Source organism: Macrotis lagotis, chromosome 7 (genome assembly GCF_037893015.1).
Source record: "Macrotis lagotis isolate mMagLag1 chromosome 7, bilby.v1.9.chrom.fasta, whole genome shotgun sequence".
Classification (NCBI taxonomy): domain Eukaryota; kingdom Metazoa; phylum Chordata; class Mammalia; order Peramelemorphia; family Peramelidae; genus Macrotis; species Macrotis lagotis.
The window spans coordinates 185,424,357-185,712,714 of record NC_133664.1 but is presented as its reverse complement, the minus strand read 5'-3'; the positions used below and the strand labels follow the sequence as shown (position 1 = coordinate 185,712,714).

The window sequence follows — 288,358 nt, the reverse complement described above, 5'->3', positions numbered from 1 at the left end:
TAGTCAGTGTTCTGGGTACATTTCTTACTGAATGATCATCATACTTAGCAATGAGTCCAACTCATCTCCACCATCCCAAATTGTTCATACAATCCACAGACAGAAGCTTATTGTGAAATCCATCCTGAGTCCTCAAAGGCTAATACATACTACCCTTTGGCCTACATCAGAAGCACTGGCCAAGAGGAAGAGAGGAAGACTCACAGAAAACTGTGAGTAGAGTAGAGTAGTGTTCCCTAGAGCAGTAAGTCCCATATGACCTTTTCTGTTAATAATTTCACAGGATCCTCGCTGAGATCCATGATTTTTCTCATGCTTGGAAAGAGGTTGGTGAGATCATTGACATTGCCCCTTTCAAAGTGATGCTAGTTGATACAAACCGAGGCCAAAGGTTTCTGGGTATTTAATAATTAGAAACAGCCGGTCTAACTTTAAGCTATCCCACCATGAGTCTGTACCCTTTCTCCTTTCCACCCCCACCCCCCATCTCAGCTATGACTTGTTAGAGCCACTGACTTTCCCATTTGTGAGTGTGAAGCCAAGCAAGAACAGGACTGTTTGCATCCTGTGCTTTGGAGCCCCAGGCTATCTTTGATATGGAACTGTTTTTGTGGTCTGCAAAAATTCAAACTATTGACAATTTCCCTGGTATTGAGTACCAGAGCTGCTATCTACATGAATGTCTGGGTCAGACTGTAATCATATACTCTTATTTGCAAATTATACAAATTAGAATACCACAGATAGGGCTAGGATCTGGACTATGATTTCAAACTCAGGTGAGGACACTCGTTTTTTAATGGTAGATGCATTCTCTGCAATTTATAATCAGAGAATTTCTTGTAGTATGAAGGAGTTGAGTGACTTTTCCAAGGCTACACAGTCAGTAGGAGTCATGGATTGGGACTTGAATCCATGCCTTACTAGCTTCCAAGATGACCTTCTCTATTCACTATGTTAGAAAAACTCAGAATTTGCCATATATGAAACAAAATGTTTTTGTTACTCATTGGAATGTTTCTTAAGTTCAGGGATAACTGGAATCCTTTTCAAATCATCTTCCAATATAATAACAAGTAAGCTTGTATGCTTTATTTTTGTTTCTATGAAAACAGCAGCAACAGCTACTATCCCTATTTCCAAAGAAACAGAACAATGCGGGCATTTTGTTGGGAAAGACTGAAGAGTACAAGTCTTTAGTTCTTTTAAGTGCACTTGAAGAGCCCATAGGGCAACAGCACAAGTTTTATCATGGGGATCATGAGCCAGGCAAAGAACACAACTGAACTCTAGGGCAGCTCAGCTAAATACTGTGCTGTATAAAATGTTTCCTTGTTCACCCAGTGTACTTTACTTGGATGAGGTCCATCACACATTAAAATGAAAAGTCATTAAAATCCCTGAGAAATCTGAAACTTTATTGGATGCTGCTTCTACTCTTTAGCATGTAATATTTGTATAGTGCTTCGCTCATAGTAGATGCCATATAAATGTTTACTATTATTATTATTATTATTATTATTATTATTATAACTTGTATTTGGATTAAGGGGAAAATGTAACCATGAGAGTTTATAGCAGGGTAGTGTTTATTTACACTGTTAACTTTGGAAAATGTTGGATACTATTTTAGAACTGGACATCCTGGTGAAGATTGCCAGGAAAGTCATGCTGTTAAAATGGACTAGTTCAGGTAAGCGACATTGATTCTTACTGCCCAAGAACACAGCATATGTCAGGAAATTAAATGCTGCTATTTTTAAAAGAGTTGTATCCTTTACCACAATACCATTTAAGAGTATTTCTTCTTTGTTGCTGATTAAACCAGGGTCAGAAGCCAAAATTATACAACACCTGTTTGCTCCTGTGTTGCACTGACATATTTATTCTTTTCTTAGGATATTTTAAAATCCCATTATCCTTCCCTGTGCCAATATTGTGAGGGGTCATTTAAATACTTGCTCAGACTTCATCATGCTATTCTTTATAAGCTGTGATATATTATAACATCTTTGCAAAAATGTTTATACACACACAACATGGCTACCATGATGTTTTATGATAAGCCTCTGTCCTTGGTACTTAGCAACATTTTGCAAAATGCCACATTGTCTTGCTTGATGGTCCCTGTGAACAACATTCCATTTCCTAATTCCATGCACTAACTTCTGTCTCTTGGAATATCTTTGTTAATGTTCACTAACCCCATTTGGAGTTTTCTTGGCAAAAATACTAAAGTGGTTTGCTATTTCCTTCTCCAACTGAGGCAACCAGAGTTAATTGATTTGCCTAGTCACATAGTGACCCTATTAAGTGTCTGAGACTAAATTTGAATTCAGGTCTTCTGCCTTCAGGTTCTGCACAATTTCCATTGGGTTGTCTCATCTCGGAATACTTACTTCTTTTCAAGGTTCAATTCAAGTGCCATCCTCTCTGAGAGACCTTCTTGATTATGCCCATTAATGCTCTCCCCAGGAGTGTGATGGTAAATATTTAACACATCTATATCATTAATATTCCTTTCATTACTTCCTTTGACCTGCATAATCAAAAAAACAATAAATCATACCCTTATTTGTACCATTTGTGGAAAGGTCACCTGTCTCTCCCCCCTGTTATTTAGTTTTTATTTTGTATTTAGTCAATATATTCTTCTCCCTCCTCAACAGAAGGCAGAGATTATTTTAGTTTTTGTATTCTCTGTGCCTACAATAGTACAGAACCGTATTTTTTAAAAATGATCTTGATTTTGTTGATTGATCAAAGGAATATAGATTTAGAGCTGTTAGGGATTTTGAAATCATTAACCTAACACTCTTATTTTATAAATGAAGGACTGGGGCCCAGAAACTAGTGACTTGTCCAAAGTCAAATTGATGGCAAGTAACAGAGATGGGATATGAACCAGTCATTTGACTTTAATTCCACTATATTCAGATTGTTCAGTTGAATTAAATTGAATTGAATGAGCTTAACATCCTGATGAATCTAAATTTATGGAGAGTAATGAATTCATTAGTTGTTTTTGCATCACAAGTATCTTGCACAGTTTCTGTACATAACTGTAACAGTAATTACACAGGAATGACCATGATAGGTTTTTATTTTGGTAATAAATAATAATGAAGTAGTATTTTGTAAAAACTTGTTAATTAGCATAGTCAGGTTTTACTTTAAAGAAGAAATAATAGTTAATAAATTCTTAACAGAGAACTACTTCCTTAATTCTATCAGAATTCTATCTGATGGGTTTGCCAAGAATTCTGTCTGTCCAATGATTTTTTTAAATAGACAATGAGATGAGATTTACTAAAATTAATTCTCCAAAGATTCATTAAATAATTGAATATTTCCTTTCCCTTTTCTCAGGGCATCAGTATCTCCGATAATCAGAAGAGGATATCACCATCTCTCAGGAGTAGGAATATGAAAGAGATTGCAAGTTCTTTGAGGATGCTAACAGAGCAAAACCACACAAATATCAGGCAAATTAATGAGGAAAATGACTGAAATGTCCTTTAAATATTGGGCAATTTCCATTCCTTAGGAATAAGAATGGTTGAACCTCAGGGAAAGTAAAATATAGGAATGCCCAGAACTACATGTGTGTGTATATATATATGTATATATATATATATATATATATATGTATAGATGTATGTGTGTATGTATGTATGTATATATGCATTGACAAAGATAGTCTCATTTTCCCTTATCTGTGCTACTTAATAAATACTGAAACTTGAAAGCAGAGATTTATTCTGGAAAAACTGGTACTTCAGCATATCTGTATTTTGACCTAAGTAGATGTGGCAGAGCATCCAAAATGTTACAGTGAGAGCTTTATTTTATTCTGTCATTCAAAAAATCTGAACTGCCTTCTGAGGGTATAGATCACTGAATATTCAGTGCCTTCCTGAGGTTTCCAAGGCCAGCTGAATAGCCTCAAAGCTTGCCTCTCAAGTACTGACTTTCTCTGAGGGATGCAGAGAGTTTGTTAGTCTGAGGATTACACATTAGCATTTAAATAGACAAACTCATCCTATACTAGTACCTTGAAATGTGTCCCAACTTAACTGGCTTCCATTGTGTTTGTGAAGATGAAGTTTTTCTCCTCTTTTTCATGTTTCAATTTTCCTTTTAACTTTTGCCTTTGTGGATTTGGGATGATAGTTATCTGGAAGATTTATAACAAAGGCTTTGATGCTACCTAGATACAGAATGTCTTCAAGTATTCTGCATCCCAGGCAAATTTTCTCCTTCAGCATTTAATGGTGTGCGTGTTTGTGTGTGTGTGTGTGTGTGTACACACTTCTAAATTCCCTTCCAAGTCTAAAAATATGATGCTATGATATTCATCTGACGTTAGGATTGAGATTTGCAAAACATGCCCAACCTCCCTTAAATATTATGCCATGTCAAAAAAGAACATTGATAGCAGTAACACTCAGAAATGACCGTGATAGTTTTTATTTTGGTGATAAGAATAATAATAATATTCAGTAAAAATATACAAACATCATATATAAATATAATATAAATAACAACCATAATAGGTAGCATATACATAGCAGTTTAATGTATGTGAAGTGCAAATGAAGAAACAAAGGCTGAGAGAGGTTAAATGATTTGTCAAGGATCTCATAGCTAGCATGTCTCTGAGGCAGGATTCAAACTCAGGCCATCCTGATTCCAAATTCAGAATTCTACTGTGCAATCTAGCAAACTGCCTATTGAAAACTGAATTTAGGTCACAACATAAATTCCCTTCTTTTAATAAAAGCCATCAAATCATTGCATCCTTTGACCTGTCTGTAGTGAAATAAAGGAAGATTTATTCTATATGTTCATATGACCCATCATTTATAGACATATGATAGAAACCTGGTGGATGAGGGATTATATTACTACAGAATTTCGGCATTCTCATGTTTTCAAGATTCATAAGAAACAAACAGGAACCTTTCCAAAGACTCACAGACTGTTTCTAACTAGCACTAGCGAAAACAATTAAATGTAGTCTGCCTCATGAATAATGAGGGACCTTTTTGCCTGTCTCTTGAAGCCCTGTTTCAAAGTGGCACATTTGTTAGAGAGGTCTACAAGTTAATTAAAAGTAAAGTAATATCTCATTGTTATGTTAATTAGCAGGGTTATATGAAGTGGATTTTTTCTAGATGGTATGAACATGATATTTCAGAGAATCAAAATTGCTAAAAGCTGAAAAGAATCTCAATAATAATCTAGTCTAATCCCCTATTGTGTAGATGAAAAAACCAAGACTCAGGGAGATAAAGCCATGGATCTGAGCAAGTAACTTCTCTGTTTAAAAGTAATGTTTCTCTAGTAAGTTTCCTTACAATTGGACTCTAGACTATGTCACCAATGTTATCCCATACAAGTTTGTCCACTTCTCTATTTCAGTCAGATGGGACTTAACTTGATATTGTTTTTTAATCCTCATGCTTTTGAGTAAATTATTCTGTATGTCCGGAATGTACTCTCTTCACATTGTTGTTCAGTCATTTTTCATCTGTGTCCAGGATTTCTTGGTAGAGATACTTAGAGTGGTTTGCTAATTTATTCTCCAGAGATGAACAAATTTAAGTGACTTGTCTGGAGTCACACAGCTAGTACCTGAGGCAGATTTGAACTCAGGAAGCTGCCACATAGTCATCTGCTAAAAATCAGTCCTTCCTTCAAAATCCAGCTCAAACATCTTTCACTCCATGAAACCTTCTAGTATTTCTGTAATGATGAGAGAGATTCCTTGTTTATTTGGCTTGTTCTTATGAACTTATAACATGTATTATATTTATTTATGTACTTGGCTTATTCTTCCTACCAAATGTAATCTCATACCATTAATATTCAGGGTAAATGGGAGGATGGTAAAAGATGAAGGAAATCTGGGGGAAGAGGAAGCATTCTATTTTGTGCTAGATCTCTAAGTTAAACCTAATAGTAATAACTGGCAATTACATAGTGCTTAAAGGTTTACAAAGTGAATTTATAAATATCATCTCATTTTATCCTTACAATCTGGAAGAAGGGTGCTATGATGATCCTTATTTTACAGATAAGAAAACTAGGCAAACAGAGATTAAAATGACTTGCCAAAGGTCACATGGCTAGGAAGTGTCTGAAACTGAATTTGAACTCAAATCTTCCCAACTTCAGTGTGCAATTCATGATGCCACACAATTGTCCCTAAAATCATAATAACTAAGTGACCTCAGGAAAATCAGTTTATTTGAGTTTCAGTTTGTTTATCTGCACATTGAAGATATTAATGCTCATATACATGGTAGAATAGGCAGCTTTTGGAAGTAGTACTGTATTTCCCCATGTATAAGATGTGCTTTAATTTTGGGACTTGAAATTTGAAAAAAAATATTATATAAAATTCCTGAAGTCAAGTTTTATTCATCTTAAAATTCATACAACACTTAAATCTCTGTCAAAACTCCCATCATTAGCTCATACTCATCTATGTTTGATGATGAATCACTGTTAGCTGTTCTACTGCTCTCCTTCCTATACTCTGGTCTATGGTTGACCACAAGGTCTCCCTGGGTAAGTCTGGTGCATGGATGCATGCTTTGTCCATTCCATTTCATGAACCTGAAGCACCAATTGTGTCCTCCTTGGAAATCAGTCACTTCTTTTTCATCAACAATTCTTGCCTCATGCTGAACCATCTTTATGGACACAGGAATTCTAATAGCCTTTGTTCTTCAATCTATCTCTTCAATTCCCTCTCTAACTCAGGCCATTTGGCCTACTCATCTCTCATGACCTTCTTCTGCCATGGCATTTTCAGTAGGTATTCTTCTTCCCCTAGCCAGTCTTAGATTGCTTTCTCAGTTGAAGGAGGACCAAACTGAGGTTCAGCAGCATGATTTCCATTCACTTTTGCAAACTGGATAATTTTTAATTTGAATCAATTTAATTTGAATTCAGCACTAAACAAAAATCTTTTCTGAGCCGTTACTAGGCAGAACATGGAAAAACATAACCTAATATGCCAGTAACAAATGAGAAACAATGAACACAAAGACAACAAGTATGAAAAAGCAGGAAATGCAATTTAAAAAATCTACAGATGCTAGATACTATAAGATGCTCCCAGTTTTTAGACCCCAAATATTTTGGAAAAGGGTGCATCTTATAAATCAGGATATACAGTATATTCTTTCCCTCTTACTAGCAATTTTTGAGATCAGATGAACATTTATTGATGAAGTTATAGAAACATTCATTTACTGAGTGTATGTCCAACTAGATACCCTTAGAAGTTCCTCTAACTCTGAGATTCTATGAATCTATGATTCAGTTTGTCTTTGCTGTGAAGATGTTTCATGTAGAAGAAGACTGTTGTTTCAAAAGTCAAAGCTAGGATCAATTGGGTGAGAATCTTGGGGAGGTAGATATGGCTCTAAATAAGGACCTTTCAAATAGAGCCACTTAATAATGGAATGCATCACCTTTGTAATAATATTGATGATGATGATGACGAGATGACAATAATTAGGATAACAGTGATGATGACAATGAAAATAACAGCAATGCAAATGTGTGTATCAGGAATGTTCAAGGAAGGATTCTTTCATTTGCTGGAAGACTGGACTGCCTACTTCCAAGCCCAAGATTCAAAAATTCTAGAAAAATTTAGACAAAATGAAACTTCATCTTAACAGGATCAACAAGCTAAATTAGTTGCAAGATACCCTCAAGTGACTGAATGCCCCCATTGAGTGAGTTATTTAAGACTTTCCATTTAAATGTTAGTGAAAGTCTACTAAATACAATTTTCATTCATTATATACAATCATGTAATTGATGTTGGGCTGTCTTCTAACACCAACTTTCCAACAGATCTAATTGCATCTGAAGTCTCAACCTGGAAATAACAATAAGACACAAAGGAAGATGCTCATCTTCTTGTTTGCTATAATAGGAAAATATATAGCCTGTTCACCTAAAAAATCTAGTTAGATACTTTAACATAAATTTAAAAAGATTCTTTATATACTTTAAGAAATTGTTCTCACCATCTCTCATTTTCTAGTGTTTAGCTCCATAATAACATTATCAGTCAGACTATATAATAAGATTATATAGTTTGGCCATTGGTTATTCTTATCTACTACATCAAAAGTTGAGGAAATACTCCAAAAAACTTTAAACTATGCTGATTTAATTTTTTTCAGTGAGATAGAATAGAATATAGCAATGATGAGCAAAGCAGTAATTGTACCTGAATTCTGCTTAGTTTTCATGCAAAATATTATTTTGGGAAATGTGATCCTGAAATTTGTTGAGAAAGCTGATGTAAAATGACCTACCTATAATTTAGGAATAAGGGTTTTCTTTCTCTAAAGAAAGATGCTCATTCTCATAGAATCATGGATTTCTGCATGTGACCTCAAAGATCACTTATCCAACCTACACCTGAAAAAGAATCTCTTTTATAAACAACAACAGCAGCAACAGCAACAACTAGTCAGCCACTTTTTGAAGACGTCTAATTTAAGAAGAGTCCAATCTCTCCCAAAATAGTCCAACTCACTTTTGGATAGCTCTTTCATTTAAAAAAATATTATTTGTAATGTAAAATACCATCCCTATCCAGAGAAGGAATTGTGGAGTTTAAATGCAAATCAAAGCTTAATATCTTTAATTTTAAAAAGTTGTCTTAGGAATTGTTTTATTTTCCTCTAATTTATTTCTATTTCCATTTAACTATTTTATAATATGATTAATATGGATCTGTGTTTAGCCTGGTTATACATTAATAACCTATTGCTTTCTGTTGGGGAAAGGGGGGAAAAATAAATGTGAAACTGAAAACCTAGAAAAAATGATTGTTGAAAACTACCATTACATGTAGTTGGAAAAACAAATAAATAAAAATATTATTATATTTTTCTCAATTACATGTAAAGACAATTTTTAACATTTATTTAAAATTTTTTTCCTTTTTTTCTTTTTTTTCCTTTCCTCACTTCCCCATCAGGTAAGCAAATTCATATAGATTTTATACATACATATACATGTATATGTATATAAAATCATATAAAACCTATTTTCACATCAGTGTATTTTGTGAAAGAAGAAACTGACCAAGAGGAAAAAAAAATGAAAAAAATGAAAAAATACTTTGATGCATATTCAGACTCCATCAATTCTTTCTCTGGAAACATAACACTTTTCATCATAAGTCCTTTGAAATTGTCTTGGATGATTATATTGTTGAAAATAGCTAAGTCATTCAAAGTTGATCATTGTAAAATATTGCTGTTACAATTTACAATGTTCTTTTGGTTCTGCCCACTTCACATCATGTAAGTTTTCCAGGTTTTTTTGAAATCATCCTGCTTGTCATTTCTTATAGCACAACACTATTTCATTACAATCAAATATCACAACTTGTTCAGTCATTCTGGATCGATGGATATCCCCTCTGTTTCCAATTCTTTGTCACTACATAAAAGAGCTTCTACAAATAGTTTCGTATATGTATGTCCTTTTCCCTTTAAAAAAATTTCTCTGAATACATAAATAGTAGTATAAATACTATATAAATAGTATCAAAGGATATTTACAGTTTGATTGGTCTATGGGCCAGGGACCTGTGGTAAGGGGCAGCAGGTAAGGCAGAGCTGAGTCTCATCTCTGATTGCCAAGGGCATATGCCTTTAACACTTTGCAATCAGAGGTGAGGCTTTGAGTATAGTTCCAAATTACTCTCCAGAATAGTTGAACCAGTTCACAACTCCACCAATGGTACATTAGTGTCCCAATTTTCCCACTTTTTTCTTTCATTAAGCCAAATTTCCTCTTCACAACTTCCATCAATTGAACCTAGTGCTGTCCCTCTTGGTGATAAGTAGAATAAGTCTAATCAAAAAAACCTAGAAAGACTTACATGTACTGATACTTGAGTGAAGTGACTAGAACCAGCAACATTGCATGATGAACTATGATAGACTTAGCTCTCCTCAACAATTCAGTGATCAAAGACAATGCTAAAAGAATTGTGATGAAAAATATCATTCACATTCAGAGAAAAAGCTATGGAGTCTGAATGCAGATCAAAGTATACTATTTTCACTTTTTAAATTTTTTTTCCTTTTTTTGTGATTTTTCCCTTTTGTTCTGATTCTTCTTTCATAACTAATGACTAATAAGGAAATTTGTTTAATATGATTGTGCTTATATAACCTATATCGGAAGAAGTATATCTGTTTTTTGAAGATAAACATTTTAAATCAAGTAAATCATCATAGTAAATACCTAGCTCTAATTCTTAGCTTCTAATTCCTGATTGGTATTAACTGATAATCATTGGAGAAACATGCTGGTAGGGCCTGTGAATTACAACATTCTAAAAATGTGAATTACAGCATTCCAAAGATGACCATCCCTTCCATCCCTAAGTTCTAAGGGATATCCCTAAAGCTTGGAGGGTGGTTTGTAACTGAGCTTTGAAAGCTCAATTCACCAGTGAGATGAATACAATGCACTAATTTGAAGCCTGACCAGAAAAAATATAGAAAAAAATTACCTTCTTATTCTAGGACATTATGTTTCTCAATGCAATTCAAAATCATATTATCATTCGTGGTTGTCATATCACACTGTTGACTCATATTAATCCTAATGTCCATTTAAATATCCAGTTCCTTTTACATGAAATGCTACTTAATCATTCCTCCCTCATATTTACCCTGAAGTTTAAAAATTTTGAACCCAAATGGTAGAATTTATATTTATCCCCATTGAATTTCATTTTATATTATTTTGTTCAAAACTCTAGTCTGCCAAGAATTCCTTGAATACTTTATCATTCAGTGTGTTATTCATCCCTTCCAGCTTTGTCTTAGGTCCCTGTGATATTTTATTGGAGACTTCCTTCCAAGTGGACATCAAATTGGGAGTATTATTTTGGTCTAGCCATTGAATCAGTTCTGAATTTATTTACTTGTACTCTCCTAGAGTTCACCTTGCTCCATATTTTCCACTGAAATAGCATAAGAAATTTAACCAAACCTGTTTCAGCAATTACATCTGTCAATTCAATTCATTTCAGCACACATTATGGGGGTAGCTTCAATATACCAATCAGTAGAGTATAGTCCCTCTGAACTAGAAGTCTTTATCTTACCAAATGGCATCTAAGAGCTCTTATCTTCCTACTTCCTACTTCTAAAGTATAAATTCCTTCCAAGATATTTTTTTTAACTTTTCTGTTCCAAAGAACATTCTGCTTAGTAGAGAAAAGACAAGCAAAGCAAATAAATAAACAGTTCTGTTTTCTTTCTGCTCTCTAAGTAGCATTTTTAGATCTCAAGGTAGTATGTTCTTTGCTACCTATAGTCACTAGGCATTTCTTAGTATTGAAGAAAGACTTGCAATAGCCTTTTATAGTTCTTCTCTAACTGTTATAATCCCATAACAAACACTTATATACCATTTACAATGTTCCGGACATTTTAATATTATCTCATTTGACCCTCACAACCCTTACAACCTTGGGAAGTAGAAACTATTTTTATCACTATTTTACAGATGACTAAACTAAAAAAAAAAAAAACAGAAGTTGAATGTCTGCCTAGGGTCACAAAACCAGTGTGTCTGAAGCCAGATATGAACTCAGGACTTCCTGACTTCAGACCCACTGCTCTAGTCGATACAATGGTTAAAGGGCCAGACCTAGAGTCAGGGAGACTTTTTTTCCCTGAGTTCAAATCTGACCTCAGACACTTATCAGCTGTATGACCCTAAGCAAGTCACTTAACCTTGTTTGTCCCAGATTCTTCATCTTCAAAAGGAGCTGGAGAAGGAAATGGCAAACCACTCTACCTTTGCCAAGAATGGGGTCAGATAGGACTGAAAATGACATAACAACTATAACCCTGGTTTTTACCAGCAGCCCCAGTTAAATGACTGAAAGGTAATCACTACAGAAATACATCAATGGATCAATGGATATATATATGTGTGTGTGTGTGTGTGTGTGTGTGTGTGTGTGTGTGTGTGTGTGTATACATATATATATATATATATATATTTCAAATATATATATTTTAAAGTTCAAGACTACAAAGTGTTCATCCAGCTTGCTGAAATCTTCTTTCTAAGGGTCACCTTTCATTTGTACCATATTTTAAATACAATTATTTAAAATCTTAAGTATGACTTTATAAGTATAGACATTCAAGATCATAATATGATTTCTTTTTCTAAATTTATTTTTCATCTAAAAAAGCTGCTTCTAACTGTAACCATTCTGTTAATTGATAAGAAATGCTATAAAATTAATTGCTCACTAGTTTCAAGGAAAGTACTCATATTTTATTCTTAGTGAAGCACCTGACTCCAGATATTGCTGGTAGATACAAAATATGTTTAAAGTATGTGCATTAAAAATAGATACTAAAATAAATCAGATGGTTGCTGCCTCAATTTAATTTCATTGTTCAAAGTCCCTGAGCTGCCTAAGTACCAAAAAATAGTAAAAATCAGACAAGTGTAGATTTTTTTCTCTTTGAAACTTTCATTCCATAACTGCATCTATAATAGCAATCACCCCCCCCCCCCATGGGAAATGTAGAATTTACCTCAGAATGAATATGAACATTTCACAAAGAAAGATTGTTTCTTTTTTAAAAATAATAAAAAGTACCCATCATTAAAATTGCAGGGATCACATCAGTGACCTGGGTGTGAAATTATGGATGAGTAGAAGAACAGTGGAGCAATGAATGCATTTTGCAGCATTGTGTTTCTCTTGTCTGCTAAAGCAACAACCCAAGTGTCACACACAGGTAATCGTGATCCTATCTCTGTTACCAACATTAAGGCAAATGAAGTCCTTATGTCCACAAATACTGTAAAATAAGCATTGCTTACAAAAGAGTTTGAATTTTCACTTGAATGAAATGCTTTTAGATCTTCATCTGGGATTCATACCCTTGTTGGTTCCTTAAATTTGACCCATCTGGGAAGAGATGAAGGAAGAAAAGAAACAGAGAATGAAGACTATTCATTGAAACCAAGGATTGGTTGAGTGTAGTAATAAGGAGGATTCTGTGAGTTAGTAGATCAATAAGCATGGATTAAAGCTGTGACCTCTTTAAAGGGGAAAGTCCATTAAGAAAGAAATGAAGTGGGAACTATTTAATTGGTTTGGCATATGAAGAGAACCAGGAGACGGCCATTCCTTTTCAACGATTTTTTTTTCTTCTGGGACCTTGAATTTTCCTACTCAATGCTAATGACAAGCTTTATTATGACTAATAAAAAGGTTTACAATATTAATGTTAACCACTGTAATACTATAACCAAAAGTTAAATGCCCAGGAGTCAGGATATATCACACAGAAACCCAGAACATAAGAGTTTGGAAAGGACTACAGAGACCCATCTTACCCAATCTGTACCTACATGGGAATTCTCTCCACAAGATCTCTGATAAATGGTGCTAACTTGTGAATGAAGACTTCAAGCAATGGGGAACCCATTACCTACTAAGGCAGTATTTTTTTTCCAGTTTTGGACAGCTCTGATTGTTAGGAAGTTTGTCTTTACAAATTCATTCTAAATTTGAGTCTTCAGTTTCCACCCACTGCTCCAAAATAAATCTAATTCTTTTCACAACAACTCTTCAAACGCTTCCAAACTTTTATGTTCTTCCTAAGTTTTTTTTTACTCCAAGGTAAACACCATTTCTTTTAACTGATCTTCATATGCTATGATCTCTAGTCCCCAGGCAACTCTCCAACTGTATGCTGGAGAATAGTTGCTATCCATATTGACAGAAGTTTCCTCACTGGAAATTCCCTACAAGAATGAAGGAAAATCCCTGGTCTGAATAAAAATAATTAAATGAAATGAAATGTGTTCTTATTGGGGTCTGTATTACTGTAGAATAATGAAAATCAAGCTGTCCAACTTCAGGGAGCTCCTATTAGGAAACAGCAAAGCAAAAACATTTGTGAAAACCTTGAGAACTAGTTAGTCTTCTAGTATCTTCCCCTCAGTAGAACTCCTCTTCTCCAGATAGGCAAGAATCCCAAAGCTCCACATGTGGTATCAATGGTGTCTTGCTTTAAAAAACTCTCTCATTCTCTAAGCCTCAAATAACTGGAAACATTCTGCCTCTTTCATTACATCTTCAGTCTTTTCAAAGGTTTTCCTTTCTAAAAAAGAAACAGTTTCTTTTTAAGAAGTCCATTTTATGTCTCAATCCATTTTGAATCCTTTGGAAGAGAAAAAGTGACTATTTCTTATCCTTCTCTACAATGAACTGACAATTTGACCAAAACTTTGAGATGATAAAAATGAATGTTTACTCCTGTGAGACTGAAACTCAAGGTGGAAGGGATTGATTGTAGCCCAAGCTATTTTGATGAATCTGTTAAGAGCCACATCCTCTTAGGTGGGTCTAAAGTTATGCAGGTTTCCTCACAAAGGGGTCAAAAACGTTGTTCTCTTCTGTTAGTGAATTGTGTGGTGTTTGAAAATTATTGCTGACAGATTGGGAATTTTAATAGCAATTCCAGGAACCCAGAAGCATCTGTGTGATAAGTGAATCAGCAAGAAAAGATGATCTCTTTTCTTGGCCAGAGGTTGAACCTCTCTGATAAAATATCAATGTCAATAGGTCATATTGACCTCCATTACCTTATCTTGCCAATTTTTCTTTAAATAATGCAGCAAAGTTTTAACAACTTTGGGCTACTGAAGATTAAACAGATTAGAGCTATGAAGGAATATGTTCTTTTTTATCTTAATCCTGCTTCACTGTTCACTAGTTCATTTCTCTTCTTGGCTTAAAAGAAGCATGCTATAAAAGGCAAAATTCAATACGTTTTGTATAGTAATTGGTAAGAGTATTAGACCTTGGATCAGTAGAGATGGGAATCAAATCTCTCCTCTGATACTTAGTAGCTGTTGGACCATGGAGAAATCCCTTAACTTTTCTGTGCCTCAGTTTTCTCATCTGAAAATGTGATTTGATAATAAAATCTTTAGTACCTACAAAAAATATCTGTTGTTATTTGGATCAAATGAGATGATGTCTATAAGGGACTTTAAAACTTTAAACTACCATATAAAGTGACAGTTTTCTTCTGTGGAGGGGAATTTAAAGCTTTCCACTTATAGCTGCTCTGTGTTTATTTGTTCCTTAAAAGCAGCAGAAGCATGTAGAATTTTTCCTGGTTCTTTCTTCTTTACTATATATCAAATACAATTTGATAGGCATTTATCAAGTACGTACTGTGTACATAGCTCTCTTCTAGATATTAATAAGGATACAAAACTTTGAAAAGACCTGGTCCCTGATGTCTTGGATATTAGTCTAACAGGGAAATATGAGAAATACTCAGATAACGATGACATAAAATAACAAATAAGTGCATCACAGAGGTTCAAAACAAAACTGTTATTTGACATTTTTTTGTAAAGACCATTTCCTCTTTACAATAGAAGAACTTGGAAATCTTCCTAGAGAAGATGCCATGCAATTTGAAGTTTCAAACATGAATAAGAATTTCACAGGCAAATAATGCAAGGTGAAAGGACATTCTAGGCATAGGGTACAGTGTAAACAAAGACACACAGTCAGGAAAAGTATTTTTTGGAGATAGAGAGTAGATAAATTTGACTAGAAGTCAAATGGGATGAGTGGGTATTAATGTAATTACTGCATTGAGTATAATAAACATTTTCAAGAATGTAGGTGTAAAAGTTGGGGAAGTGAGGTAAGAGATGAGATGTTGAATACCAAAACTGATTGATAAAAGAGGGAGCTGGGTAGTAATTTTAGAATTGTTTCTCATTGTTGTATTTTAAGAGCATTGTTCCCTTATTCATTCACTCATTCATTAAATAAATAATTGTTCAGAACCTACTGAATACAAGTCATTTTGTTGAAGGAGATGACAAATTTCAGTGTCTGCTACATTAATAAGACAATATTACAAAGGGTCATAAGTGCAAAATGTTATTCTGTATGGCTCCACATCATGGAATTCTACCATCTTAGAACATTTACAACTGAAAGATACCCAAAAGGCATTGACAAGATCCTTGATTGTATAGCTAGGTTTTGATATATTATGAACAATGAATCACATGTAAGATATAGCCTAAAAACCATCATCCTGGGCATGTTCCTTTCAACTCCTGAGATTCTGTTAGTCTATGTAGGAGAGAAACAAGCATTTATCAAATGCCTACTATGTACCTGACTTTAAAATGTAATTTTATTTTATCCTTACAATAAGCAGAGGAAGTAAGGTTTTCTTCATTAAACAGCTGGAGTAACTGAGGTGAACAGATGTTAAGTGACCTTCCCACAGTCATACAGTTAGTAAATATCTAAGATTGGATTTGAACTCATATCTTCATGACTCCAGGCTTAGGACTTTATCCACTGTGTCATTTAACTGTCATTTGACATTTAATTTATTTAGTAAGACCATTTCCCTTTTATAGCAGAAGATCATAAGTCTTCGTAGAGAAGATAGTATGAGATTGGGAGTTTCCAACATTGCTAAGAAGTGGTCTGCTTGTATAACAAACAGAGGAGTTACAATGTTATAAATGTGTGTGTATTTAACATGCACATGTTTATATAAACATGTAACAGGGAGGTCTTTGGCACACTAAGTAAAGAAATTTGCTATGGAAGATTCATGGAAAGTTAGATAAGATTTGAATCACACAGGATGAGGATATATAGATGGGTTGGGAGCTTCATTGGTGGAAGGAGTATCTACTACATTGATGAGATCATGGATCCATTGAAGTATCTAATAGTCAGCAGCCAGGATAGCTTGGTGTGAAGGGGGCTGAACTTAGACAACTAAGAGGGGCTGGTCGATAGAGCACTGGATCAGTCAGGAAGGTCTGACTTCAAATCCTGTCTTAGTTAGACAAGCAGTAAGATCATGTATAAGTAATGTTACCTCTGTCTGCTTCAGTTTCCTTATCTGTGAAACAGGATAGTAATATCACCTACCTCCCAGGATTGTGATGAGAATAAAATGAGTTTGTAATTGTAAAGTGTTCTGCAAATAAATATTAAAACTCTATATGAATGCTAGTATTAATAATTATTTCAACCCTCTTTAATTCGCTGTTTTAGTTCTTTCTTCTGTACTCTTTTCAGATTCTTTTCCTGTATCAGAAGTATATCCAGTGGAAAGTATACCATATTTATTTCAGCGCTTTGGACCTCAGGGCCTCACTACATGATTGCAGTGCAATATTTTTCATTATAGTGTAGAAGTGAAAAGCAAACTCTGGATAAATATCTATCTAGCATAGATCTGTCTGCATAGATAGATCTTATAATGGTTTGCATAGATTTGATGATTAAACTTGTGAAAACTGATAAGGTCACCAAGTGAGAGAGTCTAGAGAGAAAGGCCTGTGACATTGCCTTCATTGGTTTATGAACTGATATGAATCCTTTTCATTTTGTTCATTTTCTGTCAGATGAAAAGTTGTTTTGTTGTTGTTTTTAAATCTAATAATATTAGTATAACACTGAGTGCTTTTATGGATGTTAGGAATGTTACACATTTTTGTAAAGAGCCATCTACAAACTATATTTTCAGTTTTGCATAATAAAATTAGTGGAGGTAAAAAATGAGTCAAATAATAGCTAACATTTATATAGCTTTTACAATGTTATCAGGCACTGTGCTAAGTACTTTACAATTATGATCTTATTTAATACTTAAAACAACTCTGGAACATAGGTCTTATTATTATCCCTATTTTTAGATAATAGAGTCATTGAGTAATATAAGTTACTGAAACTGAATTTGAGCTCAGGTCTTCCTGATTCCTGGCCTGGACTTGATCTACTCTGTCATCTTGCTAATCTAGTGATCCTGTTAGGGTCAGCTTGAATTAGAATTTTTCATATATATGTAGATATATATATATATATATCTACATATATATGTATTTAAGGAATTTGGGTTTTTCCTGACTTTTTGCTATGACAGATTTGATGTGTGACAGTTGTCAGGAAAAAAAGTCAGGAAAAACCTAAATACCATAATAATAATAATAATAATAATAATAATAATAATAATAATAACTATTATTATAGCTAACATGTCCATAGCATTTACTATGTACTAGTTTATTATCTCATTCTCATTTGATCTTTACCTAGGAGGTCGGTGACATTATTTTCCCCATTTTGCAAATAGGAACCCGAAGCAAATGTGACTAGCCCAGCACCATATAGCTGGTAAGAGTATGAGGTTGGATTTGAACTTGGGTTAGAGGAAAATTATAAAATCCAATCAACATGCACTGGTAATTCAAAACAGTCCTCCAAGTGTTGTTGTTTTTTAAATATCATCCAGTGAGCAAATGAAATTAAAAAAGAATATAGTTTAACTAGTACCACATTGTAGTCAAGAGCTGTGCTCTGAAGCATTCAAAAGCCACAGTGGTGGCCCCTGTTTCATGTTTAAATCTGGAGCTCTAATTTGAGTTCCTATGACTATTCTTCAAGACTTCTTGCTGTGCTAAGATGCAGAAAGTCAAAACAGACATGTGGCTTGTATATTGCTTCATGTAGAAAATAAAATTGCACCAATTACCATGTTTGTATTTTGTAGGATGGCCCCATTTAAATTGATTATGTGTTAAACAAGAGATCTGTGCAATTCCCAGCTCAAAGTTAATCTGACATTATCCCAGTGCATCCAATCTGTAAAGTAAATGATTGGCTGCACTTTTGGGAAGGAAGTTAACAAGTTCTTGTAATAGGAACCAGTTAGGACCAATTAAACTTAGCCTGCCTTTCCAATTAAGAAACATGGCTCTGCATTTAGACTTCCATTTTGAAAATTCTTCAAAACAATAAAATAGCAGGCTATTTCTGGTGCTTAACTTTTACTTCCAGAATGTTGCTATTGTAACTAATAAAGAAAAAGAGGTGGCATATTTCAGATACTTTAGGGAAAAATTGATAATAGAAGTTAAATAATACCTTTCCAGCATTTAGGATTCTTCAGAGAATGAGATGAGCTGCTACCTAAATTGATGAGTTTCCTGTCCCTGGGGGTTCACAAGAAGACAGATGATCACTTAACAGAGATGTAGTAGAGGAAATACCTTTTTCAAGTACAGGCTAAACCAGAAAATCTTTGAGGTCCTTTCCTGTTCTGAGATTCTGTAAACGGCTATATGGAACAATGAATGGAGCACTGAACTTGAAATCAAAAAGAGCAGAATTAAACTATGACCTCAGGTTCTGAGAGAAATGATTATTAGATACTCAATTATTGGGGAAATCTAAGTTTTTCTCCTTCCTAGATCCTCATTCTCTACTAGACCGAGTCAGCATTTGAAGGACATTGTTGATGGTAGAGATTAGAGTATTTAAGCCTTTTTTGATCCTGGTTGGGAGTTGTTACCCCACCCAACTAGAGAACCTTACAAAAATTTAATTTAAGGTGAATTTCATCCCACTGTATTCCATTCAGCCAGGTCTGAGCAGAGCTAGATCCCTTTCCTATTGTCTAGGTTGCCTTAAGCAGGGGTAGTCTGGATAAGAAATATGTCTTGCTTCAAAACTGAATGATTAGTCATATCCCCTAACCCTTATTACAAAAAACCTGCCTCTCCTTAAAATATTCATTCTTCTCATTAATTTTTAACCAATCAGAGTAGATTGCCATCCTCAGGAATATCTGTTCTTCCAAGGGCATATATGTGTTGAGTAGGTTCCATAAGGGGTTTTCAACAATTAAGAGTGCCACTGATCTTTTTATTAATTATTGCCAACATAATTAATAAAACAATTAATTACCCAGAAGCTATGTTTCTCAAAATTTTTATTCATCACAGTTCTTAATATAAATGTGATTCTGGGTGAATTCCTTCCCCTCTTTCTTTGCTTCAGTTTTCTCATGTGGAAAATGATGGGGTTGGACTTGCTGACCCCTGAGGTTTCCTCTATCTCTCTCCAAGTCTATCTGAATGCTGAACTTCTGATACTATCTTTAACTTTAGATTTTAAAACTAGAAAGCATCTTTAGATACCAAATAGCTTAAACTCCTTATTCTAAAAGGCAAAGCCAGACAAGTCATACATGTAGCATAGCCAGGAGTCAAACCCAGGCCCCTGAACTCCAAAACCAGAGCTTTATCTATTGTACCCCATTTCACTCTCATATCCACTGCTTAGATAGCTATAACAAGAAGACAGAACAGGGAGGCCAAGGACTTCTGGTGTGGGAGGAAATGAGTCAGAAGATGAACATTATTTCATGTTATATTCAAAACATGAGGACAAAACTCCCCACCCCCCACTGCTGATCCACTTCAGTCCAAGAACACATGGTTCTTATCTATGAATTCTAAGAAATAATCCCACTCGTACCAAGAATTCCTTTGAATATGATTGATGCTCAGTGTTTGATTATTTTTACAAGGTACAAGGTAAATCATAATAACTCAAAGTTATAATATGAAATGTCAGATCTTATGTTTCACCAGCTGACTGCCTATAAGAGAAACTAAAGGAAATTTCTCTCTTTATATATTCTATCTACCTTCACAATATAGGTATGTTAATAGCTAAGGGTGGATTCACATTAGGGAGAATGTGGACCCTCAAAAATCAGAATTCTAGAGTGACAGAATTGAATAGTTGGAAGGGACCTCAATGACATTCTGATTCAATTTTAAAAGGAAATCTTATAAGAATGTAGCTGATAGGTTTCTGTTTGAAGCCTGTTCCACTTTTAAATAGTCCTTGTTGCTAGGAAGTTTTTCTTGACATAAAACCTAAATGTGCCCTTCCACATTGTCATTGTTTATCATTGTTCCTGGTTCTGCCCTTAGATTCAAACAGAACAATGATAACAACACAAATTTGAATGTTGCCATAAAGTTTGCCAGAGACTTTCCAAATATATCATTTGATACTCATACAATCTTGGGAGATAGGTACTTTCACTATCCCTATTGAAAGTTGAGGAAATAGATAGAATCAGAGGTGAAGTGATTTCCTGGGGTCACATAAGCTAGTAAATATCTGAGGCCAGTTTTGTACTCATCTTCCTTACTTCAAATTTAGTGCTTTGTCTGCTGTATCGAAAGATGAGGAAATATTTTAGGTTTTTTTTTTTTTTTGCAAGGCAAATGGGGTTAAATGGCTTGCCCAAGGCCACACAGCTAGGTAATTATTAAGTGTCTGAGACCGGATTTGAACCCAGGTACTCCTGACTCCCGGGCTGGTGCTTTATCCACTATGCCACCTAGCTGCCCCAATGAGGAAATATTTTAAGGAAAAAGATTTAGGGGGCGCCTAATAATTACCTAGCTGTGTGGCCTTGGGCAAGCCACTTAACCCCATTTGCCTTGCCAAAAACCTAAAAAAAAAAAAAGGTTTAGGAGGGTCCTTTGGTTTTTATGTAGTGACATAGATAGTTGAGAGGACCTCTGTTACTAAACATAAATGGAAAACTAGTTGTATAAATATTGTAGTGCAGGAGATTTTATCATTTTTGTAATGGGAGGGGGCAGACTTGGAAGTTCATTGGTATAGGAAATTCTCAGTGAGGAAACTGTTTCTATCTACAAAATTCCCATTTGCTCTGTATCTTCTGGTCTTGAAGAGACAACTTGCCCAAAGTCAAATGAATGAGCCCAAGTCTTTGTCTTTCTTATTGTGAAGTAGGTTCTCTTTCAAATAGCCCATATGGCCTGTTATCTTTGTAATAGTCAATGCATACATTTTCTGAAACTGCTTTTTACAAATCAGATTCCTTTAATGATTATTAAATGATAAGCAGATGACTTTTCTGTAAAAATACTTTTATTAGCAAATTTTAGCTACAAGAGAAATTAATGGTATAGTGGATAGAACACTGGGCCAGGAGTCAGGAATATACAACTTCCTGAGTTCAAATTTGATTTCAGAAACTCACTAGCTAATTAACCGTGAGCAAGTAACTTCACCTTGTTGGTCTCAGTTTTCTCATTTGTAAACTGGGTTGGAGATGGAAATGGCAACTCATTCCAGTGCCTCTGCTAAGAAAACCCCAAAGTCATAAAGACTCAGTCGCAACTGAAATGATTGAACAACTACAATATTCTTATTAGCAAGTTTTTCCTTAAAGCAAAGCAAAGAACCCAAAGTAAAGTTAAAAGCACAGGACACTTGACTGCATCAAACAGAGAAAAATCTTAGCCAATTGCTTTGAGATGGTTGTTCTACACTTGAGCCTGAATCCAGTTGTACCCTAACATTTAACTACTCAGTGGTTATTTGAGGGTGTGTGTGTGTGTGTGTGTGTGTATGTGTGTGTGTGTACATACTTAAGTGTGTGTCTAGATATATTCTGCCTTGTCTGGTTCTAGGTCTATAACAGCAAATCTAAAATGATTCCACTTTCCCTTTCCCAACTACATTTCCCTGGATCCCTTAGGCAGAAGCATCTCAGTGCATGATTCCAGAATCCTTCTCCAGGTTACTTTTCTCAGAAATCTTATCCCTCAGACAAGTTCTACACTAGTCTCACAGATCCTTAAACTCCTGGTGGTATTCCATGGTCTAAATGTTCATAGTGCTATTTTACTGGAACAGTTTGTATGATAACTATTGATTTTCCATAGTTTTGTTGCTATTCAAGAACATAGTTCCTGAGCTTTACGTGTGTGTGTGTGTGTGTGTGTGTGTGTGTGTGTGTGTGTGTGTAAAGAATCAACAATAGCTAAATCGGCTACTACTTTGGTGCTGGTAAACACATACATTTTATGCCATCAAGGGCCATCTCTTAATCCCCAATATCTTATTTAAATTAGCAAGCCTTAAGAAATGTGTGGTCTTAGGGGCAGCTAGGTGGTGCAGTGCACAGAGCACTAACCCTGGAATCAGGAGTATCTGAGTTCAAATGTGGCCTCAGACACTTAATAATTATCTAGCTGTGTGGCCTTGGGCAAGCCACTTAACCCCATTGCCTTGCCAAAAAAAAAAAAACCTTAAGAAAGAAAGAAAAAGAAATGTGTGGTCTCAGTTTTAAAAAGCACCTAAATATTAAGTCAAAATTTCAACCTCCTGTATCTATAGCTTTAACAAATTTTTTTAGATTATAGGATTACCTACAATTTTTATGTTATTCAGGAGGTGGTCCCTCTTAGACCTATAGACTCATAGAGTTAGAGAGTGAAAGGACTTTAAAGAATATCTAAGTTCCTTCATTTTGGGTGGAAGAGGCAAGAACAGCCTGGATCTGCATAATCTTCTGAGATTTGGAGTGTTTCGCTCATTTCTTGAGGCAAGGAAAGATCTGTTGTTTCAGGTTTGACATGGGACCTTATTATCACAACTGAGGATTTAAAAGATACAGATTCTGTCTTTAAGATGATCCAAGTACCTTTTTTTAGGTATTATCGGATTCCTGTCATATACCAGCCTCTGGAGGTTGAAGAAATAGTATAAGCATTTATTAAGTGCCTACTATGCTGCCAGACATTGTCCTAAGAGTTTTACAATTATGATATTGATCTGGGTAGGAGGAGGTTGGAGAAAAAAATAGTATAGTGACTTGAGAGAACTAGGTGGTGCAGTGGATAGAATATAGACTGGTCAGGAAGTCCTAAATTTAAATCTGGCTTATGATTTTTAATAGCAATATGACCCTAGGCAAGTCTCCTAGCTTCTGTATGCTGCATTTTCCTCATCTGTAAAATAAGGATGATAATAATAGCCCCAACCTTCCAGGGTTGTTGTGAAGATCGATTGAGATAATAATTGTCAAGTGATCACTCAATATAATATTGGAATATTGTAAGTTTATTTATTATATTGTTATTTCATTAAAACTGGAAACTCTTGGGGCAAGCAACACTATCAGTGCAGTGAAGGCTATTACTTTCTCGGCAAATTATGGTCTTAGAGTTGCCTAGAACATATATATGTATATGTTAGAGGCAAGATCTGAACCAATATATCTCTGGCTCTAAGATTTCTCTAGCTGCCATATGTTATATATCATATATTTACATATACATGCATATGCATATGTATATATGTGTACATATAAATACATATGGAATATCACTTTACGTTTAAATTATGAGTTGTAATTTTTCAAGTGTTTTTGCCTATATTATCTTGAGACCAATAACAGGGCTGAAAGTTAGACAGGTAAAGTTATTATTATTCTCATTTTATAGATTGGTAAATTGAATTCCAAATTATCTAACTTCCATGTCCATTAACATGTAAGCAGGTTGGAAATCACAAGGAAACCAGCTGAAAGTTAAGGACTGAAGAAAATCTTATTTAGCAAAAGGGGATCAACTGCAAATAGTGTTTGGAGAAGAATCCTGAGTCAGCATCAAGTTTGATTAATGAGAAGGATCAAGAGTAGATATGGATGATGTCAGTAGCAGAGGAATTTTGCTAAGAGGGGTGATGATGGGTGGGTGGGTAATCTTTTTTCTCTTCTTCCCCCCCCACCTCTATCACATACATACATACCTTCTCAGGTAAGGCTCCTGCTTCAGTCTTTTCTATCATTTAAATTATGCTATCTCTCTAAGATACTGATCCTGTCTTCAGTTAGGTGATATAGTAGATATATCCAGGCCTGGAGTCAGGAAGACCTGAGTTCAAATTTGGTCTCATATACATACTAACTATATAACCCTGGGCAAGTCATTTAATCTTGATTGTCTCAGTTTCCTCATCTATAAAATAACTGGAGGAGGAAATGGCAAAACCACTCCAGTATCTCTTCCATGAAAACCCCTAATGGGGTCATGAAATATCCAACATGACTGGAACAACTCAACAACAACAAAAAACGGGGTATATACATATAAAAGTTTAGTAACAACAGTACAGGTCAAAATTAAGTTAAAGCTGAATAGGTATCAAATGAGTGATATAGGAAATAATTTAGAGAAAGTTCACTCTGAGTCAGATAGCTAAGGAAAGGCATCTAGAAGGTGAGACTTGAGCATAGCCCTGATGTATGTTTTGGGGAATCAATAAATTCAGTGTTGCTGGAGCAAAAAGATTTGGAGGGAGTAGTGAATGATCAAGTGAAAGACAGATGGAGAAATAGATTATAAAACATGTTGAATATCAGGCTAAGGATCTTAAATTTTGTTTTTTAGTCAATGGGGTGAAAGGATGTAAATGTTAAGGAAGTTAAAGGAAGATTAATTGATTCTGTGCTGTGCAGGGGAGATTGAAGATAGAGAGAGACTAATGTCAAGGAGATAATTTAGAAGACAATAGCTAGGGTCTAGTCATGAAGTACTGAAGGCCTAGACTAGGAATGGTGGAAAGAAAAGATGCTAAGGACACTACAAAGGATAAAAACAAATGGACTTGGTGATTGATTAGATAAAGTGGGGGAGAGGAAGAAATGGGAGGAGAGGTCAAAGATTCCAAAGCTTTTGAGCCTATAAGAATTTCAATTTAATGTTTAAATCCTATGATCTTTGAAGAAACCATAAGCTCATAATTCACGATAGTAGGCCTTTCTCTTTATTTCATTTTGCTGGAGGGAAAGTAATTCATTTTATTTAATATAAACAAGTATCTTGATTCCCTGAAAGGGACCTATTCTTTGAATTTTAGAATGGAGAAATCTTTGGCCCTGAGAAGTAATTTATCCAAGATCATTCATTCATATACTAACAGAAACAGAATATATTTCTCTCTCTCTCTCTCTCTCTCTCTCTCTCTCTCTCTCTCTCTCTCTCTCTCTCTCCAAAGTGTGTTTAATACATAAAACAACCTTACTCTACATTAGCATAATACAATTGTGTGTAGCTGCTGCATTCAATATGAACAATAAACTTTCTCAAATGACACATAGTTTATTGGTATGGCATTGTTTCTAGTAGAGTGTAAGCTTCATAAAGAGGCAATTAATTGACACAGTGAATGGAGAGTTGGGTTTGGAGGCAGGAAGACTTACTATCTGGGTGACCCTGGGTAAGTCACTTAACCCTATTTGCCTCAGTTCCTCATCTATAAAATGAACTAGAGAAGGAAATTGCAAACCTGTCCAGTGCCAAAAAAAAAACCCCAAAACAAAACCTCAAATGGGGTCATGAAGAGGCAGGCATGACTGAAAGGACTGAACAATAAAATCTTATCAATATGGTAGAGTGGAAAGATTGATACATTTATAATTAGAAAGACAGAGTTAAAAGTCAGCCATTTTCTACCTTCTCAACTTTGATTAAGACCCAATCTTTCATGGTCTCAGTTCCTCATCTGTAAAAATAAAAGAATGAGTTTAACTCAGAGGGATTAAACATGCAGCATTTGGTCTGCCATATTCCTAAATGTTGTCTGAATTAGATTAAAATGAAATTGGGAAGGGGTGGCTAGGTGGCGTAGTGGATAAAGCACCAGCCTTGGAGTCAGGAGTACCTGGGTTCAAATCCGGTCTCAGATACTTAATAGTTACCTAGCTGTGTGGCCTTGGGCAAGCCACTTAACCCCATTTTCCTTGCAAAAACCTAAAAAAAATAAATAAAATGAAATTTGGAAATAGTCAATAAAATATGTAAAAATATGATAGAACACCAATAATGGCAATTTATTGTTTTCTAAGTCCATATGTAGCCATCAGGGATTCTTATATATTATTTAATGCCCTCTTTTCCTATTTTAGTTTGATACTGCTAGTTTAGATGACCTTTCAAAACCTCTTCCAGTTCTAAATCTAAGATCATATACTTTTAAAAATGATATTGCTCATGTTCACCAACATAGGGTATTTATTTGTGTAATAAAAACTTAGAAAGTTTTGATTTCATTAAGAGGGAAATAAAATATTTAAGTTAGAAAAATCACAGAGTTTTCAAAACATGGATTGTTTTTGAATTCAAAACACTCTGTTCCTTTGGCACACCAGACCTGAAGTATGTAACTGTTTGTATTTTTCCAGGATGTCAAGCATCTGTCACTATATTTAGAGATGATGAATTGTGATAGATTGACTGCTACTTTGAGTTTTTATATACTTGAGATAAAACACATGGATTTTCTAAACCCAGAGTAGCCTCCAAAGTCCATTTGATCTGACATTTAAGTGTCTGTTGTGACAGTGACTTATAATGTTATGGTTCCTGCCAGATAAAATATACTGAGGTTACTACCTCTTGGCACTGATTCAAGAATAAGTCAGTTAATCAGTCAATAAACATTTATTAAATGTTTACTGTGTGTCAAACACTATATACTTTGAGAATACAAAGAAAGAAAAAAGACATTTATCCCACAATGGTTTTCAGATATTTGTACACCAATATTCCTTTTGATATTTTTCACCCAACAGTTATAAACCAAATCACTATTTTGTACTATATTTCTCTCTAGTTATACATTGTTCATTTCCAAGAGAGAGAGAGAGAGAGAGAGAGAGAGAGAGAGAGAGAGAGAGAGAGCGAGCTTTCCCTGGGAGTCTATAATAACAACATTCATTTAGTTAGTTAATTAGACTTATCAACTGTGGCTTATTTCAGTCTAAGTTAGGGAAGGGCTACTCCAGAAATTCTACCTATCAAGCAATCAGAAAAATAAAAAACTAAACATTTAACAAGTTAAACTTGTAAACAGTCAGAATGTGATGTCATCAGAAATCTAATAGACTGACATCAATTCAAAGGGCTCCTAAAATTCATAAAAGAACTTACCATATCCCAAAGTGCCAACAGTGACAGTAAACATGGTGTATATTTCTGACCATGTCATTCCCTTGCTGACACAGCAGTGGTGATTCCCTATTGCCTCTAAGATAAAAGTCTTTCTCACAACTCAGCTTCAACTATCTTTCCAGACCAATTTAACATTGCTCTCTTTAACTGTTAACTGATCTCCTTTCCCAGATTCTGCATTCCATCTCCTGACTCAGTGTCTTACTAGAGACTATTCCCACCTGCCCAAAATGTTTTTACTTATCTCTAGCTCTTAGAAATCCTAGCTCACTTTGAACCTGAACTTAAAAGTCCTTTAAATACTAATATCTTTTTCTAGCTGATGTCCTCCACTGTATTTCCACTTATCCTCAAAATTCTTTCTATATTTTACATTTTTTGCAAATGAGATCTCTGCATAACCAGTGATAATGTCATTTCTAATATCAATTTTCCATTTCTCAGTGCTGATTATTTCAATAGTTTTATTTCAATTACACGCCATACCTTTTTTCTCATTCTTCTTGCTTTTTTACTAATTCTAATCTTTTCATGGATGAGTCAGCAGTCTTACCTTAAACAGATAACTGATTCAGGATAATAACTGCATCAATAATTAGTCTTCTCATGTATGCTATGATAAAACCTATTTCTTCTCTTATTATGTAACTTGGTATCTAGACTCAACACTTACCAGTGTGTTTGTTTTTTCTCTAACAGTTTTCATGCTATAATGTCATGAAGTTTCTGTGTAGTTTATAGGTTTTTTTGTTTCTTCCTTTCCTTTTCCTGAGCCATGCTTTCCTATGTATTACTCATTACCTTTTTTCCATTGAATCACTTAATTTGAAATTTCTTGTAAAAGTCATATTAATCATGTATAAGATATTGTAAAGGATGATGAGTAACATCTTTATAAACAAAGAAAAGCAATGGAGATCAAAGCAAGTTTAATCAAAGTTTGGCAAGAGATCCAACTAAACAAAGTCATCCAAATTGTAAAAGGCTTTTAATGCCTAACTGATGGAAGAAAAATAAAAAATAGAAGAAAAATGGGAAGATTTGTAAAGATTACATTAATGAATATTTTTCATCATGAAGAATAGTTTGTGCTCACACAAAGGCCCTAAAAATACAGTGTGTGCTTAATGGCAGGGGTCAGGGGGAGAATGGCATTAACAAAGATGGGAAAAGCAGTCAAATTGGACCAAGTTATCTATTCAGTAGAGCTATTGTGAAGTTAATACAATTGTGAGAGTGATGAAAGATGGAAATGCAAGTTACCTGAGAGAGGTAAAGATACCAAAACCATGGAGAAAGCCTCAAACCTTTCTGATAAAAAAGTAAACAACCTTAATGAAAAGGCTTGATTCAGGTTAGTATCTGTAGTTTTAGGTTTGGTCCCTGAATGAAACAACAGATTTGTAGGACATTCAGTACCTAACAAAAGGAAGTTTGCATAGCCAGAACATGGAAAAGTGTTCAACAAGGATTTTGCATTTATCTATTCATATTATTGGGGAAACAATATCAATTCATTTATAATCCTCAATGAGGAAAGATAGCTATTTGTAGCTAGTAATTCTGAGAAGCAAATATATCCTTATACACATTATCTAAAGGGTCACAAGAGTTGTAAATCAGACACCATGAAATGTATCATAGCAATCAGAGTTTGACAGGTCCCACAGTATTTGGATGGAAACCCTGTAGAGCTTGTCTATCAATATGTATATCTGGGATAGACATTGCAGATGGATAGTGTTTGGACTCATAGCTGAACAGGAAGAGTAAAGTGGATTATGTTGCCTTTGGGAAACTGCAAAACTCTTTTAATGATCCCAAGTTTCCATGGAAACAAAATTCCATCCTTTTAATATCAACATTTCTACTGCTGTTGCTATAAGTCAGTGAAACATGGAAAACAGTCTTCCAAAAATTAAAAATAAATAGCACACAAGGGCATGGGAGAGGCTCATTGAAGATATGTATATTATCATCACTGCCTTCCTCCCTTGCACATTTTTCTCTTAGAATTCCTAGTTCCTTTCAAAACTCAGCTCAAGTGCCACCTACCATGTAAAAGCCCTTCCTGTTCTCCCAGACTATTGATCCCACCTCCCCTTCCACCATTTTACTTTGTATTTATTTGATGTCTGAGTGTGTTTACATGCAAATATACATACATACATACATACTTACATACACAACCAATAAAGAACTTTGAAGAACCTGAGGAAAAGATGTCAGGGAAATGTATGACATAAAGAAAATCTGGTGAAGGCTGCCAAGTGTCTAACCAGCATACCCCCTTGCAGTGTCAGGAGAAAGCAAGGAAAAACCCTGGCATTTTGTGTAGAACCCCACCCCCATGGCAAATTTGCCCATGGACAAGGGTCATATAGAATGAGGAAGAATGGAAGGCCTATGTACCACACCATTGGAGAATACATTCAAATCAGTGAGATCATATTTCCGTTTAAGTATCTATTTTTGTATATACTTATCTACCCTCCTCTTCCCCTTCCCCCCACCCAGTAAAATGTAAGCTTCTTGAGGGTAGGGACTGTTTCTGGGTTCCTTTTATATCCCTACTAAATCATAAGGACTTAATAAATTCTTGTTGAACTAGGTCATTGAATTTTCTTTATAGTTTTAAGTAGGATATTAGGACCCCCTAAGAAGTCTGCTGGAATAATTATCCACATTCTTTGTATCAGATATAAAATGACCCTGTGTGACCTGTTTCATCAGAATGATCCAAAATTAAATGTCTCTTTAAGAGAAATGGTTAAAGACATTGCATCTATTTTAGATCCCTTGCCAGCCAAATAAATATTTGCACCTGGAAGAAAAAAAGATGCTTTGTCTCTGAACCTGGCCAACTACAATGAGCTCAACAATCATTTTAATTGGTAAGTGTCTGCCTGGTTAGACAAGTATGACAAGAGGAATCAAGAATTAGAGAAATGTCAGGACCAAGGGTTTGAGGACAGGGTATAGGATATGAACCTCCAAGATAGAGAAAGGAGACTAAGGCCATGGATCTCAATATGCAGTAATGTCCAGTAGTATTCAAGAGACCCAGAGTTTGCAGAGATACACAAGAGATCTGGAAGACCTCTGAAGTAAAACAATTTTTCTTTTGGAGTATGGGAAGGAAAACTTAGGCAATGTCTCAGAATTAAGAAATGAGCCAAAGTCTCCTGGCAGAAAAGATCTGGAAAGATAGAAATTTACCTTAGCTAAAAGTCACTTTCTAGAAAGAGATTCTTGTAAGTGAATTCTTTTTTTTAGGGAAAAGTTTATTCCTGTATGGAAACAGTAATTTGATGGTGACATTTTTGTTTGTTTTCCAGAGGTCATGGCACATACATTGATTTATGGTCTAAGAAATTTCATTGTCTTTCATTGTCTTTTCCTGTAATAGCAAATGCAAATTCAATTAGCATTAAAAGTCCCATCAGTCAGGCTGACCTGAAATATTATCTGTTACAAAATGGATTGATGGGTTTAATGAAGTGTCTTGTGTGACAGCCAATGCATGTTAAAACATTCATCATTGTGGAATTCACTGGAATCATCCTTTTATTTTTGGTAGATGGTTCTCTAATTATCCTTGATTCTTATTTTTCCTATGTTCACCTTCTGTTTCTTTTTTTTTCTTTTTTCCCCTCCCTAAGTATATTCATGGAATGAAAAAGAAGTTCCAGAAATCTTTGGTATGAAGAAAAAGTAATTCATTCACAATTAGAAGATTTTAGTTAAGATTTCAATGTTCTACTTACCATCTATGTGATTTTGAGTAGTCACCATATCTTTAGGTTTCACATTTTTCATGGGCTAAATTAGGGAGTTGAAATAAATGATTTCTTCGATCCCTTCCAGCTCTCCATTCTAGGATACCATATTCTGCCCTAGTTACTGGATGTCTAAGTCTTCCAAGAGAGATGGTTATGTGCACTTCCTAAAATCTACAGGGCCATATAATTTATAGTGTTCTCAGGAGCCTGTGCCAGTGTTTTATTACTGTGGTTGTTTGGAAATTCTCTAAACTTTTTAAATCCATGTTTTTCAATTTGCCTTTTGCCAAGCATCTATGGACTGATTGTTTATGGCAAGTACTGGGGTATAGTGAATAGAGATTCTTTGGACAATAAGATCTGGGAACAAGTTCTACCTCTAATTTAATAGGGGGAATTTATTCAATCTCACAGGCAACTTTCTTTTTTTTTTAATTTATCGTATTCTGAACAAGAAATAAAATAAGTATTTCAATAACATAGGATATGACAAAAAGAAGGTTATGCATGAAACTGCAAATTTATTATATACAACTTGCTATTCCTTTTAAACATATAATAAAACTATCATGTAATTATTTCCCTTCCCCCTCCCCTGATTCTAGTGACAGATAATCATTTTGCATTATTAAAGGGAGTGTCTAGGTTGAAAGTTCCTCAAGAAAATGAAATTACTAGTTTAGACTCAGCCCCTCCAAAAAAATATAAATCTTTTTGGGGAAAAAACAAGTCATTCCCTCCCAACCCTTTCTTGGGGTTGAATTGGCTTAATTCTAATCTTTTTCTTGAATTCTAATTCTTTCCCCCTATTTTCTACATCTTAGACCATTTTTTTGGCCTCTGCACCCTGTCCAATTTTTATGTATCCTTCTCAAAGTTTAGCAATTTAGCAATTAGATAGAATCTAATAAGCATCTCTCACTAACAGAGTATATGAAGGAAATTTTCTCCCCAGTTTTTGTATATTACATCCCTTTTGGTATAGTTTAGTACCAAGTTGGCTTTTGTTTTTCCAAAATAATTATACTGGGAATTTACATAATGCCTTAAAATTATCTCAGTTTATCCTCACAATAACTGTGTGAAGTCCGGTAGTACAATATTATTAACCTCATTTTATGAAGATTAAAGTGATGTTGAAAGTGAATCACTGGGGTGGCTAGGTGGCACAGTGGATAGAGCACCTGCCCTGGAATCAGGAGGACCTGAGTTCAAATATGACCTTAGACGCTTACTAATTACCTAGCAGTGTGGCCTTGGGCAAGCCACTTAAACCCCATTGCCTTGCCAAAAAAACCCTAAAAAAAAAACCCGAAAGTTAATCACTTGCCTAAAGTAATAATAGAACTAGGAAATGGATTCAACTTTCTTCACTCCCAAGTCAATCCAAATCAAATGCTCTTCTGTCTCCACAATGCTGCTCCTCATCAATAGCACTACATGCTTATACTCATCTTAAAACCTACCATATCCAAACTTTTTTCTTTCTGTCTTCATGCCTACCTTCATGCCTACCATGCCTACCTTCTGTTCTACATCTGTATTGTGAGACTTCTGGGTCTTGGTATGCTTCCTGAAGGAATTTATTCCCTCGGTCATGCTTGATAGGGATTCTAACAGGAAGAAAGAAACCCTCCCAGGTAAAGATAGGGAATAGAGTACATGAAATAATCTTTAGTAAAACCTCAAGTTGTAACAGTTTGCATTTCACTCATTCATTCAATGATTGTCAACTATTCTGTTTGTTCTTTCATTCAACACACACCAATCATCTATAATGAATGAAGAACACTAATCTTTGGGAGAAGAATCAAAGGTAAATAACACATTTATTTTTTTCTTGTGTACAAAGGTGGTAGATTGATAATATATAAACACAGAATATATATATATATATATATATATATATATATAAAATGTAATTATGAAAATAGAAGGACACTATATACCCAGAAAAATATACAAATTGAGATAGAATTACAAAGTAATAGGAAATCACAAGAGAGAGCTATAAATTCCAGTTGTGGTGATCAAGAAAGAGTTGACATTTGAGTTTGGTCTGAGGTTTTAGTATAGTTAAGCACCCAGGTACATATTATCTGAATTTTGGCAAGTCTCAAAAGTTCTAATCTTTTGTGGATTTATATTTCTGGAAAAAAAGGGTTTTTGAAACTGGAATCTCTGGAAGTTTTGACTTTAAGTATAGCTATCCTACAGGGGGGAAAAGAGCTTTGCTGTTCAATAAATATCGTTCTGTATCATGGGGAGTTTCAATAAAGATTTAGATAGGTTTTTCTTTTGTAGTATTAAAATGATGTTAGTTTGAAATAACTTGACTTTTGAAACAAAATAGTTTGTTTTGGTAGCAATGTCTTTTTAGAAGAAAAACAAGTATTTTGAAGTGATATGCTACAGTGCAGTGATTTTTCAAAATGAATTCAGTATTTGAGAAAGATTAGTTTTCTGATGAGATATAATAAGTAATTAGAATAGTAGTTCCAAATGCGAATGCAATGGCATAAGTAAATTATTGTTAAGTAAGCATTTTAAAATAGAATTTAGAAGTAGAATTTTAGAACTAGAAATTTATGGTTAATCCAGGTCAGTACATTCATTTTATTTTTTAATATTAGTCCCAACTAAATAATCAAATAAACTTACAAAATCAGCAATATAATGAAATATAAAAGCTTAAATATATCATATTTTTTTACAAAATAGAAATAAATAATGTATTTGTGGATGTCTTCTTCCAAACTCCTAAAAATCCCTTTAAATGTGCCTTTTGGGGGAATATAGTTATAATAATGTCCTCATTTTATTGATGAAGAAAACGAGAGGATGATCTCATAGGATCACAAAAAAACTGTTTTAGTGTCATTTAAAATGCTTCCTATTTATTTTGCTATCTCTGAAGGGGTATTTTTGTTTTGTTTTGCTTTGGTATTTACGATTTATACTTGGAAAAGAGGGCTTAGCTATTTTTTCTCCAGTTTTTTGTAATAATTGACTGGAACTAAGAAGCAAAAAGTTCTCTTTCAACTACTTATCTATTAGAGTTACAGTCAATAAATTTCTCTGTTCAATGCCAAAAACCTCCTTGTTCCACTAATCAAATAAGCCTCTTAGTAGCCTAAATCCCCTGAATCACCCAGTCAGAGTAAGGGCTACAATAATAACCCAAATCCCCCTTTCCAACTGTCTGAAGATCAGAACATACCCTAGCTTCAATTTTCCAGTTATCTTCCTATCTCCCTGCATAAGTCTTCATTAGTTTCTAATCTGAATCTTCTCTCCTCTCACTTCCCTTAATGCCTGTTCCTGTTTTACCCACATGAGAACCTTATAAATACCACCAAGCTTTAGTAATTTGGGTGTGCTATTCCACCAAAGTTTCCACTGGATCTCTCTGACTGCCCCCCACCCTATATGGTTGTTGTTCAGTGATTTTAGTCACTTACTCTTTTTGATATAATCTGGAGTTTTCTTGGCAAAGATACTGGAGTCATTTTCCATTTCCTTCTCCACCTCATTTTACACAGGAGGAAACTAAGGCAGACAGGATTAAGTGACTTATCCAGGGACAGACAGCTAGTAAGTGTCTGAGGCCATAGCTGAACTCAAGAAGATGAGTCTTTCTGACTCCAGACACAATATTCTATCCATTGAGCCACGTAGCTGCTCCCCAGTACTATATTTCTTCCAAATAGAATGTGTATGCTTTACTTTCCACTAGCTGCCATCTTGTATTCTTAACCAGAGCTGGGATTAAAGGTTCTAGCAAATGTCCCTACTTTCCAAGTCATGGTATGATACAAGAACTTATTTAGGAATCCCATGCTCTTTTAACCCTTTCCCCAACATTAGGGCTATGACTAGAAAATTCTAATTCTAGATGACTGTAATGCTAGAGTAGACTCAGACTATCAGACATGGCAAGAAGTCCTTGGGAGGAATGGAATTGGAAGCAGAAATAGCAATGGTCAATTATTACTGAAGATTTGGGTATCTTATGACCTTCTCATCATAACCATCATCTTCCATTTGCCTAAATGCAATAAAACTCTTTGGATGCACCCTTGCAGGAAATAATGGCTTCTAATAGATTATGTGATTATAAGGAGAAGGGATGTAAGCATGTAAGGATGTAAGAATGACAAAATCAATATGTGGTGCAGAGAGCTGTACTGATCACAGATTCATACTCTCCAAGCTAAATATTTACATTCAACAAAGCAGGGGGCTCCAAGGCAATTCTTCTCTAGAAGAATTAGAGATTAGAGCATGTAAGAGTCCTATGATTAGTAATATTGTGTGGGAATACTAGTCTGAGGACATAAACTATTATCACCTGCTGTTTGATTGGCTACCATGTGAATTGGGAGAAAACCAGGGTCTAAGGGGATATTTAAGCTCTTGGATTCTGGTAAATAAAGGAGAACTTGCCATCTTTATCTCCTGCCTCTTCAACATTCTCCTGAGAACTTGACTACAGCCGGACTGAGTCAAGTCATAGTTTAAGAATAAAGGATAAGCTAGCTGGTAGGCACTCAACAAGAGTACTTCTCTAAGTAGGAACAGTTTTTTTATTACTTGGAGGGAAAGTTTAACAAACACACATTTGGGAACAGTGGAGCAGAAAAGAAGTGGGCAGCTTTCAAAGATTTGGTGTACAGCGATCCTTTTACTCATCTGTGTCAAGACCGGTTGATGAAAATGATTGGAACTGCAGTTTACCAGCAGGACAGTGCAGCGTGCTTCCTAAGAAGGCAGCATTTAACTCATCAAAAGTAAAGTATAAGTGAAGCTTAGGGATGCAGAATTCTTGGTTCAGTAAAAAAAAGCAAATGAAATTTAGTTTTATGCAGATAGCAATAATCTAAAGTACTTTAATGACATGAAGCTGACATATGACATATGATATATCTCAACTACTCAGTGCTGATGGAACCATATTGTTTAGTGATAGGGACATGATCCTAGGGAGAAGGGCTGAACACTTCCATAGTGTTCTTAACAGGCCATTATCAATCAATGCAAAAGTCATTGACTGTTTACTTCAAGTTGAAATCATACCATCTCTAGCTGAAGTTCCAACTGAAGAAGTTCTGATTGCCATTAAGTTCCTTTCATGAGGCAAAGCATCAAGTGCTGATTCTATTCTAGCTGAGCTCTATAAGGTGTGTGTGGGGTTAATGTTCATATAAAAGCTGACTGAAATTCTCCAGATTATAAAACATGAAGCGATTATCCCCCAGGGATTCAAGGATGCCTCCATTGTCCATCTCTATAAAGGGAATAGATTATCTTGTGACAATCACAGGGGTATTTCTCTCTTCTTCATTGCTGGAAAAATTCTTGCCAGAGTCCTTCTCAGTAGGCTGATCCTTCACCTGGAAGAGGGTTACCTCCCCAAGAGCCAGTGTGGCTCTAGAAAGGGTCAAGGGGGAGCTGATATGGTGTTTTCTACCTGACCACTGCAGAAAAATGCCAGGAGCAGAACAGAGGTTTGTATTCAACATTTGTAGATCTGACCAAAGCCCTTAATAAGTTGTGAAGATTGATGAAAATTATGTCAAAATGTGGTTGCTTGGAGAAGTTCATCATATGGCACATCAGTTTCATGATAGTGTATCTGCCCAGGTTCTGGCTAGGGGATGATGTTCTTGAGATTTCCTGGTCCCCGGTCACCAGTGGAGTGAAGTAAGACTATGACCTTGGTCTCATGCATTTTAGCATGATGTTTTCAGCCATATTGTCAAATGCCTTCACTGAAGATGAACATAGCCTCAGGGGTGGAGCCAAGATGACGACAGGGGAAGAGCCTCTCTTAGGTACTCTCTCTATATATAATATTTCTAAACTTATAAAATAAGGACTCTAACTAAATTTTCGAGCCAAGAAATATATCCCCACAAAGGGATCCAGTAAGGCAATTCTCCAACCCAAGGTAACCAGGAAAACAGTGGAAAGGCTCCGCTTCATGGGGTTAGAGGGGTGGCTACCAGAGTGAAGGAACTTTAGCCTCCCAGAGGCAGCCCCAGGGTGCCTGGGAGCCATGGCTCATGACAGCAGGGGAAGTCTCCTGACCTACGTCCCCAGGGAGCACCAGGCACAAGATCAGTGGGGTGACCTCTGCCAGAGTGGGCCCATGAAGCTCAGCCCTCAAGACACTCAGTGAGCAGCATGGCCACTGTAGCCAGCAGCATGGCCACTGCAGCCCAGATCCAGGAAATGGAAGCATGCAGAGTTGGTAAGCAGGAACACCCAGGCAACTGAGCCTTGAGTGCTCAGCCTACCCTTTGATAGGGAGTGGAGAGAGACTTCTGAGGTCTGTCCTCTGTACCTGGAACAGGACTCTGAGGCTCTGACCACATTCCGATCCTGATCACAGTCTAGGACCCCCATAGAACAGCAGGAGCCCCCCACCTCAGTCCCATGGCAGAGGGGTGCACTTGTGGTCATTCGCAGACCAGGAGGGAAGACCGAACCTCACACATGAAGATCCTTGTGGGGGGGTTGTCCCAATAATACTCAAAAAATTCAGGAAGCACCCCAAGACCAGGTACAGGCTGGGGAAATGAGTAAACAGAGAAAAAAGAGGAACACCATTGAGAAATACATTGTCTATGATCCCAAGAAGAACCAAAATATTCACTCTGAAGATAAGGAATTACAAGATCCTGCATCTAAAGACTGCAAGAAAAACAGAAATTGGGTTCAGGCTATGACAGAGTTCAAAAAATATTTTGAAAATCAAGTGAGGGAGATAGAAGAAAAATTGGGAAAAGAAATGAGAGAGATGCAGGAAAACTATGAAAAATAAGTTAGCAGCTTAGTCAGGGAAATCCAAAAAGATGATGAAGAAAATAATATGTTAAAAACCAGCATAGGTCAGATGGATAAAACAGTTTAAAAAGTTATTGAGGAGAAGAATGCTTTAAAAAGCAGAATTGGCCAGATGGGAAAAGAGATAAGAAAGCTCTCTGAGGAAAACAAATCCTTCATATGTAGAATGGAACTAAAAGCTGCTGACTTTATAAGAAGTCAAGACACAATACTTCAAAATAAAAACAATGAAAAATTAGAAGAAAATGTGAAACATCTCAATGAAGAAAATACTGATCTGGAAAACAGATTCAGGAAAGATAATTTTAAAATTATTGGGATACCTGAAAATCATGATCAGAAAAAGAGCCTTGACATCATTTTAAAAGAATTCCTACAGTAAAATTGCCCAGATATCCTAGAAGCAGAGGGCAAAATAAAAATTGAGAGAATCCACTGATCTCCCCCAGAAAGAGATCCAAATAAAACAACCCTCAGGAATATTATAGCCAAGTTCCAGAACACCCAAGTCAAAGAGAGAATATTACAAGCAGCCAGAAGGACACAATTCAAATATCATGGAGCTGCAGTCAGGATCACACAGGACTTAGCAGCAACTACATTAAAGGCTTGTAGGACTTGAAATATAATATTCTGGAAGGCAAAAGAACTCAGAATGCAACCGAGAATCAACTACCCAGCAAAATTGAAGTCCTCTTCCAGGGAAAAAAGATGGACTTTCAATGAACCAGGGGAATTTCAAATGTTCCTGTTAAAATGGCCAGAGCTGAACAGAAAGTTTCATCTTCAAATACAGGACTCAGGTGAAACATGGAGAGTGTAGGAGTAGGATAACATATGAGGGACTTAATGATGATGAACTACATGTATTCCTGCATAGAAAAATGATACTGATAATACTCATAAGAAACTTCTCATTTAATAGAGCAAGTAGAAGGAGCTTTTATAGATGAAGTACAGGTGAGAGCGGAATTTGAATATATAATATAGTGTAAAAATGGAATCAGTGGCTAAAAGGGAAATGTAATGGGAGTAAGAGAAAGGAGAGGTGGAATAGGCTAAGATATTTCATATAAGCTTTTTTATTACAATGAGCTATTGCAATGATATGGAAGGGGGGAAGCGAGAGGGAATGAGGGAAACTTCACTCTCATCAGACGTGGCTCAGAGAGGAAACAGTATATATATTCAATGGGACAGGGGAAGGGGGGGACGTGAGTGATGGAGGAGAGGGTGGACCATAGGGGAGAGTAGTCAGATATAACACATTTTCTTTTTTACTTCTTGCAAGGGGCTGGGATTGGATTGCCTGTCTAGGACTACAGGGCCAGGTGGTTGCTGGGCCTTAGGGCTAGTATGTGGGCTCGGGACCTCTTGGCCCCAGGGCCAGTGATCAGTCTGCTGTGCCACTCAGTTACTCTACAGCACATTTAAGAAGAGGGACAGAGTGAAAGGAGAGAGAAAAATATTGTGTATGGTAGTGGGGAAGTACAAATGGAGGGAGTTGCGATCAACAATGGCAACAGTGGGAAAATATGGAAGTAGCTTTTGTGATGAACTTAGCCTAAATAATGTGATTCACCCACAACAGAACTGGTGGTATTGGAACACAGATTGAAGCACATTTATTATTATTATTATTATTATCATCATTATTATTACTATTATTATTGGGGTTGCAGGGCAAATGCGGTTGGGTGGCTTGCCCAGGGCCACCCAGCTGGGTGATTGTTTGGTGTCTGAGGCTGGATTTCAACCTGACTCCAGGGCCAGTGCTCCATCCACTATCCCACCTAGTTGGCCCTATTATTATTTTTTAATTTTAATTTTAATTTTTTCCTCTTTCCTTTACTTTATTGCTCATGAGGGTCTATATTTTTTGGGGGTAGGAGGTATTATGTTTACTCTTAAACAAGAATATTTTAATTATGTATAAAAATCATTTTATAAAAATAAAATAAATATAATAAAAATAAAAAATAAAAAGATAAACAGCATCAAGGTCAGCTACCACACTGATGGCAGAGTCTTTCACTTGAAAAGGCTACAAGCCAAGACTAAAGTAAAAGGAGTGTTGGTGCATTATCTTCTGTTTGCAGATGATTATGCACTCAATGTGGCCTCTGAAGCTCAGAGGCAACAAAGTATAGATTGATTCTCTGCTGCTTGTGCTACCTTTGGCCTAACAATTAACACTAAGAAAATGCAGGTACTCCATCAGCCAGTATCAGACCATCTATATCGTGACTCCATTAGTTGTAGCAAATGGAGAAGTTTTGAAAAGCATGAATTTGTCACTTATTTTGCAGTGTACTTTCTATGGAAGCACACATTAATAATGAGGTGGACACATGCATTGCCAGAGCAAGTTCAGTATTTTGGAGACTCTGAAGGAAAGTAGGAGAAAGAAGAGGTATTAAACTGATTACCAAACTGAAGAGTTGGTACATTTACCTCATTGTTGGATATCTATAAAACTTGTATAGTCTACCAGAGTCATCCTAGGAAAATGAACCATTTTCATTTAAATTATTTAGGAAGATTATGAAGATCATTTAGCAGAAAATACCAGACACTTAAGTCCTTTTTCAAGCTAAACAATCAAGCATTCAAATATTACTACAGAGAGCACAATTACAATGGACTGGCCACATTGTTAGAATTCCAAAGACACATTTGCCATAAAAGACTTATAGGGTAAGTGTTCACAATGGGGTCAGAAGAAGCAATACAGGGACCCCCTGAAGGTCTCTCATAAGAACTTTGGAATTGATTGTTCAGCATGGAGACACTGGCACAAGACCACTCAGCATGTTGTGTCCTTATCTGAGAGGGTGCAGTGCTCTATGAGCAAAGCAGAATTGAAGCAGTTCTAAGGAAATATGAGATATGTAAGTTTAAAGTATACAACCCAGATGTTACCTGGACTATTTGTACCCAACCTGTGGTAGAACACTCCAAGGTTCCATTGGTCTGATCAGCCACAGTTGGACACACTATAACTCTTCTCTCACATAGTGATGATGTTGTGGTCTTCTTTGATAACAAAGGACAAGAACCAACCAACTCAAAACCAGGGACCCCTCTCCTTTTTCCCTACAAATTACATATAAGAGAGATTGCCACCCCCATTTGTACTGTACCTTAGAATTCCTAACTTCACTCAAATTACATTGACTAATGCCCAGCAAACAAGGGTATGGACTATCTTTTTACATTTAGTGCAGAATAAGCTCTTAATGAATGCTTGTTGCCTCTAAACTGCTACAGCTGAATCACACAAATTAATATCATTTATCAAAAAAAGGTAATAGGTAAGATATACAAACCTTTTATTAGTTCCAGAAAAAAATAGGTCAATAGCATCATCTTTAAATAGATATTTTCTAAAGATTCTCCCATCTTTCTTTCTTTCTGAATTACATTATATAATCCAATTAAGCACACATTTATGTGTTTATTTCCTTGTTTTAAATAATGGAGATTAAAAATAAGTAGAGGAAAACATCCCTCTTGTCTTTAAAGTTTATGTTTTACTGGGAGGGCTGCATGGAAAAAAGTCAGATATAGAGAAATAACTCCTAGAAAAGTGCATTTGAGGAGAAAACTAATAACATGACAGGGATAACATCAGGAAAGAGCTAAACTTTGAAAGAAGCTTAGAATTCTGAGAGACAGAGAATCATTTCAGTCTCAGGAGAAAACTTGAATGATACATGGATTAGAGAGATGTGAAAAAAAGATCCTCAGATCTGAAAAGTTAAGTGGAGAAATCTGTGTATTTAATAAATATTTTTATGTTTATTTTATGTAGTTATGTGTTTATGGGGGAGTGCAGAGACAGAGACAGAGACAGAGACAGAGACAGAGACAGAGACAGAGACAGAGACAGAGACAGAAATACAGAATCCAGGCAGTATAGATACTGGCATCTGAAAATAAAAAATCAAGAAAAGTGTGGTTGTCTATACAAATTTTAAATTAAGTAACACTTGGATAGAATATGTACAAGCATGGCAAACTGCTTTCAGTTTTATTGGGTTTTCTTTAGCCTTTACTTCTCCTCTTCTCTCCAATTTCATACTAAATTCTGTCTGGACCCCTCTCTCCATTAGCATAGTGACTTTTTCTTAATTTTGATTATTGACTGTCAACTTCTTATATGGACTGATACTTTTCATGTCTGCTTCTGGTCCTCAACAAACATCTTCCTCTACCATATGTTATTATTGTTGTTTCGGCCATGTCAGACTTTTTGAGACCCCATTTGAAATTTTCTTGGAAAAAATATTAAAGTGGTTTGCCATCTCCTTCTCCAGAGCATTTTACAGATGAAGAAACTGAAGCAAACATGCTTATGTGACCTGCCCAGGGTCACATAACTAGTAACTATTGAGGCCAGATTTAAACTCAGAAAGAAGAGTTTTCCTGACTCCAGTCCAAGCTCTCTATCCACTGTGTCATGCACCTACCCATACAATGAATTGCTGCAGAGAAATTGTCATCTATTTGATTGATTCCAAATTGATAACATGGCTATTTTTAAAAAAAAATTTTGTTAAAGTCTTTTAATTATTGATCCTGTGGTTCCTGTACAATATCTTCTTTGAGATTTCAATGGACCCATCATCACAGAACTCTGCCATCAGAGTTTCCATCTTGAAAATACTTAGAATCAATATTTCTTGAAATAAAATTATAAGTTATCATTAAAAATTTGAAAAATTAACAGTAGAGAAAAGGGAAGTAAAGCATGTAGGATATCAGAACAAGAGAACTAGCCTTCATTCTCTCCATCAATATTGATAAAATATCTACTGTATCTTGATCATTATCCTAGACATGAAGTTTAATTACACCATGATCCATCATATTATGGAGCTTACAGTCTTGTTAAAGTCTAAAATATAAATATAGATAACTACATGCAGATAATTATAATCTATAAAATTATTTGAAACCTACTTAAAGTCATTTCCCAGTTGATAAATGGTCCAAGGTTATGAACAGACAGTTTTCAAATGAAGAAATTGAAAAAATGTTCCAAATCCCTATTGATTAGAGAAATGCAAATTAAAACAACAATGAAGTATCATCTCACATCTAATAGTTTAGCCCATATGAGAAAAAGGGAAGATGATCAATGTTGGACAGGTTGTGGGAGGATTGGGACATTGATGCATTGCTGGTAGAGTTGTGAACAGATCCAACCTTTCTGGAGAGCAGTATGAAACTATGCCCAAAGAGCAATAAAACTGTTCATACCCAGCAATTCCAATTCTTGTACTATATCAAGAAGAAATTGTTAAAAATGGGAAAAATCCTATATGTTACAAAATATTCATGGTAGCTTTTTTGTAGTAGCAAAGAATTAGAAATTGAGGGGATGCCCATCAATTGGAGAATGGCTAAACAAGTTATGGTACATGAATACTATGGAATATCTACAAGAAACCATAATTGGTTGGACTCTAGAGAAGCATGGAATGATTTACAGGATCTAATGTTGAGCAAAAGGAGTAGAGCGAAGATGAACGACCTTGACAGAAGCAACTCATCTCAACAGTCCAGAGAGCTGGGACAACTGTATTTGACTGGATATGGACTATATTATCCCCATCCAGAGGAAGGAAAATAAAACAAAACAAAATACACAAAAAACCCCGACCCTTCCGAATCTGATAAACACTATAAAAATTATCTCTTATGTATCTTTTTCCCTTAATCCTAATTCCTCATGCCAAAAAATTACTAATTTGTAAGTATGTTTAACAAAATATGTATGTAAAAGTGCTAACCTGACTATTCCCTCCTGAGGGGGAGGGCAGTGGGAAGGTAGGATGGAGGGAAATTTTATAAACTGGAAATATGCATGTACAAATGGATGAAAATAAAGAAAGAAATTTTTAAAAAAGGAAACCTGCATGAGAGGATAAGAAATAGGTGCTATGTATTATCTGAGTGGAAAAATCATTCACAATCAGAACAGAGAATGGAGTCCTAAGGAGGTGACATTTAAATTTATTTTTTAAGAATAGGTAGTAATTCAATAGGTCAATGAATGGCAGTTAAGTTATAAGAAACTGTGTAAACAAAATCTTGAAGGCAAAAGTGCATAGGGTAAATTGGAGGATTAGAAAAATTGGCTATTTTGGCAAGATGTAGAATGCATGGAGCTAGCTAAAATGAGAAAAGATGAAAATGGTTAGTTATGCCAACTCTGGATGGTCTTAAATAATAGATCTTAAATGATATGCAAAAGAGTTTGAAATTTACTTAGTAGGAGCTATTGAAGCTTTTTGAATGGATAAGTGTCAAGACTAGATCTATGCCCAAGGGGAAAAAAAAACATCTTTTGGAGCAGACATAAGGAACTTGATTTGAGAGGGAAAAGTTTAGATATGGAAAAAAGCTATTAGGGGACAATTGAAATTGATTCAATATGTGTAAATTCTGCAGATGTATTGGGTGATGGGGCAACAAAAATGAAAATGAACTCTCTGACATGGAGAAGTTTATATTCTATTAGAGAAAACATTATGTACACAGATACAAAACCACAAACCATACAGAGTACTATCCAATAGAGGGGGTCCAAGGTTGATCTCTTGTAGAGGAAGTGGCACTTGAGCTGAGCCTTGACTCTGTGAGGCAGAAGTGAGGAGGAAGCCCATTCCAGATATGAGAGGCCTACTCATATAGACATCTGGAGTTATGAGTTGCAGGGAACACTAAGTCAGTCAGTCATTTGGAATGTAAAATGTGTAAAGGCAAATGTTGTCCAATAACCTGGAAGAATGGGTGGTCTTGACATTGTTCTTTCCTGTTTCTTTTCTGAACTGTCTGGTCACTCTTCCCCCTCCTTTCCTGATTTATTGTCCATATCATGGTCCTTAATTTTGGATATTCCCCAAAGTTTTGGAAGCCTTAATCTCTTTCTATACTTTTCTTTCTATATTCTCTGAAGGAGATATCAATAGTTTCCATGGGTTTATTATCTTTTATATGCAGATGACTCCTAGATCTACATATTTAGTTTTGATTTCTCTCCTGAACACCAGTCCTACATCACCAATATGCCTATTTGATATATTTGATAAATATTTCACCCCCATGATGTCTCAAAACAAAAGAAAATGAAACTTTATCATCTTTTACCTGAATCAGTTCCTTCTCTGAACCTGTAGTTTTTGGTTACAGGTACCAGAATTTTTCAGTTTCCCAGGTACTAGAAATTTGGAAGATATGGAATGGTCAAAAACTAGATTGCCTTTTCCCTTCCCCCTGGATACTTATATCCAGGGTAATGAGTGAGGTGTAATGGATGCAGAATTAATCTCAAAGCATAGGAAATCTGGGCCCAAAGCTTGACTCCAACACATGGAGGCTGTTTGACTCTGGACAAGTAACTTAGACCCTGGTCATTCTCTGAAACTGTAAGTCATAGAGGAACTATCAGTCTGTAATGATGGAGAGTTTCCTCACTTTCCCTATATCAGAAATCAAAGGTCCAGTCCTTTTGTCTCTATTCCTAACTTGGAGTATAATAATTTGCATTGAATTATAGAGAAGATTATAAAGATTACCTGGCAAGATAGGGCACTGTACTCTGAGGTTCTCTCTTGTACTGATCTGCCAAGCATTCAAAGTCTCTTGTCAGAAAGTGTAACTTTGATGAGTTGCCCATCATTCAGGGTAGCCTGAATACCAAATGTTATGGTTGCCTAAAAGACCATTTTTACAGAGAACTTGCACAAGGCCAGCACTCACTTGTAGGTCAGAAGAAGCCACAAGGATACTCTCAAGGTCTCTCTGAAGAATTTTAGGATCTACTGTAAGACATGAGAGGCACTGGCACAGGGCCACGGTATATCCCAGCAAAGAAGGTGCAAAATCAGAGTGCACAAAGGAAACATGAGAGTCACAAATCTAGAGACATCCCCATCCCAAATGTTCAAATGGACAATTTGTACCCAACCTATAAGTTACAAGCTTCTATTGATCTGATCAGCTATAGTCAAACACTCTGTATCCAACACCAAGTAGTCATTGGTCTTCTGAGTATGATGGATGAACAACAATAACAGATATATGAGCCATAAAAAAGAAGTCATTAAAATCCTAGACAATCTCTCTGATGGATTCTGGAGAACTCCATTGGAGCCATTGGATCCAAGAGTAGTGCTTCATAATTCACCCAAACTCTAAAATTTTCCATATCATTTGAACAGGTACTAAAAATAATTTAGCCAGGATTTGTGTAATTTAGTCCTCCGACAATATATGTGGGTCTATCTTTGTCTTCTACAACTAATTGTCTAGTATGACAATCTAAATATGACACATCCGTTGAGATTATTATGGCAGACAAAAGTTGCTTAAAATACTATAGCTATATATATATGTATATGCACATATATATATAAAACTATAACCACATACATACAAATATATAATATATATGTGTTATATATGTTATATTTATACATAAATATACATATGAGCAAGATTCTAATTTGCAATTTAATTTTTCTAATTATTCATGATTCTTATTCATTTACTACTAAGGACTTTAGTCCCTTTCAAAACATATGCCACACTATATTTAGATTTTTTCAAAGTAAAACTTGTGAAACAAAAATGTAACTACAGCAGTTAATGCAGCTCCAGCTGTGTGATTTAGAACTACATAATCAAGTGCCCCATGAAGTAATTTGTCCAGTGTAAAAGAAATCATGTTTGAAATGTCTGCACACCACATTGTCTTTGCTTTTCTTGAAAATCCCATTTTTCATCTGCCTTTTAAGACAAAAAACAAAGGCAGAGAAGAAACATTACAACAGTAAACAACCAAGTGGGGTATTGCTGCTTTGTGAGCAGAAAAGATTGGCAGTCAGAAGTCATTGAAGCAGACCATTTGGACCAGGCTTTTCAATTAGTCACTCCTCTACTGTTAAATTAAGCATTGCAAGGATGCACGAATGCTCCTAAATCCCGTTTGAGCAGGTTTGTTCTCACCTCTAGTGAAATATTTGTGAATAGTCCATATTTCTTGAGTAGCCTCCATGTCAGAATGTAGATGTGCTACATCTCTCCTCTATCCTTTAAGATTGAGTGTGAAGAAAAGCAGTAACTAGTCTATGACACTATTGGGCAAGTATAAAAATGATTGAAACCGATCTTTTCATTTTATAAACTTTTGTGGATGTTTTGATTAAAGTCACAACAGGATCACTATGAACAAGGGGTCAGCCAGAGTAGGGGCCAGTAGGAACTTGTTCATAGAACAAGTGCTGAAATAATTGCCCCTTCCCTTACAGAGGATGATAAAGTAGATCTGCTCCAAGAAATAATTGTGGTGATGGATAGGGCTAGTAACTAAAAAGGACTTAAGAGAGAGAGAAAAGAAAATGCCCAGAAGAGAGCAATGGCAACCAGGGAAGAAGAGAATGACTGGGAGTTATTTGTACCAGGCATCAAAAGATTAGAGAACTTTAGAGAACTATCCTTTACATTCACCAGAAATTTTCCTGGAATGAGTGTTTGTTATGGAAATATAAATAATGAAAGAAAGTTGGGGAGTGCAAAGAATGCTGCTGTCTTGTTTGATGTAAAGCTCTATATTTTAAGGTATTGACAAAGGTCATGGTAGACCTACTAGTTACTATTTGAGGGAAGATATGAAGGACAAGGTTGTTCCTAGGAATTGGGAAAGAACATATCTTTTATAAAAAGAATTACCCCTGGGGCAGCTAGGTGGTACAGAGCACCAACCCTGTAGTCAGGTGGACAGAGTTCAAATCTGACCTCAGATACTTAATAATTACCTAGCTGTATGACCTTGGGCAAGTCACAACCCCACTACCTTGAAAAAAAAAAGAATTTCCCCTGAAATTAAAAAAACAAAAACAAAAATGAAAATGAAAAACAGTCAGATAAGTACTGATGCCAGGGAAGAAAAAGCAAAAATGCTTGCAACTGGCTGCCAATATGACACACCCAGTGTATATGCTTCCATGATAAAATGGTGGACCATAGAAGCAAGGTGATATAACTAATAATGATAGCTGACATTGGCATAGTATTTTAGTAGTGCAGTGGATAAAACACTGGTCTTGGAATCAGGAGGAAGGGAGTTCAAATCCAAACTCAGCCTCTTAGCACTTATTAGCTGTGTGATCTTGGGCAAGTCACTTAATCTGCCTCATAGCCAGGGTCATATCCAATTGTCCTGATTCATATCTGGTCACTGGATCTAGATAGTTCTGGAAGAGAGCCTCACTCAAATGCAATTCATAAATTAAGTGAATGTCTTTCAATAGCTTAACAAACTGTGATATATGTATGTCATGGAACACTATTATTCTATTAGAAAGCAAGAGAGATGGGAATTCAGGGAAGCCTGGAAGGATTTGCATGAATTGAGCAGAACCAGAAAAACATTGTACACCCTATCAGCAACATGGGGATGATGATCAACCTTGATGGACTCGCTCATTCCATCAGTGCAAGAACCAGGGACAATTTTGGGCTATCTGCAATGGAGAATACCATCTGTATCCAGAGAAAGAATTATGGACTTTGAAAAAAGACCAAAGACTATTACCTTCAAGTTAGAAAAACTGTTGTCTTCTTGTGTAATTTTACTATCTCATACTTTATTTTTCTTCCTTAAGGATATGATTTCTCTGTTATCACATTCAACTGAGATCAATGTTATACCATGGAAACAATGTAAAGACTAACAGACTGCCTTCTGTGGGGGGGGTGGGGAGAGGGAAGCAAGAATTGGGGAAAAATTGTAACACTCAAAATAAATAAATCTTTCTAAAAAATACAATTCGTATATTTCTCATGGCATCACCTCTCAATGTCATGGTCTTCTTCAAGAATGAAAAGCAAACATCATCATCATCATCATCATGAGTATTTTACATATATTATCTCATTTGATCCTGAACCCAATGAGGAAGATAGGCTGGTATTTTTATTTCCATATTATAGAAGAAGTTATCAGGGCTTAAAGAGGTCAATACTGTTCATATCCATACACTAGTTAGTATCCCATATGTGATCCACGCTCTCTGTTCCTCCTATCCAGTTCTGGGATCAAATCATTTTTGAACTGTGGGTTTCTCCAAGATATTTATCATCTCTCAATAAACTGTCTATCCAAATGTATGTCAGAACCTTGTCAATAGACACTCTCCATCCTATGTGGGTGTTTTGTCCTTCATTCTTGAACACATCCAGATGTGATGCCATGACAAACAAGTGAATTGGATTTGAGTGAGGAGGTACTGTGCTAAGTTACCATACTCACTTTCTCCTGCTCTGGAGCTATTTGGACCCAAATGAATCAGGGTAACTGGAGATGTCCCTGAATGTGAGACAACTGGAAGTAAGTGACTTGCCCACAGTCACACAACTAGCAAATGTCCAGTGTCTGAGGTCACATTAGAAATCAGGAATAATGTCTTCTTTAAATAGGAGCATTTGGGGTACCTCACCATCTATGTGGAATTCTTTTTTTCCCATATGGACTCTATGCTAGGTATTCTCCATTAGCCTGGCAAGTAACTTCATCTTATGTTTTGCCTGAAAATAATCAGAGGATTGTTGAGTAAAGTTATATTTATTAAAAGTATATATCAAAGGATTTTATATGATCTTAATGTACATGCAAATTATCACTTATTAAAGGAGAAGGACATTTAAGGATAAATTTTGTTCTACTGAGTCAAATGCTTTTTTTTTTAATTCAGCAATGAACACATAAGGATCCTGTAGTCTCTACACCTTTCAGTCAATTTTGTTATTGTGAAAATGCAGCTTGCTAGAGAAAATCATTTGCAAATGTCCTGCCAGTTCCTTTTTTTTTTTTACATTTTTATTAAGCATACTACTGATACGTGTTAGATGATTCTTATAAAGATGTAACTCAGAACTTCCTCTCAGCTGTCTGCACTTTTATGATGTTCTTAAGGTATCCCTCTATTCAAACTCACAGATCCATGCCCCAACTAGTGTGTATCATATTATCAGCCAAAGTCAGAATTCAAAGCAAAAGGTATTTAATGAAAGACTATCAAGGGAATAAAAAGGAATAATTGGCCATAGAGAAGGAGTCACAGTGTCCCACAGATTTCCATGCCATGAGTGGAAGAGGGAATAGCCCCAGACAACTGCCACAGTTAAAGTTGTGTCCTAGCTGGGACAACTCTCAGTGACTCAGTCCCTGCTGTGTCTCACTTTGATGGTTGCTACTGTTGCTGCTGTTTTCCTGAGATCGGAGAAAGCTTCCTCAGCTCAGTTGAATGGTTTCAAAGGTGCTAACCCTAGTCAGGATATTCACATCTGTTTATAATTGCTGCTGTGGATGCTTGGTCAGGTTTCTGATATATGTGCTAATGAATTTGGATTTGCACATTAAATATATAAATAGTAGATAGTGAGGGAACAATTCATTTATAATACTGCTTTTCTTTTTGAACATTTTGGATACATAGGAGAGTTATGTAATACTGACATTCTTAGAATATTCTTTCCCAAACCTCTTGCTCTCTTCAATAAACTTATGGAACCAAGTTTCTTAAGCTGGGCTCTATAGACAGATTTTTAGGGTGGTCTGTGAATATGAATGGGGGAAAATCACATCTATATTCTTACAAATCTCAAATTGAAATTCAGTATCCCTTTAAAAATTCTGTAAAGGGGTTATTAGTCTTCAGACTAGCAAAAAGGTCCATGACACACACAAAAATGTTAAGGATTCCAGAAGTAATTGCATTAGTTGATGTCTAGGGTGGTTCCTTCTTTCTTCCCTTCCTCCCCTTTTCCTCTCTCCCTCCCTCCCCTTTTTTTCTCTCCCTCCCCTGCTTCCCTCCCTCCTTCCTTCCTTCCTCCCTCCCTCTCTTCCTTCCTTCCTCCCCGCCTCCCCTCCTCTCCCCTCCCCTCCCCTTCCTCTCCCCTCCCCTCCCCTCTCCTCCCCTCTCCTCCTCCTTTCTATCCAGTTCTGGAAGGTCAGGAACATTATTTGTCCAAGTATAGAAAGGCTGCATCAGTAGATGGAGTGCCAATGCCAATAAAATTATATATATATATATATATATATATATATATATATATATATATATATATACTTTAAAAATCATTTAGCCACATCAGCATTTAATTATTTTGTTGAAAAATTCTCCTTTAATTTCTCCAAAAATGATTATCAAGGTCAGAAGTAAATTTCATTATTAAAGTATCGCTTAACTCCCTACCTGGGTATTGAACAAAACAAGATGTGACTCAAACAGATATAGCCTTTGATCTGTAAGTACAATCATTATTGCTTATAGTTTGAGATAAGCAATAGCAACAGGGGAGAAAACATAGATGTCCATAAGTAATGATTCCAGGTGCTGAAAAAAATTGAATGAATTGAACATTTAATGAACTAAACATAAAAGAAATGAAGCAAGTGAATTGTTTGCCAGAGAAAGAACAAAGATGTAAATTTACAAAGGGGAAATGTATAAAGGAGATATCCCACTCAAGTTATTGTGGGGGGAAAAAGATAGAATGAATGTTACACAAAAAACCTTGGAGAAAAATATAGGACTTCTTTGAGACTCTCAAAATATTAACCATTGGGTTTTAGAAAATAAAAATGAAGGTAAGTCATATTATTCTTAGATTAGAAATTCATCTTTGTATTAAAGCCACCTGTGCTTTCTGTGAATATTTTTTCCTACTTTTGAATAGGCTTACATGATGTCCAGACAAAGAAGAATGAGCAATTATTGTAAACATGAGCTTGTTCAGCTCCCTCTGATCAGCTGAATTACTTCAAAGGGACTAACCCTAATCAGACTGTTCAGAGGAGCCTAATAGGTGCTATGGATGCTTGGTCAGGCTTCTAAAAGATATACTCCAACTATAGTCGCATATTAAGTACAAAAATCTCAGACAATGGGAAAGAGGGATAAGGATGTACCCAGTAAGGAGAAATAGCCCATCCATAATAATGCCTTATATTCTACATAATGTTTTATAGTTTACAAAACACTTTTACAGATATTAGATCATTTGATTGTAACAACAACCCTGTAAAGAAGATAAAATAGGACTATTGTCCCCATTTGACACATGAGAAAATTGAGACTTTAGAGTAAATGATTTGTCACAAGTACATAAGAAAAAAATAGATCTCAGATCTTCTGTTCCAAATCTAGTAATTTTTAAGCTATACTAATGTCCATTATTAAAGACATAGCTAATGTATGCATGAAATACACACACACACACACACACACACACACACACACACACATCCTTAAAAACTAAAAATCTAAAAAGACTATGACATCACATCCCTGGGCAATAAAACTCCTAACAAATTCCATAGAAGCAGGGACTGTATCCTATCTAAATTTTATATCTCAATGAGCATCTACCATAGAGTTTAACATATAGCCAGAGCTTAATAAATGTTTGCCGGGTGTTGAATCTTTTCAAAAAAAAAATCAGAATTCAGTTTAAGAGAGGTGTTACAAAGCAATCTTGGAGATTATAGGTCAGAAATCTGGAAAAGACCTTAGCATGCCTCTTAAATTTTACAGATGAGGAAATTAAGACACAGAAATGTTAAGTGAATTACCTTTAAAACAAATTGTTAAAGTCTGGATTGGAACTCAGAATGCCTGACTCCTTATCAGGCAAGTTGTTTCTCTTACATTTTCTTGATAAAATGGAATGTGACTATAACATTACTCAATAAATGCTTGTTGGTTACAGTTAGAGAGCATAACTATTGGATGCTCCAAATTATCATTGTCTTCAACAAAAATTAAATCTTATAAATTCTTCTGACAAGTTTATGAAATAGTTAAGAGAAATTTCACCCATTCTAGATTTGTTGCTATTTATAGTGAAAAAATAATATAGTCCTTAAATAGAATGTTAGAACTAAAGGAGATACAGTAGAGACCTTCATTTTCATCTCATTCATTTTAGAGATAAGGATTTCTGAGATCAATGGGTCAATGAAATTATGGTAGAGTAGAGACTCAAGTCTCCTACTCTTAGTTCAGTGCTTCTCCCCATCCCCACCCCATCTTCATATATTTGTGCTAACAAGAAGCTGGTTCAATTTTTTTCCCCATTGGAACTAAGTAGGTTCACTCAATATTAGGCAACTGTCTCAAATATAGATGCCACTGGCTATAAGGTTGACTGAGGAAGAGAGATGAGATGACTCAGGATAGACTCATCACTTTCTGAAAATATTATATAGATAGATTGATAGACAGATATACATATATACAGATTAAAAATTATGGGCAATATTTAATATATTCACAATGAGCAATTCATTCAGAAGAGTATTGTGGAACTCTATCTTTGCCCACTAAATGGGTAAAGAACAATTCAAATGATAAAATTCAATATTAATGGGGTTGTAGACAAACAATTATAATTACATAACTTGTAGAGTTATAAAATGGCATAATCATTTTTGGAAAGCAATTAAAAATACTCTAAATGTTACAAAAGCATAAATATACCTTAATCTAGTAGTCCTATTATGGGGGATTGTATCCTAAGAATGTTTTAAATAGAAGAAATATATTTACAGAAATATTCATAGAAACTATACAAATCATGAATTCATAATAACATTTTAAGTGTCTACTATATACTTGTCACTGTGCTAAAATGCTGAGGAAAGCAATTAATAGAGTGAAAGCACTAGAATTAAGAGAGTTTGGGAAAGATTTTTGTAAAAGATGGAATTTAAGTTGGGGCTTAAAGGAAGTCAAAGAAGTCAATAAGAGGTTGAAGCTGGAGTTGAAGGAGAGCAGTCCAGGAAGGGGGACAGAGAAAATACCTAGAGTCAAGAGATGGGCTGTTTTATTTGTAGAATAGCTACAATGTCAGTGTTTTCAAGAGCCCAAGGTAGGGAGGAAGGTGCAAGACGAATTGAAAAGCAAGAGTTTTCTAGGTTATGGAGGTCTTTTGTCTGATATTCAAAGACCAACAAAACATTTTGTATTTGATTCTCGCAGGGACAGGGAGCCAGTGGAGCTTATTGAGTATGGGAGTGACCATGGTTAGACTGAACTCTAGGAAAAATCACTTTGCTTGAATGGAGGATAAATTGGAGTGGAGAGAAACTTGAGGTAGGCAGAAAAAAATCTTGAAACAAACTGAGTAAAGAAATTCTTAAGCTCGGGAGTTCTGAACTGTGGTGGGCTATGGAAATCAAATGCTTGAGCTAAGCTCATCATAAAAATAGTGAGGTGCCAAGAATGGGAAGGAGGAAAAGGAGGTACATGTGTAAGGTGGCTTAAGAAAGGTACAAATGGAGTAAGTTAGAACTCCCATGTCAATGGATGGTGAGATTGAGCTTGTGAATAGCCCTGCAGTGATGGATCCATAAAGTTAGCAAAGATGAATCATGATTTGATAGCTAGTATACTAGACGAATTGTCTCATCTTTCTGTTCTTCAGTTTCTTTTTCTGTAGACAATGGAATAAGCAACAACCCATTTTCAGGATTGGTGTGATAAGTAACCTAAACTAGATTAAAATATTTTGCATCAAATATCTAAGCCATTTGTCATTCAGGTTTCTTTCCTTTGACTCAGGAAAATGTTAACATATCCTTCCAAGAAATAAACACAAGAAGAAGCTCTCTGTTTCCTTTTTCCTGGATTATGCTACCGCTGTCACAGAAATCTTTATTCAATCATGGGCCAGGAACACACTGGCTCAACCAAGTACAGGGTCAAGATCTAGAGAAATTGAATCAAAGAGAGGATTTTTAAAATAAATAAATAAATAGAACAATGATGCTGTTCTTCAGGCTCCCACTCACTGAATACGCCCAGAAGGAGAACAGCCCACATGGAAATAAACAGTACCTTAAGTTCAAAGGGTTACACTCTCATCTTGGCATTAGCCCCCAAAATATAAATTTCCCAGATCTGCAGGAGATTTAAATCACTAACTTTGCACTTTAGCTTCTGAGAGTCTAAGACCTGGGCAGAAAGAATAATATCTAAGGCAGGGTCTTATTTGAAGCCGAACTGCTTAAGGTATGGTAGCAGACATGCAAAATAAATGCATACAAATATAATGTATTGATCAAGTTGACAAATTCTGTACTTCTGCAAGGGCATGACCATTCTTTTCAAAGCCCAATTTAAACAATCAGCTGCCATCTAGTTAATTCTCTCTCCTCATCCTCTCTCACATCATTCCTCTTTTCTTTACTCACACAACTATCACTCTGATTCAGATTCTCATTAACTTTGATGTGGACTATTTCAAACACCTCTTAATTGGCCTCCCTGCTTTCCAGTGTCTCTCTTCTCCAATCCATCTGCTCCACAGATGTTCCTCAAACAGTGCCAAATTGATGTTCCTAAAGCACAGGGATGTGTGTTATGTATGCTCGGTAAGCTCCAGGGGCTCCCTTTTGCCTCTAGAATCGACTATAAACTCCTGTCTTTGACATTTAAAACACTTTATGAACTAGTAAACATTTAGTAAATGTTCACTGGCTGACACCTTTCTTCTTTTCTACACTGTTTCTCTACATTCACTTATATTTTTTGGTCTCATACTGCATCTGAGGCCATCTCCAGTTGTCCTGATCTGTGTCTTGCCCTTGGACCCAGATGGTTCTGGAAAAGAGAGGGAAGTTGATCGGTGACTTTGCATGGTCCTACTTCACTTAAATCTAATTCACTAGCAGCTTCCTGATGTCATTGGTCCTCTTCAAGAATGAAAGACAAACAACAAACTCTACTCACTATAATTCAGTTTACCAGTCTTCTTGCTAAAAGGCATTTCCTCTCCTATCTCTTTGCATTTTCATAGTAGTCCTTATGCCTGGGATGTTCTCCATACACAGATCCACCTCATAGTGCATTCAACAGGCACTTGCTATATAACAAGTCCTATAGACACAAAGACTAACATAGAGCAAAAGATGCCTTCAAAACATTTACATTTTATCCAAACTGGAACTCTCCCTGACTTTCTTTAAATCTAAATTGAAGAGCTACTCTTACATGAATCCTCCTCTAATTCTCCATCCTGGGCTTCTTGTATCTGGATCTTCCCTTCTCCTATTTCCAGATCTCCCCCTTTCCCCACCCCTTTTTACTCCCTCCCTCCTTCCCTCCCCCCCTCTGTTTCTCTCTCTCTGCTACTGTCTCTCTGTCTCTGTCTCTCTGTCTCTCTCTCTCTCATGGATATATATTAGGTTTGCTACATATATCTATATGTGTACACATATATATATATTAATAACATACAAATATGTTTCTTTGAGGGGGGTGTAAGTTTCTTGAGAATATGGATTCTTATTAATTCCCAATTCCTAGAACAGTGCCAGACAAATTTATATTTTTTGTTCAGATGTATGATTTCTTTGGTGCGTGGATTTCTCTATTTGGAAACTAGTACGAATCTCTACAGATGCTTCTCAAAATGCCAATCCATCATTGTTCCACAACTTAGTCTTAGAGAGTTGTTTGAGGCAATGAGAGGTTAAGCCACTTTTCCAGGATCACAGAATTATTATGTATCAGAAGTAATACTGTTAGGATATTGATGTTCTTGTAGGTGACTTTAATCCTACTTTCCACTAGGACCTGATCTCTCTTGGACCATATTACAATTTCAATCCATGATGCTGCTCATTGATTTTTTCCTACATTTTTCACTACTAAATGGTTGGTGTTGAAATTTGGGTCTTCTGGAACCAAACCAGTATTATAACATGCCACAGTGTGATAGCCTTCCTAAAATCTACAAATGTGGCCTGTTTGGATAAAGGTTGTTATGTCTCCCTGGGATCAGTTTCAGAATATAGTTCCATTTAATCAGTGATCCACTGTGGGTAGAGGAGATGTCATTTTCTACACTAACTTATAATGAAAAAACCTCACTTATCCAAAAGTCTCAATTGTCTAGATCAGAGATTCTTAACCTTTTAGGGGTGTAGCTTGGACCCTTTCTCAGGATGTCTCTAAGAACCTAAAATAAAATACATGAGGTTACAAAGGAAGCCAATTTTTTGGTTTGTTTGCAAGGCAATGGGGTTAAGTGACTTGCCCAAGGTCATACATCTAGGTAATTACTAAGTGTTTGAGGTCAAATTTGAACTCAGGTCCTCCTGACTCCAGGTCAGGTGCTATATGCACTGTGCCACCTAGCTGCCACCTAAAATACGTTTATCAAAAATATTTTTAAAAATAAGCATGACCAGGTTAACCTCTAGTTTAGATCCCATTCAAAAATCTAAGTGAGTTCTTCATGATGCTATCACCCCTTAAAAAATTTTCTCTCATAATATACTTCAATATGGCATAATGGACAGAAGATTACCTTTGAAGTCAAGAAAGCCTGGTTTCCAATTCTGCCTCTGACATATATTGGTTATGAGATACTGGGCAAGTCGATTAACTTCTCAGTGTACAACCTTTATACCATAATTTCAAGAAATTGATAGAGAGTTCTCTCGCCTTGGAGTGCCCAATGCCAATGAAAAACACAAAACCAGTCCCTAACCTTAATATACCCTTCCTGTGGTCTAGTAAAAAGAGAGGTTATTGTTCTCCTGAAAGTAAATTAAAAGATGCTACAGATATACTTTACTTAAAATTTCTTCCATGCTCTATAAAGGTGCCTTTGGCATGGAAAGGAAAGCTTGGCAGTAAGGATCTATAACACCAAAAATCTCTTCCCAACTAAACATTTTTCTTTCAAGTGTCTTTCTTGCCTGAAAGAAAACCATGAAAGCCCCATTCTCAGTAATCTGCTATGTATTAAGTAAAACAAAACAATTAAGAATAATTTTCTTTGATGTTAAGCAGACTGGATTGAAAATTATCTTCCATACTAAATTCCCTACTTGTAGTGAAGATCCATCAGTTCAATCCTGCTGGTTTTCAAAAGAAAAAAATTGTTGGTTTTAGAACATTTATTTTGTTCATGATGTATCTCATATTATTCCATAAACATATCTCATATATCCAAAATTAACTAACAATGGTCTAAATCTTTAGGTTCATTTTAGAAAAGTACACAGTGCTGAATTTTCCTGAGTACATGTATTATCTTTCCCACAGGCCAGGAAACTTTCTATGTTTTATCTTTCCACAGACTGAATGACTTTTCTTGTAATACAGTAGCAGATCATGAGTCCACAGGACTATGTAATTTCAGATATCTAAAAAGAATTTGCATTTAGAGTCAGAGAATAAACTTGACCAGTCATTTGGATGACTACAAAGGAAAGGTATCTTTGAACAATGGATACTGCTATTTATTCCTATTTCCTGAGCTGGATCACCTCCAAAAGTATGAAGAAGTGGGAAGAAAGGAGGGAATTCCAATTAATAATATCTTTGTTTGATCAATATAATAAATTATGATTATGTATTTTTCAGAGGGTAGTATTTTCCCTCAATAGTTTTCAACTCAAATGTGTGAGTGGTCTTATTGTGTTTAGTAGTACTTAAAACATCAATCTAGCTCATGTATTCCTACAAAGAAAAAATATTATTTTTTTTACACTGGGATAAAAAGTGGGAAAAGAATTTTACACTCTAGTATATATTACATCAATGAGCCATAGATTGGGGGAAGAGGAATGACAACTGCTCCTATGCTATCTTTCAGTTTGTCATACAGAGAGACAGTAACGTGGCATAATGAAAAGATCATTTTACTATTCAAATTCTAGTTCCAGTCGTTTGAAATCCCTTCCCCTTATTTCTGTTGATGTTATCATCAACTTACTTTAAATCTAATTCTGTGAAGCAATAGTCATCCAGGTTCCCAACTGAAGCCATTCTTGAGGAGTCTCCCTCCCTCACCCCTTCACAAGCAAAGTCTTATCAGCTCCATAACATCTTGGACATCCATCCTTTTATCTCCACCAATATGATCTTTAACCTAGTCTGGCTCATCAGCACTTCTCATCTAGATTATTAGAGTAATTTCCTAATTGGTCTCCCCCTTCTCAAAATCATCTTCTATATAGCAGCTAAATTGATAATCCTAAAGCATAAAGGGATGGTCTGGTAAATGCCTATCAACCAATATTGGAAAAATAATGCATTTTAATGCATTTTAAAGTTTAATCTTCATTATTAATAGTTTCTTAAGTTTAGACAATTAATAAAATACTAAATAAATCCCTGATCTGAGCCTTGGATGATTTTCAATATGTAACTATTCATACCAAAAATTTAATAATTGACTCCAATTTGAGTTGGCTTCAGCACACCTGGATCTAACCATATCTGAACTATTCAAACTTTTCTTTGATTCTCTATTGTTCCTAGGACAAAATGCAAAATCTTCATTCTTGTTTTTTTGATACCTTCACACTTTCATACTCTTAACTACTTTTTTGGTCTTCTTTTATTATTTTCTTTTATGCACTGTCCATTTCAGTCAAACTTGTCTTCTAGCAGTTGCTTATATGTATTCCCATTCATCTTCCATCTCCCTTTCTGATGTAGAGCATCTTAGTTTTGCTTTTTCTTGTCTTATTTCATATTTCTCATACACTATTGTTATAGTTTGCCGTTTCCTTCTATCTACCACTCTTCCATCTCCCATGATATTTTTACAAAGGTTATTCTCCATGACTGGAATATCTTTTCCTTTCCTCAAAAGCAAGCAAATAGACAAAAACAAAAACAAAATAACTTCTTCTTCTTAAGGACATTTGAATGACATAAGCCATTTCCTGATTCACTCAATTATTAACTCTGTCTCCTTCTGAAAATCCCTTTGCATACCCTTTGTGTAACTAAATACACTCTAACAGGATCTAAACTCCTTGAGTTTTGCTTTTGCTTTAGTAATTCCAGTGTTAATCATAGTGTTTTGTGCCTAGTAAGGGGCTGGCTTGTGTGGCTCCAAGGGAGGCAGAATAGATATCCCTAACTCTCCCTTTCCTTTCCTCCCACAGAGACTGTCATTCTGTCCAGGAGAAGAAACAGGAAGTTGGGGCCACAGACCACTCTGCTCTCCTCTGGGAGAGGGGCTACAGAGCTAGAATTAGTCCATCTGCTCCCTTAATTATTGTTAGTCTAAGGATATGATTGAGTTCCATCTGAGTTCTGATTGCTTTGCCAATTTTGTTGGGGGGAAGGGAGTCCCTAAAGTATATATTCTAGGATTGAATGCTTTTTCCAACAAAAAACAGTTCCACAATAAACACATATAGTAAATAAAGCAAAGAAAACTCATTTATTCAAACAAGTAACAAAACAGAAACTAGAGAAAGTATACTTAGGAGAATTGATATCCAGTGAAGGAACTCTCCCATTGAGAGTGAGATAACTCAGTTCAACAAGGAGAGAGTCCCAGCTCTCACACAGGAGGAAGTTTCCTGAAATATTCTGTATAGAAAACTGATGAAGACAGTAACCAGAAAAAGAGTTGACTGCTTCCATTTTCTCTTTCCATACTGGAAATCAGAAGCAATTGTATATTTGATGAGTCCCAAAGGGGGATTGGCCTTGAACTGAACTCTCTCCCCTCTCTTCCACTCTCCCTTCCCCCACCTCGTGCAAGATATTTCTCTCTATAACTAAGAAGAGAGTCCCATAACAACGGGTTTGGGGGTCAGGTGTTACATTAGAATTTAATAAATGTCTGATGAATTGAATTGAATCTATGTGGGACTCCTTCCTCATCCCTTTAAAGGAGGGCATTAGACCAAATGTTTAATACCCTTTCTAATTCTTATGTATTTGTACATTGTTTCTTCCATATTTTTATTATTGGGTTGTGGTAGTAAGGCCTAGAAGGAAGGAATTTTACTTATTGAACTTTCTTTGAAAACTGGCTTTATATAGAAGAGTATATATACATATAGATGATGATGATGATAATAGTATTTTTTTGAGAAATCACCATTGAATAGGAAGTTCACATGATGAAATGCATGCAAGAGCACAATAGGTAGGACAAGAGAAGTAATTATCCAAGTTTTATATTTGGAGATGGGAGCAGTTATTTTTAGAGCCGGGAGGATGGTATCAAACTCTGAATTCCAAAAAATAAGTCGTAGAATTAAACTTAGCTCCAAAAGTGATTTTAAAACATAACTAGTGATTGGGGAAAGGATCTAATTAGGAAAGTCAACTCTAGAGTAAGAAAGAGAGGACTTACTAAGGGATCTCCAAATATATTAGCTAAAGTGCAATTATAAAAAAGGAAGATAGCTAAAATCCCTTTAAATGCCAAACCTAAAATAACAAGAGTCAGAAGTTAAGTTTACATTTCTGAGGACATTTTGCAACAGGTACAAACCCATCCAATTAAGAACTTATTCCCTAGGTGATGACATTGGGCCTGTGGTTAGCAAAAAAGTAATTGCATCAGAAGAACAGAGACTTAAGGGATACTGGAAGAGAGAGAGAGAGAGAGAGAGAGAGAGAGAGAGAGAGAGAGAGAGAGAGAGAGAGAGAGAGAGAGACAGAGAGACAGAGAGACAGAGAGACAGAGAGACAGAGAGACAGAGAGACAGAGACAGAGACAGAGACAGAGGGACAGACAGAAAGAGACAGATAAAGATAGAGACAGAAAGACAGAGATTCAGAGACAGAGACAGAAACAGAGACAGGGACAGAGAATGCCATAAAGAGATATTTTAAGGGCTTCTAGGAGCCCAGCTATACAAGCATGTTTCTGATAATCCATAGAGCAAGAAGAATATATATGCTGTAAAAAGGAGGTGAAACTAGAGGTCTTAGAAATCCAGGTCTTGCATAGGCAAAAGTGGCTAACTTCATTCTAACCTCTCCAGAGACTGCCATGCCCTTGCCCTAACACATGAAGTTTTTGAGTAGTTGCTTTCCAGGTTGTTCTAATTATTTTAATTATTCCATATCCATAGAGAATATGTGTTGATAATGTGGTTAAGATCTACAGGAATATAGAATCCCAAAGTATCAGCTGAAAGGTAGCTTAGTGACTATCTAGTTCAACACAAAGCAAAAGAAATCCCCACTAAAACATATAATTAAGTGGTCACCAAACCTTTATTCAAAAGTCTTCACCTAAGGCAGAACCTACTCTCTCTTGAGGTAGCCCATGAAACTTTTTGATAGTTTTAAGACAATTTTCCTGTCATCAAATCTAAATTAATCAACAAATATTTATTAAGCTCCCATTTTGTGCCAGATGTTATGTTAAGTTATGGATACAAAAGCAAAAGGAAAATCATCCTTACCCTGAATGAGGTTATAATCTGATTGGAGGAAAAACATGCACAAGTAGAAATGTATGAAAAGTAGACATAAATCAGATAAACAAAAGACACTAGCAACTAGGGTTAGGGGTGGGAGCACAATGAAAGGGTTCATGTGAAAGGTTGCACTTATGTTGAGTCTGGAAACTGGGAATTTGAAGAGGCAGAAGTGAGAAAAGAGAACAGACCAGACACTAATTGTGTAACCCTGCTCAAGTCACTTAAAACCTGTTTGCCTCAGACCTAAGCTGCAAGATGAACTGAAGAATGAAATGGCAAATCACTACAGTATCTTTGCCAAGAAAATTTCAAAGAATTGGAAATGCCCAAACAACAACAACAATAACAATTATCATCATTTTATTATATTTACTACATAGGTTAGGTAATAAAAAATATTAAATAATAGATAAATAAACAAGGTTTTGTAGAAGATGAGTTTGAAATTCTGGTAGAATACCAATGTAAAAATGTCTAGCATGCAAAGACAGATAGGGATCTGGAGTACAGGGTTGGAGAGATAAGGAACGTATATATTAAATTTTGGAAAATCTGTATAGAGGTGATAACTGAATACATGACAGTGAATGAATTCTTCCAGGAAGAGAAAATAGAAGAAATTTGAGGCATAACCCAAGTTCTGGATATATTTTCCTTTTGGGGGAAGGGGGAGTAGGAGAAGGTAGAGAATGAACCAGTGAAGTTTAGCAATCAGAAGGGTAGATGAATCAGGAGGGCACTGGAAATAGTCTTCATGAAATCTTTATAAAAAAATTTTCTCTGCATCTCTGCATCTATAACCTTTTATTTTGTATTACATTCATTTGTGTACATCACATTCTAAGCCCTACCCCCCACCTCTGTAAAATGTAAGCTTTTCAAAGGCAAAGACTGCATCATTTTTCATCTTTGAATCCCCCTCAAACCTTGCACAATAACTTGTTCAAACACGGGAGACACCTAATAATGTTTATTTAATTGAATTATTTAAATTTGAATGAATTACTTCTACTGCCTAGAAGAAAAAGTAGTACCATTATCAAGATTTTTTAGTATCCAGGTTCTATGCCATCATAATCTAAAATGAGTTTGCTCATCAATGTGACAATTTACTTTCATGTCTTATGGTCACTCTTAAGCCTTAGTTTTGCCTGTGCCTGTGCATCTCAATGTTTATCACTGTCAGCCTTAAATATTTTAAAAAGCCAGGAGAAAAAGAATGCAGATAGCACTTTACACTACGGATGCTATTTTGATTCAATTTCAGTGAGATATAGTTATTGTAAAGGATTGTATTATGAATAGATTGATGGTTTTTGTGTGTAAAATGTCCATTGTTTAATTTTCTTTTTATGTGATAGTTTATTTTTTAAACAAAGCAATTAAATAACTAAAATATTTTAAAATAAACCCAGTACATATTTAAAAAGGAAATCACATTCTAAAATTAAATTTTATAGTTATAAAAGCAAATGTTAAATGACTGAACAAATTGTGATAAATGATTGTAATGGAATACTACTGTGCTATAAGAAATGATGAGCTTGATGATCATAGAAAAACATGGACAGATTTGCATGAATTAATGAAGAATGAAATGAGCAAAACCAAGAAATCTTTTTGTATGGTAAGAGCAATATTGTTTTAAAAACAGCTCTGAATGAATAAGTCATATTGAGTATTATAAATACCCATATTAATCCCAAAAGTCATATAAAGAAAGAAAGACACTATCTGCATCCAGAGAAAGAACTAATAAATAGAATTATGTATAGAATGATTTTATACACACACAAACACACACATGTAGATATACACACACAAATTGGTGTCTAATGGTAGCCATCTCTAGGGTGAGGGGAAGGAAGAAAAAAGGAAAAAAAGAAATTTATATAACTTTATTATATATTTTAAAAGAATAGCCAGTTGTCCAAAATAAATTTACAGTTTCATGAGCAATTTTGTTTTACTATATTTTAGAAATGCTTATTCTATTCCATGAATTAAAGATAAAATAAAACACTTTTTTAAATAAAATAACATACTATACTCTTCTTTTCTTTTCTCCAGAGTGGGAGAAGCCAAACTTTTAGTTATAATCTCATGGAGCCCACAGACCCTGGTGTAAATAAACAACAGAGCATTTATGTCTACTAGCAGATGCCCAGTTTCTTTAATTTGCAAGGTAATGATCTTGGATAAAAACATTCCTCTTATTTTCTCTGTGTATAAGTATATATATGAATAAGTCTAGGTAGATGGTAAGTATGTGATCATGGGGTTTTGTGATCAACTTGATGAGTTTACAGGATAATGAGCCTTTATTTAAGATTAAAGATTACATATTGTCCTAAAGAGGTCAAAAAGTACCTTGGTATCTCCTGAAACATAGGTCTCAGTCATTAGAGATGAATTGTGGTGGTAGGATCCACTTCTTAAGCTGGCCTATAAGAAAGTCTTACTAGATTAGAGCCTTCTTGTTCCTCTTGTCCCCTCCATTGCCTTTTTTAGAGGGTGAACTGCAGTGAAGTAGAGAAAACATGAGTCTGGGGGCAAAGACACATGGGAACTGTATATATTTTTTTCACATGGCTTAGGAGAGTTCTGGATCCTATGTTGTCAGTTCCAGATTTAGAGAAGTAGTGCTACAATTTATAAGTCCCATAGAAGGCAATTTCACAGAGGAAAAACCATGTTGCCAAGGGGTGAGTGTTTCTAAACATGTCTCCTCTCTGTGGGGTAGTGGGGAATTCCTGAGTAGCGTAAGCCCAGAATCTAGGCTTTCAGCAAAATAAGGGGGATTACTCAGCTAGTACCAGTCTCAAGGGTAACCTGCCTAGTGAGTTTGAGACTTCTAGAATCCAGTATTTTAGAGGGAAAAGAAGAGCTCCTGAGCAGAATCAACCTTATGGAGAAAACTGAGGATTGTACATATGAAGCCCCAAGCTTGAGGACCTAGGGGAGAGTTTAAGCCATAAAATAGGAGAGCAAATTCCTTGGACTTTGCCTTCCCTATGAGTTATTCTGATAATGCCAATGAAATGATAAAGGGTTGCCTGAATAGTGTATTTCCCAAGGTTATTTCCCATTCAAAAGGAGTTCATGTTCTCACAATGCTATATGCCTACATGATTCTTTGGGATAAAAGTGGAACTCACTGAAATGTTGGAAAGTTGCCTAATGAGCAACTCCAAGCTTATTTCCTTTCCAAGATTCTAAGAGCCTCAAAGACTTTAGAACTTTAGGACACTAGGGAAAAACAAAATGAGAAAGAAAATGGACGCACTTTTTATGGGTTGCTATGAACCTTTTATGTGCTTTCTACATTTTTCTGTGGGATGGAAAATATTGCCTATATATGCATCGTTACCATGAGTCATTGCATGAGGTAAGAGATCCTGTCCAGATTTAGTGAACTTGGACATTAGCAGCATTTGAATTATATTATTATTGTTTATTATTATTGTTGTTGTTGTTACGTCACAGAGTAAATGAGTAGGGAAAATATGGGCTATGAGTTATTGACTTGGGGTGGGGAGAGTAGTTCTCAAATTGAATCTGGCTTGTATAAGCTGAAAACTTGGGGTGCAAGTCCACAACTTATTTGTGGTATCACAGATATATAGGGGAAGGAACAGGATAGGAGATCCATAAGCCATTGGTATTATCAAAGGCATCAATAAACTAGAAGAGATAACCAGGATTCTGAAAGGCTTTGAATTAATTTCATATAATGACTTGGGGAAGAATTTGGATATGTTTAGTCCATAGAAGAGAAGATTCGCAAGACATATGACAGTTGTCTTCAAGTTCTTAAAGGATTGCTTCAAGGAAAAGGGATTTGACTTGTTCTGTTTTGTCCCAGGGAAGGAGAGTTGTAAAGAGATAGATTTATACTTGCTCCCCAGTAAAATCACTTCAGAAACAAAGCTATCTAAAAGTAGAATGGGATGCCTAGAGAAGTTGTGGCTTCCCTCTGAATGCAGGTTTTCAGAAAAAGATTACTACTTGTCAGGGGACTCTGTGGAAGTATGAGTTAGCAGAGAACCACTGAGATTCCTTCTATCTCTCAAATTTTGGGGTTCTGTGATTCAAAGAAAAGCAGAAAAAAGATTTATTTGGGGGAAGAGATAAGATCTCAAAGTAGGAAAGGTAAAGTGGGGAGGACAAGAGAAATGGGGGAATTCAAAATATTTTTCCATGGGGAGGTAGGTTGCTCAGTGGATAGAGCACTGGCCCTGGAGTTGGGGCCTCAGACACTTAGTAATTACCTAGCTGTGTGATCTTAACCCCCTTTCCTTGCAAAAACAAAACAAAATATTTTTCCAGATTTTACTTATCAATTCTGAATTTAGAACTATTCCACTTAATGTTCACATAGAGATGCACAATTGCTGCACCTTGGGATTAAATTACAAATAACTTAATGAAGACACAAAGGAGACATATGCCATAATCACCTTGGAAATGACATTCTCCAGAAGTTTTGCAGAATTTCCATACTTTGATGATGCCCACTCTTCTCAGTCTAAGGAAAGAAGGGTGTAAGGGGTTTAAAAGAATGTGGAAAGAAGAGCAAGGGAGAGAGAAGGAGGAAAATGACCCCTGGGACCTGGTCTTGATGTTCTGTTTGTCGTTTTGATAAGTTACAAAACAGCATCCTGAATATCATTTCTAAGAACCAGTGCCAACACCACAACATTAGAACTCAGTCTTTGTGGTGCTAGAAAGGCTGCAGGAGAAACCCAGGGAAGCTAAACAGGAACCATTAGCCTGTGCTCTCAAGACCCCTTTACATAGATAAAGCAAAATGAACAGGAAATGCTTCTTCAGGGAAAAGGTTTCTGATGTAATCTTTAATTCTTCTGACGTAAGTGAAATCCCTGGAGTCTCTTTCCTATTGTGTTAAAGATATGAGATGGGGATGGGGGGGGGGTTCAGCAAGATTGAATTTATAGTGAGTGTCTTGTTCCAGGAGATTTTGGAAGTGGGGACCTTGGGAAACTGTACCAAGAATGTTTGCTGCTTAGTTTCATTTTATTTTTAAATATTTACTCCGCATATTATTTTAAGCAAATATCCTTTGTCTTATTATGAGGTTACATTATTTATTCTGACTTGCTTGAAGGAGAAGAATTATGGACATGGGTACCATTAACAACAGTTTTTTAAAAAGGCAAATCTATTTCTTCTTGTTGCAATTTAAATCAAAGTAAGGTTGTCACAGAAATAGCCCGAAACATATTACCACCCTTCTCTTCATTTTGAATGATTGATGCTTCAAGCTCTTGAGCCTTCCATCTTCCATTTCCTAGATTAATATTCTCATTCCCCTCAAGCAGATTTAGCATTTCCTTGGTAAAAATTATAGCATAACCTGTACTCTTTGCACTTTGGGAAAGGAAGAATAGTGCCAGAGAGACCTTCTGCTCTTGGAATGCTGCCTAGTAACCTGAGGAACTTGACTGTCCTGCTTTGCAGAGATTCTAATACCATAAAATCATGAACTCAAATGGGGAAACATTAGAAGTCAACATGTCCGAACCCTACCAGATCTACATGTCTATAAATTCTCTGAAAACTAGTCATATAACCCAATATCCAGAAAAATTGAGGTAAGCTGGGCTAGCCTCTGCTAGGAAAAGGGAGAGGGCTGGAGTGGCCTCAAATTCAGTTACAACCTTGAGTTTTTATGGAGCTTCTGTCAGTCTGATCTCTCACCAATGGGGACAGCTAAGGGATATGGGAACAAAGCATAATGTGCTGTGCTAGCAACATCCTAATCACCTGCCCACACCAATGCACACAAAAACTGGACAATAAAGAGAGCCCAAAAGTTAATAGGAAAAGAATTTACAAAGGCAAAGTGGGGTTAGGCAGGGGAATGGGGAATGTGTATGGATTTGTATTTGTGTTGGGTGAATGTGGGGGAGGGAGGGGAGAAGATGTTTTGTCTTGATGATTTGAGCATAGGAGAAAAAAAAGATTTTCAGGAGCGGACTGCATTTATAGAAGCCTTCCATCTCTGAGTCTTTTTTTAAATACCAACTGGCAGAGCCCCTCATTTGCCTGCTTCCTTGAGTCATTCACTGTCCTGATGCTAGCAACAATGGAATTGGGGGGGATAGATCTTTATTTATCATAAATACACACACACACATAAACACATACACTTTAAGCATATATTTGGTTAGAGTTTCGCGTCTGTACTCACCATCATTCCTACTAGATACTGGTAAGAAAAGTTAAGTTTCTATTAGTGCTTCATACAAAATGGCATAGCATTAAGAAGCTCCTTGAGGTCAGGGACTGTCTTGCTTTTTTTTGGGGGGGGGGGCTTCCTTCCTTCCTTCCTTCTTTCCTTCCTTCCTTCCTCTCTTCCTTTCCTCCTCCTGTCTTCTTTCTTGACTTCCTTCCTTTCCTCACAGCTGGTGAGGAAAATAGTTTTCCAAAGATGCTATGTTCTAAAAAAGATATAAGGTAACAAAGTGGGGAGATGTATGATTGTATGTTAAATGATAAGATCTGGATTCCAGTAAGAAAAAGAACTCTAATGTCCTATATATACTCTTTTTTTTCAGATTCATCTCATTCATATATATTTAGAAATTTCTTTCTTTCTCATTTTCAGCAGGAGTAGCAAAAGTCCCTGGGATATAACTACTAACATATTTAGTCAGACTGAGAACATCAGTCAATGCTTGTTTTTTTCAGCTGAGAGGTTGATTATTAGCCAATAATCATTTATAATAAGTTTATTGCCTCTATCATTAAAGTTTTTTCCTGATCCTTCTGCATCTTTTACTTCTGCTTTTCATAACTGGCCTGTTCTAAAATTTTAATTATTGAATGTAATGTATGTATATGAAAAAATCAAAAGTGACAGATGATTTTGGGTGTCTATGTGTCTATGTTTCTGTTTCATAAATTATGTAATGATCAATAAATATGGAATTCTGCTGAGAGACAATTGGTACTTGGTAACATCATTTCTTTCTTTTTCCCCTCTACCCTTATGGCTAAGCATTGTGCATGATCTAAATTTCAACAACACATCTGCACGATGCTTTTGGTACAAGATGTGACAGGATACTTGGAAATACATTTATCTCAGCTAATGGTTAGTGGGCACACTTGGACAGATGTAGGACAGACCTATAGATCATTTTTTCCTTCTATTGAAAACAGTACCTAGCTGAGTACTTTCTAGAGTCTTCCTTTATACTTAGAATCAACAATTCAACTGAATATTCAGTAAATAGATTAATTATCCTATCTGTGGTAAATGATGTTTAAGTGAAATACCCAATTTAAAAACCAGGAATTCTTCCTTCTCAGAGCTGGTGAGGAAAATAGTCTTCCAAGGGTGCTGTGCTTTAAAAATTAATGTAAGGTAACAAAGTAGGGAGATGTATGATCTTTCAGAGAATGAGTATGATTAATGAACAATAAGGTCTGGATATCAGTAGAAGGCTGACAGAAGAAAAGTAAAAGTAAAGCAAAAGAACTCTAATGACCTATAGTTTCATTTTTTTCAGATCATAATACTCATGGATTTAGAACTGAAAGGCTTCTTAGAAATCATCTAACCATATCTTCCTGTATCACAGATGGGAAAACTGAGACCCAGAAGGGTTAAGTGATTTGCCCAAGATCACAAAGAATTGAGATATGATCTAAGGTAAAACCAAGGATTGTTCCTCTCCCTAGCAATCTTCATTTGCTAATTCTCAAGCACCCTAGGTGAGTACTCAGGGAGTAACAACATAACTGAGATATTTGTGAAATATTCTTGAATTGGAAACTATGTAAGGTAGAAAAGCAAACTCTTTGGACCTGGAAATGGCTTAGGAATAGAAATCACAACTGCAGAAAAGGAATTTGTGTCATAATAGTTTAAATTCCAGAAGAATAGTATACCTTCTATAGAACAGTCTAGCAAGTGAATTTTGGTTGAAGGTCTAAAAATTATGCAGGCAGATTTTTGCATACCCACCACTTTAAGACAAGTATTTTGAGATATTTTTCCTTTAGTTTTCTTGGTTTGCATAGTACACAATTGGTATTAGGAAGGCAGTGGTATTGTGGGAAAAAACCTAATAGGGTCTCAAGAGCTTTGGATTCAAATCCCATTTCTGATATTTGCTACCTCTGTGACCATGATCAAGTCACTAAATATATCTCAGCCTCAATTTCCTTATTTGTGAAACAGGGTTAATAATATCTGAAAATTTTACTCTATTATGTTATCATGAGAGAAAATAACTAAGCCTTTAAATGATCTAAAAGCACAAATTCATATTGTGTTCATTACTCTCTTCCTCATTCCTTCTTGGGACCTATGTGAAATATCTGGCTAAGGTTGAGGGTCCAGCTAGAAACTCAGAAGCCTAATCTTCCTGATCACACTCACAGCCTTAGCCAGATGAGCTCACCACTTTGCAAGCCACAACTTCTCATGCCATTGTTTGGTAGTATGCAGCTAAGTATTTATTTAAAAAAGCAAATTCTCCAGTTCAGAGGAAGGATATGTAATCTCATCTGTGCAGAAGGACAAAAGGGATGAAAATATCCTGCTTTAGTCCATTCTTTTTTTCTATCAGTTACTGTAGTGAAAACCTTTCATCTAATCTTAGTGTTTCTAAAAGGAGAAGAGTGTAAGGAGAGTTTGAAAATAAAGTCCATGATTGCATAATGATTTTGGATGGTTTAAATATAGTTATATATCCTGCATTAATAACCTTGAATTTGCTTAATTGTGTTAATAACTCATTACCTTTAAAATATATGCACTGAATTCACATGATTCATTTTCAAAATCAAATATTTAGCACATTTTAAAACAAATCATCATTTCTATTGCTCGTGAGTAGTATAGATTTATTCCTCCAATGCCTGCCTTGAAAGGAACATCACTTGTAACTAGCTACACGTGTATGGAGCTCAGGTCAAAAGGCTTTCTTTTTTGTTTCTTAGCATTCCAATTCTCTTTACCTCTCCATTGGGGCTTTAAAAAAACTATTCTCTTCTTCTCTGTTTAAAATTCCATTTAAGATTTTCTTTTCCCTTTCTGTTGAGACTCTCACATCATTGGTATAAGCAATCCCCAGTGAGGAAACCCCAATAAGCTGCTCCAGACTTATTAGAACTTGCCTAGGGAAATGAAAGGTTAAGTGATTAGTTCATGGCCTTTTGTTATTCAGTCATGTCTGACTCTTCATAACCCCATTTAGGATTTTCTAGACAAAGATTTTGTAGTGGTTCACCATTTCCTTCTCCAGTTCATTTTGCAAATAAGGAAACTGAGACAAACGGGGTTTAGTGACTTGCTTAGGGTCACACAGCTAATAAGTATCTGAGGCCAGATTTGAGCTCAGGAAGCTGACTTCAGACCCTGCTCTCTATCTACTCCATCACCTAGCTGTCCTGGTCACAAAGGCAGTAGGATGAGTTAGAGATGGGTCTTGAAATCAGAAATCAGAGTTCTTCGGTGTTCACCGTGCCATATCTCTATTTGAGATTTTAAACTAAAAAAATTAACATGTCTCAGGATTATTGTGAGAATCAAATGAAACATTTGTAGAAAGTGCTTAGCACAGTGACTGGCAGATTGAAGTTGGTATTGTTTCTGTTAGGCAGCTAGGTGGCTCAGTGGATAGACTGAATCAGGAAGATTCCCCTAAATGTTTAAATCTGACCTCAGACACTTACTAGCTGTGTAGCCCTGGGCAAAAACCTTCACACAATTTGCCTCAGTTTCCTCATTTGTAAACTAGAGAAAGAAATGGTGAACTGCTCTACTAACTTTACTGATAAAACTTCAAATGGGTTCATGAAGAGTCAGACATAGCTGAACAGCAGCAACAACATAGAGCTTAGCATGGTGTTTAGTGAATAGTAGGCACTTCTCCTAAAAGCTCATATTCTAAATTAGGTAGAAGATTTATAAACACAGAAGGAATCATGTCGGCTCAGGGGAAAAGAGTGGGAAAATATGAAGAACTGAGATGGTCTACAGAACATCAGATTCCAAACATGGCAGAGTTCCAAAAACTCATCAGTGAAATAGAGCGGTCATGTTGCTAGCACATTATTGCTAGGATACTCTCTCATAAATAAAGATGCCAGATTATGGAAAATAATTTTCCATGTAACCTTAGTTCTTTGTTGCCCCATGTTGCAAAGCATGTCATTGGGTATCCCCCAAAATTGTACAAAGATGCACTAAAGGATGATTTACTTATTAATGTAGAGGTAAATTCTCATGAGCATTCCACTGGATTCAATGGTAATTTTTCCTTTCCTGTATCAAAATTGTTCCTTTCCTATATCAAAATTGTGAACAATGGAGTTGCTAGCCAAGCTTATAAATGAAAAATGGTTGCGAAGGCGGGGGGGAGAGAATAAAGTCTACTCTACATTATATGATTCAATATAAGCTAGAGGGATGTGCTTTCTCCCTCCCTGGAACATGTGGGATATACAGATAGCAATAACTAGACTGTCTGATGAGTATCCATGAATGCAATTCCTGATACCAAAGGAATTCTAACTGCAGTGTTTAAAGCCTTACGAGACCTATTAAAGTTTAGCTGAATTAGGGCAATTTTAAATCCAGAGGGAATAATTTGGAGGAGGGGGGGGAGGGGAGTGATTAATCTCTCCTGTCCCTATAATTTCCTACATTTAGTGGCAAGCTAATGATGTGATTTTGTGGTAAATTGGTATCCATGCTAGGAAGGAGAGACCCCATGTTTAAAAAAAATAACAACTTCCACTTCCAAATAAATTCATTATAGAATATTACTTAGGCCGTAGGATGGTTGGGGAAGCACAGGATCAAAGATTTGGAGCTGGAAGGCACCTCAGAAGCAATTGTCTGATTTTCTAGATGAGAAAACTGGGGCATGAGACTTTCCAAGACCCATATTTAAGGCTGCATTTGAACTCTAGTCTTCCTGACTTCTAAGTCTAGTGCCATTTCCCTCAGTAAAGATGGATGGGTGGTATTGTTAGTTGTCAGGTCTTCATCTTGAGGGTTAAGCAGTCTTCATTAACCCTTAGCTACAGGAACTGCTCTCAGTGGCATCAGCTCAGCTCAGAGAGTAGAGTGATAAAGTGGGGGGGGGAGATGAATCAGCTAAAAAGACTTCTTAGTTGCCGTGTGTGTGTGTGTGTGTGTGTGTGTGTGTGTGTGTGTGTGTGTGTTTTAATTCAAGAAAGGTCACATTATTTTAATATTGTTTCAAATCAAGTCAACTAATATTTGTGAAGCATCTACCATATGCCAGGTGGGTGCAGCTAGGTGGCACAGTGAATAGAGCACTTGATCTGAAGTCTGGAAGACCTGAATTCAAATCTGATCTCAGATCCTTACCAGTTGTCTTTCCCTGGGCAAGTCATTTAACCCTGTTTGCCTCAATTTCCTCAACTGTAAAATGAGCTGGAGAAGGAAATGGCAAACCCCTTATGTATTTTGCCAAGAAAAGTTCAAATGGGATTGTGAAGAGTCAGACACAACTGAAATGACTGAACAATAATGTGAGGGGCAAAAGTGCTGACTTTTCAGAAACAGAGCTAAATTAGTAGTCTAAGCCATAGGCCTCAAGTTTCTATTTCTCAAGAATCAGGTGAGCGTGAGAATCCGGATCTCCAGCTAGAAAGATCATGTCACCCTAACCATATAAGATGTAAACAAAGACAGAACCTCCTGGAAAAGCTTAGGTACACTCCCCTTCTCTTCGGACCATCAAGTTTGACCAATTATAAGGGTCAGCAGAAAAGAGGAGGGGGAACAGGTTGTGGTTTTTGTGTGTGTGTTTTTTTTAACCCTGCTTCAACTTTTGTAGTTTGGCTTTTCCTTCTCTCTCTCTCTCTCTCTCTCTCTCTCTCTCTCTCTCTCTCTCTCTCTCTCTCTCTCATAGTTAGGAACTGCCCTGCTTCTTGCAAGAAACGAAATAAATTTTAACTCTTTGCTGCTACTTTGAGAGGACTCCAAGTAGTCATTTTGGGTTAGGGTCTCAATACCTCGCACAATAACAAAAATGCATTAACTGTTAACTCTTCTTCCAGAGCTGTGTCTTTGGAACTTGGAGTCTTGTAAATTTGCTGAGGGAGTAAAGAAGGGTGAGAAAGGATTGGATGAGAGAATATGAATCATCTCATGGTTCACCTTGTAAATTTATTAGACTTGCCTTCTTCTTTGATCTTTGTTGGGACTCTGAGAAAACTTTCCAGAGTCCAGGAACTCTCAATTCATTCCTTCACTCAAGTGAATTAGCTCTTATGTAGCTTCATGGCAAAACAAAGATCTAAGATTCTATTAGGTTTATTCATAATCTGATAACTCTTAACTTTCTTGAAGGATTTCCTTAGATTCTGAAGCATGATATAGATGGTAATTGTAAACACATCACCATCTGCTCAGAGCCTTTTGGTATAAACTTCATATATGAGTGTGCTTTGCATTTATGAGATGGGCCAAGCAGGAAATTACCAAGGGCTAGAATAAATTCCATACATTCATAAGAGGAGGCTTCATTTCAGTTTGGTTATCTCAGTATAAAACTGCACAGTCCCTAACATTTTGAAAGGCACCCAGTGGTAGGTCATGTATAGAAGGGACTGATTTACTAGGAAAATTTCAGGTGTGACTTCATTCCCCTGAGTCACATAAAGACAGAAACCTGAGTGGCAGAGGAGTCAAATATACAGATTTCCTATAAATCTTTCATTCATGAATTATTTTGTCCATGTTATTCACATATTATTCAATAAACCTTCTAGTTAGATCAGATGAGTTTGAACCTCTATCTCTCTTGAAATCTTTAAATTTTTTTTATCATATATTAGTCCATAACAGAAAAGCTTTCTCCACAGTGCACAATACATTTTATGAAATCAGTGGTGAGCATAAAGGAAGAGCCATTTGGGACAGTGTTGTATGACTCCAGTAGGTAGTTGATGACTTCAGGATAGAATTGTTCTCCCATCTATGAAGCATCAGTAAGAGCCATCAGAACAGAATCAACCACCTAAGATACATTTAGAAAAAAACAGCCCAGAGCTCAATACATTGAGGTCTAATTCTTTTCACTTTTTACATAGTAATGAATAGACTAGGATAAAAAAATCATAATTTGAAAGGAAAAAAGTCTGAGGAAAATTTTGAAATAAAAAGGGGAAAACTGTTATTTAATACAAAGAAGAGACTGGCTCTTGAATTTTTAAAATGTGAACGAAATGTGCCAATGAATATGTGCCAAGTATTTCTGATTCATCTTGTTTATTTCAATAATTTAAAAGATCTGTTATTCCTTCACAGTGAATATTCACTCTTTCAATGCAAATGATAATGCCTTTGTATCTTAGTGGATAGTTTCATGGGTCACTGTGGCCAAAAAAATCATCTGGTAGTTGACCTTCTGGTGACAAGGTTTTTCTGAATTTAGTTTCATAGAGTTTGTCTTTGAGCTCACTCAAAACCTTCCCAGCTTAGACATATCTTTTACAGTTTATATTCCACTAGTATTGATTCTAAGAACCTAAACACATTACTGAGTCAATGGAAAAGGACCTTAGTAGAGATATAATCATCTAATATGTAAGTTATGTACATTAACCTTGGATACTGTCATAGATTAGTCATAGATCATTAGAGCTAGAAGGGGCCTTTATAGTATATGCAGCCAACCCGTTTATGAGGATATTAATTTAAACCTTTATTTCTAATACTTTCATCCCATCATGCATGATGTAAAATTACACTACCTTTTTTTTAGCTTGGCTAACATCCATGCTGCTCTTGGTTCTGAAGTGGGAAAAGACAAAATCATCTCCTAAAACAGTGAAAACCCCTAGATCAATCTTACTTGTATCTTTTTATTGAATTTAAGGCAATGGTGTTAAATGACTTGCCCAAGGTCACACAGCTAGGTAATTATTACATGTCTGAGACCAGATTTGAACACCGGTCCTCCTGACTCCAGGGTGGTTACTCTATTCATTGTGATACCTAGCTGCCCCAATCTTACTTGTATCTTAAGGTTTATTTAAGGGAGAATCTTTCTGGAATTTGTAACACCAATAACAATAACAACAAATTCCCATGACCTGAAAAATTTCTCTACCTATATACTTTATGACCCTATATTCACCCACTTTGCTCACTTAGTATCAGATTGGCTCATAATCCACTTCATAGGCAACCTCTGCCACAAGAAATAGTTAACATATTTTTTTTTGGTTTTGTTTTAAACATGCCCAAGGTACAATTCAGAAAGATTTTGCCTTGAAGCAGAACAGAAAAGGTATGCATTATTTAGTATCAAATACCCAAGGCTCGATATATAAAAATCCATGCAAGCACTTCAAACAAAAATAAAAACAGATGTAGGTGCAATGTTTTGGGTCTGGCTTCCTATTTTGCCACTGGGCAGAAACAACTGATTTTTCACCACAACAATGATTTGAATAATTTGAACGGAGTAGTCAAAGATTCTATCAACAAAGAAGAGTTAGGAGGGACTTTAGTGGTCAATCTAACTGCCTTATTTTACAAATGACAAAACTAAGGCTTACAAAGCTCATAAATGATTTGCTTACCTTCAGAATTGTAAAATCAGGACCAGAACAAATGAATCTTGACCTTCATTTCAGTATTCAGTGAGAGATGCTGCTGTATGGTGGAATGCTGGAGAAGAGGGGAGGGGTGTACTGAGCATCAAGGAAGAGCCTAGTATGATGAACAAAGCACTAATATGAGGAAGATTTGGGTTCAAATCCTTCCTCTGATACTTTCCAGTTATCTACTGAAGTCACTTCACTTCTATGAAGTTTATCCCTAAAATGGGGATTATAATTGTAAAACCAAGAGGAATTGGCCTCATAGGAGGCAGTATCTAGCTCCTGGCTTGGAGTGAAAAGAACTGAGGAAGACCTGGTCAGGAAGACCACATACAACTTGACAAGTCACTTAACCCTATTTGCCTCAGTTTCCTCATCTATAAAAGGAGTTAGAAAAGGAAATGGAAAACTACTTCAGTATTTTTGCCAAGAAAACTCCAAATGTGGATACAGAGTTAGACATGCCTGAACATCAACAATAATAAAAATCTAAATTATTATTCTTTTCCTTGATACCTCAATGCTACATATAAAATTTTTTTTTGTTTTTTGTTTTTGGCAAGGCAATGGAGTTAAGGCCAAGGTCACAGAGCTGAGTAAGTGTTAAGTTTCTGAGGTTGAAGTTGAACTCAGATCCTCCTGTTTCCAGAGCTGGTGCTTTATCCACTGCGCCATCTAGCTGTTCCAAAATAATTCTTTATGAAGGAGCAGAGAGAAGATGATCTTTCCCTTCCTGTGAGATGAGTTGTTTTCATTATTTGGTATATATCAGACAAATATGGATTAAGCCATCTTTAGATGGAGCTCAAGGACAGATCTCTATTCTGTCACACTGCCTTGTTTCAACTCTACTGACAAGATGGATGCCCCTCCTGGGATAAACTTATCACTTTTTTTTCCTTCAGTTTTTGCAAGGCAATGGGGTTAAGTGGCTTACCCAAGCCACACAGCTAGATAATTATTAAGTGTCTGGGGTCAGATTTGTACTCAGGTACTCCTAACTCCAGGGCCCATGCTCTATCCACTGTGCCATCTAGCCACCTATAAGCTCATCACTTCTAAACTGACCACTATGCTATTCGGGTTGTGATTGTCACTGCTTTCCCTCCACCTCCTCCTCTCCTCTATAATTGGAAGGCTGAAGGGTTGAGAGCCAAATTCCTCCTAATGCCTTTCTTTATAGAGACAGAAACTGCACTTTTGCTCATTCATCTAAGCAATCTGCTGATCTTCCTGATTTCAACTCTACTGACAAGATAGTCAGTACCCCCTTTTTTCTCCCCTCCACCACTTTCCTGTCTCCCTTTACTTGTTGTCTTCCCTCCTTGTCTCCCAATACATTGTAGGTTACTTGAAGATAGGATCTCTCTCTCTCTCTCTCTCTCTCTCTCTCTCTCTCTCTCTCTCTCTCTCTCTCTCTCTCTCTCTCTCCCTCCCTCTCCTCCCTCCCCCTTTCTCTCTCCTTCTCCTCCCTCCCTTCTCTCTCTCTCTCTCTCTCTCTCTCTCTCTCTCTCTCTCTCTCTCTCTTTCTCAAATAAATTTTATCTGCAGTGCTGAGTAAGCATAGTTCTTAGTTCATGGTAAACAATAAATATTTATTAAATTGGGTTAGATTTAGTGGATCTTTTTTTTTTCAATAAAGAGAGCCTGAAGCTGCAGCCCAGAGCTGTCCTTTTGATATCACAGCAGAGCTCCCTGTATGCTTTCTGTTTTTCTCACTAATCTTTTCTGGTCACTGTGTTCCCTAGGTGATGTTTGTTAAATATCCAGAGCAGTGTGGAATGCTTTTGTATTACTCTCTGCCACCCTCTCATTCTGGTTCCATCTAAGGATTGTTAGACCTTCTATGAAAGGAATTCTTACCCTCACAGTTTATACAGGATGTCCCAAAAGTCCTGGAGCAGTTTAAAGCTACAGAAATTTAAAATTCCTCTAAGACTTTTAGGATATCCTTTAGCTCATATAAATGTAGAGAAATAAAAGCAAGAGAAATAGAATTGACTTCTGCATTGATAATATTCCCCTAAAGGGGAAAACAAGTCACAAAATGTAAACTTTAAAAAAATCCACTAAGTCTTTTTAGAGGCATAGTGAAAAGAACCCTGCCCTTGGAGTCAGGGATCCTAGTTTAAAATCCTGCCTCTGACTCTAATGGTTTGATCTCAAGCAAGTCATAAGTTTCTTTCTATAAGAGAAATTTGGAGCAGATGATCTCTGAAGATGCTGAAGGTAAAGATGTTGGTCACCTTAATTTCTTACAAACTAATCAGCATTAACTAAATATTGCCTCTTCAACATCTCATTGAAACTGTTACACTTTGAGAGCTGATGTAACTATGTTGATATTTGTTCATTTATTAGTAATTAGAATAGCAAATAGTTGATTATAGTTAATGAGCCATTAATATAAAATGAATTTAAAATGTTAAATTATCTAAATTTATATAATTATAAATAAATTATATATAAACAAATTATATATAAATAAATATATATAAATAAATTATATATAAATTATATATAAATATATATATTTAATATATAAATTATATATAAATTATATATAAATATATATTATATATAAATTATATATAAATAAATTATAAATAAAATTATATAAATTATATAAATTTAAGACTAAATAAACTAAATCTTTCCACTAACAACAACAACAGAAACCCCTTACTAATAATGCCTGAAACAGTGATTGACTTTGTAAAGTTCATTGATTGCATGAGAAAATAGAAGGTTATGGTATTTCCTTTGATCCTTTGGAAGGTAGATGCTAGTATTATACCCATTTTAGAGTTGAGCAAATAGAGGTTACATGACATAACTGACTCAAGTTTATAAAGCTGCTATGTATTTGAGAATGGAATAGAATTCAAATCTTCCTGACACTAGATTCAGTATTCTACCCACTGAGCTACTAGTTTTACTATATGAGCCAGTCTATGCTTTTTTATTGGAGAACACAAAGTATCTCTGATATTTGATGGAAAGATGTGGACATGAAAAGTTACCTTAAAAATTAGATAATTTCTATTTTCAAATGATTTCTTTTCAAGCAGAAAATGTTGATTTTAGTTGAAAATAACATGACTCAGTAAAAGCATTCACAGGTTAGTAATTCTCATGTATATGAATTCTCAGAAAGAACTCATTACCAGGCAGAACAACAGGATTCAAGAATGAAAAAGTAGAAGGGAATCTGGACATTATCAAAACTAATCATCTCTTTTTAGATGAGGAAATGAAGGCTCAGGGAGGTAAAATGGTTTGCCTAAAATCATATCAGATAGGGCAGCTAGGTGGTGCATTGTATAGAGCACTGGACCTGGAGTCAGGAAGATCTGAGTTCAAATTTGACCTCAGACACTTAATAATTGCCTAGCTGCATGACTTTGGGCAAGTCACTTAACCCCATTGCCTTAAATAAATAAACTTTAAAAAAAATCATATCAGATATAAAGTAGCAGAGTAGATGACTTCACTGGCCCAGGTCATCTTATTCTAAATCTAGTGTTCTTTCATCACTCTTCAATGCTTCTGGATATTGGAATCATAGAATTTCAAGAGTGAGAAGGGACTTGAGGGTTCATCAAGTCCAACCCCCTAGCCTGAATCCTTCTGTAGGATAATATTAACTCATTTTTATATGCATTTTGGGCAGCCAGGTACCTGACCTGGAGTCAGACTGATTCGTCTTAGTGATTTCAAATCTGGCCTCAGACTCTTTCTAGCTGTGTGACCTTGGGCAAATCACTTCCCCAATTTTCCTGTTTCCCATTCCATGAAAAGAGTTGGAGAAAGAAATGGCCAACAACTCTAGTATCTCTGTCATGAAAATTTCAAATGGGGTCACAAAGACTTGGACACAATTGCAATGATTGAATAATAACAAGATACACACTTTGAGATTTAAAAAGCATTTTTCTCATAAATAACCTTTTGGAGAATAGTACCAGTATCCTCTTTTTTATAGATGGGGAAACCAAGACTTTAAGAAACTAGAAGACTTACGTATAGTCAAAACAATTATAAAATTTCAAAGTCAATATTTAAAATTTATTCTCTTGGCTCTAATTCCAACTATTCCATTTTGTCCACAGTTCAATTCAATATGAAACTCTCCTGTATGGGGCCCTCCTTTCTTTTTAAGGGGCACATTCCATTTTTGGACAGCTCTAATTATACAAAAATGAACACTTGGTTGCAAGGTGGCACAATAGATAGAGAGCCTATCCTAGAATTGGGTGGACCCAAGTTCAAATTTAGCCTCAGACTCTTACTAGCTGTGTGATCCTGGTCAAGACACATGATTCTGATTGCTTCAACCAAAAATTAGGTAAATAAATAAAATGAGCACCAGTGCAGTTTGGTTGATTTAAATAGGGAAATTAGCCAAAGTCTAGTGCCAGCTCAAAGAACTATATATTGCTTATTGTGTTAAGTATATTGAAATACCAGAATCTTCTTCAACTTTCCTTTCTCAGACATGAGCAAAAGATGTCTATCTCTTTCTCTCTAGTTACACTAGCCAAGAGAATGTAAGAAAAAAGCTGATCATCCATCCTCTTTGAGGAAAATTTCATATTCCTCTCAATAAATACAAATTTTAGAAATATTTAGATCCAGGTTCACCATTCACGCCTTCATTGCAGGAATTCATACAGACATTCAATATATGGCAGTTGGATGGTACAGAATGAAAGACTTGGAAAAAGGCAAACCCGAGTTCAAATCCAGCCTCGGACATTTACCAGCTGTGTGACTTTGGGCAGTGTCTCAGTTTCCTCAACTGTAAAAAAAAAAAACCCCAACAATAATTCTACCTACTTCCCAGGATGTTTATGAGGATCAAATATTTGTAAAGAATTTATCAGAGTGTTTGACTCATAGTAATTGGTATATAAATAAAACATTATTTTACATATATTCAACATATATTGATTGAGAATCCTTGATGTGTAATTGATCATAGGAATCTCATATACTAGGTCAACTTGTCTAAATGATAAAGATTGGGAACTGGGATTAAATTTAGACTTTTTTCTTGGGCTTTAACCTAGGACAGATTGCTCCTATTGGTTACACCTTTGAAGCTCTCAGTGTTTGTGGAATGAATTCACAGTTAGGCCTTAGCATATATTGTTATTTTTCATTTGTGACCCCATTTGGGATTTTCTTTTTTTTTTTAGTAGGATTTTCTTGATAAAAATTCTGGAGTGGTTTGTCATTTCCTCCTCCAGTTCATTTTACAGATAGGGAAACTGATACCCACAGGGTTAAGTGTCTTTGCCCAGGGTCAAACAGCTAATAAATGTTTAAGGCTAGATTTGAACTCAGAAAGGCTTGGCACTCTAGCCACTATGCTCCATCAGCATATCTAGCTAGCATTTACATAGAATTGTAAGGTTTCTAGAGCATTTCATTTCCATAACAGAGTATTATACTTTTTGACTCTCACAACAACCCTGTGTGATAGGGGCTATGGTAATCCTCATTTCACAGAGAAGGAGAGTGAGACTGAATGAAGTTAAATGAATGTAAGTGAGGCAGGATTTGAAATCAAATCTTCCTGACTCCAAAGTCCAGCACTTATCCAATATCTTTATAGGATACATATAGGAAGAGATGACAGAGAGATTCTTCTCCATCCCAAGGAGATTCCTGACTTACAGACTTCTCTATATAGCTTTCGGTCATGTGATGTTTCTTGCTTTCAGTACTTGTTTGGATGGAAACAATTCTCACAAAACAGTTGCTAAGGAGAGATAGCAATGTCCCCTCCATCTCCACACATGTATTCTAGGCTGCTTTATGATGTTAAACAGTCGCTTTCAAATGTGGTGCTGACAGCTCACCCTGCTCCTGAACTGTTACTGGGGTGGGGGGAGCAGCCTGGGTTGCCTGGTCTCTCTGGCCCCAACAGATTGGATTTCAAAGCACCCAGTATCTACCCTTCTCCAGATCCCAGGACTCCCCTGTCCCTTTAGTGATTGGACGTCTAGAGCTCCCACAGCATAACAAACTCCTCAAAGCATGGTGATTCAGCTCTTTTCTTCTCTCTTGGATACCCACCCCTGGATAATAGGAAAGAGAGAAAACAGATGCACAATCCAAAATCCATTTACATTTGGCTTTGGAAAATGTTTTTAATTTATGCTCCTCATCTAGGAATTCAGGATAGCTCCAAGAAGATGGGGAAACCACAGAGCAGACAATCCAGTTTACCTATCTTGTCTCCCATCAAATAACTTCTCCCCAGCTCTCCAGGCAAGCAGAGAATGGCTTTGTGACCTTTCAGAAGATTGCAAAGGACTGGCCTTAAGCAAAGCTGGGCTAGCAAGGAAAACAGACTGGTTCCTACCACTCCCTAGGGCAGGGAGGTAATTGTTTTGGCTTTAAGAGTCTCCTCTGCAGTTTCTCTCTGACTGAGCTAGAGTAAACAAAAGTCCAATTCGTGTCAACAAAGTCCTTAGGCAGGGTGGTTACAGAGTCCAAAGGAACTTGAAAGCAAGGTTTGCCTTGAAAATTGAAATACAGAGAATCCCCCCCCCCCCCCATAATGGGAATCTGACTGCTAGGGCTAACGGGGAGTCAATCACTGTAAATACCACTTATAGAAATGCATCCTGATGATTAGCATGGCTTCCTAAGTCTTTTCAAGAGTCTCTGGAAAGAGTGTCAACCAGAATAAGGTGACTCAGTCTGCAGTCATAACTAATAAATGACTGCCTTTCTGGCAAACTTGGTTTTAATTAATTTAGTAATTTAAAGGAGGGGGAAAAAGTTGGTGGATGATGGAAACAATGGGTTGAACATTTTCTTTGGGCAAATGTTATATGATGTTGTTTTCTCTTTGCTTTTAGATGGTGTAACAAATATTTTATTGAGTCTATTTTTTTGCAAGGATAAAGAGATCCCTTCAAAATTGTAAATAACATCTGCTTGTCACTGGAAAAAAAGGCTTTTGCCAGAATTAACGGGGTCTCCTGGCCTGAGAGAGATCAAGTTGGGTTTATCAGTAAGATGTTCCAAGTTATCTTGACTTAAAGGAAATAACAGATTCTGGGAAGAGGGTTGTGTGCCAGGAAGCCCCTGCATCCCAAATGCTAGTTGGTGTATTCCTTGCCCTGAGTTTGCTTCAGGTTTACTAAAAGATGGTAAACCTTCTCAGATCAAGGAGTAGACTTGTTTTGGGGATACTCAATTATAGAAGACTGATCTGAATGATTCCAAGGGCATCAACAGTTTGATAGCATTGGAAGCCTGGGACAGCACAGCCTTGAAGGATGGGATGTGGGAGAGCAGACCTTTATCAGCTCTATCATCTGAGCACTACTTCCTAGTATAAACTCCTTTTTAGCAAAGAATTGCAAGAGAACTCATTTTTGAGCTCTTAGGCAGGTACAGATTTATTGCTGAATTTATTGGGTTTTTAAGTAGGAAAAAGTAAAAGAATTCCTTGGGAGCTAGGAAAGGTCATTTGTCTCATCAAAACCCTGCACTTTTATAGTACACTGTGTCCTTCTGAGATTTTTCTAATTCTTGTTTTATAATTTTAGCATTGGGTCTTGACAACATTCTTTTTCATTTTCTTTTTCTAAAAAACCATTTTAGACAAGTTCAAAAGGCGACTATATTCACTAAAAAACATCATTTGATTGGGGGTTGGAGAACAAATTGTATCGTAAGGGATAGAACCCAGTCTGGGAATCAGGAAGACCTGAATCATGATTCAGACACTTATTGGCCTGTGGTTCAGGACAAGTCCCTTAATCTTTCTTTGCCTCAGTTAAATAGGGATAATACTACTTTCATCATAGGGTTGCTGTGAATAGCAGATGAGATAATATAAAACACTTTGTAAGCCTTGAAGAACTAAATGAATGTTGGCTATATTATTAAATTTCTAACATCTTAAAATACCTAACTTTTTCCAGAGCTCTGAACAATGCTGCTTCCTACATGATCTTTCCCTTATACTTCAGCAGCTAATGCTCTTCCTGCCAAATTATCTTGTACTTACTTTGGATATATTTTGCCTTTATTTATATGTATGTATGTTATTTCCTCCTAACTTAAGTTCTTTGAAGGCAAGGATTATTTTGTTCTTCTCTCTGTATGTTTAGTGACTAGGGCATAGTAGATCCTTAATAAATATATATTTATTGATCTAATTATATACATATATATACATATTTTAGAAAAAAGTAACTATAGATACAGTATTTCAATACCTTTAAAGTAATTTGTTGGGAAACCTGACATATATCTTCATAACTTCTCTGGCACAGTATTTACTGGTAGATTCTAATCACTCAAAGTGGTATAGATGGAGATATTTAGGTAGAATATTTTGAATGGAAAACTATGTTGTGTTGGTTTTGGGGTTGATATCAAAATGATAGTTCATCTCAGTCTGTTTTTCTTGGGACATTCACATAATCTTCCACATTAGGAAGTGATTAATAAATGCTTGTTGAATAGAAGGCATCATTTATCTTCAGATTATATGCAACAACTGATGATGTTGTAAGGGGACTAGCGTGAAAGGGAGAGAGAAAAGAAGAGGAAAGGAGGTAAGTAGATCTGTCCCAAGTTCACTCACTGCAAAGTAGATTTAGTTATCTAGTCTCTGCTTGAAAGTCTCCAAAGAGGAGTCCATGGTTATTAGTTTTGTCTTCATATTTTCATGAAAACCTAACTGATGCCTGGGTAGGGGGAAAAGACAGGTTAGTAGCTAGGGTTTTAATGCTAATTTTGTCTTGGTTCCTTCTCCTTCCAACATGGAATAATAAATATTCATAATCTTTGATACAGTTTACCTTTTAGACTGTGTCTTCAAAAATCATGATAGATATGGGCACCAAAACTAGGAGGGGAGAGAGGAAGGCAGTCATTCCAGTAGGAGTTCCAAAAAAAAAAAAGATAAAGCCATGATTGATCTCATCTTAGAGCCTATCCTTATCCCTTTCCCACCAAAGACTTAGACTATGGAAGGTACACTATACTCTGATAGGTAAGTTTTTGTCTCATCTTGCCAGGCACCAGACCTACCCAATGCTTTCTAGCCATCTCTACATCAAGCCATCATTAATGTATTCCTCTCCTTCCCTTTTCCGGCCATTTTCCACCCACCTCCTGAACCATATCTGGCCACTGGACTCAGATGACTCCAGAGGAAAAACTGAGGCTGGTAACTTGGCACAGCCATCCCTTATTCAAATTTAATTCAGGTGTGTCATGGCATCATCTCCCTGATGTCATGGACTTCTTCAAGAATGAAGGACAAACAACCACAATATTAGAATGTAAATTCTTTAGGGTAAGAAAGTACTGTCTCACTTTAATTTGTCCATATCTAGTATACAGTATGAACTTAATAAATGCTTACTCTTTCTTATAACTTTTTAAAATTTATCTATTTATCTTCAAATTGTTTGTTTTCTGGTTAGCTGGCTATGTCTATCTATCCATAAGGCTGGGCTACTTTCAGATTTGCTACTTGAAAAGGGCAAAGACGAAGCTAGATTTTATTACTTAAAAGACTACCTCACTGCCCTGTTTCCTAGTTGCTCACTTGCATAAGACTAATAGGAAGACTTTAGATTAGAAACTGTGTTTTATGATTAGTGGGCAAAAATTATTGGTTGATTGCCATAAGTGAGAGTGAGCTTTTTCACTGAGGGGACTTAGACCTAAAGCAAGAAGATGAGTTAAAGAAAAGACCTCTAAGCTTTGTAGAAGAGAAGATATAACTCGTTGCACTAACAACTACTTCCTGGGAAATGGAAATTTCTCTGCACCTAAACAAGGGGGAAGAACTAGAAATGCAAATCCCAGGCTAAGGAGCCAGCCTTTCTCAAAGAGCATGATCTTGTTAGTGCAGTGATTCAATCCAGGAGAAAAATGTAACAGAGCAGAGCCACCTCATAGTATAAAAGCTGAGTTGGATTAATATGGCCATAGAACAAGCCTGCCCAATGGTTGAACCCTCTTTCCAAATCAGACATCATATTCATCAATGGACTTCAGTGAGGACAGACCCTGAGAAGAGAAAAAGAAGAGGCATCAAGGCTCTAATTTAAGTGGTTATGAATGGTCTTAAAACAACCTGTGTTTCCTACGCATGTGTCACTACCATTTAAGTTTGTATCCATTTTCCCTAAAAGTGTGTGTGTGTGTGTGTGTGTATTTGGGAGGGACCATGCTTCTGGTTGAAGTAGCTAGGTAGTACAGTGGCTAGAGGGTCAGGTCTGGCAGGAAGATCTGACTTCAAATTTAATCTCAGACACTGAATCTGGGCAAGTCACTTAATCCTGTTTGCCTTGGTTTCCTTATCTATAAAATGGGCTGGAGAAGGAAAAGACAAACCACTCCAGTATCTTTGTCAATATTATCTCAAATAGAGAGTCAAAGGAGATTGAAACAATTAAATAATAACCACAGACTTGCCAAAAATCACCAGTTTTGTAACTAATTAGTTTTGTGATAAAACATTTACTACCTGCCTAGGTTCTTATTCAATTTTCTATGTATTTTATTTTATTTTTTTTGTCTTTCTTCTTTTAAATTTATTTTTTTAATTCTCATTTTGTACAAATGTTTTTTTTTACATTAATAAAATATTCTTGTTTACAAGTAAACAAAATACCCCTCCTCCTCCCCCATGAATATAGATAGACTTGTTTGGGCGAAAAAAGTAAAGGGGAGAGGAAACAAATTAAAATAAAAAAAATAATAATACTAATAATTGTAGGTATGGCCAGGTGGCGCAATGGACAAAGCAACAGCCCTGTAGCCACGAGCACCCGAGTCCACATCCAGCCTCATAAACCCAACAATCACCCAGCTGTGTGACATGCAAGCCACCCGATCCTCACTGCCCTGCAAAAACCAAAAAAAAAGAAAGAAAAAAAAGACCCAAAATAAAATAAAATAGTAATAATAGTAGGGGTGGCTGGGTGGCTGACAGAGCATTGGCCCTTGGGCCAGGAGCACCTGGGTCCAAATCCAGCCCCAGACACCCAAAGATCACCCCGCTATGTGGCCCCAGGCAGGCCATCCAGCCCTACTTGCCCTGCACCCTCCCCCAAATATTCATAACAAAAAATGTGCTTGAGTCTTTGTTCCAACACCAACAACTCTGTCATGGATGGATCTCATTCTTTATGATAAGTCCATCACAAAAGTTATTTCCATATTTTTCCACCATTGCCATTGCTGATTGCAACTCCCTCCTTTCTTATTTCTCCACTACCATGTACTCTATTTTCTCTCTCCTTTCTCTGCTGTAGGGTAGCTGAGTGGCACAGCAGACAGATCCCTGGTCCCAGGGCCAAGAAGCCCTGAGCCCCCATACCACCCCTTAGGCCCAGAATCCACGTGGCCCTGTGGTCCTGGGCAGGCCTTCCATTCCCAGCCCCTTGCACGAGGTAAGAAAGAAAATGTGTTATATCTGGCCACTCTCCCCCCATGGTCCATCCTCTCCTCCTTTATTCACATGCCCACCCCTTCCCCCTGCTCCCCCCTCCTTCTTACTCCAGATGTCTATACCCCATTGAGTATATTTGCTGTTTCCTCTCCTAGCCATCTCTGATGAGAGCAAAGTTTCCCTCATTCCCCCTTGCCTCCCCCCTTCCATATCATTACAATAGCTCATTGTAATTAAAAAAAATCTTATGTGAAATATCTTGGACTATTCCCCCTCTCCTTTTTCTTTCTCCCATTCCATTTCCCTTTTTTTTTTCTATTAACTCCATTTTACTCCATTTCTATTGACTCCATATTTTATCTTCGAATTCAGCTTTCTCCTGTGCTTCAACTATAAAAGCTCTCTCTACCTGCTCTATTAACTGAGAAGGTTCATATGAGTATTATCAGTGTCATTTTTCTATGCAGGAATACATGCAGTTCATCCTCATTAAGTCCCTCATATTTCCCCCCTCTCCTCCAATCTCCATGCTTCACCTGAGTCCTGTATCTGAAGATCAAACCTTCTGTTCAGCTCTGGCCATTCCAAAAGGAACCTTTGAAATTCCCCTGGTTCATTGAAAGTCCATCTTTTTCCCTGGAAGAGGACATTCAGCCTTGCTGGGTAGTTCATTCTTGGCTGCATTCTAAGCTCTCTTGCCTTCCGGTATATTGTATTCCAAACCCCACGAGCTTCCAATGTAGCTGCTGCTAAGTCCTGTGTGATCCTGACTGCAGCTCCACGATATTTGAACTGTGTCCTTCTGGCTGCTTGTAATATTTTCTCTTTGACTTGGGAGTTCTGGAACTTGGCTATAATATTCCTAGGGGTTGGTTTTTTGGCATCTCTTTCTCTGGGGGATCGGTGGATTCTCTCCATTTCTATTTGCCCTCTGCTTCTAGAATATCAGGGCAATTTTCCTGTAGTAATTCTTTGAAAATGATGTCAAGGCTCTTTTCCTGATCATGACTTTCAGGTATTCCAATAATTTTTAAATTATCTTTCCTAAGTCTGTTTTCCATATCAGTTGTTTTTTCAATGAGATATTTCACCTTTTCTTCTAATTTTTCATTTTTTTGGTTTTGAAGTATTGATTCCTGATTTCTGTTAAATTCATCAATCTCCCTGAATTCTATTCTTTGTCTGAAGGATTTGTTCTCCTCAGAGAGTTTTCTTATCTCTTTTTCCATCTGGCCAATTTTGCTTTTGAAAGCATTCTTCTCCTCAATAACTTTTTGAACTGTTCTATCCATTTGACCTAAGCTGGTTTTTAGCATGCTATTTTCTTCAGCATTTTTTTGGATTTCCTTGACTAAGCTGCTGACTTCATTTTCATGTTTTTCCTGCATCTCTCTCCTTTCTTTTCCCAGTTTTTCTTCCAACTCCCTCATTTGATTTTCAAAGTCTTTTTTGAGCTCTATCATAGCCTGAGCCCAATTACTGTTTTTCTTGGAGTCTTTAGATGCAGGAGCTTGTGCTTCCTCATCTTCAGACTGAGTATTTTGGTCCTTCTTAGGCTCATTTGCAAAATATTTCTCAATAGTCTTCTTTTTGTTTCTCTGCTTGCTCATTTTCCCAGCCTGGGTTTGGGGTGTTTCTTGAGCTTTTGGGACACTCCCACTAGGGTCTCAGTGTGTGAAGTTCTGTCCTCCCTCCTGGTCTTTGAATGACCATAAGCGCCCCCCTCTACCAAGGGGCTGATGTGGGGGGGGGGGCTGCTGTTCTATGGGGGGGTCTAGACTGTGGTCAGGATCTGAATGTGGTCAGAGCCCCAGAGTCCTGTTTTAGGGGCAGAGGACAGAGCTAGGCAGTCTCTCTTCACTCCCCTCCCTCAGCTCAATGGGCTCATGCCCTGGGGGCTCCTGCTTATGGCTCCGCCAGCTTCTGTTTCCTGGATCAGGGCTGGAGAAAGATGATGCTGCTTGCTGTGTGCCCTGAGGGCTGGGCTCCATGTGCTCGCTCTGGCAGAGGTCCCCCACTGTTCCCCCACTTTGTGCCCAGTGCTCCTCGGGGTGCAGCTCAGGAGACTCCCCCCGCTGCTGTGAGCTAAGACTCTCAGCGCCCTGGGGCTGCCTCCAGGAGGCTGAAGTTCTTTTGCTCTGGCAGGCCACCCCTCTGGTGGGCCACCCCTCCAACCCCAGGGAGCAGAGCCATTCTGCTCTTTTCCAGGTTACCTTGAGTTGGAGAACTGCCTCACTGGGTCCCTTTGTGGGTTCTGTCTCTCGAAAGTTTAGTTAGAGTCCTTAGCTGATGAGTTTTATGAGAGTGCCTAAGACTCGATCCCCTCTTGTCACCATCTTGGCTCCACCCCTCGATCTGCTGCATTTTTTAGGGTTGTCTGCCTAGGTTCTTATTAAAAAAATATGTATTCAAGATATCTTCCTTCTCTAGGTCCCAAAACCTTAGAACAAACTCAGAGATGAAGTCTATGAATAAATTTAAAAAATATTACTCATCTTTACATTTTTCTTTTAATCTATTGCCATATGATTTGTGGTCATTCATACATTGATGACTTACTATAATTCATTTGAAGAGACTTTAGTTTATACTGCTTCATAGTAATAGGCCCTATGATGATTCATCACATTAAAATGAATTCCAATTCAATTACTATTTATGGCATATCTCAAAATAACTATTACATGAATAATATATGATGTATAGTAGATAAAGGAGGACAAAATGATGGGTAGGATTCAAAGCGGGAAAAATTATTATCAGATATGGATAGTAAGGGGAAAATCTCTCAAAATACAATGCGCTTCCCCAGTTTCTTGATTTAGAGCATGTACAAACATTCTGTAATTGTTTTTGGTCTCAACTCCATGATATATATATAGTCAAGCTATTGATTGATTATATATCCAGACCTGGGGTTCAATTAAAAGTCACTAACCAACTTCAATGAAGAAGAACCTCATTTCTGCCTAGGCTGATCTGGGGATGAAAAAAAGGCAAGAACTTACCAGAATCCTCAGTAGAAAGAGATTGCAACTATTCTGTCCTGTTTAAGGTGAAGGAATATTGGGACAAATATGACATTGTAAGGTTCAAAATGCCAGAATGGGAACCTAGCAGGTATTGGGGAAACTGAGTCCATGTCAGATCATGGTCAGTCCAACAATGAGGTGCCTAAGAATGTAGAAGGACCTTTAGGATCCAGCCCTACCTTAACTGAAAAGAGGTTTTATCCAGAAACTAAACCATTTTAGGTAGTGAATTTGCTGTGTTAGTTTTCCCAAGGTGCTAAAGTTATGACTTTCAAAATATAATGAAATTTAGGAAGCAGCCTTTGGTGGGACCAATGGTAGACTTAGAAAGTTAAATTTAAGACCCTATCTGAAGAGTTAAGGAGAAAGGGGACCCTTCCCAAGGTGTTTACACTTCTGTTCTTGCTATTTCCTTGTAGTTGGTACCTTTTACAAAAGGTACAATAACAACAAATGAAGTAGCATTTGGGCTTGAAAGAAAGTGTGAGGATTCATTCTGTCAAAGGGCAGAAGGGAAGGAACACAAGTATAGGTAAAAGAATAAACAGATGAAGGCAGCCCAACACTAATTCAGGAGAAACAAGTTGCTCAGTGTCTCTCTCTAAGTTCTTTTTTAGGTTCTAAAATTAAAAGTAATGAGTGGATTTACCTTCAAATCTGGAAGAATTTAAGAGAGTTTGATCAAGGCAATTCCTTCCTGATCATATAATTTTCCAATCAAGCTGATGAGATTGCAGAGTATAGATTTTTGTTTGAAGGTTTCTGAAGGACACTTCCCATGAGTATCCCATTTGCTCTCTGCTCAAAAGATACAGTCTAATGATCAAATCAATGATTTGATAATTGAGCCTCAGCAAAATGGAGTTCAGGGGGAGCTGCATATAAAAGTGAGCTGCTGAATTAGCTCTCTTTCTGTGTCTCTCTGACTCTCTCCCTGTCTTCTACTTTTGTTTCTTTGCCCTCTCTCTCCTTCTCTATTTACCTTTTCCCTTTCTCCTTTGCACATCCCCTGTCCCCATTCTATAGTAATTAATAGCAATTTGTGGGAAGAGCACATGATTGATTGGCATTTACTTTCCTAGATGATCTAATCAAGAAATTCATGTACTGCAAATTTCTATCCTCTATCTTTTTTTTTCCTCTTCTGAACACAAGCCACTACTGGATTGTTATGAAGATCAAATATAATAATGCATTTCCTAGGTGATGTGTTACTCGCTTGATAATCATTTCAGCTGAGTCTGATCCTTTGTGATCCTATTTTGAGGAATTTTCTTGGCAAAGATACTGCTGGATGATTTGCCATTTCCTTCTCCAGCTCATTTTAGAGAAGAAGAAACCGAGGCAGACAGGGTCCCACAATCTGCCCATGATCACACAGCTGGGAAGTGAACCAGAGAGATGAGTCTTATTGACCCCACCTGTGCTGCCTCTTTTGCGTCTCAACTCCATTTCACTGAGGACGACCTGACTCTACCCCTCTCTGCTGGGGGGGGAGTATACTTGCTTTATGTTTGGGTAAGTGTCACTCTCTATGTCCAGACCTGACTCTGACCCTCCCTCTGACCACACAGAGTATTGGTTTTTTTGTACCTGGACCTGTCTTCCTTTGCAGTCTAGACTGGCACTGCATGGCTGATCCACCATAGTTAGTTAATAATCAACACGGATAGGTAGGGAGAGCACCTTGCATTGATTCAGATGAGTGAAGCTTCCTTGCCTTGAATTTCCCACTTATCAAGGGTATGAGTGTCCCCAACTCATTATAGCTGCTCTGTACTCAGGAATCAGGAAGTCTAACCTGAGCTCTTAGGCACCTAGCCAACCAAGTCTCAAAGATGCTTTTAAGGCATTTTTAAGGAAAAACTAACCGAACTCACTAGTCAGGGATTAGGATATTGTACCTATCATAAGAACTAACCAAGATGACATGTATATAATATGTGTCAGAGCTCAATCTTGAACTTTTCTGAATTTAAGTCACTCTCTTTCATTACAAGTTACTATGTGGTATTTTAAGGTTGGTACTCTCACCTAGAGGTAATGGTCCTTCTAGTGAGTAGTCCTCAGGTGCTAAGTTCCTGTGCTGTCATCCCTTGCTTGACTGAAGCTACAGTCAGATTTAGATGAGTTGGGATTTGAGGACAGACATATCACAGGCACTGACTGTTGAAAGAATGTCTATATCAGACCAATGTGGAAGTGAAATTTTAGAGTTATCAATGTTCAACTGATCCTTTTAGAGTTGTTTTTGAGTAGTTTTTGCCTGATACAATTCAATTCTATACAATGTGTTTTTGGTCAGTCAACCCGATAGAACACTGCATTACCAACAATCTACTGGGCATAATCTTTTTCCCCTCCCCAAATTCCCTCTTCTAAACTTCATTGTTACCATAGAGGGAAGGAATAGTCACAACCTAGGTGCCAACCTTAACTCCTCACAATCTTGCACCTCACCTATCCACTCTGTTGTCAATCCTAGGTGAACTTGTTCTGTTGGTCAAAGTGAATATAGTTCATGTTGCATGTACTTGTAATGTGGAATATAGTGTACAACTCTACCTTTACATCCATTTTTGGATGACTATAATGAATGAAAATAATATACATATTTATATGTATGAATACTTTTCCAGCCAAAGCTGCTGGAAGAGTAGGATGATGCTATGCTTTTGATTGTCTTGAGTCCTAGGCAAAAATGAAAAGTTTGAATAGGTACTAATAGGGAACTGTGGAGAATTTTTGAGTGTGAGTGGCATGACAAGATTACATATGGAAGATTAATCATGACAAATACCAAGTGGCAATTGGACAAATGTAATTGTCCAGAATGGAAGTTTCTAAAATTCTTACAGCTCCCTCAAAATTGTATCAATATGTCTGATAGATACTACATCCTTAAAACCAAAATCCCATACAGATGAATAGTTCACATCCTAGTGTTAGGATTCATCTAGTATAGCCTGAAACTTTCAACTATGCAACTATGAGATGCAAATATCCAACAACTTACTTATTATCTCTATTTCTCTGTTCACTGTATTTTAGCTCTGTGCTGGCAAAAATAACAAAGTCTACAATTATGGGCTGTGCAGAATAAATCAAAGACAGAGAAATGAATGGTTTCTGTAAAATATACTAGAAAACACTCTGTAGATGAACTTGAACATCTTTGTTCTGATTGAGGACTTTAAATTATTTTTCTCTTTTAAGATTCTAGACCTTAATATTGTGAGGAACAAGAAAGTTTCAGTTATATTTTGTTCTCAAATTCTTAAGTTTAGTTTTTATACAAACAATGGTAATTGGTATTGTAAATCCTGAGCTTTTAAGAACATATTAAAATGTGTTTTTCTATTTTTGTCATAGATTACTTACCTAAAAAGAGAAATAACATATGTCTTCTGGATCTTTCTTAGAATGATACATATTTATAATGTAATTTGCTACATGTCTCTTTAGGAATATTTTTATATATATTTAGGCTGTTTTAAAATTACATTTACATATTTTCTCCTCAAGCATCTTGTATGGTTTCCTTAAGGGATTATTTTGGTGAATTTTATATACACATATTTACATCAGCTGCTAATATTGGGTTTGTTTATCTGTTCAATCAGAATGACATTTTTCAGGTAACTATTACTATAATTATTGCCTTTCTAAAAAATCATCTAATCAGCATTCAAATATGGATGCAAATAGATATACATATTTCATTAGGTATTGAAATATAGTCATTAGTTATTACATACTTTATAAAGAAAAGTTTCTGGTTTTAGGTAAATAAGAGAACTATAATCATGGAAACTTAGGAATCAATTCTTAAGTATTATAAAAAAGGGAATGGGAAAATTAACTGTCTATTTAGCTAACTCAGGTCCAACTCTCATCTATTTATCTATTTACATATATGTGTATATGCATGTATATCTATATATTTAATGTGAGTATACTTTATATATGAATACATGTGTGTAATGGACATAATGGTGGCAGAAGAAAGAATATGAAAAAATAAAGGTGCCTAGAAAGGAAGTACAAAGAAGAATACCTATTGGTTGACTTAGCAGTTTGTCCTGGTGCCTCATCAACATTCTAGTTACTATTTTATACTCTCCCTTTGACTAGCCTCATTGTGGCAGACAAAGAAGGCTATAGGACAATACTCACCCTTCCTTTATTGAAGTTGCTAAGAACTTATCTCCCAGCTCTGTTTCTCTTTTGTGAAAGTGCTTAGTACAGTGTCTGGATCAGAGAAGGTACCTAATAAATGCTTGCTATTTTATTGATTCCAATATTCTAGAGGAAAAATCCCCACAAATTCATATATCCAAGTTATAATGGCAACAAAGCAGAGGAAATTATTTCCCCCTTCACAAATATTTGTGTGTATAAATATGCTACTAAAAATGTCTATGAATAAGGAGAGAGAGAGAGAGAGAGAGAGAGAGAGAGAGAGAGAGAGAGAGAGAGAGAGAGAAATTGGGTATAGAAATTTATCTTACCTTAGAAGAAAATAAGAGAGGAAAGGGATGAGGGAAAGGGGACAGGGGAAGAGGGATGTAGGTGATAGAAGAGAGGAAAGCTTTTGGGAGACAATAGTCAGATACAACATACTATTGAGGAGGGATAGGGTGAAAGGAGAGAGAATAGAATAAATGGGGTGGGGTGAATAGGATAGAGGGAAATACAGCTAGCAATAGCAACTGTGAGGAAAAAAAATGTTGAAGTAATTTTTCCAACGAACTTATGATAAAGATCCATCCCCAAGACAGATCTGATAGTGTCTGAATACAGATAGAAGCATATTTTCCTCATTTTATTTTTCTTTAGATTTCTCTTCTTGTGGCAGGGAGGAGTTATGTTTACTTTTACAACATGACTGTTGGAGTAATGCACATTTTTAAGCTATAGCAAGTAACTTGCTTTCACAATCAGGGAAGTAGGGTGGGAGGAAGGGAGAGAATTTGAGACTCAAGGTTTTGGAAGTAAATATTGAAACTTGCTTTTTGCATGTAGGTGGGGGGAAAATTTAAAAATAAAAGCAATAAAATTTAAAAAAGAAATAAAGATATATTTATAGATATAGATGAGTATATGTTTATCTAAACATAATTCTCCTATGAGTGAAATAATAATAACAATATTTATATAGTTTAACTTTTTGCAAAATACTTTGCAAATATTATCTTACTTTCCAAGTCCATCTAAAAGAGTTCCCTCCAGAGTTTAACATGAAAATTAAAACCCATCTCTTACATTGTGAAAGAGCAAAATGATGCCATAAGTAGACACTTCCCTTTGGAATCCACTTGAGAGAAAAAGTTTTGGAGTCCAGGGCTAACCATATGCTCTTGGGAATACTTCTAACCATGCAGATGAGGGTTTAACCCACTTGTTCTGATGACTGTACTTGGAATTGGAATTGTTTAATCAGAATGCTAGATTAAGAATTGATGTGTTGTGCTGGCCTCAGAGTCAGGAAGATGGGTTTGGTCACTTGACCCCATTATCTCACAAAAAAAAATTAAAAAGAATGATTAGGAAGAAGGGTTCAAATCCTGTCTTTCACACATAATGACTACTCTGTTGCCCTCAAAGACTCATAGTTACAGAATAGATGCTGGTCTGAATTAGCAAAGGAAGAATATTCTATGTGTATATATGTCTCTACATGTCTCTCCCTTTACAATGTGTGTGTAATCCCAGGGATCATTTCATTGTTCTTTTTGTCTTTATCTTTTCTTTCCATGGCCTGTCATTTGCTTTGATTAATAGATCCCTACACCAATGAAATCACAGGTTTGATTTAAAATAAAACAACAACATCAAAAGAGTGTTGAAATTTCTGCAATAGACACTCCTAGGAGTAGGAAAAAAGTCTTTACTCAAACTTAGCATAAACCTTGCTTAAGTAGTGTATTTTAGTTGTGCAATCCAGATGACAGTCTGAATAATGTCTTCTTCATTTATAGAATTGCAATTTATTTTGACAAGCATTTCACTAGGACCTAAAGGACATGATTTAGCTACAGAATACACCCAGAGGAAGATGGAGAGACCCCTGATTTCAACATGCTTAGTTTCCTTATTCAATAAAACATGTGACCTAAGGAAAACTCCTCTTTCCCTTCAAATAGAAACTGTCTTTTTACCCAGTTTACCCAGTCTAGACTCTATCTATTCTAAATGAAAGCCTGGTCCCTTTGGGCAATAATTATTGATCAAAGTTATCTTAGCTGACCATCCTAAAGCCAACCATTGGGAGTCTGTTGACAATACAACCAGATACTACATTGAATCCCAGATGTAGACTATTCCAGTTTCTCATTTCTTGAACTTCTTCTGACTCAGCATTTACTCAGATGAATAAAATGCAAACACTCAATTTATCCTAATTTTCATTTGATAATAAAAATATTGCAAAATGGGGCACACACCATGTTTCATGCATTTTAATGCCCTAATATTTGTTAACTTGGAATGATAAGACAGATCAAGTTATAGCATCCTACCAAGCTCAAAGCCTGGCCATCTGCTCATTTCTAGCTTTTTTTATTTCTCATTTATTTTACTTCTGCTCTTTAATTGCAACTGGCACTTAGAAGAACTTTTGCTGATGGCAGAATACCTAATCTCCCCTCCCTTTTTTACAGATCAAGTAAATGATTTGATCTCTTAACAAATAAATATCTTATGCAATGAAATTATTTTTATTAATCCATTTCTTATTTTATTTATTAATTCACATTTCACATAGTTTATGCACTTTGTGTGGCTTAAGATTTTCTATCAGAATTTTAAAATATTATCCTTATGCCTTACTTTCCCAGTTCTGCCATTGTCAAATCTCTCAATCATATCCTACCACAGGGCATAATATTAATTTCAGCCTTACTGATCATAAGTTGTCCATTGCTAGCAGTGTTTAAGAAAAACACTAAATGTTGCAGAAGAAATTCATGCATGCAGTATAATGCTATAGCAGTTTGTGGTCAAAGCCAAAGTTTGAATTCCAAGACTGCCTGATTCTATATTAGAGGCAACTGGGTGCAGTTGAACTCCAAGTTAAAAAATCTGAGTTCAAATCTCAAACACATAGGCTTATTGCAAATATTAACATCTCTCTAGAAACCCTTTCCCCTATTCTCTCAGCCAAGGGCTCAATTTCACTTCATGCTCTACTGAAAAAAATGAGACTATTTGCCAAATACTTGATTTCTCCCTATATCCTTATCTCACATCACTTGCCTGGGTGTGAAGGTACCTATCTTCCTTCATTATCCCCTCTTCTACTTCAGTGTTCCAAAAAAGATGACCCTTCTCTGGGCCAAGACAAACTTCACCATATATACCTTTGATCCCATCTTCTCCTGACTTCTCCAGCAAATCTTTCTCACTTTCATCCCTCTTTCCCCTTATTTTAATTTCTCCCTAGCTATAAGCTTCTTCTCAACTTTCCTCAAATATGTGCATTTTTTCCATACATAAAAACTCTGTCTTAATCTGACTATCCCTAAAAACTATTGCCCTATATTTTTCCTCCCCATTCATGGATAAACTTCTCAAGAAAGGATCTACAACTGTTGTCTCTGCTTACTTTTGTTCTACTCTATTTAAAACCTTCAGTTTAGCTTCCAACTTCATTATATGAAAAATCTCTTGTTTTTTTGTCATTCTGATTCTTCTTTTCTCTTGCATTTAACATGCTGACTGTCTTCTCCTTTAGCATGTCTCTAGGTTTTCATGATTCTAGAGTCATTCTCTTTCCATTTGCCTTAATAAAGACTTAGAATAGTTCAGGATGTCAAGATATAGCACAAGAAAAGGGGTAATCTCCCTTTTCTAACATTTGTTACTAGGGGAAAAAACAAAAGAGATACATAGTTCAGAGCAGAACCATGATGTTGGAGAGGAAGAGAAGTGTCTTGCTATCAGGTGACTCATAGTTCTTAATAAACCTTTACATCCCATATTCTCAAAGTCAAGACTTCAAATAAAGGTGAGGCTGCTGAGATTGTTAGTCACAGCCCAAAGTATCAGTTTATGCTCCTAGGAAGAAAACTTATGTAGTTAAAAGACTGAACTCCATTAGACAACACTGCAGCATATGAATGAAGTATACAATCTTTATTTAGTAGAGTTACTCACAAAATTTTAAATAAAATGAGGAGCAAGAAAACAAAATGGCAGTCTGATAAGGTTTTAAAAAGGAAAAAAGAGAGAAAAAAAGGAAAGTGTAAGGCAAAGAGGGAAAGATATACTTGACTAAATTCAGAATTCCAGAGAACAGAAAAGAGAGATAAAATTTCTTAAATAAGCAATGCAAAAAAAATAGAATAATTGGAAAGACAAGAGATTTGTTCAAGAAAATTAGAGATATCTAGGAAAAGTTTCGTGCAGAAAAAAATGGTAATGATAAAAGACAAAAATGATAGGGACTTAACAGAAGCAGAAGAGATTAAGAAGAGGTGGCAAGAATGCACAAAAGAACTATTTAAGAAAGATCTTAATATAGCCAATAACTACAATGGTGTGGTTATTGCTCTATAGCCAGACTTTCTGAAGAATGAAATCAAGTGAGTTTTAGTGCTCTGCTAACAATAAGACTAGTGGAAGTGTCTGAATTCTGGCTGAGCTATTTAAAATTCTAAAAGGTGATGCTACAGTCAATATGCTAGTAAATTTGTTTCTAGCTCTCGGACTTCTAAACCATGCTGTCTCATCCTGTAACTTCCCTTAGCACTTAGGACTTCCTTGCTCTCGAACATCTAACCATCCCTGCTGTTTTCTCAACATAGAACATTCCCTTCATAAAGTCTCCCATATGTACTTGAATTTGTGGGCTGGAGTCCAATAAGGGTGAAGTTGCAATTGCTTCTAAAGCAAATCCTGGGGCTTTTGGGTTTCCAATAAAGTCACTCACAACTCTCTCCCAGTGTGCTTCCTATTGATTAGTTAGATAGTCATCAATTAGTTTTTAGAAAATAATCTTTAATAAGTAGTATAGCAAGGATAGTAGTTCTCTTTTGGACATGTGGAATTTGAAATGTTTATATAACATCCAATTTACAATGTTCAATAGGCAGTTGGTTATTCAAGACTAAAGTTGAGAAGGAAGTCATTAATACAGAGATGATAATTAAACCCCCTGGAGCAGATGTGTTCATTGAGATGTGTTCATTAGTATAAAGAGAAAAGAGGGTCAAGGGCAGTCTTGGGATAAACACAGAAATAAACATACTCATATACATATATGTATTTGTATTGTATATACACAGACTTATATATCCACAAAACACCTGAAAAAATAAAGTATGGGAGGAGGAGGAGGAGGAGGAGGAGGAAGAAGAAGAGGAGGAGGAGGAGGAGAGAGAGGATATGCATCTATATATACACGAACATACATATATATATATAATTAGGGAGCAGGGAAATATATATATATATATACATATATTTTCTGATTGGATGTTACATAGACATCTCAAATATATATATATATATACACATATATGTGTGTACATACAAATATATGTATATATACATACATATTGACATAATTTCATATATATATATATATATATATATATATATACATTTTTGTGTATTAATGTATATTCTGTTCTCTAACTGGGTGTACCTCAATGTTATGTCCTAGGATCTCTGCTCTTCCCTCTTCTTCTTTACTCTCTCTCAGTATCTCCTGCGTTCAGTAACTATCTCTTTGAAAATGTCTCTCAGATATCTTTTTCTAGTCTATCCCTCATCAGCTTTAGTCTTATATTACTAACTGCCTTTTGAACATTCCAAATTGGTTGTCCCATAAACATATCAACTAAAATATAATCAAACCTACCCTTCTTCCAGACTTCCTTTTTTCTTTATGTATGTGTGAGAGTGAAAGAGAGAGAGAGAGAGAGAGAGAGAGAGAGAGAGAGAAAGATTTTTATTTTTGTTCATGCAAATGCTTTTCAATTTCATGTAAATTGAAATTACCTATTTTATCTTTTGGGAATCCCTTTATCACTTAAAAAAATTCCTCTGGACTGTAAAAGATTTTTGATCACATTCTAGAAAGGTTATTTTTAATATGATATTTAAAAAAGTAAATATATAAAAGCTAACATCATTGGCAATAGAGAAACATTAAACACTATCCAAATAAAAATAAAATTATAGCATGAAGAATTGCCCCTCTTCCTTTGCATTATTATTTTATATTTCATTTCACTTATTCTGGTCGGTTGGTTGGTTGGTTCTTGTCCTTTGTTATTTAAGAAAACCAAAATGGCATCACTATGTTTAAGACAAATTACAGTGTGTTCTACTGTGGCTGATCAGACCAATAGAGCTCAGAATACTCTACCACAGGTTGGGCATGAATAGTCCATGTGAATACCTGGGATGGATATTCTAAACTTACAGATGTCACATTTCCTTTGAGCTGCTTCATTAGAGTGCAGCATCCTCACTGATAAAGATACTCCATGCTGGGTAGTCCTGTGCTAGTATCTCCCAAGCTGTACAATCAATACTGAGGTTGTTCAATGAGACTTTCAGGGTGTCTCAGTATTGCTTCTCCTGACCCCCATGTGAGTGCTTGCCCTGTGTGAGTTTTCCATAAAAGTTTTTTTTGGGGGAGTGAACATATGTCTGGTATTCTAACAATGTGTCCAGGCCATTATAGTTGCTCTCTCTGTAGTAATGTTGGAATGCTAGGCAGTTTAACTCAAGAAAGGACCTCAATGTCTGGCATCTTCTCCTGCCAGATGATCTTCAGAATCTTCCTAAAGCAATTTAAATGGAAACAATTCAGTTTCCTGTTCAGGTTTCACAGATATATAGCAATGAAGTCAACACAATGGCTCTGTAGACCTTCAGTTTGGTAGTCAGTCTAATACCTCCTCTCTCCCATACTTTCTTTCAGAACCTCCTAAATACTGAGCTAGCTCTGGCAATGCAAGTGTCAACCTCATTGTCAATGTGAACCTCCTTGGAAAGGATACTGCCAAGGTCAGTGAACTTGTCCACAGTACTCAAAACTTCTCCATTTGTTGTAATCAATAGTTTCGTGGATATATGGTATAGTGCAGATGAAAGGAGCTCCCGTAATTGTTAGACCAAAATTAGTATAGCAGCAGAGAATCAATCCATATTTTGTTGCATCTCAACTTCAGAGGCTGTATTGAATTCATAATCATCTGCAAGCAGAAGATCCTATACCATCACTTCCTCAACTTTGGTCTTGGCTTATAGCCTTTTCAAGTTAAAGCTGACCTTGAGGTCATATTCATTCTCAGTGAAGGTATTTGATAACAGGGCTAAAAACATCATGCAAAAAAAAAGTATGGTAGCAAGGGCACATCCTTGTTTCACTCCATTGGTGCCTGGGAAATCTTGAGAACATCATCTAAGAGAATAAAATTAGAGGCATATATGCTGGCAAAGAGGAAAGAAAACCATCTCTATTCAGATGATGTGATGATTTACTTAGAAAACCATAGAGAATTAGAAAAAATTAAAATAATAGTCTGTAAAATCATAGAAAATTTAAAAAATGAATTTCTATGACCTCAGACACTCAATAATTAACTAGCCATGTGGCCTTGGGCAAGCCACTTAACCCCATTACCTTGCAAAATCTAAAAAAATATAAATAAAAAAATGAATTTCTATATAGCAATAAAATTCAGAAGGTAGTAAGAGAATGATTAATCCCATTCAAAATGCCTAATAAACAGGAAATATTTGAGAATAACTTCATTATGAAATCACACTTAAGATTTATCTAAATACAATTACAAAATACTCCTTATAAAACTGAACAAAGACAGGTAATTGAAAATATATTCATTGCTCATGCTTAGGTCAGTCCAATAAAATGAAAATAATGATACTACTCAGAGCAGTATCAACAACATTTTGTCCTATGGAATTCAAACTACTAAAGGTTATTTTATCTTGTTTAAAAATATTTTTTTATATTTTTTCATTTAATGGTATTTTTTCTAATTTTATGTGAAGATAATTTTAAACATTCATTTTTATATTTTGAGTTCCAAATTTTTCTCTCTCCTTCCCTTCTCCTCCCTGTCCCCTCCCCTCCCCCAAAGACAGTAAGCAATCTGATATATAGTTCCTCATGAGTAAAGTTGTCAAAAAATATCAGAGCAAAAGAGAAAAATCATAAGAAACAAAACAAGAAACAAAACAGTGAAAATAGTATGCTTCTATCTGTATTCAGATTTCATAGTTCTTTCTCTGAATGTGGAAAACATTTTTCATGAGTCTTTTGAAATTGTCTTGGATCATTGTACTGCTGAGAAGAGACAACTCTATCATAGTTGATCATCATACTAAATATAATATTCTCTTAGTTCTGCTCACTTCATGTGGCATCAGTTCATGAAGTCTTTCCAGGTTTTTCTGAAAACTGACTGCTCATCATTTCTTTTAGCACAATAGTATCTCATTACATTTTTATATTACAATTTGTTCAACCATTTCCCAATTGATGGGCATCTCCACAATTTCTAATTCTTTGCCACCACAAAATGAGCTGCTATAAGTATTTTGTAGATGTAGGTCTAAAGATTCTTTCATAGAGACAAACGTATATATAGTAAGGAATCCATTTTAAATTGCATATGATCTTGAACAGAAGTGTCAGAAATGTCATACAACTGATGGCCCATAACACATTAACCTGAGCCAGATTAAAATGTAATTGGGAAATTTTTAACAAAATAAATAAAAACATATTAAAGCATAAATAATATTACATTGGGGGGATTGCAAGGTAATGGGGTTAAGTGACTTGTCCAAGGTCACACAGCTAGGTAATTATCAAGTGTTGAGGCCGGATTTGAACTCAGGTTAGGGCCATTGCTCTATCCACTGTGCCACCTAGCTGCCTCATAATATTACATTTTAAAATTAAGTGAATATACAGTTCACAGGGATCTTTATATAAAGACTAGTGGCCCCTGTTTTTGAGTTTGACACTACTTGTCTATAATCTTAAAGGAAATAATTTTTTGAAAAGTAGAAGGAAAGAGTAAATCAAACATTCAGACCTCAAACTATTTTATAAAACAGTCATCAAAATTATTTGGTACTAGTTTAAAAGGATAAATTGATGGAATTCAAATTGAAAAGTAGTAGTGCGATGAACACATAAAATATAGTAAATATTTGTCATTCAATTTATAGAATTGACCAAAAGGTTCTGTACCAGTTATCCTGCTTCATGGTTCCCTCAAATATATGTTCACAACTAAAACACCTTGATAATAGGATTTAAGACCAGTTAAATCTATATTTTTAAGAGGCAAGGTACATGATATGTAATGTATATGATTTATGATATGATGAAATATTACTGTTCCACAAGAAATGATGAGCTCAATGATCTTAGAAAAACATGGAAAGACATGAAATTATGAAGAATGAAATGAGAAGAAACATTGTATACAGTGACAGTAATATTGTTTTAAGAATGGCTTTGAGTGAATGTCATTTTGACTATTATAAATGCCCCAATTAACTACAAAGAAGATATGAAAGAAGATACTATCTGCACCCAAAGAACTGATAAATAGATGTATAGAATAATTTTACATTATATACATATAAGTATATATGGGAATATATATATATATATATATATATATATATATATATATATATATATACTTATATGTATATGTGTCTAATGGTAGCTACCTCTAGGATAAGAGGAATGGAGAAAGAAAAAAGAAATTTACATGATAACTTTATTATATATTTAAAAGGAATAGCAAGTTATATATATATATATATATATATATATATATATATATTAGAGTTGCAATTTCATGAACAATTATCTTTTTTATTATACTATGTTTTGGAAATGCTTTTTTAATTCCATAAATTAAAAAATAATAATTAAAATTGTAAAAGTGGTAAGGTTATTTTCCCCCCAGAAAGTCAAAAATGGAGAAGAGACTTTGAAGAAAGAGCATATGTGATTGAAGGGGGAGGGGAAGCAGCTCATTAAAGGATTCAGGATTTTCAGGGTGTTGTGATGATATTTAGATGATACCCTTGATTTCTGAGAAAGGTTATATTTTCAATCTTATAAAACTTAGAGCCTAAATAATTACTCCTTCTCACCTCTTCCCTTTACTCCCACCTAAAAGAAAAATTAAATGTATGAGCTACAGACCATCAACTGTATTTTTCCTGGCAAAAAAAAAAAAACACTTTCAATGTTTCCTAAGTGAAATTCTGGTTTTCTAACCCTTTCATGGATGTTATTTAAGAAGTCATCAATTTGTATTTGGGGACTTTTCAAGTGGAAAAATGAAGCTATTCATGCTTTTTATGAGTGACTCTAAGCTTCCTAATATGTCATGGGTAGAATGTTTCCATTTTGGAAAGGGCAAGGCAGACTCACGAAGTACAAAAGAGGACAATATCATTCCACAAACAAAAAATACTCATTGAACTGCACAAGTTTTTATTATGATTTTGTGTCTTGAGGCAATGGAAAGTGTTTTTCTCCTTTCCTATGGAAAACTGGCTTTGGCTTTGAGATCTAAGAATTTAAGACTCTAAGGGAAAAAAAAAATCCTAAGAAGACCACAAAGATAGCATTACCAAATTTGCAAAGTTGAATCTCTTGATCTCCAGTAAGTTCTGCTAGTGGTGAAAATTTATTCTTTGGGTCCTATGTTATTCCCTCTGGATTTTTCCAGGGAATAATTTTGAAATAATGTTCATGATATTCTTTTATGCCTCCTTAAATTAACCTTGCAGATAGTTCATAAAATACATTGGGTTTACGTGGTGTTTGCTAGCTCAAATATTTGTAATTAGATTTGTCTATTTTTAACTAGCTTTTCTAATATTTGCTTGAGTTCCAGTTATTTAATTTTTAAAAGGATAGTATTATGGCCATGAGTTGATTATCCATCATCTACTATCTTTTAAATTGAACTAGACTTTGAACACAGAAGTGAAGTCTTTGTGAATTTCTCTGAAACTATCCACTTTATAATTTCTTATAACAATGGTATTATATCATATACATATATGTATATATGATATATATATATATATATATATCATATATATATACTATTCCTTGTTCAGATATTTCCCCAGATGGTAGGCACTCCCTCATTCTCCAGTTCTTTACCAGAATAAAAATCAATAAAAACAAAAAAAAAACTGCTATCAATTTCTTGGTACATCCTAATTTGTCTTGCTTAGAACTGATTCCTTTTTTAACCTCCTTTCTCTTGTGTGCCATCTTCTTGCTACTCCCCTTTCCCTATTGAATGAAATGTATGTCTCTGTGTATCTGCTTTGTATTATTCTTAGTTATACTGATTCATGATTTGTTAATTGTACTCACTGTCCCCTTCAAGTCTGAACTCAGCTAGATCTTCTTTTTTTTTTCCTATTGCAGTTCCACAGATTCCTCATATGGATTCTATTCAAGTCATATGTATTACTTCATCAGTGGACCACAATAATAGTGCCTAATGAATCATCTTTACTAGGATTCAGATGCCCTTTGATGGTTTCTTTTCTCATTACAGTGAATTCTAGATCTCTTACAAGCCCTGTGTTTAGTACTAGACAGAAGTAATTCTGTTGAAAAGAGCTTGAAATAAGAATGGTGAATTCACTTACTTTCTTCTGTTCTTTTTGATAGCACCATCTAAATGGTTCCTTTGATTTCTTTCTGTGTCTCTAAGAGCCTGTTTAGATTCCTCTAAAGGTAAAATAATTTTGATTAATAAGATAAAAAGCAAGAAACAGTATTTTTGGCAAGACCTGACTCAGGCTAGTTTAGTGGTTAAGATTTAGGTTCAACACTAAAATAAAATTAAATGAGACACTTATAGATGAACCAACAGTTAGCAGAAAGAAGTTTACTTTGAATAGAGTTCAAAAAGTATAGAATCTATTTCTTCTGAATGCCTATATAGTGAGAATGCTCTGATCTAATATCCAACAGGTTGCTATATTTCCCTCTCAGGATTTTACCCTTTAGCTGTTTGAGGTATTGTTGCCCCAGTGCTTAATGCTAACAAATATTCTCATGTCTCCCTCATCTTTAAAGTTTCCTCACTTGATCCTTCCATATTTTCTCTCAGCCTATATTTCTACTATTTTAATTTCAATTCTATTTGTTCCCAATTACATGGAAACTATTCATTTTTATAAGATTTTTTTGAGTTCCACCTTTTTTTCTGTCTCTTCCTTCCCAACCCATGACAGTGAGTAATCTGATCATCCTATATTTCTTTTACCCTTTGTGGCCAAGTTCCTTGAAAAGGCTATATACAGTAGGTTCCTCCTCTTGGTCACTTTTAACCTTTTACAATCCAGAGTGCAACTTCATCATTCCACTGAAACTGCATTTTCCAAAGTTGCCAGTGATTCCTTAATTGTTAAATCTGGTTATTTTCTTTGATTTCTCTTCAGTCTTTGATTCTGTAGATCACCCTCTTCTCTTTGATACTCTCCTTTCTAGATTCTTTGGCAGATGGGATATCACCAGTCATCTTTTCTTTTGTCTTGCCACTGGACTAGATGACTTTGGAGAAAAGTGAAGCTGATGACTGTGCAACTCTGCCTCACATAAATTCTATTCACATGCAAGTCAAGGCATCACCTTCCTGATGTTATTGGTTTGGAGAAGAAATGCAATGTATTCCTCTAGAGAGCACCAAATTTAGGGAGAGCCCTGGATTCGAATCTTACCTTTGACATTTACTGGCTGCAAGACATTGAATCGCTCTGATTTTTAATTTCATCATCTCTAAAACAGGAATTCATTTTAAAAAATTAATGCCTACTGGATCCCAAGCATTGTGTTCAGAACTGGGGGGGGGGATAAATTTCATTTCTAAGTAACTATAAAACAAGGGAGAAGAAAAGGACAAATTCAATTCAAACTATTAGTGAACATTTATTTATTTATTTATTTATGTGTTTGTTTGTTTGTTTGTTTATTAGGTTTTTCAAGGCAATGGGTTTAAGTGGCTTGCCCAAGGCCACACAGCTAAGTAATTATCAAGTGTCTGAGGTTGTATTTGAACTCAGGTACTTCTGACTCCAAAGCCAGTGCTCTATCCACTGCACCACCTAGCCACCCCTAATGAACATATATTGAACAATTACAATATGCTAGGTTTTGTGTTAGGCACTGAGGACATAAAGACAAAAAGAAACAACCCTTGCCCCCAAGAAGTTCACATTCTGTTGAGGGAAGCCCATTTATACATAAAAGTAAATATAAAATAATTGGGGAAAGAAGATACATAGGCATGGGGCACTTGAGCAAAGACCTGAAAGAAGATAAAGTTTCAACAAGGCAAAGGAAGGCAGCAATGGCAAACAGCACCTACTAAGGATGGAGATAGTATACTGTAGGTGGGGAGCATGCCAGATTGGTAGAAAATAAGAGTTCATGTATAGAATTAATGTGCCATAAACATTAGGAGAGTAGTCTGGAATCAGATTGTGAACAATTTATTGTAAACCTTTAGGTAGATCATAATTTTTGCCAATAGTAGAGAAGTAAAAATATCTGTCAATCCTCCTTCCATGGAATCTATTGTGAGTCACCAATAAGACAGAGCATGTGATGGACTTTGTAAACATTAAAATATTATTTATAAATGTAGGCTATTAGAATGATTGTAATTGTAATTGTCCCATACCATCAGCCTCTTACTTTTATTCTTAAAAATCAACTAGCAAACCCTCTTAATTTCAGTTCCTTTCCTCTCTTAGTTATTTCGTCTATACATAGTTTATTTATTTGTGTGTTGTCTTTCCCATTAGATTGTGAGCTCCTCGAGGGCAGGAACTTGATCTGAAAAAGAAGTAGTCCTTCTCCTTTGCTGGATTTCATTTCTTCTCATAAACTCATCTAGCTGACTATTTCTTTCTCATAGTTAATTTATGAAGCTCTTCTGGATCTTTTCATGCTGAAGCCCTTTTCATTTGATCATCCTATTCTGTTTTCTTACATCTTACATACAATAATATTTTTATTATTAGCAAATATCCTTGTGGGTGAGGGTAAGAGTGGTGGGTACACACACACACACACACACACACACACACACACACACACACTGCCTCTACTTTTCACTAGGAATTCAATTCAATCTGACTAGGGCAGCTGGGTGACCTTGGAGTCAGGAGTACAAGACTACAAATCCAGCCTTAGACACTTGACTCTTACTAGCTGTGTGACCTTGAACAAATCACTTAACCCTGATTGCCTTGCATCCAGGTCCATCTCCAGTCATCCTGATTCATAACAGGCCATCTCCAGATCTTTGGAGGAGAAAGTGAGATTGGTGACTTAGCATAGCACTCCTCACTCAAATCTAATACATGTATGTGCTTGTCATGGTATTACCTCCCTGATGTCATAGTCTTCTTTGAGAATGAAAGACAAATTTGTATCCAGAGAAACAAGTATAGAGTTTGAACAAAGACCAAGGACTATCACCTTAAATTTACGAAAAAAAACTGATATCTTATTGTCTGATCTTGCTATCTCTTATACTTTATATTTCTTCCTTAAGGATATGATTTCTCTCTCATCACACTCAATTTGGATCAATGTATGGCATGGAAACAATGTAAAGACTGACAAATTTCCTTCTGTGAGGGGAAGTAAGATTAGGGGGAAGATTGTAAAACTCAAAATAAATAAATTCTTTATTTAAAAAAACAAAAAGAAAAAAAGAGAATGAAGGACAAGCATCAATAGATCAAACAATGTAGCTTCTGGACACCTCCCCCCCCAATTTAATTTTCTCTAAAGTTATAAGTGACCTCTTAAATGCTAAATCTGATAACTCTAACTTAGTAGAAGATGAGTTGTCTGGTCCATGGCCTTGTCTGACAGTCAAAGCAGAGTTGGTAGCATCCTGGAACAAGTTTAATTATAGACTTTATCTAAGCTTTTTCTGCCTTCATTGATATTTTTTCATGCTATTGACTATCCCTTTCTCTAAGATAATATTTTCTCTCCAGGCATTTATAATCCTACTTTATCCTTGTTCTCTCCCTCCCCAACTGATCACTCTTTAATTTACTTTGCTAGAGCATCCTCTATAACCTACTCCATTAGAGTACAAGCTTCCAAGCACAAGCACTGGTTTTTCTTTATATTCCATGGTCTACTTTGGTGATCTATATAGTCAGCTCCCAAATTGATAAATCTAACTTTAATCTCTCTCTCCTGAACTCCAGTTCTCCACATCATCAGCTGCCTGATGGATGTCTCTTCTTGAATGACCTGGAAATAATTCAAATAATACATCTTAAAGGGCATTTACTTAGCCCCCTAACCTTGATTCTCTTCTAAACATTCTCTATGGACTCTACCTTCTTAGTTACCCAACTTCCCAACTTCGTGATCATCTTTTCTTCTTCCCTTTCTCTCATTTACCATCTCTGATGGATAACCAAGTCTTACTGATCCTCCCTAAAATCATTTCTGGCATTAATCTATTATACTTTGCATAGCCAACACCATAATCGAGGCTTTTTTATTAATTATTGCCTATACTCTTGAAGTAATTCTTTTTGTTTTTTAATTTTTATTTATTTAAGCCAAGGGGTTAAGTGACTTGCCCAAGGTCACACAGCTAGGCAATTATTAAGTGTCTGAGACTCGATTTGAACTCAGATACTCCTGACTCCAGGGCCAGTGCTCTAGCCACTGTGCCACCTAGCTGCTCCAAGTAGTTTTTTAAAATAACTATCTCTGTTTTCAGCTCTCTCTCAAACTATTAGGCAATATTCCTAAGTCTCAGGTAGAATCATGGATAGCTCATAAATCGAGCACTGGGTCTTGAAATCAGGAATGTTCATCTTCCTGAGTTCAAATCTGGTCTCAAACTAGCTGTAAGACCTTGGACAAGTCACTTAATCCTGTTTGCCTAAGTTTCCTTATCTGTAAAATGAACTAGAGAAGGAAATGACAAACCATTCCAAACATCTTTGCCAAGAAAACCCCTAAATGGGGATCACAAAAAGCTGGGTGCAGTGAACAACAACAACCATCTACTTACCCATAGCTCTAGTCTCTTTTCATTATTTGAGTATTAGTTCCAGAGTTAGACCCTGACACTCTTCCCCCCACCACTGCCCCATACTCTTAGATGGCATGGTCAGGACCTGTTTGGTCTTGAGCTTAATTTTCTGGGTTCCACTTTCCTCAATGTGTTTCCTCAATGTTCATAGTGCTGGCAGTCTCCAGTGTCTTCAGTAAGAATTCTGCAATTAGCTGCTCCTGATCAAGACTCTAAATGATATCTTGGGCAACTTTGTGGTGCAACACTGGCCCTGGAATCAAGAAGACTCATCTTCCTAAATCCAAATCTGGCCTCAAACACTTTATTAGCTGTGAGACCATGGGCAAGTCACTTAATCCTGTTTTGCCTCAGTTTCCTCATTTTTAAAGTGATCTGTAAAGTGTAAAGATATTTTTGCCAAGAAAATGCCAAATAAGATCATGAAGCATCAGGTAAGACTGAATAATAACTGATCAGGTGTGATAATGCCATTTCCTTGCCCAAAAACCTTCAGTGTCACCCCATTGCCTATAATAGTCTCTTAATTTTCTAAGTGTGCTTGTCATAGAACTTCTTGACAGGCTTTTAGGGAAAGCTTGTAGACCCCCTTCTCAGCTTAAAATTTTAAAAGAATAAAATAAAGATATGAAATAATATTTTCCCATAAAAGTTCAGATAATGTAATTTAAAAACCAACTTGATCCATAGAGTAAAATACACATTCTTTTCTCAACATATAAGGCCCCAATTTACACTTCCCCAAAGTAGCTACAACATCCCACAGAACTCTCTCAATTTGCTTACCACTTAGGCTGGCTCTCACCTACTTTTGTAGACTTATTTCATTATTAATACACCTTCACCTAGATTCCACCAAAGTGAACTAGTTCCACTAAATTGGTACTCCATTTTCCACCTCTGGATATTAGAATAGGCTGTTTATACCTGGAATGAACTTCCTCCTCATTTCTATTGTTCAGAAACTTTGTCTTCCCTTCCTAAGGTCCCATCTTCTCTGGGAAGCCTTTCCTGAACTCCTCTACCAATTTTTTATACTCTCTCCTTTTTCAATAATCCTTAAACTCTGACTATTTATGACTATGTTATGCCTTTCTGTTACAATGTTAGCTCCCAGAAAGCAAATACTGATACATTATTTTTGACTTTATATTCCTAACTTCTAGCATATACTTAATAAATGATCGTTCATTGGTTTTGTCTTTATATTCCTAGTGCCATAAGGCATGGTAAGTACTGAATAAATCTTTGCTCAACTTTTCTGAACATCTCCAGAGATGAAATAATTATAAATACTTAGATATAAGTTGGTAAGTTAGTACCAGCATATTGGTAAATTGTGATTTTCTTTTGGTTTTTCCAAGGCTATGGGGCAAGTGACTTGCCCAAGGTCACACGGCTAGGTAATTATCAAGTGTCTGAGGTTGGATTTGAACTCAGGTCCTCTAGGCACTAGGACCAGTGCTCTATCCATTGTGTCATCTAGCTGCCCCCATAAATTGTAATTTTTAAATTACATGAGAATGTTCTGTGAGATGTTGTAGATAGTTTGGGGAAGTATAAAGTTCTCACTAAATGTTATGATGAAACCAAACAAAACCTGTCTACTTTTTATAAATTATTTGAATGAATAGATTACTATAAAATTCTTGTTCACATAAAATGTTTAGAGAAAACTTGGAAAGTGATCATTTAAACTTCCATTACATCTTATTTAGTCAGCTCAAAGCTTTAGTGGTCAAAGAAAGAGTGCCCATGGATAACTGATAAATAATTAATTATTGACAAAATTATGCTTAGAAAGCAAAAAGAAAAGAGCCTTGGTCTAAAAATCTGTGGAGGTCTCATGGATTATTCCTTAACAGCCAACCAGTAGGAAATTTAGTGACTCACCACTGTCTTCTGATGCTCTTCTTCCCTTCCTTTGACATTAACCCCTTGTTCCTCTACTCTTACATATGCATACATGCTCGCGTGCGCGCGCGCACACACACACACACACACACACACACACAGAATATGGTGATAGCCTTAGACTGTGGGAATTGCAAACGAGACTTTTGGTATGCCATGACTGGTGAGTAGTGCTGAGAGAGCCAAACATTAGGATAACTATCAAATCAAAACTAGGAAATGATGGTTGTGATGAAGAATTAGAAGGCAAAGGTAAGCTAGAAACAAAAGTTTTCCCCAAATAGCAGAGAAAAATCAAAGAGAAAGAACAACAGTAGAACAAAAGACAAGAAAAATTTGTAAAAGACTGAAAGAGCCTGAAGAATCTAAAGAGCTTACATGCAAAAACAATGAACAACTAAACTGTAGCTAAAGAAATTTCATGAAGAGATAACTTGGAGTTAGCAAAAAAAACCCCATAAAAACCTTTTGGTATTAATAATACAGTATGTTCCATGAACTCATCTTCAAGAGATGACTTCATAGCTATTAAATTTTAAAAATTACTAATAGAGAAAATGATACAATGTGAAATATCTGTGTTTTTCTGGTTTTATGGAAGCATTAGTTTGAGATGTGTTTATGACACTGGAGTCAATCTTTAAAATTGACAATTGACTGTCTGTACTATTTCCTGAAAAATAAAATAAGCTTTGCCAGACCAAAAATATTTATAGATGTTGTTTCTGGAGAAGGACTGAAGCAATTATGCTCAAAATTAAATGTATAATTATAGTGACTCTGATGGATAACATATGGATATATACAGATGTAAGACTTAGAAGATTTCAGGTGATAATTCTTTTTAAACCAAATTTTATTTTTTTTAAACATCATTATAGTTTTCCCCAACCTGCCAATCCTTCTTCAAGGAAATCATTCCAATTAACTAAGAGTATTTTTAAAGAAAAAAGAAAAGGGGGGGAATCATCATAATAGATCAATACACTGAAAAGGGGAACCTTTCACTGTTAGTGAACTAGACATGTCAGTATTAAACTTACCTCTTCTTTCAAGTCATGCTTGTACTTTATAATTTTGCAATATCCACTTTTGACTTTGTGAGTATATGTGGCTGTTCTTTCTATTTACATTGTAATAATTGTATACATTGTTTTCTTAACTGTGCTTGCTTCACTCTTCATCACCTTGTATATTCTTGCCATGTTTTTCTATATTCATCACCTTAACCACTTCTGAAAGTAGCAGTTTGTTTAGCCATTCCCAAATCAAAGGATATTTATTTTGTTTCCAATTCTTTGGTATCACAAAATGAACTACTCTAAATATTTTGGTATCTATTGAAGCTTTTTTTTATCAATGAATTCCTTGAGCATAGTCTAGTATAGACTCTCTGAGTATAGAGGTTTGGACATTTTATTTGCATAATTCTGAATTTCTTCCAAAGCTATTGTACAGATTCATAGCCACACTAACAATGTATCAGTATGCCTATCTTTCTACAGTTCTTCCTACATCGACTATTTCCATGTTTTGTCATCTTTGTAAATGATTATTTATAGTTTGCAATTCTCCTTTTGTGAATTGTTCATTCATATCCCTTGACCATTTATCTATTGAGAAATGACTTTTGGTTTATATATATATATATATATATATATATATATATATATATATATATATATATATATATATATATATATATATATATTGAAACAAGTACATATCTGTATATATGTTAATTGTGACATGTCTTAGATACCAAACTTGTGAGGGAAGTTTGACAAAAATTTTTTTTCTATTTCTATGTTTTTCTTTTTATCCCAGGCACTTTAATTATCTTTTGTAGAAGCTCTTCAGTTTTTTGTTACATATTTTATATACTGTGATTATGTTTGTCTCTTGTTTGGTTAAGAATATATTTCTTACTCATTACTATGACATAAGATCTGCTTCTCTTCTGTCTTTTATAATATGATCTTTACTATTGTGTTATATCTCTATCTAGATTATATTGTGGAATATGGTACATGGTATTGTTCTAATCTAAATTTTTCACAGACTTCCTTCTAGTTTTCCCAGAAGCTTTTTAAAATCACATGTGGACTTCTTTCCTAAGTAGTATATACTTTTCAATTTATGAATACTAGATTTCATATATATATATATAATATATATGTAAAAGCACACATATAAATATATATAAATATACATATACACATGTATGTTATTTATTTACACACATATATTTATATATATATATATATATATATTACACATACAGATTCTCCTTTGTGCACTGAACTACTGTATACTCCCTCTATCACTGAGCTACCTCATATAGTTTTCATAGGTGTTGTTTTATAATATATTTTGGAATCTGGAAGAGTTATATCCCCTTTGTCCCTACATCTTTTCTTTATTTTCCAGCTCTTTAATTTTTCCAAAAGAATTTTCTAATTATTTTATCAATTTCTATAAAGTATATCTGTCAATTTTATTGCTAGAATATTAAAACCATAAATTAACTTTGTTAGTACTATCATTTTTATTACATTGATGTAACCCAGCCATGCAGGGTAGCTAGGTGATTCAGTAGATAGAGTGCTGGGCCTTGAATCAGAAAGACATCTTTCTAAGTTCAAATCTAGACTCAGAAACTAACTATCTGTGTGATCCTGAGTAAATCACTTCACCCATTGACCTCAGTTTCCTCATCCGTAAAATGAATTGAAGAGGAAATGCCAAACCACACCAGGATTTTTGCCAAGAAAACCCCAAATAGGGTCACAAAGATTCAAAAATGACTGAAAATAATTGAACACACATAAAAAAGCCCAGCCATGAATACTAAATATTTCTTCACTTATTATTTATTCTTTTAAGGAGCACTTTGTATTTGAATCCATGCAGGTCATGTCTGTGTGTGTATGTGTGTGCATATGCTCATGAGTTGATCCCCAATATTTTATATCTATTTAGAATAGGATTGCCTTTTCTACTATTATCTTTGTTTTTTATTATTATATTTAAAAAATTGACTTTTGAGGTATCATTCTTCAGCCTGCACTTCACTGAAGCTATTAATTGTATCCATAGGTATTTTGTCTTTTTATTTGGGATTTTTCCAGGCATAGTTTTTGGGGTTAGTTTTATCTCCTCTTTATTTTTTTATTCCTGTAATTTCTTTCTCTTGGCTTATTGCTACTACTAGCATTTGCAGAATTAAATCAAATAATAATGGGGATTATGTGATAGTTAATCTTCCCCAAATATTTTATTGTTTTCCACAGCCTTCAACATACAACTTGATTTCCTTTCCTTTCATTTCTGCCAAATGCTACAATCAAAAGTGTTCTGTGTATGTGTGAGCTCATTATTTTTATCCTTGATACTTTGATACAAATGCAATAGGAAACTTGGTTCTTGCTCCCTACAGCTTTAAGTTTGAAAACTCACTTTCTATTAAATCACAATAAAAGAAATTTTAATAGTGTTGTCATTATTACTCTCTGTTTTCAGGTCAAGAGAAACACTACATTGGAAACAAAAGTTGTAATATGACCAAAAGTCATCTACTATTTGGAAGTAGTATTCAATAACATAGTTTTAAGTATGCCTCACTGAACTACTATATTTTTTTTCAACAAAAGCAATTTGCAACAACAGCCTGGAGATATGCACTTACCATTAAAATTGCTTTTGTCTTTAGGTAGAGTGTGAAGATTTTTTAAAAACTGCAATACATAGAAGACTATTACAAGGAGTTCTGTGGATGAGGGTGGGAAAATCATCTTTATTTCAATATAATTATTTTCTTTGGAATTCTATGTGTTTTATTTTATGAATTTAAAAATAATACTCTGAGAAAAGATCCATGTATTTCACCAGACTGTCTAAGGACTCCATGACACATGCAAAAAATATGTATACACTTGATCTAGGCAGTTAAGACTTATGGATAAGCACACTTCTAACACTAAATTAAATGACACCCAACTACCAACCTTAGATACACAGGAATATTATTTCTTCTATTACATTTGACAAAATTCAACTTATAACACAAATGTATCAGCCATATAATTTATGTTTATTGGATTATTTCTCTGAAGGTACCCTTTGGTGTTGGGGGGTGGGGAGGTGGATTTTCACTCCATTTTATTTTCCTGATCTAAATGCCTAAGAAACAAAGCTTCCTTTGTTCTTCCAGGCTTAATAGAACAACTTTCACAGGATTTTGTATTTTCTTTCCTGTACTAAGAATATTCAACACACTACTGTTTGGTACTTTACTACAATTTGGTAAATTATGTTGGCAATTATGATATCTGCAATGTTTTATAGATAGTAGTGAATGTGAATTTCCTCTATTGCAGTGGTATCACCAGTCTAAGCTAAGAACCTTCTCATGAAGGGATGGTCCTATGTTCCCTGGGGAAGACTCAGTAAAATATTCTATAATACTTTGATAATGATGGAGTTAATCTCAATTAATACTGATACTCCAGAGATGTTTGCCAGGTTTGGATATAGAAAAGCTAATGGTAAATTACCTAGCTGTGAGACCTTGGTCAAGTCATTTAACCCCAATGACTTGTAAAAACTAAAAAGAAACCAAAGGTAGATTCATTGCTGACAATCATGGCTTTCTTATTCAGATTCATACTTATGTGGCATATATATGTATATATACACACACACACATATATATGTGTATATCATGTATGTATGTATACACATTCACACACATACACAATTTGAGGAGGTTTTTTTTTTTTGCGAATGTCTCTCAAAGAATTATTGAACAGATCATCACCTGTGATCCACTATATACCAGAGTAGGACACTCTACTCCTTGGTGCCGATTAAAATAAACCCACATAAATCATCAGCATTTCTATATATTATCAACAAGACACAGCAGCAAGAGATAGAAAGAGAAATTCCATTTAAAGTAACCGTAGACAACATAAAAAACTTGGGAGTCTACCTGCCAAGGCAAACTCAGAAATTATATGAAAACTTTTCACACAAATAGATTTAAATAAATGGACAAATGTCAACTGCACATGAGTAATAAAAATGACAATTCTACCTAAATTAAATTACTTATTTGGTGCCATTCCAATCAAACTACCAAAAAATTTCTTTATTGAGCTAGGAAAAAAATAGTAACTAAATTCATATGGAGGAATAAAAGGTCAAGAATATCAAGAGAATTAATGAAAAATGCAAAGACTGGTGGCCTAGCCATACCAGTTCTAAAATTATATTATAAAACATCAGTCATCAAAACTGTTTGATACTGGATAAGAATTAGAGCGATGAATCAGGGGAATAGATTAGGTGCTGAAGAAACAGTGGTAAATGACTATCATAATTTCCTGTTTGATAAACCCAAAGACTTCTGGAATAAGAATCCACTTTTTGATAAAAAAAAAAACTTGCTGGGAAAACTGGAAGATGGTATGACAAAAACTTGACATAGACCAATATCTCACATCCTTTACCATAATGAGGTCAAAATGGATACAGGATTTAGACATAAAAGGGGATACCATAAGCCAATTAGGAAAACAAGGTCTAATTTATCTGTCAGATCCATGGAAAGGAGTGTGTGACCAAAGAAGAGAAACAGAAAATATAAAATGCAAAATGGATAATTTTGATTACAGTAAATTGAAATTATTTTTACACAAAAAACCCAATCAACCAAGATGGGGGGTTATTTTATTTACTTACATTGCATTTAAATTTATTTTCAGTTCTGAATTCCCTCCCACCCCCACCTTCAATTTAGAAATTAAGATAAACTAAGATATAAACATATATAATCCAGAACAATGAGTTCCTGAATTAGTTAAATCCTTCCTCCCTCAATATGCCTCAGTCTACACTTTTTAGTTCATCACCTGAAAGTAAATAGAATGGCTCATCATGAGCCATCTGAAATTATAGTTGGTCATTATGTCAGTCAGAGTTCTTGTATAATTGTGTAAATTGTTTTCTTTGTTCTTCTCCATTTTGTACAAGTCTTCTCAGGTTTCTCTGAAACCATCTAGGGGAGGGTCTAAATAGCTGAAATAGCCACCAAAAGTAAAGGTATTTACACCAGCTACAAATGGCACTAGGAAAAGAGTTCAAAGGATAAGACTGAACTGAAATGAACTCAATATATCAAGTTCACTTTTGGTGAGTTTTCTTTAGAGAAGAATTCCTGATTTCTCTCCCACTTGCTATTGTGTAAAGCAGCATGATGGCTGATCTTGAAACTACCTTCTTTTGTTTCTCTTCTTGCTAAATTGGATGTCTGTGCTGAAAATCTACGAACAGATTCTGCAAGTCTAATATTAAATGTATCTTTAGGATGCTTGTGTTTGGAAAAGGTTGCTGAGCCAAAGCACTTTTTTCCTCTTTAACTTTTTCTGATCCTTCCCCTGATAGACACTGTCAGGGACACAGCCAGGAAAAAGCAACTGGGGCCATTCACAGAGTGCTGTGATTTACAGATTATTGATGACTCGTATGCTTCTTCAATAACCCAGAAATAACTTGATTGAGCACATAGTTTGCAAGGATAAATAAAGTGCAGTAGCACTCCACCGAACAACAGTAGTCCTACTCCAGTAGAACTCTTTTCTAGCAAGGCTCTAATCTTTTCTACCTCCTAAAATATGTCCAAATGTCTGTCTCTTCCCACCATAGAGGTGAGTCCCTGGGCATTTCTTGATTCCCTGGGCATTTCTTCTCATTGAATTCTGTTCTACTGTATCTCCTTTTTTTAATTTTTAAAATCTGATTGTGGGGCTGTTGGGCGACAGTGTGTATAAAGCATTGCTCCTAGAATCAGGAGGACCTGAGTTCACATTTGACCTCAGATTCTTTCTGGTCATGTGTTCTTGAGTAAGGCATTTAGCCCCATTGCCTTGCAAAAAAAAAGTGATTATTCTCTGAACCAAAGTAGTTAATACTTCTCTGGAAATGATTCCTCTCTCCTTATATTTCCTATAGTCCTTTTCACATTCCAATTTGTGTTATAATTCTTTTTACCTCTATCTTATCTCTTCTATTAAACTGTCAGTTTCTTTAGATTAAGGTTAATTTTACCTTTATTTCTCTTTGTATCCTTAATATCTATGTATATTGAAAAGAATTAAGCTGAAGCTAACTCTTTGCTGGGGCAACTGGGTGACACAGTAGATGGACTTCCCAGCCTAGAATGGGTTCCAGTTCTCTATCCCATCTTCAATCCTCTCTTGAGAAGTCTAGTCTTCAAGTTCAAATCTGATGTCAGACACTTTTACTAACTGTGTAACCCTGAGTAAGTAACGTAATACTGTTTGTCTCAGTTTCCTCATCTATAATATGAGTTGGAGATGGAAATGGTAAATCACTCTAATAACTTTGCCAAGAAAATCCCAAATAAGGCCACAAAGAACAAACTCACCAACTATGAATCGGAGAAGCTCTTCACTTCTAGACAGTTCAGAACTGCATGCTATAATTTTATCATAAACCTCTAACTTATATTCAGTGAGGTATGGAGAGTCATAAAATAGAACCAAAGCCAGCAAAGATCTAGAATTGACCTTGGACAGCATACTAAGGCATTCATTTTTCATGTAAGATGGCAGCAGATTAAGGAGGCAATATATTTCGCTTCTAAGAGGCAATATATCTCTCATCTCACTCCTAACCATGAAACTGATACATTTTTAGTTGGATAACTCAGTCTAAAATGTGTAAAAGTAAAATAAGTTTAGATAAGAGAGCCTTGGGGTTGATCATGAAATCACAAAGATTAGCAAGAAAAAGGAAGAAAAAATTATGTGCCACCTAAAAACAACTGGTCCCTTTAGAATTAAGTACCTATTTCTATCCTTTAGAATTTAATACCAATGTGAAAATTCCACTAGATGAAGAATACCATACATTTCTGCTTAGATTAAAAATACACACACACACACACACACACACACACACACACACACACACACACACACACATTTCCCCCATGGCTGAAATGTTCTCCTTCCTAGAGTACTTGGAATCCTAAGTCTTGTGATTTAAGGGTCAGTTGTGAGAAATCTTCCTAATTGGGTATCTCCCATATTTATAAATAATTTGTATCTCCATAGCAGAATGTAAGTTTCTTGAGGGCAAGGGACTATCTCATTTTTGTATATGTGGATATTTGTATCTCCAGCATTTATTCCAGGAGATTAATAAATGCTTGTTGATTGATTTACTCAATCTGGCATCTCTGTTAGTTTGGTGGGGATGATAAATAGATGTTAAGACTTTAAAGCTTATTTGTAACAGAAATTGGTTCACAGAATACGTATATAATATTATTATTATTAAAAAGAGATTAAAAAGAAAACAATTAAGAACTTGGAAATGTCTATCTTCCAAAGGAATTTCTCCTATCTATAACTGTATAATATAGTAAAAATGACAAATTAATATTTTGCTGTAAGGGTAGCCCATGTCACCCTTTGAAATCATGTAAAAATCAATCCAAACCTTCAGTCAAACTGACTCTGTTGCTGTTGGGGTTTTTTCATATGATGAGTAAGAATGGAAAAAATGTTCTCCTGAGCTGACCCATAATGCTTGAGAAAGGGAGGGATGGGGCAGGCTTATCATTGAATTTTTCTTCAAAATTAACCTACTCCCTCTAACTCTAAGTGGGTTGAAAACTGAATGAAATGAGAAAATTAATAGGGTTCCCAGGAAAAGTATAAAGTGTTATTCTTTATGAAGGATATCTGTTTTGCCCATGTAGGTTATGTTCCAGGATACTGGGTCTGTCTAAATGTAACTTGAAGAGAGGCGTGAATAGAAATTTCTGGAATTTTCTCCACCCTTCTCCAAGGGAGGCTTTGATTCCTGCCTGGAGGAGAACAGGAGGAGTCATAAGGCTAACTACTCTAGTTTCCTCACAGGGAGGGTTTCAGATTAGAATTATATATTATCTCATCTACCACCTCCCTCAAAATAGCTAATCTAAAGAAAATTATTTTTAAATTTAAATTGCTCTTGGGGTTACTCTCTTTTTATATAAATATTTTATTTGTTTTACAATTAAATACAATAGTAGTTTCTACCAACCATTTTTTTTGCAAGGTTTTGAATTTTATAACTTTCCCCCTCCATCCTTTCCCTTCTCCCACCCCCCCAACAGAAGGAAATCTGATAGTCTTTACATTTGCTTCCATGATATGCATATATTAAAATTGAATGTGTTGAAAGAAAAACCATATCCTGAAGGAAGAAAGAAAATATTGGAGATAGCAAAATTACATAATACATAAGATGACTTTTATTAGAATTGAAGACCATAATCTTTGGTCTTTGTTTACACTCCATAATTCTTTCTCTGGATACCAATGGTATGCTCAAACACAAATACCCTAAGATTGTCCCTGATTATTGTACTGATGGAATGAGCAAGTTCATCAAGGTTGATCATCACCCCACATTGTTGTTAGGATGTACAATGCTATGATTCTACTCATCTCATTCAGCATCAATACATGCAAGTTTTTCTAGGCTTCTCTGAAATCCCATCCCTCCTGGCTTCTAGTAGAACAAGAGTGTTCCATCACATACATATACCACAATTTGTTCATCCATTCCCCAACTGAAAGACATCCCCTTGATTTCCAATTCTTAGCCACTACAAAAAAAAATTGCTCTGAATTTTTTTGTACATGTGGGGTTTTTAATCCTTTTTTATGATTTCTTCAGGATATAGGGGAATTACTTTCTTTTATCAGAGTAGTGCCTCAAGCTATATGCAAGGGTTATTTACACAAAGAGGAAATAGAGAATAAATTTATTTATTCAAGTCAGAAATCAGAGAAGTTATACAGATTAGTCAGACAATGTATAGAATAAATGTGTTCTCTTACTGAGAGTGTGATATACCAACTGCTGTTGGTAGTGGTGGTGGTGGGGAACTGGCAGAGCTAAGAAGACAGAATAAAGGCAGAAACTCGTTATTGCTTCCCCAAACCACTCCGAATATCTTTAAATAATGATTCTAACGAAATTCTAGATTAGCAGAACCCACAAAAAGATTGAATGAAACAATTTTCCAGCCCAAGACAACTTGGAAGATTCTTAAGAAGGGTCTGTTGCATCAGGGTTAGAAAGGGCCCACAAAGGAGGGATGGGAATTCAGGGAAACCTGGAAGGATTTGCATGGACTGATGCTGAGCAAGATGAGCAGAACCAGAAGAACACTTTACACCCTAACAGCAACATGGGGGTGATGATCAACTTTAATGGACTTACTTATTCCATCAGTGCAACAATCAGGCACAATTTTGAGGTAGCCATGATGGAGAATACCAACTGTATCCAAAGAAAGAATTGTGGAGTTTAAGAAAAGACCAAAGACTATTACGTTATCTTATTAAGTAATTTTGCTATCTCTTATACTTTATTTTTTTTTCCTTAAGGATATGGTTTCACTCTCATCACATTCAACTTATATCAATATATACCATGGAAACAATGTAAAAACTAACAGACTTGGGGGCAGCTAGGTGGCATAGTGGATAGAGCACCAGCCCTGGAGTCAGGAGTACTTGAGTTCAAATCCGGCCTCAGATACTTAATAATTACCTAGCTCTGTAGGTGGCCTTGGGCAAGCTACTTAACTCCATTGCCTTGCAAAAACCTAAAACATTATAAAACAAACAAACAAAAAAAGACTAACAGACTACCTTGTGTGTGGGGGAGGGGAGGGAAGCAAGATTAGGGGAAAATTGTAAAATTCAAAATAACTAAATTAATTTTTTAAAAAAGGGCCCATAGTAGAACCTAGTAGAACAGAGAAAATCTGCTCCAGTCACCCAAGAACAGACCCTGGGGGTGCCTGGGTCTGTGGCAGCAGATGTGGTTTCCAGACATCTTGGCCCAGGGATTGCCAAGGACAACTTGGATGGTCAGCAGGAAAACTGCCATACTAGAGAGAAGAACCCAGTCCAGTACATGCAGGCCTCAGTGCAGACCCAGTTCCCAGCAGGCCAGAGGCAAGCCTGAGGAGCCACCAGGTAGAGCACCACCCAGCAACTGCTTCCATGGATGGTAAGGGGATCCAAGGAGACTGAAGAGGTCTCTTTACTATCCTTAAGGCAGGACTCTACTGCTTCTCCCATACTCAGTTCCAGATTGCAGTCTGGGCCCCAGTTTCAGGAAAAGAGCTTTACTGCCTGCAGCAAAGCAGGAACCCTTCTCATAGTTTCAGGACAGAAAAGAGTATCTGTGGTCATCCACAGAGCAAAGCACAGGCCAGAATAGCAGTCAGCACCTCTCATAAGATCTTGGAGAAATTGAGAACTTTCAGGTCCCTGGGGGTATCCCTGAAAATAGCTGCAAAACCCCTCAAAAGCTTGAGATAGTGTTTCCTCCACCCTGGAAGCAAAGTCTTGCCTTAACAAAGAGTTAAAATCAAGTCATAGGCTGGGGAAATGAGCAAACAATAGAAAAAAAACTGACCATAGACAATACTTTGGTACTATGAAGGATCAAAATACACACTCAGAAGAAGTCGGAGTTTCTGCAGCCAAAACCTCCAAGAAAAAATATGAATTGTTCTCAGGCTATGGAAGAATTCAAAAAAAGATTTTGAAAATCAAGTAAGGGGGGGTAGAGAAAAAAACTGAGCTTGCTGAAGGAGATACAAAAAAACCTGAAGAAAATAAAATCTTAAAAACCAGTTTAGGATGGCTAGGTGGCACAGTGGATAGAGCACCGGCCCTGGTATACCAGGAGTACCTGAGTTCAAATCCAGCCTCAGACACTTAATAATTACCTACCTGTGTGGCCTTGGGCAAACCACTTAACTCCATTTGCCTTGCAAAAAACCTAAAAACAAAAACCAGTTTGAGTCAAATGGAAAAAAGCAACCCAAAAGACCAGTGAGGAGAAGAATGCCTTAAAAACAGAATTGACCAAATCGAAAAGCAGATACAAAAGCTCTCTGAAAAAAATAATTCCTTAAAATGTAGACAGAAGCTAAAGGAAGCTGATGACTTTGTAAGAAATCAAGAAACAATAAAACAAAACCTAAAGAATGAGAAACTAGAAGAAAATGTGAATATTTCAATGGAAAAACAACTGACCTGGAAAACAGATCCAGAAGAGATAATTTTAAAATTATTGGACTCAATAATTGGCATCATTTTTAAAGAAATTATCCAGGAAAACTGCCCTATTATTCTAGAAGCAGAGGGTAAAATGGAAATTGAAAGATTCCACCAATCACCTCCTTGAAAGAGATCCCAAAATGAAAGCTGCCAGGAATATTATAGCCAAATTTCAGAACTCCAAATTCAAGGAGGAAATATTACAAGTGGCCAGAAAGAAACAATTCAAATATTGTGGAACTATGGTCAAGAAAACACAGGATTGGGGCAGCTAGGTGGCATAGTAGATAAAGCGCCAGCCCTGGAGTCAGGAGTACCTGAGTTCAAATCCAGCCTCAGACACTTAATAATTACCTAGCTGTGTGGCCTTGGGCAAGCCACTTAACCCCGTTTGCCTTGCAAAAAAATCCCTAAAAAAAAGATAACACAGGATTTAGCACCTTCTACATTAAGGGATCATAGAGCTTGGAATGTGATATTCCAATAGGCAAAAGAGCTTAGATTACAAACAAGAATCAGCAAATGGAGAATAGCTGATTTAAGTTGTAGTATAGGAATGTGATTGAAAACTACTGTGTCAAAATTTTCAAGAGACAGAACCCACAGAGGGATCCAATGAGGCAGTTCTCTAACTCAAGGTAACCTGGAAAAGAGCTGAAAGGCTCTGCTCCCTGGGGTGGGAGGGGCAGCTGGCTGGCCAGAGGGGTAGCCCACCAGAGCAAAAGAACTTCAGCCTCCCAGAGGCAATCCCAGGGTGCTGGGAGCTGGAGCTCATAGCAGCAGGGGAGTTTCCTGACTTATGCCCCGGGGAGCACCAGGCAAAAATTGGGGGGAACAGCAGGGGATCTCTGCCAGAGTGAGCACGTGAAGCCCAGCCCTCAGGGCACACAGTGAGCAGCTTGGCCACCACAGCCCAGATCCAGGAAATGGAAGCAGGGGAGGCCAGTAAGCAGGAGCCCCCAGGGCATGAGCCCATTGAACCTAGGGAGGGGAGTGAAGAGAGACTGCAGAGCTCTGTCCTCTGTCCCTGGAACAGGACACTGGGGCTCTGACCACATTCAGATCCTGATCACAGTCTAGGCCCCCCCCCCCCCCGCTGTAGAACAGCAGCCCCACCCCCAACCTCAGCCAGGTGGCAGAGGGGGGGCACTTATGGTCATTTACAGACCAGGAAGGAAGACAGAGCCTCACACATTGAGACCCTTGTGGGAGTGTCCCAAAAGCTCAGGAAGCACCTCAAAACCAGGCTCAGGCTGGCAAAATGAGCAAGCAGAGAAATGAGAGGAAGCACCATTGAGAAATATTTTGCCTGTGAGTCCAAGAAGGATCAAAAGACTCAGTCTGAAGATGAGGAAGCACAAGCTCCTGCATCCAAAGACTCCAAGAAAAACAGAAATTGGGCTCAGGCTATGACAGAGCTCAAAAAAGACTTTGAAAATCAAATGAGGGAATTAGAAGAAAAACTGGGAAAAGAAAGGAGAGAGATGCAGGAAAAACATGAAAATGAAGTCAGCAGCTTAGTCAAGGAAATCCAGAAAAATGCTGAAGAAAATAGCATGCTAAAAACAGCTTAGGTCAAATGGATAAAACAGTTCAAGTTATTGAGGAGAAGAATGCTTTAAAAAGCAGAACTGGCCAAATGGAAAAAGAGATAAGAAAGCTCTCTGAGGAAAACAAATCCTTCAGACAAAGAATAGAACTCAGGGAAATTGATGAATTTATGAGAAATCAGGACCCAATACTTCAAAACCAAAAGAATGAAAAATTAGAAGAAAATGTGAAACATCTCATTGAAAAAACAACTGATATGGAAAACAGATTTAGGAAAGATAATTTAAAAATTATTGGAATACCTGAAAGTCATGATCAGGAAAAGAGCCTTGACATCATTTTCAAAGAATCACTACAGGAAAATTGCCCTGATATCCCAGAAGCAGAGGGCAAAATAGAAATGGAGAGAATCCACCAATCCCCCCAAGAAAGAGATCCTAAAAAAACCAACCCCCAGGAATATTATAGCCAAGTTCCAGAACTTCCAAGTCAAAGAGAAAATATTACAAGCAGCCAGAGGGACACAATTCGAATACTGTGGAGCTGCAATCAGGATATCACAGGACTTAGCAGCAACTACATTAAAAGCTGGTAGGGCTTGAAATATAATATACTGGAAGGTAAAAGAGCTTAGAATGCAGCCAAGAATCAACTACCCAGCAAAACTGAATGTCCTCTTCCAGGGAAAAAGATGGACTTTCAATGAACCGTTGGAGTAGACAGAGCTGAACATCTTCAGATACAGGACTCAGGTGAAGCATAGAGATTGGAGGGGGAGAAAATATGAGGGACTTAATGATGATTGTTGGGGGCGGGGGGAAGAGGCTTGGTGGTCGCTTAGCGGGGGAAACATAATCCCCTTATAAAGGAATGTTACAGAACTCGGCCCCTCATTGTTTAAGAGTTCATGGGAGGGAGGACAGAAGGGATAAAATAATCCCCTTATAAAGGAATGTTACAGAACTCGGCCCCTCATTGTTTAAGAGTTCATGGGAGGGAGGACAGGGGGGATAAAAGTGTCTGCTGAGAGGTGGGGAGGGAGCGGGAATGTGATCACAGAAGAATAAAGACTCATTACCCACCTCAGGCGCTCTGTCTGGTTCTTCCCCCATCAAAGAGTGGGGGCCGGAGGTACCCCGAAGACTCATCACGCGTTGGACTGGTGAGTAAGAGGACGGACTAGCATAAAGAAGCCGGCGTTGTAAATAAAAACCCGGCAAGTGGTGCCGAAACCCGGGACCTGATTTTGCTAGGGAACGTCTGAATCTGCTGGTCGGATTCTCCAGACAGCCTCGGTCGTTTCTGACCGGGAGGAAGGAGAGGGCGTTTACTCTCAGATATTGCCTGAGGGACATATCCCTATTGTGTTGACTATGCTTTCTTTCTCTCCCCTTTCTCCTTCTACTCTAATCACGCTCCTTGCCGTGCTGGCCTGTCTGATTGTGCCCTGCTTCCTCCTTCTCTTTTGCCGAACGGGAACTTTCCAGTTCTGCCACCTGTTAGGATTGCAGCCTCGGCTAGTAGACAGCATGGGGGGCCGGAATAGTATTCCCGCCTTTGAGCTGGAGGAAAAAGAGGCCGTTGCAGCGCAGCTTTATAAACTCTGCGCTAAGCATGGCCGTAAATTACCTATCAAGACGTGCCGTGCTTTTGTTGAGAATATCTGGAACATCTGCCCTTGGGTGCAACATAGTGGGATCCAACCAGATAAATGGAAGGTGGTAGGGCAGCAGATGGCCTCCTATAATGACACCTTCCCGGGAAAACTGACCCCCAAGGATTTTACAGTGTATAAGATAGTGGATGCAGCCCTGCATCCCCAGAAGGTGACTTTGGCACGAACAATCAGCACTCAGGTGGGTAGCTCGTTGGCGGGATCGGATTCAGAGGGCTCAGAGGAAGAGGGAAGGCCACCCCCTCCCCTGTATCCGTGGGAGGAACTTAGAAGAAACAATGGGGGAACAAGGGGCCCCCAGGGAGAAGAAAATGCCGCATGCCCCTCCTTACCGAGACAGAATGAAAAGGGGGAGGGCGATGAATGTGGCACACTTAGAGATTCAGGGCCGGAAGTTTCCGAGCGCGGGAAGGGAGGGGTGCAAACAGTCCTCAGGGGTGGCAGGAAGAGGAGCGTGAGTAGGTGGGACCGGGAAGCTGCTGACGAGGAGGGAGAAGTCCGCGCTGATTGGACAGCTGCCGCGCCCCAGGCTTGGCGGCCCAGCCAGGAAACAGAGGCAAAAAATCCCCCGTGTTCCTTGTCCGCCCTTCAGAGATCCCCTCAAGGGCTCCGCCCATCCGGCCTACTTGCCACCAGTGCCTCCATAGCAATAGAGAAAGGGGAGGAGGTGGACTGGGATGACTGGGGCCTCTACCCGGTATTTACGGACCCCCTTACCGGAGCCCGAGACTACCACCCTGTCCCTTTTAAGATGCTTAAGGAACTTAAGGAGGCCGTGACTAAATACGGCCCAAGCTCCCCTTATGTAAAAAGACTGATGCAAAACCTCTTTGCTACGCACCCTTGGACCCCTGCTGACTTTGACGAAATTGCAGCCGCGTGCCTGGATGCCTCCTTATATTTAGCTTTTAAGGCTCAGGCCCGCAGAGAGGCCTCTAAGCTGGCAAAATCCCGAGGTTATACTCCCCTGGATTTAGCCATTGACCTCCTGTGTGGAACTGGAGCCTATACTGACCCTGCTGTTCAGGCCCGGTATGGCCAGTTTGAGCTAGAGACTGTTAAAGAAACACATGTTGCAGCTTGGGATAAGATTGGAGCCATGAAAGGGGGGAGAGCCACACAGAAGTTGGTTGGGCTGAAGCAGAGAGCAGATCAGACACCCCTCTCATTTGTGAACGAGGTTAAAGAGACCTTGATTAATGCCCAACCCTACGGGGTGAGAGGAATTTCTTTCTTTTTCAGGCCTTCTGATCATCGTAGGGATCCTTGGAGGTGCTCCATCTGAAGGAAATCCGACATGGGGAATACTCCGAGTTATTCCCTCTCCCCTTCCGGTAGCACGGAACTCCCCGATCTACCCTCGCCTGCTAGTGACCAATACATCGATGGGGCTCCCTTCTGCCTCGGTGGGGCCCCTCATGTGTGGCCACAGGGGAAAACATCGAGGATCCCATACCATGGAGGGATTGCCAGATGGCGGGAGGATACCCCCTTGAGGGTGAACAAGGACGCTGATTCTGGGAATCACCCTACTTGTTGTCTGTTTCTGCCGCCTAGCTAGGCGACAGAGGGGTTATATGCTTCTTACTCAGAAAGCCTTCATGGCCATAGAGACGGGGGAGGATCCCCAAGTCTGGCTAGCCGCCATGCATGACATGTGACACCTAGGGGTAAGACGAGGTAAACCCCAAGACGGGCAACTTCTCCTCACCCAGCCACCTAAGACAGGCCCTGAGGGTGTCGGGCGCCTAGGACGGGCAAGGTCCTGGGTTGAAGGAGATGACCTAAGACAGGGTTCCTCGCCCCCGGCTATCAGAGGCCAGTAGAAATGACACTGCTTAAGGCTAACCTCAGCACCGCTTAAGGTCACACCAAGTGATAACCTTGTAAAACAGAAAGGGGGAGATGTTGGGGGCGGGGGGAAGAGGCTTGGTGGTCGCTTAGCGGGGGAAACATAATCCCCTTATAAAGGAATGTTACAGAACTCGGCCCCTCATTGTTTAAGAGTTCATGGGAGGGAGGACAGAAGGGATAAAATAATCCCCTTATAAAGGAATGTTACAGAACTCGGCCCCTCATTGTTTAAGAGTTCATGGGAGGGAGGACAGGGGGGATAAAAGTGTCTGCTGAGAGGTGGGGAGGGAGCGGGAATGTGATCACAGAAGAATAAAGACTCATTACCCACCTCAGGCGCTCTGTCTGGTTCTTCCCCCATCAAAGAGTGGGGGCCGGAGGTACCCCGAAGACTCATCACGCGTTGGACTGGTGAGTAAGAGGACGGACTAGCATAAAGAAGCCGGCGTTGTAAATAAAAACCCGGCAATGATGAACTGCATGTATTCTTGTATAGAAAAATGACACTGATAATACTCATATGAACCTTCTCGGTTAATAGAGCAGGTACAAGGAGATTTTATAGATGAAGCACAGGAGAGAGCTGAATTTGAAGATAAAATATGGTGTAAAAATGGAGTCAATAGAAAAAAGGGAAATGTAATGGGAGAAAGAAAAAGGAGAGGGGGAATAGGCCAAGATATTTCATATAATAAGATTTTTCTTTATTACAATGAGCTATTGCAATGATATGGAAGGGAGGAAGGCAAGGGGGAATGAGGGTATCTTTGTTCTCATCAGAGGTGGCTAGGAGAGGAAGCAGCATATATACTCATTGGGGTATAGACATCTGGAGTAAGAAGGAGAGGGGGGGGACAGGGGGAATGGGTGGGGATGTGAATGATGGAGGAGAGGATGGACCATGGGGGGAGAGTGGTCAGATATAAAACATTTTCTTTTTCACTTCTTACAAGGGGCTGGGATTGGAAGGCCTGTCCAGGACCATAGGGCCAGGTGTATGCTGGGCCTAAGTGATGGTATGGGGGCTCAGGGCCTCTTGGCCCTAGGGCCAGAGATCTTTCTGCTGCGCCACTCAGCTACCCTACAGCAGAGTCAGTGAAAGGAGAGAGAGAAAATATAGTCCATGATAGTGGAGAAGTAGAAAAGGAGGGAGTTGTGATCAGCAATGGCAATGGTGGAAAAATATGGAAGTAACTTTTGCGATGGACTTCATAAAGATTGTGGTCCACCAACGACAGAGTTGGTGGTATTGGAACACAGATTGAAGCACATTTTTTTATTATTATTATTTTGGGGGGGGATGCAGGGCAATTGGGGCTGGGTGGCTTGCCTGGGGCTGCATAGCAGGGTGATCATTGTCTGAGGCCAGATTTGGACACGGGTGCTCCTGGCTCAAGGGCCAGGGCTCTGTCCACCACCCAGCCACTCCTACTATTATTACAATTTTATTTTATTTTAGGTCTTTTTTTTCTTTTTTTTTGTTTTTGCAGGGCAGTGGGGTTGGGGTGGCTTGCATGTCACACAACTGGGTGATTGTTGGGTGTATGGGGCCGGATATGGGCTTGGGTGCTCCTGGCTCCAGGGCTGGTGCTCCATCCACTGCACCACATGGCCATACCTACAATTATTACTATTATTCTTTTTTTTATTTTAATTTTTTCTCTCCTTTACTTTATTGCTCAAGCAAGTCTATATTTGGGGGGGAGGGGGTATTTTGTTTACTCTTAAACATGAATATTTTATTAATGTATAAAAATATTTGCATAAAGTGAGAATAAATATTAAATAAATTTAAAAAAGAAAACTACTGTGTGATGAGGAAATAGATGATTTCAAAAAGACAGAAAGATTTATATGAATTGATGAAGAAGACAGTAAGTAGAACCAGAATAATAATTTATACTGTAACATCAGTCTTGTAAAAATGGAAAGTTTTGTGAACTTTTCCAAACTGATAAAGAATAAAATGAACAAAACCAGAACAATTTATTCAAAGGGATTTTTATTGTTTGATTGTTACACTTGTGACCAACTCTCCATGATCCCATTTGGAGTTTTTTTGACAAAGATACTGGAGAGGTTTACCATTTCCTTCTTCAGCTCATTTTATGGATGAAGAACTGAGACAGTGTTCAGTAACTTGCCTAGGCTCACACAGCTCTTAAGGGTCTGAGGTTGGATCTTAGCTAAGGTTCTCTTGACACCAGGGTTGGTGCTCTAGGCACTATACTATCTAAAATTCTCAATTGCTATGCTTTTAAATCTAGTTTGATAAATAGAATGACTATTTATGATTCCAGTGGACTGAAAATGAAATATATGTTATTTAATATAGAGAGATTTGAGATGTATAATGTGATACATGTAATTTTATAAACAGCCATTGAAGAAATATGCTTTACTTTTTTTTTAGGTTTTTGCAAGGCAAATGGGGTTAAGTGGCTTGCCCAAGGCCACCCAGCTAGGTAATTATTAAGTGTCTGAGGCTGGTTTTGAATTCAGGTACTTCTGACCCCAGGGCCGGTGCTCTATCTACTGCACCACCTAGCTGCCCCTACTCTTCATAATTATTAAAAGAATTTTGTTTTTCCTTTTTTCAAATATGAGAGTAGATAGGATGGAGAAAAAATAGATTTCAGTAAATTAAAACATAGAGAGTGAAATGCTACAGATGTGGAATACCACATAACCTTTCAGATGAAGTTAGTTTTATTTAATTATTTTACTTTGTTTCAAGAAACTTCTCATAAAGTATAAATGATATATAAATGTAATGTAAATGTAAATGTAACTTGTAAAATGTGATGTAAAAATCTTAAAACAAAAAGGAAGGATATATTTATTTATGCCACAAGGTAATGCAAGACTTATATGTTATCATAATACTTAAAAGTTTTTGACAAGGAAAACAAGGAAGAGTTCCTTACAAAGGGTTTTAAGAAGTATAGAATCCACTGAATCCTAACCACGATTTTGACTTTTGATTTCATCAGGTATAAACTATAAAACAATATTGCTACAATATGGTACTGATTAAAGAGCCATCAAAAACCATTCTCATCCTCAAAGGGGAAAAAAAAGAATATCTGTCATTCTATTAATGAATTCTATATTGATTATTTATTTTATTTTATCAGTTCTCTAGACTGCAGATATACTATTTAAAAAAGAATATGCTTTAAAAAAAATGACATGCATTAGCTAATGAAATTTCATTCCACATTTTAAAAGATCAATTAATTGAAAAACCCAAAACTCCAAATTTTGCTACAACTATATTCCTTTCTAGAGCCTAGTGCATTTTAGATATTAGGAATTTAATAGATTTCATTGAATTTTATTCATTGAATTAATTCCATCAGGTTCTACAACTCCCTACTCATTTGTTGTGTAATTTTTTTTTGTCATGTCCAACTATTGGTGACCCCATTGGGATTTTCTTGGCAAGGTTACTGGAGTTGTCTTCTCTGGTTCATTTTATAGATGAAGAAACTGATACAAATAGCGTTAAGTGATTTGCCCAGGGTCCCACAGCTAATAAGTATCTGAGGCTAAATTTGACTTCACAAAGAATTCATGTAGAATTTGAACTCATGAAGAGTTCTGTAACTTCAGGTCCAGAACAGAATGGCTATGAAAATGTCAAGGATAAAAAATAGAACATAAACGTTCTGAGGACAGAGTTTCTTTCAGTTTTTTGCATTTATAGACCCTGGCATTGTACCATCACTATCACAACAAATATTTATGTAGCACTTTAAGATCAGTCAGTCATAACATTTATCAAGTACCTACTATGTCCTAGGCACTGGAGATACCAAGAAAGACAAAAAGGGTGCTCCTTGCTTTTGAGGAGCCCCCAATTTAATAGGGAGAGAGAGAGAGACAATAAGTACTTGTATACAAAGAATGAATGTACAGTATAAATATTCCTATATAATCAACAGAGGGAAGGCTCTAGAACTCAAAGATTTTGGTAAAGATTTGAAGAATATTTTGCATGTATAATATTGTTTGATTCAATAACAAAAGCAAAGTAGCATTATAGTATCCATTTTTCAAATGAGGAAATTGAGAATTATAGAGGTTAAGTGACTTGCCCAGAGTCATGTAGCTGGTGAGGGGAATTGGCAGCAAGTATTCAATGGAAAGAGCAATATATTTGGAGTCAAGAGAACTGGGTCTAAGCCCTGCCTCTTCAGCTTCTTCCCTATATAATCAGTAGGAAGTTTGTTAACCTTTCTGCATCCCTATCAAATTCAATGCTTCTTTGAACCTGTCAGACACTTAATAGAGTCTTCTCTATGTAGGTATCATAGTCTTTGTGACACAGTCATTATCATCTAGGTGTTTGGGTAATACTCTGTGTACAAGACCTCAGTTACTTAACAGAACTTTCCTGGATCACATACAATACATAAGATCACATAGATACATTGGGAAAGTCTCGTAGAAAACTAGACTGGCCCAGAGTCATATTGTTCTGCCATGTGCTTCTTTTGATTGGCCTCCTCCAGACACATTTTACTCTTCACTCAGAGTATAACAGCCAATTTGGTAAACAGAGCTCAGAGCCTGGGTTCATCCTACTATTCGTGGCAGGATGACAATTCACCCTTAGAATGGGAGAGAGTGGGGAATTCATTACTGTTCTTCCTTATAGTTATCATAACTCAGCTGCTTAAATTGTTGTAATTTCCCAAATACTTGTTCTGCTAGAGGACATTGAGACCTAGCATAAGCATGTGTTATATCATGCATTTTCATTGAAGGCTTCCCTAGAAGGCTAAGGGGAAAGAATCAAAAATTCCAAATGTGTCAGGCATTGAATATCGTCAATTAGACACTCATGTAGCAAAATGTGAGGTGTAAATCCCATCATCATATTCAGCAAATGAGTCAAATACCCACCCCACCAACAGCTATTGGATTCTCATGTCTTTGGCCAGATCTTTATGATACTAGCAGTCTAGAATTCAATTACTTATAATGCTTTAAAAAGAAAGATCCCAACCTAGTAACATGTCCTTACATAGCCTTATATTGCAGTTCTCAAACTTTTTGTGATGGCAGAACTTTACTCTTTAAAAAGAAACATTAATGAAAACCTTGGCATTAAAATCTTTTTTTAATGATGTTTTCAAAAATCTAAAATGAAAGGGACTACACAAAATAAATTTCATTTTTTAGCTGCACTTTTTTAAGATAAATTTTTATTTTGAATCTAACAATATTATACATGTTTTACATAAGAAGTATGTGATTCTTTATTCTCAGTATATGTTTTATAATTGGGAACAATATTGCATAGAATAGATTATTTTATCAGATTCAAGGCCCTAAAAATACTGACTGCCCAGAGCCATTATCATGGACACATGCTAGTACCAGAGAATAGCGAAAAGCTTGGGTAGTGTTATCGAGAATGCCAGATGTCATTTATCTTGTGATACAACTTAACCACTGTCCAAACCCTCTGGTGTTCATTGTGTTCCAAACCTTGTTCAATGCACAGCATGACCTGACTCTTGAGACATAGCCAGGGACATATATAACACAGGGAAATACAAAAACACACAGGGAACTCCATTCATGTAAAAGAAAGCCCTCACCCTAACTCCATCTTTTACCAAAATCACACTGCTCCTTAATGGAGCAATCGAACTTGGGTTATTACATGTTTCTCCTTCTTCCAAAAGAATTCCTATAAATTGGAGTAGAATGGATCAGTCTTATGAAGACCTGCCCCCAAGGTTTTGCTTCTCCCTATTTGTATCTGCTACCTGCTACCTGGGCATGTTCTGCCTAGAAATGACTCAGAAAAGATTTTTATGCAGTGCTAAATTCAAGTTAAGAGTGATACAGTTTGCAAAAGTGAATGGAAATCGCGCTGCTGAACCTAAGTTTGGTCCTCCTCCAACTGAGAAAACAATCCTAGACTGGCTACAGGAAGAAGAAACCCTACTGAAAATGCCAGGACAGAAGAAGGCCAGGAGAGGCAAGAATATCTCAGGAAGAATACCTGAGCAGGCTATGCCCAGAGGAATAAATGCTGGAGCAGTCCTCATGACCAGCCTCATATATCCAAGGGAGATGAAATTCATGTTAGGCTCCTTAGGGAATCATAACTCTGAGTCACAAATCTCTTTAGAGGCATTAATGCCTCTGAGTATGCAATGGGCCTACTTACAACTTCCCTTCAACAAAACTAATTCATAATCTTATTCCATAGTTCATCAAGCCCAGGCATGACACCTTCAAGTATTATGGAATAAATTAGGAAAACATTTCATTATCTGAAAACCCAGATATCCTGGTACTTAATACTTTTAAAATCTTTTTTTGCATTTTTCCTTCACTAAACCCTGTGTCACAGAAATAAAATGGAAAATTAACTCTTTATCTTGTCTTTTCAGTGGGATTCAAGTATCTATGGTTCATAAAATTATTTTTCTATAACCAACCGATCCCTGGGCATCAAAAAGAGATATAATGAGAGCTATTAATTGTTTCTAGAATCCTATATAGAGGGTATATTCCTTGATGATACACTACAAAGAATTTCAAAAGTTTCCTGTGTATAATGAAAGATGCTTAGTAAGCAAAGAACAACCTTGCATATTTAAGTGTTTTCACTTTAGCAGCTAAACTAGCCCAGAATTCTCATTTCCTGGCTAGGCAGCAGGATGCAATGACCTCGGCTTGGATGAGCATTCCACATATCACTCAAATCATGTGGGAATGATGACTGAAGGTATACTGACTGACACTTCCTTTATGCCACTATTCTTGGAGACAAAGCAATTTATAACATCACTGAAAGGAGAAATGTGCAAGCTCAGTATTTCTAGTAACAATGAGTGTTTTTATTCTACCTGGGGAGCATAATGACTTTATTTAAGAGTGAATTGAATAAGTATGAACATATGATATATACTTAAGGATATGGGAGCAGGCTGTTTTGTTATTTAGCATTTTGCTTCTTGTGAATGTCCCAATGCTGAAATGACTATAAAATGGTTTTCAAATTTGCTTCCTTAATCCTTTCTCGGTATAGTATTAACTGTAGAAATGGAAGTCCTAATATACATCTCCACAGGTAATTTCAAAAATGTATTCAACTTGATGAGACCTAAAACTAAATCACTGCTTTCTCTAGAAAAGCGGAAAAACACTTGACTCTAAAGGCTGGCATATGCCATCATAGATGAGCTAAGATGTTTTCACAATGAGAATCATTCAATCAGTCATTGACTTGAGAATTTGCTTTGGACTCATCAGTCAGAAATAGATCTCTAAAGCTCTTTTGGAAAGATGCTGCAGTTGATGAGTGCAAGGCTACCAATAAAATACTTTCATGTTGTCTCTGATACTGACTTTCATATGTAACCTTAAGTTAATTAATGTACAACTGCAAAAAGTATATCCACCTGCCTTGTATATCAAATGAAACTGCAATGGAAAGAAATGAACACATATAAAAAGACAGAAAGGCAAGACAGGGAGCAAGGAAGGAAGAAAGGAAGGGAAGGAAAGAGGAAGGAAAGAAGGAACAAAGAATGGAGGGAAGATAGAAAGGATGGTAGGAAGCAAAGATGGGGGGGGAGAGGGAGAGACGGAAAAGAGAGAGGAAAGGAAGGAGGAAAGAAAGGAAAGAAAAAGGAAGAGGGAAAGGAAATAAAAAGAAGAAACACAGAAATTCACCAAACATAAAAATTAAAACAAAAGTAGCAACAATGTTATTTGAACTAGCAATTATGCTTGGTTAGAAATAATGAACAGGAGCTGCTAGGTGGCGCAGTGGATAAAGCACCAGCCCTGGAGTCAGGAGTACTTGGGTTCAAATCTGGTCTCAGACACTTAATAATTACCTAGCTGTGTGGCCTTGGGCAAGCCACTTAACCCCATTTGCCTTGCAAAAACCTAAAAAAAAAAGGAATGATGAACAGCTTTATCTTACAAAGATATAATAAATATACCTATGATCAACAATATACCTAGCATTATGTGAGCTATATTATAGTTCTATAATCAAATTAGCATGGCACAGCACAGAAGACTGGATTAATAGGTTGCAATGCCAGTTCTGCTACTTTAATAAGATTGTGATCTTGGACAAGTTTATTTTGCTTTTCTGGACTTCAGTTACTTCCTATGTAAAATGAGACTTTTGAATTCAATTGCTTCTAAGATTTCTTCTATTTCTAAAGATCCTTATAGCCTATGATACTCAATTTTGTAATAAGCAATCATTAAAACTCTTAGTTTCCTTTAATTTTTATTGTTTTTGCAAAGAAATGGGGTTAAGTGACTTGCCCAAAGTCACACAGCAAGGTAATTATTAAGTGTCTGTGGCTAGATTTGAACTCAAGTCCTCCTGACTCCAGGGCTGGTGCTCTATCCATTGTGCCACCTAGCTGCCTCTTGGTTTCCTTTTAGTAACACAGATCTTAGTATATAATTACATGCTATCATATTCGTGTACATTTTTCTGGATTGTAACAATTAGACTTTAAATTCCTTAAGGACAAGAACATGAAGAAATTATATTGATAGTGAATATAAAGATAATCTCAAGTGTAAAATCAATGCTTGGCAAGATAATAAGTATTTGTTAATTACTGTGTGCTAAACATTGGGACTGAGAGGAGTGGATGTGATATACATACAAGCAAAAAGGAAGACAGTCTCTACCCCCAAAGTGAGATGAAAGAGGGAGGGAGGGAGAATCACTTTTGGACTCAGTAATCAAATTTCCATGATGTACTGCACAACAGTGGTCATGACCCACTAACCTTCTACTTACATCAGTGTGGCTGATCTAAACTAGAAGTGGGATTAGGGACTGGAATCAGAAAGATCACATGGGAGAAAAGTAATTTTACTTCTTTAGGTTCTAAGACAAAAGATGTTTTCACTATTGGATTTTTCAAGTCTTAAGGAAGTTTCTCTGGTTTCTCTCTGCTATCTTGGCTCCCCTGCCCACACACACACACACTCCTTAAAGTCTTAGAATAGAAGAACACCTTGGGTTTATCTAATCAATCTTCTACTTAATAAATGAATCTTCTCTACAGCTCTGAGAAATGGTCATCCATTATTTGACTATCTATATTAAAAAGGAAGTACTTCACAAGGCAATCAATTTCATGTTGGGGCAGCTACTTATTATTAAATTATTAAATTTTTTCTTATAGTGACCCAAAATCTGCCTCTGTCCTGTGGAGCCGCAAAGAAAATGTTTATTCTCTTTAATAGGGAAGCCCTTAGAATTATTGCCATCAATTTTCATGTTCCTTCTTGTTTGTCTCTTCTCCCTAGTCAATGTTCCATTTCTTTGAACATGAGACAATTTAGATTTCCCTCATCATTCTAACCCTCCTTCCTGCATGTGCCCTAATTTTATCAAAGCATCTCCTGAAATGTGATCCCCCAGACTGTACTTAGTACCATAGATGTAGTGCTATCCACTGCAGTGGTTCTATCCACTGCAGAAAACTCCCATCAGATGTTGATTGTATTAAAATGTCAATATACTCAATATCAATTTACCTCTAGGTCTAGGGTGTGAGTGAAAGCATAGTTTCATATCTTCCCTACAGTTTTTGGTTCTTTCTTCTGTTTTAATTAAATCAAAATCTCCCTGCTGATTTCTACTCTACATTCTGTTGATGTGCAGTGACATTATTGTACTAGGAAAAAATACAAGTAGTGGTATAGGAAACTTAAAATTCTAAGCATACAACCATGAGTGGGGATGGTACTCCTGCTTTATGGGATTTTTTTTAAGGACTGTATAGATTTTGTTCTGTGTAGTATGGATATGTGTAATGTGAGAACCAGAGCTCATGAGTACTGAAAGGAAAAAATGTCATAACCATCTTATGGCAAAAAAAGTACATAGACATCAATATATTTTTTAATCTATGCTCAATGTAACTGCTTTGGACACATGGATAAGACATTTTTACTCAATGTGATGACTATATAATAAATAATACAAGTCATATACAAAGTAATTTCAAGAAGCAGGGAGGACAAACAAATGGATAGTTCAAGAAAGACCTCATGTAGGACTTGACACTAAGTTATGTTTTGGAATGAATTAGGAATTTTATAAAGCATAAATGGGTCAAAGGAAGTATTCTAGATGTGTGGGACCACTTTTATAAGATATAGCAGAGGGAGAGAAACTACAGTGTCCAAGGCACAACTTATAGCTCACTTTAGTCAGAATGGAAAGTCATTGAATCGCAGAGTACAAACATGGAAATGTAGTACCCAGAGAACTTTCCCTACCAGGTCATTTTGGTGATTTATATACACTTAGACAAGGAAATCTTTTTTGCAGAAAATGTTTGGGATTTTATAGTTAGAATGCTCACAGAATGAACATCAAAATATAGGAATTCTTCATTTTATTCACAGAATCTCAGAATCAGAAGAGTTGGAAGAGATTTCAGAGGTAAACTAGTGCAGACATACAAAAAAAGATTCATCTATATTATATTACCCATAAGCAACCATCAGTCCTTACCTGAAGACTTGCAGTGAGAAAGAAATCCATTATCTTCCAAGGTATCCCAATACATTTTTGGATAGCTATAATTGTTAAGAAAGCTTTTCCCAACTCTTCTCTGATATTGCCACTACCCTGGTATAGGCCCTCATCAACTCATGCCTGACCAATTGCAATATTGAACTGCCCACCTCAAGTCTCTCCCCATTCTAATCCACCCTTCATTTACCCACTAAACCAATATTCCTAAAGTGCAAGTTTGATCTTGTCACTTCTCTACTCAATAAGCTATAGTGGCTTCCTATTGCCTCCAGGAGTAAATACAAAATGCTCTCTGCTTAGCATTCAAAACCCTTCAGAAACTAGCTCCCTTTTACCTTTGCAGTCATATCTTACCACCAACATGTACTCTTCAAGTCAATGACACTAGCCTCTTAGATTTTCCAAGAACATTCTATCTCAGTTCCAGGTGTTTCCTCTTGCTGTCCCCCATACCTGGAATCCTGGAATGCTCTTCCTTCTCCACTCTTAATTGCTGACTTCCCTGGCTTTCTTTTTTTTTTTTAGGGTTTTTTTTTTTTGCAAAGTAATGGGGTTAAGTGGCTTGCCCAAGGCCACACAGCTAGGTAATTATTAAGTGTCTGAGGTCGGATTTGAACTCAGGGCCGGTGCTCTATCCACTGCACCACCTGGCTGCCCCGGCCTGGCTTTCTTTAAGTCCCAATAAAATCCCACTTTCTGTAGGAAGCTTTCTTTAACTTCTTTTAATTCCTTTGTTTTTCATTATTTCCTAGTTCTCCAATTCACTTGAATGTCATGGCTTCACTCCCTAATGTCATGATCTTCTTGGAATATGAAGAACAAATAAAAACAACAATTTATCCTGTAAATAGTTTGCTTTGTATCTCTTTATTTACATATTTACATCTTGCCCTTTAGACTGTAAGCTCCTTGGGGGGCAGGGACCGTCTTGTGCCTCTTTTTTGACTCTTCAGAGTTGAGAAGAGTGCCTGGCACGTGGAAGGTACTTACTAAATGTTTACTGATTGTCTCTTCTTTTTTTGCCACTTCTATTAATGACCTTCTAGTGGTACCCTCTGAAAATAAGCAAAATAAATTTTATCCTCCATCTCTGTTTCAACAGTTCAAATACTCAGCAGCTGCTAATATGTTTCCCTTATGATTTTCTTTCCGAAGTAAATAAGCTCAGTTACTTCAACTGATCCTCAAATGGGAATGAAACAATGTGATAAAGAGGATATGGCTCTAGACTTGAGGTCAAGAAGTCTTGAGATCAAATCTCACCTCAGACATTACTAGTTCTGTAGCACTAGGTAGAGAGTCAACTCTGATGGATTGGTCACATTGTTCAAATGCCAAAAGTACATTGCCTGAAAGACTATTTTAGAGAAAACTTGCATAAGGTCAGTGCTCACACAGAGGTCAGAAGAAGTGATACAAGCCACTCTCAAGATCTCTCTGAAGAACTTTGGTATTGATTGTGAGACATGAGAAGACACTGTCACAGACCATCCAGCATGGTGTGCCCACATAAAAAAAGGGCTATGCTCTTTGTGCAAAGAGGCAAGTTTAAAAGAAGAGTGCCATGCAAATTTAGAAATATCTTCCTCCCAAATGATCATATGGGCTATTTGTACCTAACCTGTAGAATCTTCTGAGATCATATTAGTATGATCAGTCATAACTGGACACCTTATGTGGTACATTGACCCGAACATGAAGATGTTATTTTGATTCTCCTTGATCATGAAGGACAAACAACTATAGCCCTGAGAAAATTGCTTAACCTCTTTTAAGCTCAGTTTCTTCATCAGTAAAATGGGGATAATCTTAGCACAACTCACAGGATGTTGAGAATCCAATGAGATAATATTTGTAAATTGCTTTGCAAACCTTTAAAGTGCTTCATAAAGGTTAGTTTCTTTGTCTGTTGTCCTGATCATCATCCTTTGCATGTGTTTTAGTTTATCAATGTCCTTCCTAAAATGTTGCACCAAAACTGAATAAAATATCTGACCAGGGAAAAGTACATTGATGCCATTACCTCCCTAATTTTCTGCACTCTGTTTATTGAATCAATATTTCTACCTTGAAATGCATCTACCCAGGCATTCAATGAGGCCCAAGGAACAATGACTTGTCTGTGTGTTCTGTGAGTAATAAGTATCCACAAATAAGGATCCATTTGTTTGTGTCATATGTGAATGGTGAAAAGGAGTCAGACAAGTGACTTGGGTTATCATATCACAAGGAGTAGATATGGTTTATAAGATCTGGCCATAGGTAAGACTTAAAAAGTCCTTTTTTGAGAATATCTTGATAATAAACATATATTTATGTCTCTATGTTATTTTATCTCTTCCCCCTCCCTGGTTACATGCAAAAACAAATTTCAACATTCCCTTCCAAAACCTTGGATTCCAAATTCTCTCCCTCCCACCCCACACCCCACTCATTGAGAAAGCAAATTACTTGATAGAGGTTAAAAATGTGTAGTCATGAAAAACATTATTATTTTAATAGTCATAAATCCTCCCCCCCAAAAGAGAAACCTTAAGAAAATAAAGTGAAAAAAAAAGTATGCTTCAATCTGTATTCAGATACCATTAGCTCTATCCTTGTTTAGTATTATCTTAAGTCTGACAGAGTCCTACTGGGTCACATCATTGCTGAGAAAAGATAGATCATTCACAGCTGATTATCCTGCAATATTGCTGCTATTTTATATACAATATAGTTCCCATTGCATCTGCCTAGGTAAGGTTTTTAATGAGAGCATCCTGTTTATCATTTCCCATAACAAAACAGTATTTTATCTCAAACAGATGCCACAATTGTTCAGCCATTTCCCAATTGATGGGTATCCCCTCAATCATAATGGTCAGAAACAGTAACACAGAGTCAGATGCAGATCTGTATTGGTGAAGGGAATTTCCTTAATCAAAATCATAAACCCAGTTTATGGATTATATCTGAATTATCTGTTTTTCTTTCTTTCTATCTATCTGTCTATCCATCCATGCATCCATCCATCCATCCATCTATCCATAATCTATCCATCTATCCATCTATCTATCATCTGTCTGTCCATCTATGTACTCTCTGTATTTGTCTCTGTCTCTGTCTCAGTTTCTATTAGTACAAATTAACAAATTAAATAGCTTCCTGGGGGCATTTAGAGGTGAGATGTTTATCCTAGCATTACAACCAGTATGTTTGAGGAATGGGACTTGAATCCAAGTATTTCTATGGCCTCTCCTATCTATCTATTTGTCTTTCATCTATGTGTGTACATATTATTTTCTTATGTTTATGCTGTAAATAAGAAACTTGTTCAATATGGCTTTCTTAACTCAGTAACCTTGGGGGAAATAGTACAATATGAAATGAAAATGTTAGTTTATTTCCTTTAGCAATTAAAAACCACAACTTTTTTTAAAAGCACTGCAGGTTAAAAGTCACTGGCATTTAAGCATCTCTATAACAATTTGAATTGATTATGAAACACATTTTACTTTGGGTAGTTGTTTTATTGAGTTAATTAGATTTTATCTCCAATTCTATTAACTTTTATATCACAGTAATTGAGAAAGGTAAGAAATGTATGACAGGATTTCATCTGGATATGTTCCAAAGGTCATATAATAAAATATGGTAAGTGGTTATTCTGTAACATTTTCTAATAAAAACCATTAGAATAACAGCTACATGAATAATTATATAAAGAAATTAGTATGTCCATACTAAATACAAAACAGAGTGCTAGGAAATAGGTTGAATCATGCCATGTTTTCCCAGTTCCCCACCCCCGCACACCTCACAGTGGCCCATATTAATCTCCACCTTTTCCTCCAATTCTAGAATTTCATGGCTAAACTCAGTAATTTCTTAAGGGAGGCCTCAGTTTTCTTCTCATACTTGTTACAGCATGATTTGATCATTGTTTAAGAGCCTTTGCAACTGCAGGCAAGAATAATAATCATTTTAAAAGATGGCTTATATTAAACAAGAACTTTCTGCCTTATTATAAATGAATAATAAAGCCATTGAATGCAAAAGTTGATTATGTAACAAACTTCATTGAAGTTTCTTAAAGAGGTAGAAGCATAATGAGTATTTTGAGAATCAGTTCTAATTTCTTCCCTACCTTCAGGAGTTCTTTATCACTAGAAATATATTAGCTTGTAAAGGAAAAGGGTGGGGGGAATCCTGGCTAGACTTCAGAAAGTTGTTTTTAATCTTCTATATTGAATAGCATTTCATAGTCAATTCATTCTTTCAACAAGTCCATTCATTTTTTAATTACACCAGATTTTTTGATATATTTCCCTTTTGATACTTAAGCTTTTTCTTCATGTGGCTTTATTTATCTTTTACCTTTCTCTCTCCTCTTTAAGAAAGTTCCACAAATATTGGCTGACCATGGTTTTTGTGTAATAGATTTATTCTAGAAAGCTTTAGGTCATATATTTATTCTAAAAGGCTTATCCAAAATTATAGCATGAATAATAATGGGTATCTACTTTGCTGACTAAGCTGTTTTAGAATTTTAATTAAAACTAAGCACTTTGGGTTAGGAAGAGGCCCCAAGAGTGATTTGTTGGTAACCCTGAAAGCTATAAATCACTCTCCCCTTCTACAAATTTGATAGTCTGGATCATGAGCCTGAGAGGCAGAAATGCAACCTGGAAAATCCCATGAACTGCAATATAGAAACTATTTTATCTCATGTAACACACTCAGATTTCAGTTTCCACATTTGTGAATGTGAAACTATTGACCATGGAAGATATTAAATACCTTGAATAAAAAGTACATTGAAACTATAAATCCATTATCTAAATGCTAATTATAAACTGCTTTGGAATCTTTGATTAGCGTATTTTCTGAAATCCTGTTTATATGATCCTGTTGAAAAGGTTTTTTCAGAAATAAGATCTTTTTTTAAGAAATATAAATGTTGAAATTATAGGTGATTGATGAGAAGGGAAGAGAATAGGAAAGGTAATTTACAATAGCATGGCATAATGGTTACAGCACTGGGTTTGGCATCAGGAAAAACTGATTTTATGTCAGGCCTCTGACATATATTGATCTGTAACCATGAGCAAGTCATTTAACTCAATAATAATTTTTTAAGATCAATCAGTCAATAAGTCTTTCTTAAACACTTAATTGGAGATACAAAGACAAAAAGTGAAATTGTTCCTGTCTTTAAGGAGCTAATATTCTATCATATCAGGATAAATAAAAAAATGATGAGCTGCATTTATCAAGAGATTTTGTATCAGAACTTCCCCTATACAGATGAAATCATTTGTTGCAATAACAACAACAGCAACAGTAGAATAATACCCAGGAAAAATAGCAAAAATGAAAGAATCAAGTAGGCGCTAATAGAGCAAAAAAGGAATTGAATTTAATGTACAATTTGTATCTATTTGAGAAACTTTTTGCAAATTGGGATCCATTTTGCTGAGTAGGAGAGGAGGAAGCAAGCTCATTATTCCATGATCCCTGTTGTGGTAGGTCATCGACTACTGTTAACTATAAACCAGAAGGAAAAAGAGAGCTCCACATTTTCCTGTTTGAAAGATAAAGCTTGCATAGTTCGGATCAGCAGGAAAAGCTTGCAGAATATCCACAGAGGCACTGACTTCTCAGTAAAAGGAAAATCAATTAAAAGAAGCCATGCTTGCTTTATATATCTGGGTGAGAGTGAAGTTTTCCCCTTAGTTCTTTCTCAATGAAAAAATGTTACAGGGGTAGCTAGATGGCACAGTAGATGAAAGACCTGAGTCAGGACTTGAATTGAAATTTGACTTCAGACACTTAATAATTTCTTAGCTGAATGGCCTTGGGCAAGTCACTTAACCCCATTGCCTTGAGGGGAAAAACTTAAAGAAAAATGTTATAGGAGACCTTAGATAGGCTATTTAATTCCTCCCTACCTTTTGAATTCACATATATTTAAAAGTAGCAAAATCTCTTTCTTGATCCCATCTATAAAAGGAGGTTACCTCTTCTAAACTCTTTATTGGGTCCCTGAAAAATATGATTCACTGCAAAAGCTGGGTCCTTTAGTGTCAAAAATATTTTCATTGTTTCTTTAACAAAAGTGTCAAGAGAATTAAAACCCAAAATAATCTGGGAAACAATGCTAAAGACAACAAAAATCCCTATGTCTATTGTGTTTAGTATTGTGTGATCTTCTGGCATTGTTGGGGTCAAAACCAAAGCCTGCTGAATACCAGAGATTAGCAGGTGAGTAGATCAGCAGATTGGGTAGCTAGGTGGCACAATGGATAAAGAGCCTGGTCAGGAATGAGGAAGTCTCATCTTCCTGAGTTCAAATACAGTCTCTAATACTTAGTAGTTGTGTGACACTGGACAAACCATCTGTTTGCCTCAGTTTCCTAATCTGTAAAATTACCTGGAGAAGGATATAGCAAATTATTCTAGTATCTTTGCCAAGAAAACCCAAATGGGGTCATGAAGAGTTAGACATGACTGAACAACAGCAAGATCAGCAGATACCAATCCCATTTGGGGCAAAAATAGTAGCCAATCAGTGAGTCATGACTGACATACCCAAATTCAAAGCCAGAGAGAATTAGGGAATGAACAGCATCAGCTCCTTATGGTTTTTAAGCACTTTAATCACATCCAAGACTAGAAATTCCAAACACCTTAACAAGAGTTACCAAATTATAGTCAAAGACAACATGGTCAGAAATTCATAACCTATGGCTTGTAACCTAGAGCAATCAGGAAACAATACAAGAGGTCATGGCAGCCTAGTGATGGTTTTTTTTACTTTATTTCTCTATTGTCTGACTTGGGAGCCTAATACAAAGAAGGTGCTTAATAAATACTAGTTGACTGATTAGCTTCACTCAGGGATTTATCTGCTTAAATCAGTTCTATTTTATGACAAGCAATATGTTGGCTGTGCCTCATATTCAAATGAAGACAGCACAGTGATGACCATGGACAATAAAATAAGACTGAGGATGGGGTAAATATACCACATCTCTCCAGTAGAATGTTCACTGACATCAGAGACAAGGTTGACTTGACTTTTCTGAAATGCTAACAGATGTAACAGAAGCGTTGCTTCTAGGGTAGGGGAAAATGGGGAGGGGAAAGAAAAAATGTACATGATAACCTTATTATATATTTAAAAGGAATAGCAAATTGTAATAATAGATTTGAAGTTTCATGTACAATCACCTTTTCTTTCTATCCTATCTTGTTATAGAAATGTTTGTCTGAATTCTTAGGTAAAGAAAAAAATAAATTAAATTAAAAAAACTAATAACCCCATCACAAAGGGAAATGAAGTACCTTAAACCAATTTTCATTCTTCCCTCAGGAACCCTCCCTCAGGTAAGTATATACTTGTTTTTATTTAATCATTTCAATTCTGTTGACTATGACCCTATTTGGGGTTTTCCTGGCAAAGATCCTGAAGTGGTTTGTCATTACCTTCTCCTATTCATTTTACATATGAGGAACCTGAGGCAAATAGGGTTAAATGATTTGCCTATGTTACACACCTTGTAAGTGTCTGAGACTAGATGTGAACTCATTTTTTCCTGATTCCAGGTCAGGCATTCTATCCATTGTTCTACCTAACTGCCCCTATTGTATGCACTTACTTTAAACAATCTTTTTCCCCAACTAAGATTGACACTTGTTGTTCTACTGTCTTTGACCTGTACCAGAAAACTATATGGTGAAATGGATAGAGCACCAGCTCTGAAATCAGGAGGACTTGATTTCAAATCTGACCTCAGATACTTGACACTAGCTTAATGACCTTGGGCAAGTCACTGAACCCTGATTGCCTCATATTCAGGACCATCTTCAGTAGTTCTGATTCATATCTGGCCCCTGGACCCAGATGGCTCTGGAGGAGACTGTGCCAAGTCACAACACCCCCTCACTTAGATCTAATTCATGGTTATGCCATGGCAGTACCTCCCAGATCTCATGGTCTTCTTTAAGAAACAAAGGACAAACAACAACACCAGACAAGGAAGTATACTACAGAGTGAGTGCTATGTTAGCCATGATTACATTTAGCTTCTTAATTCACTAAATAGCTACTTTTTTTTTTTTGGTCTCAGCAGAGAATGGATCTTGATCTACTAACCTGCTAGTCTCTGGTACTCACCAAGCTTTGGCTTTGGCCCCAATAAGGCCTGTGGGGTCATAGCAGCACTGATCTCAGTTAACTAAAAAAGATATTTTTGTTTTCCTTGGCATTGTTTCCCAGCTCACTCTGGGTTTAAGCTTTTCTGACATCCTTAGAGTGAAGTAAACACAGGATTCAACTACATGACTTCTGCTTCCAAGTCATTCATTCTACCTAATTTACTTCTACCTGCCTCTCAGGAAAGCTACTACTACTTTAAACTGTTCTTCTGGCCTGGATTAATTATATTCCAAGGTACTGAATGAACTTGGAGACAGGTTAGGTGAATGAACTATTAAGAAAGCTTGAAGAATTGAGAGGAATAATGTTTACCTGGTTTCAAAAAAGAAGAGATGGATCTTCCAGCTTCAAACTAATGAGATTGATATCAACCCCAACAGAATTGCAGAATAGATTACCAAGGAGATGTTTGGTGAGTCTCAAAAAAAAGGACTTGATGATTCTTCTGTTTCTTGCATAAATTCACTGAGTAGTTCATTTCCCTTTGTGATGGAGTTATTAGTTTTTTTAAATTTAATTTATTTTATTCTTTACCTAAGAATTCAGACAAACATTTCTATAACAAGATAGGATAGAAAGAAAAGGTGATTGTATATGAAACTTCAAATCTATTACTACAATTTTCTATTCCTTTTTAATATATAATAACGTTATCATGTAAATTTTTTTCTCTCCTCTCCCCATTTTCACCCCACCCTAGAGATGGCTACCATTAAACACAAATATCATATATATATATATATATATATATATATATATATATATATATATATATATATATTGACTGTGCCTCGTGTTCAACTAAATATGACCTTGGACATCAAAACAAGACCAAGAATGAGGTAGACCTACTGCTTCTCTCCAATAGGAGAATTTTACATGTGTGTGTGTGTGTAGGTATAGAATGTTCATATGAACAATCTATACTTACTTTTATTTATAAGTTCTTTCTCTGGATGCAGATAGTGTCTTCCTTCATAAGTCCATTGTAGTTAATTTGAGTATTTGTAATAGTCAAAATAAATTATTCACTCAAAATTATTCTTAAAACAACATTGTTTTTACTATATACAACATCCTTTTGATTCTGCTCATTTTGCTCATCATTGTTTCATGTAAGTCTAACTGTGTTTTTTCTAAAATCATTGAGTTCATCAATTCTTATAGCACAATATATTAGTTACTTTTTGATAGCATTGGAGAGGAAGTATTAATAGTCAATCAGGAACCATGCTAAGTACTAGAGACACTAGTACTAAGTACTAACCATACTAAATACTAGAGACACTAATTTCACACTAGAGACACACTATTTTCATTTTTGAGTTGGTAATCATGTACATTATTGCACATTCAAAGCTATGTGCAGTAAAGCCAGAGTGTCAGAGGTGATTTTGAGTCACCACCAGTCTCAGGGTTTTCCAACTACCTACCTCTTCCTTGTTTTTCAGAGAGTGGATAAGGTAGAAAGATTAACAGCAATATAGTGTATGGTACAATGCCTTCCCAGCTCCATTTGACATAGTGGAAAGTAAGATTCAGGTTTAAAAAAAATTAGTTTCAAGAATTTTGCTTACTGTACAGTTTTATGGTACTATAGATTTCATGTATTATGAAAACTGAATATTATCTGATCAATGTTTATGGGTTTGTTTTTTGAACTGTTAGTACAAAAATGGTCATAGAATTCTAGAGAATTTTGAGCAAGAAAAAATGTTTTGTATGTTATTAGTTTTATTTTGTGTATTACATTTTATGAGTAATTTCATGGTTACAGTGTTAGCAAAAGTATATATTATAAGATTTAATATTTTGATATAGGTGGTTATTTTTTAGCAATCTCTAGCAAAAGTTTTCATTTTTGGTATCATGGGAATCTAACTCCCTATTTCCCATAGGTTTGATATCTGAAAATTATGTTTTTTACTTTCATACTTTTTCTAGATATGTTAAACTGGTGAAAATTGAGGATTGACTTTACACAAGATAAATAGTGATTAATCAGCAGAGGGAAGGAACTAGAATGAAGAAGATTGGGAAAGACTTTCTTAAAAAAAGGTAGAATTTTAGATGAGACTTGAAGGATTCTAGGAAGAAAAGATGAGGAGGGAGAACATTCCAGGCATGGAGATAGCCAGAGGAAAAGCCCAGAGCTATCTCTCAGTGCCTTATATAGGGAGCAATAAAGAGGCTAGAATTATTGAATAAAAGAGTCAAACTTTGGCTACCAACCTTAACATATTCCCCCAAGAAAGGTCTTTGGTCCATAATCCAACTGATCTTCAAAGGGGAAAGTATGGAAAAGGATTTTAGGTTAAAGAAAATATTATTCTAAATAATTTCAGATCTACTAAAAAGGACATTTTAAAATATGGTTCTACAATTGATAGATCAAGTGACAGTGATAGATCAAGGATATTCCCTAGTCATAGGATCATAGATTGAGAACTGGAAAGGATATTAGTGGAAGGGTCACAGAGCTGGTAAGTTTCTGTGTTGCGATTTGAATTCAGGCATTCCTGATTCTAAGTCCACATCTTTGTAGAAAAGACAGAGAAATCAGGACTGCATGATAACCCATTTAACTAAATTTGCAACCATTTCCTAACCATATTCATTAATGGATAAATCTCACCTTGAAAGTAACTGACCAGTTGTGGACTGCAAAACTAGGAAAATAGCCATGTCCAAATCAACATTTTTAGCTATGAATTAAAATCATAAAAGTCATAAAAAGTTTCATATTAAATTTGCACATGACATGGAAGGCATAACCACTCTGATAGATAAAATATTTAAAATCTAAAAAGATCTCAAAAGTTTGTCATCCTTGACAAAATCTAAAATGAAATTTAAAAGAATGAATTAAATCTAAAATAAGAATTTAATAAGGAGCACTTGGGTTGATCTCAGGAAGATTCATTATTTCAGATCCAGTCTCAGACACCAGCTGTATAATCCTGGGCAAAATACTATGTCCTGTTTGCCTCGGTCTCCTCATCTGTAAAATGAGCTGGAGAAGGATATGACAAACTATTTTAGTATCTTTGCCAAGAAAATCCCAAAATGGGATTTCCACAATATTTTCATAAAAATTTTCACAATAAATCAGACATGCCTGAAACAACTGAAAAACCACCACAAAAACATATAAATTCCAAAAGTCAATTGTGCAAATATAGGATGGGAGAAGCATTACTAATCATCAGTTCATATCAAAACAAAACAAAACAAAAAAACTATTACCACATTAAAGGAACTGAGCCATGGGACAACAAGTAATAACTGTAGGGAATAATAGTTCTGAGAACATGATTATTACCTCTGCTACTCTGAGAATATCTGTAGAAATCAAACAATCATAAGTTAGTTCCTCAAGACCAGTATTATAGATAATACTCATTATAGAGTAAAGAAATTTCAAGGGTCTAGTATTCTGGGTTACTTTCTCACCTGGCTGTCCTACCTTGGAACTTTTCTGACCTTACTACCATGCTTCCCCTCAGCCCCCCCACCCCATGCAATTCACATCAGAGACTTCCTCCTCCATGTTCACTCTTTACCTTCCTTGAATATTTTGTTTTTTTTCCATATTTGTTGTAAGCTCCTTGAGGGCAGGGACTGTCTTTCATTTAAAAATTTTTTTATATCTCTATCCCCAGTGCTTAGCATAATGCCTAAAAAAAGGTTGATCACTTAACTTTCTCTGTATATGTCTCTTTTGCCTTGTGGTATATGAAAGAGAGAGAGAGAGACAGAGAGAGAAAGAGAAGAAGAGAGGAGGGGAGGGGAGGGGAGGGGAGGGGAGGGAGGAGAGAGGAGGGGGAGGGGAGGGAGAGAATGTATTAAGATGTACTATGAGTTGCCTGAAGCCGTGGGCAAAAGAGAACACAAATTTTTGGATAATGATGAATTTCTGTCACAAGGTCAGCTATGTCCCTGAAAAATCTTTATGAGCCCCTTTCTGTTTTTCTTAGATATGCCTGGGACCCTTCATATTTAGGGATTTTAGCTGATGACAACTTCAATTGAGTCAACAATTTGACATGAATGCCAAGAAGGTTAATGTAAATGATTTTTGTGATGGCCAAACAAACAAAATACCCCCCCAATGACATATAGATCAATCAGCATTGGCAAGGGATTAAACTATGAAATATTACTGTAACTAAAGAAATTCTGAATATATAAAATCAGAGAAAGATGAAAGATTTGTGTGAAATGATGCAAAGGGATCTAACAGGTGTGGAGCCAAGATGGCAACAAGACAGGATCCTGTCTTAGGCACTCTCTCATAAAACTTCTAAACTAAGGACTCTAACTAAATTTTTGAGAGACAGAACCCACAGAGGGACCCAGTGAGGCAGTTCTCCTACTCAAGGTAATCTGGAAAAGAGCAGAAACACTCTGCTCCCCGGGGGTTGGAAGGATGGCCTGCCAGAGGGGTGGCCTGCAACGGGGAAAGAACTTCAGCCTCCCGGAGGCAGCCAAAGGGCGCTGGGAGCCGCAGCTCACAGCGGCAGGGGAGCCTCCTGAGCTACCCCCCAGGGAGCACCAGGCACAAATTGGGGGAACAGTGGAGTACCTCTGCCAGTTCAAGCACTTGAAGTCCAGCCCTCAGGGCACACAGCTAGCAGCATGGCCTATGCAGCCAAGTTCCAGGAAACAGAAGCAGGCAGAGCCAGTAAGCAGGAGCCAGAGAGAGAGACTGCAGACTCTGGGGTTCTGACGACATTCAGATCCTGATTGCAGTTTAGCCCCCCCCCCCATAGAACAGCAGGCCCCCCCCCACCTCAGCTCTGTGGCAGAGGGGGGAGCTTGTGATCATTCACAGACCAGAAGGGAGGACAGAGTCTCACACACACTGAGACCCTTGTAGGAGTGTCCCAAAAGCTCAGGAAGCACGCCCAAAACAGGCTAAGGCTGGGAAAATGAGCAAGCAGAGAAACAAGAGGAAGACCATTGAGAAATATTTTACATGTAAGCCCAAGAAGGAACAAAACACTCAGTCTGAAGATGAAGAAGCACAAGCTCCTGCATCTAAAGACTCCAAGAAAAACAGAAATTGGGCTCAGGCTAGGACAGAACTCAAAAAAGACTTTGAAAATCAAATGAGGGAGTTAGAAGAAAAACTGGGAAAAGAAACGAGAGAGATGCAGGAAAAACACGAAAATGAAGTCAGCAGCTTAGTCAAGGAAATACAAAAATATGCTGAAGAAAATAGCATGCTAAAACCAGCTTAGGTCAAATGGATAAAAGAGTTCAAAAAGTTATTGAGAAGAAGAATGCTTTAAAAAGCAAAATTGGCCAGATGGAAAAAGAGATAAGAAAGCTCTCTGAGGAAAAAAAATCCTTCAGACAAAGAATAGAACTCAGGGAAATTGATGAATTTATGAGAAATCGGGACTCCATACTTCAAAACCAAAAGAATGAAAAATTAGAAGAAAATGTGAAACATCTCATTGAAAAAATAACTGATATGGAAAACAGACTTAGGAAAGATAATTTTAAAATTATTGGAATACCTGAAAGTCATGATCAGGAAAAGAGCCTTGACATCATTTTCAAAGAATTACTACAGGAAAATTGCCCTGATATCCTAGAAGCAGAGGGCAAAATAGAAATGGAGAGAATCCACAGATCCCCCCCCCGAGAAAGAGATCCCCAAAAACCAACCCCCAGGAATATTATAGCCAAGTTCCAGAACTCCCAAGTCAAAGAGATAATATTACAAGCATCCAGAAGGACACAATTCAAATACCATGGAGCTGCAGTCAGGATCACACAGGACTTAGTAACAACTACATTAAAAGCTCATAGGGCTTGGAATATAATATACTGGAAGGCAAAAGAGCTTAGAATGCAGCTGAGAATCAACTACCCAGAAAGGCTGAATGTCCTCTTCCAGGGAAAAAGATGGACTTTCAATGAACCAGGGGAATTTCAAATGTTCCTGTTGGAATGGCCAGAGCTGAACAGAAGGTTTGATCTTCAAATACAGGACTCAGGTGAAGCATGGAGAGTGGAGGAGAAGAGGAAAATATGAGGGACTTGATGATGAACTGCATGTATTCCTGCATAGAAAAATGACACTGATAATATTCATATGAACCTTCTTGGTTAATAGAGCAGGTAGAGGGAGCTTTTATAGTTGAAGTACAGGAGAAAGCTGAATTTGAAGATAAAAATGGAGTCAAAAGAAAAAAGGGAAATGTAATGGGAGAAAGAAAAAGGAGAGGGGGAATAGGCCAAGATATTTCATATAATAAGATTTTTCTTTATTACAATGAGCTATTGCAATGATATGGAAGGGAGGAAGGCAAGGCAGAATGAGGGAATCTTTGCTCTCATCAGAGGTGGCTAGGAGAGGAAACAGCATATATACTCAATGGGGTATAGGCATCTGGAGTAAGAAGGAGGGGGGGACAGGGGAGGGAGGGTGATGTGAGTGATGGAGCAGAGGATGGACTATGGGGGGAGAGTGGTCTTTTTTCTTTTTTATTTATTGCAAGGGGCTGGAATTGGAAGGCCTTTCTGGGACCATAGGGCCAGGTGGATGCTGGGCCTAAGGGGTGGTATGGGAGCTCAGGGCTTCTTGGTCCCAGGGCCAGAGATCTGTCTGCTGTGCCACTCAGCTACCCTACAGCAGAGTCAGAGTGAAAGGAGAGAGAGAAAATATAGTACATGGTAATGGAGAAATACAAAAGGAGGGAGTTGCGATCAGCAATGGCAACAGTAGAAAAATATGGAAGTAACTTTTGTGATGGACTTATTATAAAGAATGTGATCCACCCACGACAGAGTTGTTGGTGTTGGAACAAAGACACAAGCACATTTTTTATTATCATTATTTGGGGGTGGTGCAGGGCAAATGGAGCTGGGTGGCCTGCCTGGGGCTACATAGCAAGGTGCTCATTGGGTGTCTGAGGCCGGATTCAGACCTGGGTGCTCCTGGCTCAAGGGCCAATGCTCTGTCCACCACCCAGCCACCCCTACTATTATTACTATTTATTTTATTTTATTTTATTTTATTTTATTTTATTTTATTTTATTTTATTTTATTTTATTTTATTTTGGGTCTTTTTTCTTTTTTTTGGTTTTTGCAGGGCAGTGGGGTTGGGGTAGCTTGCATATCACATGGCTGGGTGATTGTTGGGTGTACGGGGCCGGATGTGGGCTTGGGTGCTCATGGCTCCAGGGCTGGTGCTCCATCCACTGCACCACCTGGCCATACCTACAATTATTACTGTTATTTTTTTAATTTTAATTCTTTTCTCTCCCCTTTACTTTATCACTCAATCGAGTCTATATTTTTTGGGGGAAGGGGGTCTTTCATTTACTCTTAAACAAGAATATTTTATTAATGTATAAAACTATTATTTGTACAAAATGAGAATAAATAAATATTAAAGAAAAAAGAAAAAGAGAAATTTGAAAAGGGAAATTTCTGGGAAAAAAAGACAATGAGTTCAGTTTTAGACATGTTGAATTTAAGATACTGAATTGGATGGAGAAGGGATTCACTGTAAGAAATGGTGTTGAGAGTTAATCCCAAATTCACTTTCAACTCTGATCATAGATCTATTTATAATATTTTCTTACACTGTCCCTTCACCTATTCTCCCATCCCCAATTTTAAGGAGAAAAGCCTATGATGATTACACACACATATGTATATAGCTTATGGTAAATAGTTGTTTTTATGCTGTCTCCCTCATTAGACTATGATATCCTCAGAATTTAACATAGTGCCTACATAGGAGGCACTTTGTAGTTATTCAATTATTTTGATCCTATCTGACTCTTTGTGAACCCCTTTGAGATTTTCTTGGCAAAGATAGTGGAATGGTTTGCCCAGGTCATTTTACAGATGAAGAAACTGAGGCCAACAGGGTTAAGTGACTTCCTCAGTAAGTGCCTGAGGCCACATTTAAACTTAGGAAGATGAGTATACCTGACTCCAGGTCCAGAACTCTATCTACAATGCCACCAAAATATTTATTGATTGAATGTTAGACACATGTTTATGAAAAGCTATAGACAAAGTCTGGATAGCTGTATTTAATGCAAGTGCATGTCAGAGTGATTAATTCCTGTTGGTGTTAAGCCACTCATAGAAAAATGTCAAGTAGCCTTCAAGTAACCTAATAGAAAGAGATCAGGAAATGCATAGATTAGGTGGATTTAAAAAAAAATGAGAGGGATTGTTCTGTTGGCTCAGGCAGCAAGAGGCAGCAAAGTACCTATAAATAACCCCACCTCTACACTATCTCCAACCTTCTTTTCCCTGGAAAACATCTGCCTCATAAAAGGGGGAAATTATGAAACCAAATACTATAATTAATCCTTACAATCCAGCACAATAGCACTAAGAATTTAGGGGATATCTTAAGACTTGATATATAAAGCATTGGGAGCTTCTTAGAAAGAAGAGACTGAATATTTGTGGAAAGAGCTCTACAGCAGCATTATAAGGTTGAAAATGGGCATAGAGAGCTCAATAGGAAAGTCGCTTTCTCTCTGAGAACTGTGCTGTCTCTATGAGATTTTAATCTGTTGTTTATGATTTATTTCTTGTTCAAATCTTTTGTTCATGAATCTTGGCCCAGTTTGAAGGGAACATGATCTTCAAAACAAGGAATTCCCCAAAGTTCATAAACTATTGACTTGATTGAAGAGTATTCCTCATCTTTCAGGGATTCAGTTCTTCCCCTTTTCCTGAATTCTATTATTTGGGTTGGACAGATGCCTGGAGGTTGATTACTGATTGATATACTTTAGAATTAGACTTAGAGATCCAGAGCCGGGAGGTACCCTAGTTTTTAATCCAGCGCTTTCCCAACTTTATTTTTGTTTTGTACCCTTACTAGTAAAAAAGTTTTGGAGCATTCACATATCCCCAGGGCATGAATATTTGTTTATTTATAAATTATGTATATTTAGCATTGTATTAATATATTACCTGGAATACTTCATGAGTGCTTAATCTAGGATCAATAGATAAATTTAAGAGAAGGAAGAAAGGAAGGAAATAAGCATTTATTAAGCCACTACTATGTGCCAGCATTGTGCTAAGCACTTTTCAAATATTATCTTATTTGAATTGACCCTCCCAATAACTTTGGTAGGTGCTATTATTATCCTCAATTTATAGTTGAGGCAACTGAGGCAAACAGAAGATAAGTGATTTTTTTCAGGGCCAAACAGCTAGTAAGTAAATGTCTGAGGCTGGATTTGGAGTCAAGTCTTCCTGACTACAAGTCCAGCTCACTAAACTCTGTATCACCTAGCTACCTCATGCTTCTCAATAGTGCCTATGAACTTGAATGGGAGAATTTTCAATGTATTTCAATGTAATTAATCCCCTTCATAATCCAATATATTTTATTTTACACACTATACATTATTTTGAGAAGTTGTCCACAGCCTATATCAAACTGAAAAAGGGGTTCATGAAATAAAAAATGTTGTCTATTCTCTATCAGGAGTTGGATAGCATCTTAAACATCATGAACTTTTTGGTATTGTGGTAGATCGTGATATTGAATAGTTAAGTATTTCACAAGCAATCTGGAGAGCAATTTGGAACTATGCTCAAAAGGCAATTAACTGTGCACAACCTTTGAACAAGTAATTATGAAAATCTAAAACCTAATAAGATCAAAGAAAAAGGAAAATAACCTATATTTATAAGAATGTTTATAGCAGATCTTTTTGAAGTGGCAAAAAAATTGAAAAGTCATGGAATACTCATTAACTGGGTAATGGTTGAATAAGTTGTAATATATAAATGTGATAGAATATTATTGTATTGTAAAGAATAATGAAAGGGATAGTTTCAGAAAAACTTGAGAAGATTTAAATGAACCAATGCATAGTGAATTGAGCAGGATCAGAACAATTTACACAGAAATAACATTATTATAAAGATAATCAATTGTGAAAGACTTTCATGATTCACCCCAATTCCAAAAGATTCATGACATAAGATTCTATCCACTCCAGATAGACAACAGTTCATCTCAGATGCAGATAGAAGCTTAATTTTTTTCCTTTCTTTATTTTTATACTTTAGGGGTGGTGGGGACGATGACTAAGGCAGAAATATGTTTTGTATGACTTCATATATATAATTGGCACAATACTGTTTGCCTTTGTAATGGCTGGAGGATGGGCTGTAGGGAAGGAGAGAATATGGAATTGAAAAAAATTAAAAAGAACCCATCAATAATGGATAGAATGCTCTCTTCAAAGTCAGGATGACATGAATTCAAGTCGCAACTCTGACATATTTATTGGGTGATCCTGGGAAAGTCACTAAATTTCCTAGCAATTCCCTAAGAACATAAGTTGCAGAAAAGGTGCTGATCTGTATTGGCAATATTTTGGAAATATTCGAATATTTTGGAAAATACCAAAGAAATCACAGGCTTAGACACTATTCTTATAAAAATAAAGAATATTATTGTATATTATATTATATATTATATATTATTATATATTATAAAAATATAAACAAAAAGAGAAATAAAAAATATTTTCCCTGTGGTTCTTTGCAAAAAAAAATCCTCCTTGAGAACATGAAAAGGGATAAAAGACCCAAATGTGCAACATTATTTATAGCAGCTCCTTTTGTAGTGTCAAAAAATTTGTAAAATGAGAGAATGACAAAAATTGAGGAACGCTCAACAAATTCTGGCATATGGAGGAGATGGAGTACTATTGTTTGATATGAAATTAGGAGTGGTCAACTTCAGAAAAGCCTGAAAAGACTTGCATGAACTGATGCTGAGTGAAGTAAACAGAAATAGAAGCACATTGTACACATTAACAGCAACACTGGGGAATGATCAATAGTGACCAAGTACAATTGTAAGATTTGTTATGAAAAATACCATCCACATCTAGAAAAAGAACTAAGGAGTCTGAATACAAACTTACTTTCACTTTTTAAAACTTGTTTTGTGGTTTTTTCCTTTTTTTCATAATTTTCCTTTTTAGATATGATTCTTCTTTCACAACATGACTAATATGGAAATATGTTTGACAGGTCTATTCATGTATATACCCTATATTAGATTACTCCCTGTCATGGGGAAAAGGGTGAGAAGGGAGAGAGGGAGGGAGGGAGGGTGGGAGGAGAAATGTGAAACTCAAAAGCTTACAAAAAGATGAATGTTGAAAACTGTCTTTGCATGTAACTGAAAAAAATAAAATAATCTTCCAAAAAATCCTTTTTTCAGAACATCTAATAGGGTAATCGAATATTTGGAGGAAACGAGGCAAGGGTTACCAAGGAAAAAGAAGTGTTTTCCCTACTACTAAGAACAGGAAATAGAAGGAAAGTAAGGCTATATCATGGAGGTAGAGACCATTTTAATGACTATATCACTTTTTTAATGAGAAGGAAAAACATGAAAAATACGATACACCTGGGAATTTGGTCATGGTTGAAATTTAAAATTTATGATCTTTCACGTTATTTTTTTCCTCTTTATTATTATTATTTTTAGAAAGGTTTTATTTATTTTGAGTTTTACAATTTTTTCCCCAACCTTGTGACCCTCCCCTGACCCCCACAGAAGGCAGTTATTTAGTCATTCTGTCCTTCCCATAGTGTGAATTGATCTAAGTTGAATGTGATGAGAGAGAAATCATATCCTTAAGGAAGAAATATATATTATGAGATATAGCAGAATTACATAATAAGATAACATTTTTTAAAAATTAAAGGTAATAGTCTTTGGTCTTTGTTCAAAATCCACAATTCTTTCTCAGGATACAGATGGCATTTTCCATCACAGATATCCCAGAATTGTGCCTGATTGTGGCCCTGTTGGTATGAGCAAGTACATTAAGGTTGATCATCACTCCCATGCTGCTATTAGGGTGTACAGTGTTCTTCTGGTTCTGCTCATCTTACTCAGCATCAGTTCAAATCCTTCCAGGGTTCCCTGAATTCCCATCCCTCCTGGTTTCTAATAGAATAATAATGTTCCATAATCTTCATATACCACAGTTCCATCACCTTTGTATACCCTAATTGATGGACATTCCCTCAGTTTCCATTTCTTTGCCACCACAAACAGAGCTGCTATGAATATTTTTGAACAGTGATGTTTTTATCCTTTTTCATAATCTCTTCAGGGTATAGACCCTGAATACCACCCAGTAGTGGTATTGATGGATCAAAGGGCATGTACATTTTTGTTGCCTTTTGGGCATAATTTCAGCATCAGAAAGGGTGGATGAGTTCACAGCTCCACCAATAATGTATTAGTGTCCCAGATTTCCCACATCCCTTCCAACATTGATCATTGTCCTTTCAGGTTATACTGGCCAGTCTGAGAGGTATGAAGTGGTACCTCAGAGATGTTTTAATTTGCATTTCTCTAATAATTAAAAATGATTTAGAGCAATTTTTCATTATGACTATGGATTGCTTTTGATTTCCTCATCTGTAAATTGCCTTTGCATATCCTTTGACCATTTGTCGATTGGGCTTGTCTTTTTTTATAAATTTGACTCAGTTCTCTGTATATTTTAGAGATGAGTCCTTTGTCAAAAACACTAAAAAACTGTTTCCCAATTTACTACATTTCTTGTGATCTTGGTTACAGTGGTTTTTTTCAGTGCAAAAACTTTTTAGTTTAATGTAATCAAAATTCCCTAATTTATTTTTAATGGTGTTCTCCAGCTCTTCCTTGGTCATAAACCCCTTCCCTTTCCACTCCTAGTTTGCTTATATATTGTTTTTTATGTCTAGATACTGTATCCATTTTGATCTTATCTTGGTATAGAATGTGAGGTGTTGGTCTAATCTAAATTTCTTCCATACAAACTTCCAATGTTCCCAACAGTTTTTATGAAAGAGAGAGTTTTTATGCCAATAGCTGGATTCTTTGGGTTTATCAAACAACAGATTACTATAATCAATTCCTGCTATTGCACCTAGTCTATTCCAATGATCCACCAGTCTATTTCTTAGACAATACCAGACAGTTTTGATGACTGATGCTTTACAATATAATTTTAGATCTGGAAGGGTTAAGCCACCTTCTTTTGCACTTTTTTCATTAAACCCCTGGAAATTCTCGATTTTTTATTTCTCCATATGAATTTACTTACAATTTTTTCTAACTTCTTAAAGTAATTTTTTAGAAGTTTGATTGATAGGGCACTAAACAGGTAGTTTAATTTTGGTAGAATTGCCATTTTTATTATATTTCCTCAGCCTATCCATGAGCAATTGATATTTACCCAGTTATTTAAATCTGATTTTATTTGTGTGAGAAGTGTTTTGTAATTGCTTTCAAAAAGTTTCTGAGTCTGCCTGTCAAGGCAGACTCTCAGTTATTTTAATATTGTCTGAGGTTACTTTGAATAGGATTTCTCTTTCTAGCTCTTTCTGCTACATCTTGCTAGTCATATATAGAAATGTTGAGGATTTATGAGAATTTATTTTATATCCTGTGATTTTGCTAAAGTTGCTAATTATTTCTAGTAATTTTTTTAGATGGGATTTTTTGGGATTCTCTAAGTATACTATCATGTCATCTGCAAAGAGTGAGAGTTTTGTCTCTTCCTTCCTTATTCTAATTCCTTTGATTTATTTTTCTTCTCTTATTGCTGAAGCTAACATTTCTAATATGATATTGAATAGTAGTAGTGATAGTGGGCATCCTTGTGCACTGGGTGCTGTATTTTGTCAAAAGCTTTGTCAGTATCTATTGATATAATCATATAATTTCTGATAGGTTTGTTATTGATATAATTAATTATACTGACAGTTTCCTAATATTGAATCAACCCTTCATTCCTGGGATAAATCCTATTTGGTCATAATGGATTATCCTAGTGATAACTTGTAGTCATTTTGCTAAGATTTTATTTAAGATTTTTGCATGTATATTCATCAGGGAGATAGGTCTATAATTTTCTTTCTCTGTTTTAACTCTTCCTGGTTTAGGTATCAGCACCATATTTAGTGTCATAGAATGAGTTAGACAGAGTTCCATCTTCACCTATATTTCCAAAGAGTTTATATAGAATTGGAACTAGTTGTTCCTTAAATGTTTGATAGAATTCACTTGTGAATCCATCTGACTCTGGAGATTTTTTTCTTAGGGAGTTCAATAATGGCTTGTTGAATTTCCTTTTTCTGAGATAGAATTTTTTAGGCATTTTGTGCGATAAAAATCCACTTAAAAAATAGAGATTCACTATTACACTGTTGGTGGAGCTGTGAACTCATCCAACCCTCCTAGAGAGCTATTTGGAACTATGCCCAAAGGGCAACAAAAATATGCATACCCTTTGACCCAGCAATACCATTACGGGGTCTATACCCTGAAGAGATGAGGAAAAAGGGTAAAAACATTACTTGTACAAAAATATTTATAGCAGCCCTGTTTGTGGTGGCAAAGAATTGGAAATCAAGTAAATGTCCTTCAATTGGGGAATGGCTTAGAAAACTGTGGTATATGTATGTCATGGAACACTATTGTTCTATTAGAAACCAGGAGGGATGGGATTTCAGGGAAACCTGGAGGGATTTGCATGAACTGATGCTGAGTGAGATGAGCAGAACCAGAAAAACACTGTACACCCGAACAGCAACATGGGGGTGATGATTAACCTTGAAGGACTTGCTCATTCCATCAGTGCAACAATTGGGAACAATTTTGGGCTGTCTGCAAAGGATAGCGCCATCTGTATCCAGATAAGGAGCTGTGGAGTTTGAACAAAGTACAAGGACTATTCCCTTTAATTTAGAAAAAAACAGATAGCTTATTGTCTGATCTTGTTACCTCTTAGACTTCTCTTCTCTTCTTTAAGGATATGATTTCTCTCTCATCACACCCAATTTGGATCAAGGTACAACATGGAAACAAAGTAAAGACTGACAGAGTGCTTTCTGTGGGGGGTGGGGGGGAGGGAAGCAAGATGGGGGGGGAATTGTAAAACTCAAATAACATCTTTAATAAAAATAAATTTAACTGTCAAAAAAAAATATAGAGACTCCTCTGAGCAAAAAGGAAAGACTATTTTGGCTTTTCTCAAGAAAAAGGCATAGTCTCACAAAGGTAGTGAAGGAGCTGCCCCAAGGTGACAGTTAACCAAGATTATACGGCCTAGCATGTCCCCCCCCACTCCTTAGCCCCCCTCTCTTCCAACCTGATTAGTTAAGGTTTTCAGAATTACAGTCTTTACGTGAAAAATCTACCCAGAAACAAAGAGAAGAATAAAATGTTTTCATAAAAATATGACCTCACCAGAGGTGAGGGTATCAGAAGAAGATTTCTAATGACCTCCTGTTGTCTATCTTAATAAATTAATGTCTGAGTATGCCAAGTCTTCTTAGTATTTATCATCAAATAAGGGAAGGCAGTCTACTGTTCTCCCACTCTATCACTAAATAGGTGGAAAACTAAGACTGCAAGTACTCTTCTCTGGAAGTATTCCACTATTTCCCTCCCTAACAGAATCAATGCAAGATCTTTCTAGAAATAGTCTACTGTTTCACTCCCTAGCAGAATCAGGAGGGTGTCTGACTGGGAATGCAAAGCCTGCCTCCCTCTTCTAAGAATAGTCTAAGGGTAATAGTCTGTCTTTATTTAAATGATTTTTAACCCTGAGAGGACTTCACCAGGAATATTAACTTGTTTGTTTTTGTTTTTGTTTTTTTGCAAGGCAATGGGGTTAAGTGGCTTGCCCAAGGCTACACAACTAGGTAATTATTAAGTGTCTGAGGCTGGATTTGAACTCAGGTACTCCTGACTCCAGGGCCAGTGCCCTATCCACTGCACCACCTAGCCTCCCCATGAAATATTAACTCTTAAGAGGGAATATTCTACCTAGCATTTAATTTCCTCTTCATTTAATCTGGGCAACTTACATTTTTGTAAATATTCATCCATTTCATTTAGATTATCAAATTTTTTGGCATAGAGTTGGGCAAAATAATTCCAAATTATTAATTTAATTTCATCCTCACTGGTGGTGAGTTCACCTTTTCCATTCATGATACTAGTAATTTGGTTTTCTTCTTTCTTTTTTTTAAATCAAATTGACCAGAGGTTTATCAACTTTATTGGGTTTTTTTTTCATAAAATCAGCTCTTCATTTTATTTATTGGTTTAATAGTTTTCTTGCTTTTGATTTTATTAATTTTTCCTTTAATTTTTAGAATTTCTAATTTGTATTTAACTGGGAGTTTTTAATTTGTTCTTTCTCTAAATTTTTAGTTACATATTTAGTTCATTGATTTCCTCTTTCTCTAATTAATTCATGTAAGCATTTAAAGATATAATATGTACCCTGACAGCTGCCTTGAGTGTATCCCATAGGTTTTGGTATGTTGTTCATTATTGTCATTATTTAGGATAAAATAATTGAGTCTTTCTATAATTTGTTGTTTGATCCACTCATTCTTTAAAATGAGGTTATTCAGTTTCCAATTAGTTTTGGGTCTATATCTCCCTGGTCCAATATTGCATGTGATTTTTATTGCATTATGATCTGAGAAAGATGTATTCGTTATTTCTGCCTTTCTGCAATTGATTATTAGGTTTTTATGCCCTAGTACATGATCAATTCTTGTGTAAGTGCCATGTACTGCAGAAAAGAAAGTATATTTCTTTCTTTCTCCATTCAATTTCCTCCATAAGTCTATCATGTCTAGGTTTTCTAGCAATCTATTTACCTCCTTAACTTCCTTCTTGTTTATTTTGTAGTTAGATTTATCTAAATCTGAGAGAGACAGGTTGAGGTCTCCCATTAGTAATTTTGCTGTCTATCTCTTCCTGTAACTCCTTCAACTTCTCCTCTAAGAATCTGGATGCAATACCATTGGGTGCATACATATTTAGTATTGAAATTACTTTATTGTCTTTGTACCTTTTAGGAGGATATAGTTTCCTTCCTTATCTCTTTTAATGAGATCTATTTTTGCAGCTGCTTTATCTGAGATAAGAATTGCTACTCTCACTTTTTTCACTTCAGCTGAAGCAAAATATATTTTGCTCCAACCTTTTACCTTTGCTCTGTATGCATCTCTCTGCTTCAGATGAGTTTCTTTTAAGTACCATATTGTAGGATTCTGGTTTTTAAACCACTCTGCTATTTACTTATGTTTTAAGGGAGAGTTCATCCCATTCACATTCAAAATTATACATACTAACTCTTTATTTCCCTCCATGTTATCTTCCCTCTGTTTGTATTTCCCCCTTTTTTCCCTTTATCCATATTCCCCAGTATTTTGTTTCTGAACATTACCACCTTCAGTGTGTTGCCCTCCTATATCCAACCCCCCTCCCCTTTTCCCCCTTTCCCTTTGCCCCTTCTTACTTCCCTTCCTTCTGTTGATTCCCCCTTTCTTCCCCCTCCCCTTTTCCCCTTTTAACACTTTAAAGATAAGATAAGTTTCTTTAATGAGTATGTATATGTTAACTTTAAGCCAATCTGATGAGAGTAAGATTCAGGCAGTTCTCACCACCTCTCTTCTTCCCCTCTATTGTAATAAGTCCTTTGTGCCTCTTAATGTAATGAGATTTACCCTATTCAGTCTCCTCCATCCTCCCATCTCTTTACTGTTCCCCTTTTTAAGGAGGTATTGTTTTTCAATCATTCTATCTGAGTCACAGAAAGGTCATGAGTGTCCATCACTTCTGGTTATTCTCTCTACTAGAATTGCAATTATTGAGAGTTATTAACATCCTTTTCCCAGGTAAGGATATATCCAATTTCATCTTGTTGGATAACAATTTCTCAAATAAGTCATGCATGTCCATCTCTTCTGGCTAATTAAATTCTCTCTAATAAAGTTACAGTTCTCAAGAGTTGTTGAAGTCTTTCTTCTTGGTAGGGATATTGCCAGTTTCATCTTATTTGATAACAGCTTTTTTTCTCCCCCTCCCACTTTTTTTTTAAATTGTAACTTTTCACATGTCTCTTGAGTCTCCTATTTGAAGTCCAAGTTTTGTATTTGGCTCTGGTCTTTTCATCAGGAAAAGTTGGAAGTCTCCTATTTCATTAAATGTCCATCTTTTTCCCTAGAAGAAAAGGCTCAGTTTTGCTGGATAATGGATTCTTGATCCAAGCTCCCTTACTTTTTGGAATATTGCATTCCAGGCCCTTCAATCCTTAATGTTGATGCTTCCAGGTCCTGCATAATCTTTACTGTGGCTCCTTGGTATTTAAATTGCTTCTTTCTGGCTACTTGCAGGGTTTTCTCTTTTATCTGATAGTTTTGGAATTTGGCTACAATATTCCTTAGTGTTTTCATTTTGGGATCCCTTTCTGGAGGAGATCGATGTATATTTTCAATAACTATTTTGCCCTCTGGTTCCATGATATCAGGGCAGTTTTCCATCACTAAATCATGTAATATTGATTCCAGGCCTTTTTTCTCTGCAATATTTTCAGGAAGAACAATAATTTTTAGGTTATATTTCCTTAATCTATTCTCGAGGTCAGTGGTTTTGCTGACAAAGTATTCAACATTTTCTTCTATTCTTTCAAATTTTTGGTTTCGTTTAACAAATTGTTGTCGTCTCATAAAGTCATTGGTTTCTATAGACTGAATTCTTTTTTTTTAGGGAAGAATTTTCTTCATTTACCTTTTGCAACTCCTTTTCCAATTGATCAATTCTATTTTTGTAAGAATTTTCCCTTTGATCATTTGAGGGTTTGAGAGAATTATGTTCTTTTTTGCATTTGTCCAATTGTATTTTCCAAGGATTTGTTTTCTTGTTGCCAAGTATTAATCTTCTCTTGGATTTCTTTTCCCAAATTTTCCAATTAATTTTTAAACTCCTTCCTGATTTCTTGAAGAAAATCTTTCTGTGCTGGAGACCAAATCATATTCTTCTCAGAGGTTCTATGTCTTTCTGAATCAGGGTTTTTTTCTTCTAGGAATTTTTCTATGGTCTCTCCTTTCCACTGGCCTTTCTTCATTTTCCTAAAATCTTGTGTTGGGGGAGGGGCTGTGTTGGATCCCTAGAGGCTTTACTCACTGAGTGTAATATCTCCAGCTGGCCAGTAGGGAGTGTTGGAGGCTTTTCTCACTGAATGTAATATCTTCTCCCGGTCAGTTGGGGGTGCTAAAAGCTGGAATTTACCCTCCAGTCCTTGTAAGTCCCAGACTATCAATCCCACAGCCACCCTCTGGTTGTTTCTCCAAGCAAAATGGAGCTGATTTTAGATTAGTCTGGCTTTCACCCCTCCCCCACTGGCTGTCTGCTTTCTGCAGTCACCACTACCACCACCCCCCATCCCCAAAGACAGACCTTGAGGTAAATGTTCTTTTTATCATTTCTCTTTCTGGGTTTTGTCCATAGGACTCCCATTAAGAGGTTTGTTTCATATTGTTTATGAAGGAAAATCAAGAGACCTTAACACAGGACCTGGCTTCTCTCTGCCATCTTGGCCAGAAGTCCCATCTTTCAGTTTCAAAAGGAAGTTCTGGCTTTTGGGTAACTGTAACTTTCGTGTAGATTGTTTAGTTGTATTACTTTAGGAGTATAGACTTTTTGAGGCAAGATTAATCTTAGAGATCATTTTGTCTAGTATCTTCATTTAAGACATAATGAAATAAATCCAAAGGGCTGAAATGATATCTGACATGAAACTCAGTACTTTGTTGTGTTAGATAATTTTTCTCCCAAAAGGGAATCTAGAAAGGAATTTGGATGCCAAGAAACTCTACTAGACAAAAATGAGATTTTATAGTCCATCATCCTAATACCCTCTATACTGCTATATGTTATGTGAAGATATATCTTGCAAACAATCTATAATTTCACTCCCCTATCCCTTTGTTCCCATACCAAGTCACATATATGGTGTAGTCACCCTTGAATTTTGCATTACATTTGCCAGCCTTACCTCACTCTTTTTGCAGCCTTACCGCACTCTTTCTGAATTTTATAATTCCCCCCCCAATTTTGCTTCCCTCCCTCTACACCCCACAGAAGGCAGTCTGATGGTCTACATTGTTTCCATGCTATGCATTGATCAAAATTGAATGTATTGAGAGAGAAATCATATCCTTAAGGAAAAAATAAAATATAAGAGATAGAAAAATTACATAATATGATAACTTTTTTTTAAAAGGTAATAGTCTATGGTCTTTGTCTAAATTCCACAATTCTTTCTTTGGATATAGATGGTATTTTCCAACACAGATACCCTAAAATTGTCCTTGATTATTGCTCTGATGAAATGAGCAAGTCCATTAAGATCGATCATCGCCCCCATATTGCTGTTAGGGTGTACAATGTTCTTCTGGTTCTGCTCATCTAACAGTATCAGTTCCAGCAAATTTTTCCAGGCTTCTCTGAATTGCCATTCTTTCTGGTTTCTAATAGAACAATAATGTTCCATAACATATATATACCACAATTTGTTCAACCATTCCCCAATTGATGGACATTCATTCAATTTTCAATTCTTTGCCACCACAAACAGAGCTGCTATGAATATTTTTGTACAAGTGATATTTTTATCCTTTTTCATGATCTCTTAAGGGTATAGTCCCAGTAGTGGTATTCCTGAATCAAAGGGTATGCACATTTTTATTGCCCTTTGGATGTAATTCCAAATTGCTGTCCTCTTTCTGCAATCTTAATGAGCCCAGGACACACTTTTCCTGCAGCTGTTTTCCCTCTATGCTTCCATACTTGCAGTTCCAGATCAAGCACCTCACATACCATGTTTTACTGATGTTAAACAACTACAATGTCTCTTTGCCTAGAGTTGCTGACATTTTCCACAAGGGGAAAATTAGATCCATAAGATTGATGCACAGTAAAAAAATTCATCCTATCTAGTGGGTTATGGTACTTAAGACAAATTAAAAACTTATTTCTTGATCCATTTGTTTTTGGGAAAGTTTATCAAGAAGAAGTTTTGACATGGACAGATTGACTTCAAGCTATGTGACTAAAGAGTCCCTAAAGGTACAATGTTTGAGTTTGAGGTAAACCATTCAACATCATAATAATATATCTATGCTCCAGTTACTGTATTAAAGTTGCTCAATCCTATATAGAACTGCAAGATTTAGAAACAGAACAAGTAGCGTAGGGTGCTGGGTCAAAAGACATAATTTAATAACTCTTTGGACATAGTTCCAGATCCCTCTCCAAAATGATTGGATCATTTCACGATTTCACCAACAATGAATTAGTGTCCTAATTTTTCCACATTCACATCAACATTTGTCACTCTCTCCTATCAATTTGGATGGTGTAAAATGATATCTCAAGGTTGTTTTAATTTGCATTCTCATCAATAATGATTTAGAGCATTTTTTATGATTATAAATTGTTTTAGCATACATTCTTTTTTTTTTTTTCATCAACCCAAAAGGTGATGTGGACATCACCAAGGTTGAAATCAGATTGATTATATCCTTTGCAACCTCAGGTGAAGAAATTCTATACAATTAGTTGAAATTATGGCAATTAGGGTCAAGTAACTTGCCCCAGGTCATACAGCTACTAAGTGTCAAGTATCTGAGACCAGATTAGAATGGATTCAAACTCAAGTTCTCTAGAGACAACAAAAAGGTCAAGATAGGAAAATTGCTGTCTGAGAGGGTTTTCCAAATAGCTGAGGAAGAAGGAAAACAAAGGGAAAAGGATAAAGAAAAAATATATACCCAACTGAATGCAGAATTCCAGAGGATAGCAAGGAAAGATAAAGTTTTCTTAAATAAGTAATGCAAAGAAATAGAAGAAAGCAACAGAAACTGAATTGTTCATATTCTTTGAATGAATAATTCTAATTACCTGAAGGATATTGATATCAAAAGGAGACCCATAATTTTAAAATATCAATAATATTATTCATAAAAATACTATTTGCAGTAATCAAACCAGGAAACAAGCTATGACCAACCATTGAAAATTAAAGAAAATTTAGTTCTGTGATTGTGATTGATGATTCCATAATTTAGAATTCAGAAAAAAAGTAATACTTATAGGAAGTGATGCAGATTGAAGAAAAGATTATGAAAGGGCCAATATAAAAATGACTTTGATAATGTAAATGAAGATAATACTAAAAGCAAAAACTCAAATCAAGTGCAATGGGCAATGTTGGAACCATATTTTTGATGTCAAAGCATATGTATCCTTTCAGTTGAAAATGGAAGACTAAAATAATGGAAAGTAACATATATAATCAATCATACTCTTTTGGCTGGTTTTGTTTTATTCTCTTCAACAAACTACTTTCGGTTCATGTGAATTTGTTGGGACTGTATGTTCAGCGATGGAAATTGGCCTAAAGAGTGAAGCCTTCTATGTATCCACAGAAAAGATACTGAGGAATTATTATCAATGACTCATCTCTGGTCTGGAGAATTCAACCATGAGATGGGAGGACAATTTAGTTTCTTGTCTTATTTAGTTTACTAAGAAAGCTATTAATTAGACAAAATTGTTGCTGTGACCCCCCCCATACACACACACACACACACACACACACACACACACACACACACACGCACCCCACAACAACATCTGTTCCCTATGAGCTGAATTAAGAACACTAAGACATTTCATACAGGTACCTCAGAACATTGGATGATAGTATTTCTGGTTACAGCAAAATTAACCTAGATTTAAAAAATAGAAACCTGATAGTAGAGAATGATAACCTAATATAAACACCTGAGTTTTTCCTTCCTAAAACCAAAATCCACAGTGTCAGTTTTTTGGTTTTTTTTTAATCTGTGAACAAAAAAAGATAAGGTAGTGAGGAATAAATCTCTTTTGGAAATATTGCTCATGGAAAATTCTAGTCTCTTGAATAATGATGGATGAATTCTTTACTAAATAAGGGGTGAGGAGGAGACAATTTAAATTCTATGAAATTGCAAAACTTTGAAAAGGAAAAAATGCACCTAGAGACAAATGAGAAGAAAGTAATCTAGGAGGAAAATCTTTACAGCAAATTTTTTTTTTTAGGTTTTTGCAAGGCAAATGGGGTTAAGTGGCTTGCCAAAGGCCACACAGTGAAGTAATTACTAAGTGTCTGAGTTCAGATTTGAACTCAGGTACTCCTGACTCCAGGGCCAGTGCTCTATCCATTAAGCAACCTAGCTACCCCTACAGCAAATATTTTTGATAAAAGTCTGATATCTAAGATAAATATGGTGAGTCAATACCTATATTATAGAACTCAAACCAGTCCTTAATAGGTGTGTGGTCAAAGAATATGAAGAGGCAATTTAAAAAAAAGAAATATAATTAATTATATGAAAGAGTGCTCCAAATGACCAATAACAAGAGAAATACAAATTTCAAAATCTTCATGCTTTAAATTTATACCCAACAGATAGAATTAAAAAGTGTTATTGCTAGAGTTTGTGAATTTCTCCTAGGACTTTGGTGTCATGATCAAAAAGGTGATTCAATAATATATACACTTTGACTCCATTGTACATAGATAAACCACTCTGTATTCATCACTCATACTCAAGACATTCATAACATTTAAGGTGGCAATAAAGAGGGGTTCCTGAGCAGTTGGATTTCCAGACCCACCACCCAGACCTGGGGTTTCCATGCATCTCCTTTTCTTCTTTTACTTCCTTGTCCTTTTTTCCCCTTTACATTCATAGAACTCAAAATAGAAGAAATGTCTTTTTACTGCTGTGAATAGTCCCGTTGTTAGGATCTTTTTACACCATATAAGCTCTGAAGATCTTTCTGCAAATTCTATTCTCATAGATGATTTGGATTCCCATAGCTGGTCTATTCACAGCTTTCTAGCAGCACCACTGAAGGAAGAGGAATGATTCTCCAAGGTCATATATTGGCTTAAGCCCCCACAAGTGGGTTTTCTATGAGGTTATCATTGAGAATTATTTTGTAAGTAAGGCTTGAGTAGATTTTTTAAAAAGAATATTGGAGTATTTTAGGGGGATGCACTCTCCTACAAGTATTTACACAGTCTGGGGGGGAAATGTGTTCAATCTTAGAGAGCACATGTAGCCAAGGGATAAATTAGTTCCTGTTTGCTAAAAATTCTTTTCTCCCATTTATGAGATGCTCAAGAAGTTTCTTTTAAGCATTTTTGCTGGAATCCCTACATGAATATTCAGATTGATGGCAGTGACTGTATCATTAGAAGTCAAGGATATGACTTGACCTCTAATAATGCAGACACTGCCAGCAACCAACCTGAGAATACCATTTAGGAAAAGGCTGAGAAGATACTGTTTCCCCACAAGAGAAAGGAGTGGTTATGATGGGGATTCCATGGTAATTTTGAACATGTAATGCCTACCTCCAGTAGGGAAAAAGATTTTCTCCTTTCTTAGATGGTTTATTCCTAAGGCATTCAGCTTGAGAATTTATTAAATTACTAGGGCATGACCAAATTTTCTCATGCCTAACTGCAAATTCTTGTGTAAAATCATATCATTCTAGTTCTAGCAAGACTTTTTTTTTGCAGTTTAAGGTCTTTTGACTGATTGATTAATTGATTTGTAGTCAAGGCATCAGAGACAAAATAGGCGGAAAGGTTTCTGCACCACCCTTAAACCTCCCTGAAATCAGTTGAGAAAACAGGCCATAAATTGATGCTGAGGGAGGGACCTGGAGAACAATGGAATTCTTAGATCAAAGGGAGAAAACTGGAAAGATGTCAATCAAAATTTAAGTCACAATATTATTCTGCAGCACACCTTTGAAAACAATAGTCCCAAATATACAGAAGGGGGAGGGAGAGAAAAGCAAAAAGCAAATGAACAAAAAGCAAAACAAATAAGTACCAATTCTCTGGGAAATGAACAGAAAAATTGTGTAATATTAATGTAATGGAATATTATTGCAAATAATATTATAGCAAATATGAAATTCAGAAAAAATTGGAAAGACTCCAATTGATGTGGGGTGAATAAACAGAACCAGTAGAACAACTTGCATAGCATCCAAAACACTGTTGAAAGACTTCAGAACTCTGATTACTTCATAGTAACTAATAATGATGTCAGAGCATTATTGGTGTAACATGCCTCCCATTTCAGAGAGAGATGGTACATTATCAGTACAAAATGAGCAGTCTTCCACATATGTCCAATGTGAATAATTGTTTTCTTGACTATACTTATTTACTTCAAGAGAAGATTCTACAGTGGTAGTTCAGGGAAGTAGCAATGATCTTTAAAAAAAAAAAAGAAAAAATTAATAAAATACTACTAAAAGGGCTTCATTCATGTATGCTTATGTAGAAGGTTTTGGAAATAGTTGGTAGCTATATCATGTGTAATAGAAATCATATTGCCGCTTTAATGAGGATAATCTTAGAGAGGGAATCTTTCTTATCTTAATATCCAACATAAAAAATGCAATTTTACTTAAAGTGAATTCAAATATATATATATATATGTATGTATATATATACACATAGATTATATATATATGTATGTATATATATATATACATATATATATATATATATATATATATATATATATATATATATATATGAGCTACAATTGAAAATCTGCATCAAGAAATCAGTTCTCTAACTTCCAGGAGAGTTAATGATGTGAAAGATTATAGAGAAGTTCAGTTCTATATAACCCCCAGCAAAAATCTGAAAATTATCTTGGGAAAAAATAATAATTAAAATAAGAAAAATATGGAAACAAATTCTTTTTCTCAGTGCACAAAAGTCTACAGGTGGGTGGGAAGACTGCACAAGTATGGGTAAATTTGGACCCAAAAGAAGAATTATGTCAAGTAAGTCAGTTCAAACTTCTATAAATAAACCTCTTATACAGGGAGTCCTAAGCCAGCAGAATCTCCAATAATTGGGGATCAAAAGCTAAATCCTCAATTCTGGCTTGTTTGAATGTAAGTTCAAATGTTTCTTTAAATTGCTTACAGCCCTGGTTTCTTACTGATGTGATTGAGGTTATAGCACAATTTTATTTCAATCAGCTACATCTGTACTACAATCTTGCCAATTTCCATTAATTTAGGAATAAGAGGAATATCTAGTTCAAGAGAGCCTAGATCCAAAGAGGCAACAAGGATGCCACAAGACCTAGGAGAAGGAATGATCATTGACCTGAATCAAAGTTATGGCAACCATAATAAAATATGCATGCCCATGAGTTTTCTATTAATTTGATATCACCAAGCCACAATCTTAAATTCTGAGGAAGTATTCTAGTGGAAAGACTGCTCTCTAGGCACAAAGCAAAGTTACTAAAGTGAACAGAAGAGATTGATCAGCAGATAGCATAATAAAGGAAAGTATAGTCTTGCTACATCTTGACAGATATTATCTGTTATTTTGCTGATACCTACACTCCCCTTTATCATGTATTTCTTTGACCAACGGGTAAAGACTAGAAGAACAGTTGTCTTCAGAAAAACTGAAGAATCACTTAGACTGATAGGGGTGGGGTTCCCCTTTAAACTACCGCTTCTGTCTCTTAGTCTTCCATTATTGACCTCTTTTACTTTTACTTAAAACTCCTCCCAATTTCTTTCTTTTTTTTTTAGGTTTTTGCAAGGAAATGGGGTTAAGTCACTTGCCCAAGGTGAATTTGAACTCAGGACTGCCTGACTCCAGGGCCAGTGCTCTATTCACTGCACCACCTAGCTGCCCCCCAATTTCTTTCTAATGCTTGGATTTCCTCACTCCCAAGAGTGCTAACTTGAACCAGAACAGCATTTTTTTAAATAAAATATCTAGGTTCATGATTTGAACTACATTTCTTTCCCAAGGGTTATATCTCCCTTGGCTACTGTTAATATGTCATCAATTTCCCCTAATCACTATAACCACTAACCCTTCATCCTCTAAGTAGCAAGGATTCAATAATGCCTACCTTTTCTTTTTTTAGTCTACATTTTTAGTGTCACAAAGGTGTATCACTCTTATTGTAGTGAGCAGTAATATATAACTCAAGTGCAGTAATGTTTACTTGTGGCTTATTTGTATCTGCAAGGTAAGTTTCTCATGTTACACAGTTTCAGCATTTTCAGCATGCCTTTGATGAATCTCGAAATTACTTCACTTCTTTTCTTCATTTCCATATTATAATATTAGTATAAACTCATATAATTGGTATGGAACATCAAATGCAATCTCATTGACCTGTCTATTGGACTTAGTTTAAATTACATTAAGCAAAACTATTTTACTAATGTTATAAGGTGCCTCCAAGTTTTAAAAAACAGGATTTTTTTTACAATGTCTCAGTCCTAATGTTTCAAACACATATAGGATGTCTACAAAGATATGAGAATGATTACCAATAGCACACACACACACAAATCTGTTTCATTATTTTATAGTTATTTTTAGGTATATATATTTTCTTGTTGTTTTGTCATTAAACTTTTATCTTTTTTTGTCATTTGCCATAAACATGGGCATAATGTAACTTTAAAAAAATCAATATAGCCTTCTTTTCTTGAACTTATTTAATACTATTTTCTCCAATTGGTTCATATTAAAAGTTAAGCTTTTTTAAAGCACCAACTGCCTCAGGTTGCTCTTTTTCTAATTAGAATATCTTTTATCAAATGTCCAACTTTCTTTTTATATGAAGTTTAGTTATAGTACAGTACTGCATTGCATGGGATCTCAAATTGTCCTGACCTTTCTCTTGCAGCAGTAGAGGATATAGTTATCTTTTCAATGTCACAGAGTACAAGGATGTCTCCCAGATGAAATGTTGACATTGTAGGATAACTAGCTGAATCTTATCCTACTGGAAATTGAATGAAAATTCTAATTGATGTCTCTATTGGTTAATATAGTCATTAGTACTATATTTTAATTGTTGAATCAAAAAAGTCTCACAGGTTCAAGGAATTTTAACATTCCTTCTAGAGTATAAAAATGTAATTATCTTATTAAAAATTTCTTAAGTTCTTTTTATTAAAATTGCTTTGGTTATTGAAACCTCCAAAAATTTCTAATATTGAGGGTGAGGGTGAGATTGGTAAGGAGTATATTGTGTTCAAAAGAACAGATATCCATAGCTCACATTCATTATTCTCATCTAATGAGACACTTAGTTTAAAGATACAGAAACTGAGATTCACAGGGATTATGTTAAAATAATTGACTAGATTATTTCCAGAAGCCATATATTATAGCCTATCCTTAAGAGATTGACTTGTAGCAGTGATTAAACTGGTAGCTTCTGACTTGTGAGAAATCTAAGTGTTCTTCAGAGAGCACATCAAAATTCCAAAATGGAGTAGGAAAAAACAGCAGAAAATAACCTTCCTTTTGAGATTTAGAGAGAGAAAGTTATTATCTCTGGGATAAGAAAATGAAAACAAAATGTTTTCTGAGTCCCACAATAAATCTCAACAGCAATGAATTCCAAGCTGTGTTTCACAGAAGCCTAGAAAACAACATGTCAGTGTGGACATACTTAATCTGTGTCTATCACCTTCAGGACCAGGGTGTGAAAAAAAAACTTGAATAATCCATTTTAAAAATGTGAAACTGCTCTAAAATTCTAAAATTGTAGCCCTTCATTTCCTTGAATATGCTTTCACTCTTGCTTGCCATTTATAAATGACTTTCAATGTCCTTTTACTCCAGACAATTGTTATTGTTGTCTCTTGTTTTCAAAGAGAATCATGACATCACAGGTTGGTCTTAACTTGTATGAATTGAATTTTAGTAAAACAAGATTACACACAAAGTGGTTAGCCTCTTTTTTCCTTTTTAAAAAAATTTTTATTTACTTAAGGCACTGGGGTTAAGAGTGACTTGCCCATGGTCACACAGCTAGGCAATTAAATGTTTGAGGTCAGATTTGAACTAAGGTCCTCCTGACTCCAGGGTTGATGCTCTACCCACTGCACCACCTAGCTACCCCAGCCTCTTTTTTCCTAAGTCCAATGTCAGGACAAAAGTCAAGATGACTAGTTATGTCCTGTGAAATAGGGGATGATCTTAACATCTTCACTACTGATTACGAGAACTTCTTCCCAAGTACCTGCTTTAGCCATTTTCATGGCCATTAGAACAAATCGTTCTCCTCTGTCCATTTTATGTAGAGAAATCTTCACATGTTTAGGGTTGACAGCCCCTAAATCATGGTCAAGTTTGAGGTCCTTTGAGTGCCCTCAACCTGCTTTAGTCTCATTGCTGAAATAGTTTATGACCAAAAAACATACTACATTTTCTTGGAGCCACAAATAAGGGTTAAATGCTAGGTAGCCATCAGAAATGGATGAGTAGCCCTGAAAGGGACTCACCAAGCCCTTATGCCAGAGATGTTAATTCTCCCTGAATACCCCCATACCCTTTCACATAACTAAAGGAGAATAGAAGCTATAAATGTGAGGAATTAGAGAAATATCTTTTCATATCTATGAAGTAGGTGCTATAGATATGGAAACTAAAACCTTAGAAAAGATTAAGTATTTTGATCAGAGTCATGTAGCTAGTGGAGTATCTGAGACAGGATTCAAATTCAGATTTTTTTTTAATTCCACATCTAGTGCTATACCTTTCACTAATGGTTTTAAGGCAAGTTTTAGGTTAAGTTTTTAATGGAAGACCTACACATATGACAAAAGCAGATGTACAGACTTCTTGAATATTTCATTTAAAAATTTGTAGAAAATCAACTATTTCTCTTCTTTATATTGGTTCTATAAAGTCAAAGTCACATTGAGGGTAAAACTTAAGAGCTTTCCTCTAATTTCTTCTTGCATTTGAAATATATGTATTTATGAATGTATCTTCAAATCTTGATAGCTCAGGTGACTGTAAGTACTGTCTAAATATCTTGAAGTGTCAGGAAAGAGTCCAATTACAAATGTCCCTGGATTATTTATTGTGATATGGATATGACCCTTGTTTCATGCCTTTCATCATCCCCTCAACTGCTAGTACCCTCCTTCTCCAATAGCACTTAATTACTTTGAATTTGTTCTCTATATTTATTCTCTATGAATTTGTCTAGGTACTTCTTGTTTCCTCCATCAGAATGAAAGTTTAGCAAATAAAGATTATTTCATCTTTAAATCTATATACCCAGAGTTTCACCCAGTATTTGGCATATAATCAGTGATTAATAAATGTTTATTAATTGATTATGATAATTGAATGAAAGCTCTGACAAATTTTACCATTTAGGAAAGACTTGGCTTACTGTCAACAGACCAATCCACTACCAAGAGATAAAGTTTTGTTCATGGAAACCTATGGAAATGAAGAAAGACAACATAATTTCTCTGTGATATGACAGCATATCCTAAAATAATTGTAGCAGGGTGATGATATAGTTTTGAGACCATCTATAAACATTAACCTAGTTGTTGATGCTCTAGATGGAAGATCCTTGCCAAGTGACTAACAAGAAGACATACTACTGTATGAACTTAGTATATGAATATTGACATTCTCATGACAAATGAAAGCAGAAGACTAAAGAAAGTTACAATTAATTATCTTCCAGGGTTAATCTTGAAGGAAGAAATAGTGCAGCTAACAGTTGTACTAAGCATCAAAAGCAAGAAGAAATATCATTCCGTGGGAGTTTGATCATCTCCTCTTGATTGTCATAAAGAGAGCTGCAATTTTTATATCAATATCTAGTACAGAAAATGAGAAAGTGATTTCATGAATAATTTGACAAAACCCTCAAAAATGAAATCAATCTAAATTTTAATATCTGATAACTTCAGAGTAAAGATGATCTTAGAAGAAGATGGTGAAAAATATTTCAGAAAACATAGTTCAGGAGTAAGAAAGCAGAGGAGAACAATTTGTAGACTATAAAGAGACCTTATTACTATATTTCATGAGTATTTTCTTCTAAAAGAGAACTGAGGGGAAACTAGGTGGTGTAGAAGACAGAGCACCAGCCCTGGAGTCAGGAGGCCTTGAGTTCAAATCTGAACTCAAACACTTAATTAGCCTAGCTGTGTGACCTTATTTAACCCCATTGCCTTGTAAAACACAAAAACAAAAAGAAAGAGAATTGGTCATGGCGACTACCAAATGATATCACCAAGGCACAAAACTAACTTTATCTTTTTTATAAAATTATTTTTCCAGTTATCATTTATTTATTTATTTATTTATTTGTTCTTTTTTCCCCACTGCTTCTATTCCCTGAGAAAGAAATATAGGACAGGGGCGGCTAGGTGGTGTAGTGGATAAAACACCTGCCTTAGAGTCAGGAGTACCTGGGTTCAAATCCGGTCTCAGACACTTAATAATTACCTAGCTGTGTGGCCTTGAGCAAGCCACTTAACCCCATTTGCCTTGCAAAAACTAAAAACAAAAAACAAAACAAAAAAATGAAATATAGGACACTAGTGTACAGTAAACAGTCAAGCAAAATAAATATTCCCTTTGGTCACATCTAAAAATATGTTTCTTATACATATTAGTGTATGAGTTGGGCATCTTAATTGTCAGAAATGACCATTTACTGATGTGAGTGTCATTTATGAATAGCTGACCACAAATTTATTAAAACAAACATCAAAATCAAAGTGAAGTTGGAAAAATGAAATGAGAAAACATAGAATACAATTGGAAGACTTTCAACATGACCAATTGAAACAAGTTGATGATAAAAAAATTGTTATCAAGATAGAATTATCAATTCCTAAGGAAGATTAGTGAACACAAAACAATTATCATGATAAACAGACTAAAATATCCTTGAAAACATCTCAGACTACAAATAATTTCTTCTTGTTCAGCAAATATGGAAGCCAGTAGCTCCTCTCCAATTTTTCCTCCACATGACTGCCAAATTGATATTCCTAAAACATAGGTTATGCCAGATCAATCTGATTTTATTTTACAACAGAATACTAAACTAGCAAATGAAGGGAGGTTGACAACTATTTCAGTAGATGAGAAAATTACTTTTGACAACCAATAACATTTTTTAAAAATCTGAACAATTAAAGGCATGAAAATGACCTTCTAAAGAAGGTATTTGGAAGCAAAGGTCTAATATATAACAAAATATTCAGAACAAAACTGGTGGTGGATATTAAGTAGAAACAAATCTATGGGCACCCACTAAGTAGAAACAAAGTGGGTGCCCATAGATTGAGAAAAATTCCAAAAAACCCTATGTATATTAATGTCTAAGAAAATATGTTCATTAAGAAATAATAAATATGAGAAACTCATAGGAACTTGGGAAGGCTTGAACTGATGCAGTATAACATAAAATAAGTAAAAGAATAAAACAATGACTCTGACTACAACAAAGAAAATTAAAAGATTACTAAAAGGAAATTGAAAATGAGAAATAGAAGTAAAAAAAGACAACAAAGGTTCTGATGAATAAATTCTGAAAGAATCCACCCTACTTATGGCATGAGGACAGATTAGGTTGTTCCTGACTTGTGAGCATCAACTCTTTTTGCTTAAAATTATTTAAATTTTGTTTAAATTTTTGTTTAAATCTTTGTTACAAGAAGGGGGAAAGATTCAATATGGAGGGGAAATGAAAATGATTATGATGTGAAGACAAAAAACATAAATCAAAATATATTTAAAATTAAATTAATAAAACAAATTAACATTTTCAAGGGACAAGGGAAGAGAAATCTATTTTGATACATAATCTGTTTACAAAACTAGGGAAATGTGTAAGAAGTCATTCTTTTCCTTTGCAGAGTTTTTGTTAGAATTTGCTTAATTGCTGCCCCTCATATTCAAAGAAAAAACTTTATGCACATGAAAGAAATGGAAGAAATTAGAAATGTCTTCTTAAAATAGTGAAGAAAATCAAGGGAATTACATTTTAGAGAGCAAGGAAGGTAAAAATGAAAATGATTAAAGGTTTTGAAAATAGCCTCTATGATGAAAGGAACTAAATATGTCTGGTCTGAAGGACACCTAAAGGACCATTATAAAAGGGAGTTAGGACTATTTTTCTTATTAGTCAGAGATAGAAGGAGGAAAAAAGGATGCATAAAGTAATCACGCTCATTATAATGATTCTTGCACCCCCGTGTTGGTAAGAGCAAATAAATTGGCTGGTGGAACACAATTGTCACTTTCTCCCCCATCTCTTCTCTTTCTCTTATTTCTTCCTTCCCTAGTTTTTCTTGTTCAGTCATTTTCAATCATGTCTGACTCCTCTCAAATCCATTTAGGGTTTTCTTATCAAAAATATTGGAGTGACTTGCCTTCTCCAGTTCATTCTACAAAATAGGGTTAGTTGATTTGCTCAGGGTTACATAGCCAGTAATTGTCTAAATCTAGGCCTAGTGCTCTATATTCTGTGCCATCTCACTTCCCTGGTAGGATTCATTATATATAACTTATAATGAGAGCATAATACAACTCCTCAGTCAGTCCAGATGACCCCTAAGTTTACTCGTTAGTCTATTTGACCAACAAGGCAATCTAATGTCAAGTCACTTATCCACTTGGGAATAGTTCTCCACTATTGGAGGAGCAGCATAGTAGGGTGGAAAGAACACTGGTTCTTTTGAGTAGGAGAACCTTAGTTTAAATATCACTTCTAGGGGGCAGCTGGGGGCGGCTAGGTGGCACAGTGGATAGAGCACTGGCCCTGGAGTCAGGAGTACCTGAGTTCAAATCCAGCCTCAGACACTTAATAATTACCTAGCTGTGTGGCCTTGGGCAAGCCACTTAACCCCATTTGCCTTGCAAAAACTTAAAAAAAATCACTTCTGCTAATTATTACCTGTGTCATCTTTGATAACTAACTACACCTATTCAGTTCCTCAGTAATATAAAGGAGAAGGATGAGACTCTCTGTCCATTTTGAATCCATGATCCTGAGTTCTCCTGACTCATCTCCATTACCAGTCATCAATCTGACCATTTATCTGACTCATTTGTGATAACTCAAAGAAAGAAAGAAAACATCTTATTCACTGAGATGATTTGATAACAGAAAAATGAAACATAATATTAGGGATATAATAATTATGGATATTTTGGAAGTCAAAGTGAGTGACACAGAATCTATAGCTATAAAATAGAAGCATTCTAAAAGAAGGAAAGGAGGGGCAAATTGGTTGGGGTCAAGAACAACAAAACCAAAATTTTCATTCCCTTCTGCTTCTGAGGGTCCTGTGAATCAATATATAGTGAAAGCAATCTCATTTAGCAAATCTCATGCCATGTGATCATTACAAAATTAAGTTAATATAAAATCAAGAAACATCTCTCTTCTGCCCCTTTCTCGATTTTACCATCATATCCAGATGTGGATGATATGTCTGTTTAACTTAATTATATTTCATTATTATAAAGAAGGACTCTGAAGGTCAGGGATAAAGGTTTTTTTAAAACAACAGCATAACAAATTAAATAAATTGATCATTAGGAGGACACTGCAGATTTTTGAGCAAGGGGATGACATATAGTTAAGCTTGTATATAACTGTGGCCATCCCTGCTGGGTAGCATGACTGGAACCTGACCCATTTCAGTTCTAAATTCACCCTTGCCCATTTCAATGGGTCACTAGTTGATCCTAGATATTGGATCTCCTCCCCATTTGATGATGGAGAAAGGCAGAGGGGACTGAATCAAACAGGACTGGACACTGAACAGTAAGAGTCATCAAATTAGAATACATTAAAGGGAGACTTGGATTCTGATATCTTTCCTTTCAATTTCTCCTATCTTCTCCTAACTTCTTAATGCCTGTAGTGAATACATGCAGTACTATACAGGCAAATATTTCTTCTGCCGTCTTACTTTTTAATTACATAAACATTTCATTTTTTTCCAATTACTTACAATGGTAGTTTCTACCATTCATTTTTTTCCCAAGGTTTTGAGTTCTTCAATTTTTCTCCTTCCCTTCTCCCCTCCCCAATAGAAGGCAATCTGCTATTGGCTTTTCATTTGCCTCTATGATAAGCATAGATCAAAATTGAATGTATTTTGAGAGAAGAATCAGATCCAAAAGGAAAAAAATTAAAGATAGCAAAATTATAGAATATGTAAGACAACTTTTAAAAATTGAAGATAATAAGCTTTGGTCTTCATTTAAACTCCACATTTCATTATCTAGATTTAGATGGTATTTTCCATCAGAAATCTCCTAAAATTGTCCCTGATTATTGATCTGATGGAATGAACAAGTCCATTATGGTTGATCATCACCCCATGTTATTGTTAGTGTGCATAATGTTCTTCTGGTTCTGCTCATCGCATTCAGCATCAATTCATACAAATCTTTCCAGACTTTTCTGAAATCCCATTCCTCCTGATTTCTTATAGAATAATAGTATATCATCACATACAAATAACACAGTTTGTTCAGTCATTCCCCAATTGATGGATAGCTCCTCAATTTCCAATTCTTTGCCACTACAAAAAAGAGTTGCTATGAATATTTTTGTTCATGTGGGATTTTTATCCTTTTTCATGATCTCTTCAGGATACAGACCCAGTAGTGGTATTGCTGGATCAAAGGTTATGCATTTTTATCACCCTTTGGGTATAATTCCAAATTACTTTCCAGAAAAGTTGGATCAATTCATAATTCCACCAACAATACATTAGTGTCCCAGTTTTTCCCAAATCCCCTCTAACATTGATCATTGTCCCTTTTAGTCATATTGGCCAATCTGAGAGGTGTGAGATGGTACTTCAGAGATGTTTTAATTTGTATTTCTCTAATCAATAATGACTTAGAGAAATTTTTCATATGACTATAGATAGTTTTGATTTTCTTCTTCAAGAATTACCTTTGCACATCCTTTGACCATTTATGTTGGCAAATATTTAGCAACTGACTTCTTCCTCCCCTTCTCCCCCAAAATGTAACAATATCATACTTAAAAGTTTTATCTGCATTACTAACATTTTCTCCATAACTCTCTTAAATCTAGACAATCAGAAAAGCAATAAATCAAGCCCTGATTTGTTATATTTGCTGATTTCTGAGTTTTAATGCTCATGCTAAAAAATTAATAATTATTCCCAAGACTTCATTTGACCTTGCTCCAGCAATCCTTTGCATGTGTACAATTGTCTAGGTAAGCCCAAGACTGGATCTCAAAGCCTTGGCTGCCTCTTCTGCTTTTTATTTCTTTATTGAAGCATGAAGTGATGAGATGAGTATTCCCTAGTCTTGGTATGAGCCTGATAAATTCAAGAAATGAGGAACAGCAGAAGTTGACCTTCAAAATAACTTATCAGAGGAGAGAATTGAAGAATCATAGATTTAGAACTGTATAGGAACTTGTTACTGTTGTAAATACAAGGCCTTTCCCTCTTCCCCTCTCAACCTACACCTCTCCATCTCCAAACTATCTATCCAACTCATTATCTGCCACCCCCCCACCTTTCTTTTTGCTTTCAATCTTTTTTTTTTAGGTTTTTGCAAGGCAAATGGAGTTAAGTGGCTTGCCCAAGGCCACACAGCTAGGTAATTATTAAGTGTCTTAGACCAGATTTGAACCCAGGTACTACTAATTCTAAGGCCGATGCTTTATCCACTATGCCACCTAGCTGCCCCCTTTTTGCTTTCAATTTTTCCCAACATCAAGATCTTTTCCAATAAGTACTGTCTTCTCCTTTTGTGGTCAAAATATTTAAACTTCAGCTTCAGTATTTGACTTTCCAGTGAAAAGCCTGAATTTCTTTCTTTTTTTCTTTTTTATTTCTTTTTTCCATAGTGGAGCTGGCTTGCTTTTATTTAGGTTATTTATGATTTATAATAACTCTAAATTTTAATCACCACCACCTTTCTCTGCTCCCCATAATTTATCCCTCTATTATTATTTTGTTCTCTAAGGACCTAATGTTTCTCCACAAAATAATGTTTTCTGAATTTATTTCTTTAAGAACCTAGAGGTTATCAAGTTTAACTCTTCAGGGAGGCTATATGATTTGCCCTGGGATCACATAGATAATAAATATCTGAGGCAGAATTCAAATCCGAGCTCTTCATAATTCCAAATCTAGTACTTTATTAATTTAATTGATCTCTGAGGTAACTTATCAGAGAAGAAGACAGCCATCATCAGTGACAGTGTAATTTAAGCTGTACAAAGCTCAAGTAAATGTGAAATGCCTATTCAACAGTCACAAAAGTGTTTCACATCTTAGCATTTTAAGCATCAACCTCTCAAAAGAGATTAATAGAAATTATAGATAACTGATTCAAGTTTTAAATTTTGGTCAAGGCGCCTTTGGAATTTTCTTGTGTTTTAAATATTTCCTTTCTGGTGAACAAAATAAATAGCTGTTGTATACTTTATCTTCTTTGTATTGTTAACATTTTGCTAGAAAAAATTCTTCTTAATCTCCAGACATAAACCAAACCTAAGTTTTGTTTAAGTGATGGTTCCTAAAGTTCTGTTCTAGATATAGCCATGCTGAATCAGTGAAGATAAGAAAAAAACAATTGGCCCTAGTTGAGACCCCTCCCCCCCAATCTAGTTGTCATATGGTAGTAGGGGTTTAAAGGATATTTACTCACACTTTTTGTAGACATCTAAAGAAGCAGCATTTGAAAGTGGGTTACTCTCTTTCAAGGGTCCACTGAGTCATCAATTTATCCTTCTCAGTGGCCAAAAGAGATTGACTGCTTTACTACTGAGCCATAAATGACTACTGGAAATAGCCAGTGGCTTCATCATCCTGAAATACTCCAATGTAGAACGAGCACATGTGGTCCACTGGAATCAGGCAGGGCAGATGAGCAAATGTTCTGCCTAAACAAACACCTTTACCACCAGTAGAAGAAAGCCTTGTCCCATATTTCCCTACCATCTAATGAAAACTATTTAATTTCCCCTTGGTCCCCAGGACTAAAGAATAGTGATTGAAGATAGGTAGCCTGGGAATTTAAGTGGTTGGAGCAATTATAGGCTATGAGGAACAGTGGCACTAGATTCTAATAGTTCTGGTAAGAACCTGGAAAATAGGAGGTATATGATATAGGTATTCCTCTGCTTATCAATATGAGTAATCTATCTATTTGGCTAGAGACTTTAATTAGTAAAACAACAGTGGGCTAGTATGTTACATTTAGAAGTGGTGTATTCCTCCTGGTATGTCCTGTTTTTATGGGCATTCCAGACAACTGGCTTAGGATTCATGTGATAAATATCGAATTGATATCCAAAGGTACTTGTGCCAATATACTAATATATTGATATTAACTCTTAACTAATATTTTTGTTAAACAACTAACTGCTCATACCTCTGGCTGCCCAGACCAATATATTTCTGTTTTACTCATCTGCTCAAAGTGCATACTTATTCAAATTCAACATGCATTACTTATCTGTTCAAAGTATTTGGGGGTTTGCATATTTATTCAAATTAAAAAAAGAATATACTTGTGATCTTTAATATCAGACATTAGGGAGATTATTTGGGGAGCTGCACAAAAGAGAGAAATTAAAGACAGAAAGGACAGATTAAAAAGAAGTTATTAAAAATTCAGGTTTTGGGGGGGTTGAACTGTGGTAGAATCTGTATATATTGAGAGAAGGGGTATATGTGAAAGGTATTTATTGGTCTACCATGTTTGAGCTAAATAAAGTAGGCTATTCTATATGTGAAAGATGCTTTAAAAGTAGAATTAATAGGATTTATTAACTGTGTGGATATGTAGATGAAAAAGAGGGGGAAAAATCTAGCATGACTGTGAGCTTAGAAACTTGAAATCATTTGATGGATGGGAGGGTCATCAAAAAAACATAAAAAGTCAGCATAGGACAATGAATAGAGAGTTGGCTTTCCAGTCAGGAAGTTCCAGATTCTAGATCCAATTCTGTCATGCACAGGATGCTTGACTCTGGATGAGTCACTTGGTCACTGGGTATCCCTAAAGACCTCTCTGAGACTATAAATTGTAGAACATTTGCTTATCAGAAAAGACAGAGGAGTTGCCTAGACCAATAAAATCAGATTTGGATTCCACATCCCCTACCTCCCACCACCCCACCCCTCCACAAAAAAACTACCCAGGATATTAGGAGGAGGGGGCAATTCTAGGTGAAAGAATGGCAAATTCTATCTCAGGCAAGTATAAACTGAGGTGCTGCTGGCATATCTGGGTAAAACAAGATAGAAATAGATATAAATATTTATACATAATTTCTCTATATTGGAGATTACTCTCCATAGAAGTGATTCCCTGAAACCAAGAAGGTAGATGAAATTGATAAAGGAGTTCATTTAGAGAAGTGTGCTCAGAATGGAGTCCTCTGGGTATTGATGAAGTAAGAGATGATTAATTTGCATTAAACTAGATGACCTCTGAAGCCTCTTCAAATTCTTAAGGAGACTGGGAGTGGATGCATTCTGACAGGAGATTCAGAGCAAAGAACTGTCAACAGTCAATCATAATGAATAAAAGTCTAGATTACACCAACAATGAAAGCTAATATGTTCCAAATTAGTTGCATAATTAAGAGATTACTCTCATTTAAAAGGCATCTTGAAGGATTGACTCCCAAAATTATTCCAACCTTCTATAATGAAAACTCAAATTTTAATAGCATTTTATGATTTACAAACTGTTTTTCTCAAAACAACCCCCAGCTAATTTCTATAATAACTATTATCTTTATATTATATTGATCAGGAAATTGAAGGAAAAAAATGGTGACATGATTACCATCATATGGTTAGTAATTGACTCAACTCAGCAATTTTTGCTTTTCAATATTTTCTAATAGCACTTTCAATTTCTCCTTTGTAATCACATTTTACCTTACATCATATTTTCCTGACAGGCAAAAACAGACAGACCATGGTTTGAATACTCTGCTGGGGGGGGGGGGCTCTGAACTACATTACAATGTAATTGGGAAATATTTAATAAAATAACCAAAATACCAAAAAAATCATAGATAAATGTTAACATGCAGTTTTCTGAGTCAATGTGTACCTACAAGAATATTTCTGTATAGTTTAATGGTCCCCCTTCTATATTTGGGTTGGAAACTATAATCTCATGAGATTTAAGTTTGCTTTAATAAAAATGACAAGTCTACCTAAATTAAATTACTTATTCAGTCCCATTCCAATCAGTTACCAAAAAATAATTTTAAAGAACTAGAAAAAATAGGAACAAAATTCACCTGGAAAAAAAGAAAAGGTCAAAAATATCAAGGGAATTTTAAAAAATACAAAGAACGGTGGTCTAGCAGTACCAGATCTAGAACTATATTGTAAAGTGGTAGTAGTCATCAAGTCTGATACTGGCTAAGAAATAGAATGGTGGATCAGTGGAATAAATTAAGCAAAAAAGAAACAGTAGTAAATGCTGTTTGATAGCCCCACAGACTCTAGCTTCTGGGATAAAAACTCACTATTTGACCAAAAAACTGCTAGGAAAACTGGAAAATAGAATGGCAGAAGCTAGGTATAGATCAACATCTCACACTTGATACCAAGATAAGGTCAAAATGGGTACAGGATCTAGACATAAAGGGTGATACCATAAGTCAATTAGGAGAACAAGGAAGTGTCTGTCTATCAGATCCATGGAACAGGGAGAAGTTTATGACCAAAGAAGAAACTGAGAACATAACAAATTACAAAATGAATAATTTTGACTATATTAAATTAAAAAGCTCTTGCACAAATAAAACCAATTCAACCAGGATTAAAAGGAATTCAGAAAGATGTGAAACAATTTTCATAATGATTCTGATAAAGTACTAATTTCTAAAATATATGGAGAAGTGAGTCAAATTTATAAGATTACAAGTCATTCTCCAATTGGTCAAAGGATATGCACAGGCAGTTTTCAGGTGAAGAAATTAAAATAATCTATAGGCATAAGAAAAATGCTCCAAATCATTATTGATTAGAGAAATACAAATTAAAACAACTCTAAGATATTACTCTGTACCTATTAGATTGGCTAAAATGACAAAAAAATGAAAATGATCAATGTTGGAGACGATGTGGGAAAAGTGGGACTCTAATGCATTACTACTGGTGGACTTAATCATTCTGGAGAGCAATTTAGAACTATACTTAAATGGCAATAAAACTGTGTATACCCTTGATCCATCAACACTACTAGGTATATATATCCAAAAAAGATCACAAAATGGGGAAAGAACCCACATGTACAAAAAAGATTAAAGCAGTTCTTTCTGTAATGACAAAAAATGGGAAATTCAGGAGATACCCATCAATTGGAGAGTAGCTAAACAAGTTATGAAATATGAATGTTTAGGAGTACTATTGTTCTATAAGAAATCATCAGTGGTGTGACTTCAGAAAAGCTTGGAAAGACTTGCATGAACTGATGTTGAATGAAGTAAGCAGAAACAGGAGAATATTGATACATTAACAGCAATATTGTGTGATGATCAACTATGATTGATGCAACTCCTCTCCACAGTTCAATAATCAAGAGCAATCCTTAGAGACATTTTTTAATATTTTATGTATTTAAGGTAATGGGATTAAGTGACTTGCCCAAGGTCACACAGCTAGGCAAGTGTGTCTGGGGTCAGATTTGAACTCAGGTCCTCCTGACTACAGGGACAGTGCTCTATCCACTGAGCCACCTAGCTTATCTTTTTTTTTTAGGTTTTTGCAAGGCAAATGGGGTTAAGTGGTTTGCCCAAGGCCACACAGCTAGGTAATTATTAAGTGTCTGAGACTGGATTTGAACCCAGGTACTCCTGACTCCAAGGCTGGTGTTTTATCCACTACGCCACCTAGCTGCCCCCACCTAGCTTATCTTTAGAGACATTTTATGGAAAATGCCATCCATATCCAGAGAGAAAAAAAAAAACTATGGGTTCTCAATGCAGAGCAAACCATACTATGTTCACTTTTTCAAATTTTCTCTCTCATGTTTTCTTTCTTTCCCTTAGTTCTAGTTCTTCTTTCACAGCTTATCTAAAATAGAAACATGTTAAATGTGGTTTTCTATGTACAACCTAGTTCAGATTATTTGCTGCCTTGGAAAGAGGGATGGGAAAGGGAGGGTGGTAGAAAAATATGGAATTCAAAAGCTTGAAAAAGGATGAATGCTGATTTACATGTAACTGAAAAATAAATAAATAAGTGAGGAATGCCCTTTGAGAACCACTAACAGTAAACAACTGGATGTGGTTGGAAGTTACTCAGGGGAAGTACATTAGGCTCTCAGCATTGCAGGTTTAGTGGTCTGAGAGACATAATAAATCTTTCTAGGTTCAAATGTTTTAGCAACAAGCAAGCTACTCTTTGTGGGGTGGGGAAGATCATACATTTCTCTCTTTTTTAATGTACTTTTTCCAATTACATGCAAGAACAATTTTTAACACTTGTTGGTTTTTTAATTTTGAGTTCCAAATTCTCTCCTTCCTTCTCCCTCTATTGAAAATGTAATTTGATATAGATTATACATATGCAGTCAAGATCATAGAGTTCTAACCCAGAAAGAAAAAATTAACTAATGATAAACTTATAGGCAATTTGGTATATAGTGGATGAAAATCCAACCTCAGAAAAATTAAGAATTATATTCAAATCTTGTCTAATATATACTAGCTGAGCAACTCATAGAATGACAGAACTAGATTGCTGAAAGGTATCTCACCTAGTTCAGTCCGTCAGTTAAAGGAATCTCCAATATTATATACCCAATACCTTATCTCCCAGTCCCTTTTAGTGTCCCATGCAGCCCTTTAAGACTATAAATAACAGAAAAGGTATCAATCACTATGCTTTCTTAGAGGGAGTTTCCTCTTTTGGCATTTTCCTATGTTGATGAAATCACAGGTCCAATCCCTATTGCTAAAATTTGTAGTCAATTCTAAAATATTTCATGGTTGATTTTCCATTTTTAAAAATTATGAATTACAAAGGCAAAATGTTTTGTTCTTCTTTTGGTAGAAGGGGAAAGAATGCATTTAGGATTTCTGATTAAACTAAAATTAGTACATTTTTTTTCAATTGTTCTCAATACTAAGGAAAGAGTTGGTAAGAAGATGGTTTGAACCATTGCAGTTGATGAAAGGGTATTCATTCATTCAACCACCTTGGCCCTGACTCTCATAACCCCAGAAAGTTGGTCATCTTTTTCCAAATGAGGGCACCTTTCTACAGATGTGAGCAGAGCAGACATTTTAAAAATATTTGTTTTGGGGAATTAACAACCAAAGGTCTGTTCCCTCTGTTAACTTGGAAAATTCTCAAAACTAATCAAAATGTTAACATCCATGCCATGACACTCCTAACAGTCTAAGATGAATTCTTACTTTTACTTTTCATCCTAGCTAATGAAAGGAATTGTACAGTATCACTGACAGATGAAACAGAATCTTCACTTGGATGATTACACTGCACAGAATTACAGCTGTAACTTCCTTCAATATGCAAGGGGCTGAATTCTGCACAAAGCTGATATGCAATTAAGAGGAGCAGCAGAACAGGCTGTCAAAAAGTGACATGTGTAGATGACAACATCCTTCTATGCCCCAAAAGACTTTTGGGAAAATGCATTGCATTGAACTTACAAGATATAATGAATGTAGCCTCAGAACTATTAGGCAGAGATAAACACTCAAGCCCAAGGAGATTTGGCATTGAAGCTCTGCTGATGTTTTTTCCTGAAATTGGCAGCAGATTTTTTTTTGCTGAGATCTACCAGATAATGAAGTGGAAATAATAATTTTTAAAAATGTTATATGTTCAACATTTAAAAACGTTATACATCCCCCAAAGATAATGCCAATATAAATTAAAAAGAAAGTCAGCTGAAGATAGAATTTAGAATTACTGAGCAATCTCTCTATGTGAATGTACAAAATGTGCTAGTTAGGTTTGAACTAGATGCAATTATCTAGGGCAATTGGGTGTCACAGTGGCTAGAATGCTGGGTCTGAAGTCAGGAAGATTTATCTTCCTGAGTTCAAATCTATCCTCAGACACTTATTAGCTATGTGACTCTGGGTAAGTCACTTAACTTTGATTGCCTCAGTTCCTCATCTATAAAATGATCTGGAGAAATAGCAAACCACTCCTGCCTCTTTGCCAAAAAAAACCCTAAATATGATCATGAAGAGTCAGACAAACATGACTAGATGGCAACAACAAGAAACAATTAGTAAAACAATAAACTATATCTAAGCAACGAATTACTCATTTTACACTAATAGAAAGGTGTTTTATAATCTTTTAGCTTTGAAAAATATTTCAACTTTCCCCAAAAAATGTAATGAATAATTCAACCACATTTTCCAAAATGACTGAGAAGTCATTTTAAAAAGGATGCCCTAGGTTCCTTTGTTTTTACTTACCTCTCATTTAATATTCCTTACCTTATTCACAATTTGACCAAGGGTCTATAGTTTCATCAGAATGTAAACAAGCCCCCACAAGCATAGATTCCCATAGATATGTCTTAGTAGATAAATCTTAGAGATTTGAGATACATGCGTGGATACAAAGCAATTAAAGTGAATTACCCAGGGTCATACAACTAGTCTTTCTAAACAATTCCTAGTTCATTTTTTGGGTGGTGAAAGGCACCATAATCATTATTCCATTGGCATAAGAAGTAAACTTCCCCTACCAGTGCAGAGCTTCAGAAACTCATAGTCTCAGGGAATTGTTTGGGGGCATTGAGAGGTTTAGTGACTTGCTCAGAGTCACAGTCAGTATATAATATATCAAAGATATGTCTTACAAATCTTACAATGCTGTATAAAATACCAGTGATTATTGTATCCTCCCCCCCCCCCTACTCACAGGAACTAACTTCCTTTAGTTCTTGTCATCTCTCAACTAATGTAATACTTTCCTAATGGGTTTCTTGCTTCAAATTTTTCCTCCCTCCAATCTATTCTCCACAGTCATCGAAGTAATTTTCCTAAGTACAAATCTGGTATCAGATTTTTAATGTACTTCCTGCTTTTATCCCCAAAGTTTCACACTTATACATTTTTCTTCTTTTCTTAAAATATACCAGTTGACCTAATCTTGAAGCTTTTTATAAAAATAAGCTCTGGCAAATGAGCTTTCACAAATTTTGTTTCATTGGTACAATAATGTCATTTCATGCAAAACATATTGAAGTACAAACCATGGCATCAATGGGGACAGATTCTCTGTTTTCTCTTCATTAAGGCTAATATTTCATTTCATAAATACTCTAAATTTTTCTATAAAGTAGGAAATTAAAAAATAATTTCTCATGTTATAAGTACAAATTTTTCATAATGTTGAAGATTTCCTCAGAGAAAGGAAAATTCATTACTTAATGCCACCAAAATTTCTTAATTAACATATGAATGGAATTAGCTATTTTTAAAAATAAGTTTGTGCTTTTTTTGTACTATCAAAATTTCCCCACCGAATTTCTGACTCTCTCCATCCACAAAAAATTTAAACATTCTGTATACTATCCTCTATTGAAGAATTTTTTTTAAAAAAAGAGAAAATCTTTATCTTTCATGATCCCCTCCACCAAAATGCTCAACTTAAATGGATGGGGTCTGATTTGAGGACTTACCCTATAGAATTCTGTTTTGTTTTTTGTTTGGGTTTTTTTTTTGGCTTTCTGTCATTATCTGAGTTTACCCTGAGATACAGCCAAATACACTCATATATAGGTTTTCAAAAATGTAGGCAAAATGATCCACAGCTTAAATATAAGCATTCAAGGTAAAAAAAAATGCATATCAGACAAAGGATAGCCATTATTTCACCCACAGAAAATACAGAAGATGAAAATACATTATAAAGCAAAAGCACATAAAGAGCTGAAAAAACTCTCACAGAAGTCTAACATGCAGAAAATGCATGAAGTATGTTTTTGGCAGTTCAGAAGCTTCTCTCAGAGGGAACTTGAACTTAAATTTTACAAAGGATAATCTTATGAAAATCTGGTGAACTTTCCTAACAAAGTATCATACAATCTTTCCTAGAATCATTGTATAACTCTATAGTTAAGACCTCAGAGAAGGGAGGTTTGCTATTTGTTCTCTTAGTCATTTTTTTCTTTTAGGAAGATATGTAATTTTCTCTTAGATATTTTATTAATTTTGTAGCTTATTTTATTTTTTAATAAATAATCTATTTTTCTTCCATTTCTCCCATGTTCATTGGAAAAGAAAGAAAAACAACCATTATAATAAGTGTTCAACAAAACAAATTCCCACATTTGTATGCCCTAAAAATATTTATTAATCTGCATCTTATGTCCATCACACCTTGGTCAAGAGGTAGATATTTGTTTCATCATGAGTCTTCTAGCATTATGATCAGTCATTTCATTAATAAGTTTTATTTTTTTAGTTAGGTTTTTTTCCCTAAGGCAATAGGGTTAAGTGACTTGCTCAAAGCCACATGGCAAAATAATTATTAAGTGCTTGAGTCTGGATTTGAACTCAGATCCTCCTGACTCCAGAGCCGCCTAGCTACCTACCACTGTGCCACCTTAACTACCTTTCATTAATTAGTTTTTAAGTCTTTCGAAGTTGTCTTTACATGGCTATTATTGTAGTAAGTATACCCCTGGTTCTGTTCACTTCTGTCTGCATCAATTGATTCACATCTTTCCAGGTTTCCCTGAACCATTCCTTGCATTGCTTATGACACCATAAAAGCACTTAGTTGCATTCATATATAATCATTTGCTCATTATTGATGGGCATCTCTTTAGTTTCTAGTTTTTTTGTCATCACAAAAATAACTATAATTAGTATCTTTACACATAGGTCCTTTTTTCCTTTGATCTCTTTTTTATATAGCTCAAGTAGAGACATAAATGAGTCAAAGGGAATACAGAGTTTAGCAAAATAACTGTAATAAATATTTTTTATCATTTATCAATTAGAGGATACTTCTTTCATTTTGAATGGAAATTTCTATTATTTCCTCTAGTACTTTATATATATATATATATATGTATATATATATATATATATATACATATATATATATATATATATATGCTATTCATTATTGTAGGCTTATTTGACAATTATGCTACCTTACTGGAGCTATTAATTGATTCAATTCATCTGCTAATTCTCTAGGATCTAAGTAAATCACATGTGATCAGCAAATAAGATGACTTCTAAATAATGGGGAAACTGACATTTTGGGGTTCCTGCCAATTTCTGCTATATTAATGGTCTGTAATAAATTAGATGGATTAAATGTTTCAGTTTAATTTGACAGAAGTGTCAAACTTTCAATGGTCTCAAACTTGTAATGTTATGTCATTTAAATATGCTACTTTCTAGTTTACAAAGGCCTTCCCTCACAATAACCCTATGAGGTAATCAGTTCAACGAAATCAACCTCATTTTAAAGATGAAGAAACCAAGGCTCAGAAAGATTAATCAACATGTACAAGGTCACCTTGCTCATAAGTGATAGAACCAGGCTTCAGGTTCAAGTTTTCTAGCACCAAGTTTAGTATTTTTCCTAAAATTATTGAAAAGAGAGATCAGCATTTGATAACAATTTTAAAAACTATGTCCAGTGATTAGTGATTAGAAAAATGTATAGGTGAAAATGTTAATTAAAATGCTAGAAATAATGTCATCAACATCAAATTCCTTGATAATATCTTGTGAAAAAGAAACCTATTTTTTAAAGAAATCAAAGGGGAAAATATCAAATCCAATTCGCAAAGCATTTTACCTTCCTCCAAAATGACTAAAAGATTCATTTTGTGTTTTGAGGTTTTGAATATATTTAAAAGGGCTGATTTCATTCTTTAATTGTATGTAAAACTGCCCATTAAATTTTTTGAAAGCAGCATTAATTTATTTTTTTTCCTTTTAAAGATTTTATTTAGAGTTTTACAATTTTTCCCCTAATCTTGCTTTCCTCCCCCCACCCCCCACAGAAGGCAATTTGGCAGTCTTTACATTGTTTCCATGGTATACATTGATCCAAATTGAATGTGATGAAAGAGAAATCATATCCTTAAGGAAGAAACATAAAGTATAAGAGATAGCAAGATCAGGCAATAAGATATCAGGTTTTTTTTCCCCTAAATTAAAGGTAATAGTCCTTGGTTTTCGTTCAAACTCCACAATTCTTTCTCTGGATACAGATGGTATTCTCCATTGCAGAGAGCCCCAAATTTTCCCTGATTGTTGCACTGATGGAATGAGCAAGTCCATCAAGGTTGATCATCGCCCCCATGTTGCTGTTAGGATGTACAATGCTTTTCTGGTTCTGCTCATTTCACTCAGCATCAGTTCATGCAAATCCTTCCAGGCTTCCCTGAATTCCCATGCCTCCTGGTTTCTAATAGAACAATAGTGTTCCATGACATACATATACCACAGTTTGTTAAACCATTCCCCAATTGAAGGACATTTACTGGATTTCCAATTCTTTGCCACCACAAACAGAGCTGCTATGAATATTTTTGTACAAGTGATGTTTTTACCCTTTTTCATCATCTCTTCAGGGTATAGACCCAGTAGTGGTATTGCTGGATCAAAGGGTATGCACATTTTTGTTGCCCTTTGGGCATAATACCAAATTGCTCTCCAGAAAAATTGGATGAGTTCACAGCTCCACCAACAATGTATTAGTATCCCAGATTTTCTGCATCCCTTCCAACACTGATCATTGTCCTTTCTGGTCATATTGGCCAGTCTGAGAGGTATGAGGTGGTACCTCATATATGCTTTAATTTGCATTTCTCTAATAATGATTTCGAGCAATTTTTCATATGACTATGGATTGCTTTGATTTCCTCATCTGTGAATTGCCTTTGCATATCCTTTAACCATTTGTCAATTGGGGAATGGCTTTTTTTTTTTTTAAATTTGACTCCGTTCTCTGTATATTTTAGAAATGAGTCCTTTGCCAGAAATATTAGTTCTAAAGATTGTTTCCCAGTTTACTACATTTCTTTTGATCTTGGTTACAGTGAAAACAACCTATTAATTTTTTGATGCTAGTAAAGTATCATTATATCATTCCTATATTCTGTTAATTTTCTTTAATAATTAATTTCATTTATCCTTTTGTAAATTCTGACACATTTTATTTTAGCATAGTGATCTGTCTTTAATCTTAAAGTTGTATTTAGTCAAGAAAAACAGAACAGCATATTTAGAGAAAAAAGGTGATCCATTATTTTATTTTCAAGACTATCACATGCTAACAAAAACAGCTGGTTTTAATCCAAGAGCTATTTATTAAATACTTAATGAACAAGGAACTTTGCTAAACACTGGGGATAAAAGAATGAAATAAGGCAATTCCTGCTTTCTAAGTGCTTTTAGTCTAGTAGGAAGATAGAACATTTACATAAATAACTATGATACAAAATAGAATATGATAAACTTCAAGGAATGGTCTGAAAAAAAGTGTTCTGAGGAACTGGAAGATAGATCATTTTCAAATAAGTAGAGGAAAAAACTCTAAAGAATATTTGATGTAGGTGCTAACTCCTGATTTGGACATTGAAGATAGGGAGGAATTTTAACATGTAGAGGATTAATAGGGGAATCCATACTATCCATGGAGCACAGTATTAAAATACAAGAGGGAAGGATCAGAATGGGAAATAGGGAATGATTTGGTCACAATTGCCCAGATCCAAAATCTTCCTTAATAGTCTAGATAATGAAAATACTAGGACCTGAGTAAAAGAGATCCTAAGAAGTTAAATCATAGGCATGCACTTAGCACAGGATAGAAACTTTCTCAATTTTTCTAAGCCAAGCATATTGTAAAAATGAATAGTTTTTGCATAATGATTGACATATGATGGCATAATTTTGTTTTTTCCCCCTCCATTCTGCTGTAGAAGTTATCAGCTAGATAAAACATTGACTTGTGGAAAGAATATGGACTTTCAGAAACATTCAAGAAAAAAACTTTGCAGGACTGGATTCCCTATTTTGTCAAGTTGCCATTTTTGTGTAGTGTGCTAGACGTGTTCTAACACTTGGTGGTTTGCTAAGTGCTTTGCTACTTATTTGGCAAAAATGAGAAAGTCTTTTGAAGACATATTTAGCAGGTCAATAAAACATATTTTTTCCTTCCTAATCTATCCCTTTGTAAAACTAGTCTTACATAATACTTTTTATGACACAATAGCAAAAATCTGTTAGCTCTTTAACTTACTCTGTTTATCTTCATCATAAGCAGCAGATCTTAACCTGTGATACATGAACTTAGGTTATTATAAAAAAAATTTTGACAACTGTATTTCAATAACTGATTTTCCTTTGTTCCTTTGTGGTTTATCTTATACATTTAAAAACATTTTCTGAAAACAAGTTCATAGGCTTCATCAAATGTCCAAGGGGGTTTATGACACAAAATTTGTTAAGAAGTCTTGCTCTAAGTCTATAAAATGAGAAGAGAAAAAGCAAACAAAATCAGCATAATCTTTTACAAATATTCCTAGATCTAAAGAAAATAATTCCAGTTTCAGAAAGTTAATTTGTTCTATGTTGACTGAATCTCTAGAATTAATATAGTGAATTCCAGGAATAGAGCAATTAATTTTGGACATAGGTAAAGACTAATTATCCACCTCTTTATACTTTCAAAATAGACAGTTAAAAGTATTCATATAATTGCTTAGCTATATGACCTTGGGCAAGTCACTTAACTCTATTGCCTTAAAATAAAAAAAAATCCATTCAAAAGTATTCATTAAGTGTTTTCAACGTGCTGGACATAGTATGCCCTTTATTACTCATCTATTTTATTTCATTGGGATGTGTATATATTTATGTATTTGTGAGTGTACACACACACACACACACACACACACACATTCATAATCATTCAAAGTCTTATTGTTTCTAGTTGATCAAATAAGTTCCTCCATAGGGCTGCCATGGTTCCTTTGTTATATTCCCTAAGTTACTTTACAGTTCAATATTTGGCTTACAATTTTTCTTTCATCCTTAACTTCAGCCCTCCAATTAGGGGACTTCTAAATACATATTGATTTTCCCTTAAACGTCCTAGCCACACATTTCCTCAACCTACTATTTCCCCATGACTTACTCCTCCACCCCACCTCCAACACACTCAAAAATGATATTGTTAATCTTGCTATCATCCACCAATGTTCTTAATTCCATGTTCAAGAATTCCAAAATCTCCTAGTCCAAAAATATTCTACTTTTTACCTACCCCTCTGCTGTCTTCCCTTAGCAAATGCTGTGTTTTGTCCATAACATGATACCCAATCCCTTGAGACCTTAGTTCTCTCCCAGTGTTCTTCCCTGTACTTGTCACTTTCTCCTCTTTTCTCCATTTTGACTCCTTAATGAACTAGTTCAACATTGCACTCTACTTTACTTGAATCCTTAGCCCCGTTATCATTTTATCAATTGCACCATACCAAATATCAGTCTTGTATCATTCCCTCCACTTGGTGTTCTCAAGTCTACAAATGTGCTGATATAAAAAAAAATAGATAAAATAATACAACCATTCATACTTGGTTCAACTCAAATTTATCTTATATAACCTCAACTGGGCTTTCACTGCTGCTAGGCAATTCTACTACATCTCCCTCACCAAGTCAATATTCACTCTCCACAATGGCTTTTCCAAACCTTTTCATTCCCTCCTTAAAACTCCCATGGCAGGGACAGTTAGATGGTGCAAAGGATAGAGCACTGGATCTAAAGTCAGGAAGATTTGAGTTCAAATCCAACCTCAGACATTTAATAATTACTTAGCTGTGTGACCTTGGGCAAGTCATTTAACCCATAGCCTTGCAACCTCCCCCCAAATTAAAAAAAAATCCCATGATTTGTTCTTTCTCTATCCTCTCAGGTAAGGAAAGATATTTACCAGAAAAAAAATTGAGATTCTTTGCCATGAACTCTCTCTTTCCTCATTTCTCATCTCATAAATCTTCAATATCTTTTGCCACTCCCTCTTTCATGCCTATCTCACAATAAGATGATCTCACTGCTTGTAGAGCCTAAGCCTTCTATCAGTTCGAGCAATTCCATCCCATCCCTTTGAGCATCCCTCTCTATCGGTCCCACTTTATTACTTGTTTTCAATCTCTTCTTGTTTATTGGCTCCTTTCTTACTGACCATAAAAATGTCCATGTCTCCCTATCCTGAAAAAAACACAACACAACTCTCACTTGACCCTTCCCTCTCTGCTAACTTTCATCCTATAGCTCTTCTGCCCTTTGTGGCTAAACTTGAAAGATGCCTCCACTTTATCTCCTTCTACTCTTTTCTTAATCCTTAACATGTTGGTTTCTGATTTTATCACTGAAACTATTCTCTCTAAAAGATACCAATGATCTCTTTAGTTGCAAAATCTATTGACCTTTCCCTCAGTCTTCATTCTTATTGGTCTTTCTGCAGTATTTGATACTATTGATTGTCTTCTTTCTAAGTTTTTGGTATATTACTCTCACGGTTTTCCTCCTGTGTATCTGAGCACTCTTTTCCTGTCTTCTTTGTTGGATTCTCTTCCAGATCATTCCTTCTATTTTTTTTCTTTTTTGATTCTTGCAAGGCAATAGGGTTAATTGACTTGCCCAAGGTCACACAGCTAAGTAAGTATTATGTGTTTGAGACCACATTTGAACTCAGATCCTTCTGACTCTGGGGCTGGTGATGAATATCTATATATACAAAAATCTTAAATAAAATCTTAGCAAAACTATTACAACAAGTTATCACTAGGATAACACACTTTGACAAAGCAGAATTCATCCCAGGAATTCAGGGCTGGTTCAATATTAGGAAAACTGTTAGTATAATCAATTATATCAACAACAAATCTATCAGAAATAATATGATCAAAAAAAAGGGGTGGCGTAGTAGATAAAGCACTGGCCCTGGAGTCAGGAGTACCTGGGTTCAAATCTGGCCTCAGACACTTAATAATTGCCTAGCTGTGTGGCCTTGGGCAAGCCACTTAACCCCATTGCCTAACAAAAAAAAAGAAATAATATGATCATATCAATAGATGCTGAAAAAGCTTTGGACAAAATACAGCACCCATTCCTATTAAAAACATTGGAGAGTATAGGAATAAATGGACTGTTCCTTAAAATAATTAGCAGTATCTATCTGAAACCATCAACAAGCATTATATTCAATGAGGCTAGAGGCATTCCCAATAAGATCAGGGGTGAAACAAGGATGCCCATTATCACCACTACTATTCAATATCGTATTAGAAATGTTAGCTTCAGCAATTAGAGAAGAAAAAGAAATTGAAGGAATTAGAATAGGGAAGGAAGAGACAAAACTTTCTCTCTTTGCAGATGACATGATGGTATACCTAGAGAATTCCAAGAAATCATCCAAAAAAACTACTGGAAAAGACCAGCAATTTTAGCAAAGTTGCAGGATATAAAATAAACCCTCATAAATCCTCAACTTTTCTATATATGACTAGCAAGATACAGCAGTAAGAGCTAGAAAGAGAAATCCCATTCAAAGTAACCTCAGACAATGTAAAATACCTGGGAATCTATTTGTCAAGACAGACTCAGAAACTTTTTGAAAACAATTTCAAAACACTTTTCACACAAGTAAAATCAGATTTAAATAACTGGGCAAATGTCAACTGCTCATGGATAGGTTGAGCTAATATAATAAAAATGACAATTCTACCAAAACTAAACTACCTGTTTAATGCCCTACCAATCAAAATTCCAAAAATTTACTTTAACAATTTAGAAAAAGTTGTAAGTATAATTCATATGGAGAAATAAAAAGTCAAGAATTTCCAGGGATTTAATGAAAAAAAAGTGCAAAGAATGCATTTAGGATTTCTGATTAAACTAAAACTAGTACATTTTTTTTCAATTGTTCTCAATACTAAGGAAAGAGTTGGTAAGAAGATGGTTTGAACCATTGCAGTTGATGAAAGGGTATTCATTCATTCAACCACCTTGGCCCTGACTCTCATAACCCCAGAAAGTTGGTCATCTTTTTCCAAATGAGGGCACCTTTCTACAGATGTGAGCAGAGCAGACATTTTAAAAATATTTGTTTTGGGGAATTAACAACCAAAGGTCTGTTCCCTCTGTTAACTTGGAAAATTCTCAAAACTAATCAAAATGTTAACATCCATGCCATGACACTCCTAACAGTCTAAGATGAATTCTTACTTTTACTTTTCATCCTAGCTAATGAAAGGAATTGTACAGTATCACTGACAGATGAAACAGAATCTTCACTTGGATGATTACACTGCACAGAATTACAGCTGTAACTTCCTTCAATATGCAAGGGGCTGAATTCTGCACAAAGCTGATATGCAATTAAGAGGAGCAGCAGAACAGGCTGTCAAAAAGTGACATGTGTAGATGACAACATCCTTCTATGCCCCAAAAGACTTTTGGGAAAATGCATTGCATTGAACTTACAAGATATAATGAATGTAGCCTCAGAACTATTAGGCAGAGATAAACACTCAAGCCCAAGGAGATTTGGCATTGAAGCTCTGCTGATGTTTTTTCCTGAAATTGGCAGCAGATTTTTTTTTTGCTGAGATCTACCAGATAATGAAGTGGAAATAATAATTTTTAAAAATGTTATATGTTCAACATTTAAAAACGTTATACATCCCCCAAAGATAATGCCAATATAAATTAAAAAGAAAGTCAGCTGAAGATAGAATTTAGAATTACTGAGCAATCTCTCTATGTGAATGTACAAAATGTGCTAGTTAGGTTTGAACTAGATGCAATTATCTAGGGCAATTGGGTGTCACAGTGGCTAGAATGCTGGGTCTGAAGTCAGGAAGATTTATCTTCCTGAGTTCAAATCTATCCTCAGACACTTATTAGCTATGTGACTCTGGGTAAGTCACTTAACTTTGATTGCCTCAGTTCCTCATCTATAAAATGATCTGGAGAAATAGCAAACCACTCCTGCCTCTTTGCCAAAAAAAACCCTAAATATGATCATGAAGAGTCAGACAAACATGACTAGATGGCAACAACAAGAAACAATTAGTAAAACAATAAACTATATCTAAGCAACGAATTACTCATTTTACACTAATAGAAAGGTGTTTTATAATCTTTTAGCTTTGAAAAATATTTCAACTTTCCCCAAAAAATGTAATGAATAATTCAACCACATTTTCCAAAATGACTGAGAAGTCATTTTAAAAAGGATGCCCTAGGTTCCTTTGTTTTTACTTACCTCTCATTTAATATTCCTTACCTTATTCACAATTTGACCAAGGGTCTATAGTTTCATCAGAATGTAAACAAGCCCCCCACAAGCATAGATTCCCATAGATATGTCTTAGTAGATAAATCTTAGAGATTTGAGATACATGCGTGGATACAAAGCAATTAAGTGAATTACCCAGGGTCATACAACTAGTCTTTCTAAACAATTCCTAGTTCATTTTTTGGGTGGTGAAAGGCACCATAACCATTATTCCATTGGCATAAGAAGTAAACTTCCCCTACCAGTACAGAGCTTCAGAAACTCATAGTCTCAGGGAATTGTTTGGGGGCATTGAGAGGTTTAGTGACTTGCTCAGAGTCACAGTCAGTATATAATATATCAAAGATATGTCTTACAAATCTTACAATGCTGTATAAAATACCAGTGATTATTGTATCCTCCCCCCCCCCCCCTACTCACAGGAACTAACTTCCTTTAGTTCTTGTCATCTCTCAACTAATGTAATACTTTCCTAATGGGTTTCTTGCTTCAAATTTTTCCTCCCTCCAATCTATTCTCCACAGTCATCAAAGTAATTTTCCTAAGTACAAATCTGGTATCAGATTTTTAATGTACTTCCTGCTTTTATCCCCAAAGTTTCACACTTATACATTTTTCTTCTTTTCTTAAAATATACCAGTTGACCTAATCTTGAAGCTTTTTATAAAAATAAGCTCTGGCAAATGAGCTTTCACAAATTTTGTTTCATTGGTACAATAATGTCATTTCATGCAAAACGTATTGAAGTACAAACCATGGCATCAATGGGGACAGATTCTCTGTTTTCTCTTCATTAAGGCTAATATTTCATTTCATAAATACTCTAAATTTTTCTATAAAGTAGGAAATTAAAAAATAATTTCTCATGTTATAAGTACAAATTTTTCATAACGTTGAAGATTTCCTCAGAGAAAGGAAAATTCATTACTTAATGCCACCAAAATTTCTTAATTAACATATGAATGGAATTAGCTATTTTTAAAAATAAGTTTGTGCTTTTTTTGTACTATCAAAATTTCCCCACCGAATTTCTGACTCTCTCCATCCACAAAAAATTTAAACATTCTGTATACTATCCTCTATTGAAGAATTTTTTTTTTAAAAAAAGAGAAAATCTTTATCTTTCATGATCCCCTCCACCAAAATGTTCAACTTAAATGGATGGGGTCTGATTTGAGGACTTACCCTATAGAATTCTGTTTTGTTTTTTGTTTGGGGTTTTTTTTTTTTTTGGCTTTCTGTCATTATCTGAGTTTACCCTGAGATACAGCCAAATACACTCATATATAGGTTTTCAAAAATGTAGGCAAAATGATCCACAGCTTAAATATAAGCATTCAAGGTAAAAAAAATGCATATCAGACAAAGGATAGCCATTATTTCACCCACAGAAAATACAGAAGATGAAAATACATTATAAAGCAAAAGCACATAAAGAGCTGAAAAAACTCTCACAGAAGTCTAACATGCAGAAAATGCATGAAGTATGTTTTTGGCAGTTCAGAAGCTTCTCTCAGAGGGAACTTGAACTTAAATTTTACAAAGGATAATCTTATGAAAATCTGGTGAACTTTCCTAACAAAGTATCATACAATCTTTCCTAGAATCATTGTATAACTCTATAGTTAAGACCTCAGAGAAGGGAGGTTTGCTATTTGTTCTCTTAGTCATTTTTTTCTTTTAGGAAGATATGTAATTTTCTCTTAGATATTTTATTAATTTTGTAGCTTATTTTATTTTTTAATAAATAATCTATTTTTCTTCCATTTCTCCCATGTTCATTGGAAAAGAAAGAAAAACAACCATTATAATAAGTGTTCAACAAAACAAATTCCCACATTTGTATGCCCTAAAAATATTTATTAATCTGCATCTTATGTCCATCACACCTTGGTCAAGAGGTAGATATTTGTTTCATCATGAGTGTTCTAGCATTATGATCAGTCATTTCATTAATAAGTTTTATTTTTTTAGTTAGGTTTTTTCCCTAAGGCAATAGGGTTAAGTGACTTGCTCAAAGCCACATGGCAAAATAATTATTAAGTGCTTGAATCTGGATTTGAACTCAGGTCCTCCTGACTCCAGAGCCACCTAGCTACCTACCACTGTGCCACCTTAACTACCTTTCATTAATTAGTTTTTAAGTCTTTCGAAGTTGTCTTTACATGGCTATTATTGTAGTAAGTATACCCCTGGTTCTGTTCACTTCTGTCTGCATCAATTGATTCACATCTTTCCAGGTTTCCCTGAACCATTCCTTGCATTGCTTCTGACACCATAAAAGCACTTAGTTGCATTCATATATAATCATTTGCTCATTATTGATGGGCATCTCTTTAGTTTCTAGTTTTTTGTCATCACAAAAATAACTATAATTAGTATCTTTTTACACATAGGTCCTTTTTTCCTTTGATCTCTTTTTTATATAGATCAAGTAGAGACATAAATGAGTCAAAGGGAATACAGAGTTTAGCAAAATAACTGTAATAAATATTTTTTATCATTTATCAATTAGAGGATACTTCTTTCATTTTGAATGGAAATTTCTATTATTTCCTCTAGTACTTTATATATATATATATATATATATATATATATATATATGTATGTGTGTGTGTGTGTCTGTATATATATATATATATATATATATATATATATATATATGCTATTCATTATTGTAGGCTTATTTGACAATTATGCTACCTTACTGGAGCTATTAATTGATTCAATTCATCTGCTAATTCTCTAGGATCTAAGTAAATCACATGTGATCAGCAAATAAGATGACTTCTAAATAATGGGGAAACTGACATTTTGGGGTTCCTGCCAATTTCTGCTATATTAATGGTCTGTAATAAATTAGATGGATTAAATGTTTCAGTTTAATTTGACAGAAGTGTCAAACTTTCAATGGTCTCAAACTTGTAATGTTATGTCATTTAAATATGCTACTTTCTAGTTTACAAAGGCCTTCCCTCACAATAACCCTATGAGGTAATCAGTTCAACAAAATCAACCTCATTTTAAAGATGAAGAAACCAAGGCTCAGAAAGATTAATCAACATGTACAAGGTCACCTTGCTCATAAGTGATAGAACCAGGCTTCAGGTTCAAGTTTTCTAGCACCAAGTTTAGTATTTTTCCTAAAATTATTGAGAAGAGAGATCAGCATTTGATAACAATTTTAAAAACTATGTCCAGTGATTAGTGATTAGAAAAATGTATAGGTGAAAATGTTCATTAAAATGCTAGAAATAATGTCATCAACATCAAATTCCTTGATAATATCTTGTGAAAAAGAAACCTATTTTTTAAAGAAATCAAAGGGGAAAATATCAAATCCAATTCGCAAAGCATTTTACCTTCCTCCAAAATGACTAAAAGATTCATTTTGTGTTTTGAGGTTTTGAATATATTTAAAAGGGCTGATTTCATTCTTTAATTGTATGTAAAACTGCCCATTAAATTTTTTGAAAGCAGCATTAATTTATTTTTTTTCCTTTTAAAGATTTTATTTAGAGTTTTACAATTTTTCCCCTAATCTTGCTTTCCTCCCCCCACCCCCCACAGAAGGCAATTTGCCAGTCTTTACATTGTTTCCATGGTATACATTGATCCAAATTGAATGTGATGAAAGAGAAATCATATCCTTAAGGAAGAAACATAAAGTATAAGAGATAGCAAGATCAGGCAATAAGATATCAGGTTTTTTTTCCCCCTAAATTAAAGATAATAGTCCTTGGTTTTCGTTCAAACTCCACAATTCTTTCTCTGGATACAGATGGTATTCTCCATTGCAGAGAGCCCCAAATTTTCCCTGATTGTTGCACTGATGGAATGAGCAAGTCCATCAAGGTTGATCATCGCCCCCATGTTGCTGTTAGGATGTACAATGCTTTTCTGGTTCTGCTCATTTCACTCAGCATCAGTTCATGCAAATACTTCCAGGCTTCCCTGAATTCCCATGCCTCCTGGTTTCTAATAGAACAATAGTGTTCCATGACATACATATACCACAGTTTGTTAAACCATTCCCCAATTGAAGGACATTTACTGGATTTCCAATTCTTTGCCACCACAAACAGAGATGCTATGAATATTTTTGTACAAGTGATGTTTTTACCCTTTTTCATCATCTCTTCAGGGTATAGACCCAGTAGTGGTATTGCTGGATCAAAGGGTATGCACATTTTTGTTGCCCTTTGGGCATAATTCCAAATTGCTCTCCAGAAAAATTGGATGAGTTCACAGCTCCACCAACAATGTATTAGTATCCCAGATTTCCTGCATCCCTTCCAACACTGATCATTGTCCTTTCTGGTCATATTGGCCAGTCTGAGAGGTATGAGGTGGTACCTCATATATGCTTTAATTTGCATTTCTCTAATAATGATTTCGAGCAATTTTTCATATGACTGTGGATTGCTTTGATTTCCTCATCTGTGAATTGCCTTTGCATATCCTTTAACCATTTGTCAATTGGGGAATGGCTTTTTTTTTTTTAAATTTGACTCAGTTCTCTGTATATTTTAGAAATGAGTCCTTTGCCAGAAATATTAGTTCTAAAGATTGTTTCCCAATTTACTACATTTCTTTTGATCTTGGTTACAGTGAAAACAACCTATTAATTTTTGATGCTAGTAAAGTATCATTATATCATTCCTATATTCTGTTAATTTTCTTTAATAATTAATTTCATTTATCCTTTTGTAAATTCTGACACATTTTATTTTAGCATAGTGATCTGTCTTTAATCTTAAAGTTGTATTTAGTCAAGAAAAACAGAACAGCATATTTAGAGAAAAAAGGTGATCCATTATTTTATTTTCAAGACTATCACATGCTAACAAAAACAGCTGGTTTTAATCCAAGAGCTATTTATTAAATACTTAATGAACAAGGAACTTTGCTAAACACTGGGGATAAAAGAATGAAATAAGGCAATTCCTGCTTTCTAAGTGCTTTTAGTCTAGTAGGAAGATAGAACATTTACATAAATAACTATGATACAAAATAGAATATGATAAACTTCAAGGAATGGTCTGAAAAAAAGTGTTCTGAGGAACTAGAAGATAGATCATTTTCAAATAAGTAGAGGAAAAAACTCTAAAGAATATTTGATGTAGGTGCTAACTCCTGATTTGGACATTGAAGATAGGGAGGAATTTTAACATGTAGAGGATTAATAGGGGAATCCATACTATCCATGGAGCACAGTATTAAAATACAAGAGGGAAGGATCAGAATGGGAAATAGGGAATGATTTGGTCACAATTGCCCAGATCCAAAATCTTCCTTAATAGTCTAGATAATGAAAATACTAGGACCTGAGTAAAAGAGATCCTAAGAAGTTAAATCATAGGCATGCACTTAGCACAGGATAGAAACTTTCTCAATTTTTCTAAGCCAAGCATATTGTAAAAATGAATAGTTTTTGCATAATGATTGACATATGATGGCATAATTTTGTTTTTTCCCCCTCCATTCTGCTGTAGAAGTTATCAGCTAGATAAAACATTGACTTGTGGAAAGAATATGGACTTTCAGAAACATTCAAGAAAAAAACTTTGCAGGACTGGATTCCCTATTTTGTCAAGTTGCCATTTTTGTGTAGTGTGCTAGACGTGTTCTAACACTTGGTGGTTTGCTAAGTGCTTTGCTACTTATTTGGCAAAAATGAGAAAGTCTTTTGAAGACATATTTAGCAGGTCAATAAAACATATTTTTTCCTTCCTAATCTATCCCTTTGTAAGACTAGTCTTACATAATACTTTTTATGACACAATAGCAAAAATCTGTTAGCTCTTTAACTTACTCTGTTTATCTTCATCATAAGCAGCAGATCTTAACCTGTGATACATGAACTTAGGTTATTATAAAAAAAATTTTGACAACTGTATTTCAATAACTGATTTTCCTTTGTTCCTTTGTGGTTTATCTTATACATTTAAAAACATTTTCTGAAAACAAGTTCATAGGCTTCATCAAATGTCCAAGGGGGTTTATGACACAAAATTTGTCAAGAAGTCTTGCTCTAAGTCTATAAAATGAGAAGAGAAAAAGCAAACAAAATCAGCATAATCTTTTACAAATATTCCTAGATCTAAAGAAAATAATTCCAGTTTCAGAAAGTTAATTTGTTCTATGTTGACTGAATCTCTAGAATTAATATAGTGAATTCCAGGAATAGAGCAATTAATTTTGGACATAGGTAAAGACTAATTATCCACCTCTTTATACTTTCAAAATAGACAGTTAAAAGTATTCATATAATTGCTTAGCTATATGACCTTGGGCAAGTCACTTAACTCTATTGCCTTAAAATAAAAAAAAAATCCATTCAAAAGTATTCATTAAGTGTTCTCAACGTGCTGGACATAGTATGCCCTTTATTACTCATCTATTTTATTTCATTGGGATGTGTATATATTTATGTATTTGTGAGTGTACACACACACACACACACACACACACACACACACATTCATAATCATTCAAAGTCTTATTGTTTCTAGTTGATCAAATAAGTTCCTCCATAGGGCTGCCATGGTTCCTTTGTTATATTCCCTAAGTTACTTTACAGTTCAATATTTGGCTTACAATTTTTCTTTCATCCTTAACTTCAGCCCTCCAATTAGGGGACTTCTAAATACATATTGATTTTCCCTTAAACGTCCTAGCCACACATTTCCTCAACCTACTATTTCCCCATGACTTACTCCTCCACCCCACCTCCAACACACTCAAAAATGATATTGTTAATCTTGCTATCATCCATCAATGTTCTTAATTCCATGTTCAAGAATTCCAAAATCTCCTAGTCCAAAAATATTCTACTTTTTACCTACCCCTCTGCTGTCTTCCCTTAGCAAATGCTGTGTTTTGTCCATAACATGATACCCAATCCCTTGAGACCTTAGTTCTCTCCCAGTGTTCTTCCCTGTACTTGTCACTTTCTCCTCTTTTCTCCATTTTGACTCCTTAATGAACTAGTTCAACATTGCACTCTACTTTACTTGAATCCTTAGCCCCGTTATCGTTTTATCAATTGCACCATACCAAATATCAGTCTTGTATCATTCCCTCCACTTGGTGTTCTCAAGTCTACAAATGTGCTGATATAAAAAAAAATAGATAAAATAATACAACCATTCATACTTGGTTCAACTCAAATTTATCTTATATAACCTCAACTGGGCTTTCACTGCTGCTAGGCAATTCTACTACATCTCCCTCACCAAGTCAATATTCACTCTCCACAATGGCTTTTCCAAACCTTTTCATTCCCTCCTTAAAACTCCCATGGCAGGGACAGTTAGATGGTGCAAAGGATAGAGCACTGGACCTAAAGTCAGGAAGATTTGAGTTCAAATCCAGCCTCAGACATTTAATAATTACTTAGCTGTGTGACCTTGGGCAAGTCATTTAACCTATAGCCTTGCAACCTCCCCCCCAAATTAAAAAAAAATCCCATGATTTGTTCTTTCTCTATCCTCTCAGGTAAGGAAAGATATTTACCAGAAAAAAAAATTGAGATTCTTTGCCATGAACTCTCTCTTTCCTCATTTCTCATCTCATAAATCTTCAATGTCTTTTGCCACTCCCTCTTTCATGCCTATCTCACAATGAGATGATCTCACTGCTTGTAGAGGCTAAGCCTTCTATCAGTTCGAATAATTCCATCCCATCCCTTTGAACATCCCTCTCTATCGGTCCCACTTTATTACTTGTTTTCAATCTCTTCTTGTTTATTGGCTCCTTTCTTACTAACCATAAAAATGTCCATGTCTCCCTATCCTGAAAAAACACAACACAACTCTCACTTGACCCTTCCCTCTCTGCTAACTTTCATCCTATAGCTCTTCTGCCCTTTGTGGCTAAACTTGAAAGATGCCTCCACTTTATCTCCTTCTACTCTTTTCTTAATCCTTAACATGTTGGTTTCTGATTTTATCACTGAAACTATTCTCTCTAAAAGATACCAATGATCTCTTTAGTTGCAAAATCTATTGACCTTTCCCTCAGTCTTCATTCTTATTGGTCTTTCTGCAGTATTTGATACTATTGATTGTCTTCTTTTTAAGTTTTTGGTATATCACTCTCACGGTTTTCCTCCTGTGTATCTGATCACTCTTTTCCTGTCTTCTTTGTTGGATTCTCTTCCAGATCATTCCTTCTATTTTTTTTCTTTTTTGATTCTTGCAAGGCAATAGGGTTAATTGACTTGCCCAAGGTCACACAGCTAAGTAAGTATTATGTGTTTGAGACCACATTTGAACTCAGATCCTTCTGACTCTGGGGCTGGTGATCTATCCACTGCACTACATAGCTGCCCCTAGACCATGTCTTCTAACCATGGGTATACCCCAGCATCTCATCATGGGCCCTTTTCTACTTCTTTACTACTTCACTTGGTGATCTCCTAATTTCTCATGGCTTTATTTTTTGTTTTAATTATATTTTTTATTAATTTATTCCCATTTACTTGTAAATCCCCAATTAATTGTAAAACAATGTGCTGCTTACAAGAAACTCATTTGCAGCAGAGAGATACATATAGAGTAAAGGTAAAAGGTTGGAGCAAAATACATTTCACTTCAGCTAAAGTGAAAAAAGCAGGGGTAGCAATCCTTATCTCAGACAAAGCAACTGCAAAAATAGATAGCAATTAAAAGAGATAAGGAAGGAAACTACATCCTCCTAAAAGGCACAATAGACAATAAAGTGATTTCAATTCTGAATATATGCACCCAATGGGATAGCATCCAGATTCTTAGAGAAGAAGCTAAAAGAACTACAGGAAGTCACAGACAGCAAAACTCTACTAGTGGGAGAACTCAACCTCCCACTCTCAGATCTAGATAAATCAAATCATAAAATAAACAAGACCATGTACTAGGGCATAAAAACCTAATGATCAACTGCAGAAAGGCAGAAATAGTGAATACATCTTTCTCAGATCACAATGCAATAAAAATAATATGCAATATTGGGCCAGGGAGATATAGACCCAGAACCAATTGGAAACTGAATAACCTCATTTTAAAGAATGAGTGGATCAAACAACTAATTATAGAAAGAATTAATTATTTTATCCTAGATAATGACAATAATGAAACAACATACCAAAAACTATGGGATTCACTGAAAGCGGCTGTCAGGGGATATATTATATATTTAAATACTTATATGAATAAATTAGAGAAAGAGGAAATCAGTGAACTAAATATGCAACTAAAAAATTAGAGAAAGAACAAATTAAAAATCCCAATTAAATCAAAATTAAAGGAAAAATTAATAAAATGAAAAACAATAAATAGATAGATAGATAGAGATAGATAGATAGATAGATAAAATAAAGCCAAGAGTTGGTTTTATGAAAAAGCCAATAAAATTGATAAACCTCAGGTCAATTTGATTAAAAGAAAGAAGAAAACCAAATTGTTAGTATCATTAAATATAAAAAGGTGAACTCACCATCAATGAGGAGGAAGTTAAAGTACTAATTCAGAACTATTTTGGCCAACTCTATGCCAATAAATTTGACAATCTAAATTAAATGGATGAATATTTACACAAATATAAGTTGCCCAGGTTAAATGAAGGAGAGATTAAATTCCTAAACAACCCTATCTCAGAAAAAAGAAATTCAAAAAGCCATCATTGAATTTCCTAAGAAAAAATCTCCAGGTCCTGATGGATTCACAAGTGAATTCTACCAAACATTTAAGGAACAATTGGTTCCAATTCTATATAAACTCTTTGGAAAAATAGGGAAAGACAGAACTCTGCCCAACTCCAATATGGTGCTGATACCTAAACCAGGAAGAGTTAAAACAGAGGAAGAAAATTATAGACTTATCTCCCTGATGAATATCTATATATACAAAAATCTTAAATAAAATCTTAGCAAAACTATTACAACAAGTTATCACTAGGATAACACACTTTGACAAAGCAGAATTCATCCCAGGAATGCAGGGCTGGTTCAATATTAGGAAAACTGTTAGTATAATCAATTATATCAACAACAAATCTATCAGAAATAATATGATCAAAAAAAAGGGGTGGCGTAGTAGATAAAGCACTGGACCTGGAGTCAGGAGTACCTGGGTTCAAATCTGGCCTCAGACACTTAATAATTGCCTAGCTGTGTGGCCTTGGGCAAGCCACTTAACCCCATTGCCTAACAAAAAAAAGAAATAATATGATCATATCAATAGATGCTGAAAAAGCTTTGGACAAAATACAGCACCCATTCCTATTAAAAACATTGGAGAGTATACGAATAAATGGACTGTTCCTTAAAATAATTAGCAGTATCTATCTGAAACCATCAACAAGCATTATATTCAATGAGGCTAGAGGCATTCCCAATAAGATCAGGGGTGAAACAAGGATGCCCATTATCACCACTACTATTCAATATCGTATTAGAAATGTTAGCTTCAGCAATTAGAGAAGAAAAAGAAATTGAAGGAATTAGAATAGGGAAGGAAGAGACAAAACTTTCTCTCTTTGCAGATGACATGATGGTATACCTAGAGAATTCCAAGAAATCATCCAAAAAACTACTGGAAAAAATTAGCAATTTTAGCAAAGTTGCAGGATATAAAATAAACCCTCATAAATCCTCAACTTTTCTATATATGACTAGCAAGATACAGCAGTGAGAGCTAGAAAGAGAAATCCCATTCAAAGTAACCTCAGACAATGTAAAATACCTGGGAATCTATTTGTCAAGACAGACTCAGAAACTTTTTGAAAACAATTTCAAAACACTTTTCACACAAGTAAAATCAGATTTAAATAACTGGGCAAATGTCAAATGCTCATGGATAGGTTGAGCTAATATAATAAAAATGACAATTCTACCAAAACTAAACTACCTGTTTAATGCCCTACCAATCAAAATTCCAAAAAATTACTTTAATGAGTTAGAAAAAGTTGTAAGTAAATTCATATGGAGAAATAAAAAGTCAAGAATTTCCAGGGATTTAATGAAAAAAAAGTGCAAAAAAAGGTGGCTTAGCCCTACCAGATCTAAAATTATATTATAAAGCATCAGTCATCAAAACTGTTTGGTATTGGCTAAGAAATAGAGTGGTGGACCAGTGGAATAGACTAGGTGCAATAGCAGGAAATGATTATAGTAATCTGCTGTTTGATAAACCTAAAGAGTCCAGCTATTGGGATAAAAACTCTCTCTTTGATAAAAACTGCTGGGAAAATTGGAAGTTAGTATGGAAAAAACTTAGATTAGGCTAACACCTCACACCCTATACCAAGATAAGATCCAAATGGATACAGGATTAGGCATAAAAAACAATGCTATAAGCAAACTAGAAAGTCAAGGACTAGTTTACCTGTCAGATCTATGGAAAGGGAAGCAGTTTATGACTAAGGAAGAGATGGAGAACATCACTAAAAACAAACTAGATGATTTTGATTACATGAAATCAAAAAGCTTTTGCACAAGGGTCAGCTAGGTGGCATAGAGGGGCGGCTAGGTGGCGTAAGGGGCAGTTAGGTGGTGTAGCGGATAAAACACTGGCCTTGGAGTCAGGAGTACCTGGGTTCAAATCCGGTCTCAGACATTTAATAATTACCTAGCTCTGTGGCCTTGGGCAAGCCACTTATAACCCCATTTGCCTTGCAAAAAAAAAAACTAAAAAAAAAAAAAAGCTTTTGCACAGGAAAAAACCACTGTAACCAAGATCAAAAGAAATGTAGTAAACTGGGAAACAATCTTTACAACTAATGTTTCTGACAAAGGATTCATTTCTAAAATATACAGAGAACTGAGTCAATCTTTTTTTTAAAAAAGCCATTCCCCAATTGACAGTTGGTCAAAGGATACACAAAGGTAATTTACAGATGAGGAGATCAAAGCAATCCATAGTCATATAAAAATGGCTCTAAATGATGACTTATTAGAGAAATGAAAACTAAAGCTTACCTGAGGGGTGGCTAGGTGGCGCAGTGGATAAAGCACCAGCCCTGGATTCAAATCCGGGCTCAGACACTTAATAATTACCTAGCTGTGTAGCCTTGGGCAAGCCACTTAACCCCATTGCCTTGCAAAAACTAAAAAAAAAAAAAAAAAGCTTACCTGAGGTACCACCTCTCACCTCTCAGATTGGCCAATATGACCAGGAAGGATAATGATCATTGTTGGAAGGGTTGTGGGAAATCTGGGACACTATTACATTGTTGGTGGAGCTGTGAACTAACCAACCTTTCTGGAGAGAAATTTGGAACTATGCCCAAAGGGCAACAAAAATGTGCATACCCTTTGATCCAGCATTACGACTACTGGGTCTATACCCTGAAGAGATGATGAAAAAGGGTAAAAAAAATCACTTGTACAAAAATATTCATAGCAGCCCTGTTTGTAGCGGCAAAGAATTGGAAATCAAGTAAATGTCCTTCATTTGGGGAATGGTTTAGCAAACTGTGGTATATGTATGTCATGGAACACTGTTGTTATATTAGAAACCAGGAGGGATGGGAATTCAGGGAAGCCTGGAGGGATTTGCATGAACTGATATTGAGTGAGATGAGCAGAACCAGAAAAAACACTGTACAGCTTAACAGCAACATGGGGGTGATGATCAACCTTGATGGACTTGCTCATTCCATCAGTGCAACAATCAGGGACAATTTGGGGCTGTCTGCAATGGAGAATGCCATCTGTATCCAGAGAAAGAACTGTGGAGTTTGAATGAAGACCAAGGACTATTACCTTTAATTTAGGGGAAAAAAAACTGATATCTTATTGCCTGATCTTGCTATCTCTTATACTTATGTTTCTTCCTTAAGGATATGATTTCTCTTTCATCACATTCAATTTGGATCAATGTACAGCATGGAAACAATGTAAAGACTGACAAATTCCCTTCTGTGGGGGTGGGGGGAGGGAAGTAAGATGGGGGGGAATTGTAAAACTCAAAATAAATAAAATCTTTTTTAAAAATTATTTGTAAAACAATTTTAAACATTCATTAAGAAATGTTTTGAGTGTCAGATTCTATCTGTCCTTCATTTATTTCCCCCCCCATTGAGAAGACAAGTAATTTGACATGTTATACATATACAGTCAGGCAAAATATTTATTTCCTTGTTAGCCATGTTGTGAAAGAAAATGCAAATAAAAGAAAAACAAGAAGAAAAACAGTGTATGGAAAAGAAAATAAGTAAAGAAAAAGTATGCTTCAATCTGCATTTAGACACCAGTATTTCTTTCTCTGGAAATAAATAGCATTTTTAATCATGTCTTTCAAAGTTGTATAGGTTGTTGAGAATAACAAAGTCATTCAGAATAGTAATATTGCTGCTACAGTATGCAATGTTCTTCTGGTTCTGTTCATTTCATTTAGCATCAGTAGCATCAGTTGATATGTCTTTGCAGGTTTTTCTGAAAGCTTCCTGCTTATCACTTCTTTTTTTTTTTTTGCAAGGCAAATGGGGTTAAGTGGCTTGCCCAAGGCCACACAGCTAGGTAATTATTAAGTGTCTGAGATCAGATTTGAACCTAGGTACTACTGGCTCCAGGGCCAGTGCTTTATCCACTGCGCCACCTAGCCGCCCCCGCTTATCACTTCTTATAGCACAGTGGTATCCCATCATAATCACATACAATAACTTGTTCAATTATTTCTAAGCTGATGAACATCCCTTCAATTTCCAATTTTCTGCCAAATAAAGAGTTGCTATAAATATTTTTGTCCAAATAATGCTTTGCCTTTTGGGATTTTTTAAATCTCTTTAGGATAAACATCTAATTATAATATTGCTTGATCAAAGAGTAGATATGATTTTATAGCTCTTTTTTGCATAGTTTCAAAATGCACTACAGAATGGTTTAATCAGTATATACTCAAAATGTCTCATCTCCATAGTCCCCCCCAATGTTTGTTATTTCTCTTTTTTTGTCCTCTTATTTAATATGATAGGTATGCAATACTAGCTCAGAGTTATATTAATATACATATCTCTAATTAATAGTGATGTAGAGCATTTTTTCATGTGACTATAGATAGCTTTGATTAGTTCATCTGCAAACTGCTTCTTCAGATCTTTGACTATATATATCATTTGAAGAATGACATTTCTATAAATTTGATTCATATATTGAGAAATGAGATCTTTATCAGATAATCTTATTGAAAAATTTTTTTCATGGTTATGATTGCTATGTATTTCCTCTACCTTATTTTCCCATTTATCCTGCTTTCTCTCCTTCCTATCCATTCTCAAATTTTGCTTCTGATTTTAACCATACTCCTTTTGATTACCCCCACCCTTCCCATCCTACTTTCCTGGAGGGTAAGATGAATTTTAATTCCCAACTGAGTGTGCAAGTTATTTCCACTTTGACCCAATTCTAATGAAAATAAGATTCATGTGTGTCTCTCTCTCCCTTTCTCCTATCTTCCCTTGCACTGAAAAGCTTTTTCTTGCCTTTTCAATATCCAATATTTTCCCCATTCTACCTTTCTCTTTCCCTTTATCCCAGTGCATTCCTTTCTTACCCCTTATTTTTTATATATAATCATTGCATCATATTTCATAACACCTATGTCCTTGGTCCATGTATATTATTTCTTTTTTCCCAGTTCAAGTGAAAGCATTTATTTGAGGGATCATGCTCCCCAGGAGTGGTCTGGTCTCCCAAAGTGGGATAGGAACTCATATGAAGATAGGTTTGAACAGTCATAACTTCTAACTGAGAACCTTTTTTAGGAATTATAAGTATCTTTTTCACATGTAGGAATGAAAACAATTTAACCTTTTTGAATATCTTATGAATTCTCTTTCCTATTTACCTTTCTATGCTTCTCTTGAGTCTTGAATTTGGAAGTCAAATTTTCTATTCAACTCTGGTCTTTTCATCAGAAAAAGTTTGAAAGTTCTCAATTTCATTGAATATACATTTTTTCCCTTTGAAGGATTATACTCAGTTTTTCTGGGAAGTTAGTTATTCTTGGTTAAAACCAAGATCTTTTGTTCTTCAGAAAATACTAAAATTGATGCAACCAGAATAAGAAGTAATAAAGTAGAAAATATCATTGCATTAAATATCTAACAAAATTCTGATATTTAGCACAGCTACGAAATATACACAACTAGATAAGGCCAAATATCATTCTCCAATAGCTAAATAGTCAAAAGAATATGAATAATAGACTTCTGAACATGAAATGAAAATTATTCACAACCTTGTGAAAGATTGTTCCAAAGTGCTAACAATAGAAGCAGCTAGGTGGCAGAATGAATTACTGGTCCTGGAGTCAGGAGGACCTGAGTTCAAATGTGACCTCAAAGACTTAATAATTGCCTAGCTGTGTGACATTCGGCAAGTCACTTAACCCCATTGCCTTAAATAATTTTTTTAAAAAGAAGGCAAAGTACTAACAATAACTTCTAGGAGGTTAAAGACTCAAAGAAATATCTTCTATATAATAAAATATTCATTTTGTCACACTGTGATAGCAAAAAATTGAAGGCAAAATGGATGCCCATCCATTGTGGGATTGAGTGAATAAATTGTGGTGCAGAAATTTAATTGAATATTATTACTCAGTAAAAGTCATAAATATGAGAAATTCAGAGAAATATCAGAAGATATATTTAAAATGAGTCAAAGGGTGGATCAAAAATATGCAAGCCAACTCCAGTAACATAAATGATAATACTCAAAAAGTAGTTGAACTCTAATGAACTGTGATGATCAGTCTTATCTGAAGAACTGATAATGAGATGTCCTGTTATTGGGTGGGGGGGAACTCTAGATGTGTAACGAGATTTGAATGTCAGATATACTCAATGTGTCACTTAGCTTTTCTTAAATATTTTCCATTGCTAAAAAAGGAATTTAATGTGAGGGAGAACATGTTAAGGAGAAATTACTGTAGTACTAAAAAACTAAAAAACAAAAAGAACATATGAAACAGAGAATAAAGTTAACTGATCTTTTTGAAACATGATCCAAGCAGTTAATCTTTCTAAATTTCATTATATTGGAAGAAATAGAAAAGGTTGGAGTGGCTAGGTGCTGCAGTGGATAGAGCCCGGTCCTGGAGTCAGGAGTGCCTGAATTCAAATCCGGCCTCAGACACTTAATCATTACCTAGCTGTGTGGCTTTGGGCAAGCCACTTAACCCCATTGCCTTGCAAAAAAAACCTAAAAAAAAAGAAAAAGAAATAGAAAAGGTTGTTAAAGGACATTATAGGATTAAGTCCTAATTTTCTTATCTTTTTTTGTTTCTAGTGACAGATAACTTGAAAGTCAATCTAAAAAAAAAAAGGCTTATCACTTAATAGTCTAAAAAGACTCCTGAAAAGATAACAGAGTAAGTCATGTTGTCAGTGATGTCAATATCAGGTTCCTTTCATCATTTTTAATAACAAGAAAGAGAAAGAATAACAAAATGTTTTAAAAATACTGACAAGAAAAACCTGTAAGAAAATCAAGAGACTAATAGAATGATTAAACAAGCAAAGGAAGATGACCTCATGCATTAATAAATATTAGTTAATTTAAAAATAAGTAAAAGAAATTAGAGGAAAATATCAGGAGAAAAGAATAATAATTCAATAAAGAAAATTAGAAGAAATATCTCATAAAATAATGGGAATTTTGCCTTTGAACATGTTAAAACTAACTCTATCATATTCTTTATTTCCCTCTTCATAGAAAACTAATATGACTTTGGTCCATTTAATTTCCCTTCTCACTTTATTTATAATGAGCTGATGAAGAATATGCATTTCAGTTACTCTGGTATATCCACTTCCTGACTATCTGGTTGTTTCCAAATTCAAAGAACCATGAGTCAGGGTATAATTTATTTTATTGTTCAGTCATTTCTATCTTTTCATGATACCCATTCGGGTTTTCTTGGCAAAGAATGGTTTGCCATTTCCTTCTCCAGCTCATTTTGTAGATGATGAACTGAGTCAGACAGAGTTTGGTGACTTGCCCAGGGTAACACAGCTAGTAAGTGTCTGAGAACATATTTGAAATCAGGAAGATGAGTTTTCCTGACTCCATTTCAGCATTCTGTCCACTGTACCACTGCTCAATTTATTGATGGGCAAGAAGCTTTTGAGTCTTAGAAACTTTTATCCCACTTTCCACCACTTTGCCAACATCACAACAGATGATGCAAAGGAGACCACCATGTCTATTTTTTTTATGATTGCTATGATCAAATAACATATTACCAAGGAGCAATTCTACCAGTGATAAGCATCTCCCTATTTAGTTAGGCTCTCCTCACAGATCAGATTTGGATTATGACTTACACTATACCTAAACATTTTGCAGAAAAGACAGTACCGGGCAAAACTAACATTCTGCTAACATAACTTTAATACTAGGGTCACATTATGTCATGATGAGACATCAGAACAGAACTTGATGTAGTATTACATAATAAAAATGGTAAATGAAGCAGTATGTTCCAGTGGAAAATATACTAGTTTTCTAATCTGTAGACCTGAGTTCATATCTCAGTTCTACTCTTTATTTCCTGCATAATGGTGGGCAATTCACTTAATCACTTTGGACTTCGGGAAGGCCCCTCCCTTCCCCCTCTAAATCTTTGGTGTTATGATCCATACCATCAATTGGGGAATGGCTTTTTTAAAAAAAAAGATTGATTCAGTTCTCTGTTCACTATGTATAAAGAAAATTTAAAAGAAGATACATTAATTAATCAACAAACATTTCTTTAATATCTACTGTGTGCTAAAGAATAGATACAGCATGAAACCCTTTAGGAAGCTATCAAAATACAATCAATATGGATAGAGTTGGATGTAGTCTTATTGCCTGTGGTAGAGAGAATACAGCTGAATTTAGCAGGTATTTGTTTCTAGCCTTTCAATATTTATCTTGCTTCAATTATCTGCTTGACACAAAAATAAATCTGGACAAATTTGATACTGAAATTTCAGCTATAATTTGTATATTAATCTTAAGCATTTTATATTTCTGATTTTTCCCCTTGCTTTCATCTCTCCTTTAACTTAAATTTAACCAGATGCAGGATAAATTTCCCTCCCTTCTCTCTTGAATTGTATTATGCCAACCCAGCTGTACTTTTTATAAGGTTCCATTTTATGTCATAATATCTCATTGTCTCTTCTTTCTCACCTTTCATTCCAATCATAAAAAAGTTACATCAATTGAATTTCTAACAAAATAAAAAGGTATAGCTTGAATCTTTTTCATACTTTTTTAAAAAATAAAAGCTTATTCTCTCTCTCTCTCTCTCTCTCTCTCTCTCTCTCTCTCTCTCTCTCTCTCTCTCTCTGTCTCACTATCTATATCTGTTTCTGTTTGTCCCACCTCCTTGCTCAAAACTCCTTATGATTCTAATTTTTCTCTCTATCCATCTTTAACTTATTTAGAAGCATAATTGTTTCTTTTTCTCCTAGATAATTGGGGTTAAGTGACTTGCCCAGGGTGGCACAGCTAGTAAGTGTCATGTGTTTGAGACCAGATTTGAAAAGAAGTCCTCCTGATTCCAGGCTAGTGCTCGATCCACTGCAGCAACTGGCAGCCTCAATAATAACTTCTAATAATTGAATAGATTTCATCAGAGACTGTGGAAAAGAGCAATTAAATAAGCAAACAGAAAATAGTTTTATTAGGATGAAATGATACACAGACAGAATAACATCAAGTACAGTGACTGAAAGGTTGCAGGGCTAGGAAAGAGTACCACATTGTCTATGATGGATTGTGCACTTTGGAGGTAGAGTTGTCCTATCTGAATAAAATTTTATGGTAGCAAAAGTTGCATAATTGTATAGCCACAAACAGTATAGACTCTTGGGTGGAGGGGACAGCTCCTGATGGGTATTGCCTCAATCAAACTAACTTTGGGAAAGACAACTTAAAAAGTCTCAGGTCTCCCATTGCATCTAGGACCATGTCCAGTCATTCTCTTAGATACCTGGCCACTGGACCCAGATGGCTACAGAGGAGAAAGTGAAACTGGTGACTTGGCATAGCCCTTCCTCATTCAAATCTAATTCATTTACAAGTCTTGCCTAATTTCCCTAATGTCACAGTCCTCTTAAAGAACAAAGGACAATTAGCAAATCAACAAAGCAAACAGCCTCCTAAGAGCATGTAAGGAATACAATTTTTTATTTTATTCCCTAACCAAAAATAATGCTATGGGCAGTCTCACATTTATATATCAAAAGCAAGAATAGCTATATATCTCCTGTTTTGGGGATCTGGCACATGTCAAAATCATTTAAGATGCCATCATCCACATGGAAGACCCTAGGAAACTGCTTTCTGGATCCTGGATTTTTGGAACATGTGAGTACACTATTGGTTGGTCCACCACATAGTCAAGAATAGATGTGTAACCAAAACTACTTGTAGCTTTAAAATGACCTGAGAGTACCTGCTAGGGATTTTTCAGGATTTGCTTCTGAGTTAAAATAAGTGATTCATTCATACATACCATATAGTATAAAGGAAATGATGTCCCCTACCCTCAAGTTTTGAGGGAAATATTTCTGCTCCTGCCTTTACCCCCTTGTTGACTCAACTCATTTCACTGACTCTATCCCTCCTGTCAGGTTCCAAGGACCCCAAATAGGCTGGACCCCCGCACCCTGCAGACTAAAGGCGAAATGAGTTGAGTCAACAAGTAGGTAAAGGCAGGAGCAGGTTGACTGACTGTCAGCTGCTTGGATTTATTTTTATAGTCTCAGAATCATGTATGCTTCAAGCAAGCAAGCTAAGATCATTTCCTTGGTTACAAAAGTGTACAATTTTCATCATCAAGCATATAATTCATGTGGTTACAAGTTTTAATCGTGTGATTACAAGTTTAAGTAATAATCATATAGTTAATTGATTTTTTTATCCCTACTCAGACCATGATGACCTCAACCTATCTGTTACCTTATTTATTACTACATTGTATAATTGTTAATTCATTTAAAGTTATTAATTAAGCAATTCTTTTAATGGAAAGTTTTTTATATTTTCTGTGTAAGTAATGTTTTTCGATGCACTTCCTTAACAATCTATAGTGAGGGTCTTTATGCTTGTCCACCCATCCATTAACTCTTACAATAACCAATTTTTCTTTCAGGCCTTGTTGGTAGAAACCACAGTTTCTGTGACTTTTTTTATTCTTTCCCATGAAACTAAGGCTGCTGGAGTTCACATATTGGTCACCTGTACTAACTATTTTCTCACCATCTTTTTCATATATTCCTGTGTATGGTAAGGGGGGCAAAACTATTAATTTCCCTGGAATTCTATCTGACCCATCTTGTATCTGTATTCCTTGTATATATTCTGACATATCGTTGGAATTCCCAGTGTTGCGTTTTCCAGAGATTTCATAATGTTGAAGCCTTTTGTACGCCTCAGGGAGAGGCAGTCCTGTTAAATTTGGACAGAATTTACAATGTTTTATTCAAGGAATTTTTCTGAAATCCTTCCTTTATAGTCATTCCACTATTAGGGTGAGTAAATATTGCAATCAATAATAAACCTATAAATATTGGTATGCATGGAATCCCTATATATATAAATACTGAAGAAGGAAATGTTGTTCCATCAGGCAGTGTGATTGCCTTGAGTCTTCTTGCTGCAACTGTGTCAAACAGCTTAGAGACCCTGGCTCCCAACACTTAATATGTTGTAATTTCTTTTAATAAATCTCTATCTTTCCAAAACCTGCATTCCCGAGCCTGTGTCTGAGTCACAGAACAGAACCCAAACAACACATTATTATTCTGAGCTACCAGTTAGGAAAATTCCTAACAACTAGGTAAAGATAAGGTTAAGGTTCTCTGTCTAATCCTAAATCTCTCTCTCTCTCTCTCTCTCTCTCTCTCTCTCTCTCTCTCTCTCTCTCTCTCTCTCTCTCTTTCTGTCTCTCTGTCTCTGTCTGTCTCTGTCTCTGTCTCTCTCTCATTAGCTTCTGGCCTCAGTGTGGCTGAGGTAAAATTCAGTTTACTGGAAATATTTTGGCAATTAAATAACCAATTATATTATAGTTGTCTATGTCTAGACAAGCATCTGGAAGGGAAGTTGGCTAAAGAGCCAACCTTTTCTTGGAAATTTTCTCAATCTTGTTTCCTCTATTCTGAAGCTAATGATTTTCTGAAATATCTTTCATCTTTCCTATAGCTCAGGTCCTTCCTTATTTCAAAAAAGGTATACTGGAAACTCAAACTTCATTCAACCTCTTGAATCTCTCACTTTGATTTTGAGAATGGCCTTTTCCTTATAAAGTTAGGTCCATTAAAGAAATTAATGGATCCCCTGAAACAGTGACATTATTCAAATTTACATTATGTATTTCTATATGACTGGAATGAATTTTAAATTATAATGTATTACATAATTATAAATTCATACATTTTATATAATTATAAATTCTAATAGCACAAATTCTAATAGGACATGTATTTGAATACATATGATCATTATAGGGGGATTCATTATTTGAGCTAATCTAGATCTAGCTGTGTATAATTTGTTTAGAGTTGATCTAACTCCTACATAATAACTTTGACTAGTTCAAGATGATATACAAACCCTAGTCACACTTTGTACTTTTAATTAAAAAATTGTTCTAACCTAAAGTATCAGAGTTAAATGGGAAGTTTCAAACCTACCTTTGCATAACATTGACTGTACTGGTGTATTGATCAGTTTTTGCTGAATTACTTTGGTTTCATTCTTTTTTCTGTTAGAGGAATGATTCTCTGAGTTGGGGAGCTGAGATATATTGAGAAATAAAGGTGATGTAAAAGCAAAAGATGTCAAGGTAGCTAGGTGGTGCAGTGGATAGAGTAGCAGCCCTAGAGGCAGGAGGACCTGAGTTCAAATCCTGCCTCAGACACTTAATAATAACCTAGCTGTGTGATCTTGGGCAAGTCTCTAAACCTCATTGCCTTGCAAAAAAAAAAAAGATGTCAATAAAAAGTGAAACAAAATTTGCCAATTCAAAAAACTGGAAGAATTATGAGAATCTTTGTACGAATTCCTGTTCAATGATTTTTAGACTCTATTTTTGTAAGGTCATTGTCAAATTCTAAGAAACAGACAAAACGGAGTAAAACTGAAAAATGGAATAATTTTCTTGAGCAATTTAACAAGTAACAACATAGTTTTCTATTATCATCTTCAGGAAAGCTGAATAACAATTTCCAATAGGCCCTTTGCCCTGTATAATCTAGATTTACATTTATTCTTATAATTGTTTTTGTCTGGCCAAATCTCTTAATACTATTTATCATTTATTGAATGCCAACCGAGAGCAAAGATTTACTCCTTTTGTAGTGAATCATGGTCTGGATAGGACAAACAGAATGAGACAGAAAGCTCCATGAGACAGTGAATGGACTTGCTAGAGAGGATGATGTGCATCTGTTTGACTTTGTTTTCATCCTGCCTGTTCAATTAGCCTAAGAGATGTAGAAGAGCAAAATCAGTTTCAAAGGGGATTACTGTAAGTTGGAAGAGATGAAAAAGAACAGAGTGGCTAATATCTGAAACTGCTGAGAGAGAGTGCTCTTTATTTATCACCCCTCCATGGGTCTGTAGACAGGTTTCAGATTAAGAAAAAATTGTGTCTTTATTTTTATGACCTAAAAACCTAAAAAAAAAAACCCTGAATTCCTACCATCATTTAAAAACATTATTCTGAGAAAGGGTCTATCAGCTTGCCAGTCTATGACACAAAAACAAAAAAGAATTTATGGTTTGTCTGAATTCGTAAAGTTAGACTTCATTGATATTCAATAAAATGTCCACTGAAGTACTGAGTTTATTACCCACATTTAAATTTAAATAATTGATGAATAAATAGCAATTCTGTGCAGTGAAAAGAAAATTGACCTGAGTCAGGAAGATGTGAATTTAAGTCCCATCCCTGACTCATAGCATCTATATTACTTAGAATAATTCACTTTACCCTTTATAGTTCCCAGTTTACTCTTTGAGTCTATAAGTTGCAGATCAGGTGCTGATCTGCACTGATGGAGAGAATTTCATTGACTGTCCCATACCAATGAAACAGTAAGATTAATTTTTTTAATAGCATATTATTAGACTTCTCTTTTAAACTTTCTCTTTCAGCACTTTTCTCAGTAGCCCTTTTCTTCATTAAATGTCCCAACATTCAACTTAGATCAATGTATGCACCATGGAAACAATGTAAAGACTAACAGAATGCCTTCTGTTGGGGGTGGGGGGAGGGAAGTAAGAATAGGGGGTAAATTGTAAAGCTCAAAATAAATACATTAAATGTCCCAAGTAGATAGCGATGCCATATTTATTTATTTGTCATTTCCGTCATTAGAAGGTAAAGTCCTTGTGAGTAAAGGATAGTTGGATTTTTAAAATTTGGATCCCAGCTCCTAGTTACTAGTATCTGGCATGTAATCATAAATGTTTGTTGACTGACTGATGATGGATAATGGGGAAAAGGGAGGAATGAAAAAAATTGTAACCTTTGGGCTCTGTTCCCTAGCTGGGAGCTCTATCAAATGGTTGACTGTTGCCATTATTTATGATCCAGATAAAATGAGTTAAAAAGTGATAATACCTGAAAAAGGACAGGTTGTGATCATAAAGTTTAGTGCCAGAAGGGATTTAGGTTATCCCATCATGCTTCAATTATTTAAAAATACCTACTTAATAAACAGTTTTTATTTTCATTTCATTTCTTAAGATTCAAAAAATCTAAAAATCAATAGTGACTTTGTTCCAATTAAAAAAATTATTGCTATTTTTGGATACTTCAAAGTCTTTATTTATAAGTATTAGCAATTTAATAATATTTATTCAACAACTACTATGGTCAAGATGTTGTTTACTGCTGTTTAGAGTTTACTTTAATTATCCTTTTCTATAAAGATATAGATGCCATTCTGAGTCACTGAGAGGCAGGATGACATAATGGTTAGGGAGCTATCCTTAGAGTCAAAAAGATCTGGGATCCAGTGAGATCACCTGTAAGATCATAAAGAAAGTGGAATTCTCAGAAGTCACCTAATCCATCCCCTTATTGTACAGGAAAGGAAAATGAGGCCCAAGGACATGAAATGTATTGTCCAAGGTCACACTTATGGCACAAGATGTGGGATCTGAGCATCATCCCTTTGAATGTGTGAGCTCAGATATGTCACTTAACCTCTCAATTATCCATGGCAATTCTCTAAGACTATAAATTCCAGAATAGGTACTGATCTAGTCTTGGTAGTTCCTGTTATCAATTAAATTAGAGATATGGTCCTCATCCCCCAACAAAATTAATCCTGCAAATATGCTAGATTGAGATGTGGCTCCCCTTTTCTAAAATGTTTCTTTAAAATTCCATGCTATGGTCACAAGTGGATAAATAGTTCTATTCCTTCCCAAAAGAAATAAAAATCCAGAGTTGGTCAATTTAGCAAGGACTTTTCATTTAGTTGACAGATGTCAGAGGCAAAAGAAAAATCATTACCTTTTTTTAGTTGTTTTTTTTTTTTTGCAAGGCAATGGGGTTAAATGGCTTGCCCCAAGGCCACACAGCTAGGTAATTATTAAGTGTCTGAGGCCAGATTTGAACTCAGGTACTCCTGACTCCAGGGCTGGTGCTCTATCCACTGTACCACCTAGCCACCCCGAAAAATCATTAGCTTTAAAGGGGTTTTAAAGTAGAGTACAAATAAAGGATTAGTCAAGGTATGTGTAGAAAGTCCTGAAAATTGTTAGAAATTTGTTTTTTTCATTCTTTCAAGCTAAAGTAGCTCACAGAAATGGGTCACTCAAATTCTATAGGAGGAAGTAAAAAAACTCACTCCTCATATAATCAATCTTAGATGTGATCAATTAAAGGAATTCTCTCTACCTCTACCTATGAAGGGCTTTCTTTTTTTAAATTTAATAGTCTTTTTGTTGTTGTTGTTGTCATTAAGATACTTTGCCCTATAACTTCAGTCAGTGGAAAAAGACTAAAAGTTTCTAGAGAATCAAATGAATTGTCATTGTTTAGGGGCTACAAGGACTGCATTTCCCACAACTCCAACTCCAAAGTGATTCTTGTCTACCTCATTCCATGGATCTAATCAGGGGAACCCAAATATTGAACACTTTTCTTTAGATCTTTTCATGTTTTCTAGCTGTCAGTAGAATACTGTATCCTATTATCTCTTGCTCTTATTGTATCATAGTTTAGTTTAAATGTTAATAATCATTAAGAAAATCTAATTTTACTAATGTTTTAATATTCATTAAATTTAAAATATGCTTACCAAAGTTTACCATTATCATGGAGGATGTCCAATACAAAAGAGAGTACCCATAGATTGTGGGATCATGTAGATAATTCTATATCAAATAACATTTTACTGGTTGCATCAAACCCTCACAACATTACCAAGTCTCCTAAATGAGATTTGCATTTACAAGATTTCGGACTAACTCACATAGGAAAAACCAAATGGATGAAGACTGCCTGTTATTTATATGATGCAATACAGTTGAATATAATGTTTCAATAATGTCTTTGCCTTCAATAGATATAGTGGGTAGATGATGGACTTGTCCCAGATTTGAAAAGAAAGAAGCTGGAAATAATGCTTTTTTTTTTGGAAATTGTTGAGTAATTGGTGTTTCCTACTTAATGTAGTAGACAGAGTGCCATTCAGGGAATTAGGAAGATCTGAATTCAAGCCTTGCTTCTTATACTCATTAGCATGAAGATCCCAAGTTTGTCACTGAACCTCACAGTGTTTCCAGGTAACTTTTTAAGGCTTGATATTAAAGATAATTTGCCCTTGGAGGGATTTCCTTTCTTCAATAAAATCATAGCCCCTGTACACATTCATTTTTAAAATGCAATATATCCTTGGATGAACCATATATTGAAAAAAATGAACCACAACAATATTGATATTCCTACAGTAAATAAAGCCAGAGGACAAAAAGAATTGTCAGCTAAATGGAAGGATGATTCACTTGTTCTTCTTGAATGGATCACAAAGGAATTGAGAAAATGTGTCTCTTTTTGTATCTAAAGACAACAAGAAACCTAATTTCATGGAATACTTATTCATTTGACCCTGCAGTGCTTATCACAAGAACAAGAGAAAAAAACTACCACAAGTATAATCATTATATATATATATATATATATATATATATATATATTATATATATTGCAGAGAATTAAGGGACAAAGTAATTATGTGAAGAAATTGATAAGATCCTCCAAACTTGACATAGACTTGGTTAATCAGTGACTTTAATGCAAAGGAGAACATGAGGAGAATGTAGAAAATGGATGGTGACTTTTCTTTAACTTCAGAGGGAAGAACTCCATCCCTAATAATTATATCCAAATTATTATTGTCTAATGATGAGACAAGTCAATAGATTCCGTTGATCCATGGGACCTGAGAGGGTATGACTAAGGAAACAGTGCAGAAAAGTAACTAGCAAGCTAGATGCAGTACTTATAGTCTTCTTGGTTTTTTTTTTTAGAGAAACTTAAAGCATGTCACTTAAAGCATTTCATCAAGTGAAGTAAACAGAACTAAGAGAACATTATACATAGAAAGGGTAATATTAAAAGAAAGATTGACTGTAAAAGAATTACTATTCCTATCAATACAGTGATTCAAGATAATTTTAAAAGGCTCAAGAAAATAAATGTTGTCAACATCTGGAAAGAAAATTGATGAACTCTGAATGAAAATTGAGGCATATTTTTTTCTATTTTATTTTTCTTATTTTTTTTAATAGCTAACATGAAAATGTGTTTTGTAGGATTTCACATGTTAATCATGCTGGAGATCAGTTTGGAACCATGCCCAAAGGGCAATAAAACTATGCATTTGATTCAACAATACTCCTACTAGGTCTATCTCTCAAAGAGATCATAAAAACAGGAAACAGACCCACATGTACATGAATATTCATAAGCAGTTCTTTTTGTGGAGGCAAAGAATTGGAAATTGAGGGGATACCCATCAATTGAAGAATGACTGAGCAAGTACCATATTAATGCAATGAAATATTATTGCTTTATAAGAAATGATGAGCAGGCAGATTTTGGAAAAACCTGGAAAGACTACCTAAACTGATGCTGAGTGAAGTGAGCAGAACCAGAACATTGTACACTAACTAACATTCTGGAAGACCAACATTGATAGACTTAGCTATTCTCAACAATAGAGTGATCACAGGGCAGCTAGGTGGCACAGTGGATAAAGCACCAGCCCTGGAGTCAGGAGTACCTGGGTTCAAATCTGGTCTCAGACACTTAATAATTACCTAGCTGTGTGACCTTGGGCAAGTCACTTAACCCCATCTTCCTTGCAAAAAAATACAGTGATCAAAGACAATTCTAAAATACTTGTGATGGAAAATGTCATCCACATCCAGAAAATGAACTATGAAGTCTGAATGCAGATCAAAGTATACTATTTTCACTTTTTAAATTTGTTTTTTGTTTTTTCCATTGTTTTTCCTTTTCATTCTAATTCTTTCACAGCATTACTAATATGGAAATATGTATAACATGATTGCACAAATATAAGGTACATCAGATTACTTGTTATCTTAGAGGGGGAAGGGAATGGTGGAAGGAAGAAAACTTTATCTTCTCAGTAAGTGGAGAAGAGATTAGTGGGTGGGAAAGAATTTGAAATACATTTTCAAAACTGCTTGCTAAAATAAATGATTTGATTTTTAATTTATTACTTATATATAAAATTATGTTTTTTAAAAACACTGCATGGTTTCTCAAAGGCAGTCCAGTCTGCTATAGACCTCCCTTTCAATTTTGGCCCCATTTATGGTATAGTGTCTGTACAGTATATATTTCATGATATAAAAATTCTATGGTTTGCTCATCTTTCATCAAGTACACAATAAACATTTTTTTCATTCACTTGGGTTTTTTTCCTATATAGACATTACAGTAAAAACTTTTTGCATTACATTCTACAATAATATTATTCTGCAATATTCTTGGGCTTAATGAAATCAATAAATGTCATCCACAAGCTGAAGTATTTTCACTATATGCCAGATATTTTCCATGACATTGATAATATCTTTGATGCATAATGTCCCTATGTTTTCTTTCATATGATGCTACAGAGCATCATTGTGGTTTTTAATGTCATCATTAGTAATAACAGCTAGCATCTGGGCCAGCTAGGTGGTGTAGTGGATAAAATGTTGACCCTGGAGTCAGGAGGACCTCAGTTCAAATTCAGCCTCAAACACTTGATACTTACTAGCTGTGTGACCTTGGGCAAGTCACTTTATCCCACTGCCTCACAAAGTCAAAAATAAATAGCTAACATTTATATCATTCTTTACAAATATTATCTCATTTTGTCCTCACAGCCCTGGAGGAAGGTTCTATTATATAATCCCCATTTTACAAATGAGAAAACAGAGACAGAGCTCAAATGACTTGCTAAGACTCACAGAGTTGGAAAGTTTCTGTGACTAAATTTAAATTCAGGTTTTCCTGACTCCAGACAAAAATTCCATTTTCTGAGCCACAAAACTTCTTGCATACATTTATTTCACAGAACCTTCATGAATTTGATATATGTAAGAACGATGTTATAAATGATTAAGATGACATTTCATTTTGACATAAAAATTCTTTTTGTGATGTTCATTAAATAATAAATGCATCCTGCATTCTCTGTATCTTTCAATGAACTATGGGTTCATTGGGTTCATATGGGTTCATTCATACTACAGGTATGTTCTAATGTAGAGTATCATTTACAAAAACCTTTCTATTCCCTTCTTGAAACTTCAGCAAGGATACCTTTGATTTGTGTGTATGTTAATTATTGTCATAAAGACTTTTTCAAACAAGAAAATAATCTTTCTATGGATAAGGAATAAAATTTGATTATGTGTGTGAAGTGGGTGAAAATTGGGGCAGCTAGATGGCGCAGTGGATAGAGTACTAGCCTTGAAGTCAGGAGGAGCTGTGTTCAAATCCAACATCACATACTTAATAATTACCTAACTGTGTGAGTTTGGTCAAGTCAGTTAACTGCATTGCCTTGAAAAAAAAAGAAAATTCACTTTTCACAAAAACTAAATGTTTCCTCTGTATGTATTTATCCAAGATGATAGTAAGTCATGTCCTATCTTACTTCTTAAATGCAACTTTAAAAAATCAGCCTGGTTCCTTCTATATATATTCTGTTTTAAAAAATTCTCTCTTTTAAGAAAATAGAAACTGAAGTTTGATGCAGATCTTGCATTCTGATGCCTCAGCTTCCTAGACTTGTGACTGACATTTAAACATGGCTATTTTCCATGATTGCAAATTATACAGTTAAAAGGCCAGCTCTGACTGACCACCTAACTTGATAATACTTGGGGAAGAAGCTTATCATTAACTATCATTTGTGTTATCAAGAAAGCCTCTGGAGGAAAAATACCTTAAAATCTGATGGTCTAGCCTTATTATAATAAGCTATAAATATGAATTGGTTTATACAAATAATGAATTCATAGCTAGTCCTCTAACAGTCTCTTAATGACTGTCAAAATACATTAAATATAATTCAGATTGCCCTCAGCTTAGGCATCATTGATTCGGAACTGTCATTTACTGATATATTAAAAACAGCTCCATGTGCATTAATGCTAAATGAGACAGATCATTAAAAATGAATGCCTTTCTCTCACCTTTGCCATACTGACTTGGCTCATGGTCTTTATTAGAAAGTGACCATAGTAACTAAGGTCCCAGTCACAATAAAAATGAGTCATCTTCAATGGCAAAAGGAAAAGGCCTAATTGATACACTAAAAGAGGTATAGCAGCATTTTTTCAGCAGTAAATAACTTAGAAACGAAGTAGTTGTTCATTTACAGGGAATGAATGAACAAACAAGCTATATTATGTGAATGGAATGGAATGCAACTGTGTTGTAAGAAATGATGGATATGATGACTACAGAGAAGCATGGATTTATATGAACTGATACAAAGTGACATAAACAGTGCTAAGAAAATAGTAGACAAAAAAACAATAATATAAATGGAAAGAAGAGTAACAACCAAACAATTGAAACAGTTATGTGAAACAATAACCTGGGCCAACCTGGCCTCAAGAAAGAGATATAAGAACATATTTCACCCACTTCTTTGCAAATGTTGAGGACTATAGATGTGGAATTAGAGTATAAGATTCTTGAGCACAAGGAGTGCTTTAACCATTACTGATGCTTGGCAAATAGCAGGTACTTAATTAATGCTTGTTGATTTAAATCAAATCTGCATATGATATCAAATTTTTTTCAATATATTGGATAGTTTGGGTGAACTTTTTCCATTTTATTCCAGAGAGAGAGAGAGAGAGAGACAGAGAGACAGAGAGACAGAGACAGAGACAGAGAGAGAGAGACAGAGAAAGTAGATAATGTAGAAATAAACTATATTGGGGGCGGCTAGGTGGTGTAGTGGATAGAAAGGGTAATATTAAAAGGAAGATTAACTGTAAAAGAATTACTATTCCTATCAATACAGTGATTCAAGATAATTTTAAAAGGCTCAAGAAAATAAATGTTGTCAACATCTGGAAAGAAAATTGATGAACTCTGAATGAAAATTGAGGCATATTTTTTTTCTATTTTATTTTTCTTATTTTTTTTAATAGCTAACATGAAAATGTGTTTTGTAGGATTTCACATGTTAATCATGTTGGAGATCAGTTTGGAACCATGCCCAAAGGGCAATAAAACTATGCATTTGATTCAACAATACTCCTACTAGGTCTATCTCTCAAAGAGATCATAAAAACAGGAAACAGACCCACATGTACATGAATATTCATAGCAGTTCTTTTTTGTGGAGGCAAAGAATTGGAAATTGAGGGGATACCCATCAAGTAGCATATTAATGCAATGAAATATTATTGCTTTATAAGAAATGATGAGCAGGCAGATTTTGGAAAAACCTGGAAAGACTACCTAAACTGATGCTGAGTGAAGTGAGCAGAACCAGAACATTGTACACTAACTAACATTCTGGGAGACCAACATTGATAGGCTTAGCTATTCTCAACAATAGAGTGATCACGGGGCAGCTAGGTGGCGCAGTGGATAAAGCACCAGCCCTGGAGTCAGGAGTACCTGTCTCAGACACTTAATAATTACCTAGCTGTGAGGCCTTGGGCAAGCCACTTAACCCCATCTGCCTTGCAAAAACCTAAAAAAAAAAAGCTATATCCCCCAAAATGCATTTCTTTGTCATAGTCATGGATTCTCTTTAGACTGTCTTCTCATAGTCTGAAAAACTAATTAACCAATTACAACTTTTTTTAAAGGTTCCCTTGACTATGAGATAATGTATATGGGGATATGAATTTTTTTAGGGTTTTTTTTGGTAAGACAATGGGATTAAGTGGCTTGCCCAAGGCCACACAGCTAGGTAATTATTAAGTGTCTGAGGCTGGATTTGAACTCAGAAACTCCTGATTCCAGGGCCTGTGCTTTACCCACTGTGCAACCTTGCCACCCTGGGTATATGAATTTTATACACTTGGTAAGTAAAACTAGCTATATCAACTTCTCTTATCTCCAAAGTCTACCTTAAAATAAGACAAATTAAAGAAAAATATCTTAAGAATAGAAATGTAACATTAATGCATGTTATGAATCATTATTTTATTTTGTGTTATTTACATGTTTATATTATGCCTTTTTTAAATAATATTTTTTCTAATAGTACTCTGGTTATTTTAAAATATTCTACATTACTCACAATAGAAACTTCATTTTATTTTAAACAAGGTAAAATGACCAGATTGTTTGGCATCCTTTATTATTTCCTACCTTATCTCTGAATTTTATCTCCAATAGATTTTATCCATAATGAATTGACCCTTGCTTCAAAGTCATCAATTAATTGCATTCAATATCACCAATAGGTTAGTGCCCAGAAGAGATCAAAGAAAAAAAGGAAAAGAATATATCTGTACAAAAATATTTATAGCAGCTTTTTTTGTGGTTGCAAAAAATTAAAAATTGTAGGCATGCTCATCAATTGGGGAATGACTGAACAAGTTGTAGCATATGACTATGATGGAATGCTATTGTGCTGTTAAAAATGACTAGGGAGGCGGTATTCAGAAAAAACATGTTAAAACATGAAAGAAGAAGAAGCAAGCGGAAGGAAGATTATTGTACACAATAATCACAATGTTGTCATAATGATCAACTATGAAAGAATTGGCTACTCTGATCAATACAATGATCCAAGACAATTACAAAGGATTCTTGAAGAAAAATGCTATCCACCTTCAGAGAATTAATGAACTCAAAAGTGCAAATTGAATTAAATTTTTTCCCTTTGGGGGGGCTTTTTTGTGCTATGGATAATATGGAAATATATTTTGCATTATTTCACAAGGATAATTAATATAATTTTGCTTACCTTCTCAGTGAATGGAGAAGGGGTGGCAGGAGAGAATTTAGAAATCAAAGTTTAAAAAGAAAGAATGCTAAAAATAAATAGATAATTATTTTTTTTAAAAATCCATGAATTACATTCACATCATCCTAGCACAGCATTGACACACAGAATGTGACTCGTTTTTATTGACTTAATAATTCATGAAGAAACAGTGATAATAAGCTTCCTAACTTGGTGAATTGTCTACTAATTTCCAGAATGATGCAGCAGAAGTATTTAAACTTCTGTAGAAATAAATATTTCAAAAAATGCTTTCTCAAATGGAACATATTTTCCATGTACCACAGAGAATTATCAACTACTCTAAAGATAAAAATCTCTTTTCTTTTTGAATATATTTTCTACTCCCTAACAAAATGAGAGCAAAGTCTATTAGTATCAGGGAGCTTGAGTCTTTTGTTTGTTTTTATAGGCTATAGGCAATTGCTACATTTCAGTTCCAATTGTTTGTATGTTTAAAGAAAATTTCACTACTTTAATAATAGCTAATATTTATACAGGGCTTTAAATTTTGCAGAACATTTAACATACATTATCTCATTTTATCCTCATAACCCAGAAGAAAAGTGTCATTATTAGAAAACATTACATTTTCCAGAGCATTTTCCATAACAACAATCCTTTCCTGTGGCTGGGATCATCCAGAAGGTGAGCACAAAGGATTATTTTAAGTAAAGCTCAGGGCACAGTCTGCTTGCTGGTTCTTAGCGCGGGAAAACAGGGTGTCTCCTAATATATTGAGATTTGATTGTCACCCCATTTTATAGACAAAGAAATCAAAGGTCAAATGACTAGCCCATAGCCATATTCAAACACTGGTATTCCTTACTCCAAATACAGTATTCTGTTCATTATGCTTGCTAACAGAGATCAACAGGGGTTCAAACCCTAGTAATTTAACTAGCTCTCCAACTGCTTGGTGTCAAGCAAAGCCCAATTAGCTAGCTCTTGAGATAAGAAACCAGAAGCACAAAAGCCATATCTATCTGCCTGGAGTCGATATGAACAGAATGGAAAAAGTCATGCTTCCTTTGCAGTGGAGAACTGATAATATTGGTTCTTCTATTTACGGACCTAGCAAGGGAGCAATAAGAAGGTATATTGAATTGGCTGGGCTCATTTTTTTCAGGCATGTTTGAATTAACTCTCTTGATAAAGTACCCATCTCAAAAAAAGGCATCAGTTCTGATTATTGATATTCTTTGCCCCAGTGATATGACTGGGAATACTCATTTGTAACATTTAAAGATACTAGAGGACCTCATTGGTGTTTTAGGTGTGGAGGAATAAAGTCCATTTTCTAACTACTATAGTCAGAATCATTGTTATAATTCCTTCAGCTTAGATTCAAGCCATAATTATTGGGTTTGATGATACTGTTAAAGAAAAAAAAGTGTTATTGCTTGTTTATCCCCTTGAGGGATTCATAGTATAAATATTTTCAATGATACCATAATTTGTCAAGGGAAAGGGGGTGCTAATATCTCAGAAGTCTGGATAAAAACCTTGACAAAAATCAAAGGGCTTTTATCTATAGGAGGATTAGAAAACTAATTTCCCCCATCCCAGCCAAAAAAACATTGACATAATTTAAAGGTTTTTTAAAAATGAAACTTGATTATATTATCCCTGGAATGCAATTCCAATAATATACTTCCCTGTCTTCCTTCAAGTCCCAGCTAAAATCCCATCTTTCTTGATGTTCCTTGACACTAATACCTTTCCTCAATCATCTCCAATTTATCCCTTATGTAGCTTTTTTATATATAGCCCTTTGCTTTTTGTCTCCCCTGCATTAGATTAGGAGCTCCTTGAGGTCAAGGTCTGTCTTTAACTTTCTAGGCATCCTCATAGTTCAACACAGTGCTTGCCATATACTTGTTGATTTACTATTTTGCAATAATAATAATAGCTGATTTTTATAAAGTGGTACTACAGGAATTTTTATTGCTATTTTACACAGGTAAAGAATTGAAAATTGAAGCTGAGATAAAATGTCAGTTATAAAATGTCAATTATCAGAGTCATGAAATCCAAACTTCTTCTGACTGTGGGTCCAGTATTCATTCCACTGTTCTATCATGCCTCTCCACAAAAACAATAACCATGAGCCTATTTTGAAGAAAAATCTTGTTCTGGGAGTGTTTCAAAACTTGTTTTTGAGGCAATGAATCTGCCTAATTTAATGGATTTTTGCATTTCACTGTAGCAATACATTAAACCTGAGATTAGCCAGGGTTGAACTATTTATCATATTTCCCTGTCAATACTCAAGGATGTAATTCTCTAATTCTCTCCTCTTGTCCTGGCAGTGAATGTTTAAATTTTACTTACTTCAGTACTTGAAGTACATAATTTCAGTACTTGAAGAATGTAATTTCATCCCTGTGCATATTCATTCCACATATCATATCTCAGAGCCAGTCAGATGATGTGAAGAGCATGGACATGGAGTCAGGAAGACTAAAGTCCAAACCTAACTTTAGACACAGTAGGTACTTAATAAATGCTTATTAAATTGAAATGACTTGACCCTCGTCCCTTAGTCTATCTACCTCAGTTACCTTAATAATAGCACTTACCTCCCAGAATTGTTGTGAGGATGAAGTAGGAAAATATTTGTAAAAAGCACTTTGCACATCATTAAATTCTATATAAATGTGAATTTTTATTATTATCATCACAAATCTCTGTCATGAAAGGTAATCCTTGTCTATTGCTATAGTCTAGCTTATGGACTTCACCTCTCATACTCAGATGGCTTTTCACTGTGAAACTTCCTTCAGAAGCTGATGCCTCTTCACTCTAAAATATCTTACCTTTCTGTTGGGTCCTTTAACCAGGGATGAGTTACTTTTTGGGGATTGGGGTTTTTGTTTGGTTTTTGTCCCCAGCCAGCCATGCTTCATTCCCCTCTCAGCTGGGTTTCTAACTTCTTAGACTTTGTCACCATATTCTAGCTTTTTCCCCCCTCTTTCTACTCCCAGTTCCCATTTTTCAGTTCCAGTTTATGCATTGCCTCTTGACCCAATGGAATGTAAACTCCTTGGGGTCAAGGGTTGTTTTTCTTTTTGCTTGGATTAGTAATCTCATCATTATCCCATCACATTCCCATCAGAGCCAGGTCCCATCACATAATAAGACCTTAATAAATGTCTGTTGTCTATCTTAGTGATGAACCTTTCCTAGCTGTGTGCCTGAGTTAGCTCTGACTGTGGAAAGCAAATTGCTAAACTTTTAGTGTAAGCATATTTCTACTTCAGATAGCAGAAAGACAAATAAGGGGCTCAATTTATTGTTTTTATGATAGTCTAGACTAAATGTTTTAGATTAAATTTAAAGTGTGCATATGTTCCCCATGTCCCCAGTCTTGTTAAACATTTACTAGCATACTCCTATATTGCTCTATAAACATAGCTTGAGCTCAGTGGGTATGGAATAGAAGTTTCAGGGAATGAAATCTTCACCATCCTGGAGGCCTGGTGACTTGATAATGATGATTAGAAGAAGAAGAAAAGGATGTAAAAGGAGGAGGAAGAGGAGAAGAAGAAGAAAGAGGAGGAGGAGGAAGATAAAGAGAAGATGATGATGACGGTGACTAATGTAAACTGACATTTATATAAAGCTACATACATTATCTCATTTGATCCTCACTACACCCTTGGCTTTTTAAAACTTAATTAGTTCAGTTTCTGGACTCATATCTGAAGGTTTTCTAGCTCATTTGGTCTGTAAGAATTTATACTCTATTGGAAGAGTCTTTAAGAATACAGGTTTACTTGATTTCCTTAGTAAAACAGGAATAATAAAATTGTTCAGGAGGTCAAATACAAGGTCATTAAAAGGTCTTGTGGTGATACCCAGCTGCAACAATTCTCACCTATTTGATTGTTAAGGTCTTCTCAGCTGATCTAGTTGGAGGAGCATTCTCTTCCTCTTATACTATGTGCTTCCTTGGCAAAACTACTCAAAAGAAAAACTATCCTTCATTCAAGGCTAGTCTTGAGGAAGCAGTGAAATCAGAGCAGAAAAAGTACTGGTTTTTGCACTTGGATTGAAACCTCATCTCTGACATTATTTGTGTGACCTTGAATGGGTTACTTAACCTTAGTTTCTTCACTTATAAAGGAGTTGGATTAGGATAATTGAAAGCTCCCAGTTTTATCTGTGGTCTATTTTTTTAGGCAGAAAATGCAACTTTTGCCTCTGTTTCAGATACCAATGCAAACTTGTTGCTTCAGCCAACTAGATTTTTATCATCATTCATTATTCATCATTCATCATTTCACTGGTACCCTTTCTACTTTTTTCCTGTTTTAAATACTTCCTGTCTCCCAGTGTAATTTCTTCACCTCCTTCAAATTTAAGGGATTAAGTGTGATATTGCATGTAAATTGCTTTGCAACTGTGGAGTTCTACATAAATATAAGTTATTGCTGAACTTCTATAATTGATCATCCCAGGCCCATGTTTAGTTTCTAGCATATTAATTAGTACTTTTATAAAAATTTATTGTAATAGGAGCAGCAGGAAAAAAATGTTTCAGTTGTGGTCAGGAGACTAAATCTAATAATTCTTGATTTTTTATAACAGCCTCTCTGGACCTCAGTTTCTTTATGTGTAGATTTAAGAAAAGAGAGCAGGACCTTGCTATCTCCAATACTTTATGTTTCTTCCTTAAGGATATGATTTCTCTCTCATCACATTCAATTTGGATCAATGGAAACAATGTAAAGATTGGCAAATTGCCTTCTGGGGGGTGGGGGGAGGGAAGTAAGATTAGGGAAAATATTGCAAAACTCAAAAATAAATAAAATATTTAAGAGAAATAAAAAGAAAAGAGAGCAGGGAATGGAGGGCAATAATAACATACCTCACATGATTCAACTCAATTCATTAAACAATTATTAAATATCTATGTGCAAGGAAATGTACCTGGTTAACCAGAAACCACTTTATAAATCTTAATGAATATGAGTGATTGATCCTGTTCATGTACATTTTTCTGCCTTTTCAAATCAATGTCAGCTAGGTGGATAGTGGATGGATCTCTGGACATGGAATCTGGAAGACTCAAGTTCAAATTCAGCCTAAAAAATTTACTAGCTATGTGACCCTGGGTAAGTCATATAATTTCTCACTTTCCTAAACTATAAAATGGAGGTAATCATTGCACCTACCTTCCAAGATTTTTTCAAGAATTAAATGAAATGAATTCTTGTAAAGTGATTTGTTGAAAAAGTGCTATATAAATGTTACTAAGTTATGACAAAAATCATATCTTGAACTAGGAGTAATAAGTTCTGGGTTAAGGTCCCAGCTTTGACACTTAGCTGGATGATCATAGATAAATCACCTCTTGGAACTTCAGCTTTATAAAAATGGGATAGGCCTGGGACCTTGGCTCCCGGTAGCAGAAGCAGTTTCCTGACGTGCACCCCAGGGAGTACAAAGAACAACTTGGAAGATCAGCAGGAAGACCTCTGCCAGAACGAGTGCAAAGCCCAGGTCCTCAGCAGGTCGTGGCACTCAGCCTGACTCTGGCACTCAGTATGCCCAGATCCAGGAAACAGAAGCAGACTTAATGGAGCTGGCAAGCAGGAGCCTCTAGGCAGTTGTGCCCTAAGTGCTCAGCCCACTGAAGGTAAGGGAGTGGAGGGAGACTCCCAAGGTCTGTCCTGTGTCCCTGGAACAGAACTCTGGGGTTCTGACCACATTCAGATCCTGATTGCAGTCTAGGTCCCCCATAGAACAAGGATCCCTGCCCCCAGCCCTGTGGCAAAGGGGTACACTTGTGGTCATTCACAGACCAGGAGAGCAGTCAGAGCCTCACAGACCAGGAGAGCAGTCAGAGCCTCACACACAGAGGTCCTTATGGGGGTGTCCCAATAAAACTCAAAAACTCAGGAAGCACCCCAAAACAAGGCACAGACTGGGAAAATGAGTAAACAGGGAAAAAAAGGAAACTGACCATTGACAAATACTTTGTCTACAATCCCAAGGAGGATCAAAATACTCAGTCTGAAAATGAGGAAATACAAGCGTCTGCATCTAAAGATTCCAAGAAAAATAGAAGTTGGGCTCAGGCTATGACACAGTTCAAAAAAGATTTTGAAAATCGGGTAAGGGAGATAGAAGAAAAATTGGGAAAAGAATGAGAGAGATACAGAAAAAACATAAAAACAAAGTTAGCAATTTAGTCAAGAAGATGCAAAAAAAGCTGAAGAATAACATGTTAAAAACAAGCTTAGGTCAAATGGATTAAAATGGTTCAAAAAGTTACTGAGGAGAAGAATGCTTTAAAAAAAAAGCAGAATTGGCCAGATGGAAAAGGAGACAAGAAAGCTCTCTAAGGAAAACAAATCCTTCAGATGTAGAATGGAGCTAAAGGAAACCGATGACTTTATGAGAAATCAAGACACCATACTTCAACAGTAAAAGAATGAAAAATTAGAAGAAAATGTGAAACATCTTATTGAAAAAAACAACTGATCTGGAAAACAGATTCAGAAAAGATAATTTTAAAATTATTGGGTTACCTGAAAGTCATGATCAGGAAAAGAGCCTTGACATCATTTTTAAAGAATTCCTAAAGAATATCCTAGAAGCAGAGGGCAAAGTAGAAATTGAAAGAATTCACCAATCTCCCCCCCCAGATAAAGATCCAAAAAAAAAAAAAACTCAAAGGAATATTATAATCAAGTTCCAGAACTCCCAAGTCAAAGAGAAAATATTACAAGTATCCAGAAGAACACAATTCAAATATCATGGAGCTGCAGTCAGGATCACATAGAATTTAGCAGCAACTACATTAAGGGCTTGTAGGATTTGGAATAAAATATTCTGGAAGGCAAAAGAGCTTAGAACGCAACCAAGAATCAACTACCCAGAAAAACTGAACACTCTCTTCCAGGGGAAATTATGGACTTTCAATGAAACGGGAATTTCAAATGTTCCTGTTAAAACAACCAGAGCTGAAGAAAGTTTGACCTTCAAGTACAGGACTCAGGTGAAGCATAGAGAGTGGAGGAGGAAGGTAAATTATGAGGGACTTAATGATGATGAACTGCATGTATTCCTGCATAGAAAAATGATACTGATAATATTCATATGAACTTTCACATTTAATAGAGAAGGTAGGAGCTTTTATAGATGGAGAGAGCTGAATTTGAAGGTATAATATAGTATAAAAATGGAGTCAATGGCTAAAAAGAAAATGTGTGGGGAGTAAGAGAAAGGAGAGGTGGAATAAGTTATCTCATATAAAAGATTTGTTTTTGGTACTGATATTTTGCAGTGATATAGAAGTGAGGAAGGCGAGGGGGAAATGAGGGTTCCCTCATCAGAAATGACTCAGAGAGGAAACAACATACACATTCAATAGGGTATAGACATCCAGAGTAAAAAAGAAGAGAAGGGGGACAGGGGGAAGGGAGGAATGCAGGTGATAGAGGAAAGGGTAGATCATAGAAGAGAATAGTCAGATATAATACATTTTCTTTTTTACTTTTTGCAAGGTGCTGGCATTGGGTCCCCTGTCTGGGACCATGGGGCCAGGTGGTTGCTGGGTCTCTGGGGTAGTATGTGCCTTGGGGCCTCTTTACCCCAGGACTAGTGCTCTGTCTGCTGCACCACTCAGCTACCCTACAGCATATTTTAGAAGAGGGACAGAGTGAAAGGAGAGAGAAAATATAATATATGGTAGTGGGGAGGAATGGATGGAGGGAATTACAAAGAGCAACAGCAACTGTGGAAAAATATAGAAGTAACTTCTGTGATGGGCTTATGATAAAGAATGTGATGCACCTGAGACAGGGCTGATGGTATCAGAACACAGACTGAAACACATTTTTTTCCTCTTTCTTTTACTTTATTTCTCATGAGGTTCTATAGTTTTGTGGGGGGAGGGGTATTATGTTTACTCTTCAACAAGAATATTTTAATAATATATAAATAAAAGCATATTAACAAAAAAAAAACCAGGAGGGATGGAAATTCAGGGAAGCATGAAGGGATTTACATGAACTGGTGCTGAGCAGGATGAGCAGAATCAAGAGAATATTGTACCCTAACAGCAACATGGGGGTGATCATCATCTTTGATGGACTTGCTCATTCCATCAGGGCAACAATCAGGAACAATTTTGGGCTATCTGTGATGAAGAATACCATCTGTATGCAGAGAAAGATTGGGGAGTTTGAACAAAGACCAAAGGCTATTACCTTCAATTTAGGGGGAAAAACCCATTATCTTATTATGTAATTTTGCTATCTCTTATACTTTATTTTTCTTCCTTAAGTATATTATTTCTCTCTTATCACAATCAACTTAGATCAATGTATATACCATGGCAACAATGTAAAGACTAACAGACTGCCTTCTGTGGGGGGGGGGGGAGGGAAGCGAGAATAGGGGTAAATTTGTAAAACTCAAAATAAATAAAATCTTTCAAAAAATGGAACAGAGATTCAGGGTAGACATAAACACTGAAAAAAAAAGCTTTCTAGCTCATTTATATATAAAAATTCATGTGTGGTTAGATAGGAGTGGATAATGATCTTGCCCCCTGGGCTTAGCTTTTGTGCTGTCTTATATTTAGTTTGGGTTTTGGGTTTTTTTTTTAACTAATAGGTTTAGTTTTCCCCTCTCCCCCAAATATGTAAAGGATCAAGCCCACACAGATATATATATATACATACATATATATATATACATATATATATATATATATATATATATATATATATATATATATATATATATAGGGTTTCTTTGTCAAAGCTTTCCTAAAAATCTATTTGAGGATACATGATTTCCTAGCCAGTGAGAGTGGAGTCTCTGACAGGGTAGTATGGCCCACTGATCAGAAAATGTTGGAATTAAATAGTGGAATTAAACCTGAAAGATACATCTGAGGCAAGGGCTCTTCTAGAGTGGAAAGATTTTTCTAGATCAGGTTCTAAAAGCATTCAGATCATTGGGGAGGGGGGATAGGAGACTAGAAAGGATTTTCTTCCTTAGTCCAATGCCTGAGTATATTAAAATTCACTTTCTCAATGATATGCAACCAAGAAAACCTCAGGGCATTAAAATAGATTAATTAACTAATTAACTTAAATAAATAGATAGATAGATAAACAAACAAACAAACAAATAAATAAGAGGGTTTGGCAGAGACCCACTTGTCCAACTGGTGAGAAGAGATATCATGCCAACTAAGGGCTCCAATGGAAACCAGATACTGGACACCAAAAGAATCTCTACAATCCCACAGGCAATGGAAACAAACCTGTAGTGATCAAAAGCAACTAGGCGAGCAAAGTCGAACAACCACCAAAAAACACCAGCAGGGAACAATACTTAGTATAGACTACAAATCTTTTCAGAAACTATGTATCAAACAAGACCAGTAGAGATCAGGTAACAAGAGCAGATCTTGACATCTCTTGGAGAGAGCAGCAGCCCTGCTTCATCAGGGATAGGGATTGCTCTTTCATATTTATGCCCTAATTACATGCTTCTCCATGTATGTTCCCAATATTATATGTAGCCACTCTTCCCACTGAAATCATGTGTGTTTGTGGGAGAGTGTGTTCCAACATTAAAGTAAAAATATTTTCCTATCATTTTCCCTATTATACTGCTATGAATTATGTCTCCTGATTGAATAGTAAAGCTACTAAATCAATAAAGGTTCATCTACTATGGTTTTGAGAATCTTTAAAGGAAGAAGACTTCAAATGGGTGAAGTTTTGTCTGGAAATCACACTATGAGAGCTGGGTGGCACCTCCGATTGAACTATCTGAAGGCAGTGCTTTGCAGATCTTAAAGAAGTATACAAATGTAAATTATCATTAGTAATAGGGTCATTATTACTAGCTAAATGATTTTGTACAGGTAGGCAAGAATGTGCTGGCAAATGTTTAACAAATGTCCAACAACAAAAGTATGCATAGCACTTTTACAGTTTAGGGAACTGAGGAACAAAGAGATTAAAGGGATTTATAGGCTCATCAGTATAGAGATTAAAAAGATCTTAGAAGTTTAACTTTTTTCTAGTTAAACTTTTTTCTTTTTTTTTAAATAGAACTGGAATCTGAGAACCAGTATGACTAAACAAATCATACAAGTAGTAAGTTTTTGAAACTCAAGCTTCAGAGGCAGGAATCAGAGGACCAAATTCAAAACTAGTGTTCTTTCCACTCTACCAAGGTAGCAAATGGTAGAACCAAGATATAAACTAGTTCTAATAACTTCCAGTATAGTACTTTCCAAAGTACCTAGTTTTAAAGATAGGAATTGAATCCAGGACATCTAAATCTAAATCCAGGACTCTTGTCCTGAGTGTGTTAAAGTGAGGAGACAAAAACTGGTGACCCTGAATGACCTATGTGTGAATAGTCTTCCTATTGTTTCTTTCTCTGTTGTGTCTACTATTCTTCCTGCTTTTTGAAGGACTATAAGAGATCACTGTGACTTTATATACTGTGAAAGATCAGAAGAGGTAGCACCAGAATTATGGGATCTGGAGTTCAGGATTTGTGGGAGGCTGAGCACAGGTGAGAAAGCAGATAAAGTCATGAAAAGTAATCTATGTGACAGTCTAGCAAAGATTTCGACTCATACATCTGCTGACTGTATTATATTTGGAAATAAACTTGGTATGGTATATACTTTATAGAATCTGCTCTAAATTTGAACCTACCTTTCCAAAGGACTGAGATATTATGGGGGAGAGCATGTTCCCAAGAGCAAGAGTGGGGGGAGGGAATGCTTTGTTTCTGTTTTTGCTATATCTTTACAATAAATTTTGTTGTTATTCAGTCATTTCCATAATGTCTGATTCTTTACTACCTCATTTGGGGTTTTCTTGGCAAAGATAGTGATTTGCCATTTCTCTCTCCAACTCATTTTGCAGATAAGGAAAGAAACTGAGAAAACTGGGTTTAAATGACTTGCCCACGTTCAAACAGCAATAAATATCTGAGGTCAAATCTAAACTCAGGTATTTTTGACTCCAGTCCCCTTATGCACCTAACTGCCCATTTTCACAATAAATATGTCTTTATCATTTAATTGAAGTAAGTAGGTTAGTTAGCTCTAAAGTGTTTTAATCATGGATGATTCACATAAAATAGGAGCTTGAACCTATAGGATTAGAGAAAGCACCCCAGTGCTTTAGGGGTACTCAGAAGAAAGATATAACATTGATTTGGGGCAATCTGATGCATCTGGTTTAGGGGAGTTCTTTTAGACAAGACAATGGAGTTAAGTGACTTGTCCAAGGCCACACAACTAGGTAATTATTAAGTATCTGAGGCCAGATTTGAACTCAGGTCCTACGGACTCCACCAATGATCTATCCACTATGCCACCTAGCTGCCCTTATTTTTTTTGAACCTGATGCATTTGTGAAAATGAAAGAAGCAATGAGAATCCCCAGAGCTTAAAAGGGACCCTATTGGATGTTGTGAATCAAACATTAAATGAAAACTGTCTTACATTTCATATACTCCTTTGCTCATTTGCAAAAGAGTAGACTTGTGAGAATTAAACAAGTAAAGTGTCTTTCCTGAAATTTCTGAATGTAGAACATACCTATTTATGGGAAGAAACTGTCTAAGTCTGGAAAAATTCTCAAAAATCCAATATCCTCTATTCCTTACATTAATATCAGGAGGAAAAGAGGAAAATGCACAATATAAATCTACCTGACTTTTCTCAAGAAAGACCAATTTTGTTATGTCAAAGTTTTGTGAGTAGGGTTCAGCAAAACACAGAAGATTTAGGAAGGATAAAATGTTACAGAAAGACAGGTTGGAGACAGAGCCCATTATGACTGGGAAAATTCACTCTAACCCCATAATTAATGAACTAAACAAGATTATCAAGACAGAAGTAGACATGGGAGATAGAAAGTTGTGATAGGATCAATATCAACTGAGATTCATCACTCCTCCACATAGGTTAGGCTATTTCTTTCCCTAAAAGGAAAGGGAATTTTCCCAAGATTTAATTAGCCCAAGAGGCTAAGAGTCAAGCCACATCACCATATAGTTTCCAGAAAGCTTCTGTTCCTGTTGATATAACTTCCTGGTCATTTAAGGTTATAAGAGGCCCATTCATGTGAACTTAGGGCTTTTCAGACCCTACTCACCATACCCTACTTATTGATCAGACATATTTCTTTATGAAGAAAGAGAGGATGCATTTACCTGAGCTAAGTTTTATATCCTTATCAATTATCCTTTCTATAGTATGGCAACCTTTTATGTTAACTGTTGAATGAAGTATATTATTTCATTACCTAAATTATGAAGGTACTAACTTAAATTGGGTTTAGTCCACTGTCATTGTCCCCAGATCTCTAAGAGACATAGATAATTTGGTCTTAGCATTTCCTTTGAACTAGGACACGTGTATGAATGACAGTGAATAAATGATTCTAGGATTTCCTAAATTCAGTTCCTTTTCTAGTGAATAGAATCATAATAGGAACTGACTATTCTTCCTGTGATCCATAAAGGCATTTGGTGACTGTGTAGTTATACATTGGAGACAATGTCAGACAGGATATTTTTTTTAATAAGCATCAATATAGCTGGATATAAACACTAAGAAATGAGCATTTGGATTTAGCTGTGATATTATATTATCTATTTCCATAAAGGCTGCTCAAAAAGATGATGCTGCATTTAAAAAATGAGATATTTAAAGCTTCTTGCAAACCATAAGATACTTTATAAATATCAGGAGCTATTATTAGTATTACTTGTTATTAACTCCATGAGATAGTACCTGGAAATAGGCAGAGCCATCCACAGGCCACTAAAAATGCAGAGAATCATAGAATCATAGAATTTTAGCTTGGAGAGTAGCTCAGTAGATATCTAGTGCAAGGCACAACTGAAAAAGAATGCCCTCTGCAATGTACTTGACCTTTACATAAAGAACTCATCTTAGAAAGGTCCCACTTTTCTCTTTCTACTTTTGGAAAGTGCTAAACATGGTGAAGGTTTTTCCTTTTGTCTCAAGCTTAAATTTTCCTCTTTGAAATTTCCACTCATTTTTCTTAGTTCTACCCTTTCAGATTAAGAAGAGTAAATTTAATTCCCACTTTTAAATGACAACTTTTCAAAGCCAGCTACAATGTCTTGCTGAGTCTTCTGTTCTCTGGGCTAAACATCTCCACTTCCTTTATTTTGATTAAATAACCTAAATTCCATCATTATATGTGGATTGAGTGCTATATATGGAGTCAGGGAAAATCTGAATTCAAATCCTGATTCACATATTTACTAGGCCTGTGACTCCAGGCAAACGATTTAGTCATTGTTGCCCTCATGGCTAGGGGAGTATTCTTAATTAAGTAACTAAATGGTCAGAGAAGGAAAAATGGATAATTCATACAAAGTTGAAGAACTTTTTTGTTTTGGGGGCTTTTTTAGGTTTTTACCAGGCAAATGGGGTTAAGTGGCTTGCCCAAGGCCACACAGCTAGGTAATTATTAAGCGTCTGAGGTCGGATTTGAACTCAGGTACTCCTGACTCCAGGGCCGGTGCTCTATCCACTGTGCCACCTAGTCACCCCTTAAATAACTTTTTTGCATGAACAAAATCAATATAAACGGATCTGAATAAGAACTTGGAATTATACTCAAAAAATCTTGAAATTCAATACATCTTGGGTCTATCGAGTCACAAACAACTATATCTATACCCCTGGAGAGATCATACATATTCAAATTGTAATAGACAAGAACTAGGGGGAAACATAGGTACGCATAAATTGGAGACTGGATGAATAAATTTTACAAGAATGGTGGCATATTATTGCTTTGTAAGAGATGACAAAGAGAGGCAATGTGGGGGAAACTGCTCTGAGTCATGAGAACCTAGGTTGAAGCCCTGACTGATAAATACTGGCCCAATGTACCACTGCTCCAGGCAACCCTTAGAGACCATAAGCTGTAAAGAAAGTACTGATCTGCATAAATAGAAGGCATCTCTTTTTGGTGAGTTCTTTTTTTTTTTAAACCAAAGAAACGACAAGTTCAGTCCCATTCCATCTCAAGAAGAATTCAGAATAATAATAATAACTAGCATTTCTAGAGCATCTTGTGGTTTGCAAAGTATAACTCTTAATAACCTCCTATAACCCTATACGGTAGGGACTACTATCTCCTGTGATATTTGGGTTTTTTGAAATATATTATTTGATGTTGTAGCTATAGGTTGTAGGACCCCAAGATGGAGTCACTTAGGCTCAGCAGCTATAAGAGCCATGAACATGTAACCAATATCAGTCAGCCTGTATTTTCCACTGCCCTGACTCATTCTAATTCTGTGAACTACTTTGATTCCTGATTGGTCAAGGGACCTAGTTTGTGTGCCAACATTCATTCCTGGAGTCCCTGATGTAATATGAATCTTCATCCAATCTGATCCAGAATAGGAAGCACCTCCACCAGATTATCAATACTCTCCCCACCCCCTCCCCTTCAAATTTCCCCATCACATTTAGTTCTGATTAAGAATGGCCCCACCCACATTTGCTGTTGATTATTCCAACCCATCCAACCTATACTTCTCCAACACCCCCTCTGAGTCTGTATTCCCATCAAGATATTATCACAAATAAATGTCTAGGGGCAGCTAGGTGGCACAATGGATAGAGCACCGGCCCTGGAGTCAGGAGTACCTGAGTTCAAATCCAGCCTCAGACACTTAATAATTACCTAGCTGTGTGGCCTTGGGCAAGTCACTTAATGCCATGGCCTTGCAAAAGCTAAAATAAATAATAATAAAAAACAAATAAACAAAAAAACAAATAAATAAAAAAAACAAATAAATGTCTCCCTCCTATAAGTAACCCCAATCCTGTGTGACCAAATCTCTGTCTGTGTTGCCAGTATGTGTGTATGTTCACTTTTTGCCTGCTTGCTATGTCTCTTAGGGATAAAGTATCAACTGAGTATCAACTTTTTGTAAATTCTCCAAACTGGTACTAATTCTTACCTGAGCCTAGAAGTCAAATAAAGTATCCTCATTTTAAAGATAAGGAAACTAAAACAGACAGAGGTATCCCAGGTTCTACCAGTTTACTAGTTTGTTTTTTGCTGTTGTCATTCATTTCTTTCAGTTGTGTCTAATTCTTCATGACTCCATTTGAGGTTTCCTTGGCAAAGATACTGGAGTTTGCCATTTCCTTTTCCAGCTCATTCTATAGATGAAGAACTAAGGCAAATAGGAACAAGTAACTTGTCTAAGTTTATATAGCTAGTTAAGTATCTGAGATCATATTTGAAATCTGGTCTTTCTAACTCCAGACCCAGTGCTCTATCCACTGTACCACCCAACTTCTTTAAATTTACTAGCTTCAGAATATTTTACTCCACACAAAGGCATAAAGTTGGGAGACAGATTGATATTAGAGCATTGTCCAAACACCAGTCTGACTAGAACATGGAGTATATGATGGGACAGTACTCTGACATGGTTAAAAAAGTAAACTGGAAATAGGTCATGAGAACTTTAAGTGGCAAACTGAAGGTTTCTATTTCATCCTAGAGGCAAGAGCCTAGAGGAGTTTATAATATAATTGGAGAGATGGGACAATAAACATCCAGTGATAAATTTACAATACATTGTAACTCACAACTTGAATGTAAATAAGAGACATAAAAACACCAAAGCTTCCACAAGGTGATATTGAAGACATTTATCTGATCTTGTAGATGCAAACGTATTCATTAAATTTTATAAGTGATCTGAAAAACTGCAAGGCAGAAATGGGAGCTTTTGGATTTATTTTAAATTTCTATTTTATTAATTTGTATATTTATTTTTCAATTTCATTTTTGTTTTAGTGAACACTGGGATTGAGCAAATGTTCTCTCTTCCCTAGGGAGCAGATTGGGATAAAATAGGCTGAGATATTCTGATCATGTTGGCTCAGTTTATTGCCATTTGAAATAAGCCTATTTACTTCCAAATAGGCTTTCAAAATAATGGTGGAGAGATGAGTGGCTTATCAAGCCAACATCTGCTCTAAGCCTTAGGGATACACACTGGAGCCAGTGTCAGGCTTTTTGTCTGACTAGTCAGTCAAAGAAATACATTTTGATGACTGTAAACAGGCATTTTTCACAATCACCATTAGGTACAGATGCAAACACTATGGGAAATGAAATATTTCAATCCAGCTATGATATTGCTCTCCCAATTTCCAGAATGGCTCTTACTAAAGATGATACTACATTAGCCTTCTAGACCTTTCGAAAGAACACGTGGTAAATCAGTAAATGACTTTAATCACTTGAATTAGACCCAAATTTATGAGAACATTTTAGTTTTTCTCTGTGTCCATTGTAAATAGTTAAGTCCCTAAAGTGATGTACTCAAGGAAACAAATTACCTTTAATGCTTTAAAAACAAACCAGGATATCAAAGATAATATACTAGCAGCAAAAAAGAAAAAGAAAATAATGCTTTTATTTTACATTAGGTGTAATTGTTTTAACAGGGCTCCCATGTAGACAAGCCTGTACTTAAGAATGGACCATGCAACCCATGAAATCAAAGCTCCATTTCCAAGAAATGGTATATAAATGGCACTTGATATATAAGCATGAAGAGAAATGAGACCTTCAAGGAACATGGGAACAATTGAGCCAGGAGAGTGAGAGAAACTTCTGAACTGGTGGAGGAAAAATAAAAACCACATAAGGTAAGAAAACTAGGAGCTTGAGAATCTTGCCATGGTCCTGAGGGACATAAACTTATTCTCGGAAGATAATTCCCATAAATTTACGAAAATTCTGAGGGCTAATGTTGACTGTAACAGAAACAACATTGTGACATTTTAGATCAGATGTCTCAGAGTCTTTCACCCAAGTAGTCTTGAGATAGTGGGTTACTGTGTCACTTATAGTTGAGTCTAGGTTATAGAGTTGTTTGGTTTTTTTTAATTTGGAGGCAAAAAGTGTTCTGTAACTTCAGGACTGGTGACCTATTCACCTGTATTACTAACTTGTTCCATGCTCACTCCACCCCACCCTCTTGCAAAAGTGGGATTGCCACAAGTATTGTACATTGTACATACTTTCAGACTGTTTTTTTTCTCTTTCTAAATTCCTTCCTTCCTTTCCTCCTTCCTTCCTTTCCTCCTTCCTTCCTTCCTTCCTTCCTTTCTTTCTTTCTTTTTCTTTCTCTCTCTCTCTTTCTTTCTCTCTTTCTTGCTTGCTTTGTTTCTTGTTTTCTTCCTCTCTTGCTTTCTTCCTCTCTTTCTTTCTTGGCTAAAAATACTATTTATTATGTAGGATGACTCTCTGGGAGGATATTGGGGCAAACTATGGTGTTTTTAAAAGTCCATAAAACTTACTTTAAAAATTATACAACTAGGAGCAGCTAGGTGGCGCAATGAATAGAGCACCGGCCCTGGAGTCAGGAGTACCTGAGTTCAAATCCAGCCTCAGACACTTAATAATTACCTAGCTGTGTGGCCTTGGGCAATCCACTTAACCCCATTGCCTTGCAAAAAAAAATCATATGACTTATAGAGCCTATATTAACTTGGTTTCTGTCAAGGGGAGGGAGGGGGTAGGGAAGGAAGTGAGGGAGAAAAATGTAAAACTCAAAACCTTGCAAAAATGATTGGTAAAAACTATCATTGCATGTAATTGGAAAAAACAAATAAATAAAATATTTAAATTTTTTAAAAAAAAACAAACCTATATGATTCCAGTATGACATATACGGGTAGCATTCTATGCAGTACAAATCTTGTTAACAATACCAATAAAGCCAATTCTCATGTACCTATGTATTCTAAAGCAACACTATATACTTAGGCTTGACCCTTCTCAAGAACTATTGATTTGGGGAAAGAGGAAACCATAGACTATGAGGGTGAGTATATTGATGGTATTTTACAATGTAGTATGCTACCAGTCTCTTGGGATGAATGAAAAGTAGTAGATAAAACATACAGGAAAGAGGACAATGAATTTACTGAACTGTGTAAGCTTTCTGAAAGTGCAGGATATGCCCAGATCCCCAAGAGCTTACTAACAAAGTGGGAGCTTGGGAATTACTTAATACTCCCTCTCCCAGTGCTGACCAAACATTTTGAATAAGTTTAAAGCCCTCATATTGAGACTAGTGTGGTCTGAGGAAGCTAAAAAAAGAGCTGCTTATGGAAGGGTTACCTACTGGAAGAACCAATTGTATAGTGCCAACACACTTTTCATCACCAGTGCCCTGGTACTGACACCTTCCTCTGTGGGCAGTGAGCCACTGAAAATACAGACACTGGCTCAGACTTTGAGACAGGCTGTCATTCAAGCAGTGCAGTCACAGGTGGGGTGTGGGAATGGTACTATTTTGGACAATTAAGGCTATTCTCAGAGGGACATAACTTAGAAAAGAAGTCTAGCTTATACCCCAGATTTGCCAGGATATGGGTGCAGAAAAAAATATTTCAGATTACTAGAGAGTTTTAGAAGATCTGTTTTTATATACATATTATACTTGTAATGAGTCCTCTGGTCACAGTACTTAAATATTAGTAACTACTGCATTGTCAATTTGGCAATGATATAAGTACTAAGAACTTCCATATCAAGTTCTTGTTTATCATCTACTAGAAGGAAGAAGTCTCACACTTTGTGATAAGGTTATATGAGCTGCCCAGGGGACTAGGATTACATGTATGCTGTGGCCCAAGTGTGTACATGTCTAATTGTATCACATCATGAAGTCACACTATTCTTACATTTGTAGATGTATGAGTGGCAAGACATACTACTCAGAAGTGTTCACTTTTCATGAGAGATAATAAGAGAATGTATAGATAAGGAGTGAATGCAGAGACAATAAAGTTTCTGGGTAACTAATCACATTATTAATAATGCTAGAAATTTTTATTAGTAAAAGGGTCAGTGACACTGTTGAATGCCAAAGACCAATCATGGTGGTGGGCTCACAAGTTTATAAGTGCTTGGAAAAGGAGTTATTCTTGAGGGTGGCAATCAACTTGGTTGGTTAACAAGTAATGAGAGAGAATAAATATTACTATGAGAGGCAGGATATTACTATGAAAGTGCAGGATATGCCCAGATCCCCAAGAGCTTACTAACAAAGTGGGAGCTTGGGAATTACTTAATACTCCCTCTCCCAGTGCTGACCAAACATTTTGAATAAGTTTAAAGCCCTCATATTGAGACTAATGAGGGGCTAAGCAATTTAACTATGATCATATCACCCCCAGCCTTGTGAAGTCTACACAAAGAATCCATAACCCCTCCCCCACATACACACATACATCCACAAACCTGGGTAGAAGACAACAGGCCAGGAGCTTCACCTTAAAATAAATTCTGTGTAGGGTTGAGGGGATAGATTAAGGAGAATTTTAATCCTATTTACTATCATCAGTCTTGTCCTTCAGAAGTTGAACTTCAAAATGACATCTTTGGAAAAAGGGGAAATTCTGAATCTCCCTAAGTCATTAATTAATGATAATCATTTCTCTCAGTATGATCACTATGGACAATCAATACATACATATTTTCACCTAATAGGTGCAATACACTGTGCCAAGAGAATGTTGACCATTAAGATTGACTTTATTTCTGGGAGACCAAGACAGTCCTAGACATTTGCTAGACTTATTTCATAGATGGTCCTCTCAAAGAGAAAAGGACACTTGAGTGCAGAAGTGAGGACAACTCTCATTAGGACATTAAAATCTAGTCTTAGAGGGAAAGGGCTGTTTCACCGATGTCTTTATATCATCAACAAAGATAGTTTGAAGTTAATGGATTCTCAATGAATGATTATTATTTGATTGACTTACATAGACAACATACTAGGGAAGGTTGATTGGCAATTTGTTATAATTGTGGTCTACAATGATGTGTGTCAACTTGATATAGGAATTTATAAAAAAAAAAACCTTAATTGTAATGCCTTCCCTCTGTTGATGTTTTTCAATTTATCCTATATGTGTGTGTATATATATATATACATACATTATATATATATATATAAATTGCTTGTACATAATTGCTTGAATGTTGTCTCCTTTACCAGACAATGAATTAAATAGTTGCTGTCTTTTGCCTTTCTTTATATCCCCAGCACTTGTTACAGTTCCCGGAACATTAATAAATGTTTATTGACTGACTTACTAACCTAATTTACCCACAGATTCATAGAATTTAAAAGTTAAAGGGCACCTGTCAGGTCATCTATTCCAAGAAATAAATCTCATAACATAACCAGTTAAACTATTATTTAACTTCTGCTGCAACATGTCCATTAAGGGTCATCACTTCCCAAAGAAGCTCATTCCACTTGGGAATAGCTCTCATTGTTAACAGTTTTTCTGGTCATTAATACTAAATTTACTTCTTTATGACCTCTACATATTACTCTAGATTCTTCCCTCTGGAGCCAAGCCAGAAGAATAATTTTTATTTCACATAACAGAATTCCAAGTGGTTGAAGACAATCACTACACTTCCTTTGAATCTTCTCCAGTTTCTACAATCAGTATATTTGATATGAACATAAGACCCTTCATCATCAATGTCATTTCTAGAATGTAGGGAACAGGACTGATCATAGTATTCCATATGTGATCTGACCAGGGAAGTGCCCACTAGAACTATAGCTTTCTTAGTCAAGGAATGGGGGGGGGGGAACAGAGGAAAGGAACAAGCATTTATTAAATTCATAATGTGCTAAATGTTTCACAAATATTACTCCATTTGAAGACATATATGCCTTTCATTTTTTTTCTTTTTTTTTTTTGCAAGGGCTAAATGGCTTGGCTAAGTTCACACAGCTAGGTAATTATTAAGTATCTGGGGTTCAAATTTGAACTCAGGTCCTCCTGGCTCTAGAGCCAGTGCCCTATTCATTCTTCCATCTAGCTGCCTCCATGTGTGCCTTGCTTAATGCAGCCCAAGAAGCCTGAGTATTTTTGTCTGCCTCTTTGTAGGCACAACATTCATACAAATATACACACATACACACATACATACACAGATTCAGACATATCTATATATGTTGATAGATGGATGGATAGATAGGCAGACAGGCATAGATAGATACATAGATTGATAGATTAAATAAATAGACAGATATCAGATGCAGTGCATACAGAGTAGATGGAAGGGTCTTAGAAGGTTTCATTGTTGAGGCATTTAGCAATTGAGAGTACCAGGAAAGATACATCCTCCACTGCAAAAATTGAATCCTGAAGACAGATTCTCAGAGGGAGAGATATTCTTTATTCTACACATTAGTGACAGTCCTTTGTTTTCTGTCCTTTAGAAATCTGATAAGAATTCAATCTATGGGGGAAGCTAGGTGGTACAGTAGATGGAGCATCAACCCTGGAGACAGGAAGACTGGAGTTCAAATTCGGTCTCATTTAATACTTAACTGTGTAGCCTCACAAATTATTTAACCCCACTGCCTTATAAAAAATCAATCTATGCCTTTATCCAAAGTACTGACAAAAATATCAATCAATATAGATTCAAAAATCATAGAATCCAAGAGTTGGAAGGGATTTTAATAGTTGTCTATTCCAACCCATCTCCAAAAAAATCTCATACCCTAAAAATGGTTCTCCAATCTCTGCTTGAAAATTCTGAGTAGAAGAAACTAACCTCTTGGAAGGAAGAATCTACCTTTTTACAAAGCATCCCATTCTACCTTCAAAAAAATTTTTTTTCCTCTAACAACAGTCCTAAATTTTCAGCCTCCATCTATCCCTCCTAGTTCTGCCCCACCTTTAACTAAGAGCACAATTTGAATCCCCCTTCCTGTAACAATTCTTCAAATGCTAAAAGACCTCTTTGTCACAATCCTAGGATCTTCTCTTTTTCAAGCTAAACACTCCTGGTACTTTCAACTGATCTCCTATCTTTTAAATTTTATTCCACTTTTTTTTCAAGAATCCAGGATAACTTTGACGAAGGACTTCATTTTTCATGTTTCATTCTTAATAAAGCAGAAGAATAGTATTTTAGTGGGATAGATTTGGGGGCAAGTTCTCCTAAGCTGGGAAGATATTATAGTATGATCTCAAATATTTGAAATCTCAAATCAACTATCATCTGAAGATCGTACCCTAAGAATAGATAGGCTCCTCACAGAAAGTGAGGTGCAGGATGATAAAACTTTTTTTGGCATTGCAGAATATAAAGCTTCTATGTTGTGGTCTCTGGGTGGTACCATGGATAAAGTGCCAGGCCTGGAGGCAGGAAGACCTGAGTTCAATCCAGCCTCAGACACTTACCAGACATGTGACCCTGAACAAGTTACTTAACCCTCTTTGCTTAAGTGTCCTCATCTGTAAAATGAGCTGGAGAAGGAAATGACAAAAACTCCAGTATTTTTGACCAAGAAAACCCTAAATGGATTCAAAAAAGTCACACAAGACTGAAATACTTGAACTACAACAGTGAGTCAATAATGAAATAGGTGATACATGTAGTAAGTTTTATTTTTTTTTCAACATTAGATTTGTCTGATTGTTCTCATAATTTATGGATGAAAGGGATGTTAAGTGTGTTGAGTAATCATAAATGAATTGAATAATGTCATGAATCACATGAACTATAGAATCACAACCTTAGCACACCCAAAGTACTTTAGGTCTTTTGAAATGCAGCCCTAATTAAGTCATTGTCACTGTTATAGTATGATATTTTAACAAAGCATATTCTAGCAATATATGACCCATTAAACAGAGTTCCTATATCCTGTTACATCATAATGCTCTTTCTTAGGACACTGTATCCATGTGTGAAGAACATGTATGCATCTAAGTGTATTTGTGTATATGAACATATAGGAGAATCTTACTTTGTAACAAAGATAGTGTCCCCAAAGGGCTTTATTACCCTCTTTTGAAGGTACTAAGAATTTCCTAAAATTTCTGATTTAATGGTATCTTTGCAAACAAGTTGGGGTTTATAGTAACTGCTTTACCTGTGGGGATATAGCCAGAGTCTATTACCTCCTTCAACACACAAGAAAAAGAAAATAGATAAATCAGAGGAAAATCATATTCTAAGTTAGAGATTTTGGTGTAATGAAACTGGATGATAATCCAGCAAGTTCCATTGAACCCTTCAAAAAATATAGTAGCTAGACTAGGTGCAGTTGCCATGCATTCCAAGTCAGAATTGTAATGTCTAATGTCTTTTTGCCATTTTTAATGTTTTCTCAGTGTATGTTTTTATATTCACCATCCCAGCCAGAAATTATGATTCAGCTTCTCATTAAAATGTTCAGGTAATAAAACATTTATAAAGTCCCATATTCTTTAAGACTTGCTAAAGGACTTTTCTTTAGAATCCAAACATTCCCAGTGGGAATCCACTGCCTTCAAGAATGCCAGGAAGTATATGCAGGGAGAGGTGAAAAAATTGACAGAGCTCTGTGTTAACTTCACTCTACATTGACATTTTCCCCTCTATTTCAAGCTTAGAGTCTCAGCAACAGCTGGTTTACAAAACCCTGCTAGGTTTCTGAATGCTTACCTCCCTTGATCATGATAGTGTAACAAATATCAAACCACACACATATCATAACAGCATTTGTGCTGATAAATTAATGAAAATAGAGATTTATATTTAGTCTTCATATGTGTGGGAGAAATTTCAAAAAATTAGTTTATTTTCATTTATTATGTAGAAGAAAATATTTACTATATATACATATTCAATAAAGCAGTCAATAAGTATTTATTAAATATCTGTTGCTATGCTAAGTGTTGGCAACACAAAGACAAAGATAAAATAATCCTTGCCTTCAAGGAGCTTATTTTCTGTGGGAGAGAAAGCAGCATTTTTTCCTCTTGTGAATATCACATTCTTTGTAATCCAAGAACATTTAATAATAAACTTTATTTTGAAAAGTTTGAATTTTGTTTGCTGTTTAAGATCAGGCATGAAATAAATGAATAATTTGCCCAAGTAAATATATACAATCTAAAAGCAGTTTAGATTTCACTATAAAGACTTTTTTTGTATCAATACAAAGTACATTTTGAAAGCAAAATAGAATTTAAAAATTAAAATTTCATGAAAAGAAAGACATGGAGTTTCAGAAGCAAAGCATTATAATCATTAGTGAGTTTCCATCCATTCCAATTTTCAGCAAGGAAACAATTGTCAAGACAACCAGACAACTGCTTCTATTTATGTTAAGAATGAACTGCTGCTCCAAGATCTAGGAAAAAATGAGTCAAAAGAAAAGCTATACTGAGATATTTCATTCTTTCACTTTAACCAGTCTTTGTGTTGACCCACTTCTGGTATTGATACTAATCCACAAGAATCCATTATCATTTTTTCTGAAGTTATGGGAGTACTTACTTTCTTTCTAGAAGTTTTTAAATTGTTATCTCACTGGTAACAGTAGGGTTCAACAGAATATCAATGTAAAATCTCTTCACCTCTTCATTCAGTTTTTGACCCCTCTGACAGCCTCAGCCAGATTTGTTGTTGGTTGTCCTGGGCAACCATTAGGCAGATAGCGGCAGTGAATTTTCCACCAGGAGGGCAGGTTTTCCTTGTGCAGGGGTTTGATCTGACAGATTAACCAACAGAAAGCACTAAGAAATGATAGACGGGTTATAATAGCCAGCATATGGAACAATTATTTATTGTATGAAAGTGTGTCGCATGACTGACTCAAATATTTTTATGATAGCACAAATAGTCTCAAATGGGATCTGGTTACAGAAATATGTTGGTAATTGAAAAAATGTGTAGCTTAATTTCCTTTCCTTGAGTTGTCCTTTTGGAGTTGAATCATATTTGTTAAGAAAAAAATTATCAGAGAACAAAATTTCTCTGGGTATATGATGAACAAGATTTTCCTCTGAGTTATCAATCATCCTATCTCAGAGACATAACTCTTTGTCTGTTTGACTCATAAAAATATTCTTCCTCATCCCCTACAAGAATTCAACCATATTTTTGAGAAGGCTTTCAATATGGAGTTGATATGATTTCACAGTTTTATTTTACACATTCATTTCCCATTCACATAATGTTTGCATCCTTTAGGAATTGGTTGACATTACAACTTTTTTTCTGCACTACAGATAAAAAGTGTGTATTTTTCCAACCTCATTAGAATGCTGTCCTTTGAAGGACATCATTGCTCACTCTGAAGAGGATAATTCTGCAGCAAGGTTAATTCTAATGTGAGTTTTTAAAGACCTGTAAATGAATCATGGAAAGCCTTAGAAAAATAGTCTATTTATAGGCAGCCCTGTGAATAAAATAATTTCATTTTATGTCTACCTTTTTACAACCAGAGAAATATGAAAATAAATTAGTTCTTCATTTCTGGAAAGAAGTCTCCACAATGCCTGCTCATAATTAAAGGAAGACTGTGTTTTGGTTTGGGCTTGAACATCCTAGATTTATAATTTCTAAATAAAAATTTTAATGTAAACAGTTGCCTCCTAATTTTGCTTCTTTCAGTTCTATTTCCTATCCTGTTTACTGACAGTAATAATAAGTAGCCAAAGACTTTTTTTTAATAGCAACGTTTATCTCCAACCTTGCCTTCTACACATAGTACTGGGAAATGATTACTTGATTGGTCAAGATAGGTCTCAGCGCAAGCCTCATTTGTGATTGTTGGAGCTCTGATGGATCAGAGTGAGTATTAATTGTAATTGTTTCTATTTTGACCACAAACTCTGAGGAGCTTCCCCACCCAGACTGATTTTTTTAAACTAGGTAAAAGAGACCATTCTTTGCCTTTTTACCCAGCCTGAATCACTGAATGGACTTTGCCTCAGACAACTTTAGGCAAGAGAAAGACCTTTAGTTTAAAAAAGCCAAGATCTCCCACTGCATCCAGGACAATCTCCAGTCTTTTTAATTATATCTTGCCATTGGACCCAATTGGTTCCAGAGAGAGTGAGACTGGTGACTTTCCACAGCCCTGCCTCACTTAAATCCAATTTACTTGGAAATCATGAAGGACAAACAACAGCTGGGGAAGAGCTTTCTGAACCCACTCCATTGACTTGTCTCTAAGCAGATTTAAACCTTAAACCACTTGAGATTGATCTGTGTTTATTTTGCTGTATTCTTTAAAGTTTAAATTTAGGGATTTAGACTAGATAATCTGTTACATTTCTTCCAGCACTAAGATTCTATGATTCTAACTCTCTATGGAGCCTCATTAGCAGCAATTAGTGCTTTATAGTCTTCATGGTCAGCTCTTCTAATTTTAAATCCATCTTAAACTTCTACTTCTACTGAACCAAAATATATGAAGTGTAGTTTTTTTCATTGTAGTGAAAGCTACCAGATTTCATTGATATAAATTAACTGAAAGGAAATATTAGGAATAATTGAAGATGTAAGACTTCCTTTAATCCTATGTTGTGTCTAAATTGAAAGGTGGTCAAGGGATATAAAATACTAACAATTTATGTGAGGTGCCCAGCCTTAGGATTTAGAAAAGAAATAAAAATAATAAATCCTGCTAATGAGGCTGGAAACTCCTTAAGAATAGGGATTATTTCATTTTTTAACTTTGCATTTCTAGGGACTAGCATGGAACTTGTCACATAGGCTTAATATGTTCTCATTGAACTGCACTGAATTGTTGTTAGTTGTTTCTAAATCTGAGAAAGTGAAGTTGAGGTCCCCCACTAGAATGGTTTTGCTATCTATATGTTCCTGTAACTCACTTAGCATCTCTTCTAAGAATTTAGGTGCTATACCACTTGGTGCATATATGTTTATTATTGATATTATTACTTCATTGCCTTTGGTGACTTTTAAGAATACATAGTTCCCTTCCTTATCCCTTTTAGTAAGATCCATTTTTGCTTTTGCTTTGCCTGAGATAAGGATTGCTACGTCTGCTTTTTTCACTTCAGCTGAATGTATTCTACTCTAATCTTTTATCTTTACTGTGTATACCATATTTCCCCATGTATAAGATGCACCTTAATTTGGGGGCCTGAAATTTAAGTTTGGTGCTTCTACACATGCTTAGTCCAGTCTGTTTCATGAACCTGAAGCACTGATTGTGTCCTCCTTTGAAATTACTAACTTCTTTTTTATCAGCAATTCTTTTTGCCTCATGCTGAATCATTTCTGTGGATACAGGAATTCCAATCACCCTTTGCTCTTCAATCCATCTCAATTACCTCTCTAACTCAGGCCATTTGGTTGCCCTGCCTCTCCTGGCCTTCTTCTGCCCTGGCAATTTTTAAAGGGTTTCTTCTTCCTATAGCCATTCTTGGATTGTTTTCTCAGTTGGAGGAAGACCAAACTGCTGTTCAGCAGAATGATTTCTTTTGCAAACTGGATCACTCTGAACTTGAATTAAGCACTATATGAAAATCTTTTCTGAGCCATTTCTGGGCAAAAGGTAGCAAAATGTAACTTAATATACTAGTAACAAGTACAAAACAATGAGTGCAAAGACAACAAGCACGAAAAGCAGGAAATGCGAGTAAAAAAATCTACAGCCACTGTATAAGATGCTCCCAGTTTTTAGACCCCAAACTTTTCAAAAAGGGGTGAATCTTATACATGGGAAAATATGGTATCTCCTTGCTTCAAATGTGTTTCTTGTAAACAATATATTGTAAGATTCTCTTTTTTAATCCACTCTGCTATCCACTTTCAATTTATGGGAGAGTTCATCCCAATCACATTCACAGTTATAATTACTAGCTTTTATTATCCTCCATCCTATTTCCCTTCCTTGTACTATTCTTTCTTATTTCACCCTCTCCCTCCTCACCAGCTTTTGCTTCTGAGCAGCACCTCCCTCAATCTGTCCCCTTTAGCAGTCCCCTCCACACTTTTCTTTCTCTTTTCCCCTTTTACTTTTCCCCTCCTTTCTTCCCTCCCCTCTATCAATTCCTCCTTTGTTTCCCCTCCTTTTCCCTCCTAATTCCCTAAAGGGGATTTTGAAACATGACTGTTTTTCCCTTATAGAGCCAAATCCAATAAAAGTAAGTCAAGCAATCTCACCCCCCCCTTCTTTCCCTCTACTGTAATAGGTCCTTTGTGCCTCTTCATATGATATAATTTATCCCATTCTATCTCCCTCTTCCTCTCATCCCAGGCCAATTTCTTTTTTTATGTTACTTTTTTTAAAAAAACTATCTCATCAAAATCAATTTATGTTCATACTTTCTGTCTAAGAATACTCCCTCTAATAGAAATGCAGTTCTCAAGAGTTATGAGTATCAGCCTCCCATGTAAGGATATAACCAGTTTAGTCTTATTGAATAATATTCTTTTTCTTTTCCCTGTTTACCTTTTTTTTTGTGTATCTCTTGAGTCTCCTATGCTTGAAGATTGAATTTTCTGTTCAGCTCTGGGGTTTTTTTTTCCCCTGGGTAGTTTGTAATCTAAGCCCCTTTGCCTTCTAGGATGTCATATTCCAGGTCCTTAAATCTTTTAATATCGATGCTACAAAATCCTGATTGGGGTTCCTTGCTATTTGCATTGTTTCTTTCTGATTGCTTGTACTATTTTCTGTTTATTCTGATAATTCTGGAATTTGATTACAATATTTCTTGGCATTTTCATTTTAGGATCACTTTCTTGAGTTGATTGGTAGAATCTTTTAATGACTATTTTATCCTCTGGTTCTAGGATTTCAGGGCAGTTTTCCTTGATAATTTTTGAAAGATGTTGGGGCAGCCAGGTGGTGCAATGAATAGAGCACCAGCCCTGAAGTCAGAAGGACATGAGTTCAAATTCGACCTCAGACACTAAATAATTACCTAGCTATGTAACCTTGGGCAAGTCACTTAACCCCCCTTGCCTTGCAAAACAACAACAACAAAAATGTTGTCCAGGCTCTTTTTTGATCCTGGTTTTCAGATAGTCCAATGATTCTTAAATGATCCCTTGGATCTATTTTCAAGGCCAGTTGTTTTTCCAATCAGATCTTTTACATTTTCTTCTATTTCTTTTCATTTTTAAAAAAATTTTGCTAAACTTTTTTTTTTAGGTTTTTGCAAGGCAATAGGGTTAAGTGGCTTGCCCAAGGCCACACAGCTAGGTAATTATTAAGTGTCTGAGACCGGATTTAAACCCAGGTACTCCTGACTCCAGGGCTAGTGCTTTATCCACTGTGCCACCTAACAGCCCCCTAGACTTATTCTTGATGCCTAAGTCTTTTCTTCAAGTAATTATTTTCTTCAGTTAGCTTTTGCATCTTCTTTTCCATTTGGTCATTTCTATTTTTAAAGGAATTGTTATCCTTTTCTATTTACCTAATTGTGTTTTTTGAAGGAATTATTTTCATTTTGCATTTGCCCAAATATATTTTTAAAGGATTGATTTTGTTCAGTCAATTTTTATGCTTCCTTTTGCAAGAGGTTGAATTCCTCTTCTTTTCCCGATTTTTCTACTGGATTTTAAAATACTTTTTTGAACTCTTCTAAGTAGTCTTTTTGGTCTGAACACCAGTTCATATTCTCCTCTAGGGCTTCACATGTAGTACTTTTTTCTGCCATCCTCTTCAGAGATGGTCTTGTGCCTTTCCTTATCTCTATAATAACTTTTAGATCCAGCTTTTATCTGACTTTTTTTCCACATTTTGAGCTCCACTCCTGGGCCACAGGGACACTGTCTCGAATTTCTTGTGTTGAGGGAGTTATCCCCATTCTCAGACTTTCTGTGTTGAGACATTCTAGCAGTTTGTTCAATGGGCTTGGACCATCCAGAAACAGACATTCCACAATTTGAACTCTAGTGACTTGCACAATGGGTTGGATCATCCAGCCCAGATTGCTGCCTGAACAGGGATCTGGATACCTGTGTTACAGCCCTCCAAGCTGGTCTGCTGTGCCACTGACGTGCCCAGCTGGGACCCAGGGACATCCCACACATATCTCTGCTGTGACTGAGAGCCTCCTACTGACCTCCTCCATACCCTGCCTGCACTGGTTTCAGCTCCCTGCTCCTGGTTTTGCTCCTCCTCCACTCAATTGCTGGAAGATGCTCTATTCATTCCATTCTTATGTGGATTCTGTCACTCCATAATCTATTTAGAGACTTGATTAACACTGTTTCTGAGGGAATCCTAGGACAGTTTAAGGAAGTTCCTGGCTTCTCTCTGCCCTTTTGGCTCTGACCCTAAATCAATATTTATTAATCAGTTAATATTAATAAGTATTGATTAAGAACTGATTATATGGGGGGGAAAAGAACTGATTATGTGCCAAGAACTATGCTAAGTGCTAGGAATACAAAAGAGTCAAATATAGTCCCTGCCCCTCAAAGGGTTTATAATGTAATATAAAACTATACATACACATAGATACTTGGAATCAGCAAGATCTGAATTCAAATTTTACTTTCCATACTTCTTGTTATGTTGTTATGTGTCTCTAGGAAAGTCATTGAACCTTTCTCAGTCTTTGTATCCTTAACTGTAAAATAGGGATAATGGAACATGGGTACATGTGATTTCTACCAGATAAAATATAAGCCCCTTAAGTGAAGGGACCGTTTTATTTTTTGTACTATTAATTCCTAGAATAGTTTTGGTCAATAATAGGAGCTTTTACAATGTTAATTAATTGATTAAATGATTGACTGGCTGATTGAATTGATCGAGGTTAAAGAACTAATTTGGAAAAATTCAGTTACAGAGCTGGATCTTCTGACTCCCAGTTGTTTTCATTCCACTACACTACATTGTCTCCCTTGTTCAATAGTGATTTGTATACCCTTTAAGATAACTTAATGGATTCATACTCTCTTAGATTGTGAGATTAAAATTAAAAAGCAATGATCATTTATTTGTTCAACATATATTTAGAGAATGACTCACTAGGTAGATTAGTCTGAACACTCAGAATTCAATTATTTATCCATCACAACCCAGAAAACAAGAAAAATTCAAAATGGCCCCACATTTGTTACAGCCCCCTTCAGGGTGACTGAAAATAATGGAGTATACTTAAAAAAAATCACATCATTTTTAGACTTTTAACTTTTGATAAATAAATGTGAGAAACATCCCACAACCAGTAAATAGATATATTATCAGAGCAACTGGAACTCATGAAGAAAACAAAAAAAAATCACTTTCCTTTGAAGGGTCAAAGGTCAAAACTATTTTCATAGTAATCCTAAAATATTTTAATTTCTAATACAGCAAATACTGAGGGATATAACCCTTGCAAAACAAAAGCTTGAGGTCCTTAATGATTTATAAGAGTTCAAAGGGATCCTAAGACCAAAATATTTGAGAACATCCATCCTATACTCTTTCTTCCCTCAATGTATAAACATGAAAATCTCTTCCTTTGATATTTAAGTCCCTTTCTTGTGCCTTATATAAATTCTTATTAAATATTTTATTTATGTGAAAAAGTTCACAAGTCATAGAATTTTACATTTTCATAACTCCAGTCCTAGCAGTCTATTCACTGCAACACCCAGCTATCCCAATATATGATAAAGGAAAAGAAATTGAGATTAGTTTCCCTCCAGATTGTCTATGCCATTTGTCCATTATATTCTCCAGCAATGATTTATAGAATCATCTCCCATTAGAATGTATTTTTTCCTTTTGTTTACATTTGAATTCCTAGTTCTTAGTAAAGTGTCTATCACATAGTAAGCACTTACTGAATATTTGTTGATGGCTAAATTTAACATTTTTTGCAACTCACTATCTTTTCTATTATTCAAAACTTGGAATTAAGGTTTTATGTACAGGATGCCAAGAAGAACCAGCTATCAAATGAAACCCACTGAAGTAGAAAGGTATTAGATTTGGTATAGGAAGAAATGGGTTTGAATCCTGCCCCCCACCCACCCACATTACAACCCATGTGACCAAGTCATTTCACAACCAGATGTATCCAACCCACAGGCCAAATGTGACCCTCAAAGCCCATTCGTGTGACATTATTATATTTTACTATTATACTCAATGATAATATGGGTTACAGTATAGTCATAAATAATTCTTAAATTCCATATATGGTATTTAATAAGTTTTTGTTCAGTGATACAGCCAAAGATCTATAAGTTGGATACCCATTCTCTAGGCATTAATTCCCTCATTTATAAAATAAGAAGATTGGATCAAATGATGATTAAGTGCTTTTCCAGCTCCAAATCTGTGATCTTGGTATTTCTTTGTTTTTATTCTAATCAGAACAATCTTTTACTGACAATAATTCAAAAAGTAATTACAAAAGAAGCCTTTAGCCTTTCCAATTAAAGCAAAGTTAGTGCAGTTAATACAGTGGTTTATCTTTTCCTTCTCCAGTGTGTCCCTGCTTTACAGAAGAGGAACTGAGGCAAAAGAGGTTAAGTGACTTATCCAGCCTCCCACAGTTAGTTAGTGTCTAAGGTCAGATTTGAACCTCAAATTTTTAAAATTTTTTTAAAAGAATTCCTTTTTTTCATTTCATTATAAGAGGGATTTTTTTGGTTTGAATTCAATTGGTTTATTTTCTTATTTTGAATGTTTTGTCCTCAAATGTTGGGAGAACTTCACTGGCTTCAAATGTTTTATGAAAAAAAAAGTCTCCAAAAATATCTCCCTGCAGTCTTGGCAAACTCTTCTCTGATCCAAGCCAAACAATTAACCCAATCTTGACATAATCAGTGCTATACCTCCAGACAAAGTTAATCTTTCCTTATTTTCAAGCAGAAAATCAAATTGGCTTCATACTTATTGACAGTTGTCACAATTTCTATCTATTGTTTCTGTTTGAATTCATTCGTTTGTGAATAAAATGATGCAGGTACTGAGTCAACTTTTTTTTTACTAGTTTCAAAATCATTCTATAATTAAGAGTTCTTGTTTTGCGTTGTTGTTGTTCAATTATTTTTAGTTTGTTTGACACTTTGTGATCCCATTCAGGGTTTTCTTGGCAAAGATACTGGAGAGGTTTGTCATTTTTTTTCTCCAGTTTATTTTATAGATAAGGAAACTGAGGCAAACGGTGATAAATTGCTAGTAATTGTCTGAGGCTGAATTTGTACTCACACTCACACAATATCTATTGTGCCACCAGGGGACATATAAAATGCAACTTCTCCTGCCTCCGTTTGTGGTAAGTACCATAGTCATGTCCTCCATTTAAGAAATTAATTCAGAATTAGGCCTTAATCACATTAACTACATTAAGATAAGACAGAATCATCTTGCCCATAAAGTAGTTTTTTTTAACTTAATAGATTTCAAGAAAAAAGGCCTTTAACAATAAAAGTTTTGCAAATCGGTGAAAACTTGATATAGAATAATGTTAGTTCATGCATCAGTGATTAGGAGACATTGCTCTACACAATCTCAGAATCAAGGAAAAGAACTGATGGCTGGAAGTCTTCAGGGAGGCATTTTTTGGCTAAATATGGAGAACTTTCTAATAATGAAAGCCGTCCAACATTGGCTTGGTCTCTTTCATGAAATAGCAAGCTCCAAGTAACTAAAAATATTCCAAGACTGTCAGATCACACTGGGGAGATTGTAAAGCAAAAGTTCTGCTCTATAATTTTTTATTTAAAATATATTTAGCTCAGGACCATAGGGCCAGGTAGATTCTGGGCCTAAGGGGTGGTATGGGGGCTCAGGGCTTCTTGGCCCCAGGACCAGGGATCTGTCTGCTGGGCCACTCAGCTACCCTACAGCAGAGTCAGAGTGAAAGGAGAGAGAAAATAGAGTACATGGTAGTGGAGAAATAAGAAAGGAGGGAGTTGCGATCAGCAATGGCAACGTTGGAAAAATATGGAAGTAACTTTTGTGATGGACTTATCATAAAGAATGTGATCCACGCATGACAGAGTTGTTGGTGTTGGAACAAAGACTCAAGCACATTTTTTGTTATTATTACCTGGGGGAGGATGCAGGGCAAGTGGGGCTGGGTGGCCTGCCTGGGGCCACATAGCAGGGTGATCTTTGGGTGTCTGAGGCCAGATTTGGACCCGGGTGCTCCTGGCTCAAGGGCCAATGCTCTGTCTGCCACCTAGTCATCCCTACTATTATTACTATTTTATTTTATTTTGGGTCTTTTTTTTCTTCTTTTTGGTTTTTGCAGGGCAGTGGGGATCGGGTGGCTTGCATGTCACATGGCTTGGTGATTATTAGGTTTACGAGGCTGGATATGGACTCGGGTGCTCCTGGCTCCAGGGCTGGTGCTTTGTCCATTGCGCCACCTGGCCATACCTACAATTATTACTATTATTTTTTTTAATTTTAATTTTTTTTCTCTCCCCTTTACTTTTTTCACCCAAGCAAGTCTATCTATATTCATGAGGGGAGGGTATTTTGTTTACTTGTAAACAAGAATATTTTATTAATGTAAAAAAAACATTTGTACCAAATGAGAATAAAAAATAAATTAAAAAAATAAAATATATTTAATAACTAATTTGATATAAGCTGTTTCCTTTTATAATTCTCTATATTTTATTTTATGTATTTAAAAAGATTATGTTGAAGTATTCATAGGTTTCACCAGATTGCCAAAGGAATTTAGGATACATAAAAGAAGTTCAAGAAACATATTTTAGAGAAAATGTATGTGTCTGACAGGAGATTGAACTAGATGACCTCCAGGGTTTTTTCCAAATCTGAGATTTTATGAGCTTTCCAATAATTTCCCTCCCCTTTCTTCTTAAAGATAAATTGATAGATAAAATAGTCATATCTTTAGTAGATAGATACAGATACTTACATGTCAATATTGGGCAGCTTGGTGGTACAGTGGATAGAACACTGGCCCTGAAATCAGTAGATGAGAGTTCAAATCTAAACTCAGATACTTGACTCTCACTAGTTGTGTGACCTTGAGCAAGTCACTTAACCCTGATTACCTCACATCCAGGGCCATCCCCAGTTGTCCTGATTCATATCTGGTCACTGGACCCAGATGGCTCTGTAGGAAAGAGACTGGTAACCTAATATAGCCACCCCCACACTCAAATCTAATTCATGTGCTTGTCATGGCATCACCTCCCTGATCTCATGATCTTCTTCAAGAATAAAGGACAAACATCATCATCATCATCATCATATCTATATAATGGGGACAGCTAGGTATCACTTCTAGATGGTTAAAACTCCAGTCTTGAAGTCAGGAAGTCAGATAAATCTGAGTTCAAATCTGACCTTAGACACTAACTGTGGGACCCTGGGCAAGTCACTTAATCTCTGTTTTCCTCAATTCCTCCTCTATAAAATGGGGATATACTGAAGGACAAGGCAAAGTACTCCACTGTCTTTATCAAGAAAAAAGCGGGGAGGGTCATGTAGAGTCAGATATGACTGAAACATAGAACAATAGCAACATGTATGTATAAAATCCTATTACTTCAAATAATCTATTATTTCAAATATTTGCTCAGCATCATGAGGGTTTAGGAAACTAGGAGGTATTAGAATAGATATTTTTTATTATTTCTATTTACTCTGTTTAACACAACTTACATTCAATAGCAAGCTCTAAATGTCTAGATTTCACAGAAAATTCTTAGCCCTCCACTGAAACAATCATTTTACCAGGTGAATGTTTTAGTAAAATAAAAATAGTTCTTTTGCAGGAGACTAGGAAATTTTCTTCTAATTCAGAAACAAAGCTTTGCATTTATAAGACCAGGTTATAACTTGACAGCTTCTCAATGGCTTCTAACCTCATCCAGGATTTTCCTGGGAAATATCAGAATTTGACTCAGGTTAGATCTCCATAGAAAAAGAAAAAATAGCCCCCAACCATCCATGCATGTAGTCAGGTCACCAAGAGAGAAATAAAAGGCAAATTTTAATTACCCATAAAGACACCCCACCCATACGCGCGCACACACACACACACACACACACACACACACACACACACAATAAAACTGCAACAGAGCCCATAAATAATCAAGACAACTTCCCTTCTTTTGCTCTGGTGATTTATACAGTCCTTTGGAATTAGAGTACTACTCCATTCCCTAGTGCCTGTTTCTTCCCTCTAAGATCGCCTTCTATTTGCTATCTTGTGCCTGTATAATCATTTTCATATTATTTTTTCCCATTAGAAGACAACACATAGTTATTTGCACTCTCCTTCCTCATTATGATAGGAGCTATGGGAGGGCAATGCTGCTGTTTCTTCATTTTTTACCCTTCTGTCTCTTTCCTTGTATCAACAGAATTCAGCATTGTCTAGAAATAGTGAAATGTTCAATAAATGCTTGTTGATTGATTGTGGTGGAGAGTTACCAAAAGGAGAAAACAATCAAAAAAGTTTATTCTTCCACATAAACCTATACAGTTCACAAAACTCACAATGTCAGTGAAAAGTAAAGTTAAGGTTTGATCATACACATTCTGGTTCTGTCCCTTGTTTTTGCTGCTAGCTGACTTCTTGGCTCCATTCTGTCCATGGATAGACCACTCTACTTAATCACAGAGTCTTTAATAAAACATTTCTTTTTTACAATGAAATCACCTATATAGTAGAAGCATGTCTTGGGTGAACCAGTACATTTGCAGTTTAGTCTTAATCCACCTCTACAGTTTTATCTTATAGGAACCACAAAAGGTACTCTGAGGCAACTGAGACTTTTTTTTTTATTTGTCTCCCGGTCCTTCACTCCTAGTTTGATTAGTGTCAGTGAATTTCTTTCCCACTTCCTTAAAAGAAGTGTATTCCTCTCTCCTCTTATCCTCCTACCCTATATAGTCATTACATCTGATCAGGATGGAGATAAGCACATGCAGCCCTTTCCTTTTGTCTTTTCAATTCTCATCATGTTACCTGGTAACCATTGCCTGACCCTGCAAATTGGTTTGATGCTTCAATAAGCTTCAAGAAGTCATTAGAAACACTGAGAGGAAGAAGGGCAACATTCCAGTCATAATAGTAAAGTCTAATTTTTTTAAAATAATTTATTTTTTAAATTTTTATTTAATTTTTAATGTATAAAATAAACCAAGCATTTCTATATCATGGCATAATAAACATTTTAATTATTTAATTTCATTTAAATCTTATTTTCTAAAAAAACAATCTTGAATCAGCTAGGCAGTACAGTGTGGGCTGCTAGATGGAACAGTGGATAGAGCCCTGGAATTGCAAGGACTTGAGTTCAAATTTGATCTCAGACACTTCATATTTACCTGTGTGACCTTGGGCAAGTCACTTAGCCCCATTGCCATAAATAAATTTTAAAAAATCTTAATTTCAAATAATATATTGATAAACCAAGGATAATTTATGGCACTCCACCTTGAGTTAACAGAAATTCCTTTCAGCAACCGAGCACAGAAATGAGGAGGTTCTGAAGCAGCCTTTCCTTTATGGCTTCATCATTGTCTCATGGATGTCAGTACCTAGCAGAGTTTGTTACTCAAAGGAGGTATTCAAGGGCTGTTGCCCTTGTCTGGAATGGCTCCCTGGCTTTTTCCTTTATGCCCCATCTAAAATGCCACATTCTCAAGAAGACTTCCTTGATCTCTATACCCCTTAATGGTATTCCTTTTCTTCAACCCCATACATATGCTGTTTGTACATAATTGTGTCTATTAGAAACTTCTTAAAAGCAGGGATTATTTTTGTATTCCTATCATAAGCTTGGTGTCTGACAGACAGCAGGTATATAATTAATGTTCTTTGGCCTACTAATCTTTATTCCTTCCCTCATCCTCCTTGTTCAACTCTTTCACCAGAAGAACCTTACTATTAAGTAAATTTTTGCCTTTTCCCCTAGTTCTTTATGCTACCAATTATCTCCTGGAAAGATGAATGTTACTTTTTTTTTTTTACACTTCCTTGTAGAAGGTCATAGCACTGATTTCTCTTACAAGTGCCCTATACAGGCAAAGAGTCACTTGGGGAGATAAATCAGAGGAGTAATTCCTTTGAATAAATGAATATGTCCATTCCACAAGTATTTATTGTGCCTTTATTCGTATTCTGTGCTGTGCTAGGTCCTTTTGGACATTTAAGAAGATTAAGACTTTTCCCCCCCCTCTTTTTCCTTCTCACAGAGCTTATAGTCTCCAGAATTTAAAAGAATAACTTGAAAGGCATGTAGCCCCAAATCTAGGACACCCTCTCACAACTTTTACTCACAGATTAGTTTCCCTGGGCTTAATATTCTCTGAGTTAACTCTAAAACTCATGAAATTATCGTAGTGATTGGTAAAACGAGCTCAAAGCAAAGACATATACTCTAATAGCATGATAAGAACAACAGTAATAAAATGCTTCTACCAGAAACGTTGGGTATAGGCTCACATAAAATATGAGCAATACCAGTGGGAACAGTAGAGTGGAGCACCTACAGGGATTGTAAAGGGCCCAGTGGACTAACAGGTACCTCATCCTTCTGACACTCTAGAACAGAGGACTTTCTCCTTTCATCCTGTCCTAAACCGCTCTCTCCCTGGGAACTGCTTCTCCTTTGGTCAGATAGCTCATTTGGGCTCCCTCAACCTATTCCAGTCCACAGCTTGACTTCCATTGCCCAGGACTGCCTCTCTCTTACCCAAAAAGTTCCTGTGTCCATTCCTTGTTTTTTTAGGTTTTTGCAAGGAAAATGGGGTTAAGTGGCTTGCCCAAGGCCACACAGCTAGGTAATTATTAAGTGTCTGAGACCGGATTTGAACCCAAGTACTCCTGACTCTTGAATTTGATGAGGGACGTCTCTCTCTCCTCCTTTGTCCCCACCATTGGTCATGACAATTTCTTAGAGTCAAGGAATGGTTTCCTCTCAAGCTCTGACTTTTAGTACTAAGACCAACTTTTCTCACAGTCACATTTCAAGCTTCTCAGAGCTGTCTCCTGCCTCAGCTACTTTCTAGATGAGATTATTAAAGGCCTGGAGGGAAGTGTCCAAGATCCCTGATTGTTCATTTGACCAGAGAACCTCTCTACACCTTATAGAGAGGTAAACTAGCTTAGACACTTTGTAACATTTTGTTAAGAATTCATTCCTCTTTGTTACCTGTCCTTCACATTCTAAATTTGATCAACTGGGTAGGTGGGGGGGGGCAGTTAAGAACAAATTGATCAGAAGTCTCCTAATCAGCTGTGTATATGTGTATGTTTTGTGTGTGTGTGTGTGTGTACAACTGCTAACAGTCTCAATCGTTGTTATGATTCAAATCAGTGTTATGATTAGCAACAATACTGTAATTTCAGATTTTTTAGAGAATTCCGTGGATCCACTGAAAGGTAAGTGAATTTCCTGTGCATGGCCCCTTGGCTAGAATGCATTTGATTAAGTCTTCCTGGTCCCAAGAGCCATTCTCAATCTATTATAACAACTCCTCCATAAGATAAATAGCAATAAAAGGAATTAAAATGATGGCTGGTTGTTACAAAAGGCTTTAAAGTTTCCAAAATCCTTTATGTACATTATCTCTTTTGACTTCACAACAATCTCTGAATAATGGCACTACTATTCTTATTCCACTTTTACAGATGACACCTTTAAAACTTGCCCAGTGTAGCAGCTAGAGGTTCAGTGGAAAGAGCACTGGGCTTGTAAGATTTATGTTCCTGAGTTCTAATCCTCTCAGACACTTACTAGCTATTCGACCTTGGGTAAGAAATTACTTAACCCTGTTTGCCTCAGTTTCCTCATCTGTTAAATGAGCAGACCACTTCAGTATCTTTCCCAAGAAAACCCAAATGGGGTCACAAAGAGTCAGGCACAACTAAAATGACTGAAGAGCAACAAAAAACTTGCCCAGGGTCAAAGTCTGTTCTCTCTTTAGTCCAAAGTCAGTTCTTCACTTTATGCAAAACTGTCTGCTAATGATTTAGGGCCAAAGGAAAGACAAAATTAGTATATATTCATTCAAAGAAAAAAGAGATTTTAAAAAAATGGATTGACTTGATTAGGGGTTGGGGTGAGATTTAGGATTTGGAGATTGGCCTCTGAAAAATGGACAAGATTTAAGTTGTCAGAAAAAAGGGATTAGGGCCTGATAGGATAGCTTCAGGGGATAATCAAGAGCCTCATCTGGCTAGACTACTTTTGTGCTGCCTTGCTTCCAGCCCTTAGGCCTGGTCCCATGCTCCTTGTTTTCCCATTCTTCATCAAAAAGCAGTAGTTTTCATAACAGTTTCTTGAATGATCCCTAACACTGTCAGTGAAATAGATCCTCATTATTATCCAGCACCATCCTCCTTCATTTCATAATCCACCTTAGGAGCCCTTCAGCTGTCACAAGGTTTTTTGTGATTTTTGAATCACAAGTCATCCACCAAATGTCTTTTGTTTTAATATGGAACCTTGTGCTATATTTCACTGAGTCCTTCTGCGATTTTGGTTTCCTTTGCTCAGTGTGTCTTACCAAGGTTTTGTCATCTTGTCACTAAAATATTTACTGTAATCTTTTGCCAAGTAATTTCAAAACCAGTTACATTCATCTTTCTAAAGGCAGAAAATCAGAAAACTCCACTGTGTGTTTGGTCTGTCAGTCAGAGATTTGGAATATAAATGCAAAACAATGAGTCAAGCAAGACCTGTAAAGTTCAATAATAGATTGATTATTTTTCTTCCTTTCCTCCACACTGGTCACCACAGAGTCTCTTAGCATACAGTTAAATGACCTTTTCCTGATTGCTTTCTTTTCTGTGACTCAGTTCCTGTTTTTCTTCAAATCTTTAATAACATTAAATTACTTTTCTCAGATTTCTTGTCCTGTTATGTAGTTTTTCACTGGTAAGGCTAATCTTTCAGATTACTTAATAATAGGGAGCACCTGAAAGTTTACAAAGTCTTTCAACAAATGATCTAATTTTATCCTCCCAACAACCCTGTGAAGTAAATACTAAAGATGTTATTACCTCCATTTCACAGATGAGGAAGCTGAGATTCAGAGAAGTTAATAGAGGTGATAGTGTGGTGATAGAAAGTCACCTGGAAGCAAAACTCACTACAAGAGTTTTATCCTGTTATTTTTTTATCCTCTCGGTTCCCTATGAAGTTAATAAATATCAGATAGATACCTCTTTTTTATTGGGGGGTTACCCCCAATTTATATTTATTTATTTTTAAGTTTAAAAAAATGAGTACCAAATTCTCTCCCTCACCCACTGAGAAGGTAAACAATATGATATCAATCATATAAGTGAAAGCATGCAAAACATATTTCTGTTAGCCATTTTACAAAATAACAACAAAAAACCCTGAGAAAATTATACTTCATTTTGCATTCAGAGTTCATCATGTCTTTCTTGAGTCCTTTAAAATTGTCTTAGATCATTGTATTGAACAGTTTAGATATGACTTTCACAGTTGATTATTACAATATTGCTAGAACTACCATGAACAAAGATCTACTGATTCTATTCACTGCATCTGTCCATATAGATCTTCCCATATTTTTCAACATTCCCCCCTCATGAGGAAACTAGGTGGTACAGTGGATAGAGCACTGGTCCTGGAGTCAGGAGGAACTGAGTTCAAATCTCATTTCAGACACATAATATTTACCTAGCTATGCGACTTTAGGCAAGTCACTCAACCCTATTGCCTAGCAACCCCCCCAAAAGATATTCCCCCCCTCATTTTTTTATAACACAATAGGATATCATCACAATCATATGCCACAATTTCTTCAGTCATTTCCCAGTTGAAGAATATTCCCTCATTTCTAATTCTTTGGCATAACAAAAAGAGTTACTATAAATATTTTTGTACAAAAAAAATCATTTCTCCTTTTTCTTTGATCTCTTTGGGGTACAGACCTAATAGTGGTATTGATGGGTCAAATGTTAAGCAGTTTCATAAATCTGGGAGCATAGTTCCAAATTGTTCTCCAAAATGGTTGCATCAGTTCACAACTCCACTCACAGTCCTTCATCTCCTCCAGAATCTGTCTTTTGGGATAGGTGCGAGGTAGTACCCTATATATGTTTTAATTTGCCTTTCTCTAATGAATAATGGTTTAGAAATTTTGTATATGACTCTTCATATCCTTTGACTATCAACTGAGGAATGATTTGTATTCTTATCAATTTGACTAAATTGACTTTCCAGGTCAGTCCCTATAGACCTCTCATGTTGAACTCCTAAATTGTCTACACTAGAAAAATGTTTTACCATGCACTTTTGTTGACTCTACTTCTCCAATATTTTGTTTGAGACTTTTAAAAACGTTGCTTAGAGGGAAATGTTGGGAGCATTCAGTTAAGTTACTGCTTCTTTTCCACCCCTCTTCTGTTTTTCCAAATAAGGTCTGAAATTTATAGTTAGAGATAACTCCCTTGGCTTAAATCAATTACTTCAGACATTCCTTTTAAAACTGACTTTGTATAAGGCTATCCTAATTGTATTCTCAACATGTCCAGCAAACATTTATTTACCAAAGAAGAGAATCATATGCATATGTTTCAGGTCTGAATCTGGGGTTCAAGGATATTCATTGTCTTTTTCTGTTCTTAAACTTTAATAGTTTAGTTTCTTTGGATAAAAAAGACCTGTCCCTTAAAATCAAATTTATGACAAATACGTGAAAAACAATAATATTGCCACTTCTTTGTCACTTTTTTAGCTCCTCCTCTTAGCCAGGAGCATTTGAAATGATATTACATGTGCAAGACTTAAGGAGGAATCGATGTAGACCTTTGCCATCAGAAACATGAATCAAGATTTGAGACAAAAGGCTAGAATGATGGCAGACTCTCTTTTCTAGAGCTTCCACAAATGATGAATGGGAAAAAGTGATTAGGAGTCCCTGCTCACGAGAAGACAGCCTAGGAGTTGATAAGACCCAGATAACACCCATACAACCTGGACTGATGCTATATAATAATCAAAAGCTAAGTTCAGAGTGTTATTGGATACATTGAGAAGTTTGACTAATTTCTGATTGGAGATGTTTCATTGATACTATAGCCATGTGGCATGCCAGAATTACTGGCTAAACTTTGGCTATGTACTATGTCATAAAATTCCTGGGTTTGGAGCATTCTTATTTACTAGTTGAGAATTTTCTGGATCTACGAAAATTTTCAGATAGGCAGTTCTATGGTAAATATTCTTTATATTTTCTTTTTAGGTTTTTGCAAGGCAAATGGGGTTAAGTGGCTTGCCTGAGACCACACAGCTAGGTAATTATATTAGGTGTCTGAGGTCACATTTGAACTCAGGTACTCCTGACTCCAGGGGCCTATGCTCTATCCACTGTACCACCTAGCCATCCCTATATGTTTTGTTAATTATGTTATTGATTCTATTTTGAAAATAAAATCACTACATACTGCTGAAAAAGTCTATTTGCATGAATAAACAACTCATCTATGAGCAAATCAGGCTCCACCTAAATGTTAGCTATTGCTGTTGTTAAAGATTACATTACTAGTGTCCCGTGAAATACAATAGACTCAGAGGAATTATTTTCCAGTAGATGGGGGTCTTAGAGGTATTCTAATTGGGCAGAATGGACTAAGTTCAATAATTGAGAAAGAGAGATAAATTTGGGGAATAGAACTCCTCTCTGAGAACTCCAAAGACGTTGGCACTATCCTGGCATTCCTTCTATAGAGGGGTTGGGTACATAACTGTAAAGGTGAGAAAGAGATTTCATAAGAGGTTTTTCTTTTGAAGAAATGAATAGTATTATATTAATGAATAGCAATGCATTCTGGTGATTATATTATTGTTTTCATCGATCTTTTTCAATAACTAAAAATAGTCACACTAATAATAACAGTTAATATTTATAAAATGCTTTAAGGTTTTCTAAATTCTTGTTTATATAATATTCCATTTGATCCTTGTAATAGCCCTGTGAAGTAGGCAATAGCACCCACATTTTTCAGATAAGGAAAGTAAAATGCAGAGAAGTCCCATACTGTAAGCAAAACAAGTTCAGAACAGGGAAGGATTCATTTTAAATACATATGGAAGAAGAAACAATAACAAAGGAATGAGACAATTCTCAAACATTATTACATAATTTAAAAGATGACATTCTAGGGACTATCAAAAAATACCAACTTTTTGTGCTTACTTTTCCATCTATGCAGGTATTTGTGAACATAATCCACATATACTTAGGGGTCATTTTAATGAGCTAGATAATAGAATAATAATAGAAAAATAGGCAATTGTCACAAATGATATTTCATGATGGACCACATGTTTACAATCATGCAAATGAATGAAAAGTGTAGGAAACATAAGATTTCAGTTGTACTTATATGTTTACTGTTTGGGGAAAAAAGCAATTGATCCAGGAGAGTAAAATGCCATTTCAATAATATGTCTTATTAAACTATCAAAATTATACAAGATGCCTTGAAAGGCCTAACAACAGAAATACCCTCATTGACTATACCTCTGAACATTAGTATCAACTGATAAGACAGGGCAAGGATATCCATCCTAAAATCAAAATCAAAGATTCACTCAATAAACATTATTAAGTATCTACTAAGTATGAGACACTGTTTCTAAGTTCCAGGAATATAAAAAAAAGGCAACTGATAGTCTACCCTCTCAAGTTATTCAAGTGTAATAGGGGAAGCAACATGAAAACAATTATGTGTGGACAAAAGATTTATACAATTTCTAAAATAAATTGGAGATAATCAATAGAAGGGAGGCACTCATATTTAAGGAAAAACAGAAAAGACTTCTCATTAAAAAAACAGGATTTTAAGTAGGACTTGAAAGAAATTAGAGAAGCCCAGGGGAGGAGTTAAGGAGGGAGAATCTTCCAGTTATAGGAAACAGTCAGTGAAAATGCCCAGAGTTGGGAAATGGAGAAAAACCCAAGGAAGGCAGTATCACAGGCTTATAGAATATCTGGGAGGTATTAAGCTGTAAGAATATTGGAAAGATTAGAGCAAGCAGATTGTGAAGGACTTTGAATACCAGAAAGAGAATTTTATATTTGATCCTGCAAGTGACAGAAAACCACTGAAATTTAATGAATAGAGGGATACATTGGTCAAGTTCAAACTTTAGGAAGATTAACTTGATAGATGAGTGGAGGAATGGTCTGGGGGTGGAGAGAGAAAGAGGAAATACCTATGTATGATGCTCCTATTTGTAGATAACTGTATTGAATGAAATACTTCATAGATTTTTAGATATTATTCATAAAGTTCCATGCTTTCCTAAAGTAGTTTGTTTAGTTATTTCCCAATCAATGGGAACACACTTTATTTCCAGGCTTTTTCTATCATTTAAAAAATGCTTTTATGAATTGATATAAAACACACACATGTACATGTATGTATAAGTGTGTTGTGTGTGTATATCCTTTCTTTCTGGTTTCATCCTCCCTAGAGTACATACCTAAGAGTAGAAGTAGCAGATCAGTTTCTCAAGTCATTCCAAATTGTTTTCCAGAAGGCTGAACCATATAAATATATATATATATGTTTGCTGTCAATCTGATTTATGATCTTTACTAATTTAGTGGATATGAGGTGAAAACTCAGAGCTCTTTTCTAGTATATACTTATTTTGTATCTGCATAAGATATAGATGGTTAGAGATACATGTCTCTCAAGTCAGACCAGAAATGCCTGGAGGCCATTACTCCTATCCATAATGCCTGGCACGTATCAATCAATTAATCAACAAGTATTTGTTTAAAATTAAGCAAAGACAAGTTTCACTTAATTGGAAATGTCAGAATAGTCTTCATTGTAAGAAACTACAAATTAAGTGATCACCCCGTTTTCAAAAAAATAAAATGAGATTTATTCCAATGTAAAAGATGAAAACTTGAAATACAAGTTCTTCTTACTGTTTAGAAATTAGTTACTTTCAAACTCCCTAAGAAAAAATGTCCAGGGCCAGATGGATTAGTTCCAATTCTATATAAACTCTTTGGAAAAACAGGTGAAGATGGAACTCTGCCTAACTCTTTTTTTTTTTTTTAGGTTTTTTTCCCCAAGACAATGGGGTTAAGTGGCTTGCCTAAGGCCACACAGCTAGGTAATTATTAACTATCTGATGTCAGATTTGAACCCAGGTACTCCTGACTCCAAGGCTGGTGCTTTATCCACTACACTACCTAGCCACCCCTGTCTGTCTCTTTCTACAACACCAGTATGGTGCTGATACCTAAACCAGGAAGAGTCAAAACAGAGAAAAAAAATTAGAGACCTATCACCCTGATGAATATAGATGCAAAAATCTTAAATAAAATCTTAGCAAAATGATTACAGCAAGTTATCACTAGGATAATACACTATGACCAAGTAGGATTTACCCCAGAAATGTAGGGTTGGTTCAATATTAGGAAAACTGTTAATATAATTAATTATATCAACAACAAACCTATCAGAAACTATGTGATTATATCAATCAATGCTGAAAAAGCTTTTGACAAAATATAGCACCCATTCCTACTAAAAACACTAGAGAGTATAGGAATAAATTGTTCCTTAGAATTATAAGCAGTACCTATCTGACACCAACAACAAGCATTATATTCAATGGGAATAAGCTAGAGGCATTCCCAATAAGATCAGAGGTGAAACAAGGATGTCCATTATCACCACTACCATTCAATTTTGTATTAGAAATGTTAGCTTCAGCAATAAGAGAAGGAAAAAGAAATTGAAGGAATTAGAAGGAAGAGATAAAACTCTTCCTCTTGGCAGATGACATGATGGCATACCTAGAGAATCTCAAAAAATCATTCAAAAAAACTACTAGTAACAATTAGCAACTTTAGCAGAATCATAGGACATAAAATAAACCCTGATAAATCCTCAACATTTCTATATATGACTAGCAAGATACAGCAGAAAGAGCTAGAAAGAGAAATCCCATTCAAAGTAATCTCAGAAACTATAGAATACCTGGCAGTCTACCTACCAAGGTAGACTTGGAAACTTTGTGAAAACGATTACAAAACACTTCTCACACAAATGAAATCAGATTTAAATAACTGTGCAAATATCAACTGAACATGGATAGGCCTAGCTAATACAATAAAAATAACAATTCTACCTAAATTAAGCCACTGATTTCGTGCCCTACCAATTAAAATTCCAAAAAATTACTTTAATGAGTTAGAAAAAATTGTAAGTAAATTCATATGGAGAAATAAAAAGTCAAGAATTTCCAGGGATTTAATAAAACAAAAGGTATAAAAGAAGGCAGCTTAGCCCCACCAGATCTAAAATTATATTATAAAGCATCAGTCATCAAAACTGTCTGGTAATGGCCAAGAAATAGAGTGGTTGACCAGTGGAATAGACTAGGTGCAGTGGCAGGAAATAATTATAGTAATCTGTGCCTATAGAAATATATACACTGCAAAATACTAAGTGAGTAAATACAAATATAAGCAGAATAGTTAAATACAAAGTGATAATGTTTATCTTTTGTTCTTGAAGAAGGCCATGACATCAAGGAGATGATACCATGATATGGAAATGAATTGGATTTGAGTGAGGTGGGGTTGTGCTAAGTCACCAACTTCATTTTCTCCTCTAGAGTTATATAGGTTCAGAGCCCATATATAGATCATGATGACCAGAGATGGCCCTGAATGTGAAGCAATCGGGATTCAGTGACCTGCCCAAGGTCACATAGCTAGTAAGTGTCCAGTGTCCGAGGGCAGATTTAAACTCAGGTTTAAATTTGACCCTAGGGTTGGTGCTCTATCCACTGCACCACAATTGCCTCTAAATACAAGATGGTTTGGGAGGGAAGGTACTGACATTTGAGGACAACAGGAAAAGTTTCATGAAGAAAATTGTACTTGAACTCTGTCTCAAAGAGAGTGAATCTATGAAGTAGAGATTAGGGGGTGGAACATAAAAGTTGTGGTGGATGCTCAGTATAGGGGCACAGATAGGAAATAGTGTCCTGTGTAAAAGAAGGCCAATTTAGCTGGAACACAAGTTGATAGAGGGAGCAATGTTCAATAAAACTAGAAGCATAGGTTTGGAACAGGTTGTGTGGAACCTTAAAAGCTAAACAGAGTTTACATTTTATCCTAGAAAAAGTAGGAAGATACTAGATTTGATCAAGTAGAGAAGACAAATGATTAATTTTCTGTTTAAGGCAGGGATGTTCTGGAGTCTTATCAAGTTAATTCTCAAGATAAGGTTGTTAAATTTTTTGTTCAAGCATTTACATTTTGGAAATAAGCAAATACTACAAATCAGGGCTTGATTTGTCTTGCTTAATTTAATATTTATTGCCTAGATTCAAAAAATTTGGGAAAATGTTAAAAATTCAGTTTAAAAATAAAAATGGTTTGTGGGAAATTTTTTTTTCTTCAGAGTCAGTTGTTAAATATTTACCCGCACTTTCCTGGCTTAAGGGAAATTGCTTCAGTAGCCCTGAGTGGGACAAACTGGAAAAGTGAAAGTCTTGAAGTAGTAAAATTAATTAGGAGGTGATGAGTACTTGACTTAATTAAGGTAGTAGATGTGTGACTAGAGAGAATGGGATCCAATGAGAAAGATTTTATAAAAGTAAAATCAGCAAGATTTGGAAATGATTGGATTATGAGGATGGAATGGGGAAAGTGAGGAAGGATTCCAAGAAAATATCAAGGTTATTAACTTAGAAAGTTTGAAAGCCTTCAACAGAAATAAGGAAGTTTGAAGAGGAGAAAATTTGGGAGAAAGGAGACAGTACTTCCATTCAAGACTTTGTTTCTTAAATCCTTTATCTTCTTTTTTATGTACAGGTAGCTTGTAGCAAACACTGATGACAAAAGCATTTGCCTCTTCCTAAATTGATCTGCAATCATTTTACTTCCTTCTTCTGGTTCCTGCATTTCTTCCCAAATGAATATTTTAATAAGCAATACTCTATTGTATCTTTCATCTTGCCCATCTTTGACTTTAACTATTTCTTTTGAAATAAGGTATACCCATTCAGAGCTCTATTCCATTCACAGAATCATTCTATCAAGTCTCAGTGATATGCTTAAAATCACATTTGCTTCCTTAAGGTAGAATCTTTTGTTCATCTTTCTTGTGTATCTGTGGTATTCATTAGTTGTTTTGACTTTCTGCTTCTTCCTTGCTTGCTCCTCAATACTTTTTTCCTACATATATTTTCCAAATATCTGTCTTTGTCCTTCTCTTCTTTCCTCTCAACAAGTTCTCCTTTATCAATTCCATCCATTAATATGGTTGCAACTACTACCTCTATATATAGACTACTCCAAAATCTGTAGTCCTCACTCTATTCTGAGATCTATTATTGCATCTCTCACTCTGTGGAGGGCATCTCTGCATGCAAATTTTTCCTCAGACCCAATAAATCTAAAACTGAGCTTATTAACTTTTCTCATTAACCTGCCCCACTTTCTGATAGAACTAATTGTTCTGAGTACCAGAATCATAGATTTTGAGTTAGATAAAATTTAAGTCATCAATTCCAACTTCATCATTTTACCTATAAAGAAACTGAGGTTAAGAGAGGTTAAATACTTTGTCTAATGTCACACAGCTAGTTAGTGTTAGAACCAGTATTCAAATTAAGTTCTTTGATTCTAAATCTAATGGTCTTAATATTGCACAAAAATGACTATCAGGGTGTTAGAAATGAATGGAGATGGAGGAGTTCACCACTACCATAAATAAGAATCTGAGAATACTGTCTTGGGAATTATAAGAAGTTGACAGCATGGAATATCCTTGGAGGAGATCAAATTTCTCACAGGCATCCCTGTAAAGATCTAATAATGCATCAGAAGAACAATGATAAATAAAATCAAAGGGAATCAGCTATACATTCTTCTATCATATCTAGGTATGAACAAAAACTTTCTAGAATCTTTGGAAGCATGGAGAGTAGAGGAACAAAGGTAGGTTGAAGGTGAAATAAAATTACTTTACTCTCTAGCAGAAGACAGAGCCAAGACAGTTCCTGACATGGACCATAGCAACCTCCAGGTCCAGATCATAGCACTCCACAGCAGTAGACTGGTTCAAACAAGGAAACTCATACCTAATAGAGCATTTAGACAGCCCTGGTTCCTACCACAACAGGAGACAAGGTCAAATATTTTCTATAGGAGGCAGAATCTAATCTTAACCATAAAACTCATATTAAACAAGTTCTACTGAAACTACTAAGATTGAATGGTGCTTGATCCAAGGACAAGCCTCCAAAGCGGAAAGTAAAGCTGAAAATATGAATAAGCAGAAGAAATACTAAATATCAAAATGATATATCTCAAAGAGACCCAAGTAGAAAGTAAATCCGCAACAATCCAAATAGAACTTCTAAATAGTATTTCCAAATTCCATCAGATAAAAAATCAGAAAAAAAAATATATATATATATGTAAATATGTGTGTGTGTGTTTGTATAAACTGAAATTCAGAAAAACAAAGAATTGTCTGAAAAAATGCCATGAAAGATTTCCAACATGGAAACACCAATGCCCAGAAAAATATCCTGTCCTTAAATACACAAGGGTATCTTAAAGAAGTAAAATAAGAGATATAGGGTGGAGAAATGTCTAGAAAGATTAATACTTAAGAAAAGATAGTGCTAAACCTAAATCAAGAATTGAAAACCCTTGGGGCAGCTCAGTGGTGCAGTGGATGGAGCACCAGCCCTGGTGTTAGGAGGACCTGAGTTCAAACTCACTTAATATTTATTTTAGCTATGTGCCCTTGGGCAAGTCACTTAATCTCATTGCTTTGCAAAATCAAACAAAAAAAGAATTGAAAGTCCTGAAAATTAGAATGAACCAAACCAAAAACAATGCCTCCATGAGGTAACAAGAAATATTAAAACTAAATCAAAAGATTTTTAAAAAATAAGTCATAGATTAAAAAAAGACTTAGAAAACATGTCAAGGAAAGACAATCGAAAAATTATTCATCTAGTTAAAAATTATGACTTCCCCCCAAAAAGTTTACATACCATATTTTTTAACAATTAAGTAATTATTCAGATTTCTAAGAATCAAGAGAGAAAGTGAAAAA

General features: G+C 35.7%; 1 long non-coding RNA gene across 5 annotated transcripts; it reads left to right on the top strand.

The window, feature by feature from the left end:
- Positions 1-67,933: 67,933 nt before the first annotated feature.
- LOC141493213 (uncharacterized) lies at positions 67,934-254,864 on the top strand. 5 transcript variants are annotated; one of them, XR_012470154.1, is made up of 5 exons: positions 67,934-68,264; positions 88,581-88,718; positions 93,068-93,267; positions 102,686-102,771; positions 253,952-254,864. It is a non-coding gene; the product is annotated as an uncharacterized LOC141493213 (long non-coding RNA). The 5 variants fall into 5 exon arrangements; XR_012470153.1 differs by lacking the exon at positions 253,952-254,864 and adding an exon at positions 108,290-115,392; XR_012470150.1 differs by lacking the exon at positions 253,952-254,864 and having other exon boundaries at positions 102,686-105,545.
- The last annotated feature ends 33,494 nt before the right edge of the window (positions 254,865-288,358 follow it).